At 38.0% G+C, this 288358-nt stretch overlaps 8 protein-coding genes and 1 long non-coding RNA gene across 12 annotated transcripts in view; 5 read left to right on the top strand and 4 right to left on the bottom strand.

Moving 5' to 3' along the window:
• LOC127636613 (single-stranded DNA-binding protein 2) overlaps nucleotides 1-61302 on the bottom strand; it is a 90401-nt gene extending 29099 nt beyond the window's left edge. Inside the window, exons 1-4 of the mRNA XM_052117258.1 lie at nucleotides 61057-61302; nucleotides 36238-36310; nucleotides 33745-33806; nucleotides 33565-33649 (exon numbers count right to left, since the gene is read on the bottom strand). Of these exons, the coding sequence (XP_051973218.1) occupies nucleotides 33565-33649; nucleotides 33745-33806; nucleotides 36238-36310; nucleotides 61057-61112 (276 nt within the window). The 5' untranslated portion in view covers nucleotides 61113-61302. The remainder of the gene's footprint in view (nucleotides 1-33564; nucleotides 33650-33744; nucleotides 33807-36237; nucleotides 36311-61056) is intronic.
• Nucleotides 61303-63733: 2431 nt separating this feature from the next.
• LOC127636253 (ubiquitin-like-conjugating enzyme ATG10) lies at nucleotides 63734-93475 on the top strand. Of its 2 annotated transcripts, XM_052116695.1 has the most exons (6): nucleotides 63734-63757; nucleotides 66781-66909; nucleotides 68208-68330; nucleotides 79884-80016; nucleotides 87813-87910; nucleotides 89194-93475. In XM_052116695.1, the coding sequence occupies exons 1-6, from the start codon at nucleotides 63755-63757 to the stop codon at nucleotides 89368-89370; spliced, it is 663 nt and encodes a 220-aa protein (XP_051972655.1). In that variant the 5' UTR covers nucleotides 63734-63754; the 3' UTR covers nucleotides 89371-93475. The 2 variants fall into 2 exon arrangements, with proteins under 2 accessions (XP_051972655.1, XP_051972656.1); XM_052116696.1 differs by lacking the exon at nucleotides 79884-80016 and having other exon boundaries at nucleotides 89194-89425.
• Nucleotides 93476-110584: 17109 nt separating this feature from the next.
• On the bottom strand, nucleotides 110585-118421 carry LOC127637057 (protein kish-A-like). Its single transcript, XM_052117913.1, has 4 exons — nucleotides 118364-118421; nucleotides 117310-117419; nucleotides 111565-111599; nucleotides 110585-111194 (listed from the first exon to the last, which is right to left on the bottom strand). The coding sequence occupies exons 1-4, from the start codon at nucleotides 118364-118366 to the stop codon at nucleotides 111124-111126; spliced, it is 219 nt and encodes a 72-aa protein (XP_051973873.1). The 5' UTR covers nucleotides 118367-118421; the 3' UTR covers nucleotides 110585-111123.
• Nucleotides 118422-118435: 14 nt separating this feature from the next.
• Nucleotides 118436-169803, top strand: LOC127637056 (DNA repair protein XRCC4-like). Of its 2 annotated transcripts, none has more exons than XM_052117911.1 (8): nucleotides 118436-118555; nucleotides 128211-128353; nucleotides 128436-128629; nucleotides 141590-141756; nucleotides 147931-148080; nucleotides 148469-148617; nucleotides 154387-154528; nucleotides 166949-169803. In XM_052117911.1, exons 1-8 carry the CDS (start codon nucleotides 118551-118553, stop codon nucleotides 167061-167063), a joined length of 1065 nt encoding a protein of 354 aa, XP_051973871.1. In that variant the 5' UTR covers nucleotides 118436-118550; the 3' UTR covers nucleotides 167064-169803. The 2 variants fall into 2 exon arrangements, with proteins under 2 accessions (XP_051973871.1, XP_051973872.1); XM_052117912.1 differs by lacking the exon at nucleotides 118436-118555 and adding an exon at nucleotides 119648-119724.
• An 869-nt stretch (nucleotides 169804-170672) lies between these two features.
• On the top strand, nucleotides 170673-201987 carry LOC127636750 (versican core protein-like). The gene is made up of 15 exons (XM_052117453.1): nucleotides 170673-170837; nucleotides 172013-172083; nucleotides 173183-173599; nucleotides 180908-181082; nucleotides 182101-182228; nucleotides 183737-184030; nucleotides 187237-187959; nucleotides 189465-191243; nucleotides 191623-191736; nucleotides 191836-191949; nucleotides 196982-197140; nucleotides 198340-198422; nucleotides 200123-200267; nucleotides 200355-200537; nucleotides 200938-201987. Exons 2-15 carry the CDS (start codon nucleotides 172020-172022, stop codon nucleotides 201060-201062), a joined length of 4503 nt encoding a protein of 1500 aa, XP_051973413.1. The 5' UTR covers nucleotides 170673-170837; nucleotides 172013-172019; the 3' UTR covers nucleotides 201063-201987.
• A 4500-nt stretch (nucleotides 201988-206487) lies between these two features.
• LOC127636981 (hyaluronan and proteoglycan link protein 1-like) lies at nucleotides 206488-229897 on the bottom strand. The gene is made up of 5 exons (XM_052117799.1): nucleotides 229744-229897; nucleotides 213500-213658; nucleotides 210746-211108; nucleotides 209457-209759; nucleotides 206488-208576 (listed from the first exon to the last, which is right to left on the bottom strand). Exons 2-5 carry the CDS (start codon nucleotides 213615-213617, stop codon nucleotides 208287-208289), a joined length of 1074 nt encoding a protein of 357 aa, XP_051973759.1. The 5' UTR covers nucleotides 213618-213658; nucleotides 229744-229897; the 3' UTR covers nucleotides 206488-208286.
• Nucleotides 209632-210890, top strand: LOC127636982 (uncharacterized). The gene is made up of 3 exons (XR_007969655.1): nucleotides 209632-209780; nucleotides 210530-210658; nucleotides 210753-210890. It is a non-coding gene; the product is annotated as an uncharacterized LOC127636982 (long non-coding RNA).
• Nucleotides 229898-240559: 10662 nt separating the features above from the next.
• LOC127636841 (EGF-like repeat and discoidin I-like domain-containing protein 3) lies at nucleotides 240560-268338 on the bottom strand. The gene is made up of 11 exons (XM_052117609.1): nucleotides 268130-268338; nucleotides 266451-266525; nucleotides 264869-264898; nucleotides 264299-264427; nucleotides 257355-257468; nucleotides 255110-255291; nucleotides 253339-253494; nucleotides 251908-252052; nucleotides 251626-251810; nucleotides 246643-246798; nucleotides 240560-242024 (listed from the first exon to the last, which is right to left on the bottom strand). Exons 1-11 carry the CDS (start codon nucleotides 268194-268196, stop codon nucleotides 241875-241877), a joined length of 1389 nt encoding a protein of 462 aa, XP_051973569.1. The 5' UTR covers nucleotides 268197-268338; the 3' UTR covers nucleotides 240560-241874.
• A 5864-nt stretch (nucleotides 268339-274202) lies between these two features.
• rasa1b (RAS p21 protein activator (GTPase activating protein) 1b) overlaps nucleotides 274203-288358 on the top strand; it is a 20103-nt gene continuing 5947 nt past the window's right edge. Inside the window, exons 1-19 of one of the 2 annotated variants that reach the window (XM_052117749.1) lie at nucleotides 274203-274271; nucleotides 274687-275355; nucleotides 275520-275672; nucleotides 277393-277528; nucleotides 277794-277864; nucleotides 280589-280706; nucleotides 280815-280846; nucleotides 281044-281096; nucleotides 281176-281326; nucleotides 281443-281521; nucleotides 281672-281795; nucleotides 281885-282041; nucleotides 282123-282210; nucleotides 282311-282391; nucleotides 282711-282868; nucleotides 282974-283050; nucleotides 283143-283315; nucleotides 286933-287092; nucleotides 287180-287322. In XM_052117749.1, coding sequence (XP_051973709.1) covers nucleotides 274859-275355; nucleotides 275520-275672; nucleotides 277393-277528; nucleotides 277794-277864; nucleotides 280589-280706; nucleotides 280815-280846; nucleotides 281044-281096; nucleotides 281176-281326; nucleotides 281443-281521; nucleotides 281672-281795; nucleotides 281885-282041; nucleotides 282123-282210; nucleotides 282311-282391; nucleotides 282711-282868; nucleotides 282974-283050; nucleotides 283143-283315; nucleotides 286933-287092; nucleotides 287180-287322 — 2451 coding nt within the window. In that variant the 5' untranslated portion in view covers nucleotides 274203-274271; nucleotides 274687-274858. Of the gene's footprint in view, nucleotides 274272-274683; nucleotides 275356-275519; nucleotides 275673-277392; nucleotides 277529-277793; nucleotides 277865-280588; nucleotides 280707-280814; nucleotides 280847-281043; nucleotides 281097-281175; nucleotides 281327-281442; nucleotides 281522-281671; nucleotides 281796-281884; nucleotides 282042-282122; nucleotides 282211-282310; nucleotides 282392-282710; nucleotides 282869-282973; nucleotides 283051-283142; nucleotides 283316-286932; nucleotides 287093-287179; nucleotides 287323-288358 lie in introns of both variants that reach the window. The other variant, XM_052117748.1, reaches the window with a different exon arrangement.

The following is a 288358-nucleotide window of genomic DNA, read 5'->3' as shown; positions in this document are numbered from 1 at the left end:
ACTACTAAGCGCAGATGACTGCAAAAAGACGTTGGGTGTGAACAGCCCCTAACTGATCAGTTAACGCATGTCTGAGTGAAAACACATTTGAACAATGACACGATGCGCAAAAGTAATGTTAAAATACAAAAATAATATATATGAAAGAAATACAGCCTATATTATACTATATATACACTCACTGAGCACTTTATTAGGAACACTATGGTCCTAATAATGCTCCCGATGTGGTCTTCTGCTGTTGTAGCCCATCCGCCTCAAGGTTTGACATGTTGTTCATTCTGAGATGCTATTCTGCTCTGATGTGAATATTAACTGAAGCTCCTGACCCGTATCTGCAGAAACTTGAGGCAGATGGGCTACAACAGCACAAACCACTTCAGACAGTGTATAAATTATTTTATCAAACTATTGCTAATAACAATACTAATCGTATTTATTATTATTACAATCATTTATTTTTTCATTATTTACAAACCTGTATCTGACGGAACCCAAAATCATACTTGAAAAACTGTCCTATTGGGCTCGATTCTGTCAGACTGTTTTTTTGTGCACTGTTTGCATTTGTATCAGTATATAGTACAGATAGTATACAAATTCAGATGTTGCCACAGCCTCACAGGTAACTGGATGTAAAGGACAAAAATTTGCCATCTAATTTGCAAGCAAGATGCAACTACATGTATACACAGCAATGACTTGTGTGTTCAGTTATGATGAAAATCTTTGTTTTGTGTCAAGCATGAGAGGGCTGGTAAGTGCCATAGATCTGGGCAGGAATTGCACATTGGCACGGCTACAGTAGCAAGGAGGGTTGTGCTGCAATGATTCGAGATGTGAGTGTGGCACATTACTGACGTGCAGCCAGAGGGAGAGAGGCACACTTAGACATAACAGTCTGATTACCTCTGGCACAGAGGAAAATGAGCAGAGGAAATGCACTCACATCCGCCCAGTATTAACAAGGAAGTTGCTGGCAAATTGAAGGTGGAGAAATATACGACTCGGAAGGAGTGCTTTCTAATGCTATATTTGAAAACTGACTATATGCAATACCTCTACTACTCAACATGCATCTGGTTCAGATAGGGTTCAGGGCTAAAAAGCCACTAAAAGGGACCATAGTGCCTCAAATATTAAAAATATGTTGTTAGTTTTTATTTTTTAATGTTATCTAATAGCGTTGCACAATTAATCGAAATTTTTTTGTTGTTGAAATTGCGATATGACCGAGTGCGATTATTATACAGCAAATGGCTGAGATGTTATTAAATTAATAACAAAGTCTGCACGTTGCTCGCTTCAAAGTTTATGTGCGCAGCTCTGTTCGCTTAGTATGTTAGTAGGAGTGAGGCTCATGATACGGTGATTACTTAGCGGTTCTGTGCACGCTCCACAATTCCATCTTGTGCTCAAAGTAACAGATGTGCTGAGTCTAGTTTCGTTTGCTTATGTGTGCATACAAATACAAATAATAAACGCCAATGGCACCGTGTATTTATGGCTAGAGGAGACGTTAAAATAAGGAGCACATGATAGACCTGTTGTGAATCGAAGTCTTTGTAGTGGCAGTAGAGCATAGGCAAAACATTACCTAATTTCGGTAAAAAGGAATTACTTAGCAACTAGTATTTTTTTATCATATCGCAGTTCACATCACAATCCAATTTTTTTTTTTTTTAAATAATCACAATATGACTTAGCATCCAAATTGTGCAGCCCTACTATCTATTAATTTGTTTGCGTTTTTAATGTATTTTCTAGATATCCTACTCTAAATGATCTACACAATGAAATCTACACGAATGAAAACAGTTACAAAGCATTCAACATAGTTCACATTGATCAACAAGACATTATTAAAATAACGATTGCAGAAAAGGTGTGAATTGGCCCAAATGTCCATCATATTTTGTCAAAAGAACACTTGTGATAAATAAGATCCCACTGCAAGGGGTTGAATATTTTCCTGCAGTAATTCAAGTCTCATCCCCTGATAGCAGCGGCACAATAATGAGTCTAATGCCCTCACTGCTGAGCAAGCACTCTATCAAAACTCCCAACAAAGATAAACTAACATCCCTCGAATCTTCACAAGCCCAGAGTCGGTCATAAAAACCGATGTGGCTGAGGGCACAGCAATAAAATCTGGCCTCTGATTAAAGTAACTTTCATTTAGCATGTGACCCATTCAGGCAAAACCAAAATGGCACTAATGTAATAAGAAAAGATGCCTGACTGTGAGGGTGTCTTAAAAGCGAACTGATGAAATTGTTAACAGAGACCTGGTGTTTAGCTGAGTGTTTAGCTGAGGTAGATTTGTGGGCACTGGTGTTTGAAGCAGTGACTAGTGTGTTTGAGATGTAATACTTTTTGTTGAAATTCACTCTAACAAGAGCTCATTTGCTATTTCAGGAATGGCTTGAGAATTATACCCATAACAAGTGGAGGTTTCTGTTGGGTATATGTCACCATATCATAAGAAAAGAAAAATTATGGTAACACTTTACAATAAGGTTCCATTCGTTTACATATTTAATGCATTAGAATAATTAAAATAAGATTATATTTAATATTAGACAGTATATTAATAATAATGTATTAATATTAAAATATGTAAAATAGCTATAATTTTTTAGATTATGTTTTAAGGACCATTGAGTTTTTAACATTATTTCCATGACAATTAATCACATTTACCCCCAAAATTTTCATTACTGTAATTATTATAATTTTTTTATAATCTCATTCTCTTTATTGTAATGAAGAAAAATCACTCTGTTTGATCACTATTTATTATTATTATTATTATCTAATATTACTTTATTATTATTATTATTAAATATAAAGTAGCAGGAATTAAATTCAGTGCAACAAATACTACTATGATGTATACAAATTTACTTAACAGTTAAAAAAATACATCATCATTTTTTACTGAGAATTAGGGGAAGGGGGTATAAATATGTTGAACGGTCACAATGTTTTTAAACTTAATATAAGTAAAAAACTTTCTAAATTTCTTGGCAGTTTTTGTGAGATTTGCCTATATATGTGTATGTGTCATCTTTTGTAGATTTACATTTACATTTATGCATTTGGCAGACACTTTTATCCAAAGCGACTTACAGTGCAATTATTACTGGGACAATCCCCCCGGAGCAACCTGGAGTTAAGTGCCTTACTCAAGGACACAATGGTGGTGGCTGTGGGGTTCAAACCAATGACCTTCTGATTAACAGCCCTGTGCTTTAGCCACTACGCCACCACTTGCAGATCTATCTGATTAAAGAATAATTTGTTTGCACACATTCCACTCATTATGATAAAACACAGCCAAACCAAACAACCAATGTAAAAAATAATGGCAAAGTCAACAAGCACTTGAGACATAGATCGGGTGGAAACAATACTTGCCCCACCTATTGTAAACCTACCACCTTTTGGCAAAGGCATTTGTAGTATAAATTATTAAGCTTGTTACTTTTCAGGCATTACAGTTACCAATTGGCTCACTATCACCTTGGCTTTAATTCACAGAGAAGTTCTGAAACGCCCGTTGATATTTTGTAGCTTCCTGTTGAGTGTAATGGCTCTGTAAGGCTAAAGTTAGGCTACATGCTGCAGGGAGTTTATTTAGGAGAAAACTAAAAGGGATTAAAACTGCGTAGCTTGACACTTATTCGGCATGGTCGGCATAGCTTAACAGCTATTTAAACACTGATTTAGTATTTATATCAGTCAAAAGAAGCATAGATTTCTTTAGTAAATGCTGTTTTACAGCACTGTTTTGTGGCAGACTTTATTCTAATGGCCGTGATCAAAGGTTTGGTGTAGTTTCTTCTCTATCACAGCATATAGGGGATCTAATATTAGTAAAGCAGACAAGAGTCCAAAATTAATAAATGCCAGGGGTGGACTCGGAAGAGAAATCGGCCTGGGATTTTACACAGATACACAACCAAAAGTTGAGCGGAGCGGGAGGGTTCGCTGTCCTTTTCTGCATATCGCAGCGCTGTTTTATGGCCTGTTCTGCATTTAAAATCTGGCTAGTACCTTAATTAGGTAATGCAACATACATTTTTAGATCAAATTGTTATAACAATAATCTGACCACTTTTTATGCAAGCTACGTAAGTGACTTAATTCAAGGTCACACACCAGTTCTGCTAAAGATGCGTATACTAACTCTCATGCCTTTAAATAACTTTATCCAAGTGTAAATTTAATCATCAGAAGTTAATGAAGAACATCAGAAGAACTCCATGTGGCAACATACAGTATATGCCTATGTGTAATATTCCACACATTAAGCCACCAAAACAAAAATGACAATCAAAATCACAACGTGCCTTCATTTTTTTGTGACAGGGGCAGTTTCATCAGGAGAAATACAGTTTCATGGCTGGTAAAAAATATTTATGGCCACTAAACGTTCTTGACTTGCTCGCCATTCGCTGTTGTGGAAAATGTTAATTTTGGAGCCTGACTGCTAGCGTACTGGAATCATTTACGCTCTCTTCCGTATGTCACCCGGATTTCAAACCCTTGCCATCAATTGGCAGGTTTGCCCTCCACTAACTCCAGCGTGAGTGTTAATTAAAGGACTTTTTGCGATTAACAACTCAACAGAGTGCCGCGGGAGTCTCTCCACCTGTGCAAGCCCATTTGATTCTTGGTGGTTAAGGAGCGTGTTCCTGATTAGCGCTGATTAATTAAATCAATTATCTGCCACAGGGAGCTAAAACGACAGGGTGTACTGGGCTGTTAATGCACTGTCCACTCTCGCATCAGTATGGTCATTAAAAAGCATGTTTTACATGAACGTTCTTACACCGATTATGCTTAATATGGAAACACCTTAAACGGCATTTCTTTATCAGGGTAAGGTCATAAACGGTTAAAGCAAATAACATTTGGCATGCAGAGAATTTTGCCCATAACCCCAATTTTGCATTTCATTAAACACCTTTACTGGAGTGCTTACAAGGTTATCCAATGAGCGTGAGTGTTGTGCATTTTGATGTCAAAAGCAGAGAAATCTGAAAAATGTAAAGTGTCATATAAGTTTTTTTGTTGTTACATTTACAGGAAAACAAAACTAAAATATGGATCATTTTTTATATATTTTTTTGCAGTCTAACAAAAGGATCTCCACTGCTTAAAATGTAATTTACACTTACAGGCTTTGTTTAATTTGCTTAAAAAAATTATGAATAGCACTGACTCTTATGATCGGCTAAGGTGTATGTTTGATGGTATTTGTATGGAGCACCTTAGAGGACAGGGTGGGAAATTTTCTTCTGAATTTGTTTTGCGCCCCCTCGCAATACGTTTTGCGTTCCCCCACGATAAGATTTGCGTTACTCCGCGATTAGTTTTGCGTGCCCCCGCAATAAGTTATGCGCTCCAACGCAATAGGTTTTGAGTGCCCCCGCAATAAGTTTTGCGCTCCAACGCAATACGTTTTGAGTGCCACCGCAATAAGTTTTGCGCTCCAACGCAATAAGTTTTGAGTGCCCCCGCAATAAGTTTTGCGCTCCAACAAAATAAGTTTTGCGCTCCTCGCAATAAGTTTTGTGCTCCAACGCAATCAGTTTTGCGCTCCAACACAATAACTTTTGCGCTCCCTCGCAATATGTTTTGCGCTCCAACACAATAAGTTTTGGGTGCCACCGCAATAAGTTTTGCTCTCCAACGCAATAAGCTTTGCGCTGCTTCGCAATAAGTTTTGCGCTCCAACACAATAACTTTTGAGTGCCCCCGCAATAAGTTTTGCACTCCCTCGCAATAAGTTTTGCACTCCAACGCAACAGGATTTGCATGACCCCAGAATAAGTTTTGCACTCCCACACAATAAGTTTGGCTTGATGTGATGTTTTTTAGTTATTTTCCTCAACAAGCTAATTTTAAACTAATGCCATGCGTAGTATAAATGCAGGCTTCAAAAATTATGATGAATTGCACTAACATTTTTATTCTGCTAAGTTGTTCATTTGGTAGTATTTCTCTTGATCGCACACACCCCAGAAATGTTTTACCTAGGAGAACTCGGCAAGTTAAAGAGTGTTGATGATTGGTTAAAACGAATCAACTAATTGTGGGTATAGTTTGGATGTGGTGTTTTTTCCCCTCAAAGAGCTCATTTTAAAAAGACACTATGCATAGTATAAACGCAGGCTTTGTTCGTCTAGGGTGCTTTAGTTTGTTCAGGAGAAAAGTTCAGCATCTTCCATTGTATAAATTAGGCTTAAGTGTGATTTTTCTCCTAGGGGCCGTTTCCACCTGGTATTGCGATTCGTCTCGGGTGAACCGATCACATGTTGTCAGCTGTTTACACCTGGTCACTTAAATGCGTCTCCTGTGACCAATTATGTTCGGATTTGGAGGTGAGGGTCTCTGTTTCATGACAACATACATCAATCACTATGTCAGTGTTTTACTGCATGATAATGAAGTGCAATAAAGTAAGAAAAGACAAAGAAAAGGTGCGCTGTTTCTCGCAGGTGCGGTTGAAATTTAATCAAAGCACAAACGCAACATGTCAAGCAGAATTATCCATTATTTTAGTGGATTACCTGTATTAAAGGAGCTTCAGGTGTTCGTGCTAGTCTTTTGTTTTGATATCAGAAACACCGAAGAAGATCCGTAAAGCTTTCGTGATTGTGTATGTATCCGCTTTTTTACATTTTCAGATCGGAAGGTTATTTCCTTTTAAAGCCACTTGTAAACGGCAAACATTAAACTCAGCGCAGCGGTTGATTGACAGTTGAGGGGCGGTGCTTCGCTGCTGCCAAGACGCATACAGGACGGATTAGCATTTACACCTCAAATGTTATCTGGTCACATGCGTTTTTGACCACATTTGTATGTGGTATTTGTGATCCGATCACAAAATGGTTTAGTCCCCGTTAAGGACTGTATTTAGGGCTGACCACATGTGATCCGATCACCCGAAAATGCACCTTAATATCAGGTGGAAACGGGGGCCCTAGATCTCCCATGGTGAACTTTGGGTCAGTGGAGGACATGGCAGATTTGAAATTTGGGGTCCATCCAGCAGGCAAGCCTCTTACAAGGGTCCTTTTTTAATCTGGGTCCTCAGCCTGGGACCCCGGGCTGTGTTTGCAAGGGATTTTAGGGGACGGAAGGGGCAGCACTCACAGGGGGCTAATGGCTTACCAACAGCATCTCCCCAGGAGACAAATCTGCTACAGGGAACGGTAATGAGGATCTCACTCTGCCAGAGTTAGTGCCAGCCATACCGTATTCGTGGACAAACATTTGGACAAGATATTTCTCCTGGGAAGTTGACAATGCTGCTTGCCTGAAGTCTGTTGCATCTTTGTCTTGGCAGAAATGCTTGACGCACATTTGTCATCGTTCTGTGATGCCTTTGCAATGATGATTAGGGACTGAGAATGGAATAAACACGCAATTATTGGGAGAACTCATCCTGCTGTTCAGTGTTGACATTGTATCTGCTCTGTGATTAATTAAGCTGAATGTACAAAGTAAACGTGAACTAGTATTACACACTAAGAAAAAAAGCTAGTATTACACTTTAAGAGAGTTCATTTGGAATATATATGGGAAAACATTATATTTTTGAAATACACATTCAATGTACTAAGTAAACATACTGTAATGCTTAGAAGTTTTCTCCTGACTATATCCAGACCATTTATGAAAACTAAGCAGCAAAAATCATTCATTTAAAAATGTTCAAGTATATGATGTCACATTTAGCACATTAACATTGTAACAAAGTTCACAAGATGGGTAAGGAGGAAGCTGGAACTGGCTTGACAAACACATAAGACACTTTCATGTGCCACTTTTCAGTGTGAATTAAACACTACAACACAACTGCTTTTCAGCAGCTCCAACACATATTGCTTTTCAGCACACACTGACATGCAGACAGACAACTTTGCGTCTCTCTCTCTCTCTTCTACTGCTGTCCTCTCTCCTTAAATATTCCCGCGACCCATCAATGGAACGCGAGACCAGTGTAGCACACAGGTGGACCTTATTCACCATTATCTTCCCAGCCTCACTCTGCCCAGACACCGCTCAGCCCCGGCCTGCTCACCACAAACATATGATTGTGTATGTTTAAGTATTACAGTCTATTAAGCAACTTGTCCCACCTTGAAGAACACAGTGTGAACTTTCCCAGAATACAGCAGTTGGTCCATCATTAAAAGTTCTTTAGAGGTACAGTAGCAAAAAATTGCCTGTTTACTTGGAAAGGTCAGAGAGAGGATGTGAATTGATCATGTAAAATTAAATTATCACTGTGTTAAGTGCAAGAATCCTTGATTAAAATGACTAAAATAAGTGGACTTCAGGGGGAAAATAAATGCTACAAAAATGTATAATACAGCCCTTGAAGAAAAACTATAGGTGCTGAATGGCACTTGACCTATTTCCTCTCAAATTCCATGGCGACAGCAAAAATAGCTGTTTTATCATCCACTATCCAACCAACAACAGGGAAACTTTTAGCAGGCAGAAAACAAGAGGAGGATGTGAGGGCTAAATATACCCTGTTCCTGCACTTGGGACACATACGTGATGCAGTTTTGTTTATCATTTATGAATGCAAAAGATGATGCTTTATGTAGTGGGGTGGACAATCTGTTTAGGGCTGTGAGCATCTACAGTAAATCCAAAATCTGATACTTAGTAAATACATAACGAATAAAGAATGAAAGGCAGAAAGAAAGAAAGAAAGAAAGAAAGAAAGAAAGTTGATTGCTAGAGATTGTAGTTGATGTTAGAACTTGGGGCAAAATATAACAGTGTTACTCCAATTCAAACATACTACAGATAAAACAAATACATAAATATTTTAAGTGCCATTACCATTGCAAGTTAAGCTAGGCAAAGCAGTTATGACAACATATACCGGTAACTGAAAAACACCAATATAATGTAGCTATTTTAAGTGATTTGATTTGTCCGTCCCTGGGCATATTACGCCAACAAAACTGAATACTAAAGACTACGTCCACTTAAATTCGGATAAATTTCAAACATTTCCAAAAGTTGCTCTTCCACACTGATGCATCTGATAACTCTCCAATCCCCTCAATGTGCATGTGGAAAGAATCGTGGCCCTGCGTCATTTTCATGAACATTTATGAAAAGCAATTGTCTTCCTGTTCCACTGCCAGACAGCAAATCCAAGTAAACATCCAGTCACCTTTTACGAAATGCAACGTGAAGGTTGTGCAAAGTTACATTTATCTTTAACAACGCTTATAAAATGGATAGCAGGCACAACAACGACGCTTCAACATGGGCCGCCATCTTGATTGTTTTGGATTGAATAGATCACATAACATCTTCACGTGACAACAATACTTCATCGCTTTCCCTGTCCACACTACAACACGAAGACAGCATTTTAAAAATGTTCCACTTGGGAGAGCGTTTTCGAAAATATCTGTTTTCGCTAGAAAAAACGCAGTCACAGTGTGGACAGAAGGCCAAAACATAGCAAAATGAATGTGTTTTCAAACAAAAAACGTGTTAGTGTAGACATGTCCTAAGTTTGTTAATACTATGTCAATGTAAATGTACTATGTCTATGTAAGTTTAACATACTACGTGAATGACTACTACCCCTAGAGTCGCGAGTTCGAATCCAGGGTGTGCTGGGTGTCTCCAGCCAACTCTCCTAAGCAACCAAATTGGCCCGGTTGCTAGGGAGGTTAGAGTCACATGGGGTAACCTCCTTGTGTTCTTGATTAAGTGGTTCTTGCTCTCAATGGTGCATGTGGTAAGTTGCGTGTTGATCGTGTTAAGATGCGCGGATTGACGGTCTCAGAAGCGGAGGCGACTTGTCCACTGCCACCCGCATTGAGGTGAGTAACCGCACCACCACGAATTGGGCATTCCATCATTGGGAGAAAAGGAGAAGAACCTATTACGCAAATATTTGTCAGCATACTACATTAAAATAAACCCCTTTCACGATGGTACAAGATCACCCAGTCAGGGTTTATTTTGCCTTAATAAAGAATTTGGTCGGGGGCATGATTAATTGGGTTAATTTATTTAAAGGTGGACTGTGTAATTTTAATACAATTCACTTTTTGTCAAATTCCATGAATATCTGTTCACAGTCCACTAGTGGCCTGTTCTGTGTGTGCGCTGAAAAAACCCACTGTTGCAATCACACATAATTGGCAATGGGTGTGCGTGAATTTGGGGGGTGAAGCTTCTGAAGGAGCACTGAAGGGAGGGGTGTGTTTGTTTGTCTGTTGAGTTCAAATATCCAGTCTTTCTCGTAAGTAAGGAATCGCTTACTCCACCTTTAACATGAAAACCATTTGAACCGTAACACTGGCAATGTTATTGGACAAGCCGACTCCTCTGCAACGCTTTCTGTTTGGTGTGTTTATGTTATAGTGGTCTTGTTTATTATGACGTTAAACGTTTATCCTCTTTTATTTAGAATGGCCTATTTGTTCAGAGGGAATCAGAGAGTGTGAAAGGACGTCATGAGTCTGAGAGGTGTTGGCAAAGGTTGTTTGAAAACATATTTTATTTTTGGTTTGGTGCCACTAGTAAAGCAGAAATGACATACTCCAACTTTAACCCTTTCAAACGTACAATCAAATCTGTGTGACCACACTGGGCTGGGCTCAGAGGCATACTGTACGTCAAACAAAGAATAAAAACTAGTTTTTTAAAACTTGAGCCTTCTCCAATTCCGTCAATCACTCATTCTCACCATTTCCAGTGCAACAAGTGTAAGGGCTAGGTTTTTAGAACCATCTATGCTTGACAAACTCAGAATTGCATGTTAGATTGTGATGTAAACAACATGGTGGCGCGCATATACAACAATCACATTAACAAAGATAAATAAATGCTGTAAAAAGATATTGTTCATTGATAGTTCATGACACCTAATACATTAACTTATGTTAACAAATAGAACCTTATTGTAAAGTGTTGCCATTAATTATTGACACCCACTATATATCTATTGTTGATCAGCACAAGACCACCCAAACAGAGTGCAGAAGTTATAAAATCTATAGCCAACATTTTTGATCGTGATTGGGATAATTTTGATTCGCTTTGTGATTTGAATTGTAATATGATCCATTGGATCATCTCATATTGATGCGCTGCTTAATGTGTCCTGAGCACAGCTGCTAGAGTGTGCCACTAGCTCGTGCAGTGCTGACTGAAGCACTCAATGCAGACTACAGTATGTTTTAAAATGCAGCATTTTGCAGTTTTGTAACTGTGCAAGGCCATATCGCGATTTCAGTCTTAATTCAATTCACAATGTTGCATTAATGGATATCACACCAATGTCTCAAAGGTCAAAGTCTGCAATTTCTAAAGAATTTTGGATGGTTTCCCCTTAAAAGTTACTGTAAGTGCTGCTTTTACAACTGTCATGCTGGTTTTTCCCATTTTAATGTGAAAATGACAATGAATAAAATTTAATATTACATGTTCTTAGGAGTACCAACCCCTTTTCATTGTGTGACTAGTATTATTTCTGGATTGTGCATTTCAATTTACAGAGTTTGTAGAGAGAAAATTAACTAATGTCCATTTTTATTATGTCCGTAACCCAAGTTCATTTAATTCTAAATGGGAAAAACTGAACATTTTCTAATGTCTTGACTAGTGTTGTCAAAGTACCACATTTTCAGTAGTCGGTACAGATACAACTGAAATTTCACGGTCCTCATTACTAATTTCGATACCACAGCAAAAATATGCTAATATGATAATGTGCTATTGAACACACCAGTTTAGTTATTTTTTATTATATACTAGTTATTTTAATAATTATAGTTAAATAATTTAAGTTTAATTTAAATTCATCATCAAAATGGTGTCTAATTGATACATTCTTAAAACTTTTAACATGTGAAAATAAAACTTTTCAACATGTCATTGCATTTTTTCCCAAACTTTTATTTGTCTTGCTTATGATATTTTTATTAATAACTATTATTCTTTTATATTATTATTACATTTTACTATATAGTTGTAGTATATTTTTATTCCATTTCTTCAATTTCAGGCATTTATTTTGAATCGTGCTTTTATTATGACGAGCGTTTTTTGCCAGAAGCTTCACTTTTCCTGATATACAGTTCACGTCACGGTCCAGTGTGAACATTGAAGACTTTTAAGTCACATCTGAAATCTCATCTCTTTACACTGGCCTGTGAGCCTGACAAATGAAATGTAGGGCACAGTTTTCGAATGTATGTATTTTAGCTTACTGGTGTTTGTGTATGTGGTAATTTTGAAATGTCATGTTTTAAATGTTTTTACTCTGAAGCACTTTGGTCAAATTTTAAATGAGATATAAATAAAGCTAAGCTGAGATTAAAGTGCAAATGCTGTGATTTTAATTATATAAACATATATTTTACATGTGCTGCGTGGTTCACAGTGGATTAGTGCTCTGCTCTGTCATCTCATACAACGTGAATTATTCTCAATGTCTGTGGAGTTTCTAGTGGATGCGCTGTCAGATTTAAAGTACGCAGCTCATCCACGCTAAGATTGCAGCCTTTAGCGGTTTAATAAATCACACTAGGACATGTCACGATTTTAATTTGATTATTTTCAGTGTACAAGGAATAACAAAGCACACGTTCAAAATGAGCCTGTGAGCATTTTAAAGCTGTCGTGTGTCAGTCATACTACTTGCTGGTACGGGATAGAGTCGGTACTCGGTACTACCGGTACTGCAGAAACACTGGTAACATTACATATTTTTTATTTTAGTATCGATTTCGTACCGAAGTACCAGTTTGACAACACTAGTCTGGACTGTATCTGTTTTATGATTAAACATACAAATACTTTTCATACTGGCAATGAGTACTTCACATGTGAAGTTATTTTTCACATTTTCACTGAAAATACAGTAATGCTGGAATAGCTCCAAACAAAAGCTATTTTAAACCTTTCAGCAACTGTGACAATGGTTCAAACCCATTTTATACCCAACCATTTTATTTCTCCTGATGAATTAAAATAAATCTGTCTTACTTGAATGAAGCCCTGATGACGAATATCAGTAGCCTCCGTCTTGCACGTTCTTAACAAAGTACGTGCATGATGCAGAAGCAGCAGTGGAGTCATCTGAGGGAAGGTTGAATGGCACTTGTTTGGCTGAAAAGTACTTATTGAGAATGCACAAGACAAGGCTTTCTTGATAAGATATTAACCCCAGATTAAATATTAACACTCCCACCCATTCCCTTTTCTTTTTTTAACAGATTTGCACAATTCATGTGGGTCACATTTTTAGTTCTGAAAAACCTAATCCGGAAGAATCACATTCCTGATAATCTGTCCTCCAGTGCATCTGCTGTGAAGTGTAAGGGGACATTTTTTAATTACAGCACACATTAAATAACTCACACAGGGAGAATAGTCAGTACAGGAGAAACTCACGTGCGAAAGGGTTAACACGTTATTTTTCCTATAATATATATAGCACAAAATTAACAAGTTAAATTGACTGTCCTAAAATATAATACAATATAATTAAGTCATTGGAAAATATTTTAATATTTTAAATATTATTTTTCATGTCATTCTACATCTGTGCAATTTTTTCCTCATTTTTAAAGCCTTAAAGGATTTTATTATATGATTTCAAGGTGTATGTGTATGTGTATTAAGCACGCATGCACCTTAAGACATATGATAATTTGTATGACAATTAGTCATCACAATCGTGACAAGCCCTAAACCAGACAATTAAATTGTTAAATTGAAATTATATGACAATATATCTTCAGACAAATTTCATAATTGTGGCAGCCCTAACTGTACATTATCCCACTTATTACACAGCTACTAGCGCATTAATAAATAAATAAATAAATGGACATGAATTATTAGTTTGAGCTGAAATAATTGTATAATTCAAGAGTGATACGAGAGACAATAGCTGTGTCCCAAATGACACACTATACACTATGCACTTCTAAAACATACTACGCACTCAGTCATGTAGTGTATGAATTTTCGAAGTGTAGTAACGTCCCAAACGGAACACTTAAAATGTTTTAACTACACGGAAGCAGTTTATTAGCTGACGGAAGTGACGTTTTAAATGCACGTGATGTGTTGCCGCTAGCTTTAGCACATTAGCCAACCTCAGTGCAACTTTTGTATATTAAACAACGCACATATTCACACCTCTTAGGGAGATAGTAAAGCATTCAACTCAAATTTGGAAGGTGCTGTAGCCACTGAAGTTTCACCAGCTGCTACATTCTTCATTATTTACAATTGTTTTGTCAGACCAGCAGTGCAGCCAGGTAACTCGACCTATTCCACTATCTACGGCAAGCCGCGTGCACTAAGTGCATTAAGTGTCCAACATTCCACACTCTGTTTTGACGGTTGAAAAAGTGCATCATCCGGGTACTGAAAGTACACTTCTTATTGCTGCATTTTCAGTGGTAACATACTACTCGCACTACTTACAAAACAAAATGGCATAGAATAGTGCATAAGTTTGCGGTTTGGGATGCACCTATTAAGCTAGCACAGCTATGCAGAAAACTGGTTGCCTGTGGCAACAGTCAATTATACAGTTTACTTGTCATTTAAAAAAAATATTGAACTGCAGAATGTCATGACTGACCAATCAGAATCAAGTTTTCCTAAGAGCTGTGTAATAAAATATAGCTATTTTACGCTATTAGATTTGGTTTCCCAGGTCATATTATGACAACAAAACTGCATAAACGTAATATAAATCATAAAACTACCAACATAGCATATCTCTAACTGACAGAGGTTTCTTTAGCGATAATGTACAGTTGTCGATATGTCAATCATGGGAATCAGTGATGTCATCGTGTTTCAGGAAAGTTAAGACAGAGCTGCATACTCAATGGCACAAACCCAAGCTGCTAACAATCACATCAGGTCCTCATTTCAAAGCCCAGATGAAAAAAAAAAAAAAAAAGGTTGCCTAGGAAACGGCTCCAGTGCACTGCACCTCCCTGGAGGTCCACCAACGCTAGACGAGAAATGAGATCCAAAGCTTTCGCCCGGAATAAACCGCACCGTGTCAAAACTCCTCCGTTCGACTACAGCAATTCCAACAGACAATTAGTGTATCGTCTGCCGCGTTGAATGTACATGTTGACATGCCATATGTGTGACCACAACAAAGCCGTCAGGGTTCTGGGCATGTGGTTTACAATGTGACGAGTCGCTTGTTGTGGGTTTCAAACAATCACAATGTAGTCAGTAGTAGGAGGTTGGTAAAGGGTAAATTGTGAGCATAGACATAGGAATGAAAAATCACAATTGAGATTTCTTTAATATCTTGATTCTCCTAGAGAATAAATGGAGAGCAAATGGAGACTTTAGCTTAAGTCTTCTGCTTCTCCGATTTTCCTCTTTAAACCCCAGTAATCATCTGTGTACCCAGTAGTTTCTAGATTGTCTCAAACTGCGCTCACAAATTCTGCAACTAAAATTCTGAGATTTCAATATAAACTGAAACATTTATTTATTTATAGCATATAAGTTCCTACGTATATAGCATATAAGCATCTATGGGTTTATAGCTCTATGCTCTTACTGTATGTCAGCAATAGAATCATTTGTGTATATTTGGATTTCTGCAAAGGACTTTTAGGATCTGGGACATAGTTGGTAATTAAAATAAACTTTTTTTCATTTATACTTTCATAATGCCGTTAAATCGATATACTGGTAAAAAATTTCAACCGGTGGAAATGTAAGTAATTTTTCTACTGTGGTTGTGCAAAATGTTGCCACATGGTAGGGAATGCACTTTCCAATTAGAGGCTGCACTACAAATAACCATTATATAAGAATATTTGTATTTTGTCTGTTATTAGTTACTTTAGCATTATTCTGCATTAAAGGGTGCCTTTTTCTTACAGTCTTGGATGAGAGTGTGTTCTAGCTCACACACCCTTTTTATTTTACTCTCTTGCACAGTAAAGACATGTAAAAAAAAAAATTTAAAATGAAAACTAATGCCCTGACTAATGGTTTTCATTCTTGTTTTTTTATCTGTCAAAATGACAAACAGCATTTTGCAACTATACTTTAATATTTTCAAAATTCAGTAAATAACAAAGTATTTCTGGTTAACGCAAACTCAGGTTCTTCAAATTCTGAGACTGTGGATTTATATCTAGAATATAGTCACCAAAAAGGTATCCAATATAAGGTTAAATCCAAAACAAGATCTAACTTTATATCTTTAGTTGTTTCAGACCCAACAAAAATGTCTTCACTTCAACTTAAAAAAGAAAGAAGCCGTGCTTTTGCCTGCATTGAAACCTGCAGCAAAGTAGATAAAATCTTATCTTTAACAAATAATTATTTAATTGTTAAAGATTTTATTGATATGGACATGACAGGTCAACAATTACTTTGTACATTGTTTCAAGTCAAAAAAGGAACTTTCATGGAAGTTTTTGAATCACTTTCCATAAAAATGTGTATATTGTGATTACAAGACAAGGCTATTGAGATATTTGCTTATATCAAACACCCCTACCTGTGAGCAGTAAAATATTCCTCTGAGTGGTGCTTTTCTCATGCCACACACTTGTTTAAATGCAGAAAAAAAAGAGGCACATCTAAGAGTTACTAACATTTATAGGAGCAGTTTTACTTGCAGGCAACAGTAAGGCAGGCCAGCAGCCTTGAGCAGCATTCAGACTTCTGATGAACTGATAAAAACACTGTGGCATTCACTCACACTGGCGCCAAAAATTACACAGCCCTGCCATGCAGATGTGGCCAGACCCGTAAGCCACAACAACACCATGAGCTAATGCTGCAGAGAAGGGGACGACCCCAATGTGCTGACAACTATAACAATACCAGAGAGAAACTGGAGAAATAAGAGGGAGAACCTAGTTTATTGGTATCTACAACACTGGATAACTTACATCTTGAGCCCTGAAATCAGGCTATGGGAAAGTAGACTAGGGTGTACTGGGGTCAAAGTGACTTTAATCTTGTGGAAGGGGTATTAGATTTTCAGTTGGACCCAATGCAACCCCACCCAAAGGAACTGCCCCGCTGGTACAAGTCACATCCTTGTCCTCTAACACTCTACAAAGTCTCAATACATCAACTTTGTAATCCAGCGTTTGTTAACTGTTCATGAGCAGAATTGCTGCACAATTTGGTGGCGTTTTCTGGTTTTCTTAAATGAAATACACTATATGGCCAAAAGTATGTGGACATCCCCTTCTAATTGACCCTTCTCTAAGCTCCACCCCCCTTGGTTACAGTCACTCACTCTGACAAGCTCTGCTGAATGGTGTGATTTTTTCCCCCAAATATTCTCATAAATGATATGGATAATATTATTACATCAGCCATAACATTAAAACCACCTGCCTAATATTGTGTAGGTCCCCCTCATGCCGTCAAAACAGCACCAACCCGCATCTCAGAATAGCATTCTGAGATGATATCCTTCTCACCACAATTGTACAGAGCGGTTATCTGAGTTACCGTAGACTTTGTCAGTTCGAATAAGTCTGGCCATTCTCTGTTGACCTCTTTCATCAACAAGGCATTTCCATCAGCAGAACTGCCACTCACTGGATGTTTTTGGTTTTTGGCACCATTCAGAGTAAATTCTAGAGAATATTGTGATTCAGTTAACCGTTCTGTACAATTGTGGTGAGAAGAATAGCATTCTGAGATGCGAGTTGCCCCTGTTTTCCCCACCAGGGAAATGTTGTGGCTGATCGAGGTACATCTTCATATGGATATGAGGAATGACACTCCATAGCATGCTCCTCTCAATAATTTTTTAAAGATTTATTTTAAAAGAAAGAAAAAACACTACATGTATCGTCTCTAGGTACCTCGTGTCACTATTAAAAGTGACCGAGAAACAAATGTTTTATTTCTTTTTTTGGGGATAATTTTGATAAAATTCTGTTAAAAGCTATTCAAACACACATTACTTCCATAGGCTCTCATTGTAAAAAGGCAAACGCTTCTCAGAGAAATGGCGTTGGGGCAACAGTTACAAAGACAGGACTGGTCAGAAATTATTTTAAGGCTGTGCTTAGCGAAGGGTCAATTAGCGAGTCTGGTTACTCCCATCAATTCCAATGGGATTCTAGGGAATTGTGTGCTACCAACTTTGGGCAATAGTTTGGGGAGAGCCCTTTTCTATTCTAATACAATGCTACATTGTACAGTACAAAGAGAAGTACATAAAGAAATGATTTACAATTAATGACAAATGAACGTGGATGGCAGAGCTTAGATATAGAAGACGATAATTATATTGGTCTAAAAGAATTTGAAGAAATGTTTGAGTTCATATTGAAATCTCTTACTTTTGGTCAAGAATGTATAGATACAGGCTGGATCTCCAAATGGGGAAAGGTAGGGTAGGTTACTCCAGTAGAGGCAGGGTTACTAAATAGGGGATTGCGCCAACTCTAAAAGGGGGCATCACTTCCGCACACGGTTAGGGAAAGGGTTAGATTAGGGACTCCTTATATCTTTGGTGGTGGTTTGGAGCAACCACCCTTTTTTGGAGCTCTGCCTGCAGCTATATCATTCTCCTTTTGGTTGCAGACTTTGGTATCTTGGCAAATCTGAGATATTGCTGAGATCTCCTCTGAAACTCTAGAGGAGACATATAATATTAGAGGGCAAAAGTTATTGAGCAATTGCTCCATTTGATCTCCATTTTCATTGCCATCTATAAGGGGGTATTTACACTTCACTACTTCATGCAGTTTTACCGATTTACTGTTTTGACCATTTGCAATACTTTTTCCCATGATAAATAATATTTTTTCTAAATTATATCTGACATAACAGTTACACACTGTAATAAAATCAAGTAAAAGCAGATTATTGTAATTGTTACATTTTACAGTATATACAGTAAAGTGAAAAACAGAGCTGTGTTTGTTAGACTGAGAGTATAGATGTCTAGACACAGAACAGCTCATTTCCAGGGCACATGGTGCAGGAATGGAGTATTGACTGAAATAGGCTGGAATTGTATCTGTGACAGAATGCCAGATTACTTAGATTCTAGATTAGAAGTAAATGGGTCCAGCTGGAAATGGGCTGTTTCTATTCTAATGTGTACAGAAAACAACCCTAGCACCTGACAGCGGTCTAAACTCTACCACAGAAGCTTTCCTACAACTGCCAGGACACTAACAGTAGCCGGTTGCCAAATAATTATTATTAAAAAACAAAAACAAAAGGCCGGACCATTCTTAAAGGAATGTTCAAGGTTCAGTAAAGTTAAACTCAACTGACAGCATTTGGGGCATAATGTTGATGATAATTTTGACTCATCCCTCGTTTTTAAAGCAAACAAATGGGGACAGTAAAATTCACGCTGTTTCAAATGTAGAGCCACAAGATATAATCATCTTACATGATTTCAATGTGATAAAATCATATTTAAACACGATTTTAATCTAATATAACCACTTGAAGGGATAACAAGGTTTTCCAGCGTTACATTATCATAAATACAAAATTTGAATATCGGATATATCTTTACACCGATAAGGTTAGGAAGTGATTTTACAGTGTTTCCCCAAGGATTTTTTCAGCAATGGTGCTGTCGTGCCCACCGCCACAAGCCCGCAAAGCCGGACCTGGACCTGTGTTAACTGATAACTTGGTCCATAATAATTATTAAACTTTACCATAGTCCTTCTATAATATAGAGTACATAGTTATAACATGATATCTGTAATAAATCCATGGTAACCATAGGTAAAACCATGCATGGCTTCTCACTACCATGATTAGTAAATATGGTTTCTATATAAAGAAATATGGAATACATTTTTGTAAGTGTTGTGATCTGAGAATTGAAAAGCCTTATAATTTATGATATTTCCTGTTTTCTTTGTCAGTACCATTTAGAATGTGGGGGCTGTTTGATTTAAACTACATTCATTACTGATACACAAGGTTGGCAGGTTACCTTTGAAATGTATTCCACTACAGATTACAGAATACATGCTATAAAATGTAATATATAATGTATTCCGTTAGATTACTCAAGGTTGGTAATACATTCTAAATACTTTGGATTACTTCTTCAGCACTGGTACATTTTTTCAATTGTTTTGACTATAAAAACTCTGCCAGTACAGTAAGACAAAATACACGTTAAAAATTAATTCTCTGTAAAACCTAAATATCTTATGCAGTGTTTTTTCTAAAACAAGATCAATCAAATTGATCTTGTTTTAAGGATTTTTATATTTTTACAGGAAAACAATACCAAAATTATTATCAAGAATACGAGTTTTGCCCTAATATCAAAGGTCTTACTAGGAAAAAGAAATTATAATCCAATGTGAATTTTCTTAAAAACTAAAATATGATCATGCCTGCTAACATGTGCATGTAAGATGGCTAGAAATAGCATTTTAGCTTAGCGTAAAGCTGCAATTTACACAAGGTTTATATCACAAATGAAAATAAAATGCAAAGTAATCTCTTCAGTAATCAAAATACTTTTTAAATGTAACTGTCATCTAATTACCAATGATTTAATTTCATGTAATCCCATTACATGTATTCCGTTACTCCCCAACCTTGCCAATACATAAGAGTTTTGCAACAGGCAATTCTGTACCGCATTCAAACGGGTTTCGCAATCCCTGCCGCGCATCTCACTGGTTTACGAGCACATTTAAAATAGTCTGCTGCGGTTGAGGCCAGTCTGTGAATTACCGCACCTGCTCTGTGCTCGCGCTGCTTTATCCATGATTGAGCCATGTTGATTTTTGATCTGTGTAGCGTGGTTTCATTCTGCTTTGAAGAAAGCAAAATGTGCACCAAAAAATACAGATGACTGGGAAGGTTCATTTATACTCACGAGGGAAGCGCTAACTAATTGTTCAGTGAAACATTCCGTTCCCCTTCAATCCTACATTTCAGAAATGAGCTCGAGGGACACTTAAACTGAAGCAAGTTTGATACGTGTGTTATCACGATGACATCACTGTGAGTATGTGTTTATGCACAGCGCCTCTGCAAAATGCAATTGGGGTAACACTGATTTTATCAAACTAAAATCACCTCTGAAAAAGCGAGTATTTTAACGTTTGTAAATTGGCCACACACAGTGCCTTACAGTACAGTAACTGCATTTTTTTTCTTAAATAAAAGAGGAATAAATTTAGGTCATCAAGAGAGGTAAGATACTTCTGATTCCATTTGGATTAGTTGATTGAATTATTTTCAAACTGGCAAAGATGACTAATCACATTTCTGTCCAAAACCTCCGTGGAATCTCTCGGAGGATGTTTGTGGGAAGCGAAATCGCTGTCACAGGCCTTAGCTTCAGATAGTCTGATCTTTCAAAGAGAGCACGGCCTCAGAAATAAACAGTCATTACATCCATGGCCCCCCCAATCCCTCCCACGAGGCTTTGCTGATCAGAGGTGTATCCAACAGACTCTGTAATATCCCTGTCAGGCTGGAGAGGGAGGCCATTAAGACAAAGGTGACATATACACAAGGGAGGGCATAAATATATGAACTCACACAAACATGTGCATATCAGAGAATAGACACAAAGTATTGCATAAAAACACACAATTACGCTAACACACATTCTCATGGTTACATAAAGTGTGTTAACATGATTGTCAGCAAATTCCCTGGATTATAGAGGGTGGGTGTGTTGACACGTCAGACCTGAAGCATGCACTGTAAAAACAGTATTTTTGTCTTGTTTTCCAGTACAATATATAAACACCTATAAAACAGGATACATTTATTTGAGAGGTAAAATAGCGTAAGACAATACAAATTGTTTTTAGAGAATATCTTGAAATAAAGGGATATACTGTATGATAGAATGTATGACAGTAGAACTTTCTTCCGTGGAACACAAAGGCATGTTAGCCTCAGTCACCATTCACTTTTATATGGAAAAAAGATGCAATGAAAGTGAATGGTGACTGAGGCTAACATTATGCCTAACATTTCTTTTTGTTTTCCAAGGAAGATATAAAGTACTTTGTAAAAAAAATTACTATTATCAAACACTTGATTTAGTCATTTAACTAAAGAAAGCATGTACAACGGGGGCCTGGGTAGCTCAGCAAGTAAAGACGCTGACTACCACACCTGGAGTCGCAAGTCTGAATCCAGGGTGCGCTGAGTTACTCCAGTCTGGCTTCCTAAGCAACCACTTAGCCCCAGTTGCTAGGGTGGGTAGAGTCACGTTGGGTTAACCTCCTCGTGGTCGCTATAATGTGGTTCTCGCTCTCGGTGGGGCACGTGGTGAGTTGGGCGTGGATGCCACAGAGAACAGCGTGAGCCTCCACACGCGCTAGGTCTCTGCGGTAATGCACTCAACTCAACAAGCTACGTGATAAGGTGCACGGATTGACAGTTTCAGACCTGGAGGCAACTAAGATTTGGCATGCCAAATTGGGGGGAGAAAAAAAAAGAAAGCACATACCATAATTGATGCAGACACTTTTAAGTAAATGCAGTCATTAAGACAACAGTTGCTGGTTTGTTTCAAGTCATTTCTCTGCCTGTACGTCATGCTATATATCCTGTGTGCAAAGCGTGACGACTTACTGATGTCATTATCATCACTAATGTCACAATCATTATACTCATCAATGGAAATCTGCTCAGTGTCATATCCTGCTTTGATTAATATGCAGAATCTCACTAATTGGATGCCTAATTATTTCAGCGGGCCTCTTGGAGATGTTGTAGTGCAATGCACAAAAGATGCCTTGAACAGCACGCTGTTAGATGCACTGTTAATAAATAAAGAGCCATAAGCTAAATATAAATTCAATAAGTCAAGCGTTGAATAATAATAAAATAAATAGCAGATTTTTGAGTAGTTCTTGCCATGCTAAACTCGTCTCCAAATGTTAAGTCTTGTGGACGGTTGCCAATGTGTTATGCGGTTGCTAGGGTCTTGTGGATGGTTGCTACGGCATTGCTTACTAGTGAATTCAAAGGTGATATTTTGGTCCCTAGATATCGCTCAGATCAGATCCATCCTTCAATGTAAGAGTTTCCTCACCTGTTTCATTGTCTGTCAAATGAAAATCTTAAGTCAAATTTATTATTTGAGGTATAATTTATGTCTGGAGCACAACCAATGCAGGGCAGGTTACTTGCTGAAGTTTAATACCTGAAGTTAAGGGTTTCGAAAAATCCCCCGTAATAAGTATGAATCACAAAAACTAAAAATTTACCATTTTGCAAAGGAAAGGACTTTAAGGACTCAACCATATTGAAAGTAATCAATTATAGAAAGTGAGCAGACTTAGATGAGCCAATGGTTTTATTGGATGCAAATTTATTCAAAGCATATGCAAAGTTATGAACTCTCGATGATCAGCTTCTCCTCTCTCGATTCCACTTCAGCTCACATTAGGAGGTGTAGCTGAAGACAATTTCAGAAAAGTGGGGGATTTCATTTTATATATGTTGCTTTAATTCTCTCTTTCTGGGGGAGTTCTTGCTCCCGAAACATTCAAAATAAATCTTCTTCACCGCTAAAAGAACAAAAAAAACAAAAAAAAATTAGAGAGGGAAGAAAAGACCACCTGCATCTCCCAAATCCCATACGGCAGCTCTATCCTGCATTATGAAGGAGCTTGTCAGGCAGCGAGTGGCCGCCTGCTTCCTCTTCCTCAGCTCCCTGACTCGCGGCTAATTCATCATTTAAAGAGGCAGAGGCAGCTAAACTTTAACCACTGCCTCATACCACCAACCAACACAGCCCCATACTGCACTGCAGCAAGAGTTATTGAGTTTCTCCTTGCCCAGATAACTTAAGAAAAACATTAAAAGATTTAACTGAGTATTCTTCTTATGCCTAAAAAATGAATAATAATTTTGAAAAATTTGTTTAAAATGCAGTTCAATCAAATGAGACTCTAGTAATATTAGTAACCTAAAAAAGTTGTTTTGTTCTACACAACTTGATGTCACATGACTAGACAATTACTTCATAATAGGGTAATTAAACAATATTATACTATACTATATCTTGAAATGTATGCATTTGTTATGAATATATGTTTTTAAGATGTTCATTCAAGAAATGATGAACATCATTTACAGTAGACAACCATTATTAGCAAGAATATTAATGTAAAATGCCAGGCAGAAAGTTTTTGAGGACACAAACGAATACGTTTTTTGAACCAATTCATTGAAGCAAACAGATTTATGCAAATTAATCAAACTTCCTAACTGTATTGCCATTTTTGTTACTAAGATTTAAATATGAGACACTATTAAAATACCTCAGTTGCTCTCATACTCACAGGTCTTAACACAAATCATGACGGCGTTCACAATGTTGGTTCAAATTATATCGGCAACAAAATAATAAATAAAACATTGTAAATACTTGATATATCACCCCTACTTCTCATTTTATCTTGGTAACCCCACTATTATCGAATCAGTCGTGGAATAAATTATTCAATGGCATCTGTAACTGAAAACTTGTTCTAGTTGCGTAATGCTGCGTCAACATCGATAATTGTCTGCATATATTCCAAGACCACACTGCCATATTGGCCAGAAAAACAAAAACAAAATTTACTTTCACCAATCTTTTTATTTGAAATATACTGTAAATACAAATGTGAATGGTATAGTTAAAAAAGCATTCTCATTTTAGACATTTAGCATACATTCTTATGGGGAGAGACTTGCTTGTTTATAAAGTAAACAAAGTTTACGCAAATTAGAATTTAAGAAGAGTGTGCCATCTGAAATCACGTCTAAATGCATATGAGGAATCAGGCTTGTGTGCGACAATCTCATCTACTGCATAATGCCAGAGAAGAAGAACACTTGTAATGCAGAAACCATTTAAACAATAATGAAAGGAAAGTGAGGCCATTCAGAAATCGCATTACAAGGGTGGCTGTGCACTCAGAGCAAATGTGTCCGAAACGCGTGGCTCAGAACAGGCCATTTTTTTTGCGTCTTAATCCAGTTAAAAACGCAGGAACATGAGCCCAACAGGAAACTGCGAGCAATTCAATCTTCAATTCTCCTGCTTATTAGGAAGCTGAGTGCTGGCTAGCACAGACTCGCAAGCTTAGTGCTGCACCAGAGCACAGGGCCACGAACTGGAGCCAAACCCAGAGATGGTGAGCTGAATGGTGGGTAACAACAACAATACACAGCCTTTCAAGTCATCTATTCAGCACTTCGAAAAATGGCATACGATAAACCAGAAGTCATTAGCCGTTTTTCTACTATCGGGCCAGTGCGAGCCTGGGTTATCAACTGGTCACCCTGAGCCAATAACCTCGGACCTCCTAAAACCCACCCTCAATGCACAACATCACCCCCCCCCCTCCTCCGCCCCACCATTTCACAAGCTAACCCTCGAAATGAACACGGATTTGTACTGTGTCCCCAAAAGATTTTCCTGTACCATTTTGCACTTGATACACAACTTGGCAAGGTTGCAGACAATATACTTAATCAATTGTTTTGGCAGACGCCTTTGATCTGACATTGCACATTTTTATCAGCCCAAATATTCAGAACAGTCCTGATTTCATCTATTGTCCATTATGGATGATTCTCCATTTTCCGTGTATCTGTTGAGGTGAGCCGTTAGCTAGATATTAAAAACTGGGAATTAAGTATCTTGCTGCTGAAACCTCTGACGTGACTCAGCTAAACATTGCCCTTCTTTGGCCCAAGGATATCCGATGGGCCTGGGCGCTTGGTCATTGACCCCGAGAATGCCTCGAGGAGGTCTGACGAAGCCCCGGAAGTGAAAGCGGGTGGCCCTAGCATGCCCTGGTTTTACCCGATAGTGGAAACGTGGCAATTCATTTCCAATGGAGAGTCGCACTAGGACTTACAGAAATTACCACCTTCTATGAATTTGGGATTTTTTTAATCTAATTTGAGCCTCAGATGCATTGAAGAACTTCAACTTGTGCAACTACACATTATGCAACTGTTCAACCTGAGGTGATGTATTCTAATAAAAAATATGTGGGCAATCTTGTTTACCTGACATCATCCTAAACATCTGCTACTTCTGTAGAATGGATAGTTATTAAATGATTTATTAAATGAAATAATTAAGTTGTGTAACACTGTAGCTTTAGGCAACCCATAATATGTTACCTCCAAACGTATTGTCCAATATGGGTAGCTATTCATATATAATTCATTAATCCCACCATGGTAAATTGAGTGTAAATACTCTTGCTGTCATGCTTCTTTAAGTCCAAACTATACTTCGGTTTTCCATGTGCCGTTACATCTTGCGCACAGTAGTGATTCAAATTTCATCATCTGCCCAGTATGTGCAGACATTTACAATGTTATTTTCATAGACACACAGACTCTCTGGGTATTTGTGCATCATCGGCATATGCGCCTGCCATTGACTGTGCTAAAAGAGTATCACAAAGCACTCAAGTTGCGCATGCGTTGAACACACCTGTATGGGTTAATGGTCAAATGAGTATACTTTGAAAGGCCGAGCACTCTACTCTGTGTGAGACAGAACCGTATGGAACGAGGAAGTACACCCTAGCCTTTACTCACAACACAAACAAAAACAATGCAAAAAACATCAGTATGGGTGATCATCATGAAAAAAAATTAAAGTTAGTTACAACTGCCATTAGGGGTCAAATTGCAACAGTTGTGTCCAAAATGTCACAGATACTGAAAGAGTGGTTTCAAGAAACACACCAGATTGGAGGTGTGGAAGGATAAAAAGCGGAAGCTTATCCCAAAGCCCACAACAAAGAAACCAACCGTAAATATTGTGGAGGCCGATCATCCTGCCAGACTTTAATCCACAGAGAAAATACTGAAAGACGATGCTCAGGGCAGAGAGACTGCTTGTCGACTTTGATCCAAGCAGAAGCAGACTTTATTGTGGGGGTATTTTGAAATCTCCCTGCCCTATGCAGTCTGAGCAGCCAGCTCTTGTCGACGGGAGGGAACCTCCCAGATTCAGAACTCAAAAGGTTGGCAAAAAGAGACCGGAAAAACGCTCTGCAGTGAATGAATGCTCAGATTGATCATGTCTTGCTGGATAACAATCTATGCCATTATAAGAGATCTGACACATATCAAGCTGTCCAAATTCAGACATAGTTTGCAATATGGAAGTAAAATAGGGTGAAAACGTAATTTCACGTTGACTTCAAATTCTTTTTAAACAAAACAGTAAAGTCTTTTGTAACATACAGTATTTGTGATATAAATATCTATAATAAATATTGAAAGTCCTTGTCACGTATTGTCAATGTTCCAATCCAAAATCTCAACCTAAGGCAACTTTGTCTCTATACAAACATACACTCAGCCTAATGCAGAGCACAGCTGCTTTATCTCCTGCATTAGAAGTGTCGAACAAGGACTTTTGGGATGTTAACCAATGTCACTAGAAAGCTTTTAGTTGCATCATGACAAAAAAACTTGTTTAACATGATCCTCCGTCATTTAAGAAATGAGCTCCACTAGCGTTTTATATGATTGTGGTCAATCAATGGAAAACCAAGTTAGGTTTTCACAGACCATATTTTCATGGGGATGGAAGTAAAAACCGTTACCAATTTGAGCATAAGTGAGTTCATGTTACATATTGCAATCGACCTTACTATTATGAGGTAACCCTGAGGAAGGATATCAAGATATTTATAGTTTACGATATTAATGTGCTAAAAATTTGCGCAACGGGGGCATCAGGGCCCCTTTTGGTCTCTGGATTCACTGATGCATTTCACACACACTACCAGTCAAAAGGTTTGGACACAACTACTCATTCGTTATTATTACTATTTTCCATATTTCAGAATAATAGTAAAGTCATTAACAAGAAGTAGAAGAATCTGAGTTATGTAGTAACTATGGCTGGGCGATATTGCTACATATCACGATATTTTTCAGCCTATTGAAGATATCCAATATACGTATACCTCAATAATTATGTATTTGCTATGAAATGGCATATGCCATATATATTTTACACAGTCCTACGCAAACATTTAAGGTACTTGTGAAAAATGTTGCATAGTGAGGATTTCTTCCAAAAATGATGTCATAAATAGCTTTCATTTATCAATTAACCTCCTAAAAAGTCCAGTAAACATAAAAAAAGCTATATCAATATTTGGTGTGACAACCTTTGCCTTCAAAACAGCACAATTTCTCCTAGGTACATATATATATATATATATATATCCTCTCTTAATTATTAAACTGAAATATTAATACATACACAATTAAATTTTATTTACTATTAATTATCATTGGCAAGGCATTTTTGTGAATAGATGGACTTAGCTGGTACCACAGAACTCCAGCAAGAAAATAAATGAATAAAGTAAGCCATATCAAATTAAACTCTGTGAACAGATAGATAGACAGCTTACTAATATTATTATTTTCTTTTTTAATTAGTTCAATGATACCAGCAAGTCCCATCCATCCATCCATCCGTTTACCATGCCAATGATAATTGAAAGTAATTAAAATAATGAACAGTAACAAGAAACATTTGAACACCAGATTGAGATTTATATCAATTAATGGTGTCAGCTCAACTTTACACTCGCAATAAAAGAACGTGTATGTATCAATATTTCAGTTTAATATTTAAGAAAGGAGAGATACCCAGAGGTCAGAGATAAACCAATCAGGTCAGTGTAAACTGGTTGAGGAAAACCTAATTTCATTGGTTACTAGAAGCAGGTAGACCCACCTTCCCCCTCACGCTTGCAAAATTATTTTCAGTGAGAAATTCGTACAAAAAAAGTCAGTGCAACAAAAGGAAGATGCAACAGCGTACTTCAGATCATTTCTGGAAATTATTTATGCCACAAACATAAGTCATTTACACATTTGCAGTAGTTTGTTGTACACATATAGTCTGATACTAGGCGGTCAATCCGTTTTGCTGTTCATGACACCCTTTCTTAGCTTGCATATTGCTGATTTCCGGTTTGCAATGTTTTTGGCGTGAAAAAAGGAAGTCAGAAAAATACACACCAAATTTACTTTGTGTTAATACGAAATTACAGATTCACAACACATGAATTACACTTATGCAAAGCATTAAACTATTGCTTATATTCTTACACATTCTTCACAAAATGTTCTGTGCGCATGCAATTCATTTTTATGCTTGCAATTTCATTTATAATTTCACAAATATTACTCTGTGCATGCAAATGTTTCTATCATGCTCGCAACTTCATTTATGCTTTTATAAATCTTTTAGGCACAATTTTACCTTCATAAACATCCACCACCAACAACAATATCGGGAGCATTTAAAGGCCCTATTGAAACACTTCACCTTGCCTAGATATGACAACCACACAATTGGATCTCATTGCGAAGAGGAAACCAGTGCCAGCATCCTTAGGGGACATTAGGCACGAGTAGATTGCATTCAACTCTAATATCTGCCTAAGGATCAATTAGCATGGCATTCAACACCACTCAGAGGGACCTTGGTGTGCATTCGAACTCTCCCACTGCCTAAATGAACATAGTGACACGTGTAATGAGGGAGAACAGACTCGGAGAGCATGTCTGTGTATGGTTTTATGCTAACTCCATTAACGTGTCCACCAACAGAGAAGTCATTACTCTGCAAATGAACTGACGCAAGGCAGGCAGAGGCTAGGTCAAAGATCAAGCTATGGAGGAAGCCATTTGAGGGCAAAATACAGATCGCCCAGTTTAAGAGAGTGAAACAGAGTGAAAGAGGTTTATATTAAAAATGGCACTATTATTCTATTTTTACAATATGCTGTATGTACAGTACATACTTGCAAGCATGCAAGTATTTTATATGCATCTATGGGCTGAGTTTGGTATGGAATACTGGCTTAATACTACTACATAATATGCAGTATACACTGCATGATGCCTACTGTCTTTTTAATACTGAGAAAGTGGACATTATTCCACAATAAATGTTTCAAACAGAAGTATGCTATTGATCTCATGTGTAGCGGTCGACCGATATATCAGCGATTTTTCAGTTTGGACGATTTGTAAAGCAACTGAGACATGTAGACGATCAGTCACGGTTCGTTTTGCTGTTACGTGCCATCTTGTTACCACTATAATAGACTAGTGTGCAACATAGTGGCATTCATCGGTCCGCATATCAGAGCAGCAGCAGACACGTTTGAGCTCATAATGTTAAAGTGATCGCCTGTTTCATTCTCATCACTCTCTCTCCTCAGTTATACTTGTAACTTTTTAACTGTCTTGACTTAACGATAAAAAGGCAAATATCTAATAAAACTAATATCATATACCGTCTACAAATATGCGCATATCTCGTTTAGACAATGTAATAACCCAACCTCACATACCTTGAGCAGATCCAGCATCCTGTGGAGTGCTCATTTATTTACCTCTAAAACACGTATTCTATCACCCTCTCCTCAGCTGTTCCCTGTCATCTTTAACTTTCTTTCCTAATGATAAAAGGCAAATATCAATAAAACTTGTATTATATACCAAATATGCAGATATCTCATTTAAACAGATGTAATTCACGAACCTCACGAAAATCCTGCGTTTTCGCCTCGTCGAACGCTCATATAATATATTCCTCTGAAGTGTGTACTCTATTGCATGAGTGCAACTTCACGGCTGTGTCCGAAACCAGGAAAATGCTGCCTCTAGAGGCTGTATATGGAGGTAGGATGAAAATAAGGTGCTTTTCAAACTGTTCGGAGACCAGTTTCCATTACAGTTCCATTTATTCAAAACAGCTGTCAGTTAAGACATTATATCATTAACTGATAATTCAGCTGCCTACATTTTCGGATGCAGCCCAAGGTAAAAGCGATCCACGTGTGCTATGAGTAAATGTATTATTCACTATGCACTGTATATACAATTGATTTGATTTGGAAGTTTTTGAGTAAATGCGATTGCTAACATGGACGTGCCATCCATGGTTGCTGGACTGTTATTTCCTTCTCCCTAATATATTAACAATTTCTTCATGTGCGTATAAAATTTATAACTAAACTAACCAAACAGAAATCTGAAGAAATTGCTATCTACCATTTCAAATAAAATATATTTTTTTAGTTTTGTCTGAAACAAATTTTAGAGCAATTTTTATGTTTGTTATTTACTATATTAAATTGTGTGATATATCAGCATTGTATCAGCCTTTCGGCCACCCTGCTCACTGGATATCGGCATCGGCCAATAAAAAACCCAGATTGGTCGAACACTACTCATGTGACCACACTTTTACATGACCTCGTCCTGTTGCAGTAAGTGCAACAAACACAGAGATTTAGCACTTTTTATCCAATTTTGTGTAAATATGTATATATCAAATAATTGACGAGTCAAGACAAACGTTACAAATTGTGGCTGATATTACTGCAGGTTCATTTGCCCAATATTTAGTGTCAAGTGCACTAAAAAATACATACTGTACAAGTATCCCATGCAGAAAGATTTGCTGTATTTTGCTAATTTTGGAAATATAGCAGTTCATCCAGGTATTCCATGCATACATAAAATGTGCATACAGTGCACTATATGCTATATACTGCAGTAAAAGTAAGATTACTTTTACTTTTACATTACAAGTGTGACAAATGGCCTGAAAGCAATGACTAAGATAGCTAGAAGCAACTCAACGAATTGTACATGCAACATAGTGAGTTCGTGTGACAACAATATAGCATACTACAATTTGAAACATTTGTCGTTGCATAATGCATATTATTTTTTTAATGAGTGTGCAGTAAAGAATATACATTGCGTAGTATGTAATAATAATCAATTTGCTAGTATTCCAGTTGCAAACACAGACAGAAAAAGCCACCACAGGGGTGAACCAAAAACTGCATTGTCTGTTCTCAACCTTGGGGAGAGGTGACATTTTGACCTTGTCTTGGAAAGTGACCTCTAGGAAGCTGTCTTTGGAAGTGTTCTCGGAGATGATGCTCCCTGAGGGAGGATGAGGAGAGGTGAGCGGGAAAGATGGAGGGCTTTCTTTCCACTTGCTGTGGCTTTTATTCTTAGCACAAAAGTTAGAGCAATGATGCTGACAGTGACTATGTATCAGACACACAGGGAGGCACTGCACTTCCTAAGCCTTCGAACAATATCCTCCGAATCAGTATATGAGTGTTTCCCTGGAGTACCTTTTTTACATCCCTTGTAAAAGTTTATTGCACAACAAAGCCTTTTCCTAATATCCCATTTGAAGAGATGAAAATTCTGTCATTATTTTCTCACTCTCATGGAGTTAAAAACCTGTATGCTGTTATTTTCTGTGGGACACAAATTGATAATTGTAGAAGAATCTTCATGAAGCTATTAACCATGCCTTTCTAGTTACAAAAATGATAAAAGTACACAATAAAAGTACCATAAACTTAGTAAATATGCTCATGCTCTATGTTAAATATTTTCTGAGGCTAGACAATAGCTTTGTGTGGGTTTTCAGCGTCTATTCAAATATGTAGCCTATATAGATCAGAGGTCGGCAAACCTTTGGAAATGGAGTGCCATTTTATATTTTCCTGGTCAATGGTAATCTCAAGGATGAAGTGGTGTTTTCCTTATTACATCAAAAAGCAAAAAGAAACGAATGAAACAGACTGTAGGCTGTCATCCGCTCAGCCTGAGTGAAGCATAGGTTGCCGACCTCTGCTATAGATGCATCGCTTTAGGTTTGATGTCAATGATGAACTCCTTTTGTGTTCAGTGGAAAATATAATAGCATACAGGTTTGGAATGACATGAGGGCAAGTAAAAAATGACAGAATTTTAATTTTTGGGTAAACTATTCCTTCAAAACAACAAAATACAATTCTGTTGCAATTAGCCACAGAAAAGCAGCTGATCTCTTGGACGGACATGTTCTCGTTTAAGAATCTGCAGCTCGCTGTAATTACTGCTGTTGTGCCTACACTCCAGACACACTCAGAGGAAATTTAGCTAATTGGCGCTAGAGAGAGCAATTGAAGAGTTTGGGGCCAAACCAGTGATCTTCAGCATCACGGTTGTCTTTTTCTCTCATCTTCTAAACTGTGATTTTCAGGTTCTTAGGTAAAAGATAGCAAGGTTGTAAATTAAACATTCAATGAGCTCTTTTGCTTCTGTGCTCTTGTTTGTGTGAATTAAGGTAATTTGCTGCCTGAGGTACATAGGAAACTAAACCATGCTTCCTTCCTGTATGTCCCCACAGCTTTTCATATGCTTTTGGCCTCACAACAAAATAATGCCTTTTAGAAGTCTTGTAGCAGCACAGCCCTCAATAAAACTGCTTTATATGAAGTATAATTTGCATTGTGGTACAAAACTCAAAGGAGCTGATAAACTGTTTTTATCAGCTCCTGCCATTTTGCAGACACTTTTATCCAAAACAACAGTTCATGACTCATTACATGTGCAGATCAAACTGGCAACTTTCCTATTCTGAGCCTAGTTCCTTCCTTCCTTCCATCCATACATCCATTCATCATGTGAGTAACTTACGTAGTCATGGAATGCCTTGGCTTCACTGGAATGCTCACATGTTTCTCTCCTCTCAGGTGCCGCACAATACAAATCCCAGAAAACACTGAAACACACAGAGGGTGGAATGAAACAGGGTAAACCACACAAAGCATGTGAAAAACATTTAACTATGCATTCAAAGAAAAAAGTGAAGCTTACCACCACCATGAATGTAAGAACCCTGGAGGTTCTCCTAACGTTATGTTCTTCTCCCATCTTATCTGGACAAAGGACAGAGAAACCCCAAGTAAGACACTTTCTACAGATACCAGGTTGTGTGGATGAAACAAAGTAATACACACCATTACATATTTTGCAGTCGGCAAGGCCAATTAATACCATTTTACCATTTTAATATAATCATATCAGCCAATAACTGTGTCTAATTGGTGATTTTGGTTGTAGTTCCCCTTTGAGTCAGTTCCAAAATTATCTTTGTCAATGTATAATGTACATTTTCGTTTTTATTTACTCTTGTTTCAAGCATAAACCCTACAAAATTTTGTTAGCTGTATGCTTAAAATAAAAATGTTGCTAATGGGGCAAGAAAAATAAACTTGATTTAAGATATATTCTATGATAAGAAGTCTGCTTATTTAACAGTTTTGGCGTGCAAGTAAATGTATTTTGTTTTAAGAATCTTACATATATATTTTTTTTATTTGGAAAACAAAACAAAACCACTAACTATCAAAACTTTTTTCGAATGTATTACTTATATTTCATTTAATTTCAGCAACTGTGTGTATTTTGTGTTTTTGTTTAATTAAATTATGTTATAAAGATATACACCTACTGAGCACTTAATTACAAACACCTGTACACCTACTTATTCATGCGATTATCTAATCAGCCAATCCTGTGGCAGCAGTGCAATGAATAAAATCATTCAGATGCGGGTCAGGAGCTTCAGTTAATGTTCATCGTTCAACCACTAGCATTTTTATCTTTTACACCACAATGACTACAGTTTTGGTCTTAAAACACACTGACACATTTCAGGTGCAATGTTGCTCGCTTGAAATAGTCCAGTTGGATACATTTACGAGTTAACCTTGCAAATCTCAACGTTCTCCACTTGAAGTGTCTGCAGTTCTTTTGAGTGGCACTGCTTTGGAATTAGAAAAACAACCAGACACAGAATTGGTATTTTCTCAGATATTCTGTTCACTTAAAGTGTGCATGACTAATATGCAAATAAATGTGAGACTATAAATATTGAAGCGGTGGTAGTACTGCAAAATATCATGGCTTCCTTCACACCAATCAATCTCACAATGCCTCAGCGGCATTTAAAAGCATTTGAAACTAAAGCTGAAGTGTGTAATTTCTGCGACATTAACGTCACTGAATGGAATGCAAAAATAAATATTGTTTATAAAGCTGTAAAACAGCTTTCCGAATACACCTGTTGCTGTTGAACAAACAAACAGATTGTCCTATTTACTTTGAAAACAATCCTTAATATGGATGTCATAAGTACTGAGTAAGGAAATTGTTTTTGTAGTAGTTGATTGATATATCGCTGTGGCCAATAAATCGGCTAATAATCGGTATTTGTACATTATCGCATCAGCCGATACATTTTCCCATTTGGTCGATTAGTTTAGCGAGCCGCCTGTGTCAAGTAAACGACCAATTACAGTTTGTTTGGTTGTTACCTGCCATCGTGTTACAACAATAGACTGGTGTGAAACACAGTCTCCTTTAAACAGTACTCTGACTCACAAATTCTGTGTTACAGACAGTCCATGACAAAAGCAGGTGGCATTCGGCCCGTGTGAACTAGAAGCAGTCAGTTGTTGTCTCTGAATCCGCACGTGAGGGCGAGAGAGAAACTTCAGAGAGCTTCAAGTGTGCTAAATGGCTGCTATTAATGAAATCACACTATGACGACAATGGGTGCATTTTAATTAAATGAATAAAGATCCTGCATGTGCTGCTCGCTGCACTTACAGTATGTGTGCAGATAGGCTAGATAGTGTTTTAAAAGCAGTTCTGTGATAAAAAATATAGATAAAAAATAAAAAAAATTCCTTCTCATGCTCAGAGTCAACAGTGGTGCTCAAGTTCATTTTAGTGTGCCAACATGCACTGAGCGCATTATAAATACAGTGCTCTAGATTCACTAATTGCACATTTGTGTATATGTAAATATAAAAAATAACACCAGGTTTTTGTGGATAGAAGAATGAATGAGAGCATTTCACTTTCTTTTTAAATGCCATTGTCAGCTTAGCTACAAACAGAAACTCAAAAATACTTTCTTCAGTTTTCACAATAGAGTAATTTGCAATTAAAAAAATCCATATCGGTCAGTCCCAAATGTTTTGCTTTGCTGCTGATATAGAAAAAAGCAATCGTACACTTACACATTTCTTTTTAAAAAGGCAAAACAAGGTGACAATCAACACAGCAGTACTACTTCAGCATTTTTTGCTGAAACAGTTTAGTCGTTTTTACAGCACACCAACTCTCCTCCAATCCCATTAAGTGGACACCAAACATCTAATGTTTCCAGCTTGCTCAGCATATCTGCGTGTAATTAAATTAGCGCGTGCCCCAGGGGGCGGGCCGATGCTTACGAGGCTATGTGCCTGGATGGCACATCAATAAGCAGAAGCTTAAATAAACCCCTCGCTGGCTGCTCACCTCTGACAGGAAGGTCTGTGCTGACTTCTGGGCTCCTACATGTAACAAGTATTCATACACGTAGAGTGCTAGCCTGCAAGAGAGAGAGAGAAAAATCTCAATAATTCAAATAAGATCAATCTATTAGATTCGAATAAACAAAAGAATAACGCAAATGCAGATGTTAGTTTCAAAATCATCATTTTGTTTTATTTATTTCAATTTTGGGCTGGCTTTTTGTCTCTTTTACAGAACAGATTAACAGTGGACAGCAAAGATTGAGAGGACATGTTTTTGGGGAGGAACAGAAAAAGGTCACAGGCCCAGATTATATTTCAAACGTATAGCCACAAAATGTAAACATTATAGCTGTTAACATGATTTTAGTGTGATAAAATCAGGGATTTGTCAGCAATTACAGAATTTACAAGAATACAGGATTTATCGGTATTTCATCATCATGACAACAAAGTTGTAATTTTGGATATAACTTTACACATCTATTGGCTATACTAATATATATATATGTATACATATACACACACTACCGTTCAAATGTTTTAGGCACTTGTGAAAAATGTTGCTTAGTGAGGATTTTATCAAAACTAATGCCATTAATTGTTTTAATTTATCAATTACCATCATACAAAGTCCAGTAAACATAAAAAAGTTAAATCAATATTCGGTGTGGCCACCTTTGCCTTTAAAACAGCACCGATTCTTCTAGATACACCTGGACACAGTTTTCTTGGTTGTTGGCAGATAGGATGTTCCAAGCTTCTTGGAGAATTCGTCACCGTTCTTCTATTTATTTCGGCTGTCTCAACTGCTTCTGTCTCTTTATGTAATCTCAGACTTACACAATGTTCATTGGGGGGGCTCTGTGAGGGCAATGCCATCTGTTGCAGAGTGCCCTGTTCTTCTATTATAATCTTTCCTATTTGCAAAAGTAATGTTTGGGAGTCTAACATTTATATTTCCTATTGACACACTAAAGCTGAAGATATAAATAACCATCTTAAGACAAATGCTTTTGTGAAACATCTTATGTGCCTAAGATTTTGCACAGTACTGTATATATATTATGGTTGTAGCGGTTCTCAGTAAAAAAACGAAACCGTACGCCTCACCACCCACGGTTCGGTAAGCATTGGCACTGCAGTTCACCTCAAGTTTAATGACGCATCTGGAGAACAAGGTTTGGAGAAAAAACAAAGCTTCAAATAGACACGCACAGTTACAAGCACTGCTAATGCACCTGAATGGAGCTGTAAATGGATACGCCCCGACTGTGTTTCACATGGATTAACTTGATGACATCACTGTTCTGCATGCGTTGTGTTTAGCTGAAAATGGAAAGCGCCAAGTGGAGAAAACGAGCCACTAATAGAGATTATTCAAGTCCCCTGTCTGGGAACATTATATTTTAGCAGTCAATTACAACAGCCATGGTCAAAAAAGTTTACAAAACAGGCATTGTTTGCAGACAATGCTTGATGTGAGTGCCATATACTGGTAAAACATCGATATATGATTAATCATGTAAGCCAATAGCACCCAGAGAAAGATAGCACATGGCACACACAGAGCCACAGGTGAGCGGAAACTGCACACACTCCCTTCTGTTTTTAAGCAGGCACTCAATGTTAATTGAGACATACATGAAACAATAACTAAAACGCTTGTGGTTTTCATTGCCATGAAGTTATGTTGCCAAACTCTGTTGATGAAGATGTGATATTTCAGCATATGATTAAAACTCTATGGCCGCGACGTCCCAGAACCTTCTTGTATCCATATGAGATGAGGAGGAGGGCGTGGCCAGGCCGTGAGAGCCTGAGGAAGGGGAGGACCGGTTCTGTCTACCAGGGGCCAGAGGAATGGTTGAGGACCGGGTGACAGCGTGTCCAGGAACTTTCTCTCTCTCTCCTCTCTCTCTATCTGCTCGTCCTTTCCCTCTCCCCAGGCCTCCCCTCGTCTCTCCCCCAGGTTCGCTGGAGGCAGGGGGGACCACCATCTGACAGAGTGGCCGGAAGGGCAACGTCTCCTTGATTTTTCTATATATTGTAACCATGACAGTAACCATGTTGAGTTTGTGTTTACTATGATTTTACTACAAATACCATGATTAAAATATGGTTACTGTTGTAAAACCATGATTGTTATTAAGGTCAACCCTTTTGAAGTGTTTTTACCAAATACAGAAATGCATGTCCACGAACGCACAACACCAGACCAGAATTTACGTGTCAGTGGAGGAATAGATTTAAACGACCTGACTCATTGTAGATGGGTTTCATGTTGGTCTTGACATGTTTGTGTTTATTTACTGGGAGCTTTTGACACTTGAAGGGCTATGGAAACCCAGAAAGCAGTAGTACTAACTGTCAAATAATGAAATGCCTCAATGCAGAAAATACTTCCTCTATTTTTATTAAACTTTCATACAAATAGATAATATAAGCCAGGAACGATTCTTGGATTTCAATCTTGTGGGAAATATCGAGTCAGTGTATGGAGGCGAATGAGAACAATTTGTACACTTGAAAGATTTTTTTCAAAAAGATTGCGCAAAGTGTAGAAATTTTGCAGCTGACTGGGGCTAGCAAGCGTTATGTTGAATCAAGAATATTAATGAACCATGTGAAATGAATGACTATAAAAATACACTGAACAGTGTATGACTATACAGATTTATGTACTCCTTAAGATCCATCACTGCGGTCCCTGAACTTTCCAAAGTTGAGTAGCCCTGATCTATATGAACACCACAGCTTAACATGTTAGTAGAATATACTGTCAGCTGCACCACGGTTTCAACATGTTTTCAAGTCTTAGCCATGAAGAGAACATTGTTGTTTTTTATCTTAATTGCTATAGTGACTTTTCACACCAGCAGGTATTAAAATGAGCATGACTATGTTGATAAGGTCAGGTACATCGAAAACATCACAGAAAGACAAACTTTACATGCAGAGCAGCTTTACTGATACTGGACAATCTATCAAACGAAATGAGACTTCAAAGTGTCAGCACAGCCCAAAAGTACACCATTTTCTTTGAATGATGGACATGGTGACTAGAGAAGGGGGTGTGTTTGTTGTCCACAACTGTTTATTGATCTGATGCATTTTCAGATTTGATCACATTTGATCACAGCTCTTTCTCTAATGCAAAATATTTATTTACAGTGCAGGATCTCACTTTTGTAACACTCTAAAATACTAAAACCTAATGACGATAATGACTTACTAGATGTTTAATGATATGTTAGTGCAAAACTCATTGCCACAGTGCAAGGGTGTTCTCGGTGGTTGCAAGGACATTGCTATGAAGTTGCTAAGGTGTTCTGATTGTTTTTTAGCATGTTTCCAATTGGTTGCTAGGATGTTGTGGACCAAGATAAAAGAGCCAAACCCCAAGTCACCCACCTGTCAGAAATTGTAAGTCTGCTTAGAAATGTAAAAGTACACCTTTTCTCACCAAGCCACGTTATTTGAGATTTCATCTGTGTCTATAGCACATAGGCCTACAGTGTTGTGCTGAAGTGTAATACTTAGGGTTTGAGGTTTGATAAATAATTATTGTGATGCTTGCTTTAATAAGCACGAGTAATAATGAAAAAACTCAATACACTCAAGACCGCCTTCTATAGGAGCGGCAAAAGCATCAAATGGAGAATCAATACGGCATGTAAAGACACAGACAGGAGCTTTGATCAGGCTGAGCAAGATTATCAGAGTCCTTGACCTGAGCAGACACGAGTTAGGCCAATATTTACTACCACTGATCTTACATTCAATTACAAAACAGTTCATCAAATGCTCCTTTAACCCAAGAGAGTGCCTGATTAAGAAACAAGAAAAACAACCTGTCTGTTTACAGCACATCTAATGTATCCTTTCCAGACTATAAAGAAAAGGGAAACGTCAATGTCCCAACATTTAAAGTGCAAGAAAAAATAAAATGGCAAGAATCGTATGCAGCCGTCAATAATGAATGTGAATAAATGCAGGTGCCTATTAGACTTCAACAACATTGATGCGCCAAAGCACATGCGGCATCATTTTAGTACAAATGCAAATCAGTTTCACAAGGATTCCACCCTTCCTGTCATTAGCAGAGCCTCATAGACTCATGGCTAGTCAGTAATATGATTAAAACAGATTCTAATAAATGAACAGGATGGAGTTATAGTCCACTTATCCGCACCAAAATACATGCAAAATCGCAAGATACAAATCGCAGGTAGAGAAAAAAACCATACGAGGGAACCAAGAATTGTGGGAAAGATAGAAGGAATATCAGTGAGACAAAAAAGCATAAGCCGGGCTATGTGGTGAGGATAATAACTAAGGATACTGACGCAAATAGCTGCGAAGATGAAAGGAGTTGCGTGGGTGGAAAAGCATGGGGGGAGGGGGGCAATTAATACTCCAGAGGTCTAAAAACTTTAGTTATGTCATGGTGATGGTTACGACGGGGGGAGAACCACTGTGACAATAACCCCTACTCCTGTGAAAATACCCCCCGCCAGGGCTGCAAGAAATTGAATAGAAAGTGAGTACAGGAGCTGCTCATCTCTCTCCAAAACCCTGAGCTGAGAAGCTCTGAGAATGTTAATTCTATCCCGAGGTTACCAGAGCCTGCCAGCTCCAGCTCCGTTCCTGCTTGTTGTTGGACTCCACTGCTACGTGTCACTGAGATATGATGACAAACTACAGCCGGTGCTAGCAAGACATCACTTCAGTTTTTTTTACTTCAGAGGATGAACTGATGCCAACTACAATTGTAAGACATCAGATAGTTCATATGCCACAGCTTGAACCTTGGACATAGGATGGACCTCAATGAACCTCACCGAAATGACCTACAGGTTGAACCGCGATGCACCTCATTAATCTCTGCCTACATCACCTTTGTCTTTTGATGGACTACACTCTTGAAATTGAATACATAGACTATAATTGAAATGCCAACAAAAGCCTTCATCAGCCAACTAACAAAGGACAGTGCATCTATGTGAACTTCTGCAGTTAATCCAGGATGGACATCAAAGACATTAGTCATTAATCTTAAAGTTCATAAAAAAATAAAATAATTATAATAAAAATTATATAAACATCTGGGCACTTACTTAATTAACAAATTTTAAATCATGAATTGCACTGCATAAATAAGTAATATTGGCATTATATTCATGATGTTTAGGTTTCTCCCAAGGTTATTTTTCTCCATTAAACAACATACTTTTGTGTTTGTGTAGTGTTTTGTGTTCCTTGCCACAGTCGCCTTAAGCTTGCTCACAGGGGTTCTAAATATAATTATTATTTAACTGTTTAAATTCTATACGCATCATACAATCATATTCAATCCAACTACACAATGATCACTGTAACACTTTATAGATATTACAGTTTCATTTTTTGTTTTTGTTAATGCATGATTTCCTGTAAAGTTACTTTGAAACGATGTGTGTTTTGAAAAGTGCCATACAAATAAAAATTACTTGACTTGAATTATGAAATGCTGTGCCGAAATGTAATTACTACATTGACCTGTTTGTCCCTTGGTCATTCTGGGCAAAACCATTCCTTGTTTGAGTGACAGGTTGCTTCAAAGCATGGGGTGAAATTGGTCAATAACAAAAGGTTGCTGACGTTCATGTTTTAAATGCGAAGTGTGTAATTTTTGTGCCACTAGCATACAGTGTTAACCACGTCAAAAGAATTACTGACGAAAATGTTCGTTGACAAAGTGTTTTTTGATTTTGTCAATAATAACCAAGACAAGGCGAAAAGAACACATCATGACGATAATCAAACGGTTTAAATGAAAACACTGTTGACGAAAATATGAGGAGAGAACATTTACTAAATGAACTGCAATGTACTAATATTATTTTTCATTATTTATTTATTTATTTATTTTAAGAAACAAAAAATCTAGAAAGAATTGATTCAAATAATCCATTCATGTGGATTTCCCCACTTGAGCTGTGTGAGCTGCAAAAGTGGAACACCTACACAATTAACTTTATTAACAGATTAATTACCAAACTCAAACACATCCTATATATGTAACATTAATCAGCTACACTATATCCACTACATAAACATAATATTGCAACTTACTATACATCTGCAAATGAACAGGTGAACTTCAGAATGCTTCCTTAAAAGTTTTCTTAAAGTATGCTATATGCAGGGCTGGACTGGCAATCTGGCATACCGGGTATTTTACCGGTGGGCCGATGCACTTTTGGGCCGATCAGGGACAAACTGGCCAGCAGGAGAACAGAGCAGGCGCCGGTGGGTCGCTCGCGAAATAATGGGCTAAATAAGCTAAAATGAACGGCCACGTTATGCAGAATGGACCACAAAACGGTGCCGTGATATGCAGAAAAGGATGTGCATGCGTGTCTTTAGAGTGTCTGGTCAAGTCTGGTGGAAGTTCCAGAATGGCTAAAATCGCTTACAGCACCTTTAACTAGTAAAGTTGACTAAAATGAATAAATATCGCTTGAAAAAATATTGACTACATTTAAAAGGACATTGTCATCAAATGACAAAATCTATGACTAAAATAATAATAATTAAAAAATAAAAATGGTGTGAAAATAGTGAATTAAAATTCTATGGATGTAAAGGGGAGACTAGGGCTGTGCGATAAAACAATCTCAATGGAAGATTGGGTGGAAAAATCCTCATATAAGTACACTTTTATTATTATATTGAATCCTATGTTCTATATCTAGACCAAGGGTGTTCATTAGATCGATCGCTGACAGGCAGCTTATGTGTGAGCGCATTACATCTAATGAAGATACGTGACTAACAGGTCAAATACTATTCAAAAATCCACCAAAATGTCCGTAAACACAGTCAGTTATGTCTAAAGTGAATGTAAACAGTTTTTTATTTGTTTAAAATAAATTTCATTTATTTATTTTTTGTTCATTTGTTTCTTTATTACTATTTTATAACTTGTTTTGAATAATTACTTGAGAACATGAAAAAATGCTTAAATAATTAACAAATTAGTATAAATATTTCTTTTTATACAAAAGTTGGTATTGAGCATCATCATATTTCACTACTGACTGCTGACATTTTGGTATAGTGACTATGCATGTATTGTACATATTAAATCTTGCTATAAATACATGATGGAAAAGTTGATCTCATTCCACAGAAGTGTCATCAGAATGTGATCAAGAAGTAGATCAAGAAAGTCTTTCAGTGAACGTAATCACTTCTAGGCTACAGCAAATAGGTCATGTAGGGGTTACACAGCTGACAAGCAGTCGGGCCAAAACCAGGAAGAACATTGTTGGAAACTTAAAAATAAATGACCATGAGGCGAGTCAAACATTTGCTGAAGACGATGAAATTGTGTCAAAAAGAGGTCACACACTTATGTTTGAATTAATACTAAACTGAGTAGTTTCTAGAATTCTTCTTGTGTTATTAACTTGTAAACAAACAAGTTTACATACATTCTTGAGGTCTAACAAACAAGTGGAATGCATTTCCTTCTCCATTATTGGTATGAAATGTTTATGGTGAGAAATATTGATATCGAACAATATGAACAAAATTATTGTGATAATATTTTTGGTCATATTGCCCAGCCCTAGTGGAGACCATAGTAAATATAATTTTTGTGTTCCCATTTTCTCAAAAACAAATGTATGTCCAAGACTTTCCATATAGAAGAAGAAATAAAGAGATGGATTACAACAATCAGAAGAGAGAAAGATGCCAAATGCAAAATTTGTAGAAACAATCAGCATTTTTATGCACAGCAATACGTGGAAATCTATAAAAATCGGCTTATTCAAATAAATTGACAACGTAAGAAAACCGTGTTTAAATAAGATTGGAAATCACCTGATTATTGTCTTTTTTTTTTACATCAAAATGTAAACAGATATGTACTCAACACTTGCGTTCATCGGATAAGCCAGTAAGAATGGTGGAAAAGATGTTCACATGCATGCAAAATCAATAAACAAAAATGTACATGTGACGATGTTTTTTTTTCCAATGATCTTGGAAAAAAAACAATAAAAACAGTTCGAGATTGTGCAATTAAATGCGCTCAATGAGTCTTTAAATGCCTGTAAGGTTATGAGATTATGTCTTGTCTGTGTGGTTGGCCTAAACTACAGTAGCTAAGTAGAAAGTTGTCTTGCATTGTGGGAAGTGGGCGGACAATCTAACATATCATATTTATGAGCTATGCTGAGACATTTCCTGATGTAACCCAAAACATTGTGCGGAGGAGCATTAAACTGTATTTGTGCAAAAATGCCAATGCCAATGAGTTCGCCCATGGCCTCGTCTGTATTTCTCTGTCCCTCAAGATTAATCACTGAAGGGGGAGAGGACTATTAATGTTTCATAATGGTGGGGCGCTCCAGATTAGGACAGGAGATGAAGGGAGTGTTTGGGTGAATGGAGTAATGAGAAAAACGAGGAAAGCATCTGTGACCTATTCGCTCTTGAGATGATCAGCAGGACAAATAAAGACAGTCGAGTTTCTACTTTACGGTAAATCAAAGATGAAGGCAGGTGGACCAACATTTTTCACAAATACATAATGTACATTTCTCCTTAGAACTCCTTCTTTAAAGAAGTACCATTAGATTGGAGCATCCTGACTAACAACTACTCATAACACCTTAGCAACCACATAGCAACACCCTGGCAACCACCCACTACACCATAGCATCATGGCGGGGATTTTTGGACAGACAATCACCACTCACATCATCTTCAGTAAATGTAAACATTTATGTAGTTTTGCAATTTAGTTTTGGAGCCACTAGAGAGGCAGAAATTACACACTGCTTCTTTAAATAAGAACACACTGTAGCTTGCATTGTACACAAGTCTGCCAATCTTCAGTAAACAACTCCCCAATGCCAGCCATTCCAGGACAACAGGAAAGTATGTTCAGGCCAATCGAGCAAACCACATCAGTCTGGCCTGTCAAGCTCTGTCATGAACACAGATAATATACTGTGCCCCAGAGACGGAAATAAGGAAATCAAACTGCCGTTGCTTGGCAATAGTCTCTCTCTGTTCGGTAAAATATTAAACAAGTTAATCACGCCAGAGCCAAGAGAATTTGAGAGACTGTGTTTTAAACACAGGGATTGAGGCAGCCCTACGTTTAGGGAGCGAGAGATGATGGCTGCATCTGAAACCAGGAAAATGCTGCCTCCAGAGGCTGTATACGGAGGTAGGAAGGGACCACGGCAGGTCTGAATCCAACGTTCACGTCACATCCTGTCTACTGAGATACCTTCATCTAATCAATTTTTGATTAGATTTTTGTATCCTTCGCAGCCTATCAAATCCCACAATCCTGTGCATGCATATCCAATCCAATTATACTAATTTCCAGAGGTACCTTCGTACACAAACGCTGCCTGTTAAGTCACTGACTGATAGGTCAGGGAGGTAACAAGGTAGCTACATTTAGATTTGCATGCAGCCAATGTCTCGAAGAATTTCCCAGCTGCGCAGGGAGGTCAGACGATGCAAAGCCACATGCCTATTTGCATTGCCCACTAGAGCTGTACAATTAGTCACATAAAAGGGATGCACCAACATGTTTGGCCACCGAACATTTTCAGCCAAAACCCGAAATAGCATATTATGCCATTTTCAGCAGAAGAGAAAAAAGCTCAGACATTATGACAGAGAAAGGTTTGGTTTAATTACGTTTAAATGTAAACAGTGGCTGATTTATGATATATTAACAATTAAAAAGATTGCGCTAACAGCCGAGACATGCACACCTCTGTATATATATATGTGTGTTGTGTGACTGTCATGGAGAAATCTACACAAACGAGCACAACAGCATAAAACTCATTGAAGTTCATGTACATACCGTGGTATGCATTCTGTACGTTTTTGCATTTACTAGTAGCACATTAAAGTCCACATCCCCAGAAGTGATGAGGTGATCACTCTCTTGGTTATAACCACATTAATAAAGAGTTTTTCCCATGTTTGTGCCGAGGCTGGGAGGCTGTTTTATATGACACAACACTAAACGCAGCACTCAAATATCCCCACCTACTCTTCAACATGTTTTTTCAACTTTTGAGTAAATTCGGTGCCTGTTTCCACATATGTAGATATCTTGTTTATCAGCGTGACATGCGAAACATTTACAGAATTTTTAAAGCGGCATATCAAACGAAACTAGAGACGCTACGCTACTCTTTACAAGCAAACAGGTTTCAATGAAAAAAACAAAGATACTTCTTACCAGATGCACTTTTGTTGGCGCTGCATCCGTAGGAGCACTTCAAGAAAATCGACGACATGGCGTTGTGTCACGTGACTCGTTGCGGCAGAAGTTAACTCTTTAAATGACAGTCTAGAGTCTTGTGAACATATTTAGTCATTTTTTGTTCATTTAAATTATGTGTTGTGTATGGCGATACAAAATAGCGAGTCCTTGCATGAGGCCATAGGGTCACACAAGGATAATGTAATATAATGTTAATTATAAAAATAATAGAATTTAATTAAATATAATTTTTATTTTAGGTTTTGGTTTTTGGCCCGGTGTGTCCAGAATTTACAAAGAAACTACAGTACATTTCGGTACATCACTGTTTTATAAAAAAAAAAAAATAATAAAAAAATAAAAAAAAAAATATATATATATATAGCTCATTTTAATTTAAATTACTCACATTTTAAAAAAACTAAAGGAAATAAATCAACAATTATGATTTTTGTCATAATCATGCCTGCCTATCTCCAACAACCAGACTCTAGCTGGGCCCACCGCAGTCTCCCCGAGGGAGCAGGGGAAGGGACCGTCTCTGCCTGGCAGCCAGGTGACGTCTTTCTTTTGAGGGCCAGTCTGCCAGCATCCTACCCACTCTCCCTTCCTCTCGCCTGGGTGACTGGAGAAGGGCAGAGAGGACCAGAGGAGAAGAGAGAGAATGTTCTGAGGACGCCGTTGACATACAGGCAAAAACAAACAGTTTCATCAGCGTGTCCCCGGAGGCTGAACCCAGGCTCTAGCTGGGAAATGTCTGCAGAAACCACATCCAACAGGATGCTTCTGAAAGAGACAGCATATGTAGCTGCTGCTTTAAAGTAACATTATTTAAATTCAAGTGGTGCTTCATTCTGAATTGGCCTCTAGCTACTTCGAGATGCTAGTACAATCAGGGTTTCAACTGAGGCGGAACGGTCCGGAACCTCAGATTCAAAAAAGAAGACAAAAATATATTGGCAGTTTATTGTTCACTTCATTCTATTTTCCTGCACAGAATTAAACAATTGGGGTTGCTTAATGGTTCCATTAATGATTTTTTAGTACTTTTGAAAAATAAATATTGGAAAATAACAAATGCAAGTCTAATTGGATTTGTCATATTGGATTTGTACTGTTACCAAATTAAGAGATCACTTCAGATGTTAACAGATTCTTGCTATTGGTGTGTTTACTTTTTTATTAAGATATTTTATTCTTTCATACATTTTTATAAAATACAAAAAATTACAACAAAAGTATGTATCTTTATCCACACATTGTAATATCAACAACCATCTTTTAGGCTAATTATTCTGAATTCTTGGTTCATTTCAAGTCTGACATGAAAAAATCTGAGATGCATCGAAATTTCAGCCGCTGAAAATCTTCAGCTAAATTGTTACTTTAAAATCAAGTAACAGAGACATGAAGAAAATACAGCGTTTAATGCAAAAAGATGTAAACAGTAGCTAATGTTTACATATATATTGATGGTAACAAGATTGTGACTATACACATTCTGTTGGTATTTGCATTACCTTGTTGCATATTAAAGTCTACATTCACAAAAGTAATAAAGCGATCACTCTGTTGAGTATCAGCGCATTAATAAAGAGTGTTTTTACGTGTGTGTTCAGAGGATGTGAGGCCATTTAGCTTGAGCCACCATCACATATCATGGTAAAATATCCTCACCTACAGTTCGAGCCGAGCCGCACTCTTAAATAGTGGTGTCAAACACAAGTCCAATTCAACCCGCATTGCATCCGCCGCTTGTGGGGGCAAATTTGCGCATTTCGTCTGAAACTGTCTAGTGAGTCTAAAGAGTGACTCTTTATTTTTCCCCACTCACAACAATATTGATAATATGGATAATGGACAGTTACAAGAAAAACTTAGAATGGGAAGGTATGGGGGGCCTGGTTAGCTCAGCAAGAAAAGACGCTGACTACCACAGCTGGAATCGCAAGTTTGAATCCAGAGCATGCTGAGTGAATCCAGTCTGCTTCCTAAGCAACCAACTGGCCCGGTTGCTTGGGAGGGTAGAGTCACGTTGGGTTAACCTCCTCGTGGTGGCTATAACTGGTGGTTCTCGCTCTCAGTGTGGCACGTGGTGTCTCCACAATAACGTGAGCCTCCACAAGCGCTAGTTCTCCGAGGTAACGCGCTCAACAAGCCACGTGATGAGATGTGCAGAATGTCGGTCTCAAAATTATTTTTGGTTTTCGACCCCATATCTCCAAAATTGCTGGTTTTGGTTTCGGACAAAAATGTTCTTTTTGGTGCATCACTAGAAACAATTAAAGTTTTAGATTGTCATTTATTCGGTAGTGCTGTATCTTTTGTGGTAATGAATAAGAGTCATTAATTCAGAAATCAGATTACACTGGTCACGCAGTATGATTTGCACTGTAGATTCAAAAGAACTGGCTCAAAAGAGTTTTACATTTGGGAATCAGACTACAATAGTCATATTGTATGTTTCACGCAGCTAATTCAGTAGTGGTGTTGCTGTGCCGCTAAATGGTAGCACAGGAAATGCTGTCACAGTTTTAGCATGGTGTCCCGTCCGCATCGGTGGAAGAATGCACGTTCGTTAACAGAACCGAATGTTGTGCAAATCATTCTACATTTTTAAAAATATGGTTCACAGGTTCCCAACCATGTTATTGGTTGATAACTGTTCCTGCTTGGCAGATTAATAGAGTCATTACCACTTGTTTCCTTTTGTCCTTTTTTGAGTCAGTTTATTTATTTATTTGTATATCAGAAACTGTTTGTGTACATCTTATTTACTACAACTAAATTACATAGCCTATAATCACACATACTGTATATAATCTTTATATTGGCCATCAGACACTCAACTCTATAGTTATCGGTATTGACCTTTGAAAACCCCAAATCTATCATGTACTTTAATTAAAAATACAACTAATCTGGCAATGTATTATTTCACACATTAAAAAAGAACATTACTTCGTTTACCAGGTGATTTTTTTCACCCGGTGTAAAGGTAAATATAGGAATGCATTGTTTTAATTTAAATCCACATTCTTTGTCAACCCATTACATGACCTCCTGTGACCCCCAGAGGTAGCATCAACAGCAGTCAATGAAAGCCCTGTAACAGAGCAGATGTCAACGTTGTGACAAGTCACTGAAACAAGAGAATTCTTGTCTTCACTCCAAATTGTTACATTTGAGTAGGCCTATGTATAATTAGTTCAGACTCAGCCATAAGGCCTAGTCCAAATGTTCAAAAAGTTACAATCCAAAAACATAACAGGATGGTGATCAGAGAGACCGCAAACCCCCGACAGCTTAAAAAAACTCTCATCAACAATGAAAGGCCAGGGGAAAGCAATCCATTTGGTAGCAAAATGTTCAAGCCCGTTTTAAAAACGAAGTGGTGATTTCCTTAATCAGCTATGTGTTTTAGAAGCAGGTCAAAACAATAACACGTCTTGAAAAGACAACAGGAAATGTCCTAAAGGTTTCAAGTGAGGACTATGTTTTTTTTTTAAAAAGACAGGAAGAGAAGTTTGAAGCATCCTGTTTCACATAGTGAAGTAAGTCAGTCCCAACTTGGGCCACATGAGATATGCTTGATGCTTATCTATTCTTATTATCTGAGACAAGATAAGATTTACAACGTCATGACACGTCATGACATTTAATCATAAGCAAAAGTCGTCCATTACAGCATAGAAATGACCTTTCATAAGAGCCTTTATATGGTACGAGCAGAGGACACCCGCAGCAGACAACTTTCAGATTATGGTCAGAAATTTTTAAGAAACAAATTAGTAACTTTAGAGCAGAACTACATGAAATCTGCCACACAGAACTCTGCAGAAATTTCTGCTAAATCTGAATGATTTTGAAAGTTTGCAGAATTTGAATGCCAAACATTTGCAAAGTTCTGCAAATTCACTTCCTCTTGGGTTTTAATTTATTAAATATTTTGGCTAATTTGATCATATTTTCAGCTTCCAATAAGAGTGTAGTACTCTAAGTTTCATTTAACCCATTTTTATTTGTTTATACCCACCTCCACACCTATTCATTTTCAGTTTCCAAACAACATCATCATTTTCCAAAGTATACAAAAATGAACAGCGTTTTCTAAACGCTCAGTTTTCGGTTGAGAATAATGCCATTCTAGTGTGGGTGCGAGGATTTGCATTTTCAAATGAAAATGTACTGTGGACGTTGCCTATATCCTATAGTACTGTAGGGCTGTCAACAGGGCGAAAAAAATTATTTGAAGTTTGCACTGAAATATTACCAAAATTCAAATTATATTCAAATTTTAAAGACATTATTTCTGGTAAGGGGAAAAATCGAAAAGACATCTGATTTTTAAATCAACATGGTCTCCTACATCCACAAGAGGACGCAACAAATCAATATAAATTAATCAGCACAGTACCATAGCTATTGTTTATTGCAAAAAACATATCTGGCTGTAAAAAAATTATAAGTCAAAAGATTTAGCCATTTCATATGCTCAAATATTAAGTAAAAAAGTCAAATTAAAAAAGCTACAATAGACAGTTCTATGTTAAATTAGTGTTGCACAGTAGCCTATACTGGTGCCATAGTACTTCCACCGACTCAAGCTTCATTAAATACAGTTGTATGTACGTACCTAATGCTTATGCTGCGAGACACTGATAGGGGAGCAAGGCATATTCAAGACACAACCTCATTTGTAAGGGGGCGTTAACTCTGAATGTGTCCATCTATTTCAATGCAACGGATGACTTTTATCATTTCGTCAAGTCTTGCTGTTTTTTCAGCGCCTTGCACATTAATGATGCATTTGTTTAAAAAGCATATCAAAACATCCACGTATAATTGCACTGGCCTGTTTTAGCCCAAGTCACCATCAGTGCTTGACACACATCCAAAATTCGAATGCTCATTTTAGCATCAGAATTATCCAGATTTTCACCCAAAATCGGCACAGAAAACTTACAAATTTTAAACTTTCATCTGGGCCTGCGCATGGAACAAGTCAAATATGCCAAGTAAGTTTAGCAGCCACATGTAACATCCACATAAACATGATAACAAAGAAAAGGAAAACCCATTTCAGTTTAAACTAACTGGTTGAAAAAAACCAAAATTTTCTCAGAGCAGACCGACCCAAAAATCAACCCTTTGCACTTCCTGTGTGACAGGCGATCAGTTTGACCACCTGTCCCCAAGATGAAAAAATAACATGTCACAGGCTAGTTCCCCCACCATGCAACAGTCACCCATAATGAACACTCCCAAACACACAGTGACAGGGAGGAGAGAAACGAAGTTCCCTGACAGTATCTGAGCCTCTTTCTCTCTCCGCTCGTCACGCATTCTTAACCTTGTGCCGTTGTGTAGACCACACTGTTTGCATATTAATGCATGGAGATATTAAAGAGACCTGCTCTCCTGAAGATCAGCAGAGGAGAAATGGAGAGAGACAGAGAGAGAGGGAGAGACAGAGAGAGAGAGAGAGAGACAAAACAAAACAAAACAGACAGATACAAAAACACTAACAAATCCTGCTAGATACCCACTTCAAGCAGACAACCATTAACTGTGAAACCACAAACTCCATTCTGAAACACACCTGGATGTTTGCAAATGCTCGCAGCTCCAAGAAGAGCAAAGACAAGTGCTAAATACCAAATAATGCTTCATAAGACACAGCTGAGCTAGAAAACTGAATGTGTACAAACATACTTTATGCATGTACACAAATGCAGATGCAACGCTTAACATGCATTTTTACGCTCAAGTACCTAAGGCAACATGCAGACTATTATGTTTTCACTTGTAAACATATTAATTTTGCTACATTTACGCCTCCACAGAAAAGGAAGTGTTTTGAAAATGCTCTCCATTCCCACATACTTTCAAAAACTATGAGGTTCAGTGTTCCCCTGTAAGCATTTTGCAGCAGCGCAGCACCATTGCTAAATTCTGAGCGTGACTATTACATTTCACAAGTTTCAATTAATATGTTATTTCTGTTAATATCATAATTTTCATCTGCATCCCAACCTTAAAATCAATGCTATACTGTCAAATGTGCATGGCAATTGCACAAAATGTGCAATATTACTGGTAAATGCATGGGTGCTACCAAAGCAGGTGCTGGTGCAACATTTTCAACTGGCTCTTTAAGGGCACAAATAAACCCTGATGTGGCCCAGGCAGAAATTTTGTTTGACACCCCTGTTTTAAGCTATTCCTTTACCAATGCGAGTTAATAGTGGTCCATCGTTGCGGGGCTTGTGGACATGCACACAACAGCACAGCTGCTGAAAAAAATCCTAGGCAAAACACTGTTGTTAAGAGACTGAAAACTGAGTTACTGTAACGTTCCTGTGTTGTCTGCCCTATGTTCTCTGTTTCACCCATCACGTTTATGTCATGTTTCCCTGTGGTCTGCTCCGTGTTTTCCATTTCACCCGTCACCGATCCCGTTCCATGTCACGTTTTCCCTGTTGTCCACCCTGAGTCTCACTGTCTGTGTAGAAAACTTCAATTCCCACAATTCCCGGCCTCCCTACTGCCTGCACTCATCATTGTTCTCACCTGTGTCTCGTTTAGTCTTTATTGTGTCCTTGTGTATTTAAACCCTGTTTGTTCCTCCATTCCCTTGTTGGTCGTTGTATTTGATGTTCCATGTTTCCAATGTTTTATGCCTGCTCTTGTTCCCTTGTTTGATCGTTCAGTGGATGTTTACGTGTTCGTGTGTTTATTTCATTTTCCCATCGTGGACCTTTAATTTGTTCCAGTGTCTTGTGTTCCTCTATTATTTAATAAAACCACTTTTGGATCCGCACCTCTCGTCTGTCTTGTCCAGCTTCCACACCATTCGTGACAGAACGACCGACCACAATGGATCCAGCGGTTCAGCAAGCCAACTATCGCCTGCTCTGCCTGCGGCAAGAGGACCGACCGGTGGAGGATCATGTCGGTGACTTCCTCGAGCTGGCGAGTGTCTCTGACTTCCCAGACTCAGCCCTGGTGTGCTTCTTCCGGGGCAATCTTAACGCCTCACTGAGAGAGCGGTTGCCACCAGCAACGCGAATGGACTCTGTCGCGGCTACATAGAGGTGACTTTGTGGGTCTGTGGCTCACCGTTAACCGTGGGCGTTGCTGAGGACGACCCTACCTCTCCCCCTCAGGGATGACTCTCCAGTCGCCCATGGCGCTTCCTGTCACGCCAGCCCCATCTGTCAGCGGCGCACCCCACGCCAGTCACTTTCTACTGAGCCAGCGCGGTCCACTTCATCTGCCGGAGGAGGAGGAGAGCGGGCTTCCGCCTCCTGGCCCACGCCTGCCCGGTCTGCGAGCCAGAGCCCACGCCAGCCACGGTCTGCGAGCCAGAGCCCACGCCAGCCACGGTCTGCGAGCCAGAGCCCACGCCAGCCCACGGTCTGCGAGCCAGAGCCCACGCCAGCCACGGTCTGCGAGCCAGAGCCCACGCCAGCCACGGTCTGCGAGCCAGAGCCCACGCCAGCCACGGTCTGCGAGCAAGAGCCCACGCCAGCCACGGTCTGCGAGCAAGAGCCCACGCCAGCCACGGTCTGCGTCCCTGAGCCAGCGCCTGTAGCCTCGACCGTCCCAGAGCCAGCGCCTGAAGCCTCGACCGTCCCAGAGCCAGCGCCTGAAGCCTCGACCGTCCCAGAGCCAGCGCCTGAAGCCTCGACCGTCCCTGAGCCAGCGCCTGAAGCCTCGACCGTCCCTGAGCCAGCGCCTGAAGCCTCGACCGTCCCTGAGCCAGCGCCTGAAGCCTCGACCGTCCCTGAGCCAGCGCCTGAAGCCTCGACCGTCCCTGAGCCAGCGCCAGTAGCCATGACCGTCCAAGAGCCAGCGCCTCCCGAGCTTTCCAGAGCTCCGCCCTTCGAGCTTTCCAGAGCTCCTCCTCCCGAGCCTCCTGGGGCTCCTCCTCCCGAGCCTCCTGGGGCTCCTCCTCCCGAGCCTCCTGGGGCTCTGCCTCTCAAGCCCCTCGAGCCTTTCAGGGCTCCGCCTCTCAGGCCTCTCGAGCTTTCCAGAGCTCCGCCCTCCGAGCTTTCCAGAGCTCTGCCTCCCGAGCTTCCCAGAGCCCTGCCTCTCGAGCCTCCCAGGGCTCCACCCCTCAAGCCTCTCAAGCTTTCCAGAGCTCCGTCTTCCGAGCTTTCCAGAGCTCCGCCTTCCGAGCTTCCTGAGATTTCCAGAGCTCCGCCTCCCGAGCTTTCCAGAGCTCTGCCTCCCGAGCTCCGCCCTCTGAGCCTTCCAGAGCTCCGCCTTCCGAGCTTTCCATAGCTCCACCTTCCGAGTTTCCCAGAACTCTGCCTTCCGAGCTTCCCGAGCTTTCCAGAGCTCCGCCCTCCGAGCTTCCCAGAGCTCCACCTCTCGGGCCTCTCGAGCCTTCCAGGACTCCGCCCCTCCAGCCTTTCGAGCCCCTCGAGCCTCCCTGGGCTCCGCCTCTCAAGTCACTCGAGTCTTCTAGGGCTCCGCCCCTCAAGCCTCTCAATCCTCTCGGGCCTTCCAGGGCTCCGCCTCTCGAGACTTCCAGGGCTCCGCCTCCTGAGCCTCCTACGGCTCTTCTCCCCGAGCCTCCTACGGCTCTGCCTCCCGAGCCTCCTACGGCTCCACCTCCAGAGCCTTCCAGGCCTCCACCTCCAGAGCCTCCTACGGCTCTTCACCCAGAGATTCCAGAGCCTCCTACAGCTCTGCCTCCCGAGCCTCCTACGGCTCCTCACCCAGAGACTCTAAAGCCTCCTATGGCGCCGAATTCCTCTGCTCCGCCTCCTGAGCCTTCCAGGGCTCCGCCTCTAAAGAATCCTACGGCGCCAACACCCTCGGCTCCACCTCCAGAGTCTTCCAGGGCTTCGCCTCTAGAGCCTCCTACGGCGCAACCTTCCTCAGCTCCACCTCCTGAGCCTTCCTCGGCTCCGCCTCCTAAGCCTTCCTCTGCTCTGCCGCCTGAGCCTCAAGAGCCTCCCTCAGCTCTGCCTCCTGAGCTTCCAGAGCCTCCCTCAGCTCCGCCTCCTGAGACTCCAGAGCCTCCCTCAGCTTCGCTTCCAGAGCCTTCCAGGCCTCCGCCTCTAGAGCTGCCTACGGCGCCACCGCCCTCAGCTCCATCTCGTGAGTCTCCCTCAGCTCCGCCTCCTGAGGCCCCAGAGCCTCCCTCAGCTTCGTCTCCAGAGCCCCTCTCAGCTTCGCCCCCGGGACCTGTCCCTGTCCGATGGCCACCTCCTAGACCTGTCCCTGTCCTGTGGCCACCTCCCAGACCTCCTAGACCTGTCCCTGTCCTGTGGCCACCTCCCAGACCTCCTAGACCTGTCCCTGTCCTGTGGCCACCTCCCAGGCCCCCTGAACCGGCCCTTGCCTTGTGGCCAGCTCCTGGGCCACCCAAACCTGTCCTTGCCCGGTCGATACCTCCCTGGCCTCCTAAACCTGTCCCTACCCGGTGGACGCCCCCCAGGCCACCGGACCCGGTCCCCTTAACACACCCCCAGAGACTGCTTGCCTGCCCTCTCGGCCTCCCAGGTCTACCTGTCTGCCCTTTGTGCCCCCATGGACTGCCTAATTGCCCCTTGTGCCCCGTGGACTGCCTATTTGCCCCTTTTTTCCCCATGGTCTGTCTCTGTGTCCCTTGTGCCTCCTTAGTTCGTCTTTGTGTCCCTTGTGGCCCCTTTGGTCTGTCTGTTTTCCCCCTTGTCCAGCCCCCCTCTCTTTGAACATTTGTTTATTTTTTCTATTCTGTCTCTTCTTAGGACCGTCTAGAATCCGGTCCTTTTGAGGGGGGGCTATGTAACGTTCCTGTGTTGTCTGCCCTATGTTCTCTGTTTCACCCATCACGTTTATGTCATGTTTCCGTGTGGTCTGCTCCGTGTTTTCCATTTCACCCGTCACCGATCCTGTTCCATGTCACGTTTTCCCTGTTGTCCACCCTGAGTCTCACTGTCAATTCCCGGCCTCCCTACTGCCTGCACTCATCATTGTTCTCACCTGTGTCTCGTTTAGTCTTTATTGTGTCCTTGTGTATTTAAACCCTGTTTGTTCCTCCATTCCCTTGTCGGTCGTTGTAGTTGATGTTCCATGTTTCCAATGTTTTATGCCTGCTCTTGTTCCCTTGTTTGATCGTTCGTGGATGTTTCGTGTTCATGTGTTTATTTAATTTTCCCATCGTGGACCTTTAATTTGTTCCAGTGTCTTGTGTTCCTCTATTATTTAATAAAACCGCTTTTGGATCCGCACCTCTCGTCTGTCTTGTCCAGCTTCCACACCATTCGTGACAGTTACGTGTGTTCGTTTGGAAGCCAAGGTAGTTTCCGCAAAGTTAAATACGTAACTTCCGTCATCAATAAAACAGAACACTAATTTCATGCAACGCATGCTCTTCAAGCTGCTGGGACATCAGCTTTGAGTTTTTCCCTTTTTTCCCTCAGTCATATCATACAAACCATCCTCCTTGACAGTTAACCACTCGTCCACTTTTCTTTCAAGAGGAGAGATAAAAGGCCCTGTGATCCTCTCAAAGCCACTACCTCTTTAAACCCGCCAGTGCTACAACACCATATAGTGTAGTTGTCAAATTCAAACAGCTTAAGTGTTAAAACAGAACTGTCTGATTTTGCACTTTCTATCAAATAAAGCATTATGCCATTCTGTGCAAAGCTTCCACCCTTTGTCACTTTAAACAACACTTGATCTGTCAATGGCATATTTGTATCTGTCTGATGCAGAGGATGTTTTACTTTTCAAAGAGAGGCAGACATTGTTTTATCAGATGATATCAACCCATTTAAGATTTTAGTGAGCATACAGTCTGTTTTCTAAATATAGGTTTGATCTGTGTTTATTATGCGTAAAGTTTTTTAATCAGAGAGACAACATGTAGATACAAAATTCCCTCTTGCATCCATGAAAGTCTCATTTGAGTCAAACTTTCATTAGGATTTCACTGTTCCATTAAAGGGATAGTTCACCCAAAAATGAAAATTCTCTCATAATTTACTCACCCGCATGGCATCCCAAATGCTTATGACTGTCTTTCTTCTGCAGAAAAAAATAATACTTTTAAAAGAATATCTTATCTCTGTAGGTCCTTACAATGCAAGTGAATGGTGACCAAAACTTTGAACTTTCCATATGACTCCAGTGGTTTAATCCACGTCTTCTGATGCAACCCAGTTGGTTTTGAATGAGAACAGACCAAAAAATAACTCCTTTTTCACTATAACATGTGATATCTGCAGTCTCATTGGCAGTCATGATTTAAAGCTAGATGACCCCTTATATAGCTCCATCTAGCACTGGAAGTGTCTTGAACTCTTTAACGCACCTTAAGACTGCAATGGCGAGATGTACAGTGAAAAAGGATTTACATTATGGTCTGTTCTCACCCAAAATCAATTAGATTGCTAAATCAAGGATTCAACCACTGCAGTCATATGGATTACTTTTTTGCTGCCTTTATGTGCTTTTTGGAGCTTCAAAGACCTGTTCACCATTCACTTGCATTGTATGGACCTACAGAGATGAAATATTCTTCTAAAAATCTCTTTTGTGTTCTGCAGAAGAAATAAAGCCATACAAATCTGGGATGCATGAGGGTGAGTAGATGATGATACAATTTTCATTTTTTGGTGAACTAACCCTTAAATGCACCGTCAGCCAATGCATAGGAAGTCCATTCAAAAAACATGCTGTTGACATTGTTCATTACAGACAAAATAATTTAGCTATGTTTAGGCATTATGTATTTAATCAACTAAAAAGAACACCGTTGACGGAGCCGTGGCACATCCATTAGCCCATGTACAGCTCTGACATATTGAGCTGTCACGCTCATGTAGGAAACGTGGGTCCAGCCAGTGTAATGACTCTGTATGTCTTTAAAGTCGCTGTACATATTTTTTTAAAGACCAAAATGACAATTTACAGATATAGGCTAGTTGATAAAACTAAAACCCAAAATATCGGTTTTGATGGGAATGCTTAACGTCTGCGTACAGTCAAACGCTAGCCTTTCAAAGTATACTTAATTTGACTGTACGTGCATACACAAGCAGTTGGCACAAGAGTGCTACGACTACAATGAGATAATGGACTATTTCTCTTCAGGCATTTAGACCCATAAAGATGTCTTTATATACCTTCAGACTCAAGTTACACAAATGCAGGTATCTCCTTCACATTTGTAGTTGTTTCTACATGCATCTCCTGTTGTTTAGCGGCAGTAAAAAAAACATTCTAGTGCTTCTTCGTGACAGCAACGGCATAACTATGAGTGTTGCCACCTTGTGAACCCACTAATTAGTTTAAATAATTCCAGGTGCTTGCACATACTGCATGGTCAGAAAAATCATGCCACACACGTTTAGTGCATGAGCACTCTGCTGATGATAAAATTTGCATCACATGTCCACTGACACTTACCGTTGCGTCATTCCAAGTATACTTTGTTCTTAAAGGGTTAATTAAAAGTGGAAAATTCTCTCATTATTTACTCACCCTCGTACCATCTCAAATGCTTATTACTTTCTTTCTTCTGTAGAACAAAAACAAAGATTTTTAGAAGAATATCTCAGCTTTGTAGGTCCTCACAATGCAAGTGAAAGGTCGCCAGAACTTTGAAGTCATAAAAAGGACATAAAGGCAGCATAAAAGTTATCCTTATGACTCCAGTGGTTTAATCCATGTCTTCTCAAGTGATTTGATAGGTTTGGGTGAGAAACAGATCAATATTAAAGTCCCTTTTTACTATAAATTCTACTCACTAGGTGGGGATATGCACATATAATGCGAGTCACCACAAACAAAAGAAGAATGTGAAAGTTTAAGTGGAGATTTATAGTAAATAAAAGGACTAAATACTGATCTGTTTCTCACCCATACTGATCATACTGACCACTATGATCAAGACATAGATTTAACCACTTGAGTCATATGGATTACATTTATGCTGCCTTTATGTGCTTTTTAAACCTTCAAAGTTCTGGTCACCATTCACTTGCATTGAAAGTTCCTACAGAGCTGAAATATTCTTCTAAAAATGTTTGTTTGTTTTCAGCGAAAGAAAGAATGTCATACACATATGGGTTGGCTTGAGGGTGAGTAATTGATGAGAGAACTTTCATTTTTGGGTGAACTTTCCCTTTAAGAATAAAATAACCACAAGCGGCAGAAATTTTCATTTAGAAAAGGCGAGATGCAGTTAGAACTTCTCATAACCAGCAAAACTGCTTTCTCCAGCTCAAATCTAATATTGGAGAGTTTTTGTCAAAAACCACAAGTCTACACATGTCCCATAAGACACTGGCCTGAATGAAACTGCAATAATAGCTAATTACTTCAAGACAAGACTTCACTGCAGGAACACAACAAAATGTGGGTTCTAAAGATGTTCAAAAAGATTGCACTAAAAGATGAAAACCAAGACAGATTTGCGAAAAGTCAAATATTTTAAGAATATTGGAAATCAATCTGCGAGGAAGTACATACATATTTCTGACACGTCACATCACATGTCCAAATAAACGTTTACAGATCCATGTCATCTCAGTCATGATTCACATATCTCCACATCTAGCCCATATATACACTTTAATATGTCATATTTCTATAGTATACAGACTAGCCTTTAATATCGTCATGGTAAAGGGGTTTTGGAAGATGCTTAATAAAACGTCCACCACAGAACATTTAGGTGCTCTAGACATCCTTCTATGATATAGCCACATTGACAAGCGTTGAGTCGCGCGCTGTCAAAAATAGTTACAAAATTGTGAAGAAAAACTACTACAAAACAAGAAAAGGTGTCTGTGTGCGACGGGCTTCACGAGTACAGAATAGAAAGAGTATGGTTGACGTTCCAGCGTGAAACTTCCAGCCTGTGAGATGGAACTTTTCATGCGGGAACGTCAATCAGGCGCTATTCTATTCTCGCGCGCTTCTCTCCCGCGAGCGCACAGAACTATTACGCAACAATAGTTCACTTTTTAAAATAATAAATCGCTACGAATTGAGTTGTTTGTTTCGTCTTCTCGTGCTGCCGCTTACCTGGCTGATTGAAATGTGGATTTAAAACATGCCTTGGGTACATGTAATCCATATTTTAAAGCCAAAAACACTCCTTCTGTACTCACCTTTATCCAATACAACGAGATGTCTTCAGAAATGCATTAAGAGCTTGCCTTACACGTGGCTTCACAACGCATGCTAATTTACATGAACGTATGCGTTTACTGATGCATGCACAAGATTGACTCTCTTTAAGTCCACTGTACATGATAAAGTTTAATCCTCGCAATGCACCCCTTAACTTCTGCGCGTGCTATACATTTCCAAAAAACGACACGTCGCGTTAATTAGACGCAAGATATTTGAACAGTGCGTAACTGATAACTGACAACAACTTTCTTGCATGAACTACAAGCACTGTCACAGACAACACAGCATCCGAGGAACAGAGCGTATCCAGCTGCTTGTTAAAAGTCTGGCCGCCCCGCTTCATTATAGAGATTTGCCCCCCTCATAAATAAAACTTACTTTTCCCTCGCTTGGCTGTCGGACGGTACGTTGTTACTCTTGCCTTTGGCGTACATGCTTGCAGAGAGCTCCGATTGTCACGCACCTGTCAACCCATCACAGCCTCCCCGGACACAACCCCGTCACCATGGTGACTACAGGAGCGATTCTTTTCATTGGTCCGAGCGGAGAGAGGGAACGCCCATTATGTTGGGTAACTAGCGTGAGTGACAGTTCCTCGGCCACGCCCCAATAGAAACACAACCCCTTTCTTATCTCCTGCACTCTGCCTGTGGAACACACACACACACACATACACACTTCGTTTTACCCAGCACTGAGGGGAATTTGAAACAGTACTGAGAGGGATTTTAAACAACTGGCTGTTCCTCTCACAAGCAATCACACCCTCTACTGTCACTGACCAAATTTAAAGTGAAATGGCAAATGTGGAACGGATTCTTTGGATCTTATATACTGTACTATTGATAGAAATAACATTATTTGATCCATGCACACGTGCATATCTCTTCATATTAGGCCTACTCATATATAACAGTTATGTTTAGTGTAAAGTATGTTTATTCCTCTAAAAATTTAATAAATGGGGGGATAGTAAAACAACACATGATTGTATTGTACCTCTGTTTTAATCTTGTCACATTTAAAGGATCAAATTTAAAACTGGGCTGTAAAGATAACAAATACGTTTGCAGACAAATGGATATATTAGACCATCTACAACTAAAGTAGCCAACCAAAAGTCCCGTAACCCCATAGAAATGGAAGGAAACGCATCCCCCATAATATTCAGAATCAATAATCGATCAGTATGGGTTTTTCAATAACGTGCACTTTTTTTGTTTGTGTCAGCTTGGACTTAACACTGACATTTAGGTTCATTGACTTAATGAATGAGTAAAATGGTCCAATTTCGTTGGTTGAGTCCATGTTGTTTTGTTGGGCTGGACAGGTTGCTCAAAACAAATGGAGGAATTTTTATAGCACCACAAAGACACAGTGTTTAATTATTAACCTACAAATAGCTTTGTTATAGTTGTCTCTGCATATTAAGATGCGAAAGGAAAAAGTATTTTAACACCAAAAAGTTACACACTTCTGCTTTAAAGGAATTGTTAACCGAAAATTTGTATGTTCTCATACAGTCATTTACACACCCTCGTGCCATCCCAGATGTGTATGACTTATTTTCTTCCGCAGAACACAAAGGAAGATTTTTAGAAGAGCTCTGTAGGTCTATACAATGCAAGTGAATGATGAAGCTCTAAAAAGCCCATAAAGGCAGCATGTAAGTAATCCATGCATCACCAGTGGTTTAATCCATGTCTTCTGAAGTGATCCAATTGGTTTTGGGTGAAAATAGACCAAAATGTAGCACCTGTCTTCTTGGCATTCATAATTGTAAGCTCAATTACTCTTCCTAGCGCCATCCAGCGCTCTGCATGCCAAGCACTAGGGAGTATAATCAAGCTTGAAATCATGATCAAGCCTAGAGATGGCAATGGCAAGACATAACAAAACATGTTATATTTTGGTCTGTTCTCACCCAAAACCGATAGGATTGCTTCAGAATACATGGTTTAAACCCTAAGATATCAGGATATATATAATCATATTTATATATATATATATATACAGTATGTTTTAAAATTATAATTCATTTCTTTATGGGTTAGATCGTTCCCCACGATTAAAGTCCATTTGTACCTATTTAGCACAAATATAGATTCATGTATAAAATCCTATTAATTGTACATCCTGTACGATTTTTATGTTACAAATAACATTCAGCTATGTAAACTAACTAGGAAAAATAAAGGTTGTCTTCTCCAAGTTGCATCGAATACCATTAAATAAAAAAAATGACTGAATCATGTAATGACATTGGAAGACCCTCGAGGGTCCTTGTTTTGTCCTGTTTTATCCCCCAAATGCCCACTTTCACACACACACACACACACGCACACACACACGCGCACACACACATGTTGTGTTTCCATGTTTTATGGGGACTTTCCATAGACATAATGGTTTTTATACTGTACAAACTTTATATTCTATCCCCTAAACCTAACTCTACCCCTAAACCTAACCCTCACAGAAAAGTTTCTGCATTTTTACCTTTTCAAAAAACATAATTTATGGGGACCGACAAAATGTCCCCACAAGGTCAAAAATTTCGGGTTTTACTATCCTTATGGGGATAAGGTCCCCACAAAGTGATACATTTTTGGTCCCCACAAAGTGATAAATACACGCTCACACACACACACACACACACACACACATACACACACACATACACACACACACACACACACGCACACACACACACACTTTTAAATACACAAATGTGGATTTACTGCAGCTAGAGTACCACAAGACTGCCTGTTCTATGTAATAATAACAATAAAAGGAAAATGACAACTGGATTTATCAAACCAAATGTGTCAATAGACTTTAGTTCATTTGAAACTTCCCCATTGTGGACGTTGTTCTTTTCTCTCACCAGCTGTGTTTGTTATTTTGGCGAACGTTTTAACTGCTCGCTGTCCTCTAATGTCTGCGCTGTGCTTTCTTTTTTTTTCTTTCTTATTTTTTCAGAGTGGGCGGCTTGAAACCGGCTGTGCCGAATAATATTGGCTGTTCCGTTTCACCCCCTCCGCGCTCAGGATCCCGGAAGTTGCCGTGTGAGATCATGGTAAGACAGAGAACGATAGAGCAGTTTGCGCACTTTATGACAGCTCAAAGTCACGCTGTAACAGTGTAACATGTCAGACAATCGGCGTTATAGAAATAACAACAAAGTAACATATTGTGTATTCCAGTTACCACAGCAACCTTAGTGACTTTATAAATAGCGACTCTTGAGTGCTGCTCATGGTTGAAGTGGCACGAGATGTCACTGATGCTCAGACTGTCTACTGTAGTATTCGAGCTCAACTCCAATAAGATGCAATATATAACGCTTTATGAAATGTGTTCTGCTAAAGAGTGTTCCCTGAAAACACGTTTCAGAAACTCTAGAACTGATACAGACTATACAGTTCAGAAGGTTGTTCTCATACTTGAGTTTTCATGCAAATATCGAGTGTAAACTGTATGTATCTTATGTGAGACGTTCCTTTAAGTTATCTGGGTATTTGGGAAAACTCATTCTTATCTGTTTGACAAAACTAATGCTTTGAGAAACTTGATTAAAAGAATAAAATAGTCTTTAATGGCATTGAAGTCTTATTTTGGCATTTGGCAAATTGTTGTGGTACTGAATGATTTACCATGATGTTTAGTCAGAGTTTAAAGGTGGTGGCGTGTGTGTGTGTGTGTGTGTGTGTGTGTGTGTGTGTGTGTGTGTGTGTGTGTGTGTGTGTGTGTGTGTGTGTGTGTGTGTGATGTTTAAAGAGTTTTTACTATTCAAGCTTAAAGGAATATTCCGGGTTCAATGCAAATTAAGCTCAATCGACAGAATTTGTGGCGTAATGTTGATTTCCACAAAAATAATTTTGACTCGTCCCTCCTTTTCTTAATGTTGGCGCTTATAATGGAAGTGAATGGGGCCAATTTTGGAGGGTTGAAATGTGAAGCTTACAGAAGTTATTCTTTTAATAAAACTCAAGTATTATTTGAGATGTAAAGTTGTTTAAATCGTCATTTTTATAGTCATTTTAGGGTTTGTTGACATTACGTCATAATGGTAAAGAAGTTGTAAAATTGGCTATAACTTTACACAGAAAAAGTTAATAAGTGATTTTATCACACTAAAATGTTAACATGCATATTGTTTATGTCTTGTGGCTCTTCTTCGTTTTAACGTTTACGGATTGGCCCCATTCATTTCCATTGTAAGTTCCTCACTGTAACCCAGATTTTTGCTTCTTTTTAAAAAGAAAAGAAGTCAAAGTTAATTTTGTGGTAATCAACATTATGCCACAAATACTGTTGCTTGAGCTTAACTTGTATTGAACATTCCAGTTTCAATAAAATACCGTTTCAAATTAAGCTCAATCGACAGTATTTGTTTTCGACAGAAGCTTTTGTGGGGGAAAAGTCAAAATCTGGGTTACAGTGAGTCACTTACTATGGAAAAGAATGGGGCCCAATCCGTAAACGTTAAAATACTCACTATTTCAAAAGTGTAGCCACAAGATATAAACAATATGCATATTAACATGATTTTAGAGTATAATATCACATACCAACATTTTCTGTGCAAAATAATAGCCAATTTTAGAACTTCATGCTTTTTGTTGACGATATAATGTCAACAAACCCTAAAATGACTGTAAAAACGACAATTTGAACAACTTTACAGCTCAAAAATACACAAGTTTGAACAGTTGAATCAATGTAAGTGCTTTAATAAAATTATAAGCTTAAATTGGCCCCATTAACTTTCAGAGTTATTTGTGATTTTAGGATTTTAGGAGATGAGTTGAAATTATTATTTTTTGGTAATCAACATTATGCCACAATTGAACGTAACTTGTTTTGAACCCGGAATATTCCTATGCAAAGGTAGATTTCCCAGAACACTGTAACACTGTGTCTCTTTGTTTGGTAAACCTGTTTGAACAGTCTATATTTTTGCAATTACATTTGATGATTCCAGTGCCACATAAATGATGCACTTAAATTGTAAAGACCTGAATAGGATAGACCTTTAGTGCCAGTGGAAACTGCAATCAGACTTAATGGTCCATTACCTGATATTTGGAGGGCAAAGTTGAAGATTAATAATATTTACAGTCACATAGTAAATTAGTACATTTTACAAGGATGCAACAAAATATTGAACATTCAGTTTAAGAATCGCTAATTGAAAAATCCATTTGAACAAGTACTTGTCTAAATATTCTAGGTTACGTCATCATTTTTCTTTGTTTTAAATTGGTCAGAATCGTAAAACGTTACATTTATTTTCAGGTTTAATGAAAAATAAAATCCGTTATTTTCCTCTTGCTAGAATCATGGGTAAAGGCACAGACACGGCAGGTCCAGTCAAGTGTGTGTGCACTGTATTTACTTCACACCCTATAATTAATCAAGCCATGTTGTGTCCATTTAGTTTTCGGTTTCAAATATTCACTAAACCGGCTAATCTGTGAAGATGTGAATAAATGGGTTTGTTTGATGTTTCTCATTTCTGCTTGTTCATGCAGAAGGGGTGAAAGAGGCACGGTCAGGAAAGGGCCACTTAGCGACTCAACTGTTTCCTCTGGAGTAATTGATGCCAGAGCCGCTGTTGTGTTCCAAGAACTAAAAGTTGTGATGGAATTTGTTTTCGGCAAGCAATTCCAAATCTACATGCAGATTTGTCGAAAAACCTGAAATCAAAATGGACCAAATTTACTTTCTTAATATACCTTCCTGTTCTTATTGTGATCGATTTATTGGTGCAGGTTATTACAAACAATAAAAAAAAATTATAATAATACATAACATAATGTAATAACTTGCTCCACCTGTGAAAATTTCCTTTAGAGATGACGTCATATAAAGGCTACGTTTCCTGATCCAGTCCATTTCCAATCGATAAATTCAAGACCCTCCTTACATCTCTTTTTTCTCGTTGAATATCCTGTTTCACTAAGAAAAACTGAATATTACAGAAGTTAAATGGGTTGCGAAAGCTGTTTTATGGTAAATGTTATATTCATTTTGGAAAGTGAAGTTAAAGAGATCTTCAATTAATAGCTATTTATATGTACTTCATTTTCGGTCCAGATGGCAGATAAGAGAAATTCTGCATCAGTTACGTGTTACCTGGATGAGAGGACCTTCCAGCTTTGCTGCCAGCTCTTTCTTCAACATTCTGAGACCATCCAGGATGGCTGGAGCTGGGAGCAGATCAAGGTGAATGTTTAAAAAACAAAATCTTACAAAAATCTGTTTGTACTCTTTGCAGTTGAGTAGATTAGAATGGAATAAAGGACCTAAGAGGTGAATCTCACAAAAACATGTCCAGGTCACAGAAAGTAAATTATGTATTTTTTGCTTAAAGGAACCTAAGCCTGGTTTAGGGCCATTAAGACTTTTTGCATTGTGACATTATTTTCATATTATTTTACCTCAAATTCTAATTAATGTAATTTGTACAGACATTTGACTTTTGAGGTATTTTTTGTCATTCTTATTTTTGACTCCAGATTTCTTTACTAAAATAAAAAAAGAAATACCGTAATACTATGTTTTTTTATTTATTTAAGTCAACATAAATTAAAGGCAGTATAACAATGATTTGTAAATACTATTTAAATTATATATATATATATATATATTAGGGCTGTCAATTTAACGTGTTATTTCAGTGCGATACCTTTTAACATTTAACGTTCAAAAAATTTACGCCATTAATCGCAATGCCTCCGGACCATGATAAGGAAGTTTCTTGAGAAATGCAAGCTTGTAGTACCACCTGTTTACTCCAGAGGGCAGTAAGTTAAATTTCAGCTGGATGAGCAACACACAGTTTATACAGTGAAGAAAACCCTTCAGTAGGCAGAACTACACAAACATGCGTTATGTTCTTGCGTTCAAAACACTTGATGGAGCATAAATCCGAACTAAGGGATCTCAAGATGCGTTTAAACTATATTTAACTTGAAACAGTGAACTAAACATTTTATGTTTATGACGCAACGCACCCGAGCATGTCTGACGTATGTGTTCATTGACGGGTCCTTAAACAAGCCCTCATAATAAATCTCGAACTGATTGACAAATTCACTTGTGAAATGGATTGCTGTGAACTGTGTGCCAATGATTGACTTATGATCAATAATATGGAGTAAACAATACATTGTATTCTAAAGCCGCTTTTTGTATTGTCTTATCAATGATTAACTCTTCTGCTACAGGAATGTGATGCATTTAATTATCTGAATATTTTTTATTTTATAAATATATATATATATATATATATATATTTTTAAAAATTTAAAGATAGCTTTGTATAATTATATATTGATATAAATATGTATTATCATTATATATTGAATTATTGTTATATGAGGGGCTTTCTCAGCAAATATTTGTATATGCGATTTAATCGTGATTAATTAACCGGGACACCATTTAATTAATTCGATTAAAAATTCGATTGACAGCCGTAATATATATATATATGTATATATATATTGTCTTTGTTCCAGGGCACTGATGAAGGCTTCATGAAGAAGTGTGTTCTCGTTCCTGTAAGATCAAACGTATTACACAGTCAACATGGATGTTCCATGCAGGCAGAAATCATGGATCCTCTAACAGAGGAAATTCAGGTAATTCCTGTTGCTTGCCATTACTATTGCCCATGACTTGGCTTTAGGAGTTTGTTCAAATCCCTAAACCTATGTATTAAACTTTGGCCCATAACTCCTCTTGCTCCGTTTGTGCTATGGACATGAATGATACCTTGCATCATTTCCCATGTTGGGGAGAGTTTTGCTATTACTTTCCTAAGCAATTAGACTTATGATTTATACCTGGCGGACAATGAAAATTTGTGGAAAGTTCCTGTGATCATTAATTGAAGGATCCATATAAAGTAAACACAAAATTAAAACTTGGGGGTAGGCTCTTTTGAATTAGGCCAAACCAACTAGCAATTATCTAGCAATGACCTGGGCCACCCTGCAACCCCATTTTGGATAGTGGAGTAGTTCTTGGGTGGGATGGGCCAGTTCACTCCTAAATGGGCCACCAAAAACGTGCACTGACCTAAGTGTTTCCCCACATACTGAAACAATTACCTGAAGGAGACACTTTAACTAAATCCTGCAATTTATTACCATGCTGGGTATAGCTATGGAAAAACTTGCTAATGTTGGCATTCGCTTTTACATGACTGTTAAGATGTTTATGCTCTGTCCATCACCAGGGTGTTGCACACACAATTATTTAGCTCTGTCTGCACACTACATGCATGCTATTGGGAAGATGATTGTGCAAAAAAGTGTCTTTAAAAAAAGTCAGGTCACTCAGTGGCCATATTCAGAAAGGCTCTGGGCAGCTATTTTCTAGTTGTACGAGTGCAGCTCTTTCTACTTGAAAGGTTATATCACTATCAAATAACATATTTCAAATCAGCAATAAAATATGACAACGTTTGTATCATAAATTGTGCTTTTGTAGCTCAAATCGCACAAAAAACACTAATGCTAATGTGCATAATGGAAGATGGGAGTTTTTCAAAGAATCAGTTTGAATATTTGATGATTATTTTGGCATTTCCATTTGGTGACAGAAATGATACATTTTAGCTTTCAACTTTCGAGAGTATGCTTGATTTTTAAAATGTTGTTGGTATCAGCATCAGCAAACTGTTTTGATTCATACACTGGACTGAAATATCTCCACCAAAATGAGGGTTGTGCCTGGTGGCTGATTTCTTTCCTTGCCTCCACTCTCGGCTCATTTCATTAGTAAGCCCCTCCGGCTGATTGCAAATGACTCCACTTTTTGCATATTTACATTCAGCTCACACACCAGAGAGGAGTCGACACCTTCTCCTGTTCAGTGAAGGAGATTTTCGCCATGTTTTGATGCCATAGGAGACGGCAAGTGATTATAACACATCCATTCAACATCCTGTGATCACTTGAATAAATGCTTGAAGTCTGTGAAGATTACATGTCTTTCTGCTTGTGATAAATTGCCTATTTGGTGACACCCATCTTGTTCTTCACTTCTTCAATCCTGTTGAACACACCTGTTCTTACTTTGGTACACATTTTTGCACTGCTATCAGTGGGCAGGGCTGCTTTATATTATATTTACATGAGAATGACAAAGAGCTAAACGTAATGCAAAAACAACAACAACAAAAAACAAATAAAAACAATGCAGAACTTGTTATTAAGGGGTGTTGTTAGGCACAACTTGAGGTGGAGGTAATTACAATCTCAATTTAAAGGGATAGTTAATCCAAAAATGAAAATTCTCTCATTTACTCTCCCTCATGCCATCCCAGATGTGAATGACTTTCGATCTTCTGCTGAACAAACAAAAATATCTCAGCTCTGTAGGTCCATACAAAGCAAGTGAATGGAGGGCAGAACTTTGAAAATCCAAAAAGCACATAAAGTGTGCTCCAGTGGTTAAAGTAATATCTTCAGAAGCAATATGATAGGTGTGGGTCAGAAACAGATCAATATTTAAGTGCTTTTTTAAATGTAAATCTCCACTTTCCCTTTCACTTCCACATTCTTCTTCTTTTGTTTTTGGCGATTCACATTCTTTGTGCATATCACCACCTACTGGGCAGGAAGGAGAATTTATATTTAAAAAAGGACTGAGCCTAAATATTGATCTGTTTCTAACCCACAACTATCATATCGCTTTTGAAGATATAGAGTTAACCACTGGATTAGATTTATGCTGCCTTTATGTGATTTTTGGACCTTCAAAGTTCTGTCCACCATTTGTTTGCATTGTATGGAAATACAGAGATGAGATATTTTTTATAAATCTTCGCTTGTGTTCAGCAGAAGAAAGGAAGTCATACACATCTTGGATTGCATGAGGATGAGTAAATGATGAGAGAATTTTCATTTTTGGGTGAACTATTCCCTTAAATATGACAACATCTGCATACTAAAATAATATTCAGGTTTCAACACAAGTTATGCTCAATCAATAGCATTTGTGGCTTAATGTTATTACACAAAATATATTTTTGACTCATCCTTCCTTTTCTAAAAAAAACAAAAACAATTGAGGTTACAGTGAAGCACTTACAATAGAAGTAAATGGGGCCAAAATGTTGAGGTTTTAAAAGCAGAAATGTAAAACTTAAAATTGTATTAAGTTCTTCTGTTAAAACTTTTGTTTAATTTGAGTTGTTTAAATTGTCTTTTTGGGTTTCCAGCGTTATCGTCATGGAAATGAAGTTGTAAAATTGGTCATAACTTTACACAGAAAGGTTAGAAAGTGATTTTTATCACACTTAAATCATGTTAACTCATATTGTTTTCCTCTTGTGACTATACTTTTGAAGCAGTGAGTGGTTTAACATTTACCGATTGGCCTTATTCACTAACATTCTGAAATCTTTGGCGCAGTCGTGCCAAACCGCACGTCACCTGACTTGGCCTCCATAAAGGAGCATTTCGAAAACTTGACCTTGGTGAAGACTGTTCGGCAACAAGCAGTAGCTTGCACACCACAAGAAAGTCCCTTTTTCCCATTGTTCAGGAAAGGAAGAAAAAAACATTTCCACAAAGATTTGTGGAAGATTAGGGAAGCCTGCACTGCTTTTTCCCTTTTTTGTGGCATCCTGTTTTGAGTGGTGGAATTCTTTGAGGGAGTGAATAAATGCCTCACTCAACAAAAATCTATCAGGGTTAACCCTTTCAATGTTTCTACATGGTTTCTATAATACTATGTTCAATGTTACTCTTTGTCTGTGTGCACCTGTACATGATGCGGTTATAACTTCAATAAAGAAGAACAGCTATCCTTCTCACTGTGTCTACTTTATGATTTGCTTCAGGACACAGATTTTACATTAGACATAGAGAAGTAACCAAAAACCATTCTAAAACTGGTTGTCATACAATAATCTGCTTATTAATACCGGCATGAACTATTTGGCCCAGCAATATGCACAGTCATATACATGACATAGGCTGAATAGGAAAACTGAAAATGTTGTAAATGCATGAACAAAAACGTTTGGTTACGTATGTAACCTCCGTTCCCCGAGGGAGGGAACGACACGTTGTGTCGGAGAAGCGACACTAGGGGTCTCTCTTGAGCGCCGATATTCACCTCTGACCTATTGAAAAGGGCCAATGAGAGTTGGCAGTCAGTATTTGCATACCCGCCCCAGCATACGGGTATTTAAGCGGGGCAAATACGGAAGTTTAGTCAGGATTTTTCTGAGGAGCCGGAAATGGTCCGGCCACAACAGTGGCTCGGTTCAGCGACATGGCGGAGGAAAGACGTTCCCTCCCTCGGGGAACGGAGGTTACATACGTAACCAAACGTTCCCCTTCTGTCGCTCTCTCACGTTGTGTCGGAGAAGCGACACTAGGGGACCCATTCCAATCTTGCCATGTGCTGAACCGTGTACATGAACTGCCGATACAGAGGCGGGCAGGGATTCATCCAGTGCCGCGCATCGTCTGTACCTGGCTGCACGTACCCTTCCCCAATGCCCCATACGAACATCGGGATCCTTCTAGTTACCCTGAGAGGGGAACAAGGCGATGTTCGCCAACATGGGAACGGGCCAGCCTGGCTGGGCCTCTTTTCTCTCTATGTTTTTCGCATAGAGCAATCACGGCCGGGCCCTTACACGCATATAGGGAAGGGGTCTTACCCAGACCCTCGCGGAGACCACACCTGCCCTTTTTCTTGGGGAGGAAAAGTGGTAGACATGTCACACGGCCGTCTTAGGGCTCGTGTGGAAAGTATGGTGCGGTGGTAGATCCAGCCTTGCAAGGGGGAGTTGCTACAGCACGGCGACCGGGCAGCTGTAACTGCCTAAGGGAGACACGGGGTCCGCTCATAAGGGGACAGAACCGTGGAATTACACACAGGGGAGTCCGAGCACGAGGCCTTACCTGTGGAGCACCTATACCAGTACAGGGTAGCCATCAGGGTACCCGCGAGTGGCTTGGGTCGGCGAAGTTCCTCCGCTGAACCGCGGACCCGGAGGGCTGGGGAGGAATCGACCAGGGTCCCGACTCGGAGTGGGGCTCCTGGGAAAAAAGGCACACTACTTAACCTTGACGCCAGGAAAGGGCGCTGAGCGCAAGCGATCCACCCGCCGGTCAGTCTACCTGTTACCGAAGTTCTACGGGCTCGACCTGACAAAACACGAGACGCAACCGACTCAACGCTGAGGTTGTAAAACCTCGCCAAGGTGTTGGGTGTTGCCCAACCCGCGGCTCTACAGATGTCTGCTAGGGAGGTGCCCTTGGCCAGTGCCCACGAGGACGCTAACACCCCTTGTTGAGTGAGCTCGGACCCGCAAGGGTAGGGGCACGGCCTGGGTGTGATAAGCCAGTGTGATGGCGCCAACAACCCAGTGGGCGAGCCTCTGTTTGGAGACGGCATTCCCTTTCTGCCGCCCCCAGAGCAGACAAAGAGCTGCTCAGAGCGCCTGGTGCTCTGTGTGCGGTCCAGGTAAATGTGCAGGGCGCGACTGGACATAGCAACGAAAGGGCTGGGTCTGCCTCCTCCCGGGCAGCGCTTGTAGGTTCACTACCTGATCTCGAATGGTGTGGTAGGAACCTTGGGCACATAGCCCGGTCGCGGTCTTAGGATCACAGACGTATCCGCTGGACCGAACTCCAGGCAAGTGTCGCTGACAGAGAACGCTTGCAGGTCCCCGACCCTCTTGATAGAGGCGAGTGTGATCAGCAGGGCCGTCTTAAGAGAGAGGGCCCTGAGTCCAATTGATTCAAGCGCTGAAGGAGGTCTCTGGAGTCCTGCCAAGACTACCGAGAGATCCCAGGAGGGAACTAGGCCTGGCCGGAGTGATTCAACCTCGGCGCCTCTCAGGAACCTGAGGATCAGGTCGTGCTTACCCAAAGACTTGCCGTCTACAGGATCATGGTGGGCGGTAATGGCGGCAACATACACCTTGAGGCTGGACTGGGACAGCCTCCTGTCCAGCCTCTCCTGTAGGAACAGGAGCACTGACTTGATCGCGCATCTCTGCGGGTCTTCAGTTCGGGAAGAACACCAATCTGCGAACAAGCGCCACTTTAGGGTGGTTTGTTTTAGAGGGTAAAGTTTTAGAGGGACCACTGTGCCTGGCTTGAAGGAAGTGAGGCAATCCAGCACCGACTGAGCACGCTTGCTCGTGAGACGTGCTGTCATTGAGACTGAGTCTAACTCCAACCCGAGAAAAGAGATGCTCTGAACCGGAGTGAGACTCTTTTCCCAGTTGACCTGAAGCCCCAAGCGGCTGAGGTGCCGGAGCACCTGGTCTCTGTGTGTGCATAGTAACTCTCGAGAGTGTGCTAAGATAAGACAGTCGTCGAGGTAGTTGAGAATGCGGATGCCGGCTACTCGTAGCGGGGCAAGAGCCGCCTCTGCGACCTTCGTGAAGACGCGCGGGGACAGAGACAGGCCGAAGGGGAGGACTTTGTACTGAAACGCCTGGCCGTCGAACGCGAACCGTAAGAAGGGTCGGTGTCGTGGCAGAATTGAGACGTGGAAGTATGCGTCCTTCAAGTCTACCGCTGTGAACCAATCTAGATGCTGAACGCCAGCCAGAATATTTCTCTGCGTGAGCATTTTGAACGGGAGTTTTAACAAGGCCCGATTGAAAACTCGCAGGTCCAGGATTGGTCGTAAGCACTCTCCGATGCGGCGGCGAGCTCATCTGCTTCGGGCTCGGGAGGATAGACAGCCAGGCCGTGAGGCGAGCTGCTATCGCCGCGAGCATGGACGGGGACCAGCGAGCGTGCCGGGGAACGGGAGGTTCATGGGGGGCTACCCGGCGAAACCGTACCCGCTGCCGCCCCCAAATCGCCCCCAGCGCCAACTGCATCGTCCTCAATCCCGTGGGAAGAAGGAGCAATGCGGGGTGCGGCTGGGGTGGCTTGCTTTCTGTTGAAAGCAAGCCGCGACCGCAACGTGGTCATGGTCATGTTCTCGCAGTGAGAACATGAACGATCCACAAACGCCGCCTCGGTGTGATCGCGGCCCAAACACACGAGACAGCGCCTGTGGCCGTCTGAAGTGGAGAGGCTTCTACCGCATCCAGGAACGACACAGGGGCGGAAGGGCATCTTGAAAAAGACGCGTCCTCAAAAGGACGTTCAACGCCGCTGTGTTTGCTCTTTTAGAGAAATTACTCTTTTAGGGAAATTACTCTTTTAGTACACAGTGTGTGTGTGTGTGTCTGCACTGTCGAAGCACTCAGGGGCAACAATGCACGCCGTGCAATAAGAAGAGAAAGCCGCTGTTGTGCGCCGTCAAGATCCAACAGCTTGCAGATCGTCAGAGGAAACAGGAACGTTTTAATGGCGTGTAACTCGCAGCAAACTGCAGACAGACCATCGGCTCCGAAGAAATTTTCTGACTAAACTTCCGTATTTGCCCCGCTTAAATACCCGTATGCGGGGGCGGGGTATGCAATACTGACTGCCAACTCTCATTGGCCCTTTTCAATAGGTCAGAGGTGAATATCATCGCTCAAGAGAGACCCCTAGTGTCGCTTCTCCGACACAACGTGGAGAGAGCGACAGAAGGGGAACAGAAGTTTGATTCATTTTTGCTATGGGCTAGTCCATGTCAACATCCCTAATTTAGCTTTTGCCCAGTAACAGATTCATTTGAGAGGACACACTGCCTTTGTCAACAACAAAATATATGGAAAGGATTTTCTCCTTTTCAAAAGTTTATAAGCCTATTTATTTTACTATCCTAACAATGCACAGTTATGTGGATATAACTGATTTTAAAATATATTCAGTATATTTCATTTGTATTTATACAGTATTTTATGTTGTAATTTATACAAAGAATGCATTAAAAATGTATTAAGTGATACTGTATTTAAGCCTGATATTGAAATAATTCAAACAGATTAAGTAGAAAAGTGTGAATATCAACAAAAACAAAATCGATCAAACTACCACTGGAGCAAAAGATAGTTACTCTTTTGAAGCTACTGTATAGCAGTATTTAAGGAACAAATGTTTGTCTGTACATCAAGAGAGGCATCCAGAAAGTATTTTAATCCTTTAAATGCAAAGAATGTAAAGGGAATTACCAGGATAATTAAACCTGTAATTAGGGCTTATTTAGGTTAATGAAAGAGCCCATCCTTCATCATTCTCTGAAATTACCCAGCCGAACGTTGGTATTCAGATAAGTGAACGTCTGTCTCTACACCTCTGTTGCACATCCAATATTGATCTTTCTTTTGACAGTGAAGAACGATGAGCTTGTTGCTCTGTTAAAAAAAAATCTCAAGATGATGCTATTTAAAGCACCTGCTGCCTTGTGCCACACTGCCTTTTTTCTTTTCTTCTTTGTTTGTGGAGTTGAACAGGTGTCTTCATACAGCAGTTGCACCGTTACATCTATACACCTGTTTGAACGTAAACACTGCAGCATTTGAATGACTACAAACACCAGCAGTTCAGTTGAAGCTAAAGTTGTTGCTAGAAACACATTTTGAGTTAATAAACGGCCCTTTTGAACTTGACATTTCAACAAATTTGAAATATGTTCTGCGGGTACATGCACGTCAGCTGAACATTTGACCTTTATTTAAATTCCAAATGCATTCAAATATGCAAAGGATGCATGAGACCTGAAAATATTTGTTTGCTAAATGAACTCTTGCAGCAGTGGATCAAAATTTGATACATTTTCGGCAAATATTTATTTTGTGCAACCTCTTAAAGAGGTAGTTTTTCTGTCATCATTTATTCACCCTCAAGTTGTTCCAGACCCCTTTAATTTGTATTTTATTTTTTTTCTGTGGAAAACAAACAAGATGTTACAGTAGGCAGAATGTTAGCCTCAGTCACCATTCACTTTCATTATCTCTGCATACAATGAAAGTGGGATTTGGAACACTAAGGGGATGAGTAAATGGTGACAGAATTTTAATATTTGGGTGAACTATCCCTTTAATGTCTGACATTATCGTATATTATTTAGAAAACCCTTCAGCCAGACACCAGGAGATACTTTATCTTTGAATTGCGGTACTGTTTGGAAAAAGCATGACGTCATTGTATATTTGACCCCTTTCTAACTCTTTCATTCCTGACAGACGTCGGATGTGAAACAGTAGTAGTGTGTCACTCAAGACTGCGCTTGTATGGGAGGGTGGAGATGTTATCTTTGAAGGCATGGATGCATGAAGAATCCTTGAGCCTGCGCCGAACTTACTAGGGATAGAGCCACTGCCTCTGGAGATGTGGATCAATGTGTCGCTCAGACACTATCACTAATTAAACCTATACACATTTGGACCACAAAGACCACTGTGATGTCATAGTGTCTTAAAGGGGTAGTTCACCCAAAAATTACATAAAGGCCACATAAGAGTAATCCATAAGACTCCATTGGTTAAATCTGTTTTTTGAAGTGACATGATAGGTGTGGGTGAGAAACAGATCAATATTCCAGTCCTTTTTTTTTTTAACCATAAATCTCCACTTTCACTTTTACATTCTTTCACATATTTAAAGTGAAAGTGGAGATTTATAGTAAAAACAGACTTGAATATTGATCTGTTTCTCACCCACATCTATCGTATCACTTCTGAAGATATGGATTAAACCATGAGTTGACATGGTTTGAAGTTGTATGGATTACTTTTATGTTGCCTTTATGTGCTTTTTAGAGCTTCAAAGTTCTGGTCACCATTCACTTGCATTGTAAGGACCAACAGAGCTAAGATATACTTCTAAAAATCTTCGTTTGTGTTCTGCAGAAGAAAAAGTCATAAAAATTTGGGAAGACATGATGGTGAGTAAATGATGAAAGAATTTAAATTTTTGGGTGAACCATCCCTTTTATGCCACCTCCATGTGACAGATCCAAAATGCCATGTTTGAAACTGGACACTGCAAAAATATTATTGTCTTACCCTGAAAAAAAAAAAAAAAAGACCTGTAAGATTTACGAAATGTTTGCACACAAATTATGTAAAATTTTAAAGGTTTAAAAATAAGTAAATTGATACATTTCAGGTTTAATACAAGTTAAGCTCAGTTGACAGAATTTGTGGCATAATGTTGATTACCACAGAAATTAAATAGCAAAAATGGAGGTTACAGTTCAGCACTTACAATGGAAGTGAATGGGGCTATTTTTTGAGAGTTTAAAGGCAACAAAATGTGAAGCTTATTTTATAAAAGCACTTACATTTATTCTTATGTTAAAAATCATGTATTATTTAAGCTACACGTTTACAGATTGACCCCATTCACTTCCATTCCCCATTCATGTGCCTCACTGTATCCTAGAAATGAGAAGAGAGATGAGTCAAATTGATTGTATTGAACCTGGAAAATTTCCTTTAAGTTGATAGTTAGAAATGCATTGTAAAGATAACAAACACTCATTCATTTACTTTATTCCATTTCTAAATGTTTGATTTGAGTTTAAATTTAGAATTTACTTAATATTAATTATTCAATGTCGAACATACTTAAAGGTACAGCTTGTGCAACCCTACCCTGAATCTTTCACGTGACTGTGATGTTGAATTAGCCACGCCCCCTCATTCCAAATCCCCGCCATCCAAAGAATTTTGAGACGAAATCTGAGCAAAAGAGCAGCATTGTTTATTCATGTGGCTGTCAAATTCAACAGTGGCATAATAGCGCCCTCAACTGACAAACATCATGAATCATAGCCTCAATGATCCACTTCAAATACAACACTATGTGAACAAGTAAAATGATTGACAGGTGAAAAGCATCAATGTCAGTTTAAAAAAAAAAAATGTGCATATGAAGCTGGGATAACATAAAAAATCTCCATTACGAAAAAATACTTTATTTTTCCCATCCAATGGGGATAGTTGTGGAACCCCTCCCTAGTATAAAAACTCCTTTGTGCAAGTTGCAGCGCACAAAACCTTTATTCCACATTTTGACAGCCAATTAATCACCAGGGGTTGCAGGTCGAGAAGGGGTGGGTAAATGCAGTGCACACCGCTGGTTGAAATAGAGGTTACCTTGGTAAACAATCTGCACAACACTTATGCACGTGGTTCAGCTGGAGAGTCCTGTGCATGGAGCTATTAGTCATGTTCCACAACACAAAGGGTGGGGTGTGTGTACTCCCTCAACATGTCAGCTACATCCTATGAATGAAGGATGCAAGAGAAAAACTAAAAGTTAAACACAAGTTGTTGCCCACATACATTGTTGAGGAGGTCTCCTTTTATGCAAAACCAGTAGGATTTTAGTAGATGTGAAGTTTCAATCAAAATTGGTGTTCCATAAAACGGGAAAAAAATGGGGAACAGTGTTGGACCAGTAAGTAACTACCTATCAACCATCCAAAACACCCTGGCAATCAAACAGAACATCCTAGCAACACTCTGGCAACTACTGAGAGACATTTTGGCGGTGAGTTTTGCAACAAAGCACCACTCACCTTTTTCTTTTTCTTTTAGAAAATATGAAAATATAGATTGTTATTCCAATGATTCGCATTGATTCGCAGACGGACACTGCTTTGCTAGCTGGGTGGTGTGGATTTTAGTTTGGGTTTGGTATCACGGCTCAGGGGTCATGACAAGACTGCACATGTAATATGGCCCCACATGTTATGTGACTACATGACATACCTGTTAATGGGATAGTCCACCCAAAAATTACAATTCTGTCCTAATCTTTTCACCCTAGTCTTTCTAAACCCACTTGACTTTCTTTCTTCTGTGGAACAGTTAAGGAGATTTTTTTTTTTGCACAATATCCAAGCAGCTCTTTTCCATACAATGAAAGTAACTGCGGACTAGAATTTTTTGTCTTGTCGGCACACAAAGCTATTATATGGCTTTTTAAGAAATGGAATATAACACACAAGTCATATGGACTACTTTTATGGTGCTTTATTTTATTTTCATTTTTGGAGCTTGACAGTCCCATTGCCCATTTACTTTCATTGTATGGACAAGAGCAAGATAAACATTATGCCAAATAACTCAATTAGAAAAAAGTTAGTCATACAGGTTTGGATTGACTTAGATGATGACAGATTTTTGGAGTGAAATATTTCTGTAACTTGTATCTCAAATTTGGAGACTTGATTGCAATTGCCCATTTATTTGGTATTTTTAACATGGAATGACATGAATCTTTTACTTTCTATCTGTTTCTCACTCTCTTGTTTTTCAGGCAAATGTTGAGGATGAAACGGCTGGAGTTCAGGCAGTATGTGAGAGTCACGCTGTGCTGAGTTATGAATACCACGTTCTGTATTCTTGCAGCTATCAGATCCCCATACTCTATTTCAGAGCCACAACGTTAGGTACACAACACTGTGTTTCCATCATTAAACCACACAGTGTTGTTTATATGCTGTCTAGCTTCCCTTATCAGTGTGTGCATTTCAGAAACATTAGTGTTCTGCTTTCTCCAAGTTTGGTTTTTGGTTGTTTTATGTGCACTCGAAATACAGACTCAACATTTACATTGAGATCCCATCTTGACTGGAGTGTTTGAAATTTGGGAAAGCAAGGAAAACAATGACTTGCTTCGGAGCTCAACAAAATTTGGCTTTGTAATTGTGCTATAAATACGCAAATGACGGCCATGTAAACATTTCGGGAGCTCTTATTAAGCAAGTTTGGTCAATACCAAAGTCCCTTTAAGGAAAGTCAGGTCACTTGGCAGCCATATACATAACACCTCAGGGCTCTTATTTCCTTGAATGGGAAAAGACTGAAATCTCTAAAATGGTTGGTCAATATAACAATCAGATAACATTTCAATTCCACAAAACAGTCTGACAATAACGGAATTATAAATTGTGCTTCTTAAGCTCAAACCATGCAAAAAAAAAAAACCTTTTAAGGCTGATCCAGCTAATGCACATTTTTGAGTAAACTTGACTGGCCTTGTCGCTATCTAAAAGGTGATTGGCATTCTTAGAGGTGACATATAAAGCGTTACAATTTCTCATTCCTGCTAGTACAAATAAATTGAACGTGATCAATTATACTGTCTATATGTGCATGCATCTATATATGACTGTTTTTGTTTTTTCCACGGCTCACATTCATTAATCACTTCCCATGTTATATCTGCAAGGTTTATCTGTCATGTCATCTACAACAAGTAGGTATCACTCTAGACAGACATCCCATTGACCATCTGATACATATAAATAACTGTTGCTGGTGGCAATAGGTGTGTTCAACTTGAACTGCTTCTCAATTTACCGATCGGCGAGATTTTCTGGTTTCAGTCAGGGGAGGAGTTGAAAAAAGAGCAGTCAAGCCAGACACTTTTTGCTTCCCATCATCTGCTGAACCTGCATCAGTCACGGAAGATGATAGGATGTTTGCAGACGAAGTAAAATTTTTGTAGACAGAAGTTTGAATTTTACACTAAATAATCAGAACATTGTTCATTTGGGACTACTCTCTGAAAGATTTAGCATGGTAATTTGGGTATGACATATTGAGAAGATATTAGTCTCATGGTCAAGATCTTCTACGCTGCTGCTGCAGAGCAAGTATATAGATTTGCATCTGCTAGTACATACACAGACATACTGAGTTAGATGCATGCAGTTACATGCTACTGCTGCACAATTAAACAAATATAATCCCCATGTAGCAGATCTAGACAAGTAGAGCTGGGGAGGTGGAGGGTTTTAGAGAAAACTCGCGCTGCAGTGAAACGCTTACTTGCAAACTGAGCAAATTTAAATGTAAGGCAAAGAGAGAGTACACAAGTTGATTGGTTTCCCAATTTCATGTCAAAGGACCTATCAGCTTACACCATGTGAGCCGAATGGCTTGACATATTACATGTGAGCCACCTGATTGACAGATAGCAAGTTCAAAGAACCTTTTAGCTTTCATGTCTTCATGCCTGAACATTGTAATTTATAAAATGGATATCAGAAGTGAGCTATTGTGAAGGATTACAAACTTGAACGTCATGAAATGTTATTTACATGATGCTGGTGGAACCTAACATAGTCTTGTAGAATTCTTTAATGTTGTGACAACACAATAAGCTTTGCTCATTTCAAACATCATCATTCAGTGGAATGGGTAGGTGGAGGATGATGAGCCTCTGAATGTTTTTTTTGCATAACAGAGGACGGTGTGGTCCCTCAGTTTGGCTTGATCACTCTTAATAATATAGCTTAATAATATAATCAGAAAAAGTAATTATGTAGAGAAATGTCTTTGTTCAAACACCAGACAAAAATGAGTAATTTCCTCCCTAAAAGGATGCACTTCCAACTTACCATCTACAACAACAGCCGAGGTAACTGCATCCCATGTTATTTCCTTTGATAATTAAACCTTATAAAAAGTAATTTGAGGATCATAGAGCACTTAGGTTCTTGTGTCAGCCATCGTCAATACAATACTGAGGTAATTTTTTAAGAATTTGCCGGCCGCCCGGTCTGTCGAATGCATTCGTTTACCACAGCTGTCAGCACATGGCTGTGTACATGGGAATTGCTGTTAAGCCTGTAGACTTGCTCTCTATTTAATAGTCTATAATAGGCAATTTTTTTAAACCTATGTCATGTAGTATACTGCAGTTTTAAATGATAAAACCATACTTCTGCAAAAACATTCACACTTCTGCAAAAACATTCACACTAGACTACTAATGTATGCCTTTTCTGTGCAATTACAAATGTTTTGCGTCAACTCATAATTATATTCATAACTCTGTAGTTAACTAGTTTTTGTTTGTAGCCTGTAGTGTAGCTAATTGTTTTTTTTTTTTTACTTTTCCATTAAGGGACAAAGTTGCCTCCTGCATTTGATTTTCAAGGGCATTTTATGCCTTCATGTCTGCATACTGAGAATGTTTCTAACATTAGTGGGCGTTTCTTAGCCAGAATAAGCTGCAATGTGGACCAGACATTATGCTGATATTCAAAAGTCTGGCTATGCGATTCTAGTGTGAATGTCACTATGATCTCTGAAACAATTAGGGGAATCAGTACCCCTCACCAAGCTGCCGTCATCGCCTTCACAAGAATGGCGTCCCCTCCCTTGTTGATGCCCATTGAGCATATGGAAATAGTGACTCCTTGGTTGTTTTTTGCAGAGTTATGCTCTGCCTTAAGCTGGAAGGATGCAGAGCTGTAGGCTTGATTGGAGGGAGATGCTGAATGTATGAAGTGGAAAAATACATGCAGAAAATGGCTGATTAGAGGCAGTGGAGGATATTAGAGGAGAGGGAATGTTGGCAGGCTGCAGCTATAGTGGAGGGAGAGACGGGAAGGCTTGTGGTAGGGTCTTGAGGTGCTCGAGAGATGGAGCACTGCAGCGTCTGACGCAGGTAAACATGTGTGACTCACATCAAGGCCAAACGAGCAGTGACGCCAATGGACTCTCTCTCTCTTTTTATCTGTCTCTCTCTCTCTGTCTCACTCGTTCTGGTCTCCAGAGTCTTTTTTCTTCTTAGGTCTCAGCTTCTATCTCGCTTTGTCTCTCTAACTCTCTTAAATTCATAATCATTTTCTTAGCGTAACCAATGAAATACTGAGGCTAGCAAAGTAGATTAGGACAACACAATACACTCTCTTCCCCCACACATTTAGTCTCTCTGGAGGAGCCATAAATGTTCCATTAGTCTTTTCCAAAATATGAATGACTAAATATGATTTAGATGTTTAGACTGGCACACATATCATATGTTCCAAATATATTTGTGATTTTTGTTGTTATTTTTTTTTACAATTAACATTTTTACTTGATTATTGAAGATGAAAAATGTAAAAGAAAAGAGATGGAGCCCCTTAGAGAGAACAGGGAGGAAATTAATTATCTGCAATAGTTTTGCACTCTCTCGGAACAGCTTTGTCCATCCCTTTGTTAAAACTGACCATGGTTTTACTACAGTAACTATAGCAGAACAATGATATTTGTAGTAAAAACAAACCCACAAAAATGACCATGGTTTTATTGCAGCAACTACATTTTAACCATTGTATTCATAATAAAACCATAGTAATAATACAGTAAACCCATATCTATGGTAATAAAAAATATATAATCATTATGCCAAAAAGCATGGTTGGGGGACATCTCAGGGACGAGGCACCCTCTGGCACCCGCACCCAGACCTCTGGAACCTCCACGTCTGGCCCTTGGACGGGAATGCGGAAGATCTAGTGGATCTACCACCTGCAGTTGTAGACACGATCAACCAAGCGAGAGCTCCCTCCACCAAGCAACTTTACGCCCTAAAGTATCGCTTGTTTGTGAATTGGTGTTCTTACCGAGCCGAAGACCCGCAGAGGTGCGCAGTTCGGTCAGTGCTTTCATTCCTGCAGAATGGCTGGTGGGAAGGCTGTCCCCCTCCACCTTGAAGGTGTATGTAGCTGCTATTGCAGCCTACCACGAAGCAGTAGATGGCAAGTCCCTAGGTAAGCACAACTTGATTATCAGGTTCCCTCTCTCAGTGGTCCTCTCGGCCTCCAGAGACCCCCCTTCGAGCCACTTGATTCAGTTGAGCTCAAGGCCCTCTCCCTGAAGACGGCCCTCCTGATTGCGTTAGCCTCCATCAAGAGGGTTGGGGACCTGCAAGAGTTCTCTGTCAGTGACACCTGCCTGGAGTTCGATCCTGAGGCCGCGACCGGGCTACGTGCCCAAGGTTCCTACTACCCCCTTCAGGGACCAGGTCGTGAACCTGCAAGCGCTGCCCCGGGAGGAGGCAGACCCAGCCCATTCGTTGCTGTGTCCAGTACATGCTTTGCTTATCTATTTGGACAGCACGCAGAGCTTTAGATGTTCTGAGCAGCTCTTTGTCTGCTTCGGCGGACAGCAGAAATGGAACGCCGTCTCCAAACAGAGGTTAGCTCACTGGGTTGTTGATGCAATTTTTTTAGCTTATCACAACCAGGCTGTGCCTGCCCCCTTGCAGGTTTGAGCACACTCTACGAGAAGTGTGGCATCCTCGTGGGCACTGGCCCATGGCACCTCCTTAGCAGACATCTGCAGAGCAGCGGGCTGGGCAACACCCAATACCTTTGCCAGATTTTACAATCTCAGGGTTGATTTGGTCTCGTCCCGTGTTTTGTCAGGTCCTAGCTGGCAGAACTCGGTAACGCGGCACAACCGACCAGGTCTTCTGCTTGCACGGAGCGCCCTTCTGTGTGCCTTCTATCCCAGGTTAGCCACAAAGTGTCACTCCCTGGATGTTCTCCTCCCTAGCCTTCTGGCCTTCAAATTCAGTGGAGCAATCCATGTCCAGACCCACTACGAGTCACAGGTGCTCTGTACTGGGGTCGGGCTCCACGGGCTTAGTTCCCTTTTCAGGCAAACTCCCCGTGATGTATTTCCTATGGTACCGTCCCCCTGTCGGCAGACCCGCATTTCCCTTGGGCAGCCCCGCTGCCCCGGTCACCGTACCTACCGTAGGCTGGACCTACCACCGCGCCATTTCCCACGTACGGCTTCACAACCCTCGTGGTGTATGTTACCTCCCCCTAGACTGGGCAGGATGTGGCCTCCACAGGGTCTTTTCCCCCTGAAAGAATAGGACCGGGAAAGACCGCCTTCCCTAATGCATTTCATAGCGTTAAGATGGCCTCAGCCAGACATAGTGAGAGAGAAGGCCATGGCTGCTGGGCTTGCTCCCATGCTAGTCATGTAGCACCTGTTCACCCCTCAGGGGTGCGGGGAACCTAAGGTCTGTATGTGACATCTCTTTGGGGGCGTTAGGGAGGGCTACGTGCAGCCGACACAGGTGCCTCTAGCACGCAGTAGCATGCTTGCACCTGTCTCGACAGTTCACGTAACACAGTCAGTGCATGGCATTTTTATATGGGACCCCTTGTGTCACTTCATTCGACACAACGTCGAGTGAGTGACAGAAGGGGAACATCATGGTTACTGTTGTAACCTCCGTTCCCCGAGGGAGGGAACGAGACATTGTGTCCCTCCTGCCACAGCACTAGACCTACCACTGTAAATGGCCGTACCTTATTTTCGGATCCTCGGTGCAAAATCCTGACTGGCATTCGCTTCCCCGCTTCCCTTTATACCCGTATGTCCAGGGCGAGGCATGTAAAATCTGTCTGCCAACTTGACATTAGCCTTTTCACAGGTTCAGAGGTACGTTTGGTGTCCCAGGAAGACCCCTTGTGTCACTTCATTCGACACAACGTCTCGTTCCTTCCCTCGGGGAACAGAGGTTACAACAGTAACAATGACGTTACTGTTATTAATTTTCGTAAGGGATGGATAAGGCTATTTTGAGGGAAGCCAAAATATTGTGACGGAATACTAAACTTATTGTGAGGGACACCAAAATAATTTCAAGGGAACCCAAACTATTGTGATGGAATACTAAACTTATTGTGAGGGACTCCAAAATAATTGCCAGGTAATACAAAACTTTTGTGATGGAACACAAATCTTATTGTAAGGGAATGTAAAACTATTGTGATGAATGGAAAACTTATTTTGAGGGAACCCAAAATAATCGTGAAGGAACGCGAAAGTTTTTGTGGGGGAATTTAAAACTTTTTGTGAAAGAATGCAAAACCTTTGCTAGGAAAGGCAAAACCTATTGTGAGGAAACCCAAAATAATTGCAAGGGAATGCAAAACTGTTGTGAGGGAACCCTAAATAATTTCCAGGGAATGCAAAACTATTGCAAGGGAATGAAAAAATAATGTGACGAAACTAATCACAAAAAATTATCACAAGGGAACGCAAAACTTATTGGGAGAGAATGTACATTTTGAGGGAATGCTAAACGTATTTTGAGGGAACCCAAAATAAATGCGAGAGAACGCAAACTATTGTAAGGGAATGCTAAACATATTTTGAGGGAAACCAAAATAAATGCGAGGGAAATGCCAAAAATAAAAATTTGTGGTGCAAAAAAGGGGCATGCCAAATAGTGAGAAATTCTGAAATTCATGTACTTTTTTTTTTTTTCAGTTTTACTTTTCACTTAAATTGTTATGCTGATTATATAGTATGTGAATTTATTTATTTATTATTAATTTAAAAAAGAATGCAAAATAGAAGTATTTTCACTAGTTGTCTTATTTGTAGACATCACGTCTCTATATGATATAACAGAAGTGTCTATTTGTGCTCCTATCAGTGAGGCTTTGTAATGCAGTATTGTTATTGTCATGTTTGGTGATCAGTAGCTGTGTAGTGATTGGTCTGTTCTCCCTTGAGGCCTTAGATGAAGTCATGATAAATGACTTAGCAGGCAGACTAGAGCTGGAATCGTGCTGCGTTATACTAGAAAAATAGTCTTGCTGGGGTACTATGCTGTTGCTTTTCAGAAAACTGAAATTATCCTATTCTATACTATTGATGCCAACAGTGAGGTGTTGTCAAGGGAATTTGAAGAGTCAGCGCATCCTTGGTGCTTGAACGGTGACAGAGCAATGCATCCAGACAGTTGTTGTTTTGAATTTTAATGCGCATGGAGACGGTGCATTGAGTTCACTTTTATTTGCAGAGTTTATGAATGAGTGTATCCATCCAAAAATGAAAATTCTCCCAACATTTCATAACTCTCATTTTGTTCCAAACCTGCATGACATCCTTTCTTCTGTGAATCATTAAATGAAATGATAAGCAGTTTGTTAGTCTTAGTCACCATTCACTTTCATGGTGTAGAAAAAAGATGTTATGAAAGTAAATGGTAACTCAGACTGACCTACTGCTTAACATCTCCTTTTGTGTTCCACACTGTGCATGAGTGCCCTCCTGTGTACCAGACTCACTCCGAGAGAAGCTCAGCATGGTGCCAATGAAGACCATGTGCTGCACGGCAGATTTGCTTAAGTCTTGGAAGTGCCTCGTAATTTTCTTTTTAATTTATCCAAAGCTTTGAGCGTAATTGAATTGGGGTTGTGAAAGGTATCGTGTGACGAGTTAACATTGAGTTAAGATGGAAAAACACATGTTGTGGCATTGGTTTAATGTCTGTGTGGCAGGGTGTGACAGCGAGAAGCTGCTGCTAATAAAGAATGAGGTCAGAACAGACATTAACAATGTGTGTGTGTGTGTGTGTGTGTGTGTGTGTGTGTGTGTGTGTGTTTTTGTGTTTGTGTTTTGTGTGTGTGTGTGTGTGTGTGTGTGTGTGTAGGAACATCTTTTACTGGGCCAGCCATTTTTCATGCTTCATCCGTGTCACACCGAGGAGTTTATGAAACCTGCTCTGGATTTGGCACAAATGGAAAACAAGTGAGTTCCTTTCTGCTGCAGCTTTAATACTAATATTTTATATTGATGGAAAATTCTAAGTTAAATAAAAGTTAAAGCGATAGTTCAGCCAAAAATTTAAATTCTGTCATCATTTACCACCCTCCAAGTTGTTCCAAACCAGCATGAAGTTCTTTGGAACACTAGAGGTTTTGAAGAATATTCTAGCCCCTAGATGTAGACTGATTAATCGGTTTTGCCGGTTAATCAGCACTGATAGCTGCTTTTGGATCTTTCAGTTATCGGCAAAATGAGCAGCGATAGTTTGACATTAGTTTTTTTTCCAGATTACAACCGCAGTCTCTGAAGGTGAAATATATACAATCACTGACACCTTGTGGGGATTTGCTGTCATCATTGACAATATTTTCTATATGTTGTATAATCCCTTTGATGCATATTTAGTTGTTTTGATTAGATAATCAAGTATTCTAAATTGAAGCAAGTGCATGCAAGGAACAATTTTACTATAAGTGCCCTGTCAACACATACATCATGTCTCCAACTTTATATCTTGTGAATAACACTAAAAAATACCTCATCTGGTTAAATGTATGTACACTCACTGAGATCTTTTAGGAACACCTGTACACCTACTTATTCATGCGATTATCTAATCAGCCAATGGTGTGGCAACAGTGCAATGCATAAAATCATGCATATACTGATCTGGAGCTTCAGTTAATGTTCACATCAACCATCAGAATGGGGAAAAATGTGATCTGAGTGATATGGACCGTGGCATGATTGTTGGTGCCAGATGGGCTGGTTTGAGAGTTTGCGTAACTGCTCATCTCCTGTTATTTTCATGCACAACAGTCTCTAGAATTTACTCAGAATGGTGCCAAAAACAAGAAACATCCAGTGAGTGACAGTTATGCGGACAGAAACCCCTTGTTGATGAGAGAGGTCAACAGAGAATGGCCAGACTGGTTCGAGCTGACAGAAAGGCAACGGTAACTCAGATAACCACTCTGTACAATTGTAGTGAACAGAATAGCATCTTTGAATGCACAACACGTCGAACATTGAGGCGGATGGGCTACAACAGCAGAAGACCACGTCTAGCATTTCATTAGGACCATAGTGTTCCTAATAAAGTGCTCAGTGAATGTATGCATCCATTGATCATCCAATTGCTGTTTAGATATTAAACATTTCTCAACCTGTCTGCAGTAATGCACTCTCTATCACAAATCCCTCTGCGGCATTGTATTATGAGTAAAAACTATGTTATGAATGATTATCTTGTCTGTTCTTTGGAGGGTGAATTATATAGTGACCTGGCTGAGTGTCGTGGGACCTGTCGTTGGCTTGGAGGTCCCTCTGAGCTACAGCACGGCTGTGTCTGCTCCAGATTGAAGCTTCATTGCGCCAGCATCCGGAGGTCAAACACACTCTCCCTGTTGATCCCAGACTGCACTGGCACTGAGGATGTTTAGTGGACACCTATGAACCTGCCGAGGGTCTCGGAGGAGCCAAAGAGGGGCCATAAGTCTTGTTAGGAATGCTTGAACATTTCTAATATTCTTATCAAGTCTCCAGGTCTTCTATCGATTAAGTTCAAAGGCTTGCTCAGGATGGTTCTTAACTGTTCTAATAAATTAAGAACGATTAAGCTTTAACGATTAAGATTAAGAAATTGTGCTGAAAGGATATGTACATATATAGGGATTATATAGGATATGTACATATATAGGGAAAGGATATGTACATATATAGGGAATATTCCGGCAGGCAACATGCTAACCAGCCAAATCTTGACCTTGATCTTGTTTTAAATAGTAAAAAAGATAAGGGAGTATCCACTGCTTTTTTTTTAGCTAATCAGAAATGTAAATATATATGCTTTTTAAAGGAATATTCCGGGTTCAATACAAGACAGAGTTTGTGGCATAATGTTGATTATGTCAAATAATGATTCTGAAAAAGAAAAAACTAAATCTGGGTTACGGTGAGGCATCTACAATAGAAGAGAATGGGGCAAATCAATAAACATTAAAATACTCACTGTTTTAAAAGTAAAGCCACAATACGTAAACAACATGAATGTTAACAAGATTATAGTGTGATAAAATCACTTACTAACCTTTTCTGTGTAAAGTTATAGCCAATTTTACAACTATTTGCCATGATGACATTCAGTAAACCCTGAAACAACCATAAAAATTATGATTTAAACAACTTTACAGCTCAAATAATACACAAGTTTTAACAATAGAAATAATGGAAGTGATTTTATAAAATTATTAGCTTAACATTTCTGCCTTGAACACTCCAGAAATTGGCCCTTTTCACTTCCATTGTAAGTGCCTCACTGTAACCTCGCTTTTTGAATTTTTGTTTATTTTTCATAAAGGAAGGACAAATCAAAATAATGTTTTGTGGCTAATCAACACCATGTCACAAATGCTGTTAATTGAGTTTATCTTGTATTGAACCTGGATTAAGATTAAAGATTAAAGACTTAAGATTAAAAAAGCGAGCAATATTTTTTAATCTTTGCTTTGCAAAAAATGCTTTAAAGAAACTGTGTGTGCGTGCAAATTGAACATTTTCAATAATGCTTTTTCAATATTAGTCTGCGAGTCTTTGCCTTCCAACTGCGTAGGTGTGTGTGACTCAATATATTTTTCCGTGCTGTTAGGGTATTGTGAAGTGGGCTGCGTTTGGCCTATTTTAGATCTTTAAGAAACCTGAAATCAAACTGAGACTTGCATCTTATAAGCAGGCAGCGTATATGGTGAAGTATTTTTTTGTTTGTTTGTTTGTTTGTTGTTGTTGTTGTTGTTGTTGTTGTTAACTGAAGAATTGGAATGGAATTGAATCCTTGGCTGTCGACTCCCTCTGAAACCTGTCTGTCTGATCTTTAGTCTGAAACAGAGTTGAGTTTAGAGTCCAGAGTTTGACAGAAGACGGTGAAAGTCCTCACTCAGCATATATAAATGGGGAGAGCATCACTCTGGGGACTTTAACAGTGTTGGTAAGGAGGTCAGCCTGCTACCCGAAGCATCTCGCTCTAACAGGCAGACAAAAATAATGGGAGAGAAGAGAGAGAGAGAGAGATTGCAGTTGGAAAATATTAACTACTTTTATTAAAATATTAAACTGGCCTATCATTCTGTTATCATTTTATGTCATTCAAAGCTTGTATTTGTTTTCTTGAATCTTGTGAAAAAGTTTGTTACAGCAGTAAAGGCACCATAAAAGTAGTGCATAAGATTGTATACTATGTACAATATATAAGTCTATAGACTATATACAGTGTATAAGAATAGACTCAAATTGAAGTCGTTATTTGATGAAAACAAATATCCTTCGCTGTAGCTTGCATTCAGCTCGTCATATTTGATGCTCGACAGCCCCAGTCACCATTCACTGCACATACCGAAGTGAATTAGTTTTGTACAGACCTCAATATTGTTATAATTACATCTGGAGGAGTTTTTACATTAGAGAAAAGGAAATTAAAGTTGCCTCAAAAAAACAAATACTCCTTTATTTTCCTTGTTACACTGGAGGTGTTTGTTAATGGAGTCTGGGATTTAAATTGGTGTGAAATGCCACCAGTAGCCTGTACAAGCCGCTGCTGACATCTGTTGGTCAGAGTATGGTGTTGTAATTTACACGCATGTCCACAAGAGGCCATTGACCAAACAGCAACTTGATTCCTATCCACAAAAAGTGTTTGGGGCAACGCTTAAATAATTTAGTTGCACTAGATAATAAATCATCAAACAAAGTGGCATTTATTTAAATGAAGATACCACTAGCACACTTTTTAAGCAAATTAAAAATTAAGTATTTATTTGCAAAAATTGCTCATAAAAGTTCATATTTTCTTTGTAGAAGCCACTTGGTTTCATAGTTTGTTATGTACTGCAAAAAAAATATTTTAAGTGTCCGAATGGGTTGTGGGGCCACTATATCTACTGGAGAACTTCCTGACAATTAGTTTTTGTTAGTATTTGGTTGCATTGCCTTGTTTAACTTGGGTCAAGCATTTTGGGTAGCCTTCCACAAGCTTCTCACAATAAGTTGCTGAATTTTGGCGCATTCCTCCAGACAGAACTGGTGTATCTGAGTCAGGTTTGCAGGCCTCCTCGCTCCCACTCACTTTTTCAATTCTGCCCACAATTGTTCTATCAGATTGCGGTCAGGTCCTTGTGATGGCCACTGCAATACTATGACTTGTTGAACTTTGGAGGCATGCTTGGGGTCATTGTCCATTTGAAAGACCCATTTGCAACAGAGCTTTATCTTCATGGCTGATGTCTTGAGATGCTACTTCAATATTTCCACATAATTTTACTTCCTCATGATGCCATCTTTTATGGAAAGCGCACCAGTCCCTCCTGCAACAAAGCACCCTCACAACATGATGCTGCCACCCCCATGCTTCACGGTTGGGATGGTGTTCTTCGGCTTGCAAGCCTCACCCTTTTTCCTCCAAACACAATGATGGTCATTATGGCCAAAATGTAGTCTGGCTGTAGTCTGGCTTTTTTATGGTGGTTTTGGAGCAGTGGCTTCTTCATTGCTGAGCAGCCTTTCAGGTTATGTCGATATAGGACTCGTTTTACTGTGGATATAGATACTTGTCTACCTGTTTCATCCAGCATCTTCACAAGGTCCTTTGCTGTTGTTCTGGGATTGATTTTCACTTTTCGCACCAAACTCCATTCACCTCTAGGAGACAGAATGCGTCTCCTTCCTGAGCGGTATGATGGCTGTGTGGTCCCATGGTGTTTATTTATCCTTGCGTACTTTTGTTTGTACAGATGAACGTGGTACCTTTAGGCATTTGTAAATGGCTCCCAAGGATGAACCAGACTTGTGGAGGTCCACAATTTTTATTTCTTGGCTGATTTGCTTTGATTTTCCCATGATGTCAAGCAAAGTACTCCAATTCAGTACACCACAACACTTCATATTTATTTATTTCCACTGATTACATGGTGATATTATTATTATTATTATTTATTTTTTGGTAAACAGTCTTCTTATTTTCTGTATATTGTATATTATTAGGTGTATATTGTGTTGTGTAACAGATGTGTAAACTGTGTTATGTGTAAATCAGATGTTTATTGTAATTGACATACTGCTATGTTGCTTGGAACCGCACCCAAGACGTTCACCCACTGTTGCACTTGTGCATATGGTTGAGTGACACTAAAGAGTTTTGATTTGATTTTGATTGATTTGATTGACCTCCAATCAGAAGCTAAGTGGCTAATTGTCTAAAGGCTTGACATAATTTTCTGGAATTTTCTATGCTGCTTAAAGGCACAGTTAACTTAGTGTATGTAATTTCTCACCCACTGGATTTGTGATAAAGTCAATCAAAAGTAAAACAATCTGTCTGTAAACAGTTGTTGGAAAAATTACTCATGTCATGCACAAAGTAGATGTCCTAAACGATTAGCCAAAACTATAGTTTGCTAAATTATATGAAATCCATGGAGTGGTTAAAAAATGAGTTTTAATGACTTCAACCTAAATGTATGTAAACTTCTGACTTCATCTGTATAGATAGATAGATCTCTTGACCATAGTATATATATATACTGTATATTCTGTATGTATGTATGTATGTGTGTATATATATATATATATATATATATATATATATATATATATATATATATATATATATATATAGATAGAGAGAGAGAGAGAGAGAGAGAGAGAGAGAGAGAGAGAGAGAGAGAGAGAGACCATATCTTGACCATAGCACTAAATCTCATCTAAACACATTTATTGAATGTGCTCCTCTTAATCTTGATATTTCATCTGAATATCAACACTTGTGTGATGTATTTTGTTTATTATGTATCAGTTTTGAGGTTAAATTATCAAATTTTATTTCATTTGAAAATAGTGAACTGTGACATTCTTTTATGTTGGATATTAAATGTTTTTATGTCTATTTATTAATGGGGATCTGTGGACAAAATGCCCCCCTTAAGATTAGGGCAGAAGGTTGTTTCTGGTGCCATTATTATTCAATTTAATAATTATTAACTCATTATATAATTACGTAATTATTAGTTATTGTTTAATACTTCCATGCATTAAATGTACGTTTCAAACATCTTCTCTATTTCTTATAACCTAATTGACTAATTGAGTGGAATTCGATATATATTCATAATATTGCTATTATGACATGTATTCAATTAAATATATAGGTGTCTTTATATGTATATATTTATTAAGTATTTACATTTCAGATGAATTTCTTTGACTGGGATTCAGTTATTTGATTGGTCTGTCATTGTTTAGTTATTAATTGATTCAAACTAAAAATTTATTAAACAAAATATTTGATTTTATAATTTACTTTAATTAAAAAAAAATACATTACTAAGAATGATATCAGATGCATTTGATACATTCTGTAAAAAACTATTTTTACAAGACAAGTTTACCCTGGGGGTCATTTTGAGGTGAGATGGCTCCTTTTAATAATTTTTTATTTTGTGCTATGACAACAATATTAGCAAATGTTTCTATTTATTTCCCTTAATATGTTGGATGATGCATCATCATCCTGTAAATGCTAAAAGTTTATCTATATATGTTACAATTTAAAAGTAAATGAACAAACAAATAAATAAAAGCGTCTTATATATATATATATAGTAATAGTTTACAATAAAGTTCCATTTGTTAACATTAGTTAACATTAACTAACAATGAACAATACTTTTATATAATTTATAAAATGATATAATTGGTTAATGTTATAGGGATAGTTGTCACAACATTTTTAATTCTCTCATCATTTACTCACCCTCATGCCATCCCAGATGTTTATGACTTTCTCTCTTCTGCTGAAAACAAACGAAGATTTTAGGAGAATATTTTCAGCTCCGTAGATCCATACAATGCAAGTGAGTGGTGTAAAGAACTTTGAAGCTCCACAAAACAATAAAGGCAGCAAAAAAGTAATTCATATGACTCCAGATGTTAAATCCACACCTTCAGAAGCGATATGATAGGTGTGGGTGAGAAATAAAACAATATTCCAGACATCATCTTGTCTTCCAGCATGATGGGATTCAGATAATGATAAAGCCAAATTGGCCCATCTTTCTCATCTCAGACTTTTATCTGCAGAGAAATAGGGGCAGATTTTCTTCACATAATCAAACCATCTGCATTTGGTTTTCCATTTCATTCACCAACTTTGTGCATATTGTCAGGTACATGAGAATGGGGTCAGTTGCTCTGTAATATCTTCTACTAAGATAGAAATTTCAGGTTATTCTCAGAGAAACTCCGTAGATCATTTCCTCCAAAATGCTTTGGGCTTTGATTTCCAAGCCTCTGTAGAGCAAAGGAGTTTATTTATAATTAAATGAAACCTTAACTGCAGTTTTATTGTGGCTTTACACTTTTGTCAATGCCTAGAGTGCAAGTCTAGATGTATAAAAGTTTGACATATCAGGTTTGATGTATTTACAGTTATTTTACATGCCAATTCTATAAAACTCAAAGTGTGAGTCAATGACCATGAGACATTGTTATAGTGTATAGCTGATAGAGTTCCAGGTTGTACATGTGTCTCCTTTTCCCCCATGTGCTTAAATAAATAATCTTAAATGGTCTGCATTAACATTGGATGTACTCCAAACCGTCAGCTCTTCCTGAAACTGCAAAAAGTGTGCAATAGCGCTTTTGTTTATATGTCCTCTGAGACCTTAGAACAGATCTTAAAAATACTTTGTTTGTAAAAGTATTTTTTCATTACATCGTCTTAAAGACATCATTGTTTTCCAGATTTCATTGATGCCAAAATTGAATAATCAACCAATGAAAACAGATGGTTGCATAATGCAGCACATTCAGCATTAAGTTAGATTTGTAACCTATTCTGATAATGGCTTAGAAAATAATTGTTTGAAGACGTGTGCATTGAATCCATAGTCACCCCAAGAAGTATTTGGACACTTACATCACACTTAAAAATGCAGTTGCATTATAAACAAAATCTACAAACAAATGATGCTAGAGCTTTTCAAAGATGCTAGAGCTTATTTATTTATTTTTTTTGCTTTTTTTTTAAACTAATGCCAAATGTTCAAAATAGCTTCAAACTGCAGAAATTGTAAGTGTATTATGGCAATATGCTATTCCAAATTCTAACTTGATTTTTGATTAAGCAGGACCCCATAGACTTACATTAAAGGAGGGACACAAGCTATATCTAGTATATGTAAATCAGTTGTCTTTATGAGCCACTCTCAGTATCTAATAAACACTGACTAATGTTAAAATTGTCACTGTGCTGTGCCCAACCATTTGCTGCATCTGTTGAGAAAAGAGTCTTTAGTTTCCATTGGTAGAAGTCTTTAATCACAGTCTGGCTCTTTCTCGTCAACCGCCTGAAGAGTTTTGGTCTGTGTCTTTGTTGCCAAGTTAAACAGTGTTCTTTTGGCTAGAGCCAAAGATCTTTGAGCTCCAGGACCAGTAGATGGCCTCATCACCCACAGCACTAGGAAACGCCAAGGCAATTTTGACTTCCATACCAAGACTCAACTCCCTGTTTTGGTTCTCAGAGGATTTAAAGTCCACTCTTATAACTGTGGAAAGCATCACTATTACTACTATTGTTCATATTTAAGAGTTAGGGATTTGAACTAACCCCTAAGTGTATTATTAAACTTTAGTGTGTAACTCATCCAACAATGTTCGTGCTACGGTCATGAATATACCTCAAATTGCGCAGCTTGTTGAAGAAATACATTTTGGAAGCAATCAGGTTTACTTTTTGCCTGGCGAAGGATAAAACAGGCCAAGAAAAGAAATCCCAAGGATACTGAAGAAGGGACAGGAGCTATATCTAGAGACCATATAGGTCTCTGGAGTGGTGGTGGTGTAGTGGGCTAAAGCACTAAACTGGTAATCAGAAGGTCGCTGGTTCGATCCCCACAGCCACCACCATTGTGTCCTTGAGCAAGGCACTTAACTCCAGGTTGCTCCGGGGGGATTGTCCCTGTAATAAGTGCACTGTAAGTCGCTTTGGATAAAAGCATCTGGCAAATGCATAAATGTAAATGCATAAATGTATATAGGTTTCCAGCTGTCCCATATTAGACAGTACATCCCTTACTGGATATACTATATTATTAGCTAAGTTATATAGTGATAACTGCAATAAATATTATGTTTTTTACAAAGTCAAAAATATAAACTTTCAAATGTCACAATTGTCATATTAAAACCTTGTGTATAAAAAAAGGAAGCATTGTTTTTTTATTATCGAACAAAACATTTATTTTTTTTACTAATGTACTGATGTTATCATTTATATTGCTTCCTCAGGGAGGTCACATTTCACCATTGATATTTAGCACCTCACTAATACACATGCCAAACCATTAACAAATATGTGAAACCATAATAATCCACTGTAAAACTGCAATTTTCTGATGGGGGGAAGGCCCCACAGGAGAACAAGAAAAGAGTTTAACGTCACGGATGATGTAAGCCTGCGAGTCTGCTGCTTTTTCTGCCAGTTTTGCTTTCATGTCATACATGTGTTTCTCATTAGCGTCCAAACTCTCAGAGAGTAGCTTATGGTTTTTAATATACCTGCTGAAGGATGTTTGGTCCAGCATAGAAACCTGAAGACAAATGAGAGTATCAGATGTACGAACAAATGACTGTTTAGAATTGTCATCAATGCATGAAGAAAAATTGGATCTGCCAAGACATTGGAGATGTCAAAAGATGTAAGAATCAAAATGTTGTTGAATTATATAGGGACTTTCTGGGGGGTCAACTTTTTAAAAGTAATTTCTAAAGTGATTTTTTTTAATCTTACGTAGTTATGTAGATTTTCTTATGGCATTTAGCTTTCACTCATCAGTGATTGAGTAGACGACTGAGATTGAGAGCCACCCGTGTCAATATGTGTTCAAACAAAACACTTAATTGAGACGTGTTGAACTGCTGCTATTCTTAAAGAAGCAGTATCAATTTAACATGTGCGCTACATATCGATGTAAATACTTGAAAATAGTACAAATGATGCATGTAAACAATAAACATGGAAGAAAATACTGTGTGTAACACTAATGATCCAAAACATTATGATCACCTGCCTAAAATGCTGTTGGTCCTCCGTGTGCTGCCAAAACGGCACCAACCTACTGAGGCATGGACTCTACAAGACCCCTGGTGTACCTGGTGAAGGGGTGTACCTGGTCTGTAACAATGTTTAGGTAGGTGGCACGTGTCAAATTGACGTCCACATGAATGGCCGGCCCCAGGTCTTCCCAGCAGAATATTGCACAGATCATTACACTCCTCCACCAGTTTGTTGTCTTCCCAGAGTGCATCCTGGTGCCATCACTTCTCCTGGTAAATGGCGCCCACGTACACAGCCATCATAATGTAAAAGAAAATGGGACTCATTGGGCGAGGCGACCTTCTTCCACTGCTCCAAGGTCCAGTTCCAAACCTTGTGTGCATTGTAGGTGCTTTCGTTGGTGGACGGGGTCATCACTCTATCAGGTCTACGGCGAAGCAGCCCCATATGCAGCAGGGTACGATGCACTGTGTGTTGTAACACATTTCTCCTGTAACCTTCATTAACATTTTCTGTGGCTTGTGCAACAGTAGACCTTCTGTCGGTTCAGGCCAGAAGGAGTGGTGGCGGTGTAGTGGTCTAAACCACATAACTGGTAATCAGAAGGTTGTTGGTTCGAACCCCGCAGCCACCACCATTGTGTCCTTGAACAAGGCACTTAACTCCAGGTTGCTCCGGGGGGATTGTCCCTGTAATAAGTGCACTGTAAGTCACTTTGGATAAAAGCGTCTGCCAAATGCATAAATGTAATGTAAATGTAAATGGATAGCCTTCGTTGCCCTCGCGCATTGATGAGCCTTTGCTGCCCAACCACCCAGATTGTGGTTTGTCCAAAACCTTGCCGTTTCAGAGATGCTCTGACCCAGTCATCTGGTCATAACAAGTTGGCACTTGTCAAAGTCGCTCAGGTCTTTACTCCTGCCCATTTCTCCTACATTCAACACGTTGACTATGAGAACTGATTGTTTGCTTACCATCTAATCTGCACAGACCTATACATGAGGCCTTGATAGGAGATGATCAACGTTATTCGCTTTACCTGTGAGTGGTCATAAGGTTTTGGCTATAGATGTCACACACCTTACAGTCTAGCAGATCCCACAAAAGCTCAATGAGGTTAAGATCCATAACACTCTTTTCCAATAATCTGTTGTCCAATGTCTGTTTCTTTGCCCACTCTAACCTTTTTTTTTCTGTTTCAAAAGTGTCTTTTTCTTTGCAATTCTTCCCATCAGGCCTGCAACCCCTGAGTTTTCTCTTTACTGTTGTACATGAAACTGGTGTTGAGCGGGTATAATTCAATGAAGCTGTCAGCTGAGGACATGTGAGGCATCTATTTCTCAAACTAGAGACTCTGGTGTACTTATCCTCTTGTTTAGTTGTACATCTGGTCTTCCACATCTCTTTCTGTCCTTGTTAGAGCCAGTTGTCCTTTGTCTTTGAAGACTGTAGTGTACACCTTTGTATGAAATCTTCAGTTTTCTTGGCAATTTAAAGCATTGTATAGCCTTCATTCCTCAAAACAATGACTGACTGACAAATTTCTAGAGAAAGCTGTGTCTTTTTTTTTGTTGTTGCCTTTTTGACCAAATAGCTTTTAGCAATGTTTGATATAATGGTGTGTGAGTTTCTAGTACCAAATTAGCAATTTAGTATCATTACTCAAGGATAAGTTATTGAAGCAATGGCTACTGGAAATGGGGCCTGTCTAGATTTGATAAAAAATGACTTTTTTCAAATAGTGATGGTGTTGTTTTTTTACATCAGTAATGTCCTGACTATACTTTGTGATCAGTTCAATCTCTACAAAATCGAGCAGCAAAATCTCTGCATTATTCCAAACTTTTGGCCGCCAGTGTATATACACAGTGCATTCAGAAAGTATTAAGATGCCTTAATTTTTTCCCACATCAGACTGCACTCAATACCCCATAATGACAAAGCTTAGCAACTTTAAATAAAATCAACTTTATTTGTGATAAATTTGTAAATTTATAAAAAAAAAATATAAAACTGAAATATGACATTGACATAAGTATTCAGACCCTTTGATATTTAGCTCAGGTGCATCCCATTTCTCTGGATAATCTTTGAGATGTTTCTACACTTTGATTGGTGTCCACCGGTGGAAAATTAAAATGATTGGACATGATTTGGAATTGCACACACCTGTGTATATAAGGTCTCACAGCTGAAAATACATATCAGAGCAAAAACCAAGCCATGATGTCAAAGGAACTGCCTGCAGAGCTCAGAGACAGGACTTGTCGAGGCACAGATCTGGGGAAGGCTACAAACATTTTTGGCTGCATTGAAGTTTCCCAAGAGCACAGTGGCCTCTATAGTTCTTAAACGGAAGAAGTTTGGAACAAACAGGACTCTTCCGAGAGCTGGCCGCCCGGCCAAAATGAGCAATTGGGGTAGAGGGCCTTGGTAAGAGAGGTGACCAAAACCTGATGGTCAATCTGGTTGAGCTGCAGAGATGATATGTGGAGATGGGAGAAACTTGCAGGAGTACAGCCATCACTGCAACACTCCACCAATCTGGGCTTTATGGCAGAGTGGCCAAACGGAAGCCTCTCCTCAGTGCAAGACACATAAAAAGAAGCACCTAAAGGACTCTGAGACTGTGAGACACAAGATTCTCTGGTCTGATGAAATGAGGATTGAACTGTCTGACCTCAATTCCAAGAGTCATGTCTGGAGGAAACCAGGCAACGCTCATTACCTGCGCAATACCATCCCAATGGTGAAGCATGGCGATGGTAGGATCATGCTGTGTTTTTTTTAGCGGCAGGGACTGGGAAACTGGTCAGTGTTGAAGGAAAGCTGAATGCAGCAAAATACAGAGATATCCTTAATAAAACCTGGTCCAGAGTGCTCAGGACATCAGACTTGGCCGAAGGTTCACCTTCCAACAGGAAAATGACCCTAAGCACACAGCCAAGACAACTCTGTGAATGTCCTTGTGTGGCCCAGCCAGTGCCCAGGCTTGAACCCATTTTAACATCTCTGGAGAGACCTGAAAATGGCTGTCCACAGATGGTCCCCATCTAACCTGACAGAGCTTGAGAGGATCTGCAAAGAAGAATGGCAGAAAATGGCTGTAATTGCTGCCAAAGGTGCTTCAACTAAGTTAAGGGTCTGAACACTTAAATCAAGATTAAGATTAAGATTCAACTTTATTGTCATTGTGCAGTGTACAGGTACAAAACCAATGAAATGCAGTTGTTTTTCGCATATCCCAACTAAGCTGGGGTCAGAGCGCGGGTCAGCCATGAAACGGCACCCCTGGAGCAGATAGGGTCAAGGGCCTTGCTCAAGGGCCCAACAGTGTTATCTTTGCAGTGCTGGGGCTTGAACCCCTGACCTTTCGGTCAGTAACCCAGAGCCTAAGAATACATTTGCAAAGTTATAAAAAAATCTGTTTTTTGCTTTGTTATTATGGGGTATGGAGTGTAGATTAATGTGAATTTTTTATTTTTTATTTAAAGCATTTTTGCATAACGTTGCAACATAAAATGTGAAAAAAATTAAAGGGTCTGAATACTTTCACTGTATATACTGTATATGCAATGTAATATTTCAGGGGGGGTCAACGTTTTTAAATACATTTCTATTAAATTGTTTTGGGTGGGCGCAACCCAAATTGTCTTTTGATGCCAATGTAGCATAGTTAGCCAAACTTTAACTTTCCAAAATAACTTTTAAACAAAACACTAAAAATCTTTGTGAATATTTGTATTTGTAAATCTATAATAAAGTGATAAATAATGAGTGTTTATCTTTTGTCAATGCTGTGTCTGATAATAGTACCAGATCTGTACTGTTGCTATGGTTACCTCATTAGTTAAACACAATTTCTGTAATCTAACTATTGTGATTATTTAAAAGTATAAATGTATGTAAAGAGATTATATACTTTTAAGCCACCCTCAGTCACCTTACACTTTCATTATATGGAAACAAAAGAAATAATTCAAGTTAATCTTGACTGAGGCTAAAATTCTGCCTAACATCTCTTTTTGTATTCCACAGAAGAAAGAAAGTAAAATGAGTTTGGAACAACACAGGGATGAAGATGAATGTCTGATGTGTGTAGAGAAGTCAAAGTTTACCTTATTCCTCATTTTGTTCTAGTATCCACCACACTGTGCCTCATGAGTGCAAATCATTGCATGCTGGTCCTGCTTATACGCCCCCCTCAGGTTTGGATCACATAGCACAGGGAAGTGGTCCCATATGGAGCGAATCAGAAGCCAGTGGAGTCGACATAGGCCCGGATTAGCATAAAGAACTTTGGAGAAGTACATGGGAAGGGCACCAAGTGGACAGCACACACACTTGCAGAGACAAGAGTTGGGCGCTGTGGGTTTTGTGATGCCACTGACTGGTACATTTTCAAATTTCACTCACCATTGATTGAGTAGTATACTGGCAAAGAAGTTCATTGCCGACATTATAATTGAAATGTATACCCAAATTAATCAGAATTAAATCGAATCAGGAAATCTTTCTTTGCAGCTTTTTTCCATACAATTAAAGTTGACTGAGGCTGTTATTCTGCCTCAATATTACATTAGTAATTAATCACATGATGAAAAATCCACATTAGACCGGTGTACCTTTCTTGTTTGGTTTTGATTTGTGTGAAGTCTTAATAAACGATGTGCTTGTTTCCATGAAATTTAAGATGCCCCAGTTGTTAAATTTTACAATCTGTTTCAAAGAGTCCTGCTCGCAAAAACCCCTCCTGCGTTTCACTGATGATCACGGATGAGTCATTTAAAATACAGGCATATGTGTTTGGTCATGTGTGTGTCACGCCATGGCTTAGTGTGTTTTCAAGCGAAGATACATTTACGGCTTAACTGGGGGAATCTATCCAACCAGTTCTGTATTGTTTGACACACAAACTAAAAATGTTTACACCTTGAATGCACTGTAAGTCACTCAGAATAAAAGCTCCTGCCAAAATGCATAAAGGTAAATATGACCTCATAATTCAATGAACACTATTTCACCTTTTCTCAAAGCCAGAGCACAAGAATTCATTCAAACTTTTGCTATATCTAACCTTTTTCATTTAACCTTTTCTGAAGAAGATGTTAACCTGGAAACTATGCAAATAAAATGTTAAAGGGACCGAACTGCAGAGACCCCACAGAGTGTTATCCTGTTGCAGTTACACCACAGGGAAAGAGAAATATCCCCTCCGATGCTCCACAACAGCTGTTGCCTTTTAAAACAATCTTGTGCAAGAGGACATACAACAATTGAAACTCATCCAATGATAACATGCTGGAAAAGTCGTTTTCTGCCGTGGGCACATTCACTGTCAACGGGAGATTTAACCTGAACAGATGCTGGCCAATTCTAACATCGCTCTGTTACGTGAAGTAATGCCCTGTTTAACAGTTAGTAAAGATCTACTGTTTAGTCATTATTTGTTTTAGGGGTCCATTCAGTATTAGGCAACACTGAAACAATTGAGTGATTCTTTGTCGTGCTTGGCAATGCTTGCACAAGTCAGTCCTTGAGTGGCTTAAATCTGTGGCGCCATGATTATAAATCAACTAGATTTTTACATTTTCTGAAGAAAATGTGAGTAGTGCTTGCCTGTGCAAACCTCGCCACCACAACGATAGGGTGTTGGCTGCTCTTAATGTTTTTTAGCGTGTTGCTAAGGTGTACTAGGCTGTTTCTAGGAGGTTTCTTGCTGGCCTAAGTCAAAAGAGACCACCCCCAAACTCTATGATATTCTGGTCCCAAGATATGGCTCGGATCTCTCCGTCAATGTAAATCAGAGGGTTTTTGCACCAGTTTTATTGTTGGCCAAGCAAAAATCAGAAGTCCAATTGCTTAGGAAAAATGAAAGCAAAATGTTAGCTATAATGTATGTCCGTAGCACAAAGAAATGTGGGGTGGGTTAAAGTTAAATACTTGCCTTTAAGGGTTTGTTCTAATCCCTTACCCCAAGTACTGTATGAGTAATAGTAAATCAGGGGCGCAGGAGCCAATATAACTAAGGGGAACATGTCCCTCTCGCTTTTAAATATAACTAAATTCGTCCCCACCACTTTTTGAGAAATACAGTAATAATTACATTTTGCTTAATTGATGTGCAAGGGGGAAAAAAGTGCAGCCGTTCGCCTAAAACGAATCCTTATGACCCAGCAGAAACCCCTGCCAGCTGGTTGTTTCGGTAGTGGGCAGAACTAACTCAGAAGCGGTAATACCATTGGCTAGCGCTCACAGTCCATGTTTTGATTCAACAAATCAGTTTGAGTGAATGCAGACAACATGGTTAATATTAATGAGCCCAACAGATCGCCAGAAGCGACAGATACTGAGCTGCAATCTGCATGAGACAAGACGTGAGCAAACAAAGAAGTCATCTTTGACTATTGTTAAGTAAATGTTGTTAACAGATGAAACTTTCAGTGAGTTATAAAAATTTTGACTTGCTATTCTTTTTCACTGGAACACTGAAAGACCAATAATGTCTCATGTACTGTACAACCACTAGCCAAAAAACCGAAGGGGACAGACATTCGGGATTTCTTTCATAGATTCACGTGTGTGACAACAATAATCTAATGTCATAGTATACATCTAAATTTGACTTTTCCATGTTGATTGTTTTTATATTGGCTATTATATTGAATTTAGATGAATGGTAATGGTGATGTTTGTGGTATATCTATTTTAGACAAAAGTCAGGGACCAAGTCTGTAGTGTAGACAGAGAGGTGACACAATCTTCTGAAATTGTTCAGGTAAGATCATATTTGAGACAGACATTTATTTTTTTATGCTTTCATTCATTGGTTCTGGCTGACTGGGCCAATGCTTGAAATGTTTGACAGTTGTATTTAAATTGTATAATATTTATTTTCTACTTTAGGGCTGATACATGATGATGCACTGAAAAGATAACAAACAATCATAAATAATATGTACTTATAAGGTAGAGCATTCATTTTTATGTTTGAATTTAGTATAAATGTAGAATTTCACACTTAAACAAAATTATTCAGTGTAGAAAATACTTAATCTTTTCCACTATATTTTCTTTTTAATCTTTTTATTTTCTTTTTTCAGTTTAGGTTTACCTGTCAATCTCAAAAAAATATCCTTATCCTACTTTACTCCAAAATAATAAATAAATAAATGTTATTTTGCATATGGAAAATAAAGTTTTAGGGACACTCATATTTTTAGATTGTGACATTATTTTCACAATATTTTACCCCCTAATTCTCATTAGCACAATGCAAAAAAGATGGTAATTTCATATTACCTCACCGTTAGAAACATATTGACGTAAAGGATTTATGCATCATAGTAGTACTCTCTTTGAACTACCTTTGATGCTATAATACGTTAAAATAATTAATGTGTCATGGTAATGAGAATTAAAACTGTGGAAATAGTAAAAGTAAAATTTCAATAAGAATTGGGGGGTAAAATATGCTTGAGTTACACATAATGTCACTATGCAAAAAATCTTAAAGATCCTAGTATTTTAACCTGGGTTCAGAGTGATTTGATATGTTGTCATGCCTGTACATTGTCTCCAGTACTATATAAAAGCACATTGTTCATAAATACCCTGAGACAATTTGTGCGATTAATCCCTTATAAGCAAAGAGATAAAGTGGGTTGATTGGGTTCTCTGTGTAAGTGGGCTCCCAGGGTCACGTACAGCAGCTTGAAATTGTTTTCCAGCATCACTTATGATGGCCCCCTAGCAGCTTGCACCCCACAGTCTTCAAACAGGCCACTGATGGGCCAAAATGCACCGCTATCAAAAAGGTGTGCCCATGGGCACTCTGGGGCACAGATGATGTCTGCCCAATTCAGTTTCCCATGGAGAGGGCAAACGTCACCCCAGGGGTGGAAAGCTCCATGCCAAAGATGGCTGATGTTTCCAGCTCAGATGTGCTCATGTGTTGTTTATTATACAATTATAAACGTTTCATCTGTAGGGGGTTGCATTATATAACAATGCACAGTGAATCTATTCATGGCAATTCACTCTGTAAAAGCTCCTGCTTCCAATTTAACACACCAGGGGGTTAACAATCCCCCATTTACTCACCTAAATATATTGTTTCTGTGTCTGTGATATTTTAAAGAGATAGTTCACAGAGATAGTTATGAAATTTAAATTATGCACTTTTTTCCTGTATGCAGAAATGCTCCATGATTCATAACAGTAGTCTGTTTTGGTTTTCTGGTGCATATGTTTTTGGCTGATAATGTGATGTTTAACGTATTAAATGTGTAAAAATCAGCAAAAAAAAAAAACACGTGGCTCAATGGTGCGGATACTTTACAGAGTCGTGATGACTGTCTTTTGACAGCGCCTCAACCGTTTAAGTAGTGAGTAGATGACATGAAGTAATGGCCCGAGGTTAGTAATGTTGATATCATTACATTACATTTACATTTATTAATTTGGCAGATGCTTTTATCGAAAGCGACTTACAAAAGTGGAACACATAAGTGAATCATCTTAAGGAGACAGTGGTACGAAAAAGTGCCATATTACAAAGTTTCACTAGTGTCAGAATAGTAGTATTCAAAAACAGATTACATTTACATTTATGCATTTGGCAGATGCTTTTATCCAAAGCAACTTACAGTGCACTTATTACAGTGACACTCCCCCCGGAGCAACCTGGAGTTAAGTGCCTTGGACACAATGTTGGTGGCTGTGGGGATTGAACCAGCGACCTTCTGATTACCAGTTTACCAGTTATGTGCTTTAGACCACTACACCATCACTCCAGTGCTCATGGAAAATATGTGTTTTTAGCCATTTTTTGAAGACAGAGAGTGAGTCAGCTTCACGGATGGAGTTGGGAAGGTCATTTTGTTGCCTCTTTGAGTTGGTACAACAAGGCAACGTTCATTAGCCGACCGCAGGCTTCTAGTGGGCGTGTAGCTCTGCAGAAATGATTTTAGGTATGCTGGAGCAGACCCAGTGACTGTTTTGTATGCCAGCATCAGAGCCTTGTATTTGTCACGTGCATCAACCGGCAGCCAGTGAAGAGAGAAAAGGTGTGGTGTAACATGTGCTCTCTTTGGTTCATTAAAGACCAGACGTGCTGCTATATTCTGGATCATTTGCAGAGGTCTAATTGCACATGCAGGGAGGCCTACAATGAGAGAGTTACAGTAGTCCAGTCTATGACAATTGACTGAACAAGAAGTTGTGTGGCATCATGTAAATCTACATGATCTTGCGGTCTTTGAGATGTGGTCAGTGAACTTTAGTTTGTTATTGCTGGTTACCCCTAGATTTCTGACCATTTTGGAAGGCGATAATGTTGAACCCAGCTGCACGGTGATGTTGTGTTCAACAGCAGGGTTGGCTGGAAAGACATGGAGTTCGGTCTTGGCTGGGTTAAGTTGCAGGTGGTGTTCTTTCATCCAACTGGCAACTCCCAGTGGTTGATCAGGAAAACTGTGTCTCGAGCTGCATTTATAAAATGTTACGTTTGTTTAACTTTACACAGCAGCACTGAATATAAATACTTCTCTACTATGCCAAAAACAGTATGCCAATGGAGTAGTATGTCTGAATCCTCAGGAAATACTCAGATGACCTACTACATCCGATGAGATTTTGCAGATCGACTTAATTTTTGCATATCCTTTTCATAAAATCCTCCATTAAAGAGAAGTAAGCCATGAACCAAACCAACCAGCTCAGAGATGAATCACAACTTTTAAAACTTTGTTTTGAGACAAAAAATTATTTGAGAATCAGACAAAAAGTCAAAGGTACAAGACTGTGCACTTACCGTCTTTCACAAGGGCACAAACTACAATCAAATGAAGCATTGTGAATGACGTTATCAAATTAAAAGCGATGGGAATATATAAACTATTGATTTTAGGTCGTTGACTACAAGTATAGAAACAATATATTTTACGTTGATTGCAAAATATTATGATATGTACATATATATGAGTAGTTTAAGGGTGAAGTGTGACGACTTGATTGCATCATTCACAGTGCATCATTGGAGTGGGTGCTAGCTGCTGGACATGTTTCTTGGGCTTTGTTGGCCACAGTTTTCTGATTGGTGAAGCTTTCTCTGCTGGATCATGGGAATTCCACTATCAAATACAATTTTAAACAACAAATTTAAAATAATGCAGACTAACGGCTTCAACGGAGCATATACCATCTAATGAACAACCTCAGAGCTCATAGTAGGTCTGTCTATAAAGATTTAGAAGTTGTTGTTGAAAATCAATTTTTCTATGGAAAAAATGAATGGGATTTTGCTTACGAAACCAGACTGTTGCGCTCTACGCCCAGGGTCCATGATTAAGTATGTACAGAATCTATTCATACTACTCACCTGCAGACCTAAAGAAAGTACTTTTTTTACCGTCCCAGAAGGGCATCCTTCATTAAATGCAGTATGTGATTTAGGATGAAGCTAGCACAACGTGGTGCAATGGTTAAAAATGTCCGTCTAAAGCATATTTGCCTAGAAAATATTAATATATTAATTCAAGAACAGCTAACTTTGTGCTGGATCAGTTTGTCTCAATAATTCAAGAGCTTTTTTTTTTATTCAAGATTTTCCTGTATCAGTGTTGTCAAGAGGAGTTGCTGCTGGTAAAGATCTAAAAATGATTCCTGCTGATTTAATGACCCCCAGAATTCGTTTTTAACATCAAGTGACACCCATTTTACTTATGAGAGGTCTTACAAGAAAGCGACCTGTAGCTATTTGGTCTCGTTTAAATGCTGGCGCACAGAGTGAAACCTCTCAGAACCCTGTAGAGAGACTTCTTTCATTTTGCAGGGCTTCTACACTGCGCATAGGCCTACAGTAGGACTATGGGCTAAGCTCCTCAGGGCTTGCCCTTGAAGTCACTCGAATGGATACATAAATGTTTAGTGCTTGTTAAGAGGAGAAGAGTCTTCCTGATCTGTGAGACAAGGACACCTGAGGTCAAGGTCTTGAGAAGTGATTGATTTATCACATTTAACTTGTGATTATTACATATATTTAGTAGACAAATGCCATTTTCTGTGTTAATATATTGCTGTTCTGATATATTTGAGTGATGCCAATAATGAATGATCCTCTATAAGGCAATGACATTCTAACATAAGAAATTATTTGACCTTACAAAAAAAAATATATATATATTCTCAACAAAGTTGTGGTTAATATGTCTGGCTCAAAGCTCATTTAGATATGATATTTAAGAGTTTCATATGAGTTTCATTCTAAGAACTAATCCTAACAATTCAGTCTAACGTCTCAATATTCTCAATTGTTTGCTATCAAAACCCAGTAGCGCCATCTTTGATTTTTGACGGGAATAACAATGAGGCTGTGATGGATAGACGTATCTAATGGGGTTTGTCGATGTTTAAAGTATTTTTGGATCGTTCCCTTGACGAAACATTGAAAAAATAAATCCAAGAAATTTTAGTAGGCAAAAAACTACAGAAAACACGAGTTGTGGAATATTAGATGTGATCAGGGAGATTTTTTTGGTTGAAAGAGATCTTCAAAACTCAAAATGAGTCTTCTCTGTGGTCTGTTGTTGATGTAAAATGTTTAAAAATGTCTAATAAACAAACTCCTCACACTTTGAGTGATTCACATTTCCCGCTCTTTTTTTGTCATGCATGGCAGATGTTTAAGAAATTTATGGCGCAGTCGCTGCCACATAAAATAAATCACCCCAGCTTCAATACGTCCTGTAAGAACTGACAGATTTGTGATCATCTACAACTTTTGCAAATGACCCCCGAAAATCACAGTGTGCATTCAACTCGCATTAATAATGGCATTCTTTGGCAAGTTTAGCATTTTATGTATACTTTGCTGGCAGGGATAAAACTAAACTTGAATCTGCCAGGTTAAATAATTTACCAACTGCCTGGAGAGAACACTTACTAACTTCACTTTTGGGAAGTACTTCTGGCATTTACCACAATAAACTATTTATAACGTTTATATTTCCACTGTGTGTACAGGTTTCTTTCATTACTAAAACAATACAGAAATACTGACTGCAATTCTTTGATAGGGATAGAAATAGTGACGGAACCCATCATTGGTAGGCTATAGTATTATGAGGAAACAAAATGGTTGAAAACTATTTTCTAATTTCATTTACAAATTAATGCAATGTTTTGTCACTTAATTTACATTTAAATTGCCATAAAAAAAGCATGTATATTTCCAAAAAGCTGAATATATGTGACCACATTGGTGTTTCCAATTGAAGTTAAAATTACCGATAACAATATCGATCAGTGCTTATTATTACCAATTTTAAGTATTTTTTGATGCCAGGTTTCAAAAACCCTAAACAGTTTTCAATATTTTCTGTTGTAAGTTAAATATTTCAATGACTTATTTAAAAAAAAAAAACTACACTGGAGCTCTAGTGTGAAAACAAAATAAGTATGGATTTATATAAATCAGCCATTGTTATCGGCCATAAAAACACACACACACACACACACACACACATATATATATATATATATATATCTCTATCTGTTGGTATCAGCTAAAATTTCTATATCTATACATCTCTAATATCAATCTTAAAGAAATGTCACAAAAAAACAAAACAAAAAAAAAACCTATTTAATTAGCATGGAAAAGGTTTCTGTAATAAATTCCTCTTTTAATGCAAACTTATCTACATTTTCATTTAAAACAGAGCAAACAGATTCAAATGAATGATTTTACAAGCACGATATCAGGCACATGTATGTGCAACACATTTGTACCAAATGTTTCATATTATCTGACGCCCATAAACATTTTGTTACATCAAAATGGAGTGCGGAGTCAGTGACTACAGAAACACTACCAAGGAGACCGACAACAATTTGTATTTACAAAAATAGGTCCAGGAGGCTGAGAAATGCTTCAAGAGCACTCCACATGCATTAATACTGTGCTTCAAAAGAACCCCAGTTCTGCCCAAGAGAGTCGGAATGTTGACAAATCACATCTTGTTTCCTGTTGTAGAATCTTGTAGCTGTTATTCATCTCTCAGGTCTTCCAAATCCTCAGATCTTTCTGACGCTATTCTGAAAATAAAACCGTGAAGGCCATGACGATACAGCAACATGCCACATATGGGCTTTTACGCTCTCCTGAAAGGTAACATGAGAGATCATTAGCACCAAGGTGCCACCCATGGTAAATCCTATTATACTCACATAAAGTAACGTGCTAACACTTTACAATAAATTTTTATACAATAAATACAAAATTTATTAGCATTAGTTAACATGAACTAACAATGACCCATACTTTTACAGCACTTATCACTTACTAATTTCAACATATGCTAATACTTTTTTATAACTAAAAGTTACACGTTTACATTAGTTAATGCATTAAGAACAAACATTAAACAATGAACAGTTGGGTTTTCATAAATTAACCATTACCAAGATTTACAAATGTGAACAAATATAACCTTATTGTAAAGTGATCCTGGTAACTTATGACATTGCTCACCTATTCTTGCACATTTCCAGAATACTCCAAGGAATCTATGGGTGAAATGAAAGATATAAAGGTTAATGCACGAACAGTATACTCTACTCATTTAATCATTTTAATATATGCAAATCACTAAAAATTGTATTAGGTGTACATTTGCATAATTACATAAAAACTGATTTTGACCCCACAGAAAGTTAAACTTTTTTTTTTCTATCTCTGAAAATTTATTCATTGCTATTTCTCAACACATTAGGGCCCCACATAACACATTTCCATAATTTTTGTCTAAAATATTGCTCATCAATTTTATGGATTGTAGAAATCATTAAAATAACATTGAAAAGATAGTCAGCTGTCTTCTCCAAAAATGCTGCCTTTTCACATTTAGATAAAGATCGTGAGTTGATGCCAGACTTTATATACCAAGTCGCATGTCCTCGGTATTAATAGGGACACCAATCTCAATATTTTTCACAAATATTTGACCGACTCATATTGCTCCGCTCCCCAGCCTCTTAAATGTTTGTATCCCAGAGGACACAAAATCCTTTTTAGGGTTAAAAATGTGGCCAATAAAATGCCAATGCCAGTATAAAATTCTAATATTTAATTGTATCATTCAAGGACCTAGCTGAAAGATTTTAACCTAGTTCCAATGGTTCCTTCAAGTCTTTAGCTGTCCCTCTAGGGTTATTTTTTTTTTTTACCTCATTGAGCATTCTGCAATGTGCCCTTTCAGTAATCATAGCTGGATGGCCACTTCTAGGGAGAGTAGCCACGGTACTAAATTGTCTCCATTTAGACACAATATGTCTAATTGTAAAAAGATTAATTTCTCAGCTCTTCATGAGAACTTTGTAACCCTTTCCAGCTTTATGCAAAGCAATTATTCTTGATTGTAAGTCTTTTGAGATCTCTTTTTTTGCAAGGCATAAAATGAGAGGCTTCTTGTGAATAACAAACTCAAAATGTTTGAGTGCTTTTTATAAGTCAAAGTAGCTCTAACCCACACCTCCAATCTAGTTTCATTAAGGTATGCCAACTCCTGACTCTAATTAGCTTCTGTTGACATCATTAGCCTAGGGGTTCACATACTTTTCCAACCTACACTGTGAATGTTTGAATTATGTTTTCAATATACCTCAACAACAATTATGCAATTTTGTGTAAATAAATATTTATACAATACCTTGTTAAAAGGATAAAAGCATCTATACATGGTACATGGAACAATACAATAATTTGTTTGTTATTAGTTTAAAAAAAGTGTTTGTTCATTAATCTAACTTCAAACCATATTTTAAGACAAATTTATACATAAAAGCAGGTAATTCCAAAGGGTTCACATACTTTTTCTTGCCGCAGTAAAGGAGAAAACTAATGTATTCAGTACTATTAAAAAGTATTGTAGGATATGTTGGATAAATATAAACAGACTAAGCTGTGTATTGCACATAATTATTGCTCAAAGGGGCAGTTTTAACTGTTCATGAGATGGATAGTCTGAGGGGAAAAAATTCTGTTCCTGTGCCTGACGGTTCTGGTGCTCGGTGCTCTTTAGCACCAGCCAAAAGGTAACCGGTCAAAATGGTAGTGGGCTAGGTGAATGGGGTCAAGAGTGATTTTTTCCTGCCCTTTTCCTTAATCTGGAAGTGTACAGTTCTTGAAGGGAGGGCAGGGGGGGCAAACAATAATCTGCTCAGCAGTCTGAACTGTCCTTTGTAGTCTTCTGATGTCCGATTTCATAGCTGAACCGAACCAGACAGTTACTAAAGTGCAGAGGACAGACTCAATGACTGCTGAGTAGAACTGTATTAGCAGCAGCTGTGGCAGGTTGAAATTCCTCCACTGCTGCCACAGAGCTGTTCAGAATGGTGAGCAGGGTCAATGTTGGGATGTTCCTCCTAAAGTCCACGATCATCTCCACTGTTTTAAGAGTGTTCAGCTCCAGGTTGTTTTGACTGCACCAGACAGCCAGCTGTTCAACCTCCCTTCTGTATGCAGGCTCATCGTCATCCTGGATGAGGCCGATGACAGTAGTATCATCTGAAAACTTCAGGAGCTTGACAGAGGGGTCCTGGCGGTGCAGTCATTTGTGTACAGGGAGAAGAGTAGTGGGGAAAGCACACAACCCCTGGGGCACCAGTGCTGATTGTACAGGTGCTGGAAGTGAATTAAGTCCTGTGATTTTCTTTGGGACAGGGATGATGGTGGAGCATTTGAAGCAGCTGGGAACTTCACACTGCTCCAGTGATCTGTTGAATATCTGTGTGAAGATGGGGCCAGCTGGTCATCACAGGATTTTAGACAAGTGGGTGAAACGCCATCTGGGCCCTGTGCTTTCCTTGTCTTTTGTTTCTGGACAACCTGACACACATCCTCTTCACAGATCTTAAATGCAGGTTGAGTAGCAGGAGGGGGGAGGGTGGTGGCAGGTGTTGATGTTTGTGTGAAGTGAATGTCAGTGCGGGTGTGGGGTGTGAGACTGGGCTTTTCAAATCTACAGTAAAACACATTCAGGTCGTCAGCCAGTTGTTAATTCCTTACAGTGTTGGGGGATGGTGTCTTTCAGGCCTCTCCACACTGCTGTAGGGTTGTTAGCTGAAAACATGTTTTTCAGTTTCTCAGAGTAGCTTCTTTTAGCCACTCTAATCTCTTTTGTTAGTGTGTTTCTGGCCTGATTGTACATCATTTTATCCCCACTTCTGCAAGCATTCTCTTTGGCCAGACGAAGCTGCCAGAGTCTTGCTGTAAACCATGTTTTTTCATTGTTGAATGTTAAATAAGTCATAGTAGGAATGCACATATCCTCACAGAAACTGTTATATGATGTCAGAGTATCTGTGAGCTCGTCCAGATTGGTGGCTGCAGCTTCAAAAACACTCAAATCAGTGCAGTCAAAGCAGGCTCTCAGTGGGTTGAGTTGTGCATGCATGCCGTGGAGAATAGTGTGGGCCTCCACACACGCTACATCTCCGCGGTAATGCGATCAACAAGCCATGTGATAAAATGCGCGGATTGACGGTCTCAGACGCGGAGGCAACTGAGATTCGTCCTCCACCACCCGGATCGAGGCGACTCACTACGCAACCAAAAGAACTTAAGAGTGCATTGGGCATTCCAAATTGGGGAGAAAAAAATAAATATTTTTAATAAATACGCGAGTCCGGGTATTGTCGTTCCAAGTCTGTGATCTGATCAGCCATCTACGCGCACACGCTTGTGGAGGAGAATAAATACTCAACAGAATAAATTAGGAAAACTCCTGTGGTTAGTAGAAAGGCTTACAGATGATAAAGAGCGCTTCCAAATTAGGAGAGCACATCTTCTTTAATGTTGTTACATCTGTACACCAACTTTAATTGATGTAAAAGCTTGTTAAACCGCCTCTCGTTTGCCCCGTTAACTCCGCGATGCGATCCGCTCTGAACAGCTGAAAGCCCAGCAGATGTAACGCGCTGTCTGGAATGGCTGTCGGAGATTGAGAGTTATGAAAGAACATTTAGAAATTGTTCCAATTGCCCCCGTTCCCCTCATAATAAAGTCAAAAAAGATTTGATGAGTAAAGGAAAAGACAGAATGAGATTTCGAAGTCTTGTGGCAGCTTCTGTTTGATTAGTACTCATCTAGGAAGCATGAAATAGTCATATTTACAGAAGATTAGAGGGGGCAGAGCTACAGAGGGCAGAAATGTCATAACATAAGATCTATGAACAGACGAGAATCTGGCATTAACAGAAACAACAAACTTGGGGACAGCGAGAAAACCTACTGTCAGCAGCCCATGGCAGCATATGGGAATGAAACCATGCCTCGGTTTCATGAAATAGAACCAAGCTTTAACACATTTCTTGAGTAAACTAACTTAAGGTTTCAAAAGTTTTGCCTGTACATCAAATGTATAAACATGATTGAATAACATCAAAATATTTTATGTTCTTTCTACCGACATTGTGACATAGTCTGAGTGGCGAGTTTTTGTCCACGATATCCTTGCTGTTAATTCACTGCAAGTTGGGATCTACGCTACAGTTAAAACACTGTGGCAACAAACAAAGCTCCATTTTACAAAGTTTGAGGGGGTGCTAAACCCATTACTTCAATATCTAGCAACTCCAAATAATTTGTCTTGGAAAAAGCAAGTGTTTGCTGAGATCGGATCACTTCATTTTCTTTGCCATGTTAGCTGAAATTCAAACATCTTGCTGATCCAACAATAGACAATCACTTTATTTTACAGACATCACCCCAAAACTAACAATGACCAATGACACTTGTTTTAGAATTCATAAATTAAGGAAATAAGGAGTTTGTTGTACTATTAAGCTTAATACGAACAGTGGATATCTGTGTACTCAAAATCTTATGGCCAACAAAAAAAAACTCTTGGCAAGACATTACTGATTCTTTGGGAGTGTTAATCAAAGACCTTCTTTGTGTTTATCTAACATGGCAATATTTAGTCTCTTGCTACTCTGCAAGACCAGTTTGTGCATCAGCAATCTCCAAATCTTTTACTATTTAAATGTTTACTGTAATAAAGAATTTATTGTGCATTGTGTTAAAGCAAATAACTCTTTAAGCTCGGATGGGCTGGCGGCACTGTGCATATTATTGTAATCAGTAAAAACATAAAAAAGCTATATGTCATATGTTGTTGAAAAGCACTCAAAAGAGTAGATACAACCAGTGTATTTGTTTTACACACAAACAAAACTATAGCGAGTAATAGCTAAGGCTATGTCTTTGACATTCATGTTTCAAATGAACAGATTTTGCTCATATGCTACGTTTTCGCTTATAACTTCACAAAAAAAAAAGAACTGAACATAAAATATCACATACCATTACACTTAGAGGTGATTATCTTTCAAACGAGTTCACAAAAAAGGTAATCAGAAACATAAATAATTAGATAATTGACTCAAAGCACAATGTGCACATTACATCTGGCTATGCGGCATCTTGCAATCTGGCTGAAAACACATTAGCTTTCGTGTATCAGATGATGACATCGAAAATGCTGTAGTGTCATGGAACGGTAAACCAATCGAATTGGGTTCAGATCGGTGCAAAAAGTCATCCATATTTGGGGAGAGAGACTGTTGGACTGTTGTTACATATCGCCACCAGAAGTTGCCGCCAAACACATGACACAGACTTAATGATGCCTCAAATGGCACGGAATGAAACTCATTCAGTGAAATTTCATTACTAAAACCATGTCTGCATGCTATGCAAACCTTTAGTCATGCTTGTGTTTGCATGTGTAATTCATTTTTATGTTCAATTATTATGTTGTATTTGTTTGAAGAGCTTTTGAACACTATGATAAATTATTTTTTAATGCTATAACTGTTGATTGCTTTGTCATATCGACACAATTTTACTCAGTTACGGTTGACAAGACTGGGAACAAAACGTTTTTCAGAGCCACTTTAGTTACATCCTGAGGTCAAAGGTCATTTTTGGCTCAAGTTTTTTTATGCTGTGATTTTCAAAATTGATCTTAATCTATATCATTAAAAAAATTGAAGTTTTCTTTACACTGATACCAAACACTTGAGCCTCCTTGATTTTTGTTATAAGCCTTTAATTTTGGGTATGCCACTGAAACAGGAAATCTTTAAAAACACCATCAGACCTTAAAGGATTTATAAGTCAACTTGTGAGATATTAAACATTTCTTTAATAATGGTTTTGCATCTGTAATTTTGCTGCATGCTTTATAAATATGGCAGATGACAGTAAACATACCCTGTTTTGTTCTTATCCAGTAGACTGGGAGCAAGTGCTCGAATATACGCACAGGTGCAGATGAGCAGTAAAATAACCGTCAACAGACTCTGGAAATTGAATATGGCAGACTGCAAGAGAAAGAGAAGAATTGAATTAATCAACAAATAAAGCACTGTAACCTGAATAAAAGTGGAAAATGCAATGCACATTCAGGCATCTTTCATGTGTTTAGATGTAGTAAATGGGGCGGTTCATTTATGGTCTTCAATTCTTCCTTGAAACATGGATCAGAAGATAAAACAGTTACAGGTATCTTTTTTGGGTGAATCTCAAGAAAACATGTCCAAGTCATACTTCCTCTCCAAATTATCATTACTGTAATGCAAAATAACTTTTGATTTTAGGAAGAAATGTGACATGTTTTAATGAGATTCACCCATGAAGGGGAGGGCCCATCAATGGCAATTATTTTGGGAATAAAAAATATGGATGTCTCTGTGGATACAAAAGGACAGCGAATACTTTGCCATAGGTAGAAATCATAATCTTAACTCAGTGTTTCGTGTAGACAGTTCATTCACACTTAACTTTTTCTTTTCCTTACAGCTTCATTTTGCTATTTCTATTTTCTTATCCTTTATACATGAGATTGAGTTACTAGCAATTGATGTAACATGATGTTCAGCAGTGCATTTGATAAATAAACCAATATACCAATTCAAGGCCCTTCTTCATTTGTAACTGCCACATCAGCATTGAGAACAACATAGAACAGCTCTGAGATCACAACAGTGACAGCTCAGTCAGTATTCAACAGAAAATACGATTAAACTATTGACACATATCTCTCCTGATTCACTGCATTGATTAACATGTTAAACTGTTCTTATGTTGTTTATATCCCTGCATCACTACAGCTAACAGCACATTTAGCTTCTCATTACATCTATTTCCCTTTAAAACTGCATCGTGGTCCGAAGTGACGCCACAAAAGACGACATACGCTGACATACTGAAGATCTAAACGCTCTAAAATGAATAAATTGCGACAAAATAACAGTTGAACACTTACCATGGCGATTTCTCCCGACCAGCCAACTCACACTTCCGGTGCCTGGTGGAAATTACGTCAGAAGTACGGAAATAAATAAGCACGAAGCGTCAAATCAACTAGGAAAACAGAGGAAATGAAAACAAATGCAGCTGGTAGAGTGTGTTAATTTGAATTAAAACTCGCTTATACGACATTTCCTCCCGAAATGAGGTGAGGCTGTGCATGCTGCATAATGTTCTCATATTACGGTTGTGTTTTGTTTAAAAAAAATAATTTTTTACATGCGAGATATATGTGAGCGGGTTTTGGGTTGTTTGTGTCAGTGCTATTTAGTTACCTGTCACTAATGTAAGTTTAATGAGCAAATTAATAAATTAGTTATAAAGATACATCCTGTGGATATCGCAGAATTAAATCAATGAACAGGAAAATAAATTTTGTTTATTTTATTACGCATAAATAAAGGAGCTGCGATGAATATGGGTGACTTGTCCCTGTGGTGTTGACGGTAGTATGTTAGGTGCGTCCCATACCGCACACTTCTGCACTATTCTAGCCATTTTTTACTTCAAATACTGTGCGTAATATGATTACACTAGCTGTGGCCCAAATGACGCATTACATTATGCACTTACAGAATGACATGTAGTGTATGCATTTTCAAAGCGTATCAGTGAATCATCCCAAATGAAAAACTTAGAGATAGTTCACAAAAAATGAATCATTTACTCACTCTCATGCCATCCCATATGTGTATGACTTTCTGTCTTCAGCAGAACACAAACATGAATTTTTAGAAATATCTCAGCTCTGTTGGTCCTTACAATGCAAGGAATGGTGATCAGACTTTTGTAGCTCCAAAGATCACATAAAAGTAATCCATAATACTCCAGAGGTTAAATCCATATCTTCAGAAGTGATATAATATATGTGGGTTAGAAACAGAACAATATTTAAGTCCTTTTACATCTAAATCTCAACTTTTACTTTCAGATGTGAAAATATATTATATATTTTAAAACCCCACTTCTTCCGCTACATAAGGAAGTCTGCGAGCGCTGGGTGTGTGAAGTGACCAACATTCCACACTCTGTTTTGATGGTTGAAGAAGTGCATCATCCGGGTACTTGTAGTACACTTCTTTTTGTTGCATTTTCAGTGTTAACGTACTACTCGCACTACTTACACTACAAAATGGTTTAGTGTAGTGCAGAAGTGTGCGGTTTGGGACGCACCTACTGAAAATGCAGAAAGAAGCTTGCTGTATGGAGTTGAAGGGGTGGAGTTAACTGGCTGCATTGCTGGTCTCACAAAACAATTATAAACTCTGGACAATGTACCAACTTGCAAAACCTCTGTGAAGACAGCTCCTTACAAATGTGAGTTGAATGTTTTACCATCACCCCACGCTGTGTGATTATGAGCATTATTTTAGATATAAGAGATGAACTGAGTGGCAACACATCACGTGTGTTTGAAACATCACTTCCATCAGCTGTTAAGCGGCATTAAGTGCCCCATTTGGGACGATACTACAATTTGAAAATATATGCACTACCTGGCTGAGTGCATAGTGTATTCTGTAAGTGCAAAGTAAATAGAGAGTCATTTGGGAAACAGTTGTTGGTTTTGTTGTTTTCCCTAACATATGGTAACCATATTGTTTGCCAAAATGCTATAGTTACTATACCATACTAATTTAATATAGTAAAATATAATGTATTAATTATATATATTTATATAATGATTTATGGTTTATCACATTTAATAAAAAATATACCGTATATAATTATTTATTTTATATATACAACAGTCTACTTGATAAGAAAACAAGATATGCGTAATTATATAAAATATTATACAAAATAATAATATACACTTGTATTTATATATATTTGTATAGAAATTACATGCTTAACATTTTAAATATAGTAATTATGATTTAAAATTATGTTTAATTTATAAATCTAAATTAACATGTCAAGTCCAGTGGTGTCTAACACAAAGTTACCACAGATTTTAGGAACAATAACTGTAGTAACGCATATTTTGGCGGGAGCAGGGAACTCGGGTTACCATGGCAAATTGTTGTAAGTATAAGATATGTAAAATAATGCGGTTTTATCAGATGTAAACAGCCAGTGAAATTAATATACTATTTGAGTAAAACAATAGAGGTGGCAGTAAAGCCATTAGTGGGGTTAATGATCTTAAAATGTTGTTTTGGTTTCTAATTCTTGACATGTGATTCTGATGTTTACATAGAGCTTTTAAAACAAGCTGGAAATGTTACTGCTGTGTTGGGAGTATTTTTGCATGCACACAGATTGAGTTCCATTTTAAACACATGAATAGCACTCTACCACACATTGATGCTTCTAACCTTTTAACAATGTATTGTATAGACATTTATTTACACAAAATTGCATAAGTATTGTTGAGACAAGCAGCGGGTCAAGGGCTGAGGTTTTTATCTTTGGTCACAGTCAGTGGTTGAAACCCTGGTTTGGATCTGTGTTTACAGTTTAATGAACGTTAATGTTGCCATGGTTTTTGTGTCCTGTGATGTCATACTATCATCACACTGGGTGTAGGCTAAAAACACCAGTTCAATCACACTGAAGCTTTTGTTTCAGAATTGACTGACTACTTGGTTGCCAGTGATACTGTCAGTCTAAAACAGGATGTACGAATATAAGATTGTCTCTGCGGAACAAAACACAAACCATTTGTTTCAAAGATCTTTTTATTTTCTCATTTAAAATTAGAAATGGGAGTTTTCCATTGAAAAAGACTTAGTCACAAAGACAGACAGAGAATTTATTGATTTGGTTCCAACTGCTGATGACCTTTGGAACAGTATTAAGATCAGTAAGCAAGCAACTTGCTTGGTCCTTTGGTGAAGTATGAATATGTCTATTCATGGGGTGATGTGTGGAAAATATGTTGCACTTTTGCTAAAACAAAGAAAATATTAGGAAGATGTATTCCAAAAATATGGAGAATTTTTGTAGGGGTTGAATCTCAAGATACAAGCTGAGAACATGTCTGGGTCATTTTTCCTAAAAAAAAAAAAAAAAGATATATATATATTTGCATTTATGTTTTGCATAAACAAAGGTGTGCGGTTCGGTGGGCTGGGGATCTCATCGCTGCCTTTTGCAGATGATGTTGTCTTCATGTCATCATCAGCCCGTGACCTTCAGCTCTCACTGGATCGCTTGGCAGTCGAGTGTGAAGCGGCTGGTATGAGGATTAGCACCTCTAAATCTGAGGCCGTGGTTCTCAGCAGAAAACCGTTGGAGTGCGTACTCCAGGTAGGGAAGGAGGTATTGCCCCAAGTGAAGGAGTTCAAGTACCTCTGGGTCTTGTTCACAAGTGAGGGGACAATGGAGCGGGAGGTTGGCCAGAGAATCGGGGCAGCGGGGGCGGTATTGCACTCGCTCTATCGCACCATTGTCGCGAAAAGAGAGCTGAGCCGGAAGGCAAAGCTCTCGATCTACCGGTTAGTTTTTGTTCCTACACTCACCTATGGTCATGAAGTCTGGGTCATGACCGAAAGAACTAGGTCACGAGTACAAGTGGCCGAAATGGGCTTCCTTAGAAGGGTGGCAGGCTTCTCCCTTAGAGATGGGGTGAGGAGCTCAGTCATCCGTGAGGAGCTCGGAGTAGAGCTGCTGCTCCTTTGCGTCAAAAGGAGTCAGTTGAGGTGGTTTGGGCATCTGGTAAGGATGCCCCCTGGCCGCCTCCCTAGGGAGGTGTTTCAGGCACATCCAGCTGGGAGGAGGCCTCGGGGAAGACCCAGGATTAGGTGGAGAGATTACATCTTCACACTGGCCTGGGAACGCCACGGGGTCCCCCAGTCAGAGCTGGTTAATGTGGCTCAGGATAGGGAAGTTTGGGGCTCCCTGCTGGAGCAGCTGCCCCCGCGACCCGACTTTGGATAAGCGGTTGAAGATGGATGGATGGATGGATAAACAAAATGAAGCCTCCAAATTCTCATTAATGTAATCATAAAAAATTATTATAACGTGATTTGTTATTCAAATTGTAAAGCATTTATACATCATGTTAGATGTTTTACTAAATTTAATTTATGCTTTTTAATATTAATACAAAATAATCCGTATGTATTTATTTTCATTACTCTGTTATTACAATAACAAAACTCCTAATATTCCAAAAATAGGCTTCATTTAATTTATGCAAAATCTAATTTATATGTTTTCTTTCTGTTGATTTTTAGTTGAAGTATGACTGGGCCATTTCTTTGGTAATGTTTCTGGAAATATCTAATTTCTATTCTTCCTCACAGGAAAGCATTGATGATAAAACCAACCTTGAGTTTTTTTCTTGGGTTACTTGTGCATAATTTAAAACATTCTTGACAGGGATTGGTACTTATATTATAGAATGTCAGTCTTGTTTAAACAAGAGGGTTTTGTTGGGGTGGTCGTGACCTTCTGTGTGCAGCAAAAGAGCTCTTTACAAGTCTTCAAAAAGAGTGGAATGTGTCTTGCAGCTTGTGTCATTCACAAGGTCTTTAAGATATATTATTAAGAAACCAATAATCTCTTATAACTGGTAGTGTTAGTGAGCCAGACCCTCATTATTGTAAATCTCTGCCTGTCAACCTTTTAATCATTTAAAATATTACATTTCCCTAAGCATTGGACCTTGATCTATGGATTACGATCATTATTCTCTCACAAATCATTTAGCAATCCATAAGTATAAAACATGCTTCCACTGGCCTTTAATTTTCTGCAATAAACATCATGCACACCTAATAAATAATTTGCTCTTGACAGATAATTTCTCCCCAAAGTGACATTTAATAAGTAATTGCCACTGTAAGAAACAGAAATTGCATTTGTTGTGTAAGTGAGTGTTACCAAAGTGGACAGCTAAAGATACAAACCTACAAGTTTCGATCTCATTTGTTAAGAAAGTTGTTGTGGGTGCTTGCCAGGTCATTACTATGAGGTTGCTTCGGTGTTCTGAGTGTTTTTAGTGTATTGCTATATGGTTGCTAGTAGGGCTGGGTATTGATACAGATTCGATTCTGATTCACAAGGTTACGATTTGATTCAATATAGATACATTTGAGTACATTTCTGTAACAATGTCCATTTTGCTTACATGTAAAATAAATTATCTTTGCGCTAATGCTCATACTTATAAAGGAACCTTCTAGGCAACCCTTCTAAGTTCAATTTGAAAATATTAATTATACCAATGATATCATTGGATTTTCTTAATTTTAGCTTTTAAAATGTTTTCAAATTCAGTCTATTCTATCAATGAATGCCTTGAAATGGCATATATTTTGTTGCATATATATTTTTGTAAGTATTGTTTACTTGCATATTTACATCAATATGTAGAACACATGCATACTGTCTCTTTAAGAATACCGGTATCAGCCTGTAAGCACATATAAAGAAAGAAGTGCCGAATTTCTTAAGCGCATCCATGTGTAGAATTAAATATTTATTTTTTTGTTGTTTTTAATCAACAACTGTGTAAAAAAACAAAGGTATTAAAAGAGACATTATTCAATGACACATGGATATGTGGATCTCATCTTTGGATATTCGGAACGAGTTAGACCAAACTTTTACTCTGAAGATGCAGGAAAAGGACCTCTGTGCACTATATTGTAGCCACTGGCTAAACATAGACATTTTTTTATTCACATAGTGCAAGATTTGGTTGCACATACAAGTGATTTACTTGCATTATAGATGGTTGCCACATAGAGTGAAAGATCGATCTTGGGATTTAAGAATAGATATCGAGGTCATTCAAACTAAGATCGTGATGTATCGGAACATTTATATTTAGGGTGCTTCCACGTGGTTTGTAGGGGTGAGAATAACAAGGTAACTATCGTCTGTAACCCATTTGATTGCTTAGAAATTTGAAATGTGTACACTATTTGGGGTCTCATTCTTGTCTGTAGTACAAATAGTTTAGTACTTTGTGTTACGGGGTCATTCAAATGAGAAAGATGGCCTGTGCAACCCAATCTCTTAAGAAGTCACACAAGTAGTAATTGTCGAATTTAAATGTAGACAAGGGAGAGTCACCTGACTGGCTGTTGCAAAAGTCATACGAATTCGTACAACCCAACTCGCACGATTTTATATGATATAGCCATCCCCATACAAATCTGTACGATTTCTCCACAAGAGTGTGTTGGGAATGTGACATGCATTGTTGCGTTTTGTGTTGTTGTATTATCACAATGATCCCCTCCCAATTCCCTATCACCTCTCATTCCCCAAATCCCATGTATGGAAAGTGACTGGGACTCTTGTCTTAAGGGGTCTGTCATTTACTACTTCATCACCCTCTGGAAGCCTGTTCAACAGCTTTCTCTCATCTACCATTACCTAGTACAACAGGCCAGTCAGACGCCACTGAAAAGATTGTGACCAAGTCTCACATGCATATTCAAGAGGGGTGTTCTGGACATGAAGAATGGGAATACCACACATAGATCTTGGTGCTGGATGTTTAGTTTGGATGCAATGGGGCTGTGTATAAATGTTTAGGCACTTTTATTAAACTTATTGAGCTGAAAGCCTTGTCAAAACGTTCCATACCAAACCCCCTGTTTTTCCAGCCACATCTTAAGGCAGCCTGATGATAAAGAAAATTACATGTGTCATGGCAGTTCTGAAGTAAAATGTCCACTGTGTAATGGTAAAAGAGTGTTCTCCCAAACAGATGAGGTTTTTAATGTTAATTCTTTATTGAGTTTTAAATCAACAAAACCATCTTACCAACCCTAAACCTTAAACCGAAACCAAACAGACAGTGTCATAAAAAGCAAATGTGAGATGAAAAATGCAATTGCTGAAGCAATCACATAATTTCGTGGTGCTTCTATGACTTTCAGCGCAAGTGTCATCTCGAGTGCTCTTCAGGTCTCGTACCCCGGTTCTTTTGCATCGCAAGTGCAAAGCTCTATCAGTTGAGCTACTATGCATTTTCATCACGCCGGAACAAGCTTTTAAATGTAGTTGGTTATGTAATGCAAGTCACCTTAAAAGTCGTGCACTATAGTAAATGAGTTTTACATCTTATAATCTTATTGTGTGAGGAGAAGAGCAAAATGTATGTATAACTGAACTGATAATTTTACTTTTGACTTGTGTATAAGTGGATAAAAGTAATTGTTGTTGTTGTAGTGCTTCTAGTGCTCATTTCACCTGGAAACCACTACGATACGCACAGCGAGCCTTGTAAAAATAATTTTGCAAAAATGTAGGCTAGTTATAGTTTTGTGATTCTATGACATTTACATTGATGCATTTGGGAGACGCTTTTAACCAAAGGGACTTACAGAGCCCTTATTACAGGGACAATCCCCCCGGAGCAACCTGGAGTTAAGTGCCTTGCTCAAGGACACAATGGTGGTGGCTGTGGGGATCGAACCAGCGTCCTTCTGATTAACAGTTATGTGCTTTAGCCCACTAGGCCACCACCACCAATATACTACTAGTTAACCCAAAAATGAAACTATTTTTAGCATTTGTAGTGTATTTTTGCAACCGTGTGTAAATTATAACTGAAATGTTGGTCTCTTTGGCTATGATCAGACTGCAGGCAAATCAGATTTTTTCTCAAATTGGATCTTTTCAGGCAGTTTATCCGCACTATTAATTGCAAGTGATCAAATCAGATTTGCGCGTTCAGACATAACCAACCTATCTGCATGGGTTGCTTTGGTAGAGACCCACTTGACGATGCTTTGAAAACAGATGTGGGAAAAATGGAGGTGCATCATCGCTCTCCAAATAAGTGCGCTGTCCAGTCACGGTGCAGAACTCCTCCATCACACAAGAAAAACTCTGCGATAGAGGAGACTAGTAAATATTGTGATGTTCCGTGCTGCAGTCATCGTTGTTTGTCGCATTAAGAGTGACACAATAGACCATTTGAAATCCGAATTGAGCAGCCAGTGCGTCCGGACTGAGACGCATCTGAAAAAAATCAGATTTCAATCGCATTTGAAAACACCTCCCTATGTGGCTTCAATCAGATTTGGAAAAATCCGATTTCTTGTGTTTTTTTCCTGTCCAGACTACCAAAAACATTGAACTACCGAACAAGGAATTTGTCACACAAAGCTTTTGCACGGCTTCAGAAAACGTATAAATAAATATATATGAACAGTTCGTATGGCTTTTTTGTTGTTGTCGTTTTTAGAGCTTGACAGCTCATGATATATGGAAAAAGATCAAAATGAAGATTCTTCAAAATTCTCCTTTTGTGTTCCACAGATAATAAAATAACAGAAAACACATTTGGAACAACATATTGAGTAAATAATGAGAGAATTAAAATTTTTGGTTGAACTATAACTAAAAAAAAGAACTGTTGAATTCTTTGTTGTTTGTCTCAAAGTCGCATTCTCATATTCTTATTGGCTTTGCTGCATCTGTCATTACCAAGAGTTAAAAATCACCTCTGTGCAGATGTTACTGTAGCTAATGAATGGCTGTCCTGTTCTACAGAGGTTAACGTTCAATTTCTGTAGAGCGTGCATTGTGTCAGTCTTTGAATATGGTGACCCCGCAGTACATTTATGCCACAGTTTGCCCTGAAGTCAAAGTAAAAATAGTAACAATCATTCAAGATGCACGACAGGAGGGAGATAGATGTGAACTGTTTGCTAAGGGTTTCGGACACACTGATTTTTAGTTTGACAAGCGCCATATTCATTTCAACTGACATGTTAACTCACTTGTAATATTTCACATTTCCCCTTGCAACTGGTGATCAGCATAGTGTCAGCCCTGACATAGAGGTTGGAATTTTCTTACACGTCTCGCACTGGACTGTATGCATCCATCCAATTGTGGTTGAGTGATATGGGTTTTTCAATAGCCAAATGCTCATATGTATAGATATAATACAATTTAATGATAGCAAATAAAACGTTAAGAAAATTACTGAATTTAACACTTGTTATATAATTAGTTAGGGTACATTATGTTTACAATATTGTAAAAATATTTAAATGTGTACAATATTGTATGAATTGCTTGGCAGAATAACCACTTCTGTTCTAGGCATTCCAGGTTCAATACAAGTTTGATTACCACAAAAACATTTTCAAAACATTTAGTAAAAATCAAGGTTGCAGTGAGGCACTTATAATGGAAGTGAATGGGCCAATCTTTAAAGGTGAAATGAGAAGGTTTAAAGGTGAAATGAGAAGCTTATAATTATATAAGCATTTACATTAATTCTTCTGTTAAAACTTGTTTATTATTTATAATGTAAAGTACAAGTAATGTATATTTACTGTAAAGTTGTTAGTAATAGTTTTGAAAAAGTTAGTAATCTATTTTATAACACTAAAGTCATGTAAACATTCATATTGTTTATGTCTTGTGGCTATACCTTTGTAACAGGTAATATTTTAACATTTACGGATTGGCCACATTTGCTTCCATTGGTGCCTTACTATGACCTTGATTTTTGCTTTTTTTAAAGAAAATGATGGAACAGTTGAAATACATTTTTGTGGTAATCAACAGTATGCTGTCAATTGTGCTTAACTTGTATTAAATGCGTAAATCGTATCATCTGGTTAATCAGTCTGGCTACAAATTGGTTGATTAATCGGCCTGACTCCAACTTGTGGATCCTAACTTTCAAAATGGCCAAATTTTGTTTAATCAGTCTAACACTACTCAAAACAGCTGATTATTGGCCAATAAATCAGCCTGACCTAAACTGTATATATCAGTACATCACTTCTTAAAATTACAGATTCTGATCATTATAAATGCATTTGGTTACTTTCTGTATTTTTAAGGTCTTTCTTATGTCTATTTTACTGCAGGAGTCGCAGCACCAGTATACGTCAGATATATATCACCTCCGAGCCTCATCGTACATTCTTTCTCAAGCTTGAGTGGGCTGAAGATCTCGGATCTGGCTTTGTCATTCTTCTTTCCGATGGCATTTCTGCGTGGAGTGGTGAAGGTAAAATCACATTTAACTGCCAATAGAATTGCCTTTTGGTTAAAACTGCAGGCCTTTTAAATTGGATGTGTTGTATCATTAGTTTCTGAGGAGGATGTGTCCCGGGAAGCTCAGGAGATAGATATCGAGAGGGACCGGTATGTTTGTGACCTGCACCTGGCTCTGACCGGAGAAGGACTGGTAGCGGAGGGGGAGTACTCCTTCCACCTGGCACCTGAGAGACCCGGCAGCCCCCTGCTGCAGCTGTCTTATGAGAAGATGCAGAGTGACATCTTGGTGAGTGGCATGCCTGAGACTGACACACTGCACATTGGGATGTAATAGTCTTGCTGACTGACACGCACCTGCATGGTATGCGGCCAGGGTCCGAAATTAACCACCAAGTGTGTAAATATTTGTTTTTTTAAATGAGCGGAAACCCTGCATAATTAGGCTGGTTTTGTTTACAATAGCTGTGTTCTTGCAGTCAAAAAATACTTCCTTCATTCCTTCATCACATTCCTTTCATCTTTACATTTTTCCTTCCATTCCATTACTACTTTCCATTCCTTTCTTCCTCCTCCTTTCCTTTCCATTAATGCCATTCTGTCCTTCGTTGTTCCTTCTTCCTTTTTTCCTTTCCTCCTTTCTTTCTTTCTTTCTTTCTTTCTTTCTTTCCTTCCTTCCTTTTTTATTTTCTTCCTGTTCTTCCTTCCTCCGTTGTTCCTTCTTCCTTTTTCCATTCATTCCTTCTTTCATTTTTTATTTTCCTTCCTTCCATTCCATGCTCCTTGCTTTTTTCCTCCTTGCTTTTTTCCATTCCTTTCTCCTTTCTTTCCTTCCTTCCTTCCTTTTTAATTTTCTTTTCCCTTCATTTTTTCTTTCTCTTTTCCTTGCTTCCATTCCATTTATTCCTTGCATTCCATCCTTCGTTCTTCCATTTCCTGCCTACATACCTTCCTTCCATTCATTCCTTCCTATGTTGCTTCCTTTCTTTTTTCTCATTCCTTCCTTCCATTCTGTCTATTCTTTCTTCTTTCTTTCTTTCATCCATACCATTCCTTCCTTCTGTCCTTTTCTACCTTTGCTCTTGTTCCTCTGTGGGAATATTAATGGACAAGAGAGGGCTATGCAATCTCCATTTGTTTGAGGCTCTACTCGACCTGTGATTGGCATAAATCACTATCAACACTCATCCATTCGCAGAGAACTACCGCTCTTTTATGTCAAGCTTTAAAAGAGGTATCCCCTGTTTAATGTCTTTCCAAGCTAGAAGGTCCCGAGGAAATCCAGTATCTTGGAAGCTTTCAATAAAGTATAAAGTTAAGGCTTACTGTGTTACACTGCCAGTCAGTTGAGACACACTTACACATTTTTTTTATCATTACTATTAGGGATGTGCAAATCTACGTATTTCCATAATCAACTAGTTGTCGGTTGTTTGAATGACTAGTATACAGACAAATGTGTTATAATAGTAAGGATAACAATGGGATCTGCCGGTCTCCTTGTTTCATCCCAACCTACAATTATGTCACTGATCACTGGGAAAGCACAACAGTGTGTTATGTAATGTGTTTGTTATGAATTTCAAATAAAAAAATAATTCCAAAGGTCCAAAATATCCCACAACGCACACATATGCATATGCCTTGTTGTCAACACACCCCCCGCGACCCCCGCATACAACAGTTTCTATTATTATACGATATAACTTTTAAAATGTGCAAGTGTTTCAATGTATTTCACCCTAATCAGTAGTGGCACCTTCGCTTCCCCCTCCCCCTCTCTTTCGCTCTCACACAAACTCACACACACACTTTGGAACAAAGGCAGTGCACCCCTGGGGCTCAGTGGGGTTGTAAACAGTTGTTTAGCAAAAGAAAAGCTATTGACCTGTTTCAGTGACGTCACTTTTTCCTTCAGCCGCCATCAGCGAGAGTAAACTATATAAAGGAAAACCTCAAAAAATGCTTTTGATCCATGGCAAGTCCAAATGTGTATTGAGGTCTGAGGTCTGCACAAATATTGCCAAATGTGACTTTTTGCAGACATTAAAATTTTGAAAAAATTTGATCCTCAATTCATCTCCGTACGCCGGCGAGTCCTGATGTGTGACCGGAGAGTACACACGCCTACCGGTATATTACCGTAAACATCTCTTCAGAAGTTGTGTTGCGCCGACTTAGTCACAATATTACAAAATGTCTGTGATGATCCCTTCTGTATGAATGTAACAGCTGCCTTAAACTCATGAAGAACACACAAAGCAACCGATGCATATAGTGAAGAAGACTAATATGTTTACATTGTAGTCTGGTGGTGTAAATAAATTCTGTGCTTCATAATCTTATGATATGTTGTTTATCGACTAACATTAGTATATACACATACAACATATACAGCCGTGGCCAAAAGTATTGGCAGTGACATACATTTTCTGATGGCTCTGATATGCGGACCTTTTGAATGCCACTGTGTTGCACTCCGGTCTATTATTGTCGTAACTCGATGGCACGTAATCGCAAAACGAACCGTGACTGATTGTCTACATGTCTCAGTCACTTCACATGCAAGTAGGCTTTTCTCGGTGCCCTCAAGAAACAAATCGGCCAAATGGGAAAATGTATCAGCCGATAATTCAAGTCAGAATATCGGGCAATTTATCGGCCTCTGCCATATATCGGTCGACCTCTAGTAGTTAAGTTACATACTTTCATTCAAGTGTGTCCTAACCTTTGAGTGGTACTGTACATTTTGCAATGTTTAATTCACCCACCATCATTTCCATCTGAATTATGCTCCTTTCCTACAGTTATTGCAGAAATGTTCTGTTTGTAGTGTAATTACATGGCATAATTTCTGTTGCCTGGAGAAAGATGGCTTTGCCCTAATGTTTGCTTTGTGTAAAACAGGTCTTGGCAGGCCTCAGTGGGTGGTAAATCACATAAGCAGAGGATTCCTTCACTTGTACTGTCTCATTTTGAATTCTACTCCCACCTTAAATAGCAGTCATTACTTTGAAGGGTCATTTTTAAGTGATTAATTAACGGTTTTCTTGAAAGAGTTGTTGATTAGTGGTTGAAGAATGAGACAAATGAACTGTCCAAGAAAGCAAGACTTATCGCTGATATTTTAATCCTTAGTACACGAATATTTGTACTGTCCTCCTCTTCATAGCATGATATATCAAGAAATGTCCATGTCTGAACTTGACGTGTTTTCTGTATGATGGTTTTTGTTTTTCATGTCTTAAATGATGATCATATTTGACTGCATTTTAAAGCGAACGTTTTACATGTTATTGTATTCAGCCAGAGAAAGAAAGTTTCACAGTTTAGGCCTGAAACATGTAGTGAGATTGAGTAATGTAAGATTAAGTTAAAGTTTTTATTGTTTCATGAACAGACATTGTGATTGACGTCTTTGCAAATGAGTCATTGGCCTGTCGAAGCTATTTCTTGCTTTGCATGTGAAAACTGCGTCATTCATTTTTTGCAGCCACAGCAGAGGTGACTAAATGGAAATGGCAAGTGTCTGTTTCAGAAAAAGGGAAAATTCTATTGCGTACACAACTTTGCACAAAAGCTTCTTCGTGATTTTTTTAAGATTACTTAAAAGTTTGCCTGGTAATATTTTGTGGTTATCACATCACTGCTCATACATACAGTATAAAATAAATATTACATAATTTGTAGCACCGATGTAAGTGGTCGAAATTGTTGTGTGTGTTTGTGTGTGCTTTAAATAGATTGTTCACCCAAAAAACATTCTATCATTATGTACATTTTATCATTCCAAACCATTAAGACTTTTGTGGAACTTTGTTTCAAAGGAGAAGTTTAGCAGAATTTTCATGCTGTTTTCTTCCATACAATGAAAACGAATGGGGACCAGATGCTCCAAAAAGCACAATAAAAGCATCACAGAAGTATAGTTAATATGACGTATGCACTGTATTTCAAGTCTTCTGAAGCCGTATAATAGCTTTTTGACTAATTTGACTTGTTATTCACTGAAAATCTTGCTTGACATGGTTACCATTCACTGACCACAGCTAAATAACTCCTTTTGTGTTCCACACAAGCAAGTATGTCATATGGTTGTGGATCGGCATGAGGGCGAGTAAACAATTGCAAAATTTTCATTTTTGGGTGAACTATCCCTTTAAGTACATTAAAATGAACGAGATTAACTACTTTAAAGGTATCACTATAAAATCTAGGCAGAAAGAAAGCTTCTTTTAGGGTCAGTTGAGTTCAATTGTCCTCTCTTTGACTTTGTACAGGGCTTCTGTATGTTCCCACAGACATGTCTGAGCTCCCATGCTGTGATCCATTATTATGCTCTTGAGTAAAGCTGTTCTGGAAATTTGATGGTTTCTCCGCTTGTTTTCTTGGCTCAGTTTACACTTTACAAATCTGCACCAGCGCTCTAAAACACTCTTATGTAAGCATTGTGTCATTCGCATTCAGTTAAGATGTCAGCTAATTAATGGAGTGTTAAGACATGAATGCTCTGTTAGATAGTGCATAAGGAAAGACAATAGGGCTGTAATATTGTTTGAATATTGGGTGAATCTCAGAAATCTTAAGAAACTTTTGTGATGTAGGCTACTTCACCCTAAATGTAAAATAATCTGGGTTTTGCAAGAAAATATTATTATTAAGAATTGTGTGCATTTTAAGCACATTTTACCCCCACATTCTCATATCTGTAATGTAATAAATAAAGAAATAAATTTTATTTACATAGTACATTTGTAAAACACAGTCTTGGTAGATTTTGTTGTACTGAATTATTATTTTGTACTTGATGATTTTACAGGATAATTGTAAATTATACATACACATTACAGTTATGAGTATTTTGGAGGAAAATGCATAATTGTTATGGAAATTCTACATTTATTTTATTTTGGTGTGACATATGTCTTGGACATTACTTTTTTAAGATTATCTCATTTATTATAGTATGCTAGTTTTCAATTCCAGATGCTAGGGGCACAAAACGATTGTTTTTAGTTTGTGGTTTTCTGAACCGTTCCAGTGGTGGTGGTAAAACACAGCTGTGGAGTTCTTCAGTATAACAGCTGAAAGAAGACCCTTAAAGAGTCATGTGTAAATGGTCAGGTTGAGCTTTGTGAAAGCAGGTGTTTGGCCTGCCCGGACAGCTCTGTCACAAAGTGTTTGAAGATGGCACTTTTACTACAGTAACCCTTCAAAAGATTTAGGAACACCATGGCTTCTGTTTCCAAAACCACATATTACTCCTTACTGATGTCCCATACCATGCAGGTGGACTGTCAGTGCAAAAGCTAAAACCGACAATTGAGAAGAAGCATTTGTAAAAATTTAAGTTTACTTAATCCATTGAGAGATTTGGGACTGCATTAATACTTTATGGAGAATTGATGAAACTGGGCAGGGGATTTCCATTTCTCAGCACTCTTTTCATGGGACTGGATTGGGTGAACAAATTTGAAATAAAGTGTTATTTTATGTATTTTTGAGTAAAAGGAGAATAGGAGGATATGTCTTAATGTTTAATGTTCTGGTAAAATGGTATATAAAGAGTGTCTGTTAAGGGTTGGTCACACTACACTTTGTGCTCCATTCATTCCCAATCAAACACATCAGAATTCAGCAGACCGGAAACGCAAGCTCATGCAAAGAAATTGTATATGCTCCAAGTTTCAAGTTTGGTGCACTCTGAACCATGAATTCCTATGACGGGAGGACAATAGAAGATTGAAACATCACACCCTGACCTCTTGTCTCAATTCAAAGGATACATATATCAAAGCTGCGAGTTGTATTGTTGCAGGAAAGTGAGTAGATGATCAATTTTAACATTTTTAATATAAAATTAATTGTTATTTGTGATGTATTATTTACTTTCACCAGAAGTTGTCCCTCATGACATCATATCCTGGTCCGTTGTGTTGTACGGAAAACATGTTCATGCTCAAAGCCTAGTGTGACCGCCCCTTTAGGCATTGTGGTGAAGATTGGTGCTTGTGCTTTGGTTGAGTATGTTCTTTCACGTTGAAGTGCTGCCTAGTTCCATAAGCAGTTGCTATCAAATTGACATTGCAACAGTTTCACTGTCCTTACACTTGCTCACCTGGCATATTCTAGTGATTAATAAAATAAATTAAGTTGGACATAAGAAAATGTATTAAATTAAACTTTATTAAATAAAGTTGAGTTAAAACTACCATAGAACTACCTAATTTAACAAAATGATGTTGGCTCAATAAAAATAACTTGATATGAATGAACAAAATTAAATTGCTTGTAAAAACCTTTCTCAAGTTCACTTAAGTAACGATAATGACTTGTTCATTAACAATTAGGACTGGATAAAAATATCAATTTTCAGATCTTGAACGATCTCGATCTTGATTCTTAAATCCCATGATGCAGCAACCCCCTACAATGTGAGTAAATGACTGGTTTGTAAATTTTCAGATGTCACTCACCAGTGATTGAGTAGTGAAGTTCTGCTCCAAGATCTTTTCAATGCGTGTTAAGAGTAAAAGTTTGGTTTGATGTGTTCAGTGTAATTTATGTCCAAAGACAAGATCCACACAATGCAATTGTCATTGGATAATGTCTCTTTTAATACCCTTTCTTTTCTTTACAGTCTGTTAACTATAAATGAAAATGTAATTCTAATCTCACAGATGAATTAAAGAAGCCATTCCACTGTTGTTAATGTGTGCTAAACCAAGGCACTTCTGTGAGACGCTCGCTCTACTATTCTTAAAGAGACAGTACCAGTTTAGCACATGTTTTACAGATCAATGTAAATACTTGTAAATAGTACACATTTTGCATGCAAACAATAAACATATATATATACCTTAATTTCCGGACTATTGAGCGCACCTGAATATAAGCCGCACCCACTGATTTTTAAATAAAATATTATTTTAAACATAAATAAGGCGCACCTGTCTATAAGCCGCAGGTGCCTACCGGTACATTGAAACAAATTAACTTTACTCAGGCTTTAACGAAACACGGCTTGTAACAAAAATAAATAGGCTTTAACGAAACACGGTGTGGCAGCGGGGCGTGGTCAAGCGCCGTCCGGAGAGAAAAGCGGTAAGGGCGCTTACACCTTAGCTAAATTATGTCTAACACCGGTGTCTAATTTCAGTAAGCATGGGGAGAGCGGCTTAAAAAGGCAGCAGCCACAGAGCTGAGAAAGTGACACACGTCAGTCTAGTGTTGGCGCATAGAAGAATTGAGAAACTTTATAAAATTGAAAGCTGCTGAAAACTGTCACACTGGTGCCCGTGTGACAGTTTTCCCAAGGACACGTGAAGCAGGGCACTTGAAATTAGACACCGGTGTTAGACATAATTTAGCGCAGGTGTAAGCGCCCTTACAGCTTTTCTCTCCCGGACGGGCGCTTGACCACGCCCCCGCTGCCACACACGGCTTGTAATAAAACATTTGCAGTAAATAGTAGCCTACCAAGAAAGTAATTGGTCACTATCTTCCTCGTCCTGTGCACTGAAACCACTGAAGTCATCTCCTTCGGTGTCGGAGTTGAATAGCCTCAGATTTTGTCTTGAGTCAATTCCTCAAGCTGCTGTTTCCAACGTCTTATCATCGACTCATTAAGACCAAGCTCCCGTGCAGCAGATCTATTTCCTTTTCAACAGCCAGATCAATCGCCTTCAACTTGAAAGCAGCATCATATGCGTTTTTCCATGTCTTTGCCATGGTGAGGGTGACAAAATTACTACCGTAATCAGAATGATGGGAAGTTTGAGCGCTTCGATTTAATCTAAACAGTAAACAAAAAAGTTGTTTTGACCTTAACCCGTTCGGCAATTTCATTGGTCTAATGAAAGCTTCACGCTGCCGAAAAACTGAGCACGTCACAGAATATATATATATATATATATATATATATATATATCCATCCATCCATCCATCCATCGATCAACCGCTTATCCTGTGTACAGGGTCGCGGGGCTGGAGCCTATATATATATATATATATATATATATATTTTTATTTTTTTTATAAAATTTGAAAGCGGGAAAAATCCATATATTAGCCGCGTCATTGTATAAGCCACGAGGTTCAAAGCGTGGGAAAAAAGTTGCGGCTTATAGTCCGGAAATTACGGTATATATATTTTACAGTACTGTGCAAAATATTTAGGCACTTGTTGCATAAAAATGTTGCAAAGTGAGGATATCTTAAAAAATAATGCCATAAATAGTTTTCATTTATCAATTTCCATCATGCAAAGTCCCGTATACATAAATTCGGTGTGGCCGCCTTTGCCTTTAAAACAGCACCAATTCTCCTAGGTACACCTGGACACAGTTTTTTCACAGAAGGTGTCTTCCCCGCCCCTAAGCAGCGGTTCTCTTGCTCGAGGTGGTCGGCCGGAAGCCCCTCCCCGCTCGCGGTCTGCAGTCCTCTCTTAACCCCGCCTCTTTTAGCGGCTGTTAGGGGTCTCCCTCCGCCCCTGGCAGCAGCCCTGTCCACTCCAGGCGGTCGGTTAGGAGCCCCTTCTTCCCTCGCGGTCGGCGGCCGTTCCTCCGCTTCCAGACGGCCAGGCTGCTCCTATCCCTCCTCCTTCCTAATGGAAAAGAGGCAAGAACCGGCTTGACAATATAAATTATATTTAATTAAGAACTTAAACAAAAAGACACAAACACACACATATAACGGACAGCTGCCCGTAAAGGCTCTCTCTTTGTCGCACCACCATCTGCAGTCGGCCTTTATCCCTCTCGGAGGCTTGATTAGCCTGATCATGCTCTGCCCTGTCAGAGTAATGTTCATTGTTAGTTCTTAACCAATGCTAACAAATACATCCTTATTTTAACAGTTATAAATATATAATAATTCATAAATTATAGAAATGATTAATATAACTTGTTTATTACTTTTAAAGAAAGTTATTTTAGGATGTTACCGGTTTTGGTTAAAAACTGATGTGCAGCGATGAAAATTGTTTGTTGAAAGAACATTAGTTCCCATATCTGCTGCCAGGTCCTCATTGCCATATTGTGCCTTGATAGGAGACATAGCCTCTCCGAGGTGGCATGAGGTGAGGTTGGTCAGGAAATAAGGATCTGATTGGTTTAAATTGAACAGCCTGTGCTTAAATTCTTAACTGTACCTAGTAGGATTTCAGTTTGCTTTATTAGTTTCTCAAGGTCTTTCATACGGACATTAAGTCAAATAATTGATCCAGTTCACTCCATTTTGTACATTTTTCTGCACCACTTTTCCATACACATGATAATTATATACAATTTGTATAGCCTTTTATATAGTGTATACTACACATTATTTACTTGTACTTTACTGTCTATTTTTTTATACATACACACACTCAATGCCCCAAACATATTTGTAGAAGCTGTAATTGCTATCAGACTGCAAAACCTTAAGGGGGATCTTGATGAAGTAACCCTGCTGTTCCTTGTCTTGTTCCTTCTGCTGTAATTGTTTAGCACTTTTCATGTGTTGCCTCTCAAGCGAGTTGTCTTGTGGGATATGTGGAAGCATTCCTGGCTGTGTGTAGAAGATCATAGCTGTAAACTAGCTTGACAATTATGCTACACAAAACCAAACACCTACCAAACACATGTGGATATATTTAAGCCAAGTCATCATCACAGAAACCGTTTTCTTTACAGTTTCAAAGAATGAAACTAAGAAACAACATTTAAAAAAGTGTGCTAATAGAATAGAGATGTGCAGTAGTGCTGCGTTCATGTCCTGTTGGAATTACTGTTATTATGTTGTTCTGAGATTCTACTGAGGCCTGTTCACGTCCTCGGACTGAGAAATGATTTGTTTCTATGGCATTGCTTATAATGCCAAAATGGATTCTTGTGTGGCTTTGTTGTTGATGACAGTAAAATATAAAATCACTAGATTAATTAATTAAATTATGACATTGGAATTAATTAATAATTAATTAAAAGTTGGAGCTTTCATACATTCTGCATTTACAACTTGTTAATACAAGTTCGAAGATGTCAACGGTTTTTACAAGTTGGAATCATATTACGGTTAACGTACCCAAACGCTCTCAAACGTACCCTTAAAATTAGACCCAAATCTTAATTTTAAGTCACAGTAAAGTTGTATATCACAATATATTTATTTTTATTTAAAATTCAACAGCAAAAAAAGGTTGAAAGTGTTTCATAAAAATAATTGTGAATGCATGAGCCGAAGGAAACCTGCAACTGCACATTCTATATTACTGCAACAAGTTGCAGCGTTGCTTGGCAGCCTTGAACGACATGAACTACTTTATATTACTTGGAGGAAGAATTGTTTATTCTGATAATTCTTTATAATGAATGTAGCTGTTAATTGAATGTTGTTTTTTGAATCATAATTCTGTTTCTAAAATAACCTCTTTCAAAAACATTGTTTTAACTACGACGGTTGACCCCAAAAGTGTCCTACAAATCTGTCTTTGCTTGAAATTATAGTTTAGTCGGAAGGTAAGTAATGAATATTTTTAATGGTTACATGATTGTATGTGGTTATACACTCTTAAACTCCTCTGAAACTTTGGGAGGTCTGCGTTACTCTGTGTGTGGTTTAGTGCATTTGTGGCACCTAGAAAATGAATTTTCCCACAGGGACAAACAAAGATTGGTTCCCAGCGTCCTCGAGGGGATATGATGCCATCTGCTGTGGGTTCGGCTGGCCAGTTGACTGATTGCAGAGATGAAACTGTCTAATACTTTCCAGACCAGCCAGCCATGTTAAGAAACAATGCTCGCTCTGTCAAGAGGCCATTCTCAGTCTCTCAATAGAGGAAAGTTGTGTTTCCTTCTCTCCTCTGGATTGTGGTCATGTTCGATGTGTTCACATCGTATCGGTCATCAAATCTGTATTCTTCAATCAAAAGGGCCAGCAATTTTTTTCTGTGAAGTCCACTTACAATGTTATTCAGTTTTATGCACCCTTTTAAATTACATTGGCCTTTGTTGAACTGTTTTTCAATGTAAACATGCGCTAGATAGACATGTGTATTTAACCACCGTGCCACTTCTAGCTGTTTCAGCATCTCACACATGAACACATTTTTTTTTTCTATTTATTTTTTTCAAAATGATAGCTTGAATCTACTTAAACTATTTCGAAGTATGAATAGCTTCTAGCTTGGCAAGCTACTTTTAAAAATGAGTTTCACCTACACTGCTACTGACATGCATGATTACATCAGTTGTTGAATACTGAATAGGGATAGATATGTAATTACTAATGTGCTCATCGTTCTCCTCAAATTAGGATTTTCCATTCAGTATTGGTTGGTTTAGTAAAATTGCCTACGTTTATATGCATTTATAAATAAAATATAATTTGCCTAGAAAATTGCTTAAATTATAATTTTATGTGACCTCAGAGAACATGAAACTATAACTGTTTTAAGCATAAGGGCATTCGTTTTAGCCACATTAGAGTTTTAAAAGCAGCCTGTGTCCAACAGTTTGGCTTTTCAATGTGAGATAAGTCAACTCTGTCCAAGTTTGTTTCTTAGAAGCTACAGAAACCCAAGTCCAAAACGGTACTTTGAGACATGGAAGTTCTTAGCTCACAACTGGATGCATTAGTCAGTGTAAATTCGGCCAGTTTTCACTTCAAATTCTGGCTAGAAAACTTTCCGTGTGAAGTTACCACTTTGTAAGTTGATGTTTGCACCTTTGTTTTGAAAGAACGCACAATTGGGTGTTTTGGTATACAGTAGCGGTTAGAGGAATAGTTTACCCAGAAATGAAAATTCTGTCATCATTTATTCGCCATCATGGAACATAAAATAAGAAGTTTCACAATATTTATGCTGCTGTTTTCTATAAAACAAAACCATATAGTGACCAGGGACTCTCCAAAAAGACAAAAAAGCACCATAAAAGTGTAGTCAATATGACTTGTGCACTGTATTCCATGTCTTCTAAAGCCATTTGATAGCACTGTGTGAGAAACAGACCGACATGTAAGTCATATTCTTTAAAAAAAATCTTGCCCTGTAATGACTACATACAAGAGTCATACCACAACCGGGTTGTAAATATTTGCTTAAATTCTTTCTCACACCCTGTCTTTTGCTTGAAATTGTAAAAGACCAGTTATAGAAGAATAGTTAGACTGAAGAGCATTCTCAATTATGGCAGAAGCTTCATTGTATTCTCAGCTCTCTGTGAGGTCTGTTATCTTCAGAGCTGTTGTCTTAAAGTGGCTAGTCTTATCACTGACTCGCTAACACTACAGACAGAGTTCCATCCCTTGCGTGTCCAGTCAGAGGTCATCTATTTAAGGATTAGAGACTTTGTGTCATTTATTGGCTCTGATCACAGTAGTTAGCATGTCTTATCGGTGTTAGTCTCAATTGAGTGTTTGTCCAGGTGTTGGACAGAGTTGGATAGTGAAACCTTGAATTAGCATTGGGTCTAATAGGATGCTAATGCAAACAGAGCGCAACAGTGAGTGCTAGTCTTCTTTTTCAGTGACCTTTGTTCCAGAAGTGTTTTTGCCACTCATTTTCTCCATAAGAATTGAAAAGTACAACATGTTAATTGTTAAGTGGTCAAAGATAAAAAAAAACAATGTGTTATAGTTGTGTCCATCAGGATGCTAATGCTAATAGAGTGCAACTGTGGCCTCTCATTGGATCCAGAAGTATTTTTCATTGTTCATTGTTCATTCATTGTTACCATAAGAATAAAAAAAATACAACATTTGTTTCTAAGCAATCACGTGTTCACTAATGAAAAAGAATGTGTTATAGTTGTGTCTATCTGGATGCTAATGCTAAAAGTACAACAGTGGTCGCCCCCCATCATACAATCTAGAACTGCTACTGTTAAAGTTAGAAACTGATTTTATCAAACTAAAATCATGTTAACATGTAAAATGGCCCCCTTTCACTTGTTTTGAACATGGAACATTCCTTGAAAGATCACACTGACTTGTGGCTCCTACGAAATTATATCCATTATAAAGGTGTAACACTCTTGGAGATCATGTTTGGTCAGTCTTAAAAGATTTGTATGTTTTCACTTGTAAATTTCACTATGACGAAAACAAATGTGATTTTTTTTTATTTTCTTTTCCTTCTGAATCCTGACATTTGTGCTCTATAATTGATGAGCAGGTGTCTCCACCAGGTGCTGACTTACAGAAGGTCTTTCTATTATCTGTCTTTCTCCCTCTCTCCGTCTTTCTATATGTCTCTCTCTTTATCTTTCAGTTCAGGCTCGGTGTGGTGGAGCTGCAGGCTGTGCCGGAGCCTACTGAAGTCATAAGGGAGCTCATTAGTCATGGCCTGGAGCTGAGCACAGGTCTACAGGCCAAAAACCAGCACCTGCTTGAGGAGAACCAGAAACTGAGAAGAGAGCAGGAGCACATCACCACAGAGTAGGTCCTCATTAAATCAATGCTTCATTAATCATTCAGTGCTCATTGCCCTGCAAAGATGATGTCAACAAGGAAATATATTTGTCAAGTTGGTTCTGTTTTATTTAATAGGGAATCTGTCATGGAAAACAGAATTTTTGTTACTCTTTTGAAATTAGTTTAATGTAATATGTTGACATGCAATGTGCAAAGCTACCTTTTAAACCATATATAGATGCATGCTGAGCTCCAATTTATTTTTAATTTTGTCATCATTTACTCACCATTATGTCATTCCAAAGCCTCTGTGGAACTAAAAAGGAAGTCTCAAATCTTATTCGCTCTTATGCACATTAAAAAATTGTGTTGAGGCTAAAGTGACATCAGTGAATCAAACATTGTTGGTATTTGCATATTATGAGATTGTGACACAATACCTTTAAGTCAGACTAGTGTGTTATTTTCCAGGTCTCCTGAAGGCATACAATAGGTTTTAGTGCATAATCTTGACATCCATCGTCAACACATGTTGACACTGTAACGTTTTGTGTTGTTGTGTGTTTTAGCGCTGTGTCGAATGCCTTCAGTAGTCTTGGAGTACTTTGATATTTTTTGTACTTTAACCTCTTCAACTTTGGTCATTTTGCTCTGCTGCTTGCACTTTTTCACACTCAAATTTAAAAGCTCACCATGTACACATACTGTGGACCAATTGCCAAAAAAAAAAAAAAAAAACCTCCAATTATTCATAAATAATATTGCAGTTGTTTACAATCTTGTATAATTCTTATTATTATTATTTTGTCCTAACTTTGTAAGCATGTAATTCTGGTTCTGTTCCCTCCAACTCCCTCCAACATGTCTTATTTTATTCCACTAGATGGCAGTAAGTGCTATAATTTATTTTTCCCTCTATCACCTTCCGTCAAAAAATGCAGATCTGAAAATGGCATTCTAATGTATTTTAGCCCTCACAGAGGTGCTCATTAATAGAAATTCAGTCTCATTTTCAGTTCATGAACAACCCCCATTGTTTAATTGAATATCGTGGCACCTTAGTGGAATAGAAGCTCAATGTAGGTGTCATTAAAAAGCCAAGATCCTCTGCTTTGTGATGATTTATAACATTTTAACATCAATAGTCGTTAACATATTGCTGATGATTTGTTTAGCATGCTTTTACTGCTGGTTTGAAAAGCCCAGTCTCACACCCCTCACCACTCTGATCTTCACTTCATGCACACCAACACCACCTGGAACCCCCCTCCTCTCCCCTCCTGCTACTCAAACTTCACTTATGATCTTTGAGGAGGATGTGTGCCAGATCTTTCAGAAACAAAAGACTAGGAAAGATTCAGGCCCAGATGGTGTTTCACCTGCCTGTCTGAATGTCTGCGCTGACAAACTGGCCCCCATCTTCACACAGATCTTCAAAAGATCACTGGAGCAGTGTGAAGTTCTCTGCTGCTTCAAATGCTCCACCATCATTCTGGTCCCCAAAAACCTCAAATCACAGGATTTAATGACTACAGACCTGTTTCTCTTATGTCTGTGGTCATGAAGTCGTTTGAGAAGTGGGTTTTGGCCTACCCGAAGAACATCATTGGACCACTGATGGACCCCCTTCAGAGCAAAAAGGTCTGTGGATGATGCTGTCAATATGGGACTGCATTATATCCTGCAACACCTCGACAGACCAAAGACATCTGCAAGGATCCTATTTGTGGACTTCAGTTCAGCCTTCAATACCATCATGCCTAATCTTCTCTCATCCAAACTGACTCGGCTCTCCATGCCCACCCCAATCTGCTGATGGATCTCCAGCTTTCCAACAGATAGGCAGCAGCTAGTGAGACTGGGTAAACTCACATTCGGGACCCTTACTATTAGCACTGGTGCTCCTCAGGGATGCGTTCCCTCTACACTGTTCTTCTCCCTGTACATGAATGACTGCACAGCAAAAGACCCCACTGTCAAGCTCTTGAAGTCTTTAGACGATACCGCGATCATCTGCCTTATCCACGACTGTGACGAGTCTGCATACAGACAGGAGGTTGTACAGCTGGCTGTCTGGTGCGGTCACAACAACCTTGAGCTTAACATGCTGGAGATGATAGTGGACCGCATTCCCACCCTCATCATCCTGAACAGCACTGTGGCAGCAGTGGAGTCATTCAGGTTCCTGGGCTCTACCATCTCTCAGCACCTGAAGTAGGACACCCATATAGACTCCATTGTGATGAAGGCTCAACAGAATTTGTACTTCCTTTGCCAGCTGAGGAAGTTCAACCTGCCACAGGAGCTGCTGACACAGTTCTATTTGGACGACATTGAGTCTGTCCTGTGTACATGTATAACTCTCTGGTTTGGTTCAGCCACCAAATCAGACAGAAGGAAACTACAACGGACAGTCAGGACTGCTGAGAGGATTATTGGTGCCCCCCTGCCCACCCTCCAAGACCTGTACATCTCCAGAGTGAGGAAATTTGCTAGTAGAATCACTCTGGACCCCCCCCACACACACACACACCCTGCCCACTCCCTCTTTGAATTGTTGCAATAAAGCTCATTCTGATTCTGATTATTCTGCTGGAACGCATTTTATGTTCTGGACATCTAAGATATAATATTGGATTATACACATAAGCAAGCTCACAGACAAGTAAAATATAGCAAATGCTTTTGTAAACTTTACAAAAACTGTATCTTTGTAAAATGATATAAAGTTTTTAGCTATTTGGGGCTTACAGCAGCATTCAGCACATAAAAGAGACATTTGTATTTGATGTCTTAAAGAAATTATATTTCACTTTGTTATTCTTTTGAAAATCTTTCAAACTGTGGTATTAATAAACTGTACAGTCATATTCCTGAGAATGAGAGCTATAATTTGAGATTTGATTTGTCTATTTAAGTGCTATTTGAAAGACTTTTATATTCATATGAATATTTCAACCACATGACCTTTTAAGTGGCACTGATTTCAAAGAAGTGCTTTGAAAAGTTCAGATTCTAAGCTTTCAAACAATACCACATATGCCTGACTTCAGTGACTTGAACATTTAAAGCGTAAACATTTTTCGTGACAAAGCGCCCCCTTTTGGACCCGTCGGGGTGTCCGCAGAGTTGAAGAGTTAAGCTTTAAAGTGAGTCAGTATCCACTGCTGTGGTATTGAAAGGATTGACCACCATATTCCTTCAATTAAAACATCTCCTTTTATGTTCCGCATAAAGCTAAACTATTTTAGACACCACACCGGAGAGATTATAATGTCACGCACGAGGGCTTCTGGTTTTAATAAATAATAATCACAAATAACAAATATTATATAAAAAAATGCTAAAGCATACTATCTGCTTGCTTTCCTGCCACACATAAAAAGTGCAGTTTTTGAAATATGTATTCTTTGTTTTGTATTTGTATTCTTTGTCAGTGTGTGATGTTTAGAATTTCTATTGATCGTACTTCTCGTTATTCATATTCGCAAATCAGAACTTTCGTCTGCAAGGGAACGTGACATTTCCTCATTTTCAGTTATAATGAAGGAGACGCTGGGTGTAGACAAGAATGAATTACTATAAATTACTGATTAGATTTATTATACAATCATTTGATGCTTTTCCATGTTCTTTTGTAGTGTTTGTATGTTGCTGTCTTGGTTTGTTTCTTCGTTCATGGAAACGTCTGAAGCTTTTTTCTGCAGTAACAAAGCTAAACAAATTTCAAAGAAAATGTGTTGTAACTACGCAAGCTATGCACATGCAGTTCATTAAAGTTTTTGTAAACTGCCTAAGGTAAAAGCAGTTATAAAGGTTTTAGCTATTTGGGGCTTACAGCAGCATTAAACGCATAAGAGACATTTGTATTCAAAGTCTTAAAGAAATTATATTTCACTTTATAATTCTTTTGAAAATCTTACAACCTGTAGTATTAATAAACTGTATAGTCATATATCTGAGGACGAGAGCTTTCATTTGAGATTTGATTTGTCTTTTTAAGTGCCATTTGAAAGACTTTTATATTCATATTAATATTTCTACCACATGACCTTTAGGTGTGCAAGACATAATTACTTTAAATTACTGATTAGATTTATTATACAATCATTTGCTTCTTTTCCATGTTCTTTTGTAGTGTTTGTATGTTGCTGTCTTGGTTTGTTTCTTCGTTCATGGAAACGTCTGAAGCTTTTTTCTGCAGTAACAAAGCTAAACAAATTAAAAAAAAATGTGTTGTAACTACACAAGATGTGCACCTGCTGTTCATTATTACAACTTCCTTACAGGTTTTCCTGTCTTCATGATCTCTTGTGATTTATAACTATAAATATAAAAAAATATTTTACTAAAAAAATATTTTTACAAAAACAATATTATCAAATCTTTTTGGCTGCATCTTTACATTGTTGCTAGGGAACTCCAGATATATGAGATGTTTTTTGTTTATGTACTCTGATACGCAATGCCATGTTAAAAGAGGGAACCTTAGATATGTAGACACAGCGATTTTCTCAATAAAGAAGAACGTTGTTCGCAGTTCATTTGGCTGATTTATAGCACATGATGCATACAGCACAAAGTGGGTGGTTGCGCAAATGAGGGAATCCCTGGACATCCTGGTAACAGGCTCTGTGTCTGTGTGCAATATATGCCTGTTGCTATTACACTTTTTTTTCTCTCTCTCTCTGTCTACACGTGTTTCAGTGTTTCCTCTCAGTGACATCAGCCTGACTTTGCCATACACTTTCTAACACCATCCAAAACAACAATTATATAGAATTAGTAATGCTACCCAACAGCGACATTGACTGCACTTACAGCACATTACTGGTGTGTTTATACTTTCCAAACAGCCATTACAGGTGTCTCTGTTCAAAGACATTTAAGGTTTTCCATATTAAATAAAAGGGTGCTTATACATATTTAAATTCACATAAATATGAATAAAAACCACACTGTAATATAAACTGCAGTAACAGTAACTATTCTTAACTCTCAAAACTAAACATTTCCAAATGTTGTAAAAGAACAAACATTAATCTGTTCAAACCAGGGTTATTATAGTTTTACATTTTGAGTTGTTTTATTTCAGTTTTATTTTTAATATGTCTTTTCAATCTATTTTAATACATTGTCACTCTGAATGTTAGTTTTAGTTTAATTTTTTAAGGGTGTATTATTTAATGCAGTAGTTAACATGAACTAACAATGAACAACACTTTCACAGCATTCATTAATCTTGATTAATGTACTTTAACATTAGTTAATGCATTATGAACTAACAATGAATCAACTAAAATTATTTTTAGTTGTTAGTTTGTGATGCCTAATCCATTAACTAATGGTAACAATTTTAAAGAGGTACCTTTTTCAGTATGTTTATTGATTTTTTTTTTTGTTTTAACAAAGTATAAACAATACTACATTTATAAATCAACTTTTATATAAGATTAATAAATGCTGTAAAAAAATTTTAACTATTGTTTTCTTTTGTTTGTTAATGATGCATAAACCAATAACAAATGGTAATGAATACAACCTTGTTGTAAAGTGAGACTTTTCTGTATATAATGTTTTTCAATTATTATTATTTTGTATTATTATTATATCTTGCCAAAGTTAATCATAATGAGTTTGTATTGGTTTCAAGTTTTTTTTTTTTTTTTTAATACTGTGTATCAAAAAATAAAGTTAATATGTTGTCATTTTAAGTAGTTTGTTATTTTCTTTATTTAGTTTGGAGTCCTTAGAAATGTACTTTTGTGTAGTCTGAGACAGTTTTTCCAATTACATTTAAAGGGATAGTTTACCCAAAATGTTATATTCTCTCATAATCTTTGAGTTCCAGACACATATGACTGACTTTCTTGGAGGAGATGTTAGGTAGATAGTTAGTCTTAGTAACCATTCACTTTTATATTTTTTCCATACAATGACAGTGAATGGTAACTGAGGCTGGCACTTCCTTTTGTTTTCCACGGAAGAAAGAAAGTAATCCAGGTTTTGATTGACATTCCGGTCAGTAAATGATGACTACATTTTGGAGGTTCATTTTTGGAAAACAAATCTATTTTTAACTTTTTTCATGTTGTTGTAGTTTAATTGTCCGTTTACGATAATAACGCTGATGTGAGCTGAGCGACTGGTATGTATGAGTCTGTGGGTGTTTTTCATAGATTTTTTCCCCCCTCACAGAATGGAAAAGTACATCCAGGGAAAGGAGACCCTCGAGAGGGACCTCTACAGTCGATTTGTGCTGGTCCTAAACGAGAAGAAGGCCAAAATTCGAGCTTTGCAGGAGAGAGTCAAAGAACTTCAGCACTCTATTGACGAGGATAGACTGAGGTAATGATGTGAATTGCCTGCTGTGACCTTTCATTATCATACAACCTCGCATGAGGTATCTACTGACGCATTGCCTCACCATCAGCACATTTTCAGTTCAACTTTTCTGTTCTTACCCTCTTATGAAATTTCATGCCTAATTTAATTAGGCAATCCCAATAGAATATTATGTAGAGGAATATTACTTCCAGTTTTGAGGACTTTTTCTTGACAAACATGACCAGGTCACAAAGAAGAATAGTACTAAAGCAGTGCACTACTGTTCTTTAAAAAAAATCCACCCTACAAGACGTTATATTCTGCTGATATGGTGTTTTGCACATAATAGGTCATTAGATTATGTTATCAAATGTCTCATTAGCATCTTTTATCTGATGTTTTCCTTCAGGAGGAAGAAAGCGGGAAGTGAAGACCAAGAGGTGATTGAAACTGCGGCACATAATAGCCCACGGGTAGAGAGCGATTACGGAGGTAGCACTGAAGATGAACAAGAGAAAAATGATTCCATATGCCCTGAGCCAAAGGCTCTTCTACAAGGTGACACTTTTATGAGTTGCATAACGTCAGTTGCCTCTTCAAAGTTTTTTGTTATTTTATCCCCTTTTCTCCCCAATTTGGAATGCCCAATTCCCACTACTTAGTTGGGTCCTCGTGGTAGTGCAGTTACTCACCTCAATCCGGATGGCGGAGGACAAGTCTCAGTTGCCTACCCTTCTGCTCATCTTATCACGTGGCTTGTTTTGCATGACATTGTGGAGACTCACAGCATGTGGAGACTCGTGCTACTCTCCGTGATCCACGCCCAACTTACCACACGCCCCATTGAGAGCGAGAACCACTAATCACGACCACAAGGAGGTTACCCCATGTGTGTGTGTGTGTGTGTATATATATATATATATATACACACATACACACAATTTATTTTAAATATTGTTATTTAATACGGGGGCCTGGGTAGCTCAGCGAGTATTGGCGCTGACTACCACCCCTAGAGTCGCGAGTTCGAATCCAGGGCATGCTGAGTGACTCGAGCCAGGACTCCTAAGCAACTAAATTGGCCTGGTTGCTAGGGAGGATAGATTCACATGGGGTAACCTCATCGTGGCCGCTATAATTCGTGGTTCTCGCTCTCGGTGGGGCACGTGGTGAGTTGTACGTGGATGCTGCAGAGAATAGCGTGGGTATCCACACGCGCTACGTCTCTGCGGTAACACTCGACAAGCCACGTGATAAGATGCACGGATTGATGGTCTCAGTGATTCATCCTCCGCCACCCAGATCGAGGCGAGTCACTACGCCACCACCAGGACTTGGAGCGCATTGGGAATTGGGCATTCCAAATTGGGGAGAAAAAGTGAGGTTAAAAAGCGTATATATATATATATATATATATATATATATATATATATATATATATATATATATATATTGAAATCTGTTCATTTTAATAAAAAAAATAACTCCTGGGAAATTATATTGCCTTGAAGAAACACCCATTTATATGCAAACTTTTTAATTTTTTTAGCTGAAATGTGAATTACCACTGATGTTTTCTCTGTCTACTTTTTAATGAAGACTTGGATCAGTTCATGTGGATTTGAGGGAAAGCCTTTCAAATTCTCAGTTGGACTTTAGCTAGTTGGACTAAATATTCAGAGTCCTAAAGGCTCTAAATTATTGTGTTCATTGGACACAGTCACTGTACATGTTTGTAGTGATTCAGATTATTAAAAGCATTCAGAACCACACTAGATGAGCCTAAAGATTAAGTTTTCCCAGACAAATGAATGGAGCTCTGTTACTGTAGGGTTTTGTCCCACTGTATTTTTAAACTGGCACAGCATCTAGAAAATGCACACTGCATAAGACACTAAAGAAAAACAGTGAGTCAAACAGTTAAAGGCATCCATCTAGTGCATGTTTACATAAATAATCAATTTAAAAGTTTTTGGTGTGAATGGCCATTGTGCTGTCTGAATAACAGCACGTTTACACGCACACCAATACTCTGATTACTCCCAAAAATCAGCTTGTTTAAAAAATCTGACAAAGCAAGAAAACCGCGTTTACATGAGATTTGAAATAATTGCGTTATTCTCTGCATTTGACGTCAAAATATGAAGAGACATGCCTTCAACATGTTGGATACGCCGGTGAGAACGCCGGTAAAGGTGTTTACATGCCATGCACAATCGGCATAATGGGCAAAAATCTACCTGTGTCAACTGGTTTATCCTTACGGCGTGTATGACCTTATACCGATAAAGGAACGTCATTTATTGCATTTGCATGACCACACGCATTGTCATTTTATTAAGCATAATCGGTGTAAGAATGTGCATGTAAACGCGCTCAATGTTGGTTTGATCTAGAGAAAGATAAAAGCTTTTCACAGTCTATGTTTTCAAGAAGCTCTCAGCAGTAAGACAGTATATACCATGCAATGGTTGAAATGAATCAACCGTTAAACAGATTCTGCTATACCAGTTGTTATCAAAGTGTGTGGTGCGGAAGACTGCCCCGTTCTTAAATTTCATTCTCTTTCACACATTCAAATTTGCTACAGTTTTGATACACGAAAGAACCAATGTGCTCAATTTCTTTTTCTCTGCCATTTCTAAGACAAAACAAAGATGTTCTTGCGTATGTGAGATTCAAATATAGTGCACTTATTAATTACTTTTATGTTGCTTTTATAGCTTGATAGTCACAATCACAATCCTCTCATCCCTCATCATCTTATCATAGTGTCAAAGTTAGGATTTATGTTCCAGGTTTTTATATCAGTCCCATAAGTTTTAGAATTATTTTTAACTCTGTTTTGAGTCTTTTGTTTTTAACTTGTGTTAGATACCATGTAGCAACTGTTTTTGCATTGATGCCAGACTTGTGGTTTTGTGGTCTCACCGCCTACGTCAATATTAAATTTTAGTCAAAGAAAGTTCTTGATTCTCTCGATCTAGTTTGTATTGGTTTACGTCAATGAAATACCAATGACATTAGTGTCTATATTCGCCCTATGTGGAAGCTTGTCTAGCAGGCTGCTTTAAGCTTTTGATGGAGGTGAGATGAACCAGCATCCTGTGCTTATTAAACCTTTGAGCTCTTCATTAACCAGAACTGAGCTTGGCTCTGAATCAGGCCGCACACAGACGACATCAGACGTCCAGCTCAGTAAGTGATTGTGACAGTTCAAAGGTAGTTTCTCTAGTTGGTTAGGCCCTCTTTGCGAAGTTCTTCATTGGTTATGCACATAGATTAATACCCAACTATGATATCATCTCCTAGACTGTTTCTTAGAAAAGGCATCTGCTTTTTGTCGATTTCAACATCAGGCTACTTGAAGGCCATATTCGGGGGCTCGTCCAGTATGTTGAGTCACAAGTTTTGAGGCACAAAAAGGGAAATGAATGGGAGAGGTGGAGTCACACATGATTTCGTTTCTCAATTTCTCAGTTTTTCCCGTTTAAACTCTGTGATGGGTTGTAAAACACCAAATCAATCATCTCCCCCCTTCCATTTGTCATAGGACTCCGTAAACAGTATGAATTGTAGTGTGTGGTTGCTAGGTGTAGCCACTTTCTTTGGGGTTGGTTCCTCAGTCTTTAGGCAGCCTCAGTGATTGTCCTTTTCCTTCAACATACACAACTCAGTGGTCCATGTTTCAGACTGTTTGCTTCGCAATGGTTTTCTACTTAAGACTTACTTAAAATGGTAGGAGTTGTTCTTTAGCTTTTTTCTCCACAATAAAACTTACCAAAAGGGTGCAGTACATGGGGCATAATTGAAAAGACCTATAATGTGGTTAGGATGTTTTTTACACCAACTAACGTGAGTAAAAACCACACAGTCTTGCAGTAATATCTGTCGAGTTTGAATCAAACTCATGTAGATGCACAAGATACACCTCTTCTTTAAGCACTTAAAGGGACAGTTTACCCAAAATGAAAATTCTGTTATCATCGTTGTTACGTGTTTGGTTTATTTCACTTTATTTTCTTTTTTTCATGCAATATAAGTTACAGGTGACTTTCACTGTGAATTTCTCTAAGTGAACTTGAATTTCTTAGTACATTTTACACCTCTGTCTAGCAGAAACTTTGAACAAACTCCTGTGCTAACTGTCATATCATATGAGGACAGATGTTTTCCTGCTGTGCATTACTACAGTCGTGCTGCATGATCATCAGTTAATACTAATGTTCAACATGGTTTTAATGGGTTTATGATGTTAATCCAGTTACTGAATTTTCAGCTTTGGCCAGCAGCCCAAACACTGGCTGCGAGAACTTCCATTAGTCTCATTCAGTCTTTTCAGTGCAAAGAGCCATTCGGGTTGCAAACATTCACAAGCAATAACTCATCTTGTCATATTTGTGAAATAATTTGAACCAGCAGATTTAGCAGCAAGTGGCTAAATGACTGATATTTAGAAATGGCAATATTCAATGAAGTTGCCCTTTTGAAATGTTCTGTTTTAAAGGGGTTATTTTTTCCCGCAGAGATCCAGATCCAGTTTTTCCTCTCTTACATATAAAACAAATATATATATATATATATATATATATATATATATATATATATATATATATATATATATATATATATGTATACAGTTGCAATCAAAATTATTCAACCTCCCTAACCAGCAATGCGTTCTGGTGATGTGAATTAAAACACATGAAATAAAACCCTCAGTAGACAGTCAAAGTAAGATTTAATACACATATTTTATAGCAAAAAAAATTACAAATAAACAATTCTCTCCGCAATTGTCATATCAAAAAATATTCAACCCCCAAAGGTTATCATAGAGCATCCTTTACCCCTAATAACAGCAGGTAAGTGTTGTCAGGCTTCTGACGCATCTCTATTGGAGTTTATACACATTAATATTCTTTGGTATTTTATGATGTCATGGGATTTTAATGATGGACTGAAAGAGCCATTCAAGGACATTCCACGACCCATCCCTGAAACAAATTTTGGACAATTTGGATGAATCATTGGTGATATTGTCTTGCTGGAAAGTCCAGTGATCACAGAGCTTCAATTTACACACTGAAGGCATCACATTTTTGCCAAAATGGCCTGATACCTGAAGGAATCCATGGCGTCAGTCACATAGTCAGTATAGCCATTTCCTGCAGCCGCAAAACACCTCCATGCTTGACTGTGGGGATAGCATCATTCTGGATATCACCATGCCTTTCTTACTCCAGACGTACTGCTGACCCATGGGTCTAAAACTGTGTGTCATACGTCCATAAAACCTTCTTCCAGGACTCCACATGTCTTTCCAAATTCCTTCTTGAATATTCAAGTCAACATTTCCTTTGGTGAAGTTTTGCTTTTTTCCACACCCAATAAGGTTGCTGTTGTACCATATAAAATGTATGACTGTTGTTGCCAGCTTTGTCTATTGGAAATTGATGTGCCTTAGAAAAGTATTTTTAGCTTCATGGCCTTTCTTGTGTAATAAAATAATCTCCTCTATTAGCTTCTGTGACAGCTTATTTTTAATTGCATTTTTTACATCGAAATAAATGTTTGCTTACAACACTAAACTTACATTTTTAAACTGAAATAAATGTCATCGTAGAGTGATTGCTTAATTCAGTTTTAAAACAACTAGTTGTGTAGCCTTAAATATTTAAGAAAAAGCTACATGCAAATAGGGGGTTGAATAATAATGACATGGCTGTATTTTTAAAAAATCCTGCTATTTAGAAATATTAGGTTATATATTCGCACTATGACTATGAATGTGTGAACTGATTTTGATATAATGTTTAAAAATATTGGGTCATCAGAAAAACTTACCTTTGTAAGTCAATTTTTATTGCAAGTGTGTATGTGTGTGTGCATGTGTGTGTGTATATATATATATATATATATATATATATATATATATATATATATATATATATATATATATATATATATATATATAATATATAATACTAGGGATGGAAAATAAGGGAAACCCTAATCGATAGTTCTTCTGGTGTTTAGAATAATCTTCACTTGGTGAGGAAAGGGTGACTGGTTGTGCCAAGTTGCCTTTTAATAAATAGCCATGTAAATTAATGTGTAAATGTGAGCGTGCATATGTTTTCTGGAGTATTTCAGAACAAGCTGTGTTTGCAGATTGTTTTCTATAAATTTGCTTTTTGGACTGGAGAGGAAGTTTTAAGGTCTGAAAGTTACAAAAGATCGAGGAAAATATGATTGATTCCTTATGATGTGAGTTCTTTAATTGAAAGTCAGATAGAGCTCAGTTTTAAATGTTGTGTCTAACAGAGATTCCAGAAAGCAGCCCCATGGACGACAGTCTGAATGACATCACAGATGTGGCCCCGTGCCGCAAACGTCGCCATCGTCATCTGCAACGGCTAGAGAATCAAGCCAAACGAGCATTTCTGGACCAGCAACAGAGATCCAGGTATCATCAAAGTTTAACACATATCGTCCATCTTATTCTTTTTTTTGTTTGTTTTCAGCTCATAAAGAACCCAAACTCCTGGAGGCCCATTCTCTAATGTTCCATAAAAATGTCAGTGATAATTCCGGTTTTCTAATTCTCCTGTGTCCATTTAATGTAATCTTGGATGCAGCTTTCTCCACACTGACGGCCAGTCGAGCAGACAGAAGTGGGTTTCCCAGAACCTTCTTTCCCTCTGTGCAGAAGCCATTGCCTTCGCACCTTTGTTACAGTCAGATACACACACACAAAAAAATGTTTTCCAGTGTTGGCCCCCCAAGGTGCATTTTTCTTCTTTCCTTAATTTATTAATAGGAAAAATGTGTATAATTTCATCTCGGTCTTTGCCAGTACCTCATTGGCCCCTCATAATTGTACAATAAAACTCCACCAAATGGTTTAAATTTGGGTTGAGCAACTTCTTCAGACTTGATGGTACCACAGGGACGCCGATCCTGAGAAAACGTGTTGTGCTTTTTCCTAAAATAATCGTACTGTTTTGGAGATTACACCAAACAACTAGTTTCTGAGTTGGTTATTATGTCTTTTAACTGATTTTAAATCCTTTTTGTTTATATTTCGTTCATGCTGCATTATTTAGATGTGTAAATACAGATTGTTTTATCACGGGTAAGGGTGAGTAACATGTAAAATCCCCATAAAAGGGATAGTTCACCTAAAAATGGAAATGTACTCACCCTCATGCCATCTCAGATATGTAAGACTTTCTTCTGCAGAACACAAACAAAGATTTTTATAAGAATATCACAGCTCTGCAGGTCCTTTCAATGGAAGTGAATGATGGCCAGAACTTTTAAAGCTCTATAAATCACAAAGGCAGCATAAAAGTAATCGAAATGACTCCAGTGGTTTAATCCATGTCTTTAGAAGAGGTATGACAGGTGTGGGTGAGTAGGAGATTCATATTCAAGTCCTTTTTACTAAAAATCTCAAATTTCACATTCACATTTTGAAAGTGAAAGTGGAGATTTATAGTACAAAATGATTTAAATATTGATCTATTACATACCCAAAGTGATCGCATCAATTTAGAAGACATATATTAAACCACTGGAGTCATATGAATAACTTTTATGCCACTTTTATGTTATTTTTAGAGCTACCCACCATTCACTTGCATTGAAAGGAACTACAGAGCTGTGATATTCTTCTAAAAATCTTTGTTGTGTTCGGCAGAAGAAAGAAAGTCGCACGAATCTTGGATAGTATGAGGGCGAGTAAATGATGAGAGAATTTCCATTTTTGGGTGAACTATCCTTTTAAGAGTTGGAACTATTGCATTATACTGGGCTATGGAGAGATTAAAGTAATCATTTTTCACCCTCATTTTGTTCAAAGCCTGTATGAATTTTTGTTCATGATAATTCAGGTATGTGAATTCAGAACAATAGCAGTTTATAGTAACTCAATTCAAAGCTTAAAAAAGCACCCAGATGTATCATAAAAGTAGTCCCATTTCAAGTCTATAATGCAGAAAACAACGAAAGTTCTCACGTGACTTATTATAAATGAGTTTCTATCGTAGCAAAAAAAATGACTGTGCAAAATGACTTGCATTTCAAATAGTTTCTCACAAACATCTAACATTTGGCTTCAGAAGACTTGGAAAATGATTCTCGAGTCGCATGGACTACTTTTATGATATTCTTTTTGTTTTTACTTTAAAGTCGGTGCTTTAAAATCTGTTTTTACCGTTCTGCTGGCAGTGTAGACGTTTAAACTGTGAGATTTAGATACACTCTAAAACACAGGCTATGTCACTGACTGTTCTCGCTGTCAGCAGACTCTGTGACATTCCCAAGCTGCGGTGGTTTATGACAGGGTGACTCTCCGCCAGATAGTGTGTGCATGCGCTCACATGTCAGGTGTTGAGGGGAACTGAGAGTTTGTATTGGACTTACTTTCTCTTGTTACTGTTCCCAAACTGGGCTCTGCTTCCACTGTAAGACTTTCCAAGCGTTAATAGACTTTGATGGCAGGGAATCCTGGCTCTTTCATATGACATGAACAATATGACATTTGCCACTTTGTATCGCAGGAGACGTGAAATCCAGCTGCAGTTCACCAAGAATTCTCATCATCTTATTTCGTTCCTGGAATGGTGTGTTTAAACATCCACGTGGCTTTAAATGCATTGCTAATTACACTTAATTTTGTGCCTCAGTAAGAGCTGAAATGCTCTTTGAGGACTTGAACTGTACACTATAAGAGAAGAGGTTTGTTTTATGTGGCGAACAACATTAAAGGGGTAGTTCACACAAAAATATGAATTCTGTCTTCATTCCCTCATCTTATTTAGCTAATATCTATTATGTCCAGGCTGCACTTTACAATACAGTGAAAGCAGATAGTGACTAGGGGACAAAAGATTACTATGAAAGTACAATAGAATTTGTCCAAACGACTTGTAAGCTAAGTCTTCTGAAGCCATACGATAGCTTAGTTTGAAATAGTTCACTGAAATGTTCCCCTTCTCTGTGGCTCTCAAAGTTTATTCACACTTGTGCTTAATCTAAACGTGCTGGGTTGTGATCAGTGCCAAAATACGTCAGAACCAATTATGTTTGGCATCAAATGTGTTTACATGCACAGCAATAAACAGATAACCATCAAAATTCAACGTATAAAAAAAAAATAATCGGAAAATGCGATTTCTATTTTTGACGTCAAAACGTAAAACGGCATGGGCACAACACTTAGGCACATTGGATAAGCCGGTAAGAACGGCAGTAAAGGTATTGACATGCAATGCGAAATCGGGTTTAATGTGCAAAGATCTAAGTGTGCCGAGCATAACTTGTGTAAGATAGTAACTTAAATTTCAGTCTGTTTCTCACACAAATCTATGGAACGTCTTTAGAAAATTAATTGGATACACAAGTCTTCTACTTTCGTGGTGCTTTATTTTTCTTCTTCTTTTTTTCCTTTTTGAAGCTTTTAGTTACTCTGTGCTTTTGTTGTAAAGAAAGAGCAGCATGGACATTCTGTCAAACATCTTTTTTGTTCCATAGAAGAAAGTAAGTCACAAAGGTTTGGACCAATATGAGTTGACAGAATTTGAGTTTTTGGGTGAACTATCCCTTTAAGACAATCTCTCTGACACTTGTATATTAAGCAGATATCAAAGCAAACTCTCACATCCCCCAAGTTAAGTAATGAGTCACAACGAACACAGTCACTGTTCAGACATCTAGTGCCTCCCAAGCCAATGACGATACTTTTCTGCCAAAATCTTTGGTGTAATCAAAGCAAAGAGCCTTTTATTGTCAGTTTAAAAGCCTCAGATGGGCATTGAAATATCAAGCATGGCCAATAGAGGATTCTCAATTAGGCAGCCAAAATTCAAGCTCCAAGATAGTCAAGAGTTGGTGCCACAACTTTTTCACAAACAAATCACACAATCCCAGGAGTCTAAACAACTAGCGTTCACACATGGCGAGACTCTGTGCCATGACATCTGCTCTTATAAAGGCCGTTTTAAAAACATTTCTCAAGCAAAGGCTGAAAAGAATCAGTGAGCAGACATTAGTTGTTTATTCAGCTACAGAACTGCATGTGGCGTTCACCTTTAGTCCATTTGTTCTCAGTTCTTGACAAGCGTTATGCTGTGATTCAATCATTTGTGATTTTCATTCAAGTTCGAGTGAAACGGGCCATCAACGTGATTTTTTAATCTTTTTTTAATTCATCAGGAGTTGATTGGATCTTTAAAATTGGCCGTTTCATACTAAAATGGTGGTGCGGGATTTAAACATGTTTGTTTGTTTTTCCCGCCCACATGAACATGATGATATCAGACGAAATGGCATTTTAGAGGAAGAGCAAGATATTACGATTAAAAACAGAGACATTTTGTATCTTTTTATCTATTCATCGATCATCGATGAATCGTTTACAATAAAAAAAAAGAAGAGATTTCTGTCATAATTTACTCACTCTCGTGTTGTGTTCCAAACCTGTATGACATTCTTTCTTATGTGGAACACAAAAGGTGATGTTAGGCTTAATTAAAGCCTCAGTCACCATTCACATTCATTGCATATTTTTTCCATACAATGAAAGTCAATTGTGACTAATGCTAACATCAAAGATATTTGATTGGTTTTAAAAAACATAAGGGTGAATAAATTATATCTGAACTTTCAGTTTTGGGTGATTTATCCTGGGTCAATTTTGACCTCATGTCTCCTTCCCAGGTCAAAAAGATGGAAGTCAAAACAATATTATAGGACTCAATCTGAACTACTGGTCTTAATAGCCATTTTAAAACACAAGAAGAGGGAGACAGCTCACAGTGAAAGACAGAGAGAGAAAGGGAGATGGCGAGACGACAGAGATGGATTCATTTTGCCCTTTTCTCAAAGATTGCAGTTCTACGGTCTCGCAACACCTGCCTAGAGATGGATCTGGCACAGCTTGACAACCGACAACAGTCAACCCAGTTACACTGCATTAATCCAGCGTTCAGCTTGTTTGCTGACATTCGCTTTGTGTTGCTTTCATTCAGGCAATGTTATAGCTAACAACAAATTACCCTTGCAAAAGTATTGGATCGAGCTCTAACAAACCCTATCAGTAGTGTTTTTGGACAGCTGAAAAGACTTTGCAGTGTTGGTTACTTTATTTGTTTCATCCCTGAAAAAGCGCTGTTGTGTAGCATGTGATCCAACAAACATGCTTCATATGTTGTCTTGGAATTTACATAGTTCAGAACTGCTACTATAACCCTAATTAAATCATCTATTCTTTAACAGTGCAATCTTATTGGTCAAAAATCCTGCTACCCTTACCGGTATATTAAATGTAAACAATCTGATGTAACAGAATCATGTTACTATGCCTACATTCTTGCAAAAGTTGCTCGTTGTGAGCGAGCCAAAAGTGTCATAGAAGCATCACAAAATGAGTTTTTTATGCTTTTTATGACACTCGGTTATGTTTAGTATAGGGAGGTAGGTTTTGTTGATTTAAAACTCGATAGAGCATTAACCTCCTTTGGGAGAAAATATTGTGCCACTTAGTGGACATTTTGCTTCAACTGCTGCACATCAATCTCTAGAGTTTGCTCAGAATGGTGCCAAAAACAAAAAACATCCAGTTCTGCAGATGGAAATGCCTTGTTAATGAGAGAGGTCAACAGAGAATGGCCAGACTGGTTAGAACTGACAAAGTCTGTGGGAACTCCGATAACCACTCTGTACAATTGCGGTGAGAAGAATATCATCTCAATGCTATTCTGAGATGCGGGTTGGCACACTTTTGGCGGCACAAGGGGGACCTACACAATATTAGGCAGGTGGTTTAATGTTGTGGCTGACCTGTGTGTGTGTGTGTGTATGTATATATATATATATATATATATATATATATATATATATATATATATATATATATATATATACACACCCATTATTGATTCCCCTAAAATAAAGTTAGAAGTATTTGGGCTAATGTTGTGGTTTGGACCTGTGCTCAACTTCTGCAGTAATCAAGATTTATATAGCTGTAGTCTGACATTGGTTTTTTTAGAGAACCATACAGCCTCAAGTGTACAGTATAATGTCTGACCACCCTCTCATCCTTTCTGGCCTCTTTTCGTTCTCCTAACCAGATCCAGAGTTTTTCGTCATGCCGTCAGGAAAAGAAACAGAAACATAAGACCTTTTCCCCCAAACTCACAGACAATTCCCACCCTTTTCCCACAGAATAGCAAAATAAGTGGATTACAAGAAGGGTGTGTCTGCATTCATGCTTATATGAAGGTGCGTAAAAGCTGCTACGTAGCCTTATTTAGCCGCATTCCGCCAAAAACCTGACTTGCTTGTACCTGGGTGATTCTTCAATTAAAGGAGTTTTCTGTCACCTAGGATTATTATAGAAAAAGTGCAGGACTATCTGTTTACACAACCAATGGAAGATTGGGGAGTTTTCTTGAATATGATTGAAAACAGTAATTATTTATGCAATTCGGTTTCGTGATGCTAGTTGCGCAGAAATTACACACTACTTTTACATAAATGAAACACATAGTTTAAAGAAGTTAAATTTTTCAAGGTTTCAAGTGCTCAAAACTGCCCCATATTAAAGAATCACCCACCTTTGGATTTCCTCCCAAATAGCACTAGAAAGTAACTCTTTCTGTTCGTCATCAAACTACCCTTACAAGACTGCAGAGCTTAGTTGCGCCAAAATGATTTCCAGATGCTGACTGCGTGGGAGAACCCCCTGATTAGGCCACATGTTTACACCTATATTTACGTGTGCATAAATGCAGATGCTCTGTTTACATCAATATTGCCTGAGATTATGCTGAGTAAGCATCACTTCACATATGACAATTGTAATTTTACTACACAAAGGCTTGTTGAAAGCACTGCAGATTGATTTCTGATGTTCGAGTTACTTAGTTGAAAACTTTAAAAGTCACTTCTCTGTAACAGTGTTTGAACTAGAGTGCCAAGCTACAGTATAAATGTATAACTTGAAGAAGTTCAACTACAGTCAACTACTCCTTTTGAAGAAATAAGCTACACCACAAGCTACTAACGAAAAGTAGCAAACGACATTTAAGCTACTTAAGGGGGCAAATATATATCGGACTAAGTCATATTTTCTGGCACAAAATCAATGAAGATTTTTTTTATTTTTTTCAGTTAAAGAATAGGTATACTGTTCTCTTCAGGAGTTTAGACACATAAAGATGTCTTTATTTTCCTTCAGACTGGAGTTATACAAATACAGTTATCTCCAGACCTCTTCACACACATGCTCTTGACTTGCACGTCCACTGTTTTGTTTTTACCTTCATCTCCTGATGTTTAGTGGTGGATACATCTTCTAGGCACTTCTTCGTGACAGCAATGACTCAAATGTGAGTGTTGCCACCTTGTGGACTCACTAATTAGTGCAAATAAATCCAGGGGCATTCGCATTCTACACATTCAAAGATGCGCACGTTTAGTGCTCTCACACTCTGCTGTCGACTAAATTTGTGTCATGCATCCGTCCGTGTCTGACCAAAGCATAATTTGGCCTTTAGAGTGACTGCATCAAAGTTAAACAGAAACACTATATACAACTAAAACATTTGTGAATGTTCTTATTTATATAGCTGAGATGGAAACAATGAAATATATCACTAAAGACTTAATGTTGAAAAAGGAATCGAATCTGTGAATTGTTTTTTAGTTTGTTCATTTACATGAACGTACAAACGAACTGAACTTTCCAGCGCTACATTTGACAGAGATGGCAGTTTAAGGCCGAAAAACGTGGTGGTTCTTGTAATGCAAGCTTCTTTAGTGTGCTGTTACATTGCCAAATGTGTCAGATCTCGGTTTATAGCACAACGCAAGTACGCGCTGCTTTCTCAGCATTGCCACAAGGGCAATGTGAGTTTTCTATTGTGAGTTTTAAGTCACTTACTTTCATGCGGACCAACAGTATGAAGAGATGATTGCTCTTCAAGTAAGTAAAAGTCAATAAATTCATAGCAACTTACCTGAATAATAACACATCCAGTTTCATCACACAGACCTTTGAAAGTATCTTTATTGCCCCCCTTAAGGACTAAGGTTTGTTACCACCACAGTAACTCAAGAACACCTGTGAAGCATGTTCAACCAGACTCTGCATTGGCAGTACATTGGCCAAGTGCTCACATCTGCGTATACTTGTGTAAATGATGTGTCTGGCCTTAGGAGAACGCATTTTACTATTCGCTCCGTTCTCTCATCTGTAAAGCTACGAGTGTAATACAATGTGACATGAAAAACAACAATGCAGTGTTTTGTCACGCAGCACCGATATTTGTTGGATGTAGTAGCTTGCTTCTGGAAAAGTTATACTGCTAAAGACAGCTAAACTGCTGTCACTTGCTGGAAAACAGTTAAGTTAGACACGTCATTGCTTGAACGTAGTTATTCCCAACACTGCGTGGTAGAGCATATTTCTTGGAAACCGATAATAATAAATGGATTTATTAGAAAGAAGTGTGGCATCTGTTTTTGAAGCCATTTTTAAGACTCTTCTTAAATATGAGCTCATTCTTTTACAAATATAGCACAACTGTTAGCTCACATCACCTGCAGTTTGATCCCTTTTTGCCTGACAGTTGTTTAGTTGTAAGTCTCAGAAACGGGTATTCGAATCCTGAACTGCACTTGTGGCAGGGTGAGACCTCAAATCTGATCCCACAGAGATGTTGAAACTGGATCGGTCTGAGACCAAGTGAAAGTGCTTCTAATGTGATCTAAAAGGTGTATTAGATTAGAGCAGAATCCTAAACATTTCTTCATTTTACGTCATAACTCGTCTTTTTTCCCGATTTAAATTTCAAAACTTTAAGGCTTTAAAACTATATCAATAGGGCCGGGTATTGATACAAATTTCATATAAAAAATATACCCAAATGTATCAAAATCGAAACAATATAAATGATAGTTTCTTTAATATGTAAACAAAATGGACATTATAATTGTTATAATGTCCATTGTGCTTAAGAAATTCTCTCTCTGCTAATGCTTGGTAAAAAAATGATCAACAGGGCCCAAACTATGCCATTCAATTGCTATTTATTTAACATATATAATCATCAACATGACCAAAACAGAAGTAAACTTATATATTCAATAAAAGTTTAGCTCAATCGACAGCAATTTTTGCGTAATGTTGATTAATACCGACTCATCCTTTTCCTAAAGAAACTGGGTACAGTGCGGCACTTACAATGGAAGTGAATGGGGCCAATTTTTGGAGGGTTTAAATGCAAAATGTGAAGCTTAAAATTGTATAAAAGCACTTATATTAATCTTTTAAAACACGTACTATTTGAGCTGTAAAATCATCAGCCAAATAACAATAGACAATGCATCAGCAGTTAATTAAGAATGCACATTCTAAGACTTTAGCCATTAATCATACAGTTAATACAATATCTTTTTGTTTAAACATTGTCCAACAACACTTTCTTAGTTTAATAATTTAAAACCATGAATTGCACTATAAATAAGTAATATTGGCATTATATTCGTGATGTTAGTCAGAGGGGGACTGACCCCCACAGTGAGTCTGGTTTCTCCCAAAGTTATTTTTCTCCCATTAACCAACATCTTCTGGAGTTTTGTGTTCCTTGCCACAGTCACATTAAGCTGGGGGTCTAAATATAAATATAATTATTTTCTATTATTTATTTTAAGGCACAATTTACAATCATATCTTTTTTTTTTTAAACCGCACTATTATGACTCAAAGACATTATGTAAAAGTTTTTTCTGTTGAAGCATAATTTTCTGTAAAGCTGCTTTGAAATTATATAAAATTACTTGACTGTAAAGTTGTTTAAATCATCGTTTTTGTGATCGTTTTAGGGTTTTGAGGTTTACGTTAAGTCGTAATGGCAACAAAGTTGTAAAATTGGATAGAACGTTACACAGAAAATGTTAGTAAGTGATTTTATCACTCTAAACTCATGTTAACAATTATACTGTTTAAGATTGGCAGAATTTACTTCCATTGTAAGTGCCTCAATGGAACCCAGATCAGAATCGATATCATGATCATTCAAATGAAGATCATAATTAATCTGAAAATGTATATTTTTACCCAGCCCTATTTGGTATGGTGTAACTGTAGTGTTCTGAATATTTTTGATCTGTGTAAATGAAAACAGTCACACATTTACATACATATTCCCTACCTTTGGTAGTTAAGCTAATAAGCTGCATTTTAGATGCATTTTTTCATTTTTTTTTTCCCAGATTGTTATTAGGACAGTATTTTATGGAGCAGCTCTTTCTATTGTGCTAGCATGTAAAATGTTTTCTCAAACATCCTCAGCATGATCGGCTAAAGCGCCGCCATACCTGATTATTGTAGCTACCTTATTAGGAGACACTGTTGGATACAAACCTGTTCCTAATAATAAAGAGCTTGTTTCCAGGGGAAGGCTTTTAAAGACTGTGTGAATGCTTTACATTGACAACACAGTTCACTTTTAATGAACTTCTACCCCCATGTGGCTTTTTAAAGCTCAGCAAACAGAACCCTTTGAATATGATTCCTGATTTGTGCTATGTATTTCTGCCAAAACGTTACATGAAGCTTGTATATAGGGGAGACTGGGGCTAGTTGTCACACTTTTCAAACAAGTGAATATTTCTCAGGGTAAGTTTGTTTTTGAAAGTCAGTTTCTGCATAGAGACATACCTTTCAGTATTACATTACATTTTCAGTGTTATTGCCCTGGTAAAAAAGATGAATTGAAAACATATTGATGTTTGGTGACAACTTACCCCAATAGTAGCAATTGTCTGTGGAGTATCTGAAAAACCTATAATGGAAAATCTAGGACATACGTTTTATCCTTAAAGAACCATATTGTCAATTCAAGAACCCTATATACCAAAAATAGTTTCTTCTTTTCTGAACGTAAGCTGCTGCATAGAACCAATGAAGTGTTATATATTTCCACACATATGTCTAACATGCTGTCCTGTGTATGTTTGTATAATTTCAGCCATGTTGTCCATGTGTTTTCTAGTACGCTACCGGACAAACTTTGCTTAAAAGGCTACATGATCCCCGGCACATCCTGAAATTAACAGGCTTACGGGACCATAAATCAAATTTATTTTCTCTGTGACCTGATTTCTTCAAGTGCCTTTGAAAGCTCTGCGTAGTTCTTATAGACAGGATCCTGTGGGAATTACTGCAGCTTAACATTTTACTTTCACTTTTATTGCTGAGGAAGCAGTTTGGGATATTCCAATTTTATCACAGTATAACGATTTTTGCTTAATTCTCACAGGTGAGACTTGCACATCATTTTGTTCTTTCCGTTTTTGTTCTTTAGTAATTAAAAGTAGACTTGTCCTAGTTCTGCAGCTGAGAGAGTTGGCTGTATTAAAGTTACATTACCTAAATGGATCCCAAAACGCTTTTGGACACTACTTGCTCTACTTCACCCAAAGGGATAGGCATAGTTCACCCAAAATATACATTCTCTGATCATTTACTCACCCTCATGCATCCCAGATGTGTTAGAAGAATATTTCAGCTCTGTAGGTCCATAAAATGCAAGTGAATGGTGACCAAACTTTTCAAGCTTAAAAAAATCACATAACGGCAGCATAAAAGTAATCCTTATGGCTCATGTGGTTTAATGTATATCTTCTGAAGTGACAATCAATTTAAGTTAGAAATGGATCCATAGGTCAACCCTCTTTTACTATAAATCTCTACTTTGACTGTCAGAATGTGAAATTGAAAGTGGAGATTTATAGTTAAAAAGGACTTTAAATATTGAGCTGTTTCTCACCCACAGCTATTATATTGCTTCTGAAGACATAGATTTAACCACTGGAATCTTATGTATGACTTTTACACTGTTTTTATTGGATTTTTGGAGCTTGAAATCTTTGGTCACCATTCACTTGTATTTTATGGGCCTACAACGCTGAGATGTTCTTCTAAAAATCTTTGTGTTAAGCAGAATAAATAAAATCATACTTATCTGGGATGGCATGATTTTTTGGGTGAACTATCCATTTAAGCCACATTTAAAACATGTTTTAATGTCATTGCATTAGAAACAAAATATCAAACCAAGTGACATCTGCAAACAAATGATGTTAGATCTTCTCTCAGAACTAACTTTTCTGAACTATTTTTGAGCTGTTTCTTTTAACCAACCGGTTCCAAAGTGGTTTTTAATGGATGTATGAAGTCGGTGTCCCTCAAGTTCACACAGATGATGCTAGTAGAGTAACCACACCTGGAGTTCATCATCTTTGCTATTTTTTTTAGCATTACATCTATTGTTTTATCATTTCAAACCTAAAAAAAAATATATATTTTTGTCAAATTAAATAAATGTCACTTGCTTTGATATTTAGTTATCTAATGCAGTCACATTCATACATTTTTAAATATGCTTGAAGTATCCAGATACTTTTTGTTGCCACTGTACAGTATATCAGGACTCATGGTTAAGTGACGAAGGACATCTTTAAAAGATTCATCTTGAAAGTGACCGCTCCAGTATGTATACATCTGCAACCTACACACTCTAATTAGCATCCAAAGACATCAGTAAATGTCACACTAAAGACACATGGCATATAACTTTTTATACAGAGCTTTATTACAATGCAGTCTTGACAGAGGTGGGCTGAATTGTACAATATTTTGACTTGACCTCCTTTTTACAGGGCAGCGTGCCCCTGGCGATATCATATTTGACTGGGTCACTGTAATCAGGGCACTGTAAGAATTTGCTCCAGTGTCATGACTAACTAGCTGTCGGAATGTATTTAACCTTAGCCTTCTGTTGACAGTTGTTACTTTACTTTGTAATTTTAGAGAGAAGCCGACGGAAGAGGCCAAAGCAGAGACGAGCAAAACTCCAAACTTCCAACTGAAACCATCAACCGCTGCAGCAAACCCTGATCCAGATGACCTATTTGACGATATATGACTTCGAAGGAGTACCATTCCTGATAAACATGACTTGAGTACTGTTTGTAAGCTCTAGGAAAGTATTTTTGTAATGCATATGATTTAATTATACATTCCTTTGAACAATAACCCTACTTTTTAACAATAAAAAGGCAAGAATCAAGAGGCACGTCTGAATAAATCGATTTTTAACTCTAGGGTGTAAATAAATGTTTTAAATCAGAGTTATGATGTATTTTTGTCATTTCCAAAATAGTGATCTTTCAGAATGGATCTGCATTATTTGCATTATATTGTTATCACACATACGTGGGGTTAATGCTTTGATTAAACCCCTAACCATAAGTAATACACTAAACTTAGTATTAACTCGCTGCTTGTCCTACAAACATGAAAGATAACTTAAGGAATATTCCGGGTGCAATGCACTTTGAGCTCAATTGAAAGCATTTGTGGAATAATATTCATTACCACCAAAATTAACTTCGATTGGTCTCAAAGATCGAGGTTACAGTGAGGCACTTACAATGGAAGTGAATGGGGCCGATCTGTACATGTTAAAATGCTTACTGTTTCAAAAGTATAGCCACAAGACATAAAGAATATGCGTGTTAACATGATTTTAGTGTGATAAAATTGCTTACCAACTTTTTCTGTGTAAAGATATAGACAATTTTACAACTTTGTTGCCATGACGATATAATGTCAACAAAACCTAAAACGACTGTAAAAATGACTATAAACAACTTTACAGCTCAAATAATACAGAGTTTTTAAAGAAGAATTAATGTCAGTGTTTTATATCAAATTATAAGCTTCACATTTCTGCCTTTAAACCCTCCAAAAATTGTAAGTGCCTCACTGGACACTCGATTTTTGACGATTGAAAATAAGTTTTGTTGTAATCAAAATTGTGCCACAAATGCTGTCGATTGAGCTTAACTTGTATAGAAGCTGGAATATTCCTTTAAATGGTGTGGCTTGCTGAGGAAAGATATATATCTATGATGTTTCAGCAAACGTTTTTGCGCCCTCGAAGGGCACTGAGAGAAGGGGATGACATTCGATAGGTCGTTCCAAACGAGAGTAAGAAAATGAAATATTTCATGAATGCCCCTTTCATTAGACTGTTAGCAGAGGGTACATTGATACAGTAATGCCATGCTCTCTTCAGAATGCCCACATATAAAGCTCTATCCTTTGGAGTGAGTAGGGCATAGGGATGATGACTTTCGATTGGAATTTTCCCCCAATAAATATCTAAAGATCAGAATTTCATGGAGACTTGATAGGTTAGGGTCAAAATTTGACTTGGGCAAGTAAACAGCAGTCTAGCAGTCACATAGCAACGCTCTGACAACCACTCAAAACACCCTAACATTGTGGCAGCAAGTTTTACAGGGGCATCATGTTTTTCTGCGAAAATGTAATAATAATTTAAATTGTTATTATTCATAAAGTTTTTAAAATTATCTTGTAAAAATGTTTAAACTTCATGAAATATTCTTGAAAATTCTTGTGCAACAATTCCGCACTGTAATTTTTTTTTCTCCATATTTTTAACAGCAAAATAATGCAATAATGCTACAGTAATAAACTATTAATTGGTTAACTGTTAGATACCCTACAATGTATGGTGAAAAACTACATTTTATTTCACAAGACAGTACAGGTCATTTTACAGTACAACATTGTAAAAAAATATATATATATTTTTTGAAGGAAAAAGTATGATTGACCTTGTAGTTCACATGTAAAATTATGTTAAACAAGACAATACATGCACATTTACAGTAAATTATTGTAAAACAAATTATGGTATAAAAACTCAGCTCATTTGATAAAATTGTATTTAAATATGTATGTTTCTAGTTTAATTTAGTTATGTACATTGTGATGTTTTGTGTTACATTTTGTGTTGATTTGTTAATGTTTATTATTTTAGTATTTGGTATGTTACATGATGATGTTTTGTGTTTATGTGCATGACAATGTGCACTTTTTATTTAACCAATAAGGGATGAGAGACCGTGCTATATTGTGAATATTGTCACAAACTCTGCTTCACGTCGTGCCTAACAACGCCCTTCAGCCGTGACAATATTCACGGCCTCTCATACCTTATTACTTAAATAAAAAGTGCACAGTCACGCACACAAACGTAAAATGCCATCATGATAACATACCGTTAGTATTGTATATTCTGTATGTAAAATTATGAAATGCCATCCTTCTAGAAAATATAGTCCCTGGCAGTAAACAGAATGTTAGGCAACAAGAGTAACTGTCTGTTATGGGTGCTGCGGAGTGATAGAATTTCTGTGTAAAGGTCAGAGCTGTGCTTTATCATAAATAACGCACGGCTGTTGACCAATTAACATCCAGGACTGGAACTATCTGTTTTATAAACATATTTATTGTCCATTGCTTCTGTATAAGGCCACTCTTGATGAAATGTCAATCTGAGTCACTAACAGTGCATTTAAAAGTACATAGCAGTTTTGTTTTTTGTTTTTTTGGAGTCTCAGTACCATGGTACATAAATATGATATCATCAAATTATATATATGGTAGTGAACTGTATAATAATCAGGCATCAAATTTACATCCTGTAATGCCTGAAACATGATTACTGTTTTAGTTTTTTTTTTTTTTTTTTTTTTTTTCCATTACTTTCTGGCACAGCAACCTTTTTTTCCCTGTAAATTTAAAAGGATTTTTCTTTTTTTTTTTTTTAGGACTATTCATGTAATATTCAATAAAGCTAAAATATGAATAAAATTGTGAAAACATGAAAGAATTAATGACTTGTCACATCACTAATAACAAACAATTTCCCTTACACATAGCCTTTATATAAACATTGTCCATTTTACATATGATTTTAGATTAATATATGTTTACTAAAACGTTGTAAACTTGTCTCTCATGTTCTGTTATCAACTACCCCATTCCAGTGGCTAAAATTAATGAATGGTGATTTTAGCTAGACGAGTGAACGGTTCCTTCTCTCCCCCATGTGGAAAGCTCAAGCAATATCTCTTGTATCGAAGTTTGGCAGTTCAAACCAGATCACAAAGAGTATTTTAGTCACCTTCAAACCCTTTAATAACTCTATCAGCTCCTTCTCTCGGTCTGTTTATCAGGGCTCTGTCTGACCATGCGCTTTTACGCACGACTCAGGAACTCTGGAGTGCGAATTGGATGTGTCTATAATCTGTAAACTGGGTGTTTGGTTCACTTAGGAAAATAAAACAAAGGCTGTCGCTGTCTTAAACGTTTTGGTGAGCTGTTACAGATACTTTACATGCAGTTGGACAGATAGGTTACGTTTTGCGCGCAACTGTTCGCTGCGGCTCCTCTTTTGTGCTTTGTACCTAAAGTGCTTTAACAGTATCTTTGTAGACCGTTTAAGACATTGATGCATTATCGCATTATATAGAAGCCTCTATTACAAGTTTTATTGGTGATGCAAACCCAGCTTGCAATGAAATACAGTGAGCCGAACATCCCATTTCCTCTATTGCAGCATGGATCAGATTCCTTTTGGGTGGGCACTCTCTGCCCCTCCTATGGTAACTGACGAAATCATGGGTGGACATATGGAAGTTGAACTAACTGCCGGGTCATGTCTTCACTCCTTTCATTGGCACCAGGGAAAGTAAGCGCACTGAAGTCTGTTCGTTGGTTTGGAGCAGCAGATATATTTGCAATTTTTAGAAGTAGCGACACGTTTGATCGAATCTCGAGAGTCGGGAAAAGTCAAGACTGTCTACTGGAAATAAATAATAAGGTACGTTTATTAAACATACATTATTTATATAATAACGCAAATCTTATTTTTTATTATTTTATATGAATTGAATAATTTATATTTTATGAATAATATTATGAAGAATAACACCAAAAGTCTGATTCTATCAAGCTAGCAATATTTGTATTAATTGATCAATTAGTAAGGGTAGAATAGTTCAAACTGAATTTAATTTCACATACACAAGATCAACAAGTTAGCTGTAGTTAACATCAATTACATCTTAGTGTTGCCATGGAGCTAATGCAATTTCTCCTCTATACATTTATCTAATTATGGGAGTTGCATGTCAATTATAAAAGGTGAATATTTACCTCAGTCTTCTTGTTTCTCAGTGGACTGTCTTGTATTCACAACATAGCTTTTCCTTTGTGGAACCTAAATACACTACTTCTGAGTTTGGCATTCTTATCAATGGAAAGCCACTTTCCATTATCTCATCAATAACTTTTTTTAAGGCCAGTTTTGCCTTAATGTGTTAAAGCGTTGGATTGCTTTAAGATATGTTTTAAATTTAATTTGGTTTGCTGTAGATAAGGTTCAGTACACAATTTTCAAACTGTAGATTTTCACAAAAATGTTTAATTGTTAGAGTGATCGGTGGAGATGCTTGATGCATCGCTCTCTAGTGTTAGAGAGTGTGTACTAAATGAGGGAGTGTAATGCAATGTCCCTGTCTCAGTGCTTAAACCACATGCAGTCAGGCTTTGAATGCCCCATCTGTCACACAGAATGATCTGTATATTAATTTAGTTTCTCTAGTCTTGCTAGGACTGTCCTGTAACTCATACTTAAAGCAAACATACAAGTTTTTGTCAATTACTTTGAATAAATCAGTTATAAACATGTTATAGATGGTAATAACACATTAATAGGCTACATGATTGTTCTAAGGGGAAAAACATGCTTTAATTTAGATGGTGTTGAATTTGTGAAGAAAGACAGGAAAGCAAGCAGATAGGGGGTGTATAAAGACCGGGTTGGACCCGGAACAAAGACATAGATGGAATTAAATGCAAACAATTTGGCATTCAACCTACTTTATGAATACACTGTAGTTGCAAATGCAAATAAAACTGAACAGGTATCAAATCTCATGGCTGGATGATTTTTTTTTCAGACAAAATTGAAAAGGTTTATTTATTTATTGACAGATTTGAGATGTTATTGGACATTAAACACATCCTCTGGTTGGTCTGTGCCTGCAGTGCTTTAACCCAGGATGGTAAGTCTTCAAATTTAGATTTTAGCCCCTTTCACTACTTACACATTATAAAGATACATATCCTTCTTTAGACTCTCCAAAGTTATAATCAAGGCAGATGTTGTAGGCTGACCTCCAAGCAATCTGTACTTCCTGTGTGTTGTATGCTAAATGACTACTTCCTGTTTGCAAAATTACTTCTTACTACTGTATAAAAGATGATTTTTGCGCAACTTTGTGGGGAGACTTCATGAAGTTAAACAAAATTAGCATTCAAATGCAAGATTTTTGTGTTATAATTTTAAATGTCTTTAAAACATGTTTAAATAAATTCAAATAAATGTGTAATTTTATATTATATTGACATACTTAGACTGCCAGTAAAAAGTTTGGACACAGCTGGGTGATTCTAATGACATCTGTCAAGAAAATGTCCTAGTCAATTTGAACCACCAAATAAAAAAAATAATAACAACAATAATTGAATTATATTTTGTATAAACATAATGAAGCTTACATTTAGGATGTAAAGATTTTTTGCAATGAGACATTATTTTCAGGACACTTTAGCACATTTTACTTCCCAATTCTCATTACCGTAATGCATACAGACATTTTAGTTTTACTATTCCTATTGTTTTAATGCTTATTCTCATTACCATAACACAATAATTTTATATATATATATATATATATATATATATATATATATATATATATATATATATATATATATATATATATATATATATAAAGTATGATCAGGACATTTACTTGACAGGTTTTATGAAAATCACCCAAGATATTTTATTATTGTTTTTTCTACATTTTGTAATAATAGTTGTCATTAAAACTATGGAATATCACAAACAGGAGCATGGAAATTATGTAAAAACAGGAACATTGTAAACAAATTAAAACATAATATTTCAGCTTCCCTTTGCAAGCTGACCAAGCTGCACATTGGTGTGTTTTGTATCTTGTTTGTAAAAGCTCACAGGAGATTTTCTGCTCATGAGATCATTTGATATGTCTGTAAACAAACATCAGCTCTTGAGTTCCTTGTTTGAAGTCTCTGCCATCATTCTCCACATGTTCTTCATCTGTTTTCTTTTATCAGATACGGCCCATAGGATGAAGTTAGAGAAGAGTCCTCCAGTCCGGGGCTCCCTTGCGGAGCAGGTGGTTCTGCCCTGCCATTTCTCCATCCTACCACCCCCGACTGGCACCTCCACCATCTCAAGTACCACCACATCTGCTGCGGCCACGGTATCCAGCACCCATCTCGATCATCTCCGCATCAAGTGGACTAAACTGGAGGGCGATACGGAAACCACTGTGCTAGTGGCCCAGAATGGATTCATTAAGATCGGGCAGGAGTTTAAGGGCAGGGTTTCAGTGCCCAGCTACCGCGAGGACGTGGGCGACGCATCTCTGACATTAGCGAGGCTCAGAGCAAGCGATGCGGGGCTTTATCGCTGTGAAGTTATGCACGGCATTGAGGACACTCAAGATTCAGTCTCCTTGGATGTCAGCGGTAGGTGTTGCTCTATGCAAATTACTGTACAAAAGCGATTGTTCAAAGGTGTAGTTCAACTGCAATAGAAAATTCTGCATTGTTTACTCACCAACCCATGCTGTTCCAAACCATGACTTACTTTCTTCTGTGAAAGATGAAAGGAGACCTTAGGCAGAATGTTAGGTACTGACAGACTATAAGTCACAATTCATTGTGTGGAAGAAAATTGCAATGAAAGTAAATGGTGACTGAAACTGTCTGTCACTAACACTCTGCCTAACATCTCCTTTTGTGTTAGATTGATGATGATGCATTGAGGACAATTTTTCACACTCAAATTGAAAAGCTCACCATTAACACATACTGTGGACTTATTGCAAAAAATTGGTCTAATATTCTAGAAAACACCCCAAATTTAAAAAAGACTCCAATTATTCATAAATGATATTGTAAATAAAAAAAATTGTAAGCATGTAATTCTAGTTCTGATAACTCTTTCTACCAGAAAAAGTCTTATTGTATTCCACTAGATGGCAGCAAGTTCTAGAAAAAATTATCACAAAAAAAATCACCTCCCATCACAAAATGCAAAATTGAACTGTAATGTAGGTGGCGCTCTAATGAAATTTAGCCCTCATAGATGTGCTCGTACATAGACATTCAGTCTAATTTTCAGTTTATGCACCACCCATTGTTTCTTCAAATATCACGGCCTCTGAGTGGACTAGAAGCTCAAGATAGGTGTCATCAGAAAGCTGAGATTCTTTGTGATGATATAAAATGACACCAATATTTGATAACATATCTTTATGATGATTTGTTTAGCATACTTTTGCATATTGTCACAGAGCGAGATTGAAACAAAGAGACCCAAAAGCAGAGGAACAGTTCAAAAGATATAGTAACAATTAATAGCAACTTAAACTGTGCTGGCAAGAATGGAAAACCCAGCACCAGCTGCAGTAGCAGTGGGAGAAGCTCATGGAAGCGTGCACGCCATGGCCGCACAGTGGGCAGATCTGTGAGGTCTCCGTCAATAGTGTGTTCATAGGTGAGTGTGTGTGTCATGGTAGTCAGGAGCAGATTCGTGAGCAGATTCATGAGGAATCCTCTTTAAGCGTAGTGAGGTGCAGAAAACCAGTGCACAGCAGACTGGGAGACTCGCCCAACATGCGGACAGAAATGAGGAATCCTCCGTTGAAGATCTGTGAGCGAAGAGAACAAGCATACAGCAAACTGGAATGGACTCACACTCCCGACACACGGGCAGAGACAGGCAACCAAACAGATACACGAGATAGGACCAGCTAGACAGAGAGAGTGAGGTAACTTCACACCAAACAACAATCTAGCAAAGATACTGACAACATGAAGGGATTATGTTGGGAGTGAATCAGTGGAGAACCAGGTGCTGCCAGCACACTAATTAGTGGCATGATCAGCGTTCCCCTGGGAACAATCAAGATCATGCATGCTAGTAGCACCTGCGAAACATGAGAGAGAAATAACAAAACAAACTGACAAACTCACCAGAGCCATGACAGATTCAATCATACGGGCGAGGAGGAGGAAGGGTCACGGCGCGGGACTGGCTGAACACCCCCCTCAAGTCATGTTATGTCAATGGTACTCCGGATAAATCTGCCAGTTCATCTTGCAACTAAACACAAGACTTGAAAGGGGAGACAGTAGAGTTAAAACAATGTGACAAATAGTAAGGACTCCAAGCAAGAACAGTGTTGGTTGACCAGTCTATGTGTGGGTTGTGTGTTAGTAAACAAGGATGCCCCAACACTACCGGTGCCGATGGAGATTGGATCAGGTAAAAGGACAACTGCTCCATATGATTTCCAGAGACGAAGGTGACTGGCTTGGTGGACTGGGTGATGACGGACAATGGTGTGCCACTGAGGGTGTGGGCGGTGATAGGATCATCCAACTGGACCATAGGAACCTGTCATTTGGAAGTCAATCCCTTTCAGCTCCGGAATCCACCAGGTTGAGACCATGTGACTGGTAGATCCATTCTGCAGCCAGGCCAGGAGAAGTTTGCGTAATCCGGGGGCTTTGTCCAAGGGTGTTGCGTTTGCCAGTAACCCCCTTCCTACTGATGAGTTGTGTCTTTTACCAGACCAAAAGCGGAGAAATTACCAGACTGGGCACAATGAAAGCATAATCCTTGAATGAGGATTTGCTTCTTAACCTTATGCAAGATCCGAGTTCTCCTGACTTGCATGGGCACTGTGTCGAGCTGTGATTCTGGTGACCTGGTCGAAGCGGTGGACTGGGTTGGATGGCCAGCTGCTAGGGTGGGTGGAGAGCGGCGGCAATGGCGGAGATGGCATAGGGCCAGACGTTGATCTACTCGGATGGCCAGATCCACCAAATTGTTGAAGCGTGGAAGCAGATCCAAAGGATAGATTTCATCCCGGATGTCGTCGGAAAGCCTATGCAAAAAGAGGTCCCACATTGCGCGATCGTTCCACTCAAAAAAGCAGCCAGGGTGCAGAACTTTATTCACCGAACTTTATTCACCGATCTCCCTGTGACAGTCCAGATAAGACCCTTGCTGCCTCCCGACCTTGAGCCAAGCGATCTAACACTCGGCGGAGCTCCGTGGAGAAGGCGTGAAATGAAGCGCAACAGGGATGTCTGTTATCCCACATGGCGGTCCCCCATTCACCATGAGGAGCGTGATTACGCAAGCCACCTTCATTATCTTTGACAGGAAAGCAGAGGGCTATAACATGAAGAACAAGGAACATTGTGAAAGGATCCCACCTCTCCTGAAAACGGTGTAAGAGGAGGAAAACAAACCTCTAAGCGCCCAGAAACATGGGGAACCACTGGAGCTGGTGAGGGTGCCTCCTGTCTGAGACCAGCATCAGGAGGTTGGCATAGTTGATGAATGGCGGAGGTGAGCTCAGCGAGCTGCGACGCCATCATCTCCAGAGCACGGTTAGATGTGGAGATTTGATCCTGCTGATGTCCCAGTAAAGCTCCCTGCTGAGACCGGGTGGAGCAAAGAGTAGATTCCTCCGCTGAGTCCATAATTGGCTAGATTGTTCTGTCACAGAGCAAGACAAAGAGATCCAAGAGCAGAGGAACTGTTCAAAGGATTTATTAACAATAAATAGCATCTTAAACTGTGCTGGTGTATAAGGGAGAACCTGAAACCAGCTGCAGTAGCAGGGAGAGAAGCTTGTGGATGTGTGCGCACCTTGGCCGCGCAGTGGGCAGATCCATGAGGACTCCGTGAATACTGGAAGGCGAGTGTGTGCGTCATGGTAGTCAGAAGCAGATTTGTGAGGATACCTCCGTTGACATGTAGTGAGGTGCAGAGAACCAGCGCAAAGCAGACTGGAAGGCAACACTCTCCCGGAAGGCAACACTCTCCCAACATGCAGACAGAGATGAGGAATCCTCCATTGAAGGTTTGTGAGTGCAGAGAACAAGTGTACGGCAAACTGGAAGGCAACCACACTCCCAACAGATACGGGCAACCAAACAGATACACAAGATAGGACCAACTAGACAGAGAGAGTGGGGTAAGTTACTTCACACCAATCAGCAATCTAGCAAAGATACTAACTACATGAAGGGATTAAGCAGGGAGAGAATTAATGGAGAACCAGGTGCTGCTAGCACGCTAATAAAAGGCATGATCAGCATCCCCTGGGAACAATAAGTGGAAACACTGATCATGCATGCCGGCAGCGCCTGCGAAACATGAGAGTGAGAAATAACAAAACAAACAGAACAAACCAACAAAACGGAGCCGGGACACATATTTTGTTCTGGACATCTAAGATATAACATTTGATTATTCAACCAAGAAAGCTCACAGACAAGTAAAAATAAAAAAACAAATGCAGAAGACTTCCTAAGGTAAAAGCAGATATAACATGTTTGGCTACTTGGGGCTTACAGCTACATTGATTGGTGCAGAAAAGAGACATTTGTATTTGAAGTCTTACAGAAATCTTATAGAAATTGAAAATCTTTAACAACAAAATTTGACTTTGAAAGACTTTTATATTCATATTAATATTTCTGCCACATAAATGCAAAAGTGATGGTATTCTTAGGAAAGTTTAGATTCTTAGCTTTCATATGATGCCACATATGCCTGATTTATGTATCCAGGGACGTTAACGTGTTAAGTGTAAACTTATTTCACAATGTAGCGCCCCGTTATGGACCTGCCGGTGGGTGGATAGATTTTGTTTGTTTCGGGTTTAATACAAGTTAAGCTTAATCAATGGCATTTCTGGCATAATGTTGACTGTAACTTTATTCTCATTTGCAATGTTCAGCAATGCAAGTTTGATGTGCTACGCTCTGTTACTGTTGTAAGCGTATATGATGATGTAATTAGTCATAGAAAGCCAAAATGGAATGACATCCCTCAATACAGAAAATAGGAAAAAGATTACTTAGCTTTAGTGTCTGGAAAATCACTTTGTGAGTTTGAAATCACCTCGATTTTTCGACAAGGCCTTATTGTATTTTTGGTTCCCTAAATAATCAAAGGGCAGAGAGAATGATTTCTATTTTAAACAGTAGAAGAAAAAGTTTAAAGCTTGTTTTGTTCCTTGAACGTTGTAAAATGTGGCCCTAAAATGATGTTGTAAACATAATGGCGGTTGGCAAAGCAGCTTTCTTTGCTTTAGCGGCAGCAATTGCGCTGTTTTTTGGTAACATGCAGCAGCTCCTGACATGTAATCCAAAACTAAAATTTTATTTGTTCGGGGTGTTTCATCGTGAGACGAGAAAAAATAAATCAACAAAGTAGAAAAACAAATCTGCATGTGAAAGCTTGCTCCTGGTATGAAAGGCTTCATAGGTATCGATTGTTTCAATTTAGAATTTTCATTGCGGCAAGCAACCGTGGCAAATATTTGTGGCACAAATTTGCTTTTGGTGTGAAAGAGCCAGAAAGGTCTGCTGTCAGCATCACTTGTGGCATAATGTAAATTACTGCAGAAAATAATATCTGTGCTAAATTATAATCCAATATTTCCACACTTGTCCTGACCGTGCAAAGCCACTAAACCCAGTAATTTTTGCTTGATACGCATTCTTTATTTTGGCTTCTGTTGTAATTAATATTATGCCACAGATGCTGTCAATAGAGCTTCATTTTGTTTTTTATCAGAAGATTAAAAAAAAATTCAATATGTCACATCTCAGATAACAAACAATGCTGCTTGTATTTGTTTACTGCATTTTGATGCCCGTTTGTAATTATTAAAATGTGAGTAAGCTTGGCTCAGGTGAGACTGTATAATTGCAGTGTTCATAGGCCCATAGAGAGTCGCATGCCTTCCTGCCAAATACACTCAATGCCCTTTTTTGGGGCCTGGGCAGTGTTGATTGCCTCTCATGTGTAGTGCCAAGGAAGTACTCAGAATCAGACTGCCATACCTCAGAGTTAAGGCTATTCAAAACTTGGACTGCTCAGACAGAACTTTTTCTAGTGTACCCAAAAAACAGCTGGAAAAGCCCATATAAGGGAAAATAATAGAGCCAGACTCTATGGCATGTAATTAGGCTTTGTTCAGGAAAGGAAATAAAAATCTGCAGTTCAGTAACTCTTACTACATTAGATTTAATGATCTAATAATTAACAGTATATTTTACAGGATTTATTCATCTTTTTTTAAAAAAAATACAACTGTTCATTGTTTTGCATTTTGCATTAACTAGTATCAGCATATCCAACAATTAATCTAAATGATCTGGGGGTGCTTCAGCAAGGCTGGAATCGGGCAGATTCGTCTTTGTGAAGGATGCAGGAATCAAGCCACGTACAAGGTTATCCTGGAAGACAACTTGCTTCTTTCTGCTCTGACAATGTTCCCCAACTCTGAGGATTGGTTTTTCCAGCAGGACAGTCCTCCATGCCACAAGCTGTGGATGGAGGACCACCTGATCAAGACCCTGTCATGGCCAGCACAATCTCTAGACCTGAACCCCATTGAAAACCTCTGGAATGTGATCATTAGGAAGATGGATTGCCACAATCTATCAAACAAAGCCGAGCAGCTTGAATATTTGCACCAGGAGTGGCATAAAGTCACCCAACAGCAATGTGAAGGACTGGTAGAGAGCATGCCAAGACTCATGATAGCTGTGATTGGAAATCAGGGTTATTCCACCAAATATTGATTTCTGAACTCTTCCGAAGTAAATGTTTTTTTATTTTGTTGTTTAAAAATGAATGTGAACATGTTTTTGCATTATTAAAGCCATTTTCCCTCATGCACATCATAAATTTAACCGTGGTGATGATTGTCATACTATGAAAATTAGTATAAATACCAGATTTTGGCTACAATGTCTGAATGGATTCAATTTCACACTTTCATAATGAAAGTGCAGATGGTGATTTTTAAATAACATGATTTATCAGCAGAACTAGCTGTTATGAATGAGTGTGGCATGCATTAGTTAAGATAGGATTAGAGACATTTGGCCATGTTGTGATTCTGTGAGAGTGATTACTATTCTGCTCATGTTCAGTCTTGGACACGACAGGTCCCAAAATAGCTGAACAATACAATGATTCTTCATTTCGCCAGACAACAGCTTGTTGTTGTGGCTGCAACTTCCAAACTCTTGGACAAAGGTGGCCCTCTTTAAACCTAGCTCTCATACTTTTGAAAAATATTGAGAATTTTATTGATAATTGTTTTTCCATATTTAAAGGAATTTTAGTTAAGCACAATCGACAGCATTTGTGGCATAATGCTGATTACCCCAAAATGTAATTTGACCTTCTTTTTCTTAAAATAAAAGGGTGGGTTGGTTACAGTGAGGCAGTTGCAATAGAAGTGAATGGGCCGATCTGAAAACGTTAAAATACTCACTGAACCCAAAATATTCCTTTAATTTGTTTTCCTCAATGTTCACAGTAGCTACAAAATCTTGGGAGGAAATGATCACATTTGCAGTAGTCAAGTATTCTGAGCATAATTCATAATGTTAATGTATATAGCTCCTTGCCAAAGCTTAAGGTCACTTCACAATCAAATAACAAACTAATTACATTCAAGTTATTGAATTGGCAAAATATATCCATTTGGACAAAGGGCATTTTAACACAAAGGGAATTTAATCTTGGGAATTTAAGTAAATCAGATTGTTGAAAGATTATGGTCGTGCCATGTTTATCGATATACCAATGGATCACAAAGAAATCTAATTTTCTATGTATTATTATATATTTGATATGCTCAACCTTTTCAATGTTTTTAGTTCATGTGCATGATTAATGTCTCATATTTTCAGAATTTCACTGCCACTGCTCATGTATTTGTACAGGTGTTGTGTTTCACTACCGGGCCAACAGCAATCGCTACACTTTAGATTTTGAGCATGCTAAACAGACCTGTGTTGATGTGGGTGCAACCATCGCCACGTTTGAGCAGCTATATTCAGCCTACGAGGACGGATTTGACCAGTGCGATGCCGGATGGCTGGCGGACCAAACTGTCAGGTGATTTTTAGACACTTTTTATTATAAAGACTGCTGAGAGAGGGGCAATGGGATCAGAACACAATAAAGGCCAGATTCAAACCTACGTCTTCCAAATGAGCCATGCCACAGATAGCAAAATTATTTTGGCCTGAATCTGGCTGCATTCCACCTGGGAGTTTGGCCCACATACCGCATGGAATTATGGTCCACAACTGGCCCAAAAGCCACTTACCGAATGCAGGCTGTATCCATCCCAGGAAGAGGCCAAAGCTCATATTTATCCTTACATATTTAGCCATACTTATCCTTTCCCACCAGCATGCAGCCGTAATTGGACCTAAACTGTGCCAGAATCCCCAGACATCAGCCAGAAAACAGCCAAACATTTACGAAGTAAATGCTCAAACCACTCGACCATGACCCCGACATTTTTCTGTATTTCTGGAGCTGCTGCCACCGCGACCCAACTTCGGTTTTGTTTGCTTAGTTTGTTAATAACTATTTTTATTTATTGATTGATTTTAACATTCTTTTTTTTTCTCCCAATTTGGAATGCCCAATTCCCAATGTCCTTTTAAGTTCTCGTGGTCACGTAGTGATTTGCCTCAATCCGGGTATATATTCAGGACAAATCCCAGTTGCCTCTGCATCTGAGACCATCAACCCGCGCATCTTATAACACTGCTTGTTGAGAGCGTTGCCACGGAGACATCGTTAGACAGTGTGTGGAGGCTTCATGCCATCCACCGCAGCATCCACGCTCAACTCACCATGCTCCACCGAGAACGAAACACATTATAGCGACCACGAGGAGGTTACCCCATGTGACTCTACACTCCCTAGCAACCAGGCCAATGTGGTTGCTTAGGAGACCTGGATGGAGTCACTCAGCATGCCCTGGGATTCAAACTAGCATACCCCAGGGGTGCTAGCCAGCGTCTTTTAACACTGAGCTAACCAGGCCCCCTAGCATAGCATTATCTGAACTCTGTTAATTTATGTTTTCGTTTCATTACTGATTTTTTTTTCTTTTCAGATATCCAATAGCAAAGCCACGGGAAGGTTGCCATGGAGATATGATAATGAAGCCAGGAGTTCGATCATATGGACTCAGAGATCCCTCTGAAACTTATGATGTATTCTGTTATGTTGGAAAACTACTGGGTAAGTTTAGAAATCAGGTAAAGAGGAAATACATTTCCCAAATAGCGACTGTGGCTTTGTTCCAAATACTGTCCACATAAGCCTTCTAAGGGACTGTACAGACTGAACATGTTTTTGTGCTAAAGGAAAAAATCTAGACGCAGTGCAATGCATATAATTCCGCATTTCCGCTACACCATTTTAGCCCTGATTTTCCACTTCCTGACACTTAATGGAGAAAGCACGAAATCAGAGGCAAATTGGTTCCCGCTCCCGTGAACGATCGCTATGTGTGTCAAAAACGCGAGCTGAGAGATACGCAGATGCATAACAGATGCCCGAGAGATATTTAGCATGTTAAATATCTAGACCTGTCTGCGACTCCAAGTCCTGCAGTATGAAATGAGTTTTGACTGGAAATGACATAAGCGACGACCTACAGCCAATGAGAGTGCAAGATACAGCCTTATCATGCATCTATTTGTATGGTGAGCACAATAATATAGTTTCTATCAGAATATATTTGCATACACATAAGCTTTTCAATTATTTGAAACAAAAACAAAGCACAAACATGTCCTTGTCGAGCCACAACACTAGCAGGCAGCACCTGCGTTCATTGAAAAATGATTTATTTACCTCCAACGCTCTCTGCAAAACAGACAAACCTTGCTAACCGCATCTCCCCAAACATTCACTCCTCCACATTATTTTCTTTTTAGTTTTGTCGCTGCAAATCAGCGCACAAACAACTTGGATCAGAAGCTTCTTGCAGACCATCGTTTTTAGAGGGAAGATCTCCAGTCTTGCGTGTGATCTTACATAATTTCCTGTATCACTTCTCACGTGCATTTTGTTGTGAAACGTAGGGATGGGCGATACTACTTATATACTTTTCGATCCCATACTAATTATCCAAGTCTTTTACAGATGTTCAGATGGACAATCGAGTCTGATGTTAGCACTTTGCTAAGTTGACGGCTCGATTTTCTAATAAGCTATACAAATAAATACATAGCACCCAGGAATATTTGGTGAAATTTTACATTTTTAACTAGATGGAACTATTTCTTTTCTATCCTTTTTTGTATATTGTTATATTTCATTATATTTAGATTTGATATTCCTTCCATTACCTTGGTTGAAAATTTTGAATTTAGGTATCTTATCTTAAAGGAGCCTACTGTAATTCATCTGTAAGGACAAGTCTTCACGTCGATGATGTGTCTATAGCTGGGTTTTCACCCACGTATTTTTATAAAGATTATGGGATATCGCATAAAAAATCCTTAATGTTCTAACCTAGGTGCAAATAAAATCTCCATAATGTGCAATAAAATGTATTCACTTGCTTGAGGTGGATAGATACAATTTTATCTTATCTTAACTTAGATGGAAACATGACTATTGATGCCAAAATCTTTTGTCTAAGTAGGCACCTCACTAGGCTTTGGAACAGAGCTTGTATAATTTTATGAAGTGAAATGGAAGACAAAACATGATGCATTATTGTGTGTATCTGTTCTCAGGTGAGGTATTTTACCCGGCAAATTATGGTAAGATGACTCTAGATGAAGCCAAGGAGGCTTGTGAGAGAGAGGATGCCATTTTAGCAGGACCAGGTCACCTGCACGCAGCCTGGAGGGAAGGCATGGACCACTGCAACTTCGGCTGGCTGTCAGATGGCAGTGCACGCTACCCTATCTCTGTACCCAAAATACAGTGTGGCAGAGGACAGCTGGGTGTCAGGACTATGTACCGCTTCCTCAACCAAACAGGATTTCCCTTACCAAGTGAAAAGCTTGGAGCTTTCTGCTTCAAAGGTATGACTTCATGAGATGCTTAAATTGACTGCAATATTTACCCAATGTACTGTATATTATTAAAACTGAATAGCTTCTAAATTTACTGTGATTTAAAACATTATTATCATTATAAAGCATTTAGTGTTTTAGTCCTGTGGAACGTGTAAATGGCATGTAGATAGTTCTGTTTCTCTCCCTATCCTCCATGGTGATCTTCAACAACACTTAACTTGATAAAATAACATTTTGATTTAGATTTTGATCTGCAACAAGATAACATTTTAAGATAAATTGTTCTTATTTAGAATATTAAAATCAACATTATGTTCTAAGGGTGCCACCTTGTGGTGGGATAAGACACCACGTGTTGTGTAAGCATGTTGTGTTTGAATAAAGAGTTGAACGAGTTGAATAATGTAAAAATCTTCCATACCTATATACGTGGTCACAAGCAGCTACTGCGACTATGCTTAACTAGCACTGAATGTTCCTTGTCTTGGCACGTCGTCAACAAAATGTGTCGTTTCTGCCAGACATAGCAGAGCAGTCAAAAATGTTTTGGTGTGAATGGCCGCTTAGTCAACCAAACTCAACCATTGGTTGAGTCAATGTTGCTGCATCAGGCAGTGCAAAGTTTCACTAGCACCTCAGTGTTTACACTTTTCGAGAAGATCAACTTCCAATTGTCTTACTATAGTTGTCTCTGCATTTTAAGCTCGAAAAAACATTAAAAACACAAATCTACACTTCACCTTTAACTACATACACATTTAACATTTACCTCATCACAGCCCCAAAATTGTTTTGTTACACAGGGAGGTTTCTGTTTTGCTGTGATATCATAACAGCTGTTACTGAGAGACTCTGGGTTGACTTTCCCCCACTCTTGTAGCTGGGTGGAAGCAGCATAAGACATTCTCTCCTGGGCATCCTCACATTTCAACCCCTCATCTGCTATACCTCTGTCCTAATTCTAGCTCAAATACATGCCGTAAAACGGTAAAATAACTGACCTGTTTTCAGGTCACTTACTGTGCCCAGACCAACTATGACCTTTGAACCCTGTAACTGTCCCACTGGGGGTTGTTTAAACTCGCTGTCTGCGCAATCTCAATCATCACTCTAGAAGGAAAATGGAAACAGGCCACACAAAGGTGGCGGTTAACATGCACTTAATCCAATTTTACCAATGTATCTCCTTTTACCCCCTACCTCTTGGGAATTTGTGGCTTTCCTGTTAGCCGCAGATTATTTCATGAAACACTTCTCTTTAAATGGGCTTCCACCGCAGAGTACCGCAAAACAAACAAAGGCGCTCTGGGTAGACCAGGAAAAGAGTGCGGAAGGCAAGAGTGCCCCAATATAATATACAATCAAGGGCTAACAGAGGTAATGTGGCTTCCTCCTGTGATTTTATGAGGGAAAAAGATGCCTCATGTTTTACCTCAGAGATGGCTGCAGAAAAGAGGACACGTCCCTAATGTCGAACAACTGGCTGTGTGTCTACACACTGAGCTACTGAAAGACAAAGCAGATACACTGTACCACCATAGCCCTTTCATTAGTGTGTAGAGAAAGTTAAAGACAGCTTTACAGATGGATAAACCAAAGCAACAACATGAAAGAGAGAAAAAGAAGGCATGCAAGAAAGGAGAGAAGGGTGTGGGCCTCAGTCTATCCACAACACTCTGCATAACTTCAGCATTATTCAGTTTTTCTGCAAGATGAAATGTTGTGGATACCAAAACTGATTTAATAAATGAATTAAAAATGATCAAATGCATTGAATGGCTGAAAAGAGTTACTAAGGTGGTTTCTTTAAAACTGTATTTGTTACAAATAGCTATTTGCAAATGAAGTAAATAGAAAAGAAATACAGATAGACTACACAATAGTCAGTAGTGGTGATTGTAGTATCTTTCTTTTGTTGTAAATTAACAATTCTAATCCTGCAAATAATCCCCCTGTTTTTTAATAACAGATTCAGATAATAACGATAATCTGATTCCATTTTTTTATGTAACCGTAGTGGAATACAGTTACCTTTTTTATGCTGATTATTCACAAAACCTAGTATTCTTTATTTTTTTTTAATCCCCTTTTCTCACAATTTGGAATGCCCAATTCCCACTACTTAGTAGGTTCTTGTGGTGGCGCGGTTACTCACCTCAATCCGGGTGGCGGAGGACAAGTCTCTGTTGCCTCTGCTTCTGAGACAGTCAATCTGTACATTTTAGCATATGGCTCGCTGTGCATGACACCGCAGAGACTGGTGGAGACTCATGATTAATGTCCTGACTGTACATTGTGATCAGTTGAATGTCACTTTGGTAATAAAAGTTCCAATTTCTTTCATTAAGAGTAAAATATGTACATTATTCCAAACTTTTGGCTGCCAGTGTATATGTGTATGAACAGAGAGGGGTGAACATTATTGTCAGAAGTTATAGAATTCGTTTTTTGGTCAGTAAAAAGTTAGACCTGCATCAGGGTTAGCATTAATTATTTCATAAAACATTCCTACTGCTTTTATTCAAGAATATTTACCTGCTGGATTGAGTCAAAACGTGTTCAGAACACATGCAACTTAGCCAAAAAAAGTTCTGGAAAGGAAACTGGAATTTGAAAATAAATATATACTCTCAAGTTCTACCCTGTCATACACAGTACGTCATTTTCCTAAAATAACTCATTACAACCAAAAGATCCAATGAAATGCTTAGACTATTCTGCTATTGTTGGCATTGAAAGGAATTCCATGACTAAAATATCAGGACTGTGCTGCCAGTGATTGCACCTATTTGGTCAATGTTAATAAATGAATTGTTCTCCATTTTGGATAAAACTACTAATACAGTACATTTGCTTTTTAAAGGTAAAGTGTTTCTTTTTGGACGGTAAAATATTACTTCTATCCCAGTTTAAAGTGCAACCATAGTAAGCTATTTGTTGTCTGACTAACCAAAGAGAGTAAACGCTAACTTTCAAAACATAGATGTGGTTGTGTTAGTGGGCGGATATGCAACTTCAGGCTCAACCAGTGGCATAAGTTTGGGACGGGACTACCTGTTTGTTTGAAACACCTGTTTGCATGCAATCATTAATTTTAATCTAGTGGTGCAGAAATTACACACTTCACCTTAGTCAAAATGCCTTCAAGTCAAAGTGCTGTGTCAAAATAACATCTTTTCTCCCTCGGTTTTTCTCTGTTTTCTCTCTGTTAGCAAGGGAGCCCACAACACCACCTACATCTGTGCCCACAACAAGGCCTACAACAGCTCCGATTCCTATGATCAACCTTCCAATCGCTTCCCTTAGACTGACCCCTTCTACACCATCCCATGACTCCACAGATGAGCCCCCATCCATGTTTTCTGCAAGCATGGCTCCACGCCACAAAGCCACCCCTGAGGCCTTCACATCTGCTGTAGCCATCACTTTTGCCCCACCTGAAGAAATAACATTCAAAGACTATGAAGATAAGGACAATGCCTTGTTGCAAGCACTACCCAATGCTGGTGATCCTCTCTTACCTGATCAGCTATCCTCAATCACCACCACAACTGTAATGCCCCATTATCCAGATTCAATTTTTTCCATCCAGCTACCCCATCAGCCCACAACAGGACGCAGACACCCTGGGATGGATACTCCTCATGGGGAATACAGTGAGAGTAGCGCTGAGGGTAGCAGCAGCGGGGACATGGACACAGCTAAGAATGCCATTCCTACTTTGACTACTGTGTTTGTTACAGACAACCAACAAGACCCAACAAAATCAGCCATCATGTACAAAGAGGATGAAACCATAGCAAATATGACTCAAGAACGTTTAAGTGAAGCGGTCATACATGGCGAGAACACAGAAGCTAAAAAAGATGTTGACACGGAAAAACAGTTTCCAGTCCAAATCTTCTATGTCAATCTCCATGAGAATAACCACTCAGGTAAGACTAAAGGTAAAACCTTTTAGCAACATCACATTTTAAGTGCAATTACATTTGCATTTGGCAGACGCTTTTATCCAAATTATTTAAGGCTAGGGTGAACTTTGACATTTGATGCATGTGCACTACTACTGCTTGTGATTCTCTTTATGGACAGCCAATGCAGGGCACAAACTGTCCGCATGTCTGCATTGACTGCAGACTGCATGCAGACAGTCTGTGTATACTGTGCTGATGACAAAATGTGCATCAGATGCTTTTACAGTGCATCCAAGTTATATTAGTATGTGAGTTGTCTGGGAATTGAACCCATGATCTTTGCATTGCCAGTACCATGCTCTACCAGTTGAACTGCTGGAACACAATTAAATAGGCTAAATTAAGTTGAATGTAGGGAAGTTTAAGTGAATAGCAATACCAAAGCCATGAGTTTGTTTCCCAGAGAACACTAAAAAAGATAGACCTTGAATTCACCACTTGTCACTTTGGATAAAAGCATCTGCCAAACTAACAAATTTAACTGCATTTTTTACCTTAAAAACCACTTGACTTGACTTGACTTGATTTTTCATATAATTACTTCCAAACAAGACCACGGTGCTCACATTACCCCTTGTTTCTCCTGTCATTTTTTGGTACACTAATGTTCTGTGATTGTATGTTATCCAAAGCAACATGTTGGATGTGAGTGACTGAGTTGGAAACAGTGAGATGCAAATGTATGTAGATCTTTGCTTAAGAGTAACCAGGCTTGGCTCCGTCCAGCTGCCCACTGTCTTTTAAACCTGGACCCTGTTGTCTTTTGATTAAATGCAGTTGCTTTGATAGCTGGCTTGTGCCAAATCTTTAACTCATCCAGAAGTATAGCCAAACCGTGGTGCTACCTACACACAAAGAAGCAGGGAAACAGATCACCCATGCTTTCCCATGACCTTAATTGACTTCCCATGTTGCTGGAGAGAGATGAAGTTGATAAACTTCAGTAAATGGCCTGCAGACAGCGTTCCTGTCGTGTAGGTCCTGTGGGTCTACATTAATCAGTTGACCCATTTAGACCATTTGATACTGTTCAAGTGGCATTTACTCTAGTAAAACATCAGGCAGGGTTGTTGAGTGTAAAAGAGAGATAGAGAAAGAGAATAGCTCTTAAAGCCACAGGAGACAAATGCCTCCCGGGTCAAATGGCAAAGCCCCTTAAAACATAATTACTTTCCCTTACCTCGCCCAGTCTACGGATCAGGTTACCATATGTGGCTGCCAGTGTGTTCACTATGGGTTATTATATGTAAGGATTTTCAAAATGTACTACAACAATTTCCCAGTTGATGAAATCACTTAATGAGTAGTTTAATTATCAGTTTGCTGTAAAAGGAACACTTATCAGCAATATCTTAAAATATCTAAAAATGGAAGCAAGCTTTATTGTGTGATGTTAACTCAGAGTTATCTCTAAACAGTTTAGTTTTAAAATGTATGCATAATGGGTTCTCTTGTTTTGTCAACAGTTGATGGTGTTATCCAATTTATTCAAGGATCAGACCAACCCTCTTCTCTTCATCCAGGCCTTCTGTCCACTAAAACTGAGTCTCCTTTGGGCAGTGGAGAGTATGATTTATATCCCCCAGCTTCTGCAACTATCACCCCAGAATTGAGTTTCATCAATGGAAAACACGAGCTAACTCTGAAACCGGACATTGAGCGGACTCAGGAGGCGAGAGGAGACCAGTTTGACACCGCCATTCCGGCAACGGAAAAAACTGTCCATAGCTATGAAAGATACAGTATTACAGAGGAGGCTGAGGGTGTCAGTTATTCTCCTGAGATAGGTGAATCTGGCTCAACAGCTAGAAGCCCAGTCGAGCCCCAAATCACAACAACGGAGAGCTCTGGAAGTAAAACCATGACAGAGTTTTCCACATTTGCAACCAAATCTCCAAGCCATGAGATGCCCTTAAAAGCCATAACCAATAGAATGCAGACATACGTAGAGGGTTCGGGAATGCAAACAACAGATGATGAAGAGGAACTGAGCCCTACAGAAGGTTCTGCGGATGATGCGCTACCAACAATGACATCTCAGGTCTCTGATTTTGTAGCTACCGATGAGACAGAAATAGCTGAACAAAATCAGACTACAAATAAATTTGTGGTGGATGGTTCCACCAAGGCACCATTTATTACATTAAAAACAACTCTAGAACCCAGCACTGTTGGCAGAAAAATGCAGCCATTTATAGAAGATTTTGAGGGATCCACCTCAACTGAAGAGGAGGGATCAGGACAAGATTTAAATCGAACCAAAGAACCACAAAACCTAACTCAATCGCAGTCTTTTACTGTTTCATCTCACATCTTTACAAGTTCCTTAAAAAGTACTGATCCCAATGAGCCAAGGCACCCCATTAGTTTGGATGTGCTGATTGCAGAACCCACAATACGTATTGTTTTAACTTCTCAGAAGGAGGAAATCTTAGAAGAAGAAACACAAACAAAATCTCTTTCAATGTCTACAGAGTCATTTTATACTGAAAACTCTAGCAGTGGACAAGACCAAAGGACCAACAAAAGTCCTTTATTGGTGCCTGAGTTTGACAAGGATGCAAACACAAATTTCACAATCACTGAGAACATGAGCTCTGGTGATCAGCCAACTGAAGCATACTCACAGAAACCGTTCACTGCTGCTGTTACTACTGTGCCATCCCTTTACATCCAGAAAACTGAAGAAACAAGGAAGAATTCTGCTGATGATGAAACAACTATATTATTTGAAGGCTCTGCAGAAGAACCAACACCATTGACTTTCACTTCTGTCCAAACTCAGACAAGGACCCAATTCACAACCCAAACACCAATGACCACCATTCTGCCCAATGATGGTTTTAGAGCAACCACTTCCATGCAGTCATCCGATACTTCAGAGGAGACGATTCAAGATATGTCACTTTCTCCATTTGGATACACAACTGAAAAACCTCTCACCTCTTCTATTCCAGTTTCTCACCTCCACGCCTTCCGTCTTTCTACAGAGCCACATGTGCATGAGCCAGTCCAGGTCTTGGGTAGGGGAACCACTCAGTCTACTGCTACAGAAGAAATTCTCACCACCCCACAAGCCAAAACTACTGTGGCATTTGAGGAGGATATTGTAGATTATGACACTGTGACAGGTTCCTCAATTGTTGAAGGAGAACCACCATCCAGGGAAGTGTTCACCTCAAGAAAACCAGAACATTGGACTGCTGCCAGTTACACTGTTGAGAGCCACATGTTTAATTTTCAAGGTACCATATCACATGTTTTTCTACGCTGTTCTAAAACTGCTCTATGTAATTTCTGCACCACTTGCTGTATCAAACAGAATTCCAAAAATAATGTTTTCAAACAGGTTTTAAACTTGTTCAGATCCTGTCTCAAACTCACTCCATTGATAAAGGCAATATTGCTTTCCAGGGCCGCTCCAACTGACTCTAATTCTGTTTGGTGCCATTAGTGGTGCAGAAACGACACACTGCTCTTTTGTAACTTACAGTGATTATGTTTTAGAGTGCTGTTTTGGTCATTTTCACAACAACTCCCATCTAGACGTTCACAAGGAATACGTTTGCTTTATTGTGTACATTGATCCTTTACAGATTAATAGATGATATTGTGTTATTTCAGGCCTCACACTTTGCTCAGTCAGTGTGTGCGAGAATGGTGGAACATGCTTTTCTAATGGAAAAGGAAACACTTGTGTCTGCATGCCTGGATTCAGTGGAGAACACTGTGAAAATGGTACGGAGACTCTAATATTTTCAGATTTATTCATTTTTGATAAAGATGTTTAGACTTCGTGGGTAAGCTCAATTATTTTTCATATACAAATTCCTGCAGACATTGACGAATGCCAGTCGAACCCTTGTCGCAATGGAGCTACATGCATTGATGGGTTAAAATCTTTCAGCTGTATCTGTCTGCCCAGCTATTCAGGAGCACTTTGTGAACAAGGTATGAAATCAATGCTAATTTGCAATCATTTTAATTATAATTTTATTATGTGAATCCTTAAAGAAATATATTGGACTATAATATTTTGCTAGCAGGTTTCGTTATTTACAACTAAATGTATATGAATACAATGTATAAGATGTAAATAGCATATTTAGCTATTTACATCTTAATCTCTATGGACAGAATCCGTGGCATGCTAGCAGGTTGCAAGCAGGCCGGTAAGCAGTTCTGGTACTCAGATTAGCTTCCTTCATCCTAACACATGTAATATTTAAGTGGTATGGTTTTACTTTCCAAACAGTGTAAATATTGCATATTTGGACTGACTACTAGGCTTCCATTGTACATGGAATATTTCTTTACCTAGTTTTAATTTTATTGGTATTGACTAGTGGATAGAATGTTATGATTAAAGGTGCAGACATAAGGTATTTCTTTCTAAATATTGATTTATGCCTGTTTAACTATACTGCTGAAGCAATGATTGTATATGGGAACCAGTCCAAACTGCAAGCCTGGACTCAGACAAACCAAACCATAGAGCTCACCACATCTGGCTGGCCTGATCCTCCAGAGGGTGTGTGGTATGGTGTCCAGAGCGAATGCAGATTTGTGCCAACAAAAGGGTTCAGAGAAAAGGGCATACAGTCAGAGACGGTACTGCCTATTCCCTTTCGCTGAACTGCCTTACTTGGCATGACTCCAGACACATTAATGTGGCTACGTAAATGACAAATGCATTTTCCTCATACTTGTCCACCACATAAGCATGATTTTTTATTCATCCCATGTTTGGTTAGTGGCTTTTAGATGACTTAGGAAACTAATTAAAGACAGAATGAAATGGCATTAGCAACTCACTGAATTTACATAATGTGACATTTCTATATGAAAGACATTATTTGGTATAGAATACTATAGGTTGTGGATTTGTTTTATCCAATTGGATTTGAGTGAATTGCCGCATGACCTTACAAAAATCGAGAGTTCTGGAAAATCCCTGTATCAAACATCCCACACATTTGCCACTCATTCTTTAGCACAATATGATCAGGAAAGTGGTACATTTTGTTGGTTGCTTGGTTGGTCAAAGTGTCTAATTTACTTAGTAAAGCTGAAGTGTGTAATTTCTGCACCATTACCAGCACCAAATATAATTGCTGAATTAATGATTTTCAAACCACTTTCCCAAATACTCCCCGTCTTCCATTGATTTGGCCAAACAAGTGCTAAACTCATGCATTTAGCTGAATCAGTGTTCTCTTGTTCGACAGATCAAAGATATACTGTCATTACTGCAGAGCCAGTGTTTACATTCTTCATGGAAATCAATCTAAGAACAGTTTACATACAGTTGTCTCTGCTCATTAGGTGGAATAGGAGAAAGTAAAGAAAGTAAATGTGGTAAATTGAGATTCTTGTTGTATTTACTATAACTTGAAAGAAGAATCAAAGCATTTTTATCTGTTGGTTCCAAATCCACTGTCAGGTTGACCATTTAGTCTGGCCTTTGGCTAGGCATTGTTCTGGGTGGGGGTTAAGCTTTGATATGTATGAAGTGAAGTACAGTACAAAATCACATTTGCATATAGAGAGTGTCTTGTTGAAATCTAATGAGAGCCTTGTTTCACAGTCAGTTCCCATACTCAACCAAAATCTGTTCAAGTTACAGTGAAGAACTTCAAACATGAGAACATTTCCTTTGGATCATCTGTTGTGGCTTGAATTATGACAAACATCTCTTAAGAAAAAAGAGATGGAAAATATTGAAGCACTTTGCACATGGCTGTGGACAGTGCTCAATGTTTGAGTACGATGAAGTCAAGTCATTCTCCTGTGAGGAAGGGCTGAGACTGATTCTGACTATGGTTCCTTGACACTTCTTGGCTATTCCCTTTTTAAAGGTGAGGAGAACGATCGCCATTGGCACATGCGTCCATACTGCAAAATCAGCTGGATTCAATTAACACATCAATACGTCTCGAAGAGGCTGTGTAAGTCTCATGTAAGCTCCAAGTCGTATTGGGGACAAGCCACAGTATAGCAACTCTCCAACAACTGCCTCGTGTAGTGCTTTTCTTGTGACGTGACCCTTGGTTTTCCACTATGAAAATAATCAGGACTTACGTATGTGAGCAAGCTCGGAAAATTGATTTTGAAGAACTTAACTTTGAAGAGGGCTATTAACCTTCTTAGGACTTGACATTTAAGCTCACTTTCTCAGACTTGACGATCGTGCTGGGCGTTGGTCCCCCAGTGGATTGGTTCCAGCTTCATCTAAAATATTGCTGCCATTACTCAGCAGAGCTAATCTTTTCCACACACACACACACACATGCATACACATCACCTCTGAGGACATCTGTTTTCTCAGGCTTGTTAGCCAAAGTCAGAGGATCAGGGAAAAAGAGACAAGAACTGCATTTGTGGTGATGTGAAAGTAATGTAAAAAGAAAAAAAAGAACCTTATTTCACTTTTAATAAATCACATTATGATCTCTTTCATCAGTGAAATGGAATTTGGAACTGAAGTGACAGTTGCTGTGTTAAGCATTAATTGAAATTCGCTACTGGAGCAAAAATACTATGAGATAGAACTTTGTAAACCCAGATGACAGAGTCGTTGTCGTGATCAAAATGTCCTGCACGCAAACAGACAAAACCACTCAAAGATTCTCCTCTGATGATAGAGCCAATGCAGCAGCAATATGCTGTTCAATGGCATGTTCCTTTCACTCATTGACTAATCTTTTTCCTTATTTCAGTTAACATCATCTTCGTAGATTTAACCTTACAGCACTGCACAGACAAATTTACAGTCTCCCACAGTCAGAGGCTTGAGTTGGCTCCCTTTAACAAGACCACCTGAACTTTAAACCTAACCCCCCAGAGGAGAGGGTCAACTCGGGGTGAAAATATTTGATTTCATTCCAGTTCTTTACTTCATGATGTGATCCATCATGCATTTTGAAATTTGCTCACAATTTGGTTTAATTATTTTGGTATGATTCATGATTATTTTCATCATACAAATATGATGAAATATGCTGAAGACACATATGTAACTAAAGAATTACCTAGACTGGCAATTATCAATTATTTGTTAGAGCAAACTTTTAGCATTGCTTGGGGTTAGGGATTTGAACAAAACTTTTAAAGGTGCACTAAGTTGCTTTTGTCTTTGTGTCATCTTGGACTTACACTGACACCTAGTGGCTTGGATGCAGGATAATTTAAAATCAATAGTTTTCAGGTTTAGATGCCATTCTAGAAATGGAGTATTCACAGTCAGCCATGATTTCTTTAATCAAGTGAAAGTGTCAAATAACGAAACTGTTAGTGAGATTAAGCATCATGTGATTCTAACATGGCAGCCCCCGTGTGTGCTAATATAACTGGAGTCTTCATTTTCTACATATATTGCAAAATTACAATGTCTTTAGGAGTTAAATTATTTAATGAGGAAAAACTTAATGAGTGCACCATGCACCTTTCAGACTTGAGTCAAACAAATGCAGGGATCTCCTGACCTCCTCACACAAGCGCATGATTTCACCATCTCCTGATGTTAACCAGCATTTACATCATCGTTTTGCACTACTTTGTGAAAGCAATGGCCCAACTGTGTGTGCTGACATCTTGTGGAACCACTAATTAGTGTGAAAAATTCCAGGCACATGCACAGATCATGTGTACAGAGCCATCAGGCCATCCATACAGTGCTCCCATACTCTGCTGATGATGACATGAACTTCTGTCAACCTGTACGCATACGCTAGCATACACATAAAAACCGAAGTGTCCTTTGGGCTTAACTTGTCCCACTCTGTGCTACGAACTGCATAACAATGTACTAAAAACGCTCTGAAAATAAAAAATATTCCACCCCTAGTCAGGTTAATTCTGAATGTCAGAATATGTATTTTAACCATACATTAGATTTTAAAACATCTAGGCTGCATGTTGATTGCCTCCAAACTCAAACATATAGAGCTAAGATTTACTGCTTGTGTGAAGGATCAGTTATTTACTACACAGTTTGCATTACTTGCACTACTAAATATTTAGAGAGCACATCTGCTAATAAACAAAATACTGTACCTTTAGGGAAAACCAAATGAGCTTATAAATGAGCATAATCAGTCAAATAAAACTGTAAGATGTGTGTCTGAGATGATTTACTTGGCCTTGTTTAGTGATGTTTTCTTTCCAGCCTCATTAGATGTCATTGTTTGCATTTAGCTTCCACGCTGAGCACTGCGGTCATTGGGGGGTTTAAGTCCAAGAAAAATGTTGATGATCGTCATTGTATGCTGTCAAATGAAAAGTGCTTTGCACTAGTTTAACCCAGTTAGCTGAACTCAAAACAGAAACAGCTCTGTGTCCACATTATATTCTGCACCAAAATTGTAGTTAATTGTACTTGATCTAAAAGACAGGCTTGTTCATGTATAACAAGACAGCAAATGGCTAAAAAGTCAGTCATGAGACGTCTTTTCATAAATAGACTCTGAGCATTCTGATGTGTGTTGCTTGTTGTTATATCATGCATTTCAGATGCATCTACAGTTCAAAAAAGGGTCTTTTATTTAATTGTTGGGAACAGGGATGCACCAAAATGGCTAAATTGGTCTATATCCGATAAGAGGGCAGAACTGTATTCTAAATCTAAGTCATTTTACTTGCTAACAATGAAATCAGAAATCAACACATTGTAATAAACAGTAACACCAGCTTAAACTAGTCCAAGGAGGTCTTCCAACCTGGTCAGTCTGGTTTGTTGTGCTGATTTTAGAATGGTTTTGGGCTGGGAGACCAAATTTAACCAGCCCTGACCAGTAAACCTGCAGGGTGATGTTATCTGTTCACAATATTGGTCTAATCAGACCATTAACAATCTCTTAAAGAACAAATAGTAATATTAGCTACAATGAGATAGCATACATCGATCCTTTTGTAGTCAGCTTTCATATGTGCTCTAGTGTGCTTGAGTTTCTCATAATTCAATTGATGCCATTCATACTTTCAGATACAGAGGTTTGTGACTTTGGCTGGCACAAGTTTCAGAGCCACTGCTATAAATACTTCACGCACCGGCGCACCTGGGAAGCGGCAGAAAGAGAGTGTCGTATTCAGGGCGGTCATCTCACCAGCGTCCTGTCTCACGAGGAACAGCTCTTTGTAAATCGTAAGTGTCCTGTTTCATAAACCGTATCCAATACTGGTTATTTATTTGGGGTTCCCCTAAAAGGTATGTGTTACAAAAAAATAATAGAAGTGTATGAGCACTTACTGAACGCTTGGAAAGATTCAACAAGGCATTATTCATACTACAGACGCTTGACCTTGCAGTTGACTTTAACTAAACAAACCTCCCTTCTGCTGCTAGAGGCAAAGAAATGATTAGTTATACACTTGTTTGTTTCATGTGATGTGTGGTTTGGTTTAAGTGACTTCCTGCTTTTTCCACTCCAATCAGGTAATCCATTAAAGATGTCAAAGACGATTTCACTGGTCCTAACATGAGAAGAATAATTAATTTCTATCAAATCCTTTTGCTAGAAATCTATGAAATTACACCCTGTAACTGTAGCATTCAAGTTTTTATTTTATTTTTTATTAACCTTTATTTAACCAGGAAGAGACTCATTGAGATTAAAAATCTCTTTTACAAGAGTGTCCTGGCCAAGACAAGCAATTTTTTATTAACCCTCATGTGGTTCCAAACCAATTTGACTTTCTTTCTTCTGTGGAAGGCAAAAGGAGATGTTTGGCTGAATGATAACAAAGCTCAGATGCGAGCGCTTGACCTCATAGCCAATGCGTGGTCTGGTTGAACATGCTTAACGTGCATTCTTGTGTTACCGTGGCAACAATCCTCAGTACTCAAGGGGGCAATAGAGTTACCTTCAAATGTCTTTGCCAGTTAACTGTATGTTTTATTATTCAGTTAAGTGGCTATAAATATATTGACTTTAACTTTTGTTAAGCACTGTTCACTTCAATCTGTTGCTCCGCCATGACAGTAGTTGAGTTGAAAGAGAAAACACAGTAGAATTTGACAGTTCACACTAATCTTGTTCTAGCGCCCCTTGTGGCAACATTGAGAATGCAATGCGTAGTTGTGTAAAGATATGAATTGAGGTCTAACACATTTTAGAATGCAACAATGCACGAAATCAAGCTTGCATTGCAAGATGCATCTGCGTTCATTTTTGTTTTGGCCTTAAGTCTTTATCCACTGAGAATCTTTCCCTCTGCTATAGTTCTGAAATATAATTTGTGTCAAGACAGGTTGCACCAGGGAAACGAAACATGTTTCCATGTTTGAGATGAGGGACTTATATGGCAGAGATATAAATTGACACATGTATCATTGTCTTTTAGGAATGGGACATGACTACCAGTGGATTGGGCTGAATGATAAAATGTTTGATTACGATTTTCGCTGGACAGATGGCAGCCCGATGGTAAGACGAGTCATTGTTTACATCCTAAATATTTTCATTCATTAGATGCACACCTGTGTTCCTTGTGACCACCATTGCTCAGATATGAGTCATCCTTGCTTTCTTATAGCTTGAACTCTGACCTGATTAAATGAGGTTGCTTGATCCTAAAATTATTGCGAACCCATAATCAACAGGCTCTGGGCAAATTATTTGCTGTCCAACTAATTGCACAAGACTTTGGGAAGGTCCTGGGTTCACTCTTATTCTGTGAAACTCTCATGCATGTGCATTTGCTTGAACCACGTTTCAGTTAGGATTATGAGTCATTATGGAAATGATAGAATGCTCCGCAGCCAGATTTTAGGGCTGTTCGATTTCAAAAATTTCCGATTTCAGGATTCAAGAATCAGTTCCAAGAGTCTATTTCTTAATAAAAATAAAACAGATGTCAAGTGAAATATAGAGAGTCCAATATAAAGCATACTCTATTTCTGATTTATAGTATGAATGACAAAAGAGCTTGATGTTTTCAATTAATAGGTCTATTCTAATAATAAATATGGGTCTATATGCACATTCCAATGCGCTTCAATCCCATTGGCTGAGCAGATGTGCCTGTATTCTGAAGAACTACTGCAAATAATGTTAAAAGCCTTTTGTCAAAATTGCCTGTTATGGCTATTCAGTTGTAAAATATTACAGACTACTGCTGTTGTTCTGGATAGCCTCTCAAATCCCAACATCTCGGAATCTAAGTGTCGATTATTTTTGGAAAGCCCTACCACATTCCACAATGTTTCTACACAAACTGATAATTAGCTAATTATTGATAGCTGCAGATAATTAGCTGCAGCTACCTTTTAAATTGAATACATATGTACTTTTGTTATTCAGTGCATTTATTTATTTATTCATGTTTTTGTTGTGCATTTGTTTTCTGTATGTCTGTGGTTGATTGTATGTGTGATATTTATTTAATTGAGGGATTACACTCAAATCAAAGTACCCACCTTCCTTTGCAGTTTGCCCTAATTGTTCAGTACTTACTCTCTAATTGTTAAGTACTTGCTATTGACAAATGTGACACTTTATAGAGTTAGATGTACAGTAAGATTGGTTGCTTAGAACCTAGAAAAGATCAATGTGATATAACAATGAGTTTTTCTTACAGCCAACAAGCCTCAGGTAAAAACTGTCTAAAGATAAATTTTGGGGTGGAAGAGAGACCCTTGTATATATGTATATATATATATATATATATATATATATATATATATATATATATATATATATATATATATATATATATATATATACAGTAAAAATGATTGCGCATCAACTAGTAGATGAAAACGTACTGCCATTCTACATCTGAAATGGGGCTTGTGTGTTTGTATTAAACCCATGCAAATTGAGTGCAGCAGTAGATTCTATTTCAAAAATCTATCATCCATTTCCCCCCTTTTTTATCAAGGAAAGTCCCATGCAACCCTGCCAGATGTGGCTTAAAGAGCCTCTATTTTAATTCTTACATGTGATCTTTGCGCCCTCATGTGGGCACATGATGTAGTACAAAAGTAATCGTGTTTGTGTCAGATAGCATGCTCCCATATTTGTGCATATTTGTGTTGTGTAATCTATATGGAATATATAATAATATACAATACATAATAATATTTATTATTAAGTATACAGAATTCCCCATCTGTTTGCACTAGCAATTTGAGAATTGGAGAGTGGGTCAACCGGACAGCTTCTTCTCCACGGGTGAGGACTGCGTAGTGATGATCTGGCATGAGAACGGCCAATGGAATGATGTGCCATGCAATTATCACCTGACCTTTACCTGCAAAAAGGGCACAGGTGAGACCTCCTCTTCTTCCTCATTTGGCGGATAGATATCTTGCACTTTGATGTGAACTAATTTTCTTTCTACTTTATTTCTCACAGTTTCCTGCGGGCAGCCACCTATCGTAAAGGATGCCAATATATATGGCAGCATGAAGCCACGCTATGAGATTAACTCCCTGGTGAGGTACCACTGCAAGAACGGTTTCATCCAGAGACACGTTCCCACCATCAGATGCAGAGGAGATGGCCACTGGGACAATCCCAAAATCACATGCTTAAATCGTAAGTCACTTTAACCTGGATGTTAAAGGAATAGTTATTCCGTCTTAATTACTCACCTTCATATGATTCCACACCAAAGAGAATCCTAGAAATTCTGCAAAATGTATATATTTTTTGTTTAAAGTAAAAAAAATCTCAGAGGTGTCTTTTTTAGATCTTTTCATTTGGAAAGCATAACAATCTAATCAACTAACATCTTAAAAAGATCAGATTTACAAACATTCTAAATCCTAAACGTCTCAAAGACATCTGCTGAATGTCTTATTGTACTGTGAGAGCAAACATCTAATAGATGGTGAGCAAACAACCTAAAAAAAGGCATCTTTCAGATGTAAACACACCATCAAATAGACATCTGGGTGATGATATTGTACTTTAAGTTTCATTTTTTTTTCCTCAGCATCAACCTACCAGAAGACGTATGCTCACAAATATCAAAACAATAACTTTTACAACAATAGTAAGAGACGCTACAATGAGAACAGTCTTCGCTGGTCAAAAACAGCAGATGACTCCCTACACTGATCTCCAACCGGAACAACAGATGCTTCATATCAACACAGAGAAAATCTTCAGTCTAAAGGGATGAAGCCAAACTATGTGCCTGATGAATGTTTTAGAGATGAGAATTGAATTACCCTGAGAGACTGCAACCCCCCCCCCCCCCACCCCACATCATCACCCATCCACTGAGAGAGTGTACTTTCTTACTTTGACTATGCAACAGTCTAAAGCACGTATTGTATTAATGTCTTAATTTTTCAAATGGGGGGGGGGGGGGTGCTCTGGTTGTAATGTATTATAGTAAAGAAGTTGAACATGAAATTAAAAACAGCTGTGAATTGTGACTTTTGTTATTTTTTTAATTGATCCGTAACTTTCACTTATGAAGAACTGGATCTCCTTTAAGAAAGCACAATTATGGTACGCATAGAGTATAAACAGAACAATTACAGTAAGCATTTACAAAGAATAACAGAACAAAAGGCTTTATATTGTTTAACATTGGTAGGGTAGGGAGGGTTTCAAAAGGCATGTCACGGGGTTTGAAGAAAAACAATGCTGAAAGGATTGTCTGGAAACCATGACTGGAAAACAAATCTTCAACATTGTCTTCCTCTTCAGTACCCTGGTTATCCGAAAGATTATACCAAACCATTGTACACTCTCATTATCATATTCACATATCAAAATATATATTTGAGGTGTTTTGTGTTTTTTTTTTTTAAGATTTGGGTTTGTAATAGATAACCATTTTTACTTTTTTAAATGAATGTCATGGTAAAATATGAATACTGTATGTGTGGTTGAATGAGCTAGCCTTTTTGTTGGACATTATTACAACTACATCAAGCCATAGAAGTTAATTTATTTCTGAAGATACCGATGTACCGAGATAACAATGAATGAACTGTGATATTTTGAATAATAAAGTGCTATTAAAATCTTAGGAATATAGTTGAATTGTATGTTTTCTTGTTTGATTTCATTTTACAATAATCCTGCATTAATTTTGACTGAACGTTATGTGGACATTGTGCTTATGATGTCCTATAGATTGCGATGTAACGGATAGTTTTTATCACCATCATCAGTTCAGTAGGGAAAATGGAACAGCAGAGGCCCAATTTGGTGATTTTATTGACCTGTTTCAGTGACGTCTGGTCATCCAATCAAAGATTGGATGTCCAGGAACTTCCTTCTACTCAATTCCAACAAAACAGAGGTTCTAATGATTGGGCCAAAAAACCTCTAAAAATAAGCAGCTTAAATATAATTTGACTTTCGATGGATGTACTTTTATGTCGTCTTCTACAGCAAAGAACTTAAGTGTTATATTTGATACCTGTCCTTTGAAAATCAAATTTACAATGTTTGTAAAACAGCATTCTTCTGCCTGAGAAATATTGCTAAATTACAACACATGCTCTCTGTTGCTGATGCTGAAAAATTTACTCTACTCAAGACTAGATTATTGTAATGCATTACTGGGCGGATGTCCAGCATGTTCAATAAATAAACTTCAATTGGTTCAAAATACAGCAGAGAGTGCTGACAAGAACCAAGAAATATGATCATGTTAGCCCCATTTTATCATTGTTACATTGGCTACCTGTAAAATGACAGACAAAGCTTTGAATGGTCTATCTCCACAGTACTTAAGTGACCTTCTACCATGCTGTATTCCATCACGTTCATTAAAATCACATAATTCTGGCCCGTTAATAATTCCAAGAATATCAAAATCCACAGAAGTAGGTAGATCCTTTTCATACTTGACTCCTAGACTATGGAATAGTCTCCCTAACACTGTTTGGGATGCAGACACACTCAGTTTAAATCTAGACTAAAGATTAATCTATTTAGCCAGGCATACACCTAATTTATCCATCAATTCACAATTAGGCTGATTTAGTTAGGAAAAATGATGACATCACTTCAGTCTTTTGACTTCAGGGGATGAACTGATGCCAACTACAACTGTAAGACAAGGGATACATCATATGCCACTGAATAAACCTTGGACATAGGATGGACCCCATCGAACCTCTTAAAGGTGGAGGTTCACCTGCATCACCTTTGTCTATTGATGCATTACATTCTTGAAATGGAATACATAAACTATAAATTATTCATCAGCCAACTAACAAAGGACAATCTATGTGAACTTCTGCAGTTAATCCAGGATGGACTTCAAAGACATTAGTCATTAATCTTAAAGAAAAAACTATATATATATATATATATTTATTTTTTTAAACAGCAGACCTTATCACTTACTTAATTTACAAATTTTACATTACATTTACACATTTGGCAGACGCTTTTATCCAAAGCGACTTACAGTGCTCTTATTACAGGGACAATCCCCCCGGAGCAAACAGGAGTTAAGTGCCTTGCTCTAGGACACAATGGTGGTGGTTGTGGGGATCAAACCAACAACCTTCTGCTTACCAGTTCAGTGATTTAGCCTACTACGCCACCACCAATCCTCTGGTGTTTTAAACCCTGGCTTGCACTGCACACAAATAACTAATATTGGCATGATATTCCTGTTGTTTAGCCAGAGGGGAACTGGCCCCCACAGTGAGACTGGTTTCTCCCAAGGTTATTTGTCTCCATTAACCAACATCTTACAATTTAGTGTTCTTTGCCACAGTCGCCTTTGGCTTGCTCACTGGGGTTATAAATACAATTATTATTTAATTACTTATTTTTAAACACAATTCACAATCATATTTTATCAAACTACACAATGACTCTAAGACTATAAATATTACAGTTTTATCTTCTGTTAATGCCTGATCTTCTGAAAAGCTCCTTTGAAATGATGTGTTGTAAAAGGCGCTATACAAATGACAATTTCTTGACTTGATGTCACTTTTCCCCTGCAGCCACCATATTTGTGACCATCAGCAGGAGGTAAGTGGAAAAACACCCTTAAAAATATATCAATACAAAACTTAAAAAAAAAAAATGCTTTTAATTCATGCCAAGTCACAGGAAAGGTGTCATACAGGTCTGAGGTCCTCCTTGCAGACTGAAGCGCCACAGTGGATCTAATCCTCTTTAGGCCTACTAGTGGATTTTGGTGACACAGTGGATGTTGTTTTTATGTACATTATTACTTAGTTTTAAAGTTAGAGTACATTATTACTTAGTTTTAAAGTATTACACTGAGACATTTGTTTAATATAACTTAGATTTAAAAAAATGGTCATTACTGTGGATTTCGTAAATTAGTTTTCTATGTTTTTCCTCTTCACCCACAAAAAACAAATAAATCAAGCAATGTACCTCAAAGTGCTCCTCATTTTAACATTTCCGCTGTACATAAATTCCATGGGGTGAATTATTTGTATTTGTATATTAACATGTAGTGGTCAAACATACTTGGAAGTATTCAAAAGTGAAATTAAAAGTGAAGCTGGAGAGCTTTAGGAATGACTCGCTCAGTACACGGAACCGAAAGGAGCACATCTGTTACTCTGAGCACAAGATGGAGTTGTGGAGCACAGAAGCCCTCTGAATTCACTGTAATACTTATACACAATACAGACAGGACAGGGCAGCGTGCATAGACTTTGAAGTGCTTGATTTATCTATAAATTTTATTTAATCAAATCGTTGTAGCCCTTTGCAGTTAAATCATCGCACAATGTCATACCGCAATTTTATTTTAATTAATTGTGCAGCCCTAATATATAAATGTGTGTGTATGTATGTGTGTGTGTGTGTGTGTGTGTGTGTGTGTGTGTGTGTGTGTGTGTGTGTGTGTGTTATATGAATATGTATTAATGACAGTTAAGTACGCCACAGTAATAAAACAAAACATTAAAATGTGAATACGCATGCGCATTAAAACATCTACTACGTCACTAAAATCCAGTAGGCATAGGATTAGATCCACAACGTCATCGCGGTACAGTCTGCAGCGAGGAAAACTTGGCCAAATTGGACATTCATGGATATTTTAATTTATTTTATCCACGATTTACCTCCGTACGCCGGCGAGTCTGTGTGACTGTGGAGTACACACGTCTACCGGTATATCACCGTAAACAAAGGTAGCCAATGTTCTCTGTTCATTTTAGTGTTAACTCCTTATGAGACTGTCGAACCTACTTGGTAAATGAACTGTCTAGCGACCAAGTCGGATTTAGTAACCACTGCAAAATAGCAGCTCAGGTGAAAATACACGAGTTAAGGAAATAGGAGAATTATTATATTACCAAATTAATATTTAGTTAAAGGCCTCATCAAATATGTATTTTTGTGTATTTAAATCCTAATTTTCGCCATCTACAGGCAGGGTTGGTTACTTTTGAAATGTATTCCATTACAGATTACAGAATACATGCTGTAAGTGTAATTTGTAACGTATTCCATTAGATTACTCATGGTCAGTAATGTAATCTAAATACTTTGGATTACTTCTTCAGCACTGGTAGATTTTTTTCACTTGTTTTGACTATAAAAACAATTCCAGTAGCTACAGTAAGACAAAATACACATGTTAAAAATACATTCTCTGAAAAACCGAAATATCTCATGCAGTGTTGCTTCTAAAACAAGATGAATCAAATGAATTTTGTTTAAGGGTTTTTAGTTATTTTTACAGGAAAACAATACAAAAATTATTATCAAGAATATGATTTTTGCCCTAATATCAAAGGTCTTACTAGAAAAAAGAAATTATGATCCAACGTGAATTTTCTTTAAAAAAAATATATATGATCATGACTGGTAGCTTGTGCATGTATAATGGATAGAAATAGCATTTTAGCTTGGCGTAAAGCTGCAATTTACACAAGGTTTATTTCTATTTCTCCTGCTCCAAACTTCTCTGTCTGCTCGTATGAATGTAACACATCATAAGGAAGTGTTGCACCGCTGTTCAAATGCACTTTGGATTGCATCATTTATATGTATAAATGTTTTCCATCTGAAAGGACTAAATATGAAATACTTTCTGAATATAACTGTATTCTAATTTCCAATGATTTAAATTGTAACTGTAGTGGAAAACAGTTAATTATATATTGTTTTTTAAATACGTAATCCTGTTACATGTACTACGTTACTCCCCAACACTGTCTACAGGTATATGTTGGTATACTCAGCTGAATTTGACCAAATGTACTTTTTGCAGCTAAAGGTTTTATAGTATGGAAACCTGAGATACAGAGTTGTTCTTCTTATTCTACATCATCCAAGCTCTCTTATAAATACTTTTTACTGTATTTTAGTAAAAAACAAAAAAGTTATTGGCTAAATTTGGAATTGGCATGCTACCATACAACTTCTATTCTTGTCGTTTAAATATTATGGCAGAAATACCGTATTAAGAGTATTATATGGTAGTATGTAATTCCATATTAAGCCAAAAAAAATCTTATTGTGTTTTTTTTTTTTTTTCAAAACAAGCACACAACATTCATTTGACTGAAAATTTATTTAACTTTTTTGGTTCAAATAATTTTCCACATTGATAAGGTCAAATCCCTTTAACTGTATATGTACAAAAAAAAAAAAAAAAACAAGGGTGGAAAATGTTAAAGTTGTCTATAAAGGCATGACAGGACTAAGCATCCAGTTCTAAAATTGATTCTGAGATCTTGTTTACAAGGCACATGAAGAGTTAAAGCAAAACGAATAATGAAATGAGTGTGAATAAATGCAAGGATTTTAAAACACCTCCAGTATTTAGAACAGTCAGTTTTTTTGTTTGTTTGTTTGATCTGAAAAAAATAAATACATCGCTAACTTGTTTTTTTTTTCTTCTTAGTTTGGCAGTCTGGCTTTAATTGTTTGTTTCCAAATGCCATGAATTATCACGTTTTTATGTTTTTATTATTATTTAGGGTTACAGCTTCATAGACAAGTTAAATCTGAATGCAGCATGCAACTACACACTTTGTTGTGCAATTCTGGCTGTTCTTTGAGTAAGTCTATTTTTCCTACAATATAATAAAATAATTCACATTGTGCTGTTTTTAATTAACTACGTAACACAATATGATTAGCACTGCTGTCTTGTAGACCACTTCAGTCTTGATATCTGTAAACATGAACATGCATAGACTAAAACTACTCTTGTGACCTAGAAACTGGGCCATGTGCTTTCTTTTCATTTGAATTCCGCTAGCAAACTAATTTGTATTAACATTTGACACCTCTTCTTAAGAAAAGGACATTTTTTTTAAGGTTTCATGAATTGATCACATCTGGTCTATAATATAATTGAACACAAATATATAAGAAAAACAAGCACTAGAAAAAAAAAAAGATTTACTTTTAAAATTGACAAACTGTTATTATGTCAGTGGTATGAACCACATTTTTCTTCCATCTTTCTGGCAACAAAGATCATTTGACAGTGATGAGGTCAATACAGTACAGCTCTTCACATGTATGCAGATAGAGTGCACTGTTCTTACATTGAGTCATAAGGGAGACATTTTATAAACAGATATTTTCAAGAAAATATAATTAACAGATACATTTACAAACACTCTACTTTTATATTTCAAAAGTTTAAAAAGAACATAAAACAATGTTGTTGTCTCTTAACAATGTGATTTATGTAAGACTCAACACGGTTTGGTCCACACATAAAATGTTTTCAAACTAAATTAAAAAAGGTATGTTTTTATAGGTAGAAAATAATCTATTTATAGCACCCCTGTAAGGATGGAAAAAGGGTATTCATTGTATTCATTGTGCCATGACTGTGTGGTGTTTAGCACTTCCATTGGATTTGTATTCCAACAGAAAATGTATTTTCCACCATGTTTTTATATGGGATATGATGTTCTTGAATGATAAACGAAGTGCCCAGAAGTATCATTTCAGTGTGTTTAAGCTTTACTGTCATTCAATTCTAGCACATCCCTCAAGCTACCGCATGCTTAATGGAAAAGCACAGTGTGAATCTCTACTGCAATATCTTGCCAAATATCTCTTCTTACAGCACTGCTGGAACACATTTATTTTCTGTGGCATCCTAGGAATACTACTCATGTCCTGTTGGCGTCTTTTGGTGAACTCTTGATTTTGAGGGAAGAGGGCAACTGAGGTCCCTAATCCTACAAAACCTTTGCTTCAAACAAACACGAATCACATACTGTATCTTCAAATCATTCCATATTACAGTATCTAGAGACTTTGTCACAGTTTTAATGCACTTGAACTAACTCCTTTCATTATTATGCTTCAGTTCATGAGTTTTATGGTTGGTACACCGTCTCAGTTTTCGCTCTTGTAGCAGTAGACTCCGTAGAGTTTGTGCTTCTTGTCGGGAAATCCGGAGAAGCGTACCGCAGCCTCCGTGGGACTGCAGCGCCGGCGTGGCTGTGAGATCGGATAGCGCACGCTGCCATCTGCCAGCCAGCCCGCATCGCAGCGGTCGTAGCCTAGTAGCTTCCACGCGGCGTACATCTGGCCGACTTTAGCAATCTGAGCACCGTCCTTATGACATGCTTGTACTGCCTCATCATACGTGAGCTTGGAAGGGTGTATCAAGTAGTAGAAACGTCCTGAAGAAACAGTGTTTAAGAGAAAGGTTTATTATCAATGTTGGTTAGTGTCAAATAAAACTGGGGGAGGAGAATTTGCAAGATTCTTAGTATGGCGTAACATGCATGCTTAGCCATGATGTCAGATTGTAGGCCAACACCAATGGCTAATTCACAATGGGTTCCTTTAGGATTTTCCTATGGGTTTTAATTTGGCAGTTTTGGATTTCAGAGGGAAATAAGGTCTGTGGTTAAAATTAATTGCCGTTACTTTCCCGTTTTGTTGTACAACATAAATTAGAGTCATAACTTAAAGTGAGTTTTTTTGCTAAATAAGGATTAAAGTGATTGTCCATTTTGTCATGTACACTCACTATTTGACTGAGTGTACTTTGTAATGTAGAAAAAACATACAAGTCTTGTCCATTAATTTTAAACACAGACCTTATTTTACTCATAAATCAAAAACTGCAATAATAAAAACCCAGGGAACCAATGGCTCAAAAATTCTCGTTTTACTCTTGGGTTTTAGGACTAAAGTCTACCTGAGCAGCTCTATTTCTTTTTAAATGCCATTAATGTATCACCAAGGTTGTATTTTTGAAGTAGCTAGCTTATGTCAAATGTCTTTCATCAAAGGTGATGTAATCTTTTGAATATTAAAATACTTTTTCATATCCCAACTGGATATGCAGAGACAACTAGTCTCCATAGGTTGAGTTCTGTGGTGCCAAAATTGTTTCAACCAATGGCATAAGTTTGGGGCAGGACTATTGGTTTGTTTGACATATGGAAGACACTAGGAGTTAAAAACACATTTACTATGTTTGCAGTTCCATTTGGTGGCACTAGTGTTACAAAAATTACACACTTAAACTTTTAAGTAGTGGGGAGGGCAAACCTTTGTAGTTAGAGGTGAAACAGAAGACATCATATCTTTCTTTTTGCTTGTCACGCATCCCATAATTCCTCACACCAGGGATGGTGTTTTTGCCTCCACATGGCTCTCTGGGTTTGGTGATTGGGTACTGAACTGATCCGTCACTGAGCCACCCTGCATTGCACCAGTCCAGCCCATTTCTCCAGGCATCGTAGAGCTGCTCGAAAGATGCCACAATGGCATCCTGATCTCTACAAGCTTTCTCAGCGTCATGGAAGTTCAGGTTGTAGCGGCCCAGTCGAGGGAAATATGGAAAGACAATGCCTGTGGAATGTCAAAGATCAGGTAAAATTAAATTAGTTATGGACTGTGTGCCAAGCTGGTAGTTGTAGACATTACCCCGAGTAGCACAATATTTAACAGTAACAGTACATCCCATTGAAGAGGCTTTGCTTCTATCCCTCACAGCATTGTTTTCATTCCTGTCAAATATTAAATATGGTGCTACTCTCAGTAAGGTCCATAGTACTAATTATTTAGATATTACTTATAAATTGTTTGTATTATTTATAGATAGATTTGGGCCAATTTTCTGGGCAAATTTATTTCCAGAGAAACTGGCAATGAAATGCTGCCTGATTCAAGAATAATCTTTGTAATCTGGCAATAATAAAATTCACGATTGCTAAATCAATGTTTGCTGCAATGCTCCATCTAAAGTTAATTAAAATGTTCTTGCATTTTGATTTATTGCATGCAACTAAAAGATGCCAAGATTGTTTCGTTATTTGGCCCTGATAGCTCTTGCGTCAGGATCTTACTGATGGTCCAAATTAGAAGTCATTCTACTCTGCATTATAAGACTATTGAATAGTGTTTACATTGCACACTGTTTGAATAGTCAGCACACTGCTCTCTCACAGCTAACTGGCTTCATGGATGCTACATCTTTCAGTGTTTATTTGCCCCTATAATTTACTAAGAAATATGCAGTTCATTAAATGTTTTTCACATCATCTGAACTGCTTCACAATAGAAATGCCACTCTACAATGAGCCCCACCAAAACATAATTCTTAACCTCATTTCCCTCAGACGACAGCCCCTCACCAGCACCCCATACTGGGTACCAGCATCTAGAACAAAGCGGTGACCTTTTCATCTTTACAGAGTCCTCAGAAACTAGGTTAAAAGTCCACGGAGAGACGTTTTGGTTGTGCACAGGTAAGTGTCACTAGACTAATTTTTTCATTGTAAAACTGTATAAGAAAATCAAGCAAGATATATTAGAGACTTGAAGCTATGCTTTACCTTGCAGGTCAAGGGACACAACTGCTGTGTCGTCCTCCAAGCCATCGATGACCTCACACTTGTATTTCCCATAATCCTCCAGTGTGATCTCAGTGATGACCAGCGAGGCATCGTTCTCGCTGGCAGCCTGCAAGTACACGCGGCCATGGAAGCGACCATAGCTCTTTTTGTGGAAGCCCATTGCTACGAACACATCAATTTCCTTAAGATAGTCTGAAGTCAGTTTAGTCCATTTAATCCTCAATTTGGGATTTTGGACAGATGAGGGATCCCATTTGAACTTGCATGGCAGTGTGGCATTGCCTCCACGTTGAGAGACCACTTTTGGTTGTGCTGCATCAACGGATAATCGGGGTCCATTTTCTGAAAAATCGAAGACAGAGATTCAGAAAACATTTTGCATAAAGCAAATAAGGATCAAACAAACAATTTACACAATAATTTGATGCAGAGTGTGACATGGTTAATAGCAATGGCTTAGATACAAATGGGATATAACACCAAAACAATGAAGGAACTTTGCATCCATTCCATTCTCCCAAACCCTCAAGCATTGGTTATTGTCCAATAAATAAGGCGTTTCTTAAATAAGTCAGCGTGAATCCATCCTTGCCTGTTGTTACAAGCTGTTGTGGTTTTGTAAATACATTAATCATTGTGTTTTTTTTAGAGATGGAATCTCCCTTACTCAGAGGGACTGTTAATATTGACGAAATATTCCTACAGTGAAGACACTCCAATAGGTGTTCCTTCTCCTGCAACCATTTTAAAGAGCACATAAAACTAGAGAAATGTGTATCTGCATTTTCTACCCATAATATTGCTTGGGATACTGAGACAAGTGGGTCTACTGAGAGATTTCTCAGATTTGTTATGATACCAGAGGTCAAAGAATATACCATTTACCTAGAAAACAGATAAACGTAGATGAGGTGAAGAGGGCTTGGTTTCCCACCACAGACTATGTTCTTGTGACCTTTTTGCCTGACTATGTCCTATGTTTGGTTCCCATTTTAATATGCTCTTTTGCAAGCTTTGTTGTTGACTCATGCCATTCAATACATATGCATGATTAAACAATTTAATCATGACATTTACAACTGTTTAGAGCCATGGAGGTAAATAGTAAATGATAAATTAAACATCATGGAAGAAAACAACAATTTAAAAACATTTTTGTCTTTTCGACTACAGTTCTGTGCTAGCAAATGTCATCTGGTTCTCATAATAGCTCTAAAGTGGTGAGAGACATATTCAGGACTCCTTTGGGATGTGATTGGAGTGTGATGCCAAGGTAAAACAAACCTCATGTTTACTCTTTGTGCAAGAGATTTGTGTATATCAACTAAACTCCCCCATACACTTCCCACAGTAACAGGAAGAGGATATGTCAAAGTCAAATAAGGATCTGAGTTGGACTATCACAGTCAAGTTGTCCTTAACAGCATCCTGTTGGATTTGCTGATAAATCTGCGAGTTGCTTACTGTCAGCCAGGACACACTGCAGCTAAACTGCAGATGAATTCAGCTTCTGCTATGTGAATGTTCCTTTATCAAACTGTTGTTTCAATAAAAAAAAAAAACTGAAGGCTTACATTAACACTGTGTTCTTGGTGCGATCCTCAGTGTAAGCAATATGCAGCACAAACATTTCAGCAAGTCAGAACATTTCAGCGATGTGAAACTGAATTTTTGAACCAGTGAGATTTACATTTACATTGCTGAATCTGGCAAATGGTTTTATCAAAATAGACTTTCAGTAAATGCAAGTGATCTGTTTTATTAGTACATGTGTGATGATGAGGAGGGCGGGGCTAGTCCACATGGCCGGCCCTGTTTCGAGCTAATCAGCCAGGAGGGGGATAAAGACGAGCCAGAGGCGCCAGTTCAAGAGAGAGGGAGATGCATGCGGCCACGTTGCATGTGTGTTTGTGTTTACGTTGACTGCTTAGCTGGTTCCCGCCTCCTCCTTGCCCATCCTTTACCCCATAACAATGTGTAAGCTGGGAATGGAACCAGTGACCTTGCCAATTCATGTGCCATGTTCTACCAGTTGAGCAACATAAATGGACACCAAGAAAATTATAAAAGATATTTTTGCACATTGTTATAGGGGCTGTAGGCTGGGGCACATCTACTCGTTTACATTGGTGTATGCAATACAACAATGGTGATCTAGTAAAATTGGCATCTGACCAGGTAAACATTATGCCATCTGAGTGCCTCCCTTTGGGGTTGCTTTGCATATGCTTCATATTCTGTTTTTGCGAGACTGCTGGTAGGTCAAAAACTCTGATTAATTCTTGATTTTATTGCTTGTTTTCACTTTATGTTGTCTAACCTGGTTAGGACAGTGGTTTATACTTACTTATACATACTATATTGTTGTTCAAAACTGATCATGGTTGTTTCTCGGATTTGGTTGGAGAGGCTTTGATACTACTGATACTGATATCAGCATGAGTAAATATGGAAACCCAGAGGCTTATCAATTATTTCACACTCCTAGTAAGTAATTCCAGCCACTACAATGCGTCTTGTGATGGAAGCCAGAGGGGAATCACCTTAACCGACACCCAGTGAGATAATTACGGTAAGAGTCCCTGTCTAGCAGAAATACTAAAGGGTGAAATACCATTTAGGGGGTGGGCAGTAGAGCTGCCTCTCTCTCTCTCTCTCTCTCTCTCTCTCTCTCTCTCTCTCTCTCACACACACACAATCACAAATGCATACGCACCGTTTCAAACTCCTTACCTGAGATGTATATGGTCCTATAGTGTTCCAGGTCGCTGTACGCCTCCTCAAAGTTGTCTGCTCGGCTCACAGAAAAGAAGATCAAAATGCAAATGGGAAGCAGACAGATCACCTTCATCTTGATTTATAGCACCAGGGGGGTTGGGGGGGGTCACTTCACTACACAGAGAAAAGGATGGGGAGCAGTCAGTATGCATTTGACAAACTATTTTCTACTGTATAGCTATACCGAGTTTCCTATGATAAAAGAAACATTCTTAGGATTCGTATTATTGAGCATCACTTATATAATGTCAAGTCATTTCCATGCAGTTTTTAACAGAGTTTTGTTTTTGTGTGACTTGCAGCAGATCCCTTGCACATTCCCATCAGCAGTAAAACTCCCCTGTGCAGAGCTGTCACACAGAGACTAGCACACCTCGTGTACTCCAAAGAGCAAACCAAATAAAGAGGGCCTTTACAGAAATAACAGTCCAGGAACCTAAAGTTTTGTGTCCATGCATTAATCTCAATTACACCACTGCAATCCACACACCATAACTGCAGAACTGCTACCTGTACTTTTAACCTTAAGAGGCAATGAAGTGTGCAAAAAGTGCAGTCAAGATGCTTGTTACAGCAAACTAACATAAAACTTTGCCAGGCACACTTCTAAGCACAGATCATCCCCCTACAGCACAATTTTGCAGACATAGAGCTCAGAAAGGACTTACCATCTTACAGAGCGTGTGCTCCCGGCTACTAATGCATGTGGCGATGGCTATGCAAAAGATCAGGGTTAGAAAGTGAGAAGATTCTCTCTCTCTCTCTCTCTCTCTCTCTCTCTCTCTCTCTCTCTGCAGTCACACTGCTTGATCTGTTTTTCCTTCGTTCATTTCAAAGTGCTGACGCACCGAGGTAGGTCCTCTCTACTGCAGTCAGCAGAACTGCTCTGCAGAGTAGACAACCCCCCAAACTCAGCCTGCAAAGAGTCATTATGCATACCAGGAAGGGGTGGCCCCTGATAACAGTAAAGACTTGCAGATGCATTGCTCTGCTGTGACAGATAAGTTACCACGGTGTGGAAAAAACAAACAAAATACATCTAAGTACTATATGTGTTCTAGGGACAAGAAATACGTCACGACTGTCGAATAGTTGTCCAACATACGATTTATTTTTTTTAACGGCGGTATGCACTTTACTTGTGCTATTAGACAGTTTACATAGTAAAACCCTCACAAAGAAGTTTTAAGATTCATCATATATTTCATACCCTTTGAAGCACCATACAGCCATACACATAAAAATAGATGCCTTAAGGGCCATTAACATCAAACACATTTTTGTGTCAGTGCTCTATTTCAATTTTTATTACTATGTAAACATGCACTAGTTGTTGGATTACTTTGACTGTTGCACCGCTTCTAAATGTTTTTCAGCATCTCGCACAGGAGCTTTGCATTTTTTTGAAGCAATTTTAGGCAACAAAGTGTGCCAGCTTTTTAAAGCGTATATCAACACCTAAATCACACTGTTTTTGAGCATCTCGCACATGAATGCCATGTCAAGTTAACAATAGTTAAAATAAAAAAAAACAGTCTCAAGACACAAATGTTCTGTTTCATTCAATTTCGCTCAGTCTAGCTATCTTAATAACCAGCCTAATTACACAACTTCCTTAAGACCAATTAGTCGACTACTGGTTCAGTCAACACACCAACACTCCAATTATCTGTTTTCCACATAATTTTCCACGTTTCAAAAAAGAAATAGAACAAATTAGGCAGGGGTTAAAGGACGCCTCATGGGTTTGCTCCCGACAAGGCCACTTTACGACACAATTGTTACACAGGGAAGAGTTGTTCCCACCCAAATTACCCTAAGGCCTTTTTAGAATAACAACTGCCAAACATGCACTGTTTTGAGGGGTGACAGTAAAGCAAACACAGACTGCTAACTCTTATCCACACCAGCTCTGCTGTTGACAAAGAAAACTATTACCAACCACATTCCTATGTGACATTCCATTTTGTACAGTAAGGTCAAGCACAAGGAAAACAAGCTATGCCTTGAATTCTTTGAATATGGGTAAATGTCCTACAGTAAACACATGACTGGAATTGATCAGTATGCAGCAATGGTTTACAAACAGTTCCAGACCACCAGTTAATTCACATAAGCATCACAAGAATCTTAGTCTTGCGCAAATTGGGGGTGTTGTTGTAAGTTTGATTGACTTTGCTTTGAGACAGTCCAGTGCCAGTCCACTGACTCAATACTCTGAAATCTTTTATCTCACTCTCTCTCTCTCTCTCTCTCTCTCTCTCTCCTTGTCAAGTTGTAGACCAGGTTGCTGTTACCGCCTTGACATTAATTCTCGTTCTTTGGAATAAAAACAATTATTTTTGCTGCCAATTTTTGACTAAGGGTCTTAAACAGTGAGTCAAACTCTTGGTGCAGTAGACTATGAGCATGGCATCATCTGTAAAGAAAATAATGGAGTTATATAAACTCTGAAGTCTGGGACAGGTCCCATTTAAACATACTTGTTTAATTCAAGCACGGATTATTCCAGCAATTCTACTTTCCGATCCTCATTTGGAAATCACTGCAGCAAACTTGAACCTTTTGCTTGTTAGAAGTTTTTTTTTTTTTACCGCACTGATGTAAAATGTTTAAAAACTGGGCTTTTTAGCAAGTGCCCATTAATGTTTTTTTTAAAGTGATGTTTGAAACAGTCGTTCCAAATTGTTAATAGTATTGTTTATAACAGAGCTTGGCTCATAAAACACCCCATTTAAAAAAAAAAAAGTGTTTCTGAATAGAAATACCAAATGAGTCTTTCATCAGAAAAATCATTTGTTAGAAGACAAGATCTGATCTGAACTGATTTTCAGAGAACAGCAGTTTTGGAGACTATAAATACAACTTTACTTTTATATACAGTTTGAATACACAATGGTGATTGGAAACAGAGTCGGCACAACTTAGGGTGCATTTAATTACATCACTCCCCTACTGGTTCTTGAGCAGCTGTGATGCTCAGGGAGATTACGGATCTGTTTTGGCCACAGCCTCAGTCCCCTTTGACCCCATTGCCTAGCATGCCAAAACATAATCCCTTAAGTGATTGATTTGAGTTGCTTTGCATTGCTACGAGGGCTATTCCTTTCAACGTTTGGGAGTAGATCTTGAGAAGTGATAGTGGTCATTTCAGCTGTGTTCATTTACTACTCATGGACCATATACACTAAATATTCAATCTGATCATGCATTACGCTGTTTGACCTTTTAAACCGCCAACAAACATTTTCTTTCAGAAGACATTGCCAAATCTTTAGTGTCTTTCTTTCTGAAGACATTGCAGTCTGTCAGAATACAGAATCACAATACATTTTTAGTAGTCATAAACCAATATACCAATATACAATATCAGCCAGTATCAGTCGCTAACATTTGGCCTGCTGCTCGCTTAGCCGATTAAGCCTACTAACAGATTGGTCATTTCTAAAAGTAGTTTTTTTATTCTGAATAAATGCAAAATGTTTCATATTAGCTCAGCAATTCTGTGTACATCTTATTTGCCATTGTATTATGTGTATACTGGCCATCCTGCTCTTTAGATATGTGTATCAACAGTTAAAAAAACATAGTGGTCGATCACTACTTTTAGTGTCTCTGAAAGCAATAACCAGTAGCAATTATTCTTTGTTTGAATATAAAATTCCAACAGGAAATGACCAAAAACAACCTGATATGCAACCTCATAAGAGTTTCAACAGCACTGAATAAAACGTTACCTAAGATGCTACCTAAACTTACAGCACAAATATGTCCTTCAGCTATCCTGATAGCACGCAAATATTATAGAGTGCACACTAATTTCAACCTGAGCTTATATGCATGAGAGATAAGGATTTTTCTGTCTTGTCTATGTTACGTGAGTTAATTGTGCTAGCCTGGAAAGGCAGCCAAGAACAAAATTGAACCGCCTGAGGCAGTAAACCTGCTGAGTCTACAACAAACCTGTGCATGTGACTGCGAGTGGTGATTTTCAGGTGAGCGAAGAATCAGTTAATGACATAAATAAAACTAAACCTGCGATTTCAATGACTCATGTTTAATGCATATGTTTGATTCTACAAAGCGCTCAGTAACCCTTAATTTCCATAACATCAGTCACAGACAGGGGATCGTTTCCTTCCTTCAAAAGAGTCGCTTTATTTGAAGAGCACGCATCTCTCTCCACTAGACATTAAACAGATGACAGATGCATGAACAGGATCTTTAAACCTCTCATTTACAGTAAAATCAGGCTCTGTTTTCAAAGTTTTTTAATGTGTTGTTGGCCAGATAGGTCATATTTGAGTTTTTACATAATCAAGAACAGACTTGTGTTAAGCTGAAAACTACTACATACATTTAGTCTATGAGGGATCCTAAAAATGAAAATTCTGTCATAATTTATGTGGGGTGACAGCCTCAACAACCTTTCACGTTCATTGTATGAAAAAAAAAAAAAAAAAAAATAGAAGCTATAAAAGTGAATGGTGACTGAGACTAACATATCTCCTTTTTGTGTTCCACAGAAGAAAGAAAGTCATACAGGTTTGGAACAACACAATGGTGAGTAAATGATAACCATTTACATTTTTGTGTGAACCATCTCTTTTAGTTATAGTAACGTTCATTCTATGACACTACACTATTAGAAAAAGGTTCTTTATAGAATCCTACGGTTCTTTACTCAGCTGCAAAGAGCCCTTTATGCCAAAAAGGTTCTATTTACAGAAAAAACAACCCACAAACCTTTTTTGCACAAAAGGGTTTTTGGGTTGACAATTGCTTAATATAAGTATGTATGTATGCATTTATGTATGTTTATGCATAAATTACATTATTGAAAGTTTGGTTTATAAATAGTTTTGAACACTACACTAAATAACGTTTGCATTTGTATTTCAAATTGCAGAAAAAAAGAACATATACAATGTACATCTACAGCTTTGTGTTTGATTAGAAAAGGATAAATGACAGATGATCAGATTCAGTGTCCTTTCTCTTTTAGATGACAGGTTTAATATACAGTCTATGGCAGAGGTCTGCAACATGTTTGACAATGACTGCAAATCACAGCATTGAATTACATTTACATTTATGCATTTGGCAGACGCTTTTATCCAAAGTGACTTACAGTGCACTTATTACAGGGACAATCCCCCAGAGCAACCTGGAGTTAAGTGCCATGCTCAAGGACACAATGGTGGTGGCTGTGGGGATCGAACCAGCGACCTTCTGATTAACAGTTATGTGCCTTAGACCACTACGCCACCACTCATTAAGCCAACTGCACTGGCATAAAGACATTAATCAAGATCTATTCAAGAGTGTGAATATGTCAAATGTCAAAAGTCAAATAGAGGAAGTGATGGAAATGTTTCAATTTCTCAACTTGTGAGTAATTGGTGTTTTGTAGTTTTATTGTTATGTACAAAAATATGATAATTATGTTTTATTATTATTATTATATAAAATGAAGGCAAAGGCCTTCACCTAACTCAGAGCACTTCTGAAGTACTGGCCATCGACATCATCAGAGCAATCACAAGTGCTAGTCAAAGGGGACATATGACTTCAACACAATGGCATAATTGGTACACATTTTTCTATTATTTTGCATTGAATCAAGGTTTTTATGATACTAAATAATGGTTAAATTCAGTTTGCAGTGGCTCTTGCAGCATTACTAAATTGACCATCATCATACAGATAAAACACAGTGCTCCTTTTCATGTAAGTTTTAAGATGTAATTTAAAACTTTGCCCCCCCTCACTTTTCTCCGAAATTAGGAATGCCCAATTCCCAATGTGCTTTAAATTATTGTGGTGGCATAGTGGCTCGCCTCAATCCAGGTTGCGGTGGACGAATCTCAGTTGCCACCGCATATGCGACCGTCAATCCGCGCATCTTACCACGTGGAGACCGCGGAGACCTAGTGCGTGTGGAGGCTTCACACTATTCTCAGTGGCATCGACGCACAACTCACCACGCCCCACCGAGAGTGAACCACGTCATAGTGACCACGAGGAGGTTAACCCAACATGACTCTACCCACCCAAGCAACCAGGCCAATTGGTTGCTTTGGAGACCTTTGGAGACTCAGCACGCCCTGTATTCGAACTCACAACTCCAGGTTTGGTAGTCAGCATCTTTACTGGCTGAGCTGCCCAGGCCCCAATGTCTTTGTTTTTAATTACTCTGCGTTCGTGAAATCGTCATAGTTGAATGGCGGTGAATGAAAGACCACAGCAAATAAAATTTTTGCTTACCCGTTTGCTCCAACAGCAAAAGAAAATATCAACAATTACGCTTTCACATCTTTGCAAAAGAAGATAAAAATATAAAGCGCTTGAAAACAGCAGTAAGAAGAGAGAAACATATTTTCTGTCACTCCCTCAGCAGCTGTGTTAGAAGCCTCTTCACAGCTATGGTAACTGATTTTTTTACAACGTATTCCAGGGTAATATTATACAAAGTACAATGTTATAAATTTACAAAAAATATTTTTTTAAATTGTAAATTATTTTTAAAGAAGAAGAAAACGCATCAGAGCAGGTCTGTTAAAAGGGTCAATTAAATGTTTCACATACTTACAGGGATCAGCACATCCATCCTCAACCTAATCTTTCATATGGTGTCAAGAAGCCCTCTCAGAGAGTGCAAAGAGTCGGCATCAAACTGATGACATGGAGATGGCTGAAGTTAAGTTAAAAACATTTTATATCCAAAAGACCTCGCTCAGTTTTTGATTTATTAAGTCAATTCTCATAACTATTGCATTATGAATTATGTTTATTATTGCGTGTGTTGTTGTTAAAACAAACTATAAAAATGCTTTCATTAATAATACTTACATTTTTTTTATATGGTTTATTTTACTTTCTTAGTGATATAGTATATGAACTATTCAATTTGCATATCCATTAAACGTTCTTCTGGTAATAAAACCAAAAATACATTTAAAAACAAAGCAAAAACCAAATGTTATGGTTGCATTTTGCAAACCCCTAAAAGGTTCTATATAGACCCTTTCCACTTGGCTCAGAGAACCTTGTTCCAAATATGAAATGAGTGATAGAACCCTTTCTTCTAAGAAGTTGGAAAAAATGCATAGATGTCACCTTTGCAGGCATATTCAAGGCAACGATGATTGCATATTCACCCATTCCCTTAAACACACATGTGTTTAATTTGCCAAGCAAAACAACTGCATCTTATTCTGAGCAGTGCAGAAAGACCCAATGACATTTCGGTAGTATTTGCACACTAAGATTTGTAAAACTGGCCCCATTGGCGGGGTAACTGGATGGGCCATTACGCACTCTTCGGCATTCAACACGCCACTCCTTGTCCCAACAACTTAAAGAGCCATGTCACAACATTTAAAATCTTTCCATGTGTTTTCTCTAAGGGTCAGGCATGTGTTTGACCTCCACACTCTACAAGCACTGACTAAAGTGAGTTTAATGGTCTCCACTACATTAGTCCAATAATTTTTTGCAAGAGTCATATACAGTTTGTCATGAAAATTTATTACTACACACTGATGTGGTTTTACCCCATTTGCATCCAGACTGTTAATGTTGTTTTGACATTATTGGAACATTCTTGATGGGTTAAGTTCATTTAGAATTGTTTTTTATTATTGTTGTTGCTAAGTTTTCAGCTGTTCAAAATGCAGCAGCCAGAGTGCTGACTAGAACCAAGAAATATCATCATGTTAGCCCCATTTTATTGTCGTTACATCGAGGCCGAGGACCAAGCTACGGCATATCGAATCGAATCGATTTTTTTCTCTCTCTCTCCTCTCTCTCTCTCTCTCACTGCCATTCCGCATTGGCCTTTTCCCTCTCTTTTAAATTTTACAGTGTTTTTTTTTTTTTTTGGGGGGGGGACTACACTGTTAAAATAATTTACATTATTTCTGTTTCCCTCCCTTTGTCCCCTCCCTCATCCATGTAGATAGGGACGGGGCGGAAGGCATGCCCCTCCCCAGGGAAAGAGGGGGGGGATGTACGTCATGCCGGGGGCTCCCCAGCCTGAGAGAACGAGGGAGGAAAGTGACAGGGCGGAGGGCGGGGCCAGGTCTTGATTATACACACCTGGTCCCTTATCAGGCTAATTAAACCTCCGACAGGGATAAAGTCCGACTGCGGAAGGTGGTGCGACGAGAGAGAGATAGTTTACAGTCAGCTGACCGGCATGTGTGTTATGTCATTTGTCATTGTCATTTGTTTTACAACATACAAAGCTTTGAATGGTCTAGCTCCACAGAACTTAAGTGACCTTCTGACATGCTATATTCCATCACGTTCATTACAATCAGAAATTCTGAACTCAGAAATTCTGGCATGTTAATAATTCCAAGAATATAAAAATCCACAGAAGTAGGTAGATCCTTTTCATACATGGCTCCTAAACTATGGAATAGTCTCCCTAACATTGTTCAGGATGCAGACAAACTCAGTTTAAGTCTAGACTAAAGATTCATCTATTTAGCCAGGCATACACCTAATTTATCCTTCAACTCACAATTAGGCTGTTTTAGTTATGTCTGCCGGATCCAGAAACATCCATCATGATTCATATCCCGAGGTTACCAGAGCCAGCCAGATCCAGTTCCGTTCCTGCTTGGTGCCGGACTCCACTGCTATGTGTTGCTGACAGATGATGACAAACTACAGCTGGTGCCAGCCAAACATCACTTCAGTCTTTTGACTTCAGAGGATGAACTGATGCCAACTACAACTGTAAGACAAGGGATACATCATATGCCACTGCCTAAACCTTGGACATAGGATGGACCCCATCGAACCTCACCGAAATGACCTGCAGGTTGGACTGCGATGCACCGCATTGATCTCCACCTGCATCACCTTTGTCTATTGATGCATTACACTCTTGAAATGGAATACATAAACTATAATTTATTCATCAGCCAACTAACAAAGGACAATCTATGTGAACTTCTGCAGTTAATGCAGGATGGACTTCAAAGACCTTAAAGCTTACTTAATTTACAAATTTAAAACCATGACTTGCACTGCACATAAATAACTAATATTGGCATTGTATAGAGGGGGACTGGCCCCTACAGTGATCCTGATTTCTCTCAAAGTTATTTTTCTCCATTAACCAACAACCATTATGGAGTTTTGTGTTCCTTGCCACAGTCACCATCAGCTTGCTCAGAGAAATACAATAATGATATAATTATTAAATTTCCATACACATTTTACAATCATATTTAATCAAACTACACAATGATCACTGTAAGACATCATAGATAAGGTTTAATTTTTGTTTTTGTTAATGCATGATTTCCTGTAAAGCTGCTTTGAAACGATGTGTGTTGTGAAAAATGCTAAACAAATAAAAATGACTTGACTTGATGTATACTTCAAGTGTCCTGGGCTATAGATCCCCTCTGAGTGTTTCTTTTCTTATAATGAAAATATCCAAATGGGTTTTAGAATGTGTTTCACATCCGACCTTTTGAGAAACAATTTGCAAATATGAGAGAACAGTTCAGCTATTCAGAGTGTAAAATAAGGAGACACTGTTCAGAACAATACAAAGACTCTTTCTGGGATCCAGATGTAAAACATTGATTTGTGGCAAACAGCTTACAAAGCCTTAAAAAAAGAGAAAAATGAAATGCCGTAACACTAGTTTTAAAGTACACTATTTTTTAGGCCGCTGATACAACTGGAATCTTCATCTCATGCGAGTTTACTTGACATTGGTTTACTATTAATGCAAAGTTCCATTAGCTAGTTGTGTTATAGTTATCTTTTCATTCAGCTTGTAACTTGATTTTAAGACAATATACCTTCTATTCATAGACTCCAGCATGAGGGAGAGCTCTGTGCTCAAGGCATAAAGAACCTTTGACTTGGTGGCACTACCTGGGTGTGTGAACAGCACGGGCAGTGGTGAATTCTCAGGGCCAGCAAACCCTTCTCTTCTGGCCAAACCTGCCACTTTCATTCTCAATCACCTTTTTGCATATGTATTTTTAATTGATTTTTAATTGATTTCCTCTCTTCATTAATCTACAAACAACTAAAAGTTAATCCAGTCATAATTTATTCCTTGATGCTTACAAGCAAAGTGTGACAGCTGTGTCAAAAATCTTATGCTCGAAGCCGAAGCAGCGTGGGAGTTTGAGCTCCTCCCCCTCAGGCCTTCAGTATTTCCACAGAATCCCTCAACAGTGCAAATGAATGAGCAACTAATGTCAGATTCATCAGCCAATCAGATTGATTGATTTGTTCTAGGTGGGTGTGAAAGCGAAGAGTGTGAGATCGTCATCACTGCTGCTATCATCGCCATTGAGAAAGAGATCCTTAGAGATCCTTAAGGATGTTCCGCATGATCGTGTGATTGCTTAATTTATTAAACAGGAAAGGAGGACTGATTTTCACTTCAAGTAAATTGTTAAGTGCTTTTTGTATTGTGATAGCAACATCAGGAGTTTTCTAAGTGTAAATTAGGCTGCTTGAGCATTCAGTGTCAGATTAAGTTTTGAAAAGTAGTGCTGCGGTCCATTCAACTTGGAAAGTCGGATTTTACAACTTCCTACTAGGAAAAGTTCAATGCAATTTCACAAAACAGTCATTCTGCAGTTAAAATTAGGCTTGGTTGAGCATTAAGTGTCGTTTCAAGTTCTGTCTTTCGTGTGTGGATGTGTTTTTAAAATGTAAATTGGTATTACTAGCTGCGACATAATGTATGATGCCCAAAGATATAGGGTGACTTATCCATTGTGAACCTGTGTTTTCTTAATGGCATGAATCACACTGAAGGCCTAGACTTTAAACCACTGAGCACGGCTCATACTGGCTGTAAAAGTGGAATTATAACGCTTGGATGATGAACATTGGATGGACTTTTGATCATGCAGTAGGTAGCAATCTTGATGTGTCATTTTTTGTGTCAGTGTCAAAATACTTTATCCTATCCTACCTTAATATGCAAAGGCAACTATAAATAAACCATTTGTGAGATTGATTTCCTACATTAACTATTTCTGTTTCCCTATGGTTTGAGCATCCCAGCCATTGCAACATTGGCTCAACCAATGGTGTGTTTGTGGCAGGACAACCTGTTTGTCTGATGATGGCAAATGGAGGAAGTGTTCGAGAAACGTGTCAAAACTGTTCGGTGACACAATAGAAGCACAAAAATTACAAACTATGCCATTAACAACAGAGTATGTTTCTTTGCAAGGCAAAAAACCAGTGAAAACTATTTTAAAATGAGCAGAGGCCCCATTACTCTCAGAAAGGCTATTTATTTAAACGCTAAATATTCCGTACCACAAATAAACTGTTCATTTGAAAAATAATATTTGCCTCTATAGCAGTACATGGGGTAGGTTCATACTAATCCACCCACCCAGAATCTCATTAAAGTTCTGTGGGTTTTGACGTCACCCTCACGCCACCTTAGCACACAAAGAGCTTTCAGTACTGATGCATAAATTGTGACCGTTTCTCCACTACCATGTGCGAGAGAGAAACAACATCATCAACTCATCCAGTCTAAACTACCAGGAAGCTCTCCCCACACCTCCAGTGAGCATTTACACATACATTTTTCATAAAATAAATAGATCTACAGTCCTTATCCACAAAATTATATAACTAACGCATGTTTCAGAAGGCAGTTCAAGAAAATGATACGCTTCCTCTAATCAGTGGGCTGTGTTTGTTAGCTTTCTGGGATAAGAAGCATATTTAAACATTAAAACTGAAACACTCTTGTAGGTGTCCTCAAAGAGGGTCAGACTTGCACAAAGCACATAGCTCCTCTACATGCCCTTAATGCCCTTATTTCTAATCCAGACGTGATTGTCTCAGTCCAAAGCAAACATTTTTCAATCTTGGTGCTGTAATACAGTATTTATTGCAATACAGCCTCAAAAGGCACGTGTTTGGATTGTTATTTCTCAGAGGGCCATCTGAACTTTTTAAGAATATCAAAAGTATTAAAATATAAAAAAGAACCGACTCATACGAGACATCTGTTTGGGAATTGGACTACACTGGTTACGCTGTACAGGGGCGCAACTACCCATTTAAGTGTCATTCATTTGTGATTTCATCTACACTGGTTGAGCTGTATGTTTCGCGCTGTTGATTCAAAAGAACCGACTCATAAAAATAACTATTTTAAGAATCAGACTACACTGGTTGCTCTGTATATTTAGTGCTGTAAATTCAAAAGAACCGGCTAATAATAGTCATTCATTTTGGGAACGAACTACTCTGGTTGCACTGTATGTTGCATGCGGTTGATTCAAAAGAACTGACTCATAAGAGTCATTCATTTGGGAATCGGACTACACTGGTTGCGCTGTGTGTTTCGTGCAGTAGAATTAGAAGTACTGACTCATAGGAGTCATTAGTTTGGGAATCGGACTACACTGGTTGCGCTGTGTGTTTCGTGCAGTAGAATTAGAATTACTGACTCATAGGAGTCATTAGTTTGGAATCGGACTACACTGGTTGCGCTGTGTGTTTCGTGCAGTAGAATTAGAAGTACTGACTCATAGGAGTCATTAGTTTGGAATCGGACTACACTGGTTGCGCTGTGTGTTTCGTGCAGTAGAATTAGAAGTACTGACTCATAGGAGTCATTAGTTTGGGAATCGGACTACACTGGTTGCGCTGTGTGCTTTGTGCAGTAGAATTAGAAGTACTGACTCATAGGAGTCATTAGTTTGGGAATCGGACTACACTGGTTGCGCTGTGTGTTTTGTGCAGTAGAATTAGAAGTACTGACTCATAGGAGTCATTAGTTTGGGAATCGGACTACACTGGTTGCGCGGAATGTTTCACATTTTAGATTCAAAAGAACCGACTCATAAAAATCATTAATTTAAGAATCAGACTAAACTGGTTGCTATGTGTATTTAGTGCTGTAAATTCAAAAGAACTGGCTAATAAGAGTCATTCATTTGAGGATCGAACTACTCTGGTTGCGCTGTATGTTACGTGCTGTTGATTCAAAAGAACTGACTCATAAGAGACATTCATTTGTTAATCAGAATACACTTGTTGCCCTGTATGTTTTACGCAGTAGATTCAGGAGTGGTGTTGCGGCTGCTGAGTAGCAATGCAGGAAAGAGTAAGTGATATATATCTTGTAAATTCTAAATTAGGCTCTCTTCACTAATATAACTAACAATTCATAGATCTGAAGTAAAATTGTAAGAATACAAAAATCTTCCTATTTTGACCTCAACAAACTGGCAGTGTTTTATTCAAATCTAATTAACAGCACTGGTGCATAAGCATGAAAATCTCCATGTATTAATGAGACAAACATAAATCAGGCTCTCTATTTCAGTAAGTGATGCAAGGCATTAACCTGGAGGAGATCAGGGGTGAAATGAATTGCATCGCTCGAAGCCACCCGCTACTACATCACAGCAGTGTGGAGAATAGGGACGAAAGGTCATTTGGAAAATCTGCAGCTTTAATGTGCTCTAACAGCCATGTGAGGAAATGTTCAGAGTTCAGTTGTGGTCATCTCAGACCACTTGATCTATCTGGCAATAAGACCTTGAGATCAGCAACATAACAGCTGCCAGACAGATTTGGTTAACTACTGCTGAATCCAAAATATGGCAACTTGCATTGACTTGACCAGCTTTATTTGCTTTTGCACTTTTGCAACTTTGCTCTTTCCATGTGTTATACATGACATCAATATACAGTACAACAATCAAGTGCATGTTCCAGTGGAAATGCTTTTTTCAATTAACAGACTTGTGTCTGAAAGTTGGGCAGGTATCGCCCTTGTGACTGACCATGTGGAAGCTTGAATAGGATTTAAAGGTACGTGATATTCATGCTGCTCCAAACCAATATATGGCATCTTAGCTCACCAAGCAATACAAAATGCTTCATTCATATGTCAAATAAAGCAATTCATTTTAAATGTATACATTTACCCACTCTCTGCCCCCAATATTTGTTTAACCAGCTGTTTCCTTCTGGGCACTTCTGCCTGTATTGAAATGAACCCTGTGTATGGGCCCATTGCGGCCCATAAGAACATACTGTCATTGTATGGACTCAACAAGCAGGCTTTCACTTGGTAAAATGTGGGCTACACATGCTGGTTTCTTTGGAGCCAGAGTGTCTCATAATTCATTGAGAAATAACAAGGGGAAGTTGTTTGTGTTAATGTGAGTATTTTTATGTATGGGCTTTTTGAATATGAATTGAGCTTTAGGAAGCCATAGAGATAAAGGTAATTGATTTGAGGGATAGATTGAAAGCACAATGACTTATGTAACCATCATAATGGCTATTATAGTTCTAATTAAACCTTGAAATATTTACTTTGAATCTTTAGATTTTTTTTTTTTTTTTTTCATTTTAAGTAAAAATGTACTTCACAGTTAAATACTAAACTGGATTATGAATCATTATGACAATGGTGCAAATGGGCAGTTGACATGTCAAGCAGTTACAGTATAGCAGTGCACTGCAGTGTGACTGTTATACTTCATCTAAAAACTGTTTCTTATTCTTGTATAATTATCACACATGGCATTGTGTATAATTCTCATACATGGTTTTTATAGCTGCATATTAAGAGAATATTTGAGGGGCCTACTTTTATACATAACAGGACTATTAAAGTGAACTGAATAAATGTTAAAAATAATAATTCTCTCATCATTTACTCACTGTATGACTTTCTTCTGCTGAACACAAGTGAAGATTTTTAGAAGAATATGTCAGCTCTGTAGCTCCATTCAATGCAAGTGAATGGTGACCAGAAATTCGACTTTCCAAAAAGTATATAAAGGCAGCATAAAAGTAAACCATAAGACTCCAGTGGTTTAATCCATGTCTTTTGAAGCAATATGATAGGTGTGGGTGAGAAACAGACCAATATTTGTCCGTTTTTTACTTTAAATCTCAACTTTTCCATTTCCACATTCTATTTTCTTTTTCTTTTTTGTGTGATTAGCATTCTTTGTACATATCGCCACCTACTGGGCATGGAGGAGAATTTATATAAAAAAATAACTTTTGAAAAGAATATTGATCTGTTTCTCACCTATCAACCTATCATGTTGCTTCAGAATACATGGATTAAACCACAGGAATCTTATAGATTACTTTTATGCTGCCTTTTATGTGCTTTTTGGAACTTCAAAGTTCTGGTCACCATTCACTTGCATTGTATGGACCTACAGAGTGGAGATATTTTTCTAAAAAATGTTATTTGTGTTCAGCAGAAGAAAGAAAGTCATACACATCTGGGATGGCACGAGGGTGAGAAAATGTTCATTTTGAGGTGAACTATCCCTTTTAAGTAATTCAAAATGGCCAAATATTTAAAAGGACTAGTGACCATTTACATCACCTAAAATATAGGCTACAATTCCCTTATGATTCACATTTTAATATGCAAATGATTTAATCATTATTATGTTGTAATAAATGTTATTTTATTAATATTATAGTACATAGTTCATGCCCATGATATTTGTCAACTACCAAATATGAATGTAAAAAACTAGGAATTTCCATGCCAGAAGTCCCAAGAAGTTGCAATCAACACAAATTAGCTATTTAAAAAAAGAAAATGTATTATCACTATTGCCAAAATGAATTGTATAATCTTTAATAAAATAAAATAACTAAATATTTAAAATGGTATTCATTTAATTTTGTTAAAGATTATGCAATTCAATTTGATGGATTTGAATTGTTATGTAATTGAAATGCATAAATCTTACATTTATTTTTACAAGTGTAATCCAAAAGCCATGCACAAACGTTTATGTAAATAAGTTGTAAAAGACTCATGGTGGCAATAGTGATAAAACGCCTATGGTTACATTTGTATGTTTAAGTTCATAATGTTAATACAGTAGTCTTAAAAATAGGCAAACATATTTTTGGAGTATACTTACAATTTCAAATATATTTTTAAAGCCATGTAACCATTTAAAAAGTGTATAAATGTAAAAGATCATGCAGAAGACCTCTAATAATAAACATATGTTCGCTTATTCCACAGGTAAGTTATCTGAATCGACAGCACTGATGTAATGTGAGCGTTTTACTGTATACAAATGGCCTAAAATTGTATTTTGATCAAAAGTAAACTCGGTGCGGGCCGTAAATTGACTGAACTGACGAAGGAATGTGTAATAACTGGTTCTTACCTTGTGAAGCAGAGCTCTGCGTCCCGCTGAATGATCTCTGATGAGCTCGTGCATCTGAACTGCTCGCTGCTCTTCACACACGTCACAAATAAGGCAGAACCCTCAGGGAGAAAATAACACAAACAGCGCGCTGAGCGATAGAGCGGAGAGGTGCTGGGAAAGACACCGTGTGCGTCATCAAGAACTGTTACAATGTTACAGTTGAATGTAACAAGACCAGATGATTAATGTTACGTGACGTAATTGTTTTTGAATCAAGCATATTTTAATATATCAGTGATAACGGATTTATACTTAACTCCTCGAGTTTTTATAGTGTAGGCCTAATGTAGGTATTTATATGGGTATTATTTGAACCATTTAAACTTGTAATGGGAAGAAATGCACAAATAGCTGCCAGAAATAATAAAAATAATAAATAACAAATTTAATGATAGTTTCCCACACATTTAGACAAAAATAAAACTTCTTCATGGTAAAATCCATGGTGTGCACTGTAAAAAAAAAATCTGAAATTTTAATGGAAATTGACTGTAAAAATGCGTAATTGATTAACGACTATTAACTGTAAAATATACATTATTTTTTTATACATTTTAAAAGACAATACAGTACAATATAATGTTGTAAAATTATTTTTTTTATTTTTTTTAGATTTAAAAAGTATGATTTTCCTGTATAATTAATGGTAAACATTTACATAATGTTTAACAAGAGAGTAGGGAAGCATGGGGCACAAACTAATGTGGGGCAAGTTGTAAATGGTCTGCACTTATATAGTGCCTTTTTAAACTTAGCGGTATTCAAAGCACTTTACACTGTATCTCATTCACCCATTCACACACAAATGACAGCAGAGCTGCCATGCAAGGCGCTAGGCGCCTGGGGTTCAATGTCTTGGGGTTCAATACATGTGGAGTCAAGTGGGCCGGGAATTGAACCACCAACTCTGCGATTAGTGGCCAGCCTGCTCTACCACTTGATCTTTTAGCTAGCATCTTTCATAGTATTTTAACTCTAAATCCCAGTTGCAACACTGTGTTACAATATGTTACAATTACAAAAAAAGTTAAGCAATTCCATGCAGTCAGATATGTGTAATATCCCCTTAATGCGTGTGTGTGTGTGTTTTGTCATCAATCCATGCATTATTTCGGTCAGTGTTGTAGCTTTGTTGTGTATTTATTGTCAGGTGTCAAAATTATTGCTATATTATCTATGACAAAGTTAATAAATGGATTTTATTGATATGAAAATGTAGTTTATTTCTTTGGGGGGGGATTTTCTCCCCAATTTGGAAAGACCAATTCCCAATGCACTCTAGGCCCTAGTGGTGGCGTAGTGACTCGCCTCAATCCGGGTGGTGGAGGACGAATCTCAGTTGCCTCGGCATCTTGATCACGCGGCTTGTTGAGCATATCACGTGGAGACTTAACGCGTGTGGAGGCCCATGCTATTCTCCATAGCATCCATGCACAGCTCAACACGTGCCCCACCAAGAGCGAGAACCACATTATATTGGAGGTTAACGAGGAGGTTAACCAAAGGTAACTCTACCCACCTTAGCAACTGGGCCAATTGGTTGCTTAGGAAGCAGACTGGAGTCAATCAGCACGCCCTGGATTCGAACTTGCGACTTCAGGTGTGGTTGTCAGCATCTTTACTTGCTGAGCTTCTTCTACATCCTTCAGATTATCTATAGTCTTTACAGAATCATTTGGTGTCCTGCATAGTGTAAGTGCTTTAAAACACCCAAATAATTAATGGTAGTGATCAGTGATGGGTGAGTAAACAGCAAATCTTTGAACATCAAGCAACATACAAAAAATATGAATTAAAAAAATAGGTAGAAAGACAAACATTTCATGTTCACATGCCAGTTGTGGACAGGGCCTGAACTTCACATGTGCTGTTTTTGGGGTGCGTGCCTAAGATCCGAGGCTGTTTAAAATCAGCCTACACAAAGACACCTTTCTTGTAGATAAATACCTTTAGAGATCAATCACACATGCCGCTTTGCTGAACGATCTCTTCTGTGGTTGTGTTTTTCAGAGGCACTGAGTTTGCTCTTAGAAAGCAGGTACTGTATGTTGGTTACAAGGTCTGATTCATTTTCGAAAACTGAGCCGCCAGGAATTTCGCAGCACAACTCCCTGATGTCTGTGGTTAACTTTCTTCCTCGCTGGCTGAAATAGCTGGGGGGCAATGAATAAGAATCTAGATGTTTAGAAGCTGTCAAAGAACTTTGTAGGCTTGTAAACCAAAATGATCTGATCATTTCATAATTATCTCAATTATGTTAATGGTAGAAATTCAGGAAGAAACTTTCAGGTAAATCAGACATCTGAATGCCACATGCCATCTTTACATTAGCAAGGAGGTTTATAATACGCTAATTGGTTGATGGCACAACAAGAATGCCCAAAATCCCAAACCCTTCACTGCATGAGTTTTGACATCTAAATATAGGTCCATTTCACACTCTTAAAGGAAAATTTCACTCAAAAATGAGCATTCTGAACATGAATTTACTCACCATCATGTTGTTACAAAACCATGGATTATAAATGAATATGTTAGGCTCAGTCACCATTCACTTTCATTGCATGGAAAATTGTCAGTGTTAGAATGTGCATGTAAACATGCTCAGTGTTTAATTTAATGCTTCACATTTATTCTGTTAATATCTATTTTTTTTCTACAATATTTTTGTCATTCAACTGAAATGTATAAATCTTAAAAATAGTCCTTGCATAGACATTTTTTTTTTTTTTTGAGTATACTACTTGGCACAACCAAGAAATACATTCCAATCAACCAAATTCATCAATGACCCAAGCAGACAATCTTTTGGGATTCAGTAGCCAATGGCTATGCACTTTGGTTACACTTTCATCCATGGAGCTGCTGTGAGTTTTTGCTTGTAATGGGAAAAAGGTGTTTAGAAGGGTGTGCTTTCCAGCAAACAGACTTACAAAAGGTGCTCAGTACTGACAGTTCTCAGTCAAAGTGAGCACTGACTGTATGAACAGCCCCCCTGGGTTAAATACCATGGCTCAAGGGCACAATAGTCACAAATAAAGTGACTTTCAGTCAGAGAGAATGAAGTACTGTTCTGTGTATTTATTGTCTCGTGTCTATTGTTGCCTGTCTCTTGGCTGCACCAAACACATTTCCTCTTCTTATACTATAGGGCAGTAATGACCATGACTTACATTGCAATATCAGTGTTATCTGTCAGTATACCTGCTGAAAAATCTGTACCAGAATGAAGTTAATTAGTGGTGCTTGCTACGGCAAATATCACTATTACTTTTGGGCATTCTTTGAACAAACCCCACCATTTGTGCTACAATTTGAATGATATCTCAAATTGTGTGGCTTATTGACTTCACATAGATCTGATCATTTTTACTATAGTGGATGAATAAACAGGCAATAAACTAAACAAAAACATAGTAACACCCAAACCATACAGGGTCAAGGGATCAGAATCACAGAGACTTGACCATTTGCTTTTTTGCCAATAACCTCCCAAAAACCACTAAGAAGTTCATATCAACCACATCCATAGAATTATTAATTCCTTTTCTAAGTTCTCAGGATTTCAATTTGTCTAAATCCGAAGCTTTGGCTCTGACAGACTACTGCCTTTCCAGCCGGACGCCTTCCAAATGCCGGAACCAAACAGAGCATTAAGTATTTGGACATTTTATTCCAAGCAAGAGTTAATTTTGACCCCTTAATAAAAAGGTTTTCGAGCAATGTGGGTTTCAAATGTTATTTTATATGGTCAATGGTCTGCACTTATATAGCGCCTTTTTAACCTTAACAGTATTCAAAGTGCTTTACACTGTGATTCATTCACCCATTCACACACACATTCATACACCAATGGTGGCAGAGTTGCCATGCAAGGTGCTCGCCTGACATTGGGATTAGTGGCCGACCCACTCTACCAACTGAGCCACAGCCATATATATATATATATATATATATATGGCTGGGGGTTATGGTGGGGTTGGTGATTGGGGAGGGATTAGGAGATTAAATGTGAAATCTTGATTCGTTGTGTATGTGTTATGTTTTTCTCTGTATTTTTGAACCAATAAAAAATTAAAAAAAAAAAAAAAAAAAACTTTAAATAAAATGAGTGAAAATGAAAGGCTGTACCAAGGGAGTTTTACTGTGATGTATAAATGCTTTACCATTTAATTAATATATAATTTTTTCACTTTACGGTAATAATAATAATATCATACGGACCATCTTTTTTCACGTTGTGTGTGTAATGAGAAGGGGTGGTAATTGAGGGCCAAAATGTGTCGCTATCATGAAAATAATTTCACAAAATATAATTTCTTCTTATTATTCTTATCATCATTATTGATTTTGGAGTGAAATAGGACCAGGACATTTTGTTGAAAGGTTTTGTGAGAATCACCCAAATCTTCGCCAATAACCTTTTTTACTATAAATCAACAACTTCGTGTGTTCACGAGAGGTCTTCTTCGCATTCTTTGTGCATATTGCCACCTACTGGGCTATTGTGCAAATATTATTTATTTAGTATTTTCCTTTCCTTCATCACTCCCTTATTTCTTTTTACTTCCTGCCAGATAGGGGGTGATATGCACAGAGATTGTGAATCGAAATGTGAAACAGAAGAAGAACTCTGCCCTCACGTGAATGCGTATAGGAGGTCTGGTGAAAGAGTATATTTATAGTAAAAAAATATTTTAGTGTGAGCAAAATATTTAGAATAAAAGGACACATGAAGCACTTTTCCACCATTGAGCTGAACTTTTCTAAACATGGTGAGTAATGGTTCCAGTAGCATTTCCACTTGAGCACAGTTGGGTATGGTACAATTACAAATTATCCCAGAATTCTCAGTAGAGTTAACTAACCGTACTCAGGACAGAGAACCATGCTTCTGGTGGTACAGCTTTACTGACCTGCTGTTGATTGGTCATGAGTGGTCATTTACTTAGTAAGTTCATTCTAATTCTGTTTTCACAGCACAACAGTGGAAAGAAATCATAACTGTGCCAATAAGCCTGGATCGGAATGGAATGGCATGGTTCCACAACAAGAACCCATTGGCTTGATGGAGGAAAAGCGACTATAGTTGTTGAGCACTAAAACCTATCATTCTTACGAAGGTGTCTCCTCAGAGTGAGCCAGGAAGAAGAAACTTTCTCACATATATCAGTGAACACACCTATAGGAATGAGGACATCCACAGAGATAGCCAGCAGACAAACTGTCACCCTCGTCTGGCTTTAGAGATCATTGGTAGTAGGGGAGCGTAATGGAATAATCAGTCAGGCACATATTGGGAGGAAAAAAGTTACATTCGTAAACAAAAAATTAGAATTTTGCTTGTTAAATCAAGGATCGGTATTTTGTATATTCGGTTTGAAACAACCTTTGTGACTGGGGACAAAATCTGAATTTATTTTAGTTAAATTTTTCTGAAGATTGGTGTTTACTTGTGCAAAACCCCCTAACTGTCACATGCTAAGGTGTTGTTACTATGTGTTAGCTAAGCTGTAATGAGGGTTTTTACCATGTTGCTGTGCAGATGTAGCCTAACGTGTTCTTAAATCCCAAGATCGATCATTTACTCTATGCAGCCTTCTACAACGCATGTAAATCACTCACTTATGTGACCAAATTTCATGCTATATTACTAAAAATGTCTGTGTTTAGCCAGCCACTCGCTGGGAAATGTTCCAGTTTCACTCATCATAATTGAGTAGTATGGTGGCAAATAAGTTAAGTTTGAAATATTTAGTATTGTACGATTACAAACAGGCCCTAGAAACTAATCAAACTAGTCGTTAGGACATTGCTAGGTATTTGTAGTGTTTTGGGTGGTTGCTATGTCATACTGTTCTAAGTCAAAAGGGCCCACATGCGGGGGTCTAGGTAGCTCAGTGAGTAAAGACGCTGATTACCACCCCTGGAGTTGTGAGTTTGAATCCAGGGCGCGCTGAGTGACCCCAGCCAGGGCTCCTAAGCAACCAAATTGGCTCAACAAGCCACGTGATAAGATGCATGGACTGACATTCTCAGACGAGGAGGCAACTGAGATTTGTCCTCCGCCACCCGGATTGAGTCTCTATGCCACCATGAGGACTTAGAGTGCAATGGGAATTGGGCATTCCAAATTGGGAAGAAAATTCTAGTCCCTGGATGTCTCGGGTCCTACTTTCGATGTAACTCTGTGGCATTTTCAAGTCCTTCACACAAAAATGTAATATCACACATCTGACAAGGTATCATTCATGTCCGTAGTATTTCGCTATATGTTTAGGTTTATTCTGAGGTGTAATGTCTCTTTAGAAACTTCTTAGGTGTGGCTGTTGGCCGAATGTCTTGTGGCTCTTAATCCCTACATGGAATGTTTCGCGTTCAGCCACCTTTAGGTCAACACAGAAATCAAGACAAATAATCTGTTCATGGCATCCAGAAACTGAATGTTGATTTTATAGGCGTGTGTTAACGTAGCCATTAGACTGGACATGTAGTGTAGTTTGGCGTAGTCTTCCTGGGTGTGTCTGTTGGAAAACTGCTGACTATCCAAACCAATTAACATCTGAAAAAATACGTTTTTGTGGCGAGGTTTTGTAGTACAATTCCATGTAGTAGGCTAAACTTAGAACAATAGCATCATCGAATATGGTATGGGGCTGGACTACTTGCTCTGCAAGGTGGTACAGTGTAGAATTATAGCAATTACAAATTGTGAATATAGTTAATAATATTCCTAAGAAAGCGTTACTAGGGTTACTAGGATTTCTCAAATTGGGCATCTAGTTTTTTTAAACAATAATAATAAATGTCATCTGTATTTGACATTTGTTTTTTTAAGTCTTAGAAAATGTAAAAGGTTTGGGAATTGCTATCATGGATTTCCTCGGTTCTTATCACACTTGGCTTGCATATTTTTGTCTGGCTATCTCAAAATTAGTTATCTCTATTCAGAATGAATCTATTGTCTGCAGATATTGTGGACGGGCCGTTTGAAGTGGGCCCTTTCTTGACAGGCAATGGGTGGAGAGACCAAACAGAGGTCAAGGGGCTCTTTGTTTTCACAGAAGACTCAGTAGGGTCCCTGTCTCTACTTCCTGTCGATACAAGATTAATGCCCATCGCATCCTGTCCCCAGTGTTGGTGCCTGGTGTTTGCGTTCTGATTGACAGCTGAATGAATGAAGCCAAAGCTATCTGTGCGAACAGAGAGATGACTGTTTCCTGCATCTCCGTGTTTGACTTTGTGTGTGTGTGTGTGTGTGTGTGTGTGTGTGTGTGTGTGTGTGTGTGTGTGGGCTGTTTACAAGGACATTTGTTTTAGGTTACAAACTGGTAATTACAAGGGTATTATGCTATGAACGTGTGTTATGAAGACATTTATAGTGTCTCTTGATTATAATTAAATTGCTTATAAAAACATATTAAACTATGTTTTTTTGAAAATGTAAAAATGCAGAAAGTTTTTGTGAGGTTAGGTTTAAGGGTAGGGTTAGGCTAGGGGATAGAATCTATAGTTTGTACAAGTATAAAAATAATTATGTCTATGGAGAGTCCTCATAAAGATAGCCGCACCAACGTGTGTATGCGTGCGTGCGCGCGCGTGCGTGCAGACGTGACTTCACAGTTTGACAAGTGACAAAACAATTAGTAATTGTTTCAACCATATTAGGAATGTATCTTAATTTCTTTAAACACTACATTTGAATATTTATAAATTTTCTTTTCTAAAAGAAAAGATAGACCGTAGCAGAATTGAACAATCAGTGCAACTGTAATGAACCGGAACTGTCATGAAAGTACCAGTAGATGTCAGCCATGTTCTTTGTTGCCATGTACTGTGTATTGCCACAAGAGGGCGACATTAAAGTACAGTTTCGCATGAAAAAAAATTAATAAAAAAAAAGAGTAACTTATGTGTAGCCTCAATTGCCTTGAATATCACAGCTGGCTAATGTCACACAATAGTCGCCTATAAAGCAAAATGTGTCAGTTGTGTCAGTTCAGTTGTGCCTAAAAACACTTTCAGGGTGTGTGTGAGAGAGAGAGTGTGAGTATTGCTTTGGCAATATTGTATTGTTTACATTCATACCAATAAAGCCCCATTGAATTGAATTGAATTGAATTGAGAGAGAGAGAGAGAGAGAGAGAGAGAGAGAGAGAGAGAGAGAGAGAGAGAGAGAGAGATGCTACATATTCTTTTTTTTTTTTAAACAATCAAATTTAGAATTTAATTTTTAAAGATTTTACATTGTGTTCTAATTTATTAACAAACACTGACTGTTTAACTGGAACTTAAAGGGATAGTTCACACAAAAATTAACATGCTCTCATCATTTACAGGTCCTCATGCTATCCCACTTTCTTCTCTTGAACACAAAGATTTTAGAATAACATCTCAGTTCTCAGTCTATATCTCTGTCCATACAATGCGAGTGAATGGTGGCCAGATCTTTGAAGCTCCAAAAAGCACATAAATGCAGCATAAAAGTGGTTAAATCCATGTCTTCTGAAGTGATACGATAGGTGTGGGTTAGAAACAGATAAATATTTAAGTCCTTTTTACTATTAGTTCTCCTCCCTGCCCAATAAGTGGCAATATGCATGAAGAATGCAAATCGCCAAAAAAGAAAAAGAATGTGGACGTTTTTTGGAGCTTCAAAGTTTTGTCCACCATTCACTTGCACTGTAAGAACCTACAGAGCTGAGATATTCTTCTAAAAATCTTTGTTTGTGTTCAGCAGAAGAAAGAAAGTTTATACATCTGGGATGGCATGAGGGTGAGTAAATGATGAGAGAATTACATTTTTTGGGGCTAACTATAAGTTTACAGAAGACCCTAACCACACTGATATTTTTTCATGAATACTGATATCAATATAGTAAGTGCCTTTAAGTATTCAAGTTTTGGGGTAAATCAAGTATATATATTTTTTGACCCATTTCTTCATGAAAACAAGAATATATCTGAGCTGTCACTCACATTTAAGAGACATGTTTTCACATGACTTGTGATTCTGCAAAAGTTAAGACTGCATAATTTAAATATAAAACCTACATTTTCCATATAATAATTTGTTAGCTTTTTAACTGTTGTTTTCCTTGTGTGCAAAAACTATTGGAAGAACTGCTTTGATTCAGTTTATGTGGCTCAGTCAGTGATGGCGTTATTTAGCAAGGTCTAGTCTCTTGAGAATTAGCCTCTTTATACAACATTTACATGGCTAAAATTTACATTCAGATCAGAGTTTGATTGGCAGGTGTCCTCCAATCAAAATTTGCATATGATTTCACTAATACAGTGGGCATTTTTTTAAAGAATGATTGATTAATTAATTTCCACATTCACTTGGCAAGTGGAAGCACTTCTTTTTGCCTCTGTGTTTTTCTTTACGTATAGCAGCTGACCTTCATGTTTTATTAGACATGTCATAATACACTAAATATATTTTTATCTGCAAAAAAGCTACGTTTGCACACTTAAAAAAAAAGGTTCCCCATGCTGACCAGCTAAATCTGTGTCAAGAGATGAGAGAATCTGTCGTTCAAACATTTAGTAGCATTCTGTTTTCCATCCACCAGTTACATAATACTACAAAAATATATACATCAAATTCTGGACTTGCCTGATAATTCAGACTTAATAATTAATAAGAATGATAAATGAATCACTTGCTGTACACCTCAAATGTAATGCTATAAACTGTACTAGAACTGTACATTCTCCATTACAAAGTTACAACAAAGTTGATTGATAGTTTTTCAAATGGACCCTTCTTCTGAGAGTCAGGTTGAACTCATATGTGAGGTCATTTAGAAAAGCATCAGAAGTTGTTTTTGTGCTTTCTCGGACATGAGCTCTCTAGGTATTGACATTTTATCAGGAGATGCAGAAGATTAGCTCATGCATTTGTCATGTACAGCAGCTCAGAAGGAGAGCTCAAGACTTAAGCTGTGAATAAATTTAGCATTTAATCGCTTCAGAATTCAGTGGGAAATGCACGTTTTATTCGCTAGTGTAGATGGGGTGTCAAAGTGTCTGTCAGTTCAGATTATGTTCACAGGTGAATGAAGACCATATTGAGGTGTTGAAGTGAAACAGTTTTTTCTTCTCAGCAATTAACACTCTGAAAGTCAATTTACATCTTTGCACTTTTAGATATCGGCTTGACTGACGTGTGTAAGTGTGTGTGTGTGTGTGTGTGTGTGTGTGTGTGTTGTCAGGTTGCATTTCCACCTCAAGCATAGATGCTCAACACTGGATTATTAAGAGCATAATAATACCAATGCACTTTTGCACCAGCTTCTGGTTTTAAATGGTTTCTAGCTGTTCCAAGCTGGTGTAGATGGTAGTTCAGCCAGGACTACAACTCACAGACCTAATTTTGACCATGTAGACCTTCTTGGATCAGCAACACACCAGCTACTATGTACCAAAAAGCATATTGACTACCTTGAGCCGATATGTATCAAGAGTTTAAACAAACTGGTGTATGAGACAAAGTTTAGCAGAACATACATCAAAACTAACTGCAATTCACATCCATATTTTGTGAAAATGGCTTGTGCTCTCAAGGTCAGGCTTTGTGGGTATTGCAGTTATTGAAGTGTGCAAAGTGAAAGCATCAGCGAAAAAGGAATAGAATGGCAGAGAAATGTCCTTATACATATTCAGACTTTTGCAATAACAGTTTCACAGTATCTTTATTTTTAAAGTGAACATATTGAACTGAATAATACTATCTATAGAGAACACATTATAACCAATTGTCCTGTGAACACTGCAGTGAGGAATTAGAAAGCGAGTACAGATATACTAATACGAAAAACGGCTCTTTATATTATATTTACATGTTTAAAAAAAAACAAGAAAGAAAGAAAGAAAGATAGAAAGCATACTGTTATTTCAATGATTGGCAAAGTCAATATGAAACGGCATTCACAACCCACATATTTTAGAATGAAACGGGATATTCAACAGGAAAAAATGTTAGACAGGACTTGATTTGATCCACTAGGAATTGAATGGATAATTAGAAGGGGTTGAAGGGGAGGGGTTGAAAAGGAAAGTCATTTCAGAGGCGTGGCAAGATATTATATTTAGATTACAAAAATATCTTTCTTTTCTTTTTCTCCCCAATTTGGAATGCCCAATTCCCAATGCGCTCTAAGTACTCATGGTGGTGTAGTGACTCCCCCAATCTGGGTGGCAGAGGACAGATCTCTGTTGCCTCCGCGTCTGAGAATGTCAATCCGCGCATCTTATCACGTGGCTTGTTGAGGTTGTTACCGTGGAGATGTAGCGCGTGTGGAGGCATCCACGCTCAACATGCCCCACCGAGAGTGAACCACATTATAGTGACCATTAGGAGGTTACCCCATGTGACTCTACCCTCCCTAGCAACCGGGCCAATTTGGTTGCTTCGGAGACCTGGCAGGAGTCACTCAGCTTGCCCTGGATTCCAACTCGTGACTCCAGGGGTGATAGTCAATGTCAGTACTCACTGAGCTACCCAGGCCTCCTCAAAAATGTCTTTCTTAATAACTTGGAGTAACAAAAAGACTAAGAATAAGAATGTGTAGGAGAGTAAATAGGGTTGATTAGGATTTCATGTTGACTTTAAAGTTGTTTCTATTGACATTTGATCTATTTGGAATACTGAAATCTATGCTGTGTTGCACAATTAATGCCTTTCTGCAAATATTCATGAAAATATTCATTCTGTTCTTTTCATTCTTCCATTCTCATTTCAATACATTACAAAATATGTACGCCATTTAGTCATTATACATAAAGTATATATAAGAATAGTGACGAAAATGAGTTCTCAACTCCTTAAATCATATACTCAGAACATTATTCTAGCAGGTGATCATTGACCTGAGCATTTTCGGTTGACTTTTTTTAACTGCTAATACTCAATTCTCAAATAAATGTAGCTGTACATTGACAGTAATGTTTGTAAAGCATTGTGATTTGTGCAATTTCCAGAAAGAAAATTCTATCCAAAATCACGACCATCAGTCTCAGCAGATCACCAATAGTTATTAATAAGTTATTTTTACAGAGTCTGTCATAAAGTCATAAAGGTTTCACTGTTCATCTGGACATCCCAGAAGCTCTGCCCTCATGGTGATGCGTCCGTACCACGACCACGGAAGGATCCGGACGTATTGGGCATAGATTGGCGGATCTATCACATTCTTTCTGTGTGTTTCATTGTCAAAGTTTCCTTGGAAGATCTGTCAAAGATATAGAAGGACAATTCACTATTAAATCAGACGTTTCAGGATAAAGTAAGGGGAAACTGGTGGTAATTATAAAATGTTTACATTTGGCATTATAACTCAAAGACCACTCTAACTCGACCTGACATGTTTTGGTAAGACCTATATAAGTGCATTCAATGAGCACTTCATTAGGAATACTATACTAATATTGGGTAGGGCGTCCCTTTGCTCTCAAACAGCCTCAGTTCTTTGTGGCATGGATTCAACAAGATGTTGGAAACATTCCTTTGAGATTTTAGTCCATGTTGACATGATTGCATCACGCATTTTCTGCACATTTGTCAGCAGCACATTCATGCTGTGAATCTCCCATTCTACCACATCCCAATGTTGTTACATTGGATTCAGATCCCACAACAGGGAAGGCCACTGAAGAACAGTAAACGTATTGTCATGTTCATGAAACCATTTTGAGACGACTTGCGCTTTGTAACATGGTGCATTATCCTGCTGGAAGTAGCCAATAGAAGATGGGTAAATTGTGGCCATGAAGGGATGCAACAATACTCAAATAGGCTGTGGCACTCAAGCGATGATTGATTGGTATTAACAGGCCTAAAATGTGCAAAGAAAACATTCCCCACACCATTACACAACCACCACCAACTTGGACTGTTGACACAAGCCGGGTTGGGTCCAATAATTAATGTTGTTGGTGCCAAATTCGGAACCTTTAACGTGTGCCTCAGCAGAAATCGAGATTCATCAGACCAGGCTATGTTTTTCCAGTCTTCAATCGTCCAGTTTTGGTGAACCTGTACCCACTCAGCCACAGCTTTCTGTTCTTGGCTGACAGAAGTGGAAACCGACATGGTCTTCTGCTGTTGTAGCCCACCTCAAGGTTTGACGTGTTGTTCATTCTAAGATGCTATTCTGCTCACAACAATTGTACAGAGTGGTTATCTGAGTTATTGTAGCCATTCTGTCAGCTCGAACCAGTCTGGCCATTCTCCGTTGATTTCTCTCATCAACAAGGTATTTCCGTCTGCAGAACTGCCGCTCAATGGATGTTTTTTTGTTTCTGCCACCTTTCTGAGTAAACTCTAGAGACTGTTGAGCGTGAAAATCCCAGAAGATCATCAGATACAGAAATACTCAAACCAGCCTGTCTGGCACTAACAATCAAGAAATTGATGTGGATATAAACTGAAGCTCCTGACCTGTTTCTGCATGATTTTATGCATTGCATTTCTGCCACACGATTGGCTGATTAGATAATCACACGAATAAGTAGGTGTACAGGTGTTCCTAATAAAGTGCTCTGTGAGTGTATATAAAGTTCCAATAATAATTGTACAATATAAACATGTTAATTATTCAAGTTAAATTTTAATCAACAACCTATCGATAAAATACAGTTTTAAATACAGTTTAAACACAGTTTAGGTACAATGCATTAAAACTTTAGATTGCAGAATAAAAATATTGGACTGAAAAATATTTTTTTTTGTTGAACTCAAAATCATTATTCTTAATTAAAACATTAAATATGTAAATTGAGAACATACATTTCATAAAGTGAAATGATATCTCTTCTTTTTCTCCTTTTATAACAGGGATGCACTGATATGTCATTTCTGTGCTGATACTGATAACTGAAAATGTACAGCCTTTTTTTTACATAAAATAATTTTTCATAAATTCAGAACATACATTTTCATAAAGTGAAATATAAAAATATCACTTCTTTTGCTTGAGCAGAGAGAGAAATTTGCATGTGTACTACTCACTTATAATTAGTTTATAATAAGAAATCGAGGGTGTTACAATTGCCCCCTATTACAATTGCTCCAGGTGTCTCCTACTGTTAGCTCTGATGTCATAAAAAAATTGCACAATAATGTGGGTGGTAGATTAGGCCATAAAAAGCTGCATTTAAGCCAGAGGTTTGGCTTTCATGTGCTCTTAACCTCCAGTCTTAAAATAGCACATGTTAAAGGACATTGTTCACAGATTGTTCCATTGAGAGAAATCTATTCTGTCTTCTGCAGTATAACCGTCACTTATCAGCCCTGTCAGAATACATTACCCACCCAACACCACTAACAACCCCCAACCATAACTCTCATGACCTTACTGTGTATGTTTATGTGTGTGTGTGTGTGTGTGTGTGTGTGTGTGTGTGTGTGTGTGTGTTGATAGGACAAAGACTGCACATGTATGTATGTTTAGAGTACAGACTACATGTACTACATGTTCGAAATGGCATACTATCACAGTATTCAGGGGCGGACTGAGAAGAGAAATCTGCCCAGGATTTTACATAGAAGCCCAATAATTGTCTTGGGGGGTGTCGCTGTCCTTTTCTGCATATCACTGGCCCCTTCGGCATATCACGATGCCATTTTGTGGCCAGTTCTGCATAACGCGTTGGCCCATTTCAGCTTATCGCGGCCCATCCAACCACTGACAGTATTCATAGTATTTTTGGAGAATGTACTACATACTATGTAAGTATGCAAATTTTCTGTATATATGGAATACCCGGATCTACTATATTTGAGTAAACTGTGTGAGATACAGTACAAACACCTAGCAACCACCCAGAGCATCCTAATGCAAACACCTAACAAAACCTTTGCAACCTCATAGCAACATTCTAAAAAACACAACAGCTTAACACTAGGATCATGCAAGTGAGTGTCCAGAACATTTCAAAATTCAGTTCACGATTTGTCCTTTGAATGTGAAATAAAAATAACTCTATTTCTAAGAAATAAGTCTCTCTCCTTCAACAGATGGATTCATGCTGGTGTCTTCAAAGCAAATACTGCTGAGAAAAGCATTTGTCTGCCCCTCTGTCAGAGAAGGTGATAACTTCATCTGGAGGATGGAGATTGTCATAAAAATGCTGAGAGGTTAAACTTTTTCTCTCAGCTAATGCTTATCACTTGTCCTTCATTATAGAGTATGTCTGTGTGTGAAGCTACAGTATATTCCAGCTCTAACAATTAAATCACCCATTCAGGTTTTTATGGAACACATTTAGTGTCTGATGCTGGTTACCCTTACAAATATTTACCATGTTAACAACAGTGTCCAACAAAATACCATATCTACTAAAGTTACTGTTACTGCAGTAAATTCACAATAAATTAATATGTGATCTCCTTCAAACAGCTTTTAAAATCTTACAAGAATTTCCATGTTCCAATAGTATTGTAGTGACCAAAATCATATTACTATAGCTTTTTGGATGACATATCAGGGTTCCCAAGCATCCTGGAAAACCTGGAATTTTGCAATGCAGTTTTCCAGTCATGGAAAAGACATGAAAAATTAGAAAATACCTAAATATCCTGGAAAATAATCATTTGTTCTGTAAAATATTTGTGTGTAATAAAACTGTTTGACTGTGTCGAAAAAAGTTTTTTGTTACATGTACAAAAACATGGTAACGATCGGGACTCAGTATAGGTGTTAAATACACACATTTCATTTTGTTACTGTTGGCGGCTGAGCATTGTGAAACCACATCATTTGTTTACTGTCATAAACTAAGCACATACATTCTATGTACATCTGCTGTCATCTCTGCTTTGCTCCAACTAAATACTTTAAGTATCAGTATAATGCTCAGGCCTGGATAGCTCAGTGACTATTGATGCTGACTTCAAATCCAGGGCGTGCTGAGTGACTCTAGCCAGGTCTCCTAAGCAACCAAATTGGCCCGGTTGCTAGGGAAGGTAGAGTCACATGGGGTAACCTCCTCGTGGCCGCAATTAGTGGTTCTCGCTCTTAATGGGGCACGTGGTAAGTTTTGCATGGATCGCGGAGAGTAGCATTAGCCTCCACATGCTGGGGGTATCCGTGGTGTCATGCACAATGAGCTATGTGATAAGATCGCAGATTGACAGTCTCAGAAGTGGAGACAACTGAGACTTGTCCTCTGCCAACCGGATTGAGGCGAGTAACAGCACCACCATGAGGACCTAGTCAGTAGTGGGAATTGGGCATTCCAGTTTGGGGAGAAAAGGGGATCAAATATTTTTTTTTTTTTAAAGTAGCAATATAGTGCAAAATATTATTTTTCAAAAGGCTCCAATTTAATTAAATAATTATTTAATCTGCGTGTGCTGCACACTTCAATATGAATTTGTGAAGCCGGCTGCTCATACACTGAAAACACTGCATCGTGAGTGTGTAGTAGATGACAGAAAGCGTTCTGAAGTGTGCAGCACATACAGACAATAGTTATTTGATTAAATCTCAATTTTTGGGGGCTTTAATAATCACACTTGGAGGTGAGAAACTACCGTCAAAAACACACAGAAAAGCTAAAATAAAAGCTTGATTGAAATGGACGTGTGAAATGGGGAAAAATACAAAAATATTTTGCTACTGGTTAGTAATGTAATGTTTACTATAATTAAATCATAATAATAATAATAACAATGTATTAAATAAATATCTCACATCTGTGATGTTCTGTTATAAGGCAATGTTATGTTAAACGAAATACATTTAGATAATTCTAATTTATTTGAATAAAGATTTAATTAATTAATTTAATTGTTTTTTATTTAAGCTGTCGAATATGGAAATTCAGAAAAAATAACCAGACTTGTACCTTATCCTTCTGTTGTTTCTCATCCTGGTATACAAGCCATCTCTCTCCATCATTACTGAATGCCAATTTATAGGAACCAACAAACTGCACACGCCCGAAATCTTTGGCTCCTTGGGTGATAATTCCTGTGATTTTGGTGGGGACCAGCAAATCCACCTGGTGAGAGAGAGAGAGAGAGAGAGAGAGAGAGAGAGAGAGAGAGAGAGAGAGAGAGAGAGTTTGTTCCTGATACTCAGTTACATAACTCCTTTAACCAATTTTAAACATTTATAGGCAGCCGTCAGCCAATTTTTCACACTCAAATTGTAAATCTTATGATAAACAGAAAGTAAAAAACAAAAAATGTGGAAGCATGTAATTCTGGTTCTGTACACTCTATCTCACTTTGAAAAGTCTTATTTCATTCCACTAGATGAAAGCAATTTTTTTTTAAATGCAGGTGGTTTTCTAATGCATTTTAGCCCTCATAAATGTGCTCATCCATAGATCACCCACCACTCCCATTGTTTCATTGAATATCCTGGCCTCTGAGTGGACTACAAGCTCATTCAAGTAATTTGCTGAGATGCTCCCCTTTGCGATGATATATAACATTTTATCAATTTTATCAATATTTTTTTTATCCTTAGTCCAAAACATATTATTCTAAGATGATTTGTTTAGCATGATTTTATGCTAGATAGCATAGCATAAAACATTGGCTTATTCAGCCAAACAAGCACAATATTTTTTTATTTATTTTATTATATTTCACTATTTCACTTTGTGATTCTTTTGAAAATCTTTCAAACTGTGGTATTAAGGGAACACATGAAATACTTGTATATTCATATTAATAAATAAGTTCATGCAAAAGTGATGGTATTCAATGAAAAGTTGAGATAATAAGCTTTCAAATGATACCTCATATTCCTGACTTATGGGGACTTTAATGTTTTAAACGTAAACTTTTTCTGCAATATTGTCATGTAAACACAAAATAATTTTCACTTTTCATTTATATTTGTGCATATACAAATTAAAATACAGTAATTATAAGTACTATGAGAGACAAGCAATTATGAAAAGCCAAGCTATCGTAGAAACACATTTTGTATCCAAATCTTTTCACAAGCATTAAAGAGATAGTTCACCCAAATATAAACATTCTATCATCATTTACCCACCCTAATATTGTTCCAACCCCAAACGACTTTCTTTCTTCCATGGAGCACAAAAAGAGATGTCAGTCTCAGTCATCATTCACTCCCCCCCCTTTTTTTCTCAGTTAAATGAAAGCGAATGGTGACTGAGACTTACGTTCTGCTAAACATCTTTTATATCCCATGGAAGACAGCAACATGAGGAGGAGTAAATGATGACAGAACTTTCATTTTTAGTCAACTATCCCTTTAAAAAGAAATAACATAAATTAAAATACAGCACCATAAAAGTACAATGACCTACATTTTGCAATTAATTGAGCTCTTGTGTGCTGTTGTCAAGGACATGAATGAGATTTAATCATTTGAAATACTGTGCAGAATGTGGATCCAGCATATTGTCCTTAATTGTAAAATGATGTGCATGTAAACATGATCATAGATGGTTTTCTAAAGAATTAGAGAAGTTGAACTTAAAAGTTTCTACTATAGCATCAGGCTGTAAATCCTCTTTAAATACAGAGTATTTTGCTGTTCCGAGCCAAAGGCAAGCCAAGTGTTATTTTCAAGTAGGTTATTCCTCTGCAAGCAACTCTAGTTTGATGGCGAAACAAATCTTGCACCTGCTTTTTTGGCACTTTCCCTCAGGCTGTGATCTGTCTAATGTAGCTTGAATTTACAGTGCCCTTCATGTGATGATGTGCGTCAAAGTAAATCACAGCTCTAGTATGCACTGTAGAGGTTTTCCTTAGAGAACTGTAGTTATTTAGAGCCACTGACACCGCAGGAAACTCTTCGGCCACAGAATGTTTCTTGTCTACTATTTTAGTGCTGTTACAAGATTTCAAAATGCATAAAAGTGGTTAATTAAAGGAATATTCCGGGTTTAATACAAATGAAGCTCAATCGACAGCATTTGTGTCATAATATTGATAACCACACAAATGTTGAATTGTCCCTCCTTTTCATTAAAAAGTTTAAAAAGTTCCAGTGAGGCACTTACAATGGAAGTCAATGAGGCCAATCTATAAACATTAAAATCCTCACAATTTCAAAAGTATAAACAAGATGTAAACAATATGCATGTTAACATGATTTTAGAGTGATAAAATCACTTTCTAATCTTTTCTGTGTAAAGATATAACCAATTTTACAACTTTGCTGCCAAAACAATTGTAAAAACGACGATTTAAACAACTTTCCCCCCCAAATAATACATGAGTTTTAACAGAAGAATTAATGTAAGTGCTTTTATAAAATTATAAACCATATTATATAAAATATATTTTATATTCAAAAAATTATTATTTTCAGAAATTAGAACCTGTGAAACTAAGTGTTCTTCCACCATGGTAGATAAAATAAAATTTAATTGATTATATATATAGAAATATACATAAATTACAATGGTAATTTTTATCGTACCATAGAGACACAGTTACACTTCAAAATTAACATTCACATGGCTTTCTTATTGTTGTCTCTGCATATTAATCTGGGATAGGAGAATGTATTTTAACAACGATAAAATTACACACGTCATTTTTAATATCATAATGTTTCTGCGTCATTCATCCTCAAAAATTAAATGGACTATTAAAAACTTAGAATTGAATTAAATCTGTTTTAATCCTACAATTCTGCATCCTGATTGCTACAGCACCTCAGTACAAATTCAGGAATTCAGCAGTTCTCAATTCAATTCTGAATGGGGCACAACCCTGCAGTCTGTGCAGCCCTCTCTCTCTTTCACTCTCGCTATCCTCTTGCCACGGTATTATTCTTTCATGAGGACTGAGGCTCTGCTTCTCCACCTGTACTGACGTGAGACGCATTCATAGCCATTCTGCAATCTCAGAGGAGGGTTAGATCAGCTGGACTCGGCTCTGCAATCTTGCTTGGATCCAATTTCCCCATCTCAGTTTAATGGCGACAGACTCCATAACAGCCATATCAGGCCTCAGTTCAGTTCAGATTTACAGTCTAACGCAATGGCCAGACAAACATGGACTATAACAAATGGGTTACCAGTTTAGCCTGATTAGTGATGTTTGTGGCAGTGAGGTGAAGGCTGACCTCATATTGACCTGTGGAGGAGTCAACGTGGAGGATTATGGGTGAAATTAAAGATTATACTACAGTCTATGGACTGCATGAGGATAAATGTGTTCTATGTGCCATGGAATATCAGGGCTGAAATCATGATGTTCTCAACAAGGTTCACTTGTTCAATGTCATGCCAAATCCTACCCCTCACCTGCGTCCAATCCCTCTTGGACCACTAAATGATGCAGTTGGCTTTTTTTGGATATTATATTTACTACCTAATTAGAAATACTAAAATATAGTTTGTTGATCTATGTAGTTTCAACCAGCAAAATACATAAAACTATAACACAACTTTGTCAAATTTCAGGCTACAATTGTCATCCTAGATATTGAAATGAGTTGTCGACTGATATGGTTCTTAAGTTTTGATATCAATATATCTAGAGAACAGCATGGCCGATATAATGCCAATAAAAACAGTACTAAAATTACAAACAAACAAAACAAATAAGATGTATGCTAAATTGATTTTAAATGAACTCTTATTTTGCACAGTATTTACTCAAAAGTCACTAAACACATTTTTAAACAGACACTTCCCCATGTGCACTATCCATTGACAAGACTGAGGGTAGATTTTGGAAATGTATGCGCAGCTACTTCATCACACCATTAGCTAGGCAACTCCAACCAGGGGCCAGTGGTGGCTCAGCGGTTAAGGCTCTGGGGTACTGACCGAGGGGGTTCAAGCAGCTGCACTGTCAAGATACCACTGTTGGGCCCTTGAGCAAGGCCCTTGACCCTATCTGCTTCAGGGGTGCTGTTTCATGGCTGACTCTGCGCTCTGAGCTTAGTTGGGATATGCGAAAACAACTGCATTTCATTGGCTCTGTACCTGCACAAAAGTTTAATCTTAACCATACTGCTCGGCCAGCGAAGAGCCCAGATCTCAATCCCATTGAGCAAGTCTGGGACCTGTTGAATTGAAGGGTGAGGGCTAGGGTCATTCCCCCCAGAAATGTCCAGGAACTTGCAAGTGTCTTGGTGGAAGTGTGGGGTAACATCTCACAGCAAGAGCTGGCAAATCTGGTGCAGTCCATGTGGAGGAGATGCACTGCAGTACTTAATGCAGCTGGTGGCCACACCAGATACTGACTGTTTCTTTTGATTTTGACCCCCAGTTTGTTCAGGGACACATTATACCATTTCTGTTAGTCAGATGTCTGTGAAACTTGTTCAGTTTATGTCTAAGTTGTTGAATCTTTTTATGTTCATATAAATATTTACACATGTTAAATTTCTGAAAATAAAAGCAGTTGAAAGTGAGAGGACGTTTCATTTTTGCTAAGTGTATAAATCATATTAAAGGTGCACTCAGTAATTTTTCATCATGAAAAAAGTTAAAAAAGGTGGTGGTGTAGTGGTTAAAGCATTGTGTCCTTGAGCAAGGCACTTAACTCCAGGTTGTTCTGGGTGGATTGTCCCTGTAATAAGTGCACTGTAAGTTGCTTTGGATAAAAGTGTCTGCCAAATGCATAAATGTAAGACAAATCCTTTTGTGAAACATCTTATGTGCCAAAGACATTTGCACAGTACTGTATATATGCGATTATATTGATTAAGGTGAACTCAGTAACTTTGGTCTTACTATTATATTATATTATACTATATTTTCAACATTGATGTTCTATTTAATTAGGACTGCATATGACTGCATGGGATTTGACATGACGTCAGTAACATAAACCAAGGTGTTCCAACGGCATCATGTTTACTTTCATGTCTGTCTCACCTGAAGCCACTGAGATTGGTCATTGTGGGCTGACGTCCATGCGTTGACCTTGCCCTGTTTGTCCAGTCTGGCCTTGGATGGTTCCCAAGAAAACATGTCCATGTTCAGGGCATGAAACACACTGGAAGAGGAGATCTGATAGTCTTGGATGTGTCCTGTCTTCATCCCCATGGGCTCTGAACATCCTGACAATAAAAAAATAAACAAGAAATATGGACAGAATTCTCACTTCAGATTGTACGAGAGAAGAATTCTAAGCACACTGCAGTGAATCGAGCATACCTGTGAGCTCACAGCCCAGGAGCTCCATACGCAAAGTACAGTGTTTCCTGCAAACTTGAGGGTAAATGCGAATGAACTGTGCTTCAATTGGTGGGTTGAAGGAGTTTGCCCAGGGGATGCTGTTATCACCATTTCCAGTGAATATCTGGATTAAAAAACTAAGAATTACAAAAATGTAAGGGTAATTTACAGTCTGCTGGTCATTACTGCAAATAAACCCCTTTAAAGTGATAGAAGACCCTTTGGCCATATATTGGGATCCTGATCACCCTTTCTGGCTTTATTGTGCATTATAGTACATTATCCTTAAAGGCATATTTAACCAAAAAATGTAAATTCTTTCATCATTCAAAATTTTCATGCTATCCCAGATGTGTATGACTTTCTGCAGAACATAAACAAAGATTTTAAGAAGAATATCTCAGCTCTGTAGGTCCAATGCAAGTGAGTGGTGACCAGAACTTTGAAGCTCCAAAAATAAAATAAAGGCAGCATAAAAGTAATCTGAACAACTCATGTGGTTGAATATATAAATAGTCACACATTATACATACATTTCTGCATATACATGGTGAAATTATTTATTTTTATAGCTAAGCTGGGGTCAGAGTGCAGGGTCAGCCATGATACAGCACCCCTGGAGCAGATAGGTTCAAGGGCCTTGCTGAAGGGCCCAACAGTGGTGTCTTGGTGGTGTTGGGGCTTGAACCCCTGACCTTCTGGTCAGTTGTCCAGAGCCTTAACCGCTGAGCCACCACTGCCCTGAAGCATGTGAAAGTGGAGATTTATAGTAAAAAAAGGACTCAAATATGGATCTTTTTCTCACCCACACCTATCATATCACTTCTGAGGACATGGATGTAACCACTGGAGTCCTTTTAATTACTTTTATGCTGCATTTATGTGATATTTGGAGCTTGAAAGGTATGGTCACTTGCATTTGGAACAACAGAGCTGATATATTGTTCTAAAAATCATAGTTTGTGTTCTGCAGAAGAAAGAAAATCATACACATCTGGGATGGCAAATGAAAATAATGAGATAATTTTCATTTTTGGGTAAACTATCCATTTAACTTTGACAAAAGTATAATAGCACTCTAATTTGGAATAATGCTGAAATTATATTGTTGACATAAATATGTAAGACATAACTACTTGCTCAAACCTTTTCACACTTATTATGAAAGCAGAACTTTGATACAGATTGTCTAGACTTTCCATAAAGGATGGTATATTTCTACATTTACATGATAAAATAGTTCTTGTCCACAGATATATAAAATAAGAAGAATTTGACTGATAAAAATAAAAAGTCGAAAGAGGGGCACGTTGGCAGGAGAAGTTTTTAAGCAGACAGCTTCTTAATTTAAAAAAATCTCCCTGGGGCTCTTTCAGCTCAACTGGAACGGACGCTATGGCCCCGTCTTACCATGTCCTCATCCGTGTCCTTGACTTTATACATGCTCCAGGCCTTCCCGTCGTGGCTGTATGCCACTTTATATGATTTCACATACTCAGGACTCCCGATTCGCTTGGCACCCTGAGTTATCAGTCCGGTCACCCTCATCCTTTGCTGCAGATTTATCTGTGAGGGGACAGTACAAAATCGATGGCCTCAGCTCTCATGATGAACGAGTGAAGCCCTATGGGGTGTGGAGTTATAATTTGTCCATTTCAGAATTTGCTGTGGTGTGTGACGATGATGGCTGTGAAGCAGGGGAGGCGTTTTGTTGAAGTTAGCTATGAAAGTTAGCATTGTAACGCAGCTGTGTTTCTCAACTAGTGGGTCATGAGCCAAAAATGGGTCATCTTATAAGGTTATCAGATGCAAATTCAAATGCAAAAAATGCAACTAACCATAACATAACATATATAAAATTGCTTATCAGCTTTTAGAAGAGAGAAGATACTTTCCATAGCTTTTGGTATTAATGTTAACAGCCATAGCTTTCCCTGTCCCTGTCCTTTTCTGCATATCGTGACCACCCTCAACATATCGCGGTGCCATTTTGCGGCCCTCTTCAGCCTGTCACGGCAGCCCGTTTCAGCTTACCGCGGCCTGTTCGGCCCCATTTAGCAGCTGGCCCACTGGTAAAAGTCCCGGTTCTCCATATTGCCCCTGCGCATGCCTACCAGTACATAACCGTAAACACCTCTCATTCAGAAAGTACACGTTTTCGTGTTGTTTTCTGCTCTGATTTGGACACAATATTACAAAACATCTGTGATGATCCCATCTGCACGAATGCAACAGCTGCTTTTAACTCGTGAAGAACAAACAGAACGCAACTGAGGCATATTAGTGAATGATACAAATGTTTACATTGTAGCCTGGTGGTGTGTATAAAGCCTGTTCTTTATAATCTTATGATGTGTTGTTTATTGACTAACTTTAGTATATAGACATTAAATATGTAAGACTGTATATTGACATGTAGAGTGCTTTTTTACTTATTATAATGTGTTACAATTAAGACATACCTTTATACAGTCTGGGTGATATTAATAACATCCTTCTATAGCTTATGTGCATTTCCAGTTCAATTATATCCGACTCAGTGATGTTATAAATATAACTGACATGTGTACAGATAACTGATATGTCTAAATAAATGAGAAAAGACCCACAAGTGTTTTTATCTGTGCTCTCTCCCTTCATCGCTGCTTAACTTTGGAGAAATTAAGCCATGTCACTTAAAAGATAAAACTTTATTGAAAGAAAAATAACATTTTGGCTCTGGCAAGTAAACAGCCGTATCACATAATCAAGATAGAAACAAAAATGTCGCAGACTTTTGTCGCATCCCACAGCGCAGCACAATGAAGAAATATGGACAAATATGGTGGCACGGTCATACAGTGATGCCACATGAAACAGGTAAATATGGAATTTTATTATATTATTAATTATTATAGTAATTATGATAATTATTATTATATAATAATTTATTTCTTATACCAATTTCTTAACTTAACATTATTATTATTATTGCAATAATATAAAATTCAAGTTGACGGTGTCAAATAATTATGAAAAGTGATTCTGATTGGCTAAAAGGAATCAAAAAATTCAAAATAATTGCGATTTTTTTTTTTGTCCAAATCCTTCAGCCCTATAAGAAAGTAAATCATTTTGATTTCATGTTGACTTCAAATCAATAATTGTAAAAGCTAATGCAGTCAAAATGTGGTTTGAATACCTGAATCCAAGGATATCGATCACCCTCGGCTGCGCTCCAGGCATTGACAAGACCCTTCTTATTGAGTCGGGCGAAGTACGGAAACCACTTCTGCAGTCCGAAAAGAGCTCGATGTGTGGAGGAGGCTGTTATCTGCTGATTCGAAATTATACCCCCTTCCATCCCTAAAGGTCCAGAACATTCTGAGAGAACAGACAGAGATACAAAGAGACATAGGGACATTACAATCTCATAGATGGTACAACCAGACAAATCCCAAATGAGATCTTTTCAAAATTTCAGTCATTCTTCCTCAATAGCAAAAAGCGAGTGCAAATAGAGACGTTTGCTTCTCAGATGTTGGAGGGTCTTCATAAGAAATACTTCCAGTATTCTCACGTGTCTCTAGAGTTACAGAAGAGATCTCAACCACGTCTTAAACTGTGCCCAGATTGGTCAAGATTACAAAGTCGGCAATCAAAAGTCTGAGATTTCTATATCTCGAAATTCTCATCAAATTCTTCCAACACCAAATTATCTGAGCTATTTAATCCACATTTTGATTTGTGTCTATTTTCATTTCTCCGTAAAAAAAAAACATCTGAGACCAAGTTGTTACTAAAATTGACCAAAATGAAGATCTCCTGAATTATCCTGAGCTGAATAAAGAGCAACCTCTGAGCAACGCAGTTAATAAGGGAGGATTTGACATGTTGTTTCAAATGCAGAGCTCCTTGGTCTTGAGGGATAATACGATGACATTTTTCTTGCTCTCATAGCAACGCTATATCGGCATCTGAAAAGTAATTTTTCACCTCTTTGTCCTCAAAAATATCTGGCAGTTTTCAGCTTTTAGACATCACGTCCTTGATTTCGTCAGTGGATATTGTGTCCTTGCACTCACACACAGAGATGCTGTCTTAACTCTCGAATCCTAAGACGTAATCGCTGATGTCAACACTGTCATCAGTTCGTCCACCTGCAGCAATGGCGCCTGCTTGCTGGTGCTCCAGGAAGAACATTAGTGGGCTACTTCAACCATCTCCTCTAATCAATCGCACCAAATGGGGAGACTCGAAAAGGAGCCGAAGGCTGCTCAAACTGGCCCGTAGGGAACTACTGCTGCTATGTTTGGACGGCATGATCGCAAACCAAACTTAATATATGCTCCTCAGAGCTGTGTAAGTGAGATTGCATGATTGTAATCTTCGACTAATTCAATTGTACGTTCATAGTTCATGTGTTAATGCTGGGACCTTTTTTGAATCAGCACAAAAATATGTAACAGCAAATAAGTCTTGGTTATGTAAGTCTTCAACACTCTTGAGTGCAAAACATACAATGAGTTATGAGGGGTTTTGTGGCACATTGGGATCAGGCTGTCATAAGAAAACAAATTATATACAAAATTACACAAAATTGAATTTTTTTCCCACCAGAAATTGTGGAAATGACAGAATGATTTTGTGAGATATGCAGTACAATACTCGGTCAATGTACTTTTAGCAGGGTAGATAACAAATGGGCATCACACAGCAGGATTCCAAAAATGTATATGGAAGTAGTTCCACATAAACATCACAAATTTTAATTGATGTTCTGGGTTCAATACAAGTTAAGCTCAATCGATAGCATTTATGGTATAATGTTGGGTACCACAAAAAAACTTTTGTTTGACTCAAAAAACCAAACATTGCTGTTAGATTTAGGCACTTACAATGGAAGTGAATGGGGCCACTCCTAAAACATTAAATACACTGTTTCAAAAGTATAGCCACAAGATGTGAACATTATACGTGTTAACATGACTTTAATGTGATATAATCACTTAGAGTACTATCCTTATCTGTGTAAAGTTAAATTCAATATTACAACTTTGTTGTCATGACGATGTAACAAAATCCCTGATTTTGTCACACTAAAATTAACACGTATACTGTTTATGGATTGGCCCCATTAACTTCCATTGTAAGTCCCTTAATGTTCTGCCAGTTGAAATGATTTTTGTTGCAATCAACACTAAGTGAGAAATATTGTTGATTGGGCTTTAAAAGAAAAAATTAAAAGCCTTTTTATTTGAAGAAAGTAAAATTACATGTCATGTCAGACCTCCGATTTGCATAAGAAAAAGAAACTTGAAGGCAGATGGTTAGCTAAATCCAGTTTTAGTTTGTCGAGTTGTTTCTCCTGAGATGCAGTGGTTTGATAATGAATATTTAAGCACATGGTTTTAATTAAATGAGTGCTGAAGTCGATTCTCACTTACTGTACTGACAATTCCGGCCCATATATTCTCCGGGACACTGGCAGGTGTAGTTCGCTCGCAGATCCGTGCAGCTGCCTCCATTTTTGCACGGATTCTTCTCACACTCATTAATATCTGAAAAGACAAGCAGCCATAAATCATCCACAGGCTATAATGTTTTCCCCTTGATATTATTCATCATTTGTGATTACCTGAAAAAGGCTTCGAAAGGTCAAATATAATTTCTCGTTATCTCTCCACATTGATGAAAAATATCTCACCCAAAAAATACACTGTGAAACAAAATATACAGAGAATACTTAATGAGGTTCTTGGCAAATCAGAGCACGACACTGTTGAGATCTCTTTTGAAAGTCTAAAAGATACACATGTGAGATTACTGGGTGATTTTCCTCAGTAGACAAATCTGAGGAGACGACTTCAAGCAAAGGTATTGAAGAAAAAATATTGATACCTTGATGAAATTTTTTAAATATACACACACCCTTGATTTTCTACAGAGCTCCTTAGACTACAGGGGGACTTTTATCTTCTAAAATATTTTTGCATTCAATTGCAATTATTGCAATATCTTTATTTATCCGTTCTGAAAATTAACCATGGTTTTACTAGGCTACAGTAACCAGAGTTGAGCTGTGGTATTTGAGTAAATCCCTAGTAGCCACAGAATTTACCATGCTTTACTAAGGTTACTATATTTAAAATATGGTATTTGTAATAGAATTGTAACCACAAAATTGAATCCTTATCATAATCATCACAATAAAAAAAAGCATGATTGGTTACTACAGTTTTAACATAGTAACACCAAGGTTAATTTTTGGTACAAGTATGCTTTTTAAAACCATGGTTTCCACCAAAAACAAAACAAAAAACATTTAACCACAAATTAACCATGGTTTCACTATATAGTAAGCCTGCGGTAACCATGTAACCATTTTATTATGGTTTTAAAAAACTTTGTACATGCACACCAAAAATTAACTCTGGTGTTATTATAGTAAAAAGTACTTTTTTTTCCATAGTTTTGGTTTTCCTGTATTATTACTATGTTTTTACTATGAATATCATGGTTAAAATGTGGTTATTATAGTAAAACCATGGTCAATTTTGTGGTTATGGTTTTACTGCAAATACCATATGTTTGATTGTTGAACTATACTGTAGTTACTGTAGTAAAACCATGGTTCATTTTCACAAGGGATGGATAAAGGGATTGCAAGGAAACCCAAAATAATTGCGAGGGAACACAAAACAATTTCAGAAAATAAATTCCCTCCATGTCCTCTAAGGAGCACCGTCATTTTTCCCTGTCTACCAGAGAGTGGATTATTCCAGAATTGTTGACTTCAAAACACAACTAAATTAATTGACGTTTCTCTGTATACACCAAACACATTAATGCTGCTAGAAAAGCTCATAGTTTCCTCACACAAAATCATGCTTCAGGAAGCTCCCATCAGCATCTCCTCTACGCCCTTAGAGCCACACGGACCTCTGTGTCGAACAAACGAACTCAAGAGACTTGTTAAAGACAGCAAACGGTGCGGGCACCAGAGCAGAAATTCAGCAATGTGGAGTTTGGATTCAGTTTTGTAAGGTATCTGGCAGAGATAAATTGCACCTTATGGTTTACCACATAATAACTGAAAGTGTGGGTGTAGAGAACAAATGAAGGGTTTAAGGATCGTTAGATCTGATAGTTGGATAGCACTGATAGTTTCAATGGGGAAATCAAGATTAAATAGACTAGCTATATGAAAAGGGCTGCGTAAGATTTTTTAAATATGCCTAAATAAATGGGCTAGGCTTTTCATGAACACTTTCAAACTCAATTTGTACATTTTCTGTAGAAAAAAAGTGCGTTATCCATGGAACAGTCACCGCAATAATGCTTGAGTGTCGTTGTTGGTTATCAGGAGGTTGCATTTAGTGATGTGCAAAACTACCAATTCATAATCGACTAGTCGGTCAGTTGTTTGAACGACTAGTCGACTAGTCAGTGTTGAGGATAATAATGTATAATTAGGTCCGTTATGTTCACGTGACTTGGGGTGTGCCCTTTTTTAGCAACCACGTTGCAACATGGAACAAACACTTAAAATACTAGGGATGTATTAGGGTGGTCGACTAATTGACTAGTTATCTAACAGCTGACTAGTCGATTAGTGAGTTTAAATCTTTTTATGTGCTGTTGTTACAGCAAATTGTCCCTCTAAAAGGCTTTGATGCAGCGCTTTGCTGTAACAACAGCACACAAAAAGAGTCACACTTCTGCGTTGAGGCATCAGCGTAGGCTATGCGTAGCTACGGTGGTTACGGCGTAGCCTAAAGCATTAAAGAGAAGAAACTTCTTGCAGAGGTGCTGACTGTTATTTACTTTTAAGCACTAATCGATTAGTCAGTTGTTAGATGGCAAGTCGATTAGTCAACCACCCTAACACATCCCTAATTGCTATGTGGTTGATAAGGTATTTTAAGTGTTTTTTAAGTGTTGCAATGTGCTAAAATTGGCCCACCCCCAAGACTCTATTATATTTTTGTCCCTGTAAATGCCTTCGGTTCCCTCATTCATTTTTTTATCTACCAAGCCTACTCATACTGTAACTCTAATAATGCCACTAAGGTTATAAAGGCGCTATATATGTGCAGACCATTTACCATTTAAAATTAACCAGGCTGTATTTGCTGCTGTACATTTAAGACTTATATGGCTTGTTATTATTAGGGATGCATTGATGTATTGGCTGCTGTTATTTATTGGCTAATAATTGACTAAATTAGAAGTATACAATATAAGCATAAAAACACGATTTGAAAAATGGTTTGGTTTCTTTAAATTAATTAGCAACATACTTTGTAAAAATTCTGTGAATTCAAATGCACAATCCAAAAATAATAATAACCACACTATGCAGAAGGGTTGGCACTCCTAAGAACATGTAATATTTATTTTTATTCTGTCTTGTTCTAACGTTAATGTGGAAAAAAAGGCATAAATGGAAGTGACAGTTGTGAAAGCAGCGGAAACGATCCGAACAGTTTTAAAACCAACAGACTTTGTAATACCGATATTTCTGAAATATCGGTATTAAATCCATTAATGCTGCATAATTGATTGAATGTAATTGTAATTTGGCTTTGTGTGATTACTAAATCTTAAAAGGCTGAGTTTTAATCTGCAAAAACAGAAGTGCAAAATTCTTTTTTGAAGTACAAAATAACCTTTTTAATATCAATCATCATTTTATTATATTTTGTCATATTAGATTTTTTGTATATTTGTATATTTTTATCTTATGTACATTTTCTTTCAAATCTGTATCGTATCGGCCAAAACTTTTCATATCGGTGCATCTCTACTTGTTATGATTGGCTAACATACATTCATAGTTCACATAGTCGAACATCATGGCATGTCAAGTTGCCAAATACTGATTGGATGTTGCTGTGTAAATGTAGGCTGTAATATTTGAATGTGCTTATTATTGTGGCATCATATCCATGACTAGTTATAAATGACCCATTTTTGCAATTTAGATTTGCATTGTAAACTTTAGACTAAATCTACATAGAACATTAAACTTCTATTTCAATAGCGCAAGGAAAATCCGGTTTTCCATGATATGATCCCCTTTAATGTTTTGATTTAGTTTTTTGACACATTTATAGTGGGGAAAGACCACTGGCATTCAGTGTTTAATTTAGTCATGTGCATCCAAGCCCCGCTGTCAGTTGCAATAGAATGCACTCATCCGGATTGGTGGGATTCCCAATGAGAGGCCAAAGTCCAGCCAGTCATGCAAGTAAATTGGAGTGAGAAGCCAAAGGGGGGTTGGTCAGCTGTCAAGCTGGATTTGCGGTGCCACTGTACACCTCTTCTAGGGTTAAACATACAGTAGATCCTGTGAGCTAATAAATAACATTTTAAGATGTTAAGGTGCATACTAGACAGAAGTGGTTTAGAGAACCATGTTGACAAGCCGTTCCAATGCTCAATGCAATTCATTTCTATACAGTACATGCATCTAAAACTCTTAGGATCCAGTGTCCTGGGTTTTGCCAAGGCAACTAGGTTAATGAAGTCAAGGGAGCTTCACACATCATTATAATCCTGTGTTTGATGATTTCAGAGGACATGGACAGGGGATAGAATATAGACAGTATCTGGATGTACGAGGGCATTAAGTCACGTTCAAATCCAATTTGTGTCTGATGGAGCGGTTGAAAGAAGAAAATTTATTTATTCTCTTGTCCAAGTTTAATGTAGTCATTAAATATTTACTCGGTTATCTCTTGGTAAGCTCACTTGAATTTGTTCTAGATTATATTATATATTATATTATATATTATAATATTGTAATTTACCAATAAATTAGGCGTTAATTAACTTAAAATGTTATTAAATTAGATTTTAGCTAAATACCTTGCTTTGTACACTTTGTAATAGAGATTTCTGAAGTGAATACAAATGGGCTGTGCTTCTTTTTTATTGTTTCATTACGATTGTGCCCATGTTTGTCCTCTCAAGATGGTACTGAATAGGCCAGTCATATTTTGGCTGGGCCCCTCCACTAGCTCCACCTTTGTAGACAGTGAATCGTCCTACTTGAGGCCATCGATGCAGTGAAATCAAATTATTATGACAAAAAATGAGCAGGTCACGGAATATCTAGGACACTAATATCATCTTTCAAGAATTTGACCAAACAAAATCATGACGTCATCAACTGTGCCATTGAGTGTCCGAGATTTCTAGGGCTGTTGCTCAATCTGTTTGTAATCAAATCCCCCACCGCCACCCTCAGTGTCTCATCTTACTGCTGTAGATTCACTGCAGCATTAATTATTTACATTTACATTTATGCATTTGGCAGGTGCTTTTATACAAAGTGACTTACAGAGCCTTTATTACAGGGACAATCCCCCCCAGAGCCTCGCTCAAGGGCACAATGGTGGTGGCTGTGGGGATCGAATCCACAACCTTCTGCTTAACAGTATGGTGCTTTAGCCCACTACGCCACCACCACTCATTATACAATACAGTTAGAAGTCAATTCAGGAGACAGTACAAATTAAGGTCACAGATGCACCGGTGAAATGTGTCTAAGGCTCTGCATGCTTTGTTGAAAAATTGCAAAATATTCTCTCAACCAAAGCCATGCATAATGCAAACTATGTGAGGTAACCACAGAAACGGGAATTGGGAAAACAACTTTCTTGCAGCTCACAGATTTATTTATTTTTTTCATATGTTTTTATATATGTCATATTACATATGTCATATTTATTGTGTAATTGTCGTGTTGCTGGCTGTTTTGGCACAAGATTTTTTGAAGTTAAATGGACCAGAAAAAAAATGGACGTGGCATACAATAAACGTACTGCCACACAGACTAAAAAGTTCAGAAAATATATTGCTATATGTTTGTTGAGTTTCCTTACTTTCACTAGCTATAACTAAATCTTGCTGAAGCTTCAATTTCTACACTCAGAGTTAGAGATCAATCAATATATTGACAATTGTGGCAGGGCGGACACACCCCGTCCCGTATTAGGCTAATCAAGCCTCTGAGGTATAAAGGTCGACTGCAGGGGATCGTGCGGGAGAGAGAGATCGTTAATGGACATGTCCGTCATGTGTGTGTTTATGCTGTCTATCATTAGTTTATCATTAAAACTATTATTTATATCATCAAGCCGGTTCTCGCCATCTCCTTTCCATTGAATACCTTTACAACAATATATAAAGACTATTAATTGGCTGATATAATATGGCCATTTTGAGATGATCTGCATTTACAGTACATTGACAACGTGACCTTATTTCACCTTGTGCCAGTTCCAAAATCTACCATCAATGAATAATGTAGCTTTTCTCTTTTTCAAATATTTTTAGTGAATTTTGAGTAAAATATGTGCAAAATAAAGTTTAGTGGTCATTATACAAACATATTTGACCACAGAATGCTGTGATTGACCAATCACAATCAAGTATTCCAGACAACCATGTAACATATACAGTACAGTACTAGGTCATAACAGATTACATGTAATCGGGATTATATAATCAGATTACAAAATCAAGTACTTTAGATTAAATTACATTTTAAAATACTCATAATTAGATTAGTTAATTTTTAAGGATTACATGATTACACATTAACCACCAAACTGCAGTAAATTGCTTATAATTCAATGATTTCCCAAATTCTTCTTTTTTTTTATCTTTTACATTTTTATGATGATATACATTATATAAGATGATATTAGACCATTCCTTCTTATGATGAATAATTATGCAATTTACTAAAAATTGCTTAAGTATAGCTGTGAAACACTTGTTATTGATTCTGGAAGTCTGAACAAAACATTATTCAAACCTGGTAGACAATAGTTACCACAAATAGTTCATACAAAAAAATCCTCTTCTAAATAAGAATAATCGACAGCATCTTTTTCTGCCATCTTGGCTGAAAATAACAAGGAAAACACAAAAAATAATATAAATACTCCCATTTCGATTCATAATGTAAGTTTTCTTAAATGCATACAAGCAACATTACGTCAAAATAATATAGATTATCCTACTCAAATGCATAAAACATCAAATAACCAAGCGTCCAGTCAGAGGTAATCCAGAAGTAATGCAAAAATAATCAGATTAGATTACCTAAAATTATAATCCGAGAGATTATGTAACTGATTGCAATTTTAGCCATGTAATTTGTAATCGGTATTGGATTGCATACCCAAAGAATACCCAGCACTGAATATACGGTAGCTATTTGATCAGCCATTGGCCAACCTGCTCTCCAGATATTGGCATTAAAATCCCATATTGGATGACCACTACATGCAACAGTGAATGGTAATAATTATCCATTGATACATCCATATATATCACACTGCAGATGTAACTTTGTTTCTTAGATGTTTCTTACTGTGTTGGCAGTGGACACCATCAAAGCCAGGTGGACACATACAGACATATCCAACAAAAGTGTCACCCCGATACGTCTCACTGAGTTCACAAACCCCTCTGTTGTGACACGGGTTTGGACGGCAGGGCCCTGAATTAGGGAAGCAAACCATACTGTAGTATTAAGAAAAGTATTAAGAAATTTGAAAGGATATTTTAAAATTAAAACATAAATAATAAACAAAAGTTGTGTCTGCTGGCACTATATGCTCATTATTATTTTACATTTTTCAGCTCAGTGTAAATATAACACTAAGTACTGAATTAGCCATTTGAGACAGCTCCAAAAAAGTGTGGTTATCTAATTAAAGCGAAGCAGATGTTTAAACAGGAATTAACAAACAAATGGAATTTGAGACTGACATAATTTATGTTCATGACTAATATGAGCATGAGCCATCTGGCCTCTTTATTAGGGTATTCAAATATGGAGTCCCTGTGAACAAACTTTCTTAATCTTGGGTATATGAGGTTTTTAATTAAACACATATTAAAACAGACAATTAAGGACGTTTTAAACATACAAACTCACCAACTACAGATGGTTCTTCCCAGCCTGATGCTGTTGAGAAAACAGAAATGTGTCTCAGATTGTGGCTTATTATTGGAACTATTTGAATCCCCAACAAACCATATTGCCAACTCAAGCCAAAAATGGTTCTTGATAAGAAGAGGGTTCTTTGTGAACCTAAGGCCTTGTCCACACTACTATGTTTTCAGTTGTTGTTCGTTTGAACCTTGCACCCACAATGGAACAACATTTTCCTCCACCAAAAATTGAGACTTTGAAAAATGTTCTCAATAACCAGATACTCTGGATAACGATGATGTTAGTAAACTGAAAATGTAGGTTTCAAATTTTTCTGTGAAGAACCCCTAAAAATATATTTTTTAAGAGTGTTCAAAGAAAACGTCTGAAAATCTAAACCATGTAAACTCATGGCATTGGCTGAAACATTGTCAGGGCATTAGAAACAAGTGCATCCTAAACATAATTAAACTGAGAGGTTAGATTCCATCTGCTTTAAAAAAAATTATTTTAGTGAGGAGACTGCTAAATCAAATATCAGGAGATCCTTTAAGGATGTGCCACATGCTCTATACTGTTTTTGGGAGTAGAGCACACCCCCCTAAAATGGCATATACTTTGGGAGAGGTGATTACTGCTTTTGGGATAGGTCATGAGGCATCACTGTATTACTCCCTGCTGACTCAGAGTCTGGGGGATGGAGCTTTAACTTCTATTAAGAGATTATGGGAGAAAGATTTGAACTTGGTATTGGACGATGGTATGTGGACTAAGATTCTAAAAAATGTCAAGTCTGCATCTAGAGATCCAAGGGTTTTCAAAAATGATTTTATTGGAACCCCTCTAGATTGTATAGGCTTGGTCTTAAAGTCACACTCACCTGCTGGCAATGCCAATCAGAAGATGGAGACACAATCTATTCACAATCAATTTTTTGGGGATGTGTTAAGAACCAAGATTTTTGGTTAAAGATTCAGAATTATTTGTGTGACATTCTGGGCACTCAAATTTTACTTTGCCCCAGACTTTGTCTTTTGGGCGATGGGGAAGTTATAAATTCATGGGACAAATATATAAAAAATTGGGTTCTGACTGGCATGATGATTGCCAGACAAATTATTTTAAGGGGTTGGAAGTCAGACGGAGTGGTGTGCGTAGATGGGAAGAGAAGATGATAGATTGAAGGCTGGGGCTGGAGGACTTGTTTTTCAGGAAGCGGGGTACGTATTTGGCGGTTTTGGGGGACGGGGAAGGGATGAGGAGAGAGAGATGCTTAGTTCCATTGAGCTTGTTTATTGTATATTTTATTGTGTGTGTGTGTGTGTGTGTGTGTGTGTGTGTGTGTGTGTGTGTGTGTGTGTGTGCGTGTGTGTGTGCGTGTGTGTGTGTTCTTGGGGGTAAGGTGGGGTGGTGTTTGGGGAGGGATATTAATGAGGGTTAAAAGTTAATGTTGATTCGGTGTGTATATGTTGTGTTTTTCTTTGTTGTGTTATTTTCTTTGAATCAATAAAACATTTTAATTACAAAAATAAAATATCAGGAGACAATTTAGTGCCTATTTAAAAAAAACTCCTTACATACTCACAAGAAATATTTTCATCTGCTGGTGTACTGGGACAGTCGACACCATTCTCACAAGGAACCGGCTCACAAACCTCACCTACAAATAAGATGAAATATTACAGAGCACAGATACATTTTCCAATTGAAGCACAGAGCATACTGTGAACAGTATGTACACTAATGCACAGAAGTTGGTGATATTATCCTTAGACATGTTTAACATTTTGAACTGAATTATTCAACCACAGGAATCTGAAGTATAACTATGGGTGTTTACACAGGTGTCAATGTTGGGCTCAAACTTCGAAAAACACTTGCTGACTTTTAAAGATGTAGCGCAGATGCTTAAAGATGACAAAATGCCAGTGACTCAGAATTGTGGAAGGCTAGATGGAAGATTGGACAAAGTCTTTTGTGTGAAGAAACAAACACAGTTAATGGATCTGTCTGGATTAATTTGGTGTTTTGAATAAGTTGCAACGTATTATTAGTGAAACACAACAAATGTGCCTGACAGGCTATTAGCTTTGCCTTTGTTGTGAAATGCATTGCACTGGTAAGCACAAGACAGTATGTAGTGTGATACTACAACCATGGCTGGACTGGCAATCTGGCCAGCGGGAGAACCGAGCGGGCCAGTGGTGCATCCGCGAAACGTGCCGAATGGGCCGCGATAAAATCACGTCAAATCACACATTGTTACATTTTGAACAAAAAACTAAAATCTTCCTTTGAAATAAAGGAGGACGGCATCATGTGACACAAGGCAAAAGAATTGCATAATTCAGAACCAACGTCCATTGAAATGGAAACCAAATATTAACTAAACTGAACTTTTTGATTGATTATCATTTATGGCTGCATTTAGAGTCGAAAGAAGGCATGGTCGTATTTTTGTGTCCCTGGAACATAATTAAGGTCTGACAGGGTTAAATATGATGCTTTGGAGGAAGCTATAGTTAATATGAAACACTTTATTATTATTTTCATTAATTAAATGTAACATTTTCAAACTTTTTAATGAATTACAGGCACAACTAAAACACTGCACTATCATTAAAAAGCTCTATTATACCAATACTAACCCTAATGATTTCTTTTTTAAAAAAAAAACACTGGGCAGTCCACATTAAACAATTCTCTATGTAAAGGTCAGCCTGAGATGCACAGAATGACATTTCAGAGAATCACACTGGCTTCATCTACTACAGAAAAAGACTGTGGCTTGGAGATGATAACAATGTTTTGATGTCTCTATTGATTTGTGCAGAATGACCTCTGAGTAACCTCAAAGTAACATCAAATTAAATCATAGATCATGACAGCCCATCTCAAATTATCAAAGCATTTTAACATGTAGCTACAAAGCTTACATTTAATGAGGCAGTTGCACTTTCATTAATATACAGTCATATCTCACAGCATTAATAGAGGGCTGTTGGAGGGCGCAGATAAAATCATAAGCCCGAAATAACCCGATATCTCATTATCATATCCCTCATGAATTATGACATTGGCATAAACATTGGAATAAACCTGAACTGGACCTTGTTGATGCATATGAATTCCGACCTGTAGCCTAAATAAAGGCTTCGAACGTATTCTAGAAGTTCTGTAGTGTGTTATAAACTTGAACTAGGACGCATTTTGTAAACGTGAGCCGTATATTAAACATAAAGAGTTTTTGTCTAGTGAACTCACCCGTGGATGTCGGATGTGGGATGGACGCGCCGATGCGGACGAGCAGGAACAAAAATAAAGGCACCATCTCAGGAAAATCGTTTCTGTTCGCTGTTTCTCCCGTTATTATCTCAATCCGTCCAGTATTCTAGTTGTGATGCAGATAGAATCGCGGTGCTCCGAGTGAAGGATGTCCTGTGACGCTGCTGTGAATCTGAGCAATGTGCTGCTTCTTCTTCTACTGCAGTGAGGATGGAAGAGAGTCCACACTAACAGGAAGGAAACAGGATTCACAGCATCAGTACACTGAAGTACTCGTGCTATAGTGTACTACAGGAAGAAAGAAAAGGAAAGGAAAGGAAAGAAAAGAAAAGAAAAGAAAAGAAAAGAAAAGAAAAAAAAGAAAAGAAAAGAAAAGAAAAGAAAAGAGATGGGTTCCCTTTAAACTTGTTGAATTTGTGACTTTATAATATCACGGATGGCCACCTGTAAAAGGTTAAAAGGTTAAAATGTCTAATGTAAAAATATATAAATTAATAAACTTCAGTGAAATGTTAATGAGGTCCACTAACATCTCTCATGGGGATTATATTGTTTATTAAGACACAAATCACACATTTGTCTACTTAAGGTGTATACTAATTATTTATTAAGTCATACATTACAAATAGTAAGTGAGAGAGAAAGACACTACAGCTACATAGTGAAAGGATGGATGTAACACACTGAATTAATTACTATTAAGATTAACGTAATTTTTTATTTTGCACACAGTTTTTCTAATGGTATAACATTTTGGAAACGCTACTTAACTTCATGACATAACATTGATAAAAATTAGTAAATTTAACTTAACATACAGTTTTTGCACAGAGTTTTTCTATGTAAATCTTAATAGTATAAAACTAAGTAAAATCTATTTAACTTTATGACATTATATTGATTAAAGTGGGTGAGTAAATTCAAGTTAAACATTAAAGTAAATGTCATAACTTTTACTTAGAAATATGATATACATGGTGCTTGAATAAACTTTAAATTACATTTAAATTAAAATAATTACATTTAAATAATCTTATTTACATGTCGCATTCAGAATTTTCCTTACAAACCTATTTATCCCTACTTGGCTGTTTTGTCATTTTTGACCATTTTCATTTTTGTTTTTTTGTCTTTCCTCTATCTGAGTGGTTCAAAACTTGGTGACTTTATGTACTTTAAAAAAATGGACTTCATTTGATGAGTCTAAGTGGTCATTAAAGAAAATGCAACACCTTGACTGTTAGTGGTCAAAATTGACTGACCATAGGAAAAGAATGGGACACAGAGCGATTTTTTTAAATATGTGTTGAATACAATCTATATACATCAGCCACAATGCTGAAAGAACACACTCAGACTATAAAACATCCAGAGTGCAAATGATTCACTCACTCACACACACACACACACACACACACACACACACACACACACACACACACACACACACACACACACACTATTACAGAGAGAGAGAGAGAGAGAGAGAGAGAGAGAGAGAGAGAGAGAAATGAATGGGTTAGACTATGACACAGCCAGAATGCAGAATGCACACACACACACAGTCGCACACAGTCCCATTAAAATACAGACCCCACCCCCAACACACACACACACACACAGAATTGAATGGGTGTCACACACATTTACACATACACATAAAGAGAGAGAGAAATAAATGGGTGTCACACATGCACACACACACACACACACACACACACACACACACACACACACACACACACACTCATATCAAAGAGATCAAAGAACAAAAATGTCTGACCCCAGTATATGTGGTTAGGTGCCTTCCAGACATAACACTGCACTTTTTTGTTATGAAAACAGAAAAAGTTTCCCACAGCTCTTGGGCATTGCTCACAGTTAATTCTGTGGCAGCACCATGGCGAAACACTGTACTGTTCATGAGACCCTGGAACATTTGCTTGAGTCCTGTGATGAAAAACAAGGGCTTGCTGAGGTGGCTGCAGAGAACACTGCAGCTGCACAACTGGCTGTTATTGTCACAACATGATTTTCAAGTTATGTTATCTTCAGATGGCAGCAATCTGCCCCAATACATGGCACATTCTTATATTTTTATGTATAATTAATTTGAATTATAGAAGTGTAGATTTTTACTGTAGTGAAGTTTCTTATTTGCACATGCGAATCATTGTGAGATTCATAAATTCACGTGTAAATAAGATCTAAATAATCAAAAATCCCAAAAGAAGTGCATAAAATCTTAATAATTCCTTCATGAATGATAGTGTTATAACATTACATAAATAAAGGGGAAATACTTATATTGTACCCAGTCAAAAATGATTGCAAACTGCCAAAATGTTAACCATTTTAGAACAGCAAAGCAGCTCCCTCAGGGAAACTTAATGCATGCTATGTGGGCTATGGGACTATATCACCCTGCATTACTGCTGATAGAATCAAGAGCATGCAGACCTCAAAACACCATGACAGTGACAATAACAGATAATGTTTTGATAATGAATGGGTAATTTTAAATAGAAAATGAACTTAAGACTGCTCAAAACAAGAAGTTACCAAATGTAACAGCACAATTAGCAATAAAAACGACACAAGCTCATTAATTATTCAATCTCAGTGCATGCTGGGAACACCAACTTAGTAAAATGTACTTATTTTATATACCTGTGAAATTTACTACAATTATCAAACAAATATGAAAAGGTTTTCTAATTTAGGATTAATACATGATGACACATTGTTAAAATAACAAACAATAGAAAAATTGTGTTTACTTATAAGCTACAGTATAAATGTTTTCATATATGAATGTAGAATTTACTTAATATTTACAAGTTCACACTTAAACTAGTTTATTCAATGTAAAAAGTACTACTATTTTGCTATATTTACTACACCATAAAATAACTGTTTTCAGTGTACGTGGTACTTAAACCCATGTTTAACCATGTATCAAATTACATTCGGAATCCTTCCACAGGGAAGCTTAATGCATTGTATGTAATCTATTGGACAATATCACTTTGCATTTCTGGCTATAGAAGATGCAGAGCTGTGCCGCAGACCTCAACACTTGGTGTGCAAAAAAAAAAAAAGAAAGATGATTGTAAAAATCAAAAGGTCATTTATTAATTTATTTTTATCAAGAACAGGTCATTTTTAATAGAAAATTAACTTCAGACTAGACAAAACTAGAACCTACCAAACATTACAACAAAATCAACAATAAAAACAGTGTAAATAAACTTGCAAAATGTGAAACCATGCAAGCTCATTAATTATTCAAGCCTGGTGCATGTTGGGAACACCAACTTTGAAAAGTTATGTACTTCAAATAAGGTAATAAATATGACAAGGTTTTTTATTTTATGATTGATTACATGATTACTTTTTTACATCAATGTAGTATTTCCTTTGTATGTTCAAGTTCACAATTAAACTAACTTCTTTACTGTAGAAAGTACTTAAAGTGATAGTTCACCCAAAAATGAAAATTCTCTCATCATTTAATTTAAATTGATCAATTGTCACACATTTCTGCATATACATGGTGAAATTATTTATTTTTCACATATCCCAGCTAAGCTAAGCTGGGGTCAGATTGCAGGGTCAGCCATGATACGGCGCCCCTGGAGCAGATAGGTTCAAGGGCCTTGCTCAAGGGCCCAACAGTGGTGTCTTGGTGGTGTTGGGGCTTGAACCCCTGACCTTCTGATCAGTAACCCAGAGCCTTAACCGCTGAGCCACCACTGCCCTAAATTTACTGCCCACTCACTGCCCACTCACTGCCCAGACTTTTTTCTTCTGCAGAACACAAACAAAGATTTTTAGAAGAATATTTCAGCTCTGTTGGTCCATTCAATGCAAGTGAATGGGTACCAAAACTTTGAAGCTCCAAAAACCACATAAAGGCAGCATAAAATTAATCCACACGATTCCAGTGGTTAAATTAATATTTTCAGAAGTGATATAAAAGGTGTGGGTGAGAAACAGATCAATATTTAAGTAATTGTAACTACAAATTCTCCTCCCTACTTAGTAGGTGGCAATATGCATGAAGAATGTGAAAGTTAAAGTGGATCTGGATTAACCCACTGGAATCTTATGGATTACTATTATGCTGCCTTTATGTGCTTAAAAAATGTAGTACCAATTCACTTAAATTAAAAAAACGAATTCATGCGTTCATGACCTCAAGACTAGATTATTGTAATGCTGGGAGAATATCCTTCAAGATCAATAAATAAACTTCAATTGGTTCAAAATGCAGCAGCCAGAGTGCTGACAAGAACCAAGAAATATGATCATGTTAGCCCCATTTTATCATCATTACATTGGCTACCTGTAAAATTACGTATTATTTTTTAAATTCTGATAACTGCATACAAAGCTTTGAATGGTCTAGCTCCACAGAACTTAAGTTACCTTATATCATGCTGTATTCAATCACATTCATACGATCACAAAATTCTGGCCTGTTAATAATTCCTAGAATATCAAAATCCACAGAAGTAGGTAGATCCTTTTCATATTTGGCTTCTAAACTATGGAATAGTCTCCCTAACACTGTTCGGGACTCAGACACACTCACTCAGTTTAAGTCTAGACTAAAGATTGATCTATTTAACCAGGCATACACCTAATTTATCCTTCAACTCACAATTAGGCTGCTTTAGTTATGTCTGCCAGAACCAGAAATAGTAATCATTATCTATATAATTCTGCAATAAATTGAATGGCATCTATGCTAATTTTATTTAATTTGTTTCTCTGTCTCAACCACAGACTCCTATCTCGAGGTCACCAGATCCGGCCAGATCCAGCTCCATTCCTGTTCGTGTTGGACTCCACTGCTACGTGTCACTGTGTGATGATGACTAATAGCAGCCGGTGCCAGCCAAACATCACTTCAGTCTATTACGATGGACTTCAGAGGATGAACTGATGCCAGCTACAACTGAAAGACATGGGATACTTCATACTTCATATAGACCTCACTGAAATTACCTGTCAGGTTGAACTGTGATGCACCTCACTGATCTCTGCCTGCATCACCTCGGTCTAATGATGGATTACACTCTTGAAATGGAATACAAGGACTATCAAATAATTGCCAACAAAACCCTTCATCAGTCAACTCACAAGGACAATTGCATCTATGTGAACTTATAGTTCATACAAAATCTTTGTTTTAAACACTGACCCTTAACACTTACTTAATGTAATAATTTTAAACCATGACTTGCACTGCACTTAAGTAATATTGGCATTATATTCATGATGTTAACCAGAGGGGAATCTTATGGCTTGCTCACTGGGTTATAAATACAAATATTATTTAATTACTATTTTTAAACACAATTTACAATCATATTTTATCAAACTACACAACTAAGACATTATAGATATTACAAATGTATCTTCTGTGATCTTCTGAAAAGCTGCTTTGAAACAATGTGTGTTGTAAAAGGCGCTATACAAATAAAAATGACTTGACTCATGTCTTCAGTAATCATGGGTTTCTCTGGTTCTCTCAATGACAACATAAGCATTGATTTATCAGACATAAATATTGATTTGCTTCATAAATATTTTATATTTACAGTAGGTTGCTGCTTTTTCACAGTCCATTTCACATAACCACGACTCTCTGGGTGTCTGGTGCCCTCTGTAGGTGGACCAGAGGAACAAACGCTAAACGCAAACGCTATTGTGAATATCCATGGACACATCACTTCTTTAAAAATATATCTTAAAAATATAGTATAAAGTTGTTGTAAAAAATTAGGAAATTGTCTAGGCAACATGAATAACCGTTAAAACGTTGAATATCATTTTACGTGACGTTTAATTGCCTCCTGAACAAAATCGTCTCTAAAGCTTCTAAAACTGTTTGGTAATATTTGACCCAAATATTAAATTGATATCATTTTATAGTAGCATACAAGAAATGTTTCCCACATTACATTTCTGTAAACACTGGCACGGGCACGCGCCTCAGTCAGTCAGTAAGGAGCGCGGCGGGCGGGTTCACGCGAGGTGGGAGTGTTTGAGGGGCGCGAGGGCTGTGCGACACTTCACAACACCACTCTCAACATGAAACTAGGCAAAGTGAGTGAAACAGAAGTAACGAAAACATCGCTTCTCCGCTTTTTAACACTTCTGCCGTACTTTAAATAAACCGAGACGCTTGACTAGCCTCAAACGCTGTAATTTTGTGAAACAGTTGGCTCAGATTTGGTCAGACAAAAACTAAGCTAACGAGCTAAGTTACCTTCATACTCGCCATTGCGGTGCACTGATTTAATTTAGTTTTCAATTATTTTAGTCGTTTTCTTTTAGCTGGGAACTGCGCTTTACCAGCTCAATTTGAATGTATTAACGTTTATCCTCATATAAATAAGTTTATGTTGTGATTCTAGAAGTTGGGATTGAAAAATGAACTAGCATCACTTGTAAACAATTACATTTCACAGAGATATTACAGCATTTGTGATTTCCTAATGGTGTTTTTGATTTCACTTTAGGAGAAAAAAAAACAATGACGACTTGAAGCTGTCTCTGTGTTGGTTTGGAAAGAGAGGAAACTAGTCCCTTGCCTTTTATCTCTCTAAATAGGGAATTCAAGTGTAGTTGTGGGTTTCAGGAGGGGAAACCCTCCTGAACTTTGCCAGTTTTCATTGTCAACTTCTTAGGGTGATAATGATGGCAACAGAGGGTGGCAGCGAGGAGCCTGACCCCTTTTTGGTGGTGAACCGGATGGCTGAGGCAGGAGTAGACGGGACCACCCAGTTGCCAGCCTGTCCTGGGCCGGGCATCAGCATATCAGACCTGAGCCCAGCTGTATCTCACCATACCACTGTTATACCACCTAAAAAGTCTCCTGAGGTCACATACCCTATCTTTGGGAGGAATCAAAGACCTGGAACAGTCATGTTTGCCTCAAAGGGAGGTAGCATTGGTGGTGGACATGTTATATTGGGGTCTTTCTCAGGAGTGGGGAGGGGATTGTTAGATCCTCTACCTGAAGAAGCTGTCAGCAGGGTACCATCTGCACCTGCCAATCCAGAGAATGCCGTGAATGCCTCCCCTCTGTTTCCACCGCTGGGCATCGTTGAAGAATGTGATGTTCTGGATGGGCCAGAAATTGGGGAAGAGGATGAAGTAGTGTTAACCCTTACAGCCCCACCTCCTAATCAGTGAGTTGGTGTAATATTATGACAGTTCATCCCATTTTGTTTTTATTATTTTAATGGTGAAAGATAGTTCTGAAGAGCTCTTCTGATCTCAGGGTCAGTGTGTGATAAAAATAGTAGGTAATTGGTCATTTAGTTAAAGGATAACCGAGTTTGTAATTCTTCAGGTGGTATCATGGGAAGCTGGATCGCATGATTGCAGAGGAGCGTTTGCTTCAGACCCAAACGCCTGGCAGCTACCTCATCAGGGAGAGTGATCGCCGACCCGGCTCTTTTGTGCTGTCTTTTCTTAGCAAGAACAACACAGTCAGTCATTTCAGGTGTGTTTGTCTCATATAACTTTGTCTTTTCTCATCATTTACCTACCCTAATGCCATCCCAAACACAAATGACTTCTGTTCTGCTGCGGAACACAAACTAAAATATTTTGAAGAAAGTATGAGTTGAACCTTTGTTTTTGTTGATGGTGCTCAATACTTTCAAGCTCCAAAAAGCTCCTTATACACTATAAATATTGACTCCAGTAATCTTGTGACTCTGTTCAGACATACCATCAATATGGGAATGTGTAGGTAATGGTATAACTTCTCATTAAGGGAAATTGTCAGAAAATATTTTACCAGTATTTTAAAATGGTCGTGTTCACACATGACCTTCAGCCTGAAAATTGCAGTACATTTTCTGGAAAAGGCTCTATGTGTGAAAGGGGCTAATGAAATTTGGCATTTTAATTTGTTTGTGTTTACCATCAACCTTTTGGTATATTTTAAAGGTATCCCCCAAAAATTCAACCTGTGACTTAGGGCTGCAAGTTTAGGACAAAAATCATAATTTTAAATAAAAAAAATAAAAAATAATTATTATTTTCTCACCAATTTGGAATGTCCAATTCCCAACGCGCTCCAAGTCCTCCTGGTGGTGTAGTGACTCTCCTCAATCCAGATGGCGGAAGACGAATCTCAGTTCCCTCCGAGACCGTCAGTCTGGGCATCTTATCATGTGGCTTGTTGAGTGCATTACCGCAGAGACGTAGCGTGTGTGTGGAGGCCGACACTATTCTCCCAGCATCCACACACAACTCACCACACGCCCCACCAAGAGCAAGAACCACATTATAGCCATTACGAGGAGGTTACCCCATGTGACTCTTCCCTCCCTACCACCTAGGCCTATTTGGTTGCTTAGGAGACCTGGCTGGAGTCACTCAGCACACCCTGGATTGAACTCGTGACTCCAGGGGTGGTAGTCAGCGTCTTTACTCGCTGAGCTACCCAGGCCCGCATCATAATTATCTTTAATAAAAAATGACTTCAGACTTGACAAAACAACGTTTACCACACTTGTGGAAGCATGCAAGCTTATTCATTACTTAAGCATGTTGGGAGCAACAACTTAAGTAAAATTTACCTAAATTAAGCAAATAAATATGGCAAGGTTTTCTACTTTAGGATTGATACATGATCTTTACGCATCGTAAATATAATAAACAATCATGAATCATATACGTATCATGATTGTCAGTTATTTCTCTTGATAATGTAATTGTGATTCATTTCGATTAATACAATTCAAACTTGCATAATCAAACTTGCATAAAAAATACTTATTTTGTCTCAGGAATATCCATGTGATTGTTTATGTAAGCTACACATCGAAAACAATCTGAGAACTGCTTTTAAATTACTTTATTTTACAAAACATTAAATCAAGACGTTCAACTTCACATTGGTCCACTTAGCAGCATGAAAAACAAAAATATTATTCAAATTAGCGCTCAGCTGAATGCTGTAATTTACACTTTTCTCGATTAGTTCATTGTGGCAACTTGCATCTGCATTTTCAAAAACTCATGAACTATCCCTTTAAACTGCAGTATTGAAGCAGGCTAGATTGATAGGCCTGTAAAGAGCAAGGCAGAATTAACCATTCATATAAATTTAGTTGTGAAATGCTTTCATTTTAATCTAATAGGTTTAAATGAGAAATAAAAATGATGCCACTGTTTATTGTTAGATGTTTGAGATTTGTTGTTGTTTGCAGGATCATTGCTATGTGTGGAGACTACTACATTGGTGGCCGTCGCTTCTCCTCTCTGTCAGATCTGATTGGTTATTACAGTTATGTGTCCTGCCTGCTGAAAGGCGAGAAATTGTTATCACCGGTGGCCCCTCCAGAGGTAGGCCTGCCCAAAAAAAGGGGTATAGTTCACCCCTTAATGAAAATCCTTTCAATTACTTTGTTTGTTGTACCAAACCTATATGACTTTCTCCTTCGGCGAAACACGAAAGAAGTCTGTGAATGTTAGCCTCAGTCACCATTCGCTGTCTTTGCTTCTTTTTTCATACAATAAACATAAATGGTGACTAACATTCTAACTAACATCTTATCTTTGTCAAATGCTACAATGCATGTCTGTGTTCATTTTTTTGTTTTTCTTAAAGCCTGTTGAAGATCGTAGGAGGGTGCGAGCAATTCTGCCATACACCAAAGTGCCTGAAACTGACGAAATCAGGTGTGGTGTGATTTTTGTATTTTGATTAAATTAATTGGGATTCTGGCTCCGATTCCAATTCTTCTTTAACGATTCCTGTTCCTTAACGGTTCCAGTAATGATTCCAGTAACATTTATTTTACTTTGAAGAAGAAATAGTTGGAAATATCAGATGTAATTCTTATTGCATTTACTGCCCTCTGCAGTCTGTTGCCAAATGATGAGATAATTTCAAGTTTCTTCAGAATAGATATACAGTGAGGAAAATAAGTATTTGAACACCCTGCTATTTTGCAAGTTCTCCCACTTGGAAATCATGGAGGGGTCTGAAATTGTCATCGTAGGTGCATGTCCACTGTGAGAGACATAATCTAAAAAAAAATATCCAGAAATCACAATGTATGATTTTTTAACTATTTATTTGTATGATACAGCTGCAAATAAGTATTTGAACACCTGTCTATCAGCTAGAATTCTGACCCTCAAAGACCTGTTAGTCTGCCTTTAAAATGTCCACCTCCACTCCATTTATTATCCTAAATTAGATGCACCTGTTTGAGGTCGTTAGCTGCATAAAGACACCTGTCCACCCCATACAATCAGTAAGAATCCAACTACTAACATGGCCAAGACCAAAGAGCTGTCCAAAGACACTAGAGACAAAATTGTACACCCCCACAAGGCTGGAAAGGGCTACGTGGAAATTGCCAAGCAGCTTGGTGAAAAAAGGTCCACTGTTGGAGCAATCATTAGAAAATGGAAGAAGCTAAACATGACTGTCAATCTCCCTCGGACTGGGGCTCCATGCAAGATCTCACCTCGTGTGGTCTCAATGATCCTAAGAAAGGTGAGAAATCAGCCCAGAACTACACGGGAGGAGCTGGTCAATGACCTGAAAAGAGCTGGGACCACCGTTTCCAAGGTTACTGTTGGTAATACACTAAGACGTCATGGTTTGAAATCATGCATGGCACGGAAGGTTCCCCAGCTTAAACCAGCACATATCAAGGCCCGTCTTAAGTTTGCCAATGACCATTTGGATGATCCAGAGGAGTCATGGGAGAAAGTCATGTGGTCAGATGAGACCAAAATAGAACTTTTTGGTCATAATTCCACTAACCGTGTTTGGAGGAAGAAGAATGATGAGTACCATCCCAAGAACACCATCCCTACTGTGAAGCATGGGGTGGTAGCATCATGCTTTGGGGGTGTTTTTCTGCACATGGGACAGGGCTGACTGCACTGTATTAAGGAGAGGATGACCGGGGCCATGTATTGCGAGATTTTGGGGAACAACCTCCTTCCCTCAGTTAGAGCATTGAAGATGGGTCGAGGCTGGGTCTTCCAACATGACAATGACCTGAAGCACACAGCCAGGATAACCAAGGAGTGGCTCTGTAAGAAGCATTTCAAGGTTCTGGCGTGGCCTAGCCAGTCTCCAGACCTAAACCCAATAGAGAATCTTTGGAGGGAGCTCAAACTCCGTGTTTCTCAGCGACAGCCCCGAAACCTGACTGATCTAGAGAAGATCTGTGTGGAGGAGTGGGCCAAAATCCCTCCTGCAGTGTGTGCAAACCTGGTGAAAAACTACAGGAAACGTTTGACCTCTGTAATTGCAAACAAAGGCTACTGTACCAAATATTAACATTGATTTTCTCAGGTGTTCAAATACTTATTTGCAGCTGTATCATACAAATAAATAGTTAAAAAATCATACATTGTGATTTCTGGATTTTTGTTTTTAGATTATGTCTCTCACAGTGGACATGCACCTACGATGACAATTTCAGACCCCTCCATGATTTCCAAGTGGGAGAACTTGCAAAATAGCAGGGTGTTGAAATACTTATTTTCCTCACTGTAACACATCAGAAATAGATTTAAAACTATTCTTGTAAAAGGTGTGTTTGCAGACTTTTTAGAGACATAAATGCAATACAATAATGTATCCCAACTATATTTTATATATAAGTTCTAAACAAACAAGAAATGTGATGTCATATTTCATTCATGCATTTATTCTTTTATAAAAATGACACTTATTACAACAAAACTGGTGTATCTTTAACTACACATTGTCATATAAACAAGCAGTTAGTAAATGGTCTGAAGTACATGACATAACAGTAACAGTTCTTATTTCACTTCGAGTTGGACATTCATAACTTGCGCATCAGTATAAGAATAATTCAGTAGGGGGCGCTGGGTAGCTCCACCCCTGTAGTCGCAAGTTCAAATCCAGGGTGTGCTGAGTGACTCCAGTCAGGTCTCTTAAGCAACCAAATTGGCCTGGTTGCTAGGGAGGGTAGAGTCACATGGGGTAACCTCCTCATGGTCGCTATAATGTGTGGTTGTCGCTCTTTGTGTGGCACGTGGTGAGTTGTGCGTGGATGCCGTGGAGAATAGCATGAAGCCTCCACACATGCTACGTCTCCACGGTAACATGCTCAACATGCCATGTGATAAGATACGTGCCACCCGGATTGAGGCGAGCCACTTGCCATCATGAGGACTTGGAGCGCATTGGGAATTGGGCATTCCAAATTGGGGAGAAAAAAATTACAAATGAACAAGAAACGGTTCTTAGTACCAACCCTGGAAATGAATAATAAATATACATTTAAATGCATACTTTATTGCTGAATTGTACAGATTTGGTAAATTTGTTTCAGCCAAGCTTTTTTATTGTTTCTTGAGGTTTGAAGTTTTGTTCAGATTATTTAATTGGACCTTTTTCTCTTACAGTTTCTTCAAAGGTGACACTTTTATCGTTCATAATGAATTGGAGGATGGCTGGTTGTGGGTGACGAATGTCCGGACAGATGAGCAAGGACTCATTGTCGAGGACCTGGTGAAGGAAGTGGTTAGTCAAAAAAAATAAACACATTTTTTAACAAGCATATGTGTACATAACTTGAGTAATATCAAAATATATTATGATTAAGAAAATTCTCTACTGACACATTCTCAGGGGCGTGAGGAGGACCCTCATGAAGGAAAAGTGTGAGTTGGATTATTTTGTTGTAATTTCTAGTTTGAGTGGTATTAGGTTCTGAAAGTGATACTGGACATCAGCATCTTTGAACATGTAGAAGTTTGCTATAACATAGTGGGGCTTAAAAATGTATAGAAATATCTGATTCTAGATTACTTTATGAATCATTCCTGATATTCTGCTCAACATCTTTTGTCTGTTTTAGATGGTTTCATGGCAAAATTAGCAAGCAAGATGCTTACAACCTACTGATGACAGGTCAGTCCTCAAACAACAGTTTCAAAGCAATAAACAGTGATGTATCACCCCTGCTCACCCCCATAATCAATCTCCCCAGTTGGACAGGTGGGCCGATTTTTACTGCGGCCCTCCGATAGCACACCTGGAGACTATTCACTGTACTTCCGGACCACAGAGACCATCCAGCGCTTTAAAATCAGCCCCACACCCTGCAACCAGTTCATGATGGGAGGCCGATACTACAACAGGTGAATTTGGAATTGTGCTCATTAAAATACTGCCCATACTTAGAACCCATACAGATTGAATTGTTTGTCAATCACATAATGCTTATGTTGAATGACAATCATTTTTTTTTGGGCAGTATTGATGACATCATTGAACACTACAGAAAGGAGCAGATAGTTGAGGGCCATAACCTTAAAGATGCTCTATCCATCCAGGTATGTGTCACAGGAGAGACACGTGTAACAACTGTTATCGTGTCAATGATTACTTTCATATTATTTGTATTGGCTGTATAGAGTGATATAGGGAGTGATGTAATGCGAAGACTTTAATCTTCTTTATTAAGTCTGTGCTTTTTATTTCAGCAACAGGAGCAGGTGCTCACTGACTCTGAAAATGGTGAAGAAATCTACAACACTATCCGTCGAAAGACCAAGGATGCTTTCTATAAAAACATTGTGAAGAAAGGCTATGTCCTGTTTAATAAAGGTGTCCCCAATATTTCATATTAGCTTTATATTGACAAATACGACAGTAATACATACAGTTTTACCAAGATGTGTATCTTATTTTTATAGGAAAAGGCAAAAGATGGAAAAATCTGTATTTCATCCTGGAGGGAAACGATTCACAACTGATCTACTTTGAGAGCGAGAAACGTGCAACAAAACCAAAGGGTTTAATCGACCTGAGCGTCTGCTCTGTGTATGAGGTCCATGACAGTATGTTTGGCAGGTTCGATTTCTACTGTATTATACACTAATAATGGTTCAACTTGCACAACAGTTAGAAAACACGTTTTTTGTCTCACTACAGGCCAAACTGTTTCCAGATAGTTGTGCAGCACTTTAGTGAGGAGCAGTGTATCTTTTACTTTGCAGGAGAAACCCCTGAACAAGCTCAGGTACTGTTATGCTTTTATTGTTTAATTATTGTTGTTGAATATGAAAGTTAATTAAATGTACTTTTTGTGTTCTGTTCTTTGTTCTTTCTGAACTATGTAGGACTGGATGAAATGTCTGCAAACCTTTTGCAATAATCTTAGGAAATCAAGCCAGCCGCTTTTAAACAAACGTTTGCGTCAGGTAAGATCTCAGGTTCTTCCAGTGGTTTGGGGATAGAAAGACAAACAGTCTCTGTTTAAAATTATTTGGATCATTCCACAGATGGTACATTGAAAAAACAAACATATTTATAAGAATTTTCTGGACTCAAAAACCTAAAAAAGAAACCGTAGTTTATACTGTGCAAGATTGTAAGGCTATCCCTCACAGCCTTGTTTTCATTCATTCAAAATTCAAATATGGCACTACTGTGAATAAGACTCAGTCTTGAATAAGTCTTGTACCATAGGTGTTTGTCCTGGGCTTTGCCTGAATATGTTACTCGCATATTTTTTTCCAGGTCAGCAGTTTATTTCTGAATGTCGAGGAGGCTCACAAGCTGCCCAGTAAACATTTCACAAATGCCTACTGCAACATTTACCTGAACAGCATTCAGATAGCAAAGACCCATCCGCGAGAGGGCCAGAACCCCGTATGGACGGAGGAATTCATTTTCAAGTATGCTCCCTTCTTAGACGTTGATGTCAGTCTTATATTTTCCTTCATTTACTCCAACCAACTTCATGAAGTCCATCATTAATATTTTCCCTAAAATTCCTGCAGTGACCTGTCCAGCGAAATCAACAGATTTGAAATCAGTCTGAGCAACAAGACGAAGAAAAGCAAAGAGAGTGATATTTGTATGTTTCTCATCATTTTTCTGATTTAGATGTCACGTTTTTACAGTTTTGTGTTGGAAAATGCCAGGAATGATTTCTGTGTTTTCTTGCAGTGTTCATGTGCTGTCCGCTGTGCCGTCTTCAGAGGGGTCAGATGATTGACGAGTGGTTTCTTCTGAGCTCTCATGTGCCCCTGAAGAATGTGGAGCCCAGCTCACTCCGTCTGAGAGTGCGCTACTCTGTGGAAAAGATTATGCCTGTGGAGGTGTACAGTGAGTTAAAAGAGGTGGGAGGCTTTCATTCCATTGGGTCTCATACACATACTTGCATTATAGATGTCTAAGCTGTATAAGAATTAACATACCAACATGCAAATGCAAGTGAAAATTGGCTTTGGTGAGTATATAAAATTAGAGTTACTGGCCAGTTGGCGGGTAACTTGTTTAGGAATTGTTACATAACACATCACAATCTAAGAGCAATAGTCTGACTCTTGCAGATTAAAGAGATCAAAGAGATCGTAACGTCTAAAAAAGAAAATATCAGTGATACAAGGACCTGCGTTGTTTATAAGCAAAGAAAATATGCATGACTAAATATTTTTTTCATAGGGACTAACAATATATTTTATGAAATAATGTAAAATGCAGTGTCATGTCCAGTTAGAAATATTTCAGTCATTATCAAAATATGGTGACAAACATGCTCTTGACCTTTGCCTAATACATTTTTGTTTCAGTCATGAAAAAAGATTTCAAATAGTCAAGAAACCCCATTTAAAAGTCATCATTCTATAACCTAAACTTTTATTAAACCTTTAAGAAATTAACTTTTATTTAACCTCTAAAAAAATAATTGTCCAAATATTAATAATCACAGTCTTGACCAACACAAAATAGGTATCGTTTGAACGCTTAGAAGCTCTTTCCAATGCGTGCAGGCATTATGACCTAAACTGAACAAGTGCTTTGAAATTTGCAGACAAATCAGAAACGTTCCGTTTTGATAATTTATTAAGAAAATTGCACTGTACATATTATTGCAATAAAAAAAACATCAATCTGATCAAATAGCCATGTGTCATATGTTGTTGGAAAGCTCTCAACGATTAGAATAAAACTAGTATATTTGTTTTACTCACTGACAAAAATATAGTGAGTATAAACTAAGTATATATCTTTGACAATTATGTAGGTGTTGCTTACAGTATATGCCAGGTTTTTGCTTATAACTTCAAGAAACGGAACATAAAATATCACAATGTTACATATGACGCCAAGTAAATCACACAAACTTGATGCAGACTGATTGAGTCAAAAGACACTCATTCTGTGAGATCTCATTACTCAAATCATGTCTGCTTGCTATGCAAACCTTGAATTATTGTTGTTTGCGCATGTGTAATTAGTTTTATGTATATTTATTATATTTTATTTGTTTGAAGAGGCTTTTGGGCATTTTGATCTATTATATTTTGTAATGCTATAACGTTTGATTGCTTTGACATATCAACACAAAACGTTTCTCAGATACAGTTATCATGATTGGAAACAAAACAAAAGCAGTTTTTCAGAGCCAGCTTATTTACAACCAGAGAGATATAAGAAATGTTTTTTTTTTACAATGGTACCAAACACGACGAGATATAAGCCTTTAATTTTGTGTATTCCACTGAAACAGGAAATCTTTAAAAACACCTTCAGAGCTTAAATGTTTAAACAATATGAAATGGTTTGACTCTAGTGTTTTACGATTTTAATTTATTTTGAAATGTAGTTTTTACTCGTTTTGTTTTCTCAGGTCAAGAAGGTCTAACAAGTGTGCAAAAAAAGATAAAGTAAATCATTAATAATTTAAAATGAATGTTTGTCCCTTGATTTCATGGCACTGGTATTATCAATGATAAGTCTTGATAAATACAAAAATTAGTGAAAAAGAACTTCAAAGTTCAGAGGAAAAAGAGGCTGCTCAAATGTCCAAATAGTGATATTCCACCATATTGAAAAAGTTATTAATTTGCATTTGAACTGTAATTAAAAAAAATAAATACAATGAATTTAAATATGCTATTGGTTTTACTTTGTTTAATATTCATCTTAAAGATTTTTATATAAAAATAAAAAAAATTATGGTATGATTTTTTGCTTTTAGTCTGATCAGTTGTGTATGCTTTGTGATGCTATTTGACACCATCTTAGAAAATTAATCTTTTACGAGAATTTGTCACTGGTGTTACAACCCTTACTTTATTCGTTCAACAAAATTAAAGTGATAAAATAAAGAACAACAGTCAAGTTCAACTGAAACTGAACTGAAAATTTCAATATTTTGTATGTCGGAAAGTCTAACTAACTACAATATACATGGAGGGGAACCAGTCCCCCCAATAATTAGATGGGAAGTGGGAACCTCGTGGATTATTTATATTCAGGTGCCATGCTTCAAGCAGTTTAGGTTAAGAGTGTTGGTGTCATGTAAGAAGTATCTAACTAAACATGCAATGTTTGCCCACTGTTTTATGATTGAAATGTTTACCGACTGACAGTAATTTCCAATGGTGCAAACTATTCACTATTTGGTGAAATTCGCTGTTTTGAATTTAAAATATGTCATTACAATACGTGATTAGCATATCATTCATGGCTGTGACTGAAAACATTAGAGTAGTTTTTAGCATATCAGGTTTAAGACAAAGAGCAAATGTGTGTATATTATAAAGGAATTTAATGAATGTGGTAATCTGGCAGGCTTTGAAGAAGCTTTTTATAAAATTCACTTGACTTTGTCTAAGAAAATTATCTATAACATAAAAGTAGTGTCATCACCCTCAGATTAAAACGAGAACATAAGACCTGTGACTTGTGGCTAACATTGAGTTTTTAGGTTGTGGCAGAGACAGTGTCTCTAAGATTTTCTAAATAATTCGAAGTATCTTCTATTAAAAGAGATTATATTAAAATGTATTTTGAGAATGTCCTTGTCAGGTCTGCGCTCCAAAAAATAAGCCACCAGTTAAAGGAGTAGTTAGTCTAAAAATGGAAAATGTACTTTTACTCACTCATTTACTCAACCGTATGTTGTTCATAACATATGCTGTTCAATATGAACTTTTTCAATACTTCCATACAATATGTTTAGAAAGAAAAGATTGTTTTTATAACTTCAGCACCCACGACCCTCCTACTGTTCAAATTGGTTTGGCCCCCCCCAATGTTCAAGACATGATTACGGTCTTGGCTATATCTAACACCGGGTTCACACATCCTCCGTGAGTTGCGTGTTTTCGTTTCGGTGCCCATAGTAACCGATGACACAGTTTACACTGCAAGCGTGAGTCCCGAGGTGACGCGTCCCAGATGCGGCTGTGAGTGGATAGTTTCGGCGTTGACCCTATTTTTGCCCTGCGGTTTACGCTGAGCTCAGCGGCTCTGGGTGCAGTACAACACTAAAAAGAATCAGGAGATTACAGAAAAGACACAAAAGACGCAAATCAAAATTATTCAAACCAAACCTATAGTACACTACAATTTATATGTCTGCATGCAAGTAAACTCAATAAAATAACTTAATAAAGGAAAGAATTGAAAAACTGCTGGACCTTTTGAAATTGTGTATATAGGTTTACACAACAGTAACCAATCACAACCAAGTGTGCTGATAAAGATGAAGTGCACGTGACTGCCCGCTTTTGTCCTTGAAGCATCAATAACCTCAGCATATTATGACCTTAATAAAGAGAAAATTTATGGTAGGACCCCATATATAACTTTTATTTTCTGCGCAGAGGCTCTGCTGTTTCTTGCGGAACAGACTCGGCCAATGTGAACATCCAACGCGACTGCCCCACTTGTGCGCCGCTTGTGCCAGGCATAAGTTAACAAATTATAATTGAATTCTTTGCAGATGGTTCTGCTGAAGGAGTTGCACATGATCGGTGCCCTGGCTCACGTGTGTGGACAGGACCGCACTCTCCTCGCCAGCATTCTTCTCAGGATATTCAGACATGAGAACCTGGAAGCTCAGCTTCTCAGAGCTCTCAATGACCGAGAGATCAGTGCGGAAGGTACAGGGATTATTTTAATCATGCTGTACATTATATGTGACTTTTCTGAAATGTTCATATTGGTTCCTCTTTTGCTTGAAATTCCAGATGAAGCTACAACTCTTTTCCGTGCCACCACGCTGGCCAGCACTCTGATGGAGCAGTACATGAAAGCCACGGCCACTCCATTTGTTCACCATGCACTTAAAGACACCATCCTCAAGATCATGGATTTCAGGCAGTCCTGTGAGGTATCGGCCAGGTTTTCACAACTGTAACACATGAATAAGTCTCAAATTCACGCCCCCAGACTGTCTGATGCATATTGCACACAAACATGGCAAGAGCTTTCTCAAACTGACACGCTCCAATCTGATTTGCTGGCATTTACGCAATATGTACAGTGCATCCGGAAAGTATTCACAGCGCTTCACTTTTTCCACATTTTGTTATGTTACAGCCTTATTCCATAATGGATTAAATTCATTATTTTCCTCAAAATTCTACAAACAATACCCCATAATGACAACGTGAAATAAGTTTGTTTGAAATCTTTGCAAATGTATTAAAAATAAAAAATCATCATCCGTAAATGGAAAAGTTTGGAACCACCATTACTCTTCCTAGAGCTGGCTGTCCGGCCAAACTGAGCGATCGGGGGAGAAGGGCCTTAGTCAGGGAGGTGACCAAGAACCTCTGAAGCACCCCACCAATCAGCCCTGTATGGTAGAGTGGCCAGATGGAGTTGGACAAAAGGCACCTGAAGGACTCTCAGACCATGTGAAACAAAATTCTCTGGTCTGATGAACAAAAATTTAACTCTTTGGCCTGAATGGCAAGTGTCATGTCTGGAGGAAACCAGGCACCGCTCATCACCTGGCCAATACCATCCCTACAGTGAAGCATGGTGGTGGCAGCATCATGCTGTGGGGATGTTTTTCAGAGGCAGGAACTGGGAGACTTGTCATGATCGAGGGAAAGATGAATGCAGCAATGTACAGAAACATCCTTGATGAAAACCTACACCAGAACGCTCTGGACCTCAGACTAGGGCGAAGGTTCATCTTCCAACAGGACAATGACCCTAAGCACACAGCCAAGATAACAAAGGAGAGGCTACGGGACAACTCTGTGAATGTCCTTGAGTGGCCCAACCAGAGCCCAGACTGGAACCCGATTAAACATCTCTGGAGAGATCTGAAAATGGCTGTGCACCGATGCTCCCCATCCAACCTGATGGAGCTTGAGAGGTTCTGCAAAGAAGAATTGGAGAAACAGCCCAAAAAT

This window comes from Xyrauchen texanus, chromosome 44, assembly GCF_025860055.1.
Source record: "Xyrauchen texanus isolate HMW12.3.18 chromosome 44, RBS_HiC_50CHRs, whole genome shotgun sequence".
Lineage (NCBI taxonomy): Eukaryota > Metazoa > Chordata > Actinopteri > Cypriniformes > Catostomidae > Xyrauchen > Xyrauchen texanus.
This window is presented reverse-complemented; position numbering and strand designations above follow the sequence as displayed.

Coding starts and splice junctions, on each gene's coding strand:
- LOC127636253 (XM_052116695.1), top strand. Junction 66,910..68,207: donor GGAGCTGGGAGCAGATCAAG/GTGAATGTTTAA, acceptor TCTTTGTTCCAG/GGCACTGATGAAGGCTTCAT. Junction 80,017..87,812: donor TTTCAGAGCCACAACGTTAG/GTACACAACACT, acceptor GTGTGTGTGTAG/GAACATCTTTTACTGGGCCA.
- LOC127637057 (XM_052117913.1), bottom strand. Junction 111,600..117,309: donor CTGGATAAGAACAAAACAGG/GTATGTTTACTG, acceptor TTTCACCCATAG/ATTCCTTGGAGTATTCTGGA. Junction 111,195..111,564: donor CTGGAAATGTGCAAGAATAG/GTGAGCAATGTC, acceptor GTTACCTTTCAG/GAGAGCGTAAAAGCCCATAT.
- LOC127636841 (XM_052117609.1), bottom strand. CDS start 268,196: ATGGTGCCTTTATTTTTGTTCCTGCTCGTCCGCATCGGCGCGTCCATC. Junction 266,526..268,129: donor CCCACATCCGACATCCACGG/GTGAGTTCACTA, acceptor TCTTATTTGTAG/GTGAGGTTTGTGAGCCGGTT. Junction 251,811..251,907: donor CCTGGGCTGTGAGCTCACAG/GTATGCTCGATT, acceptor TTTTATTGTCAG/GATGTTCAGAGCCCATGGGG.
- LOC127637056 (XM_052117911.1), top strand. Junction 128,630..141,589: donor AGATGCAGAGTGACATCTTG/GTGAGTGGCATG, acceptor TTTATCTTTCAG/TTCAGGCTCGGTGTGGTGGA. Junction 141,757..147,930: donor CAGGAGCACATCACCACAGA/GTAGGTCCTCAT, acceptor CCCCCCTCACAG/AATGGAAAAGTACATCCAGG.
- LOC127636750 (XM_052117453.1), top strand. CDS start 172,020: ATGTTATTGGACATTAAACACATCCTCTGGTTGGTCTGTGCCTGCAGT. Junction 181,083..182,100: donor CTGGCGGACCAAACTGTCAG/GTGATTTTTAGA, acceptor TTTTCTTTTCAG/ATATCCAATAGCAAAGCCAC. Junction 184,031..187,236: donor TGGAGCTTTCTGCTTCAAAG/GTATGACTTCAT, acceptor TCTCTCTGTTAG/CAAGGGAGCCCACAACACCA.
- LOC127636981 (XM_052117799.1), bottom strand. CDS start 213,617: ATGAAGGTGATCTGTCTGCTTCCCATTTGCATTTTGATCTTCTTTTCT. Junction 211,109..213,499: donor TAGGACCATATACATCTCAG/GTAAGGAGTTTG, acceptor TCGATTTTTCAG/AAAATGGACCCCGATTATCC. Junction 208,577..209,456: donor TTTCACCTCTAACTACAAAG/GTTTGCCCTCCC, acceptor CTGTTTCTTCAG/GACGTTTCTACTACTTGATA.